The following is a 288358-nucleotide window of genomic DNA, read 5'->3' as shown; positions in this document are numbered from 1 at the left end:
GAGGTTCAGCAATAAGATGATGCATCAACAACCCCCAGCTTTTGCCTGAGGTATTCAAAAGTGTCCCTGGGCAATGGTTTGGTGAGAATATCAACAACTTGTTCCTTAGAAGGAACATACTCCAACTTGACCTTCTGTTCAAGCACTTGTTCCCAGAGAAAATGATACTTGATTGGTATGTGCTTGGTTTTTGAATGCATAACAGGATTCTTTGAGATGTTGATTGCACTTGTGTTATCACATAAGATGGGGATTGGTGGTGTACAAGTGATTTGAAAATCCTGCAAAGTCTGCATCATCCAAAGGAGTTGGGTGCAACAAGATGCAGCAGCAACATATTCCGCTTCAGCTGTAGACAAGGCAATCGAACTCTGTTTCTTGCTGAACCAAGATACCAGTCTAGAACCCATAAAGAACGCACCACCACTTGTGCTTTTCCTGTCATCCACGCTTCCGGCCCAATCTGCATCTGTATAAGCATGAAGTGTAAGATCTGTATCTCTAGGATACCATAAGCCATAATTTTGAGTCCCTTGAAGATATTTGAAAATTCTCTTTACTGCCTGAAGATGAGTCTCCTTCGGATTTGCCTGAAATCTTCCAACTATTCCAACTTCATGCATGATGTTTGGGCGGGTACCTGTCAAATAAAGTAAACTTCCAATCATAGATCTGTAGGTTGGTTGATGTACTGCTGCAGATTCATCATTTGCACTGAGGCTACATCCTGTGACCATGGGTGTACATACTGGTTTTGCATCTTCCATACCATATTTCTTCAAAATCTGTTTGAGATACTTGGTTTGAGATAAAAAGATTCCTCCTTCTTTTTGTTGGATTTGCAAACCAAGGAAATATGTCAGTTCTCCTAGCAAGGACATTTCAAATTCTTTCTGCATGACCAAGGCAAAGTTTTGAATCATAGCTTCTTCATTGCTCCCAAAAATAATGTCATCTACATACACAACAAGTATTAGCAATTTGTCATTTTCAACTTTTATATAAAGATTGCTATCTGCCGATCCTTTTGAAAAGCCTTGTTGATGAAGATATTTGTCCAAACTGTAGTACCAAGCCCTTGGAGCTTGTTTGAGACCATAGAGAGCCTTTTTCAATCTACATACAAGATTTGGATCATTTCCAAGAATGAACCCATCTGGCTGTTCAATGTACACTTCTTCTTCCAAGTCTCCATTCAGAAAGGCTGATTTCACGTCCATTTGAAATACTTTGAAGTTTTGAAAACTTGAGAGAGCAAGGAACATTCGGATGGCCTCAAGTCTTGCAACAAGAGCAAAGGTTTCTTCAAAGTCTATTCCTTCTTGCTGCGCATACCCTTTACAAACAAGTCTGGCTTTGTTTCTAATTACTTCTCCATTTTCATTCAATTTGTTTTTGAAGACCCATTTTGTCCCGATAACATTCTTATCTTTTGGTCTAGGAACCAGCTCCCAAGTGTTGTTCTTTTCGATCTGCTCAAGTTCTTCATCCATTGCTTTCACCCAACATTCATCTTTGCATGCCTCTTTCACATTTTGTGGTTCAGTAGAGGAGAGTAATGCCAAATAGCTTGAAGCTTCTGCAACTGTTCTTCTTGTTTGTACACCTGCTTCTTTCTGCCCCATAATCTGAGATTCTGGATGATTCTTCTGAACATATCTGGATGGAGTCTTTTCTTCTATTCTTGTTTGCTCCTCTGGTTCTTCTTGAGGTTCTTCTTCTTCATCATTCTGTCATTGGGGGTAGCCTTCATCTTCTTCTTCATGATGTACTTGCCTAGGAATGTATCCCTTCTCATCAACCACTACATCAATGCTGTCAACAATTCTGCCAAGTCTTTTATTGTAGCATTTGTATGCTTTGCTATGTGGAGAGTAACCAAGAAGAATGCCTTCATATGCTCTAGGTTCAAGTTTGCCAAGCTGCTCATCAGTATTCTTGATATAGCATTTTCTCCCAAAGATTTTGAAGTGCTTTACCGAAGGAGTCCTACCACTCCAGAGCTCATGAGGAGTTTGAGTGCTGTTCACCCAGACATTTGTTTTGTTAAGAATAACAACCACAGCATGTGCAGCTTCACCCCAGAAAGTTGCGGGAGTTCCTGACTCATCAAGCATAGCACGAGCCATTTGTTGGAATGTTCTGTTCATTCTTTCCACAACTCCATTTTGCTGAGGGGTTCTTGCTGTAGAGAATTCTCTTCTTATCCCATGTTCTTCACAGAAATCGAAGAATTCATTTGAAGTAAATTCCCCACCTCTGTCGGATCTGAGGCACTTAATTTTGTGACCTGATTCATTTTCAACCAAGGCTTTGAAGGATTTGAATTTTTCGAATGCTTCATCTTTGTGCTTCATAAGTCCTAACTAGACAAACCTGGAGAAATCGTCAATGAATAATATCAAGTATTCTTCTCCTCGAGGTGTTCTTTTCCTGAAAGGATCGCATGTATCTGTATGTACTAGCTCAAGAGGCATGCTAGCTGAACCTTCTTTCTCTGGAAAGTTAGTTTTGGTTTGTTTTCTAAACTGACATGATTTGCATATGGTGTTGTCAGGAATTTTGATATCTGGAAGATCGCGAACTGCCTGATATTTGCATGCTTTCCTTATTTGTGAAAAGCTTAGATGTCCCAACCTCCGATGCCATAACCAGTGCTCATCATCCTTGCTCAGATAGCATTGTTGTTGTCCTTCTTCAAATATGTACAGATTATTTGGAGTTCTTTTGCCTTTGATCACTGTTTTACCTGTATCAAGATCACGAACAAGACATCCATTTGATCTGAATATGACCTCGGTTCTTTGATCACACATCTGGCTGACACTTAGAAGATTATGCTTCAATCCATCAACATACAAAACATTTCCAGCCTTGACCTTTTCTTTTAACTGAGCAATGCCTTTTCCTTTTATAGTTGCAGGAGTATCATTTCCAAAAGAGACTTTCTTTCCTTTTTCTAGAGCAGAAAATGACTCAAGTTTTTCTTTATCACCTGTCATATGCTTCGAACATCCACTGCCAATGTACCATAGATTTTCCTGTCCCTCTGCATAAAATGCTATCCCACATCTTTCTTTTTGTGGTTCCTTTATTCTCCATGTTTTGGTGCTTGAGGCTTGTTCCTTTTTCTGCTGAAACCTGCTCCTGCATTCAGAGTCTTCATGACCAAAGTTATTGCAAATAGAACATTCAACTTCATTTTCAAGAACCGAAAAGTTGTTATAGGTCCCTTTTGTAATCCCGGTCATACTTCTTTGTTTTTGAGCTTCCCTAGTCATGATTGTTTTATATGCAACACATTGAGCTGCTTTGTGACCAAAGTTATGGCAAGAAAAGCATTGTCCATTGAAGAAACTTCTGCGGTTATCGAATCTACCAGCCAATTGATTGTAATTTCTATTGTCATCTATTCTTGAACCAAATTGAGAAGATTTTACCTGTGGCTGGTTGTAGCTTTTGTTCACCCTTAAGATGGATTGCCCTTGATAGTTTCTGTTTGTAATTCGTCCCTGTTTTACCTGATGATCTTCATTGTGCTTTTGCTCATTTCTTCTTGCTGCATCAAGATAACTTTTTGAGGTGGATGCTTGAGAAGTTTCTCCATTATAGCCCAGACCTGTCTTGTTTAGTGGAGACCGCTGCACATTGATAATCTCATCCAAAGTTTCAGATCCTTTGACAAACTTGAGATTAATAGCTTTTGTTTTCTCAATCTCTTTTCTAAGACCAACAATTTCACCTTCTAATTTTTCAAGATGTTTTTCCTTTTCATCAATTTGAAATTGTAGAGTATCAATGATCATGTTCTTTTCTTCTATACATCTCTTGAGTCTAGTAATTTCATCATAAAGGTTATCCACATCTATAGCATCCATATAATCATCATCTTCAAATGCCATTAACAACTTATATTCATTACCTTGTTCATCTTCATCACTGTTTGATAGACCATCACTATCTTCATGAGTGTAGTAGCTTTTCTTATTTGCATTCTGTTTCTTGTTCCATCTAGCAGGTTCCTTTCCTTTATCCTTATAAGGACATTTTGCAGCATAATGACCTACTCTTCCACAAGCAAAGCATTTAAAAGGTAACTTACCTCTGAACCTTCCTGAACCCCTTTGAAGATTTCTGACAAAATTTGATTCTTCTTCCTCTTCTTCTGGGACGTGGCTTGCTTCATAATAATCTCCTTTGCCTGATGCCTTGAAAGCAGCTTCTCTTCTGTCTGATGGACCTCCCTTTCTCATTTCATAAGCAGTTAGAATTCCATGTAGCTGAGACATAGTAAGAATTCGAAGATTTTCCTTTTCTTCTATTGCAGATACTTTAGATTCAAACTTGGGGGACAATGATCTTAGAACCTTTTCAACCACAATAGCCTCTTTTATTTCTTCACCCAAATTTTTCATACAATTAACAACCTCATCTACCCGAAGAAAATAGTTAGCCACACTTTCATCATTATACATTTTGAGAGTCTCATACTGAATTCTGAGAGTTTGAAGTTTAGCACGCTTTACCTGTTCATCTCCTTCATAGCTCGTGACAATTTTGTCCCATATCTCTTTTGCGGATTTATAGTGCATTACCTTCATGAATTCTGATTGAGATATACATCCTAATAGAGTACTGACTGCTTTCGCATTTGTTTCATACTTCTTTTTCTCGGCTGCATCTGTAGGAGTAGCTGAAGGAAAAGTGTAGCCTGTCTCTATGATGTCCCAAACTTCTGTACCAAGAGATTGAAGATAGGCAGTAACTCTTACCTTCCAATAATTGAAGTTTGTCCCATCAAAAACTGGTGGCCTGATTGATGCTTCTCTCTCATAGTTGCTCATGATGAATGATCTACCTTCAAGCAATCAAGCTTCTCTGAAGGACCTGCTCTGATACCAATTGTTGGAAATAATACTAAGAGGGGGGGTGAATCAGTATTATCTAATTCTTTTAATAAATCTTCCTTATTTGTTCTTTGAATTAGTTTTGCATGTCAGTACCATAAAATAATGAGCATGAACAAAGAAAACAGATAGTCACACCAAAGAACACAAGATGTAAGGTGGAAACACAATGTGGGTGAAAACCACCTGCTGCAATATGTCTCTATCTTCTTTCAAATTAGAAACTCCTTTTACAATGGTTTTGTACTAGTGCAGTCCTTTACCAGTACGCAGGCTGCAACCTGCAGAGAGCTACAACTCTCTCTCGTTTTCCAGTCTCTCCTAGAAGGGAGCTACAACCCCCTACTTCTTTTCTTACAAGGACCACTTTTCATAAATTTTCAAACTGGATCCATAAGCATCAAATGATCATCAAGTATAAGAGAATCACCCAATCAACTGTAGTAACTAGATCAACAATAATAGGACCAAACCCAGAGCACAACAATGATAAACAAAGATTTTAAGAGAAGTAAGCACCCTACTCAACTGTTCGCCTGCTTACGTAAGTACCCTACTCAACTGCTGGCCTGCTTACAGTACTCACCCTGCTCAACTTCTTGCCTGCTTACAGTACGTACCCTGCTCAACTGCTAGCCTGCTTATGTACGCACCCTGCTCAACTGCTAGCCTACGTACCTCGCTCTGAGTCCATTGAACTGCCTGCGGACCTCCGCACCTGCAACCCTTCTGTGCCTGCGTATGTACGCACCTGCAGCCCTTCTGTGCCTGCGTACCTCCGCACCTGCAGCCCTTCTGTGCCTGCGTACCTCCGCACCTTCAACCCTTCTGTGCCTGCGTACCTCCGCACTTGAAACCCTTCTGTGCTTGCGTACCTCCGCACCTGAACCGCTTCGTTCCTGCGTATGTACGCACTTTTCTCTCACTGTACCTGCGTACCTTCGGGCATAGATGATTTCAAGAGTTCAGAAATAACCCAGACAGTCATATCTACAGATCTGAACATGCGCCGAAGAGATCTCGGTCCATCAGTAGATTCACCTTCTTTAGATCTAGACCAGATCTAGCCCTCATAAGATATTCAACCAAAGACATACCCAAGCCAAATGATCTCCTTTGCTTTATATAGGAAAGCTCTTCCTTAAAACATGGATCAATACCACGAGCCGACACCATAATAACCCAATACCGTCGGCTAAATACCAAGAGTAAAACATAAGAAAACCCCACATGTGAATTTCTTTGCCTTGAAATGTGTGCACTGGGGGTACGCACCTCCTGAACGGCTGACCTGCGGGTATGTACGCACTTTATGTAACTCCGACCTGCGTGTACGCACCTTATGTAAGGTGTACCTGCGTACCCCTTATTTTCTTCAATATTTGATAGCTGATCATCAATCTCTGCTGCTGACTTGAAGTACTGTGATCTATCACCTGAATGGGTTGCCATCAAGGACAACACTTTAGCCATAATGCCAACATGCACCTCACCATGGGTTTGTCGTCTGGTCAAATCCTACACCATGCACTGGTTCAGGTATGCATACCTCCATTAAACTAAGGTGTGATATGGTCCAATATCTTCAAGCAACAAATGATTTCATATTTTCATTAAATATTTTTAAATAAATAAGAAGACAATAACTAATATACTCAAAGACATTCTATAATTATAAAAGTAACTTGAGAATAATGTATTCAATATTTCCATGAATTGTCATAAATGATCTCTTGTTCATGGAATAACATTGAATAATGTTATCAAATAATATCGTTGAATATATCATCTCATCAATAAAAATCATTGAATAACCATCTAACAACTGTAGAAATTTTGAATAATTTAACACATATTCAATAGAGATTATCCTGATCATGTACTATTGCGGAATACATACACAATACATAAGCTCCTGTACGTTGATCATCAGTTTAGCAGCATCAATAACAATAAAACATCAAGAGCATTCACACATTAACACAGTATGTAACCCGGGGAAAGCATCTCGCTAAAAACCCAAACTATCTGTATATTAATGATTGCGACCATGTAACATTACAAAGTACAATGCTTATCACAAGCAATCGAGTACCAGTTCCACCTGTTACACACAATACAACTAAGATCTGATCTCCAAATCTATTCCACTGCTTGCCTGCCTCCACTGCTCAATACCTGCTCAAGAATGAATGAGAATGGTTTACCAAACTCATATTTCACCTCCAAAGAATCACTCACACTGTGTTAGACGTGAGTAGAGGCTATAATATTGGGCAAATACATGAGCAAACTCATTGGCATACTCAATCCCTTGATTGTTCAAATCCTCATGCACAACTATAGTCACAACTGATAGCAATCTGATCCTCTGACACCTGTCCCTGTTGAACTGAACATGCACTGACGTGAAACTGAGTTAGCTGATGTATTCTATAGTTTTATTATGAGTTAATAATTAGTTTAACAACTCATCATTAGTCTATTTGCAGTTAAACTAACTACAACTAGTTTAACCAAGTCAAACTGAACACAACTCTATCAACTCCACAATCAACTCCACCAAACTCAACTGATTGAGTTCTAACTGAAGTCATGCATGCAACAACTCAACTGACTCATAAGAAAAGTGTACTTCCTTCTGACATCTGCATGGGCTACATCTGTAGCTCAAACTGAAGTGCTCCAAGAGAATAAGATCAAGTTTATAGTCCAAATATTATTATGAGGCAATAATATTTGACTTTTCTATTTTGGACAGCCAGTCTAAAAATAGACTTTGATTGCTCCTGCTGTGATCACTCCTGTTGTGGTCACTCCTACTATGACCACTCCTGCTGTGGTCACTCTTGCTATGATCATCCCTGTTGTGGTCACTCCTGCTGTGATCATCCCTGCTGGGATCCAAAAATAGAACTTGCGCCATAATTTACCTGTGGGCCCACTTAGTGAAGGCAACTCTTTTCACTAAGCTCCATCATCTTCTTGCAATCTCAACACTCCCTCTTGACAAGATATGGATTATCAGCAACCCCTATCCTGCCTCGGTGGTACTCAAATTTTCTCTTGGTGAGAGCCTTCATCAGAATATCAACATCTTGATCCTCCGTTGGAATGTATGAAAGCAACATGATCCTCCGCTGCACACAATCTCTGATATGATGGTACCTAATGTCAATACTGCCATATACTCAGCCTCTTGAGCTCCCTGTCCAATCTGCATCCTCCTATCTTTACCAAGATCCATATCCCAATGTGCCTCTCAAATAACGTAATACATGCTTGCCCGCCTTCCAGAAGAGCTTGGTAGGCTTAACCATAGCTTGTGAAAGCTGGTTAACTACATAGCATATCTCGGGTCGTGTATTGACCAAATACATCAGTGAACCCACCAACTATCGATAAATAGTGGCATCCACTTCTTCTCCCGAAGTGGCATCCTCCTTCCTCCAACCTCCAGGAAGAGGAGTATCAACAAGCTTGCAGCCATGCATGTTGAACTTCTCCAGTATATCCCGAGCATACTTTCCCTGAGAAAAAAACAGTCCACCACTGTGCTGCCATATTTCCAATCCTAGGAAATAGTGAAGGAGGCCCAAGTCCTTCATCTCAAACTCTGTAGCAAGATCCTTCTTGCATGACAGTATCAACAACTCATCACCCGTTAGAATCAAATCATTAACATATAGTACAATGATAAGCAACTTACCCTCCACCACAATCTGGTATAGGTTAGGATCCGCCTCGCTCTTGGAGAATCCAAGTCCTGTGAAATAGCTATCTATCTGAGTGTGCCAAGCACGTGGTGCTTGCTTCAACCCATACAACGCTCTCTTGAGCCTACACACATGCGACTCGCTGCTGAAGACCTCAAAACCTTCGGGCTGCTCAATGTACACCTCCTCCTCAATGACTTCGTTGAGGAATGCATTCTTCACATCCATATGATGAATGTGCCATCCCATCTGCGCTGAGAGAGAAAGAATCGTCCGTATGGAAGAATACGTTGTGACAGGTGCAAAGGTCTCCTCATAATCGATCCCCTCTATCTGTGAAAAGCCTCGGGCAACAAATCTTGCCTTGTGCTTCTCCACACTCCCGTCAACTGCTTGCTTGAATTTGTAGATCCATCTCGAACCCACCACTGATTTCCCTTCTGGTCTAGGAATAATCTCCCATGCACTGTTTCTGACAATAGAATCATACTCTTCCACCATGGCGTCTACCCATGCGGGATCCTCCACAGCTTCATCGAAAGAGGATGGCTCAGTCACAACACACTTTCTCATAAGAGCCATGTATCTAGTGTACCGATCAGGTGACTGTCTCTACCTGCATTGGGTTGTAGGTGGTCCTACAAATTTCTCTGCATCTTGAGCCAGTTGCTCAGCTTCTATCAAGCACTTTCACCCTCTGATGGTTGGCGCTGCATGAGTGGTCTCTTCCACTCCATGAACTTCGTCCTGTGGCTGATCCACATCCTGAAGATCATCCTTAGGAACTAATAGCTTCTCATCTGCATGCAAGTGTAGCTCCCTCTCAAGCGAACACTTCATGGCTTTCTCCTCCTGAAATTTTATATCCCGTCGCATGACAGTTTTACCACTGTCTGGAAAATACATAGGATAGTTGTGGGACGTATTAGTGTACCCCACAAATATCCCAACCTCTACGGTCGGCTCCAACTTCTTCCTAGCATCCTTCATCACATGCATGTAAACGTTAGCACCAAAAATCCTCAAATGAGAAAAATCAGGCTTCTTACTAGAATAAGCCTCCTCAGGTGTACTCATGCCAAGTATCCTATGAGGACAACAGTTCTGCACATAAACTGTTGTATTGCATGCTTCTGCCCACAAGTGAAGGGGTAGGCCCTGATCATGCAACATTGCCCGTGCAGCACCCACAATCGTTCTGCTCAGCTACCCCGTTCTGCTATGGTTATGGGGAGCTATGAGCTCTCTTCGAATCCATTCTGCCTTGTAGAAATCCTTGAACTCGTTCGAGATGTATTCACCACCATTTTCGCTCCTAAGAGCCTTCACCTCCTTCCTTGACTCCTTCTCGACCAGTGCTTTGAATTCACAGAACTTTGAATATGTCTCACTCTTCTTCTGCATGAAGAAGATCCAACACTTATGAGAGAAATCATCAACAAAAATCACATAATACCTGTGTTTTGCTGTCAAAGCAACTGAGAAAGGTCCACACACGTCTGTGTGAATTCTCTCAAGGATCTTCGTGGTGTGACTATCCTTCTCGTGAAAGGTGGCTTTCACAAACTTCCCCAAAGTACACCCCTTGCACTGATCTGACTGTGCAAGTGTGCCTTTAGGAAGCCCTGTAGTGATCTACTGTAGTATCTTCAAGGCTCCATGGTGAAGGTGACCCAATCTCTTCTGCCACAACTCGCCATCATCCCGACTCACCAATCCTTCTGCCTTGCCTGCCATTGTTGCGCATCCATATACATGCAACTGATAAAGGTTCCTCACTCGAACCCCTATCTTTCAGGTCCCAACAGTTGTCTTGCTGCACAGGAAAGCCTTTCCCTCGCTGAAAACAACATCATACCCCTTGTCTTCTAACATCGCCACTAAGATAAGATTCTTCTTCAATCCTGGAACATGCATGACTTCCTTCAATACGAAGGGTTTACCAGAATCCATCTCAAAGGAAATGGTACCGATACCGGTCGCACTGTATCTACCATCATCACCCATCCCGATGTGCACTCTAAGATCTTTTTCCTCCAGATCAGAGAACAAATCTCTATCTCCCGTCATGTGAAAAGACGCACCACTGTCCAAGAACCACACTGATCCCATCACACTTGAAACCAAGCATGCGATCAATGAAAAATCAAGCTCAAACTGTGAGGCTAGAGCCTCTCCTGCTAAAGATCCAGCAGCCTGCTTGTTCTTCTTCTTCCGCGGACAATTAGTGGCATAGTGTCTGTGTTGGTGATAGTAAAAACACTTCACCTTGGACATATCCTGCTTCTTGCCTTTCGCACCAGACTGAGAAGCTTCCTTGTTCTTCCCTTTCTTTGCTTTGGCAGCCAAAGCACAATTTTCTTCATTAGCTCCCTTTGACGAAGATCTGTCCCTGGTACTCCACCTGATCTCCTCCTGCACAAGATCTGACCATAGTCTTTCCCATCCTGGCAATTTCTCCCGACCATTGACAGAGTCCTGATAGGAATGCCAACCCTTCGGAAGACCAAGGAGAGCCAAGCTCACCAAGTCTTCATCATCGACAGTAACCCCCACACTTCCCAGCTCATCTCGACACTGAGTGAACTTCGTGAGATACTTGGGAATACTGTCACCCTTCTCGCATTTGATGTTTCTGAGTTTATCTTTGAGCGCCAGCTTCCTCTGATCGCTCTTGCTTTGGAATAATTCTGTTAATGATTTCCACATCAAATATGGAGTAGCCTTTCCATGGAGGCTGGACACAATGTGATCCTTCACGCCCTCCAACAGAATCCTTCGACATTTTCTGGTCTTCTTTTGCCAAGCATCAGCTTGAGTAGCATCAGTAGGCTTTGGGACATCCATCTCTATGAACTCCTTCAGCCCGTTATCCTCCAATACTGCCTCCATCCTGTCCTTCCATGCAATATAGTTTGAGCTGCCCTCAAGAGCATACTCCAATCGAAATCCATTGAATGACATTGCTACGTTGCCACCAAGAAAACACTGCTGCAAATTCGAATTCCACCAGCAACCAACTCAACCGCCTCGGATCTAAGATTTGTGAGAACACAATATTTCTCGTACATAGATTGACTATATGGGCATTCATAGGATATCTCACCTTCCAAAGGAAGAATCAATCCAGAGGCTACCTGGACCGATTACAGACTCTGCTTGAAGAAATAGAACGTAAACACTTCCTGAATAGTAGATCTGATGATCAACAGCTCCGATACCATGTAGAAATTTTGAATAATTTAACACATATTCAATAGAGATTATCTTGATCATGTACTATTGCGGAATACATACACAATATATAAGCTCCTCTATGTTGATCATCAATTTAGTAGCATCAATAACAATAAAACATCAAGAGCATTCACATATTAACACAGTATGTAACCCGGGAAAAGCATCTCGCTAAAAACCCCAACTATCTGTATATTAATGATTGAGACCATGTAACATTACAAAGTACAATGCTTATCACAAGAAATCCAGTACCAGCTCCACCTGTTACACACAATACAACTAAGATCTGATCTCCAAATCTATTCCACTGCTTGCCTGCCTCCACTGCTCAATGACTGCTCAAGAATGAATGAGAATGGTTTACCAAACTTGTATTTCACCTCCAAAGAATCACTCACACTGTGTTAGACGTGAGCAGAGGCTATAATACTGGGCAAATACATGAGCAAACTCATTGGCATACTCAATCCCTTGATTGTACAAATCCTCATGCACAACTATAGTCACAACTGATAGCAATCTTATCCTCTAACACTTGTCCCTGTTGAACTGAACATGCATTGACATGCAACTGAGTTAACTAATGTATTCTATAGTTGTATTATGATTTAATAATTAGTTTAACAACTCATCATTAGTCTATTTGTAGTTAGACTAACTAAAACTAGTTTAACCAAGTCAAACTGAAAACAACTCCATCAACTCCACAATCAACTCCACCAAACTCAACTAATTGAGTTTTAACTGAAGTCATGCATGCAACAACTCATCTGACTCATAAGAAAAGTGTACTTCCTTCTGACAGCGGCATGGGCCACATCTGTAGCTCAAACTGAAGTGCTCCAAGAGAATAAGATCAAGTTTATAGTCCAAATATTATTATGAGACAATAATATTTGACTTTTATATTTTGGATAGCGAGTCTAAAAATAAACTTTGATCACTCCTGCTGTGATCACTCCTGTTGTGGTCACTCCTACTGTGATCACTCCTGTTGTGGTCACTCCTGCTGTGATCATCCCTGCTGTGGTCACTCCTGTTATGATCATCCCTGCTGTGGTCACTCTTGTTGTGATCATCCCTGCTAGGATCCAAATATAGAACTTGCACCATAATTTTCCTGCGGGCCCACTTAGTGAAGGCAACTCTTTTCACTAAGCTCCATCATCTTGTTTCAATCTCAACAACAACCCCTGTTAAAAATCCATGTAATAAAGTTAATAAAAGAAAAATTATACCAGGGTCATGGGACATGTATTCCAATCTTAATGTTGGGCGAAAACATAGTGATGGGGACCATTTTTTATTAATAAATTGTTATGAAAATTGGAAAAGGAAATGAAAAAGAAAAATAGGCATTAATTGGCATTCTTTTTATGAAAATAATGGAAAATAGGAGAAAAGGAAGGTGAAAGGCAGCAAAATTTCATGTGAAGTAAATTGAAGTAAGACCAAAAGAAAATGAAGCAAATAGAGGCCTCAATGATAAAAAGAATTATGAGCATCAGTTCAGAGCTCTTTTCAATTTAGTCTTTGGCACTCTCATTCTATTCTCTCTCTCATACTCTTACACACTTAGATTTTTCTTCGTGCACTCTTGGAGGATTTTGTCATATTTTGGATTTGGAGAAAGAAGGAAAAGGAAAAATATGAAGTTGTAAGGGGACATCCCGATGAACAATTATAACTAGTTTGCCTTGTAGGTACCAAGTTGCACGTATGATTTCCTTGATAGTTTTGGCATGCGTGGTATACACATTTCGTTATTTGGTTATGATGTGTCATGGACATGGAGGATTTCCTAGATTGATATTGGTTTTCCTAGTCTCACCACTTTGTTGATAGCCATGGTGTGGTGGGTTTTCCACATGATTATTTTCTGATTGGTGCTCATGTCCATATGGCTATGGGTTGCATTATGAGTTCCTGAAGCCTTTGTTGGAAAAATGATTTGGAGCCCTTGGTGGGTTGAGTTACTAATCCTGGAGCCATCATTGAATAAATTCTATAGAGCCTTGCAAAAGTTGTGCATTGAGTTACTACTCCTGGAGCCGGGTTGGAACAAACACTCTGGAGCCCTAGACAACTTGGGTAGATATCGATCTAGTGATGGTTAGTGATGTCCAACCTTAGTTTGAATCACTGGTTGAGGGTTGAGGTGGTTTTTCGAATGGAAGCCATAGTTTTTGTTTTTCTTGGTTTATTCCATGAGATCCCACATTCATGCTTCAGATATGCCACGAGGGTGACTGACTGCAATAGATATTTATTTCATCCCAATCTATGGTCGGTGCTATGTGGAAGTCCCTGACATGGTTGGCTTTTCATATGTTAACAAGATCTATTTTCCTCTTGCATTTCATGAGTATCTATAATTGTTATTATGTGGCTTTAATGGTTGTTCTATCATCGTTATTATTCTGCTTATATGTTGGTTAAAAGCATGGTTTCTTGATATATTCTAGATATGGATCTTAACATATTTTTATTGGTAAAGGAATGGTTATTGATTTCATGAGCTAATATATTTTTTCACAACATGTATGAGAGGGCATAAGACTATATTAATGGTTTTCAAATAAGTATGAGACCCCTATGTTCAAATATGCATTTATGGCCTGTAGATGACATGTTTAGAATGTGTTTAATGAGATTTCTATCATCGTTAGGCCTAGATAGGTAAAGTTATTTTCTAAGTTTTGTGTTAATGGTTTTGTCCTAGTTTCATTTATCATTCTCAAAAGTTCCATCAAGTTTTGGTCAGAGGTCTGGATACTAGTCTTGAAAAAGTGACTCAGATTCCAAGGTTGCTTGCTCAAAGCTGGGAAATCTAGACCATAGTGTTTAGGAAGCATGGTTATCCATGTGACTAGAGGATAATAAATACTATATTTCCTTCTTTTTCAAGTGACTATTAGTCCACATCAATAAAAAGGTAAGTTAACTTAGGCTTATGGGACCTAGAGTGGTTGTTTGGCTCGTGGAGGTCCTGTAGCTCCTAAGGGAGGTTGTAAGGAAGGTCTTGTAGCTCAGATTTATAGAGACAGGGATCACTCGAGATTAGTCATAGATAAGAGGAAATGACCAATGGTATTCGAAAATATATCACTATCGAGATGGGGGCTAAATCTGTAGTGACAGGACAAATAAAAAATTTCTCCAACTTATTAATCTTTTACCATGCACAAAGTCAAACATGAATCATAGATTAGAGGATCTAAATAAAAATGCAACCATAAAACCAGTCAACACATTGGAGACAAGTATGCCTCATGGAAAGCCCTTCCCCGATAAAAAACAACCCTACTGTTGCTACATTTCTTAGTATATTTTATTAATTGTTGAACAAATTTTACATTGATCTACTTAGTCCCAAAAGCGAGAAGACTCAACTTATTTCATAGTATCATGGAACCTATCAGTGAAGAAATTGTTTCTCTCATGGATCTATGGATTACCATCCACTGAAGGCCACCATGATCAATGATCCTCTCTTGATCACTCCTCAACTAACAACTGACTCTGCAGACTCTGATCTCCTAGGTGCTATCATGACCAACGGCCTTCTCGAGTTTCTGCCCAACTATCCAACCACTATTAGATGGATAAATCTCTTCCTTCTATTGAATCTACCAAGTCACTACCTACTATAAAGCCTCCATGCCTTCACTTCCTCCATGTGATCCTTGTTTCACAATATTTCAGAATAGGCTCTCAATTTGTTCAACATGAACATCAAAACCACACCATCGTTCTAAATCAAAATCGCCAACAAAAACTAAAAAACAATATAGAAGAAAATAATCTCCAAAATCACACTATATTCCACACATTCTCAATACTCCAATCCAGACATCAACACCTCACTCATTGCATCATATAGTGACTAAAATAAACTCCAACTATATGCTGCTACAATTTCAAATTATTTTAGAAAATATTCATATACAACTCACACACCTTGCAACATGTTGTCCAAACTCACACTCACATCACACATACAACTCATCCAACCAAAATATCATTGAGCCATATACAATATACAGATAAACTAATGTTCTCAACTCAATAATTAATCATAACTACTCGGCTTCATAACTCTGTTCATATGTTTGATTTGATTTGGATTCAACTCATTGACTTAATCAACCACTAATCCCACTTGCCTTTTTTATATTTTCAACATTAATTAGCTTCTAGAGGTCCCATAAACTTTTCTGACCATAAAACAAAAAGTTCTGAACAAGAATATCACCACAACACAAAAATTAGTTGATCAACGTGACGAATTCAGACAAATTGTCATGAAAAGCCTCAGTCACATGCACAACACTGGGCATATTCAAACAGTCACTTTCACAACACAACAAGCCAACAAATGAAGCATTCTGTCAACTCCCACAGGCTTGGATCCATGTGACTGAGGCTAGGGATGAAGAAAATGAATGGATCTTTAGTCCAGAACCTCTACCAACTTATGGAACACCCTCTTCAACACCTAAAAATTCCTCCAAGCGAGTGTGATTAGTCTACAATTGATGAAAAGGCTGAGAACAAGCCATTGACTTGCAAGATGTATTATGCAAATCTCAACACCAAGACAAACACCTCCAGCTTCTCAAGTAGTGACCACAACCTCGATAAACAACCCAATACCGTTAGTACCACCTTTGAATCCTATAGTAGCAACATCATGTTATACAATTGCCTCCACTACTAGTAGAAACACCTCAACACATCTAGCAACATATCCAATGCATCCAACATATGTAGAAGCATATGTAACACCTATAGTAGCACTTCAACCACCTATAGAAACAACATCTCAAATAAACACAAAATGTCAACCTCAATCCAGTCATCACATGGGGAATGCATCTCCAATTCACCTCCACTAGGTCTAGTCATAAGTATGTTGACATAAATTCAAGCTAAAAAGGCCATCAAGTGAATCTTCCATCACCAAGCACTCATCGCACATGAATTCCAACACTACAATGCCAACAAAATCCCCCTTTGGAATTGATTTCAACCTCGATACAAGATGTGAGATTGAACATGTAATCTAAAATCTCTCCTCCTTAGACATCAATGGAAAAGGGCCATATAGGCACTAAAGTGAAATTCTAATAATGTGTCAGATGACAGAACGGCTCCCCTTGTCATACATAGCATCATGGTAATGCAAGGCTGATGTACACCAAAAATCTTAGCTGCCAACCATGTCTCTGCCAATGCCATGCCATATCTGAATCGAAAATGCACCCCCTAAGCATGTAATGGTGTTACAGTCATACACTCTACCTGCTAGAATAAGCCTCCTTTCCAAGTGCAAGAGACTACTCCTCATAACCATGACTTCAACTAACTTTGGGCAATGATATATAATGAATTACAATACCTACAAAGCTTAGTGGAGAAAATACATAGTTGTGAAAAGTACATAGGACTGTCTTATGAATCTATTGTAATTGCTACAACCATCCTCCGAAAGTTTGCCTCACATGCAAATTTCAGAGCCTACATTGGATCATGCAATCATTTGTCCTTGGTCACTTGTTGGTAAGCTAATGATCTCAAGCTTCCCATCCTCAATCTTAGAGTTGTTCATATTCTCATATTTATGTAACATGTGTCATATTTGGGCATAGGGGTTTTTATTTTTAAGAAAAATGGAATGTTGTTCTACTTCAAGGGAATTGTGTGTGTCTGAGTGCTTTTCATCACACAGACATGTTTCAGAGTCACTTCACCCATTGTTTTCATGAAGGTTGTTACATGAAGAAAAGTATGTCTTATTCAATTTGGATGATCTACATTGTGTCACTAAGTGTCTTTGTGTGATCATAGTTGAGTCTTATCACTATTTAAATCTGTGTGACTCATATCACACATAGAAATTTACCAAGAAACCTAGCATCATTCAGCTTCCTAGAACATTGCACTTTTCTTCTGCAACCATCAAACTCCCTCCCTTTCCTGCACAAACCCTATAGCACATAGAGAGGAAACCAAGATTGCTTTCCAGAAATGCCAAAAGTAGTCAAGCAGCCAACACTACTCTCCAAAAATGCATAGACGGGTCAAGAAGCCACCATTGATCTCCAGAAATGTGTAGAGTAATCCAACTTCCCTGCATTCAGAAACTGCAAAAAGGTATCTTGGAAGGACCCTCATCCTGTGACAATGTCCTAAGCCTAAAAAATATGTATTGTTGTCTAAGATGTCCCATCAGTCTTGTATGCAGAAACTACGTAGATGGGGCTCCCATGGCCTCATTTTGACATAAGTCACTTCCTACTGAAACCACGTTGATCCATCACTGAGTGACCATAGGAAAAGGTGACATGCTGATATCACTCCCAAGGAGTTGGGGAGAAGGACCAAGAGAACAAGTAATGGAAAATATGAGGACCACATGCAAACTTTGTCAGATGCATGATCATCTCGATGGTAAGCATGGTACGTAAAGAACAGCTTTAAAAGTACACCTCTTAGATGAGTTTGCAGGACTACTTGTTATTATCATGTCAACCTGTCCTAAGTGACATGTACGTGCACAACGCGAAGTTATTTCATGTGTTTATTCTACATGTCTTGCTTCATTTTCACATGATTGACCAACAGTCATCTTTGTCATGTTTATTGTTATGTCTTGCATATGACATCATTTTGGCTATATTTAAGGTTGTGTTTGAGTTGTGTTCGCTATGTAAACATATATCACACTCACAAACGATGTTTTAATAACTATCACACAAGTGTTGTCACAGTCGTTCGAATGTATATCCGAAGTGTCACACTTGTCACTTTCATCATTGTATAGCCCCATAGTTAGTCACTCTGAGCATATGTTGTCTTGTTGGTTCAAGATGTCTTGTCATCAAGTCATGTTGACTGTGTGTTAATAAGGTCATGCATGCACTCGTTCACTCATTTACACACTTAGTCATTTTGCTCATGATATTTTGACCAAACAACCGTCCATCAGCTAGACCTTTGCTGAGATGCACTATGCAGTCTTAGCCCTCACTGACCAAGTACTACTACCTAAAATTATGCAAAATTTGAGGCTACCTCCCAAGTAGTCTCCACTATGCAATTCTAGAATTGACCTAGTTAACTATCACCCAGAACAACGTAGAAGTTTCTCAGCAATCCATCTCAATCTGCGCTGCCTACAAGAAAATCTATCAAGCTTCCTACTAGTCAGCCGGAGAGTTTAACAAAGCAATGACCTCGGGCTACACTCCTTAAAAAAATTATGTCGAAGCGATGAGTATTCTTGCCTTCAATAACTAGAGAAATTGCATAGACATGAAGGATAAGCACCCACTGCCTATCACTGTATTCTATCAGCCATTCCCCCTATCAACCGACCTGCTGCTCCTCGTAACAACTGCACAGTTTTCTTGGTCTAGCCTCCTGTTTCCTGACACCCTAGTGAGCCTGGAAACTATGCAGATATGTCCTCCAAGCTAGCCTCTAAGTTTTGCACAGTTTTGACTAGCAAACTCCCATAGCCCATTGTTAGCCTCCCGAGAGAATCTGTACAGTTTTAACTGCTAGTGTTCTCCCTTTTGCTTGCACTGTCTCCCTGGAAAAAATTTGCAGTTCTTCCCTCCAACTGAGCCATATCCTACAGATGCTCACTATTGTTTTGTACTGCGGCCTCTTATTGACCTTTGCAATTTCCTTGATAGTGCCCTAGAGCCCGCATCTAACATCCCAACCTGAAATGTGCTTTGCATAGTTTCACAGCCTTGTACTCTCTGCAATGTCACCAGCACTCGAAAACAAGAGATGATGCATCATGGTAGACTAGGATATTTCTAGATTTCATGTCTTCTTTGCATGAGTGACTATAGATATAGGTACATGGATGAGACATGGTGCAATGACGAATGAGTTGAATAAGGAACACATGATAAAAGGTTTTCTCATGGTTGGATGAACACATGAAGCATACCAAGTAGAAAGTGAAGGACACACGTGTATCCGTGCAACATCAAGCGAAAACCAAGACCATCGATGACTTCACACTTCTTGCCATGCGAAGTTGAAGCTGTGATACACCGAGAGCACACTCATCACTCAATAGCACTACCACTCGACATGGACACCGCCATCAACATGAACATAGTAGCACCATCATGTTGAGTCATGTCATGACTCATCTCGACCACATCACTACTATGGGCCATATTGTTGTAATCAAATTAATTTAATGTGGAATTCCAAGACACCCACATGTAAAGATGAAGGGTCATGTAAAGAGGAAGAGTTGTGTAAGTCAAACAGTCATGAGGGAAGTCGAATAGTCACAAGGGTTAGTTTCGCCTTTGGCTATATATACCCCTTATTTGTACATGCAAATGAATTTTTCACCTTGGCTCCTCCCACATAACCTTGAGAGCTTGTAGTATTTTCTTTGAGGAGTGAGTAGTGGGTCCAATGCACCACTACTGGGGTTAGTGAGGTAATGGTGTACCGATGTGTCTTGGAAATTTTGCTTAATTCAAAATCCTGTTAGCAGGCGAGTACATTTTCACACATGCATTGTATTCATTTGTAACACTATTCTTTTGACACTTGTAATGCATGTTGATTTAACCTATATTAAGACAATTGAACTATTTCAGTTAATTTAGTACATAAGCCATTGGAAATGTGTTGTATCAATTGATAACATTGTCTCGCCCGTGTGGACTATTTCATTAGACACTTGAGAGACTCATTTTTGTAAACTTGTTATAATGATCATTGCACTCATGTGGACTATTCTGCTGGGTGTTGTACGTGATATATGCTCACCTTGTCTTTGTGACTGTCGCATCCAGGTGGACTACTCTATTGGAAATTGTGCATGTCTCACTATGTGGTGTGCCTATAGCATAGTTGGGACTATTCCCTTTCGACTTGAGACTCACTTTCACTCTCTTCCTCTGTAGTGAAAGAATCTTGACATAAGTGACACTAAGAACTCACCAGGCACGTGAACCTTATTATTTGAAGACAAATAAAACCACTCTCATGTGCTCATAAGAAAGAGCTAAGGAAAATATTTAAGATAATTGAAATCGGGCCATCGTACCAGATCAGACTACAACAACAAATGATGTGAGATCTAGTTGGGACATCATATTGGGGAGATCCCCTAAATGTTGGTGGGTCCACTACCGTCAACATTTCTGGGGCTAGAAGGAGGGCCTGATGACAAGCTAAGTCCTCAAATTTTGTTTTCAATCTTCCCACATCTATCATGTCTTATGTTACACTTAGTTCTCTGGAGTGTATGTCCTCTAGAAATGACTTTGAAATCCTGAAGGATTTCAGGAATGAATTGTCATGCAATACCTACGATGGTGAAGGTGGAACATTCATTCTTAGATATTCACATGGTGTTTTAGGCTCCTATGAAAGGCATGAAAACCATGAAGATTACATGACCTTTGCATTGTTCACATACATGCTTTGTGGGCGCCCATTGAAATGTATTTTCACGCTGCTCAAAAAATCTATTCACTCTTTCCATCATTTATTCGTAGAGATATCCCGTGCTTTCAATCATTTTGATCATAAAGAACTCAATAAAGAAATTATGGAGCTACAGAATGCGCATGATGAATCTGTTGAGAAATTTCACACACGCTTTTGTAATCTTGCATACCAATTTCCCGAACATGAAATTGATTGGGAATTCCTCAATGAAATATTTAACTATCTTCTTTACATATCTAAAAATATGTAATTCTTAGAATCATTCAAACCCCACCCAACATACCTCGGTGTTAAAGCTACCAAATATAAGACGGACGAGGTCACTGTCACAAGTGATTATTCTTCCTCTTCCCATCAAACATCTCTACCTCCGTAATGCAAGGTTGGAGAAGGTGAACGCACATTTGTTTAACTGTCACATCCTTCTACCCCACCTACACTTGATATCTATGTATATTTGGCTTGCAAGCCTATTAGCTTTTTTGTGGACTTGTTACCTCAACCTCCATCCCCGCGTTCGGCTGATCCTTAGATTGTACTATCTTTTGTTCTTCCATTCCAAACTCCACACACTTTGTGAACAAGGATCAAGTTGTCAACAAAGTTGGTGTTGTGTAGCAAACCTCTTCTATCATTAATGATGAGTGTGTGTGGGAATCGGAAGAAGAACACGCGATGAAGGATGAATCCCTTCCATTCGTGCCTCATCTGCTCTATCTTGAGATCCCTTGTGATTCTACCGCCTTTGATCCCCCCTATGAAAACTCATTTATGGATGTTTTTACTCCTAATCGTTCATGGGACACACCAAATGTGAGTATGTCATTACACTGCGGAGATGACACATCTTCCTCTAAAACTCTGTCCGACCTATCATTTCTAGAAACACAGAGGGTGAACATCCTTATTTCTCATCCACCCCTCTGCATGATTAATCAAATCATGAGGATGCCGACGAACATCCTAAATTTTCTGATCATGGTTATCATGATATATGTACTTCTTCATTTGATCACAATGTTGATTCACTTTCTAATAATATGTCTAAGTCACTGGTCTTTGATGATCTATCTATTCATAGAGTGGAAACCCCATTGGTTGTTGAGCCACTTGAGTGTGGGCCGATGGTTATGTCAGGTCCTCATTGTCCTGAGGATAGTTCCACTTCCAATCATATTTTTTTGAAACACCCAAGGCTCCTCATCACTCTATTCTTTATATTAAATATCAACCAAACACATAGGGTTCGCTTCCTCCACACGAATCACATGATCCCGTCACTTATGCATTGGAGAATCATACACAACAAGCACATTTGCAAGGTGTAAGTTGCCTCTCCTTCTTATCTTTTCTTTTCTGTCACAGTCGAGAGAGTGCACATTTTTATCATCTGTACGCAATGTGTCACAACACCATGTTAAGTCTGCAGAATGTTTATCTTGTGAATACACTCCTTACTTTTATGTGGATGTTTTAGAACTCAGAGTTTGTTGGCCTTCATTGTTGAATATTTCTTGTTCACTCGTTCACATGCATATGTTTCATGCATTTACCAACATGGGCCAGCCAATGTGCTGATGGGTACATTAGAAATATCATTTCACATGAGTAGGCCCATGCACTTTTTAGCATAGGAGTAGGGGTAGTGTTTGCATCTTTCCCTTGATTTTTATTTTGGATTGCATGTTTATTTTCTTACTTACTTGGTTTGGTTTTCTTGCTTGCTTGCTTTGCCTAATTTTTCCTTTGCTTTACTTCTGCTTTTTTTTTTTGCTTTCTTTTCTTTCTTGTACTTGTATGTTAGCCTCTCGTGAAACTGTGTTTGGTTCTTGAGACAAGCTAGAAAAATCTAAGAGGACTTGTAAAAATACCTACATCTGGTGACTTGTTGTCCTCTCTTTTTATGAAGAACTTGTTGTCATCAGTCGATGATGCCTTGTTGGAAAATGTGTTTTGTTAAGAGTGTGTCTTGGTGAAAACACAACGCTTGCATTGCTAACTAGTTATGCCTACTCTAATCAGTTCTTTTCTGTTAACCCTTCTCAGATCAGTCAAATAGAGTAAGGTGAGGGGGAAAACGTTAAAAATTATGTTAGTGGTATAAATAACATATGAATCTGAAGGAACAACCTATCCTACTATCAATAAGTCAAGATCCCTATTCCGCCTCTAAAATAAATAAGTGGTTATGCACAGTTCTTTAAAAAAAAATGAAATATGAATAAGGAAAATGAAGAGAAAGGATTCCTGTGCAGAGAGATGATACAAGTAACTGTTGAGTATTGACCAGGTTTGCTGGCAGCAGATTGATGCTTGTGTTCATGCGTGACTCCATTAAGGTATTGTCCAAACCTACTAGCAGTAGAGAAACACTAGAGATGAACATAAACTATGACATTATATTATATGTGCATCAATACACCCCTCATCCCCAATCGAATAAATTGGGTTGACCTAGCTTGGAATGTGTGTCGATTGATGAAGAGAATGTGTTAGACCCCTATACTACTAGTGTAACCCCTTATTGTTATTAGTATAACCCACTTATTATATTTATGTACCCATGTAGTGCCCATATTGTTACTGTTGTGCCCCATAGAAGCCCACTATTGTTATTATTGTGCCCTTACATTATTATTGTTATGTCGGCTCTGATTATGTTATGACCCCTTAGACTCCTATATATAGAAAGGAGGTCTTTTCATTTGTATCATCCAAGAATTGTTCATTTATGTAATGTAAAGGAGGTTTCCCCCTCGAAGAGGCTGAATTCTAAGGCGTTGATCTATCTTTTCCATCTTTTCTTGAGCTGGTTCCATAACATTTGGTATCAGAGCTTTGGATTCTAGGGTTTCGCTGCTCCAAACAGGTCATCGTGGAATTTTCGCTATAAATTTGTTTTTGTGATGTTTCAAAAGTAAAAAAAAAAACCCATTTGAGAAAAAATCGTGCTGAACCTTGCGTCCAAATTTTAGAGCTTTTCGTCTCATATGTGCGGAGATATGATCTGAGGAAGTTGGTATTTTTGCAGACTCCTGAATTACATTCAAAACAGGTGACCTGGGGAAAATCGTCATAACTTTCTTTCTGAGCATCAGACTGAAATTTCGCAAGAAAGTACAGAAAAAGGACAGATGGTAGTTTTCTTTTATATAATTTTCAGAGTCAAAGCTTGAAACAGTGATACGTGGCACTTCATACAAGTGCGCTCTACTGAACTAGTCTACAATCAGGTCACTGCGGGAGATTGTGCATAACTCTTTCTTGGAGAATCCAATTTGGATCAGACTAGTGGCATTGGAAAGAGGACATAGAAGGCTACTATAGGTTGCAATTTTAGAACTTAAAGATCCAAAAGTACAGAGTTACAGTCGTTTCAATGTCGAGCTTCTAAAATCCAGAAAAAGCAAGATGAGGAAGTTTGGTGGCAAGGATCCGGTAAATTGGATACTTCAGATGGAGCAATATTTTGATCTACATGGTGTACAACTGTTACAAAAGGTATGTATTGCATCTTCATATTTAGAACCAGATCAATTTTTATGGTACAAAGGGCTTTGTTCTCGTAAACAACTTGTTACGTGGTCAATTTTCACGGAGGAAATGATAGCACATTATGAGTATACAAAGAGCAACACCTTCTTTAGAGAAACACCACAACAATTGGAAAGCGTAAAAGGGCTTTGTGACATAGTGGAAAGAAAAATTATGGAAACCAAGAATCGTATGCCTCACAACTATAAAGATGGAAGTGTTGTTTCTCCTAGCCTTCCACAACCTACAAGGATTACACCACAACAATTGGAAGAAAAAAGAGAAAAAGGGCTTTGTTACAATTGTGATAGAAAATGCACTAAAGGTCATAAGTGTGCTGAGAAGAAATTATTTTACATAGAATATGAAGAGGAGGAAGAAAAGGATCAAGAAACATCAAAAGAAGAAGATATACGCCAGGACCCCACCCCAGAGAAAGAAAAAACGAATCAGACCATATCTTGTAAAGCATTGGCAAGAATTACCACTCCTCAAACTCTCAAGATAGAAGGACATATCAAGAAGAAAAAGGTGCAAGAAGTGAAATATCACATCAAGAAAGAAGAAATGAATCCAACCATTTCTTGTAATTCATTGTTTGAAATTACCACTCCTCAAACTATCAAGATAGAAGGACATATCAAGAAGAAAAATGTTCAAGAAGTGAAAGATCACATCGAGCATCAAGAAATGAATCCGACCATATCTTGTAAAGGATTGGAAGAAATTACCACTCCTCGACCTCTAGATATAGAAGGACATATCAAGAAGAAAAAGGTTCAAGCAGTGAAAGATCACATCGAGCATCAACAACAAGTTCTCCAACTTTTAAAGGATAACGCCACTTCGGTGCAAAATCAAACGAAACAACAGGTAGATCAACATCGTAGTGAAAAATGTTTTGATGTAGGTGATTGGTTATTTTTACCGTTACATCTCAAGCAAGCTCTTTATGAGAAGGAAATGTTGGCAATACTACATGCACTTAAAAAATGGCAACCTTACCGAATGGGAAGACTCTTCAAGGATGAGGATGTGGAAGCATTGTTTTGTGCTATTTATATTATCCAACCAGATTGGATAAATGAAGCAAGGGATGAATGGAAGAAGGACAAAGAAGTATGGCCACTTATTCAAAAGTTGCAAAAGGTCCCAATTCAAACAATATTGCCAGAAATTGAAGAGGAAGGAAAAATCATATTGGAACCTGGAGCAGTCACAGAAACAAGAACCCGACAGCTACGAAATCGATCAATTTAAGAGTATCTCATCAAGTGGAAGAACTTACCCACTGAATATTCCACATGGGAGGACAATAATTTTATACAGAAGCATCAAGAACTACTCAAGCGTCGAGGACAACACTTTTTGAAGGAGAGGGGCATGTTAGGCCCCTATACTACTAGTGTAACCCCTTATTGTTATTAGTATAACCCACTTATTATATTTATGTACCCATGTAGTGCCCATATTGTTACTATTGTGCCCCATAGAAGCCCACTATTGTTATTATTGTGCCCTTACATTATTATTGTTATGTCGGCTCTGATTATGTTATGACCCCTTAGACTCCTATATATGGAAAGGAGGTCTTTTCATTTGTATCATCCAAGAATTTTTCATTTATGTAATGTAAAGGAGGTTGCCCCCTCGAAGAGGCTGAATTCTAAGGTGTTGATCTATCTTTTCTATCTTTTCTTGAGCTGGTTTCATAACAGAATGGTACGAACTACATCTTTCACACAAGCTAGTGGGGAAGACATCAAGATCAAAGAATTGAACAATAGTTCCGGAAGGGTTAGACTCCCTTTTCACGAAACAAGGACCATATAGAGAGTTGGAATTCTACCAGTGTGCCACCAAGTGTTGTAGAGACTACAACCACCCTCTAAAATTTTAGCTCACATGCACATTTTGGTGCCTACCTTGGATCCTACGATCATTCGTCCTTTGTCACTTTTTTCGTAAGTTAATTATCTCAAGATTCTTCTCCTCGATCTTAAGAGTTGTTCATGTTTTCATCTTTATGCAACATGTGTTAACTTTTGGCATAGGGGTCGTTATTTGTTTTGGAAAGGGAATGTGGATCTGCTTTAAGGGAATTGTGTGCATATGAGTGGTTGTCCTCCCAAAGACATGTTTCACACTCGCTTCAAACACTCTTGTCACGAAGGTTGTTGCATGAAGAAAAGTATGTATTATGCATTCTGGATGGTCTATGTTATGTCACTAAGTATCTATGTGTGATCACAATCGAGCCCTATCACTGTTTACATCTATGTCATTGACCTCACACTTAGCCATTTCCCAAGCAACCTAGCCTTATTAAGCTTCCTGGAACTTTGCACTTTGCTTCTACAACCATAAAACTCCCTCCATTTCTTGTAGAAACATTGCAGCCACAGAGACCCAACAAAGACTCCTCTTTAGAAATACGTAGGGCAGTCAGGAAGCCAACATTACTCTCTAGAAATATATAGAGCAGTCAGGCAACGACCACTGCTCTCCAAAAGTGCACAGAGTAGTCCAGCTACCTTGCATTTAGGAAATGTGCAGAGGTGTCCTCTGAGGACCCCCATCCTATGGAAGTGTCTTGAGCCTCAAAAATTTGTAGTGTTAGCCAAGTTATCCATTGGTCTTGCATGCAGAAACTACACAGATGGGCCTCCCAGGGCCCTATTCTGACAATAGTCACTTCTTGCTGAAACCATGCTTATCCATCACCCACTGACCATAGGAAAAGGTAGCATGCTAATATCACTCCAAAGGAGTCGGGCAGAAGAAGAAAGAGACAAAGTGATATGAAGACCGCATGCAAACTCCGTAGGATGCATGATCAACTCGAGGGTAAGTATGGTAAGTAAAGAGAAAATTTTGAAGTACACCTCTTAGTTGAGTTTGCAGGATTTCTTATTATTCTCATACCATCATGTCCTCAGTAACATGCATGTGCACAACACAAAGTTATTTCATGTGTTTCCTCTACATGTCCTACTTCAGTTTCACTTCTTTGACCAACTATCATCTTCGACATGTTGATTATTATGTCATGTTTGCAACCTCGTTCTGTTTATGTTGAAGGTTGCGTGTGAGTTGTGTTCACTATGTAGACATCTATTACACTCATGGACAATGTTGTAAGCATTGTCGTGCAAGTGTCGTCATGGTCATCCGAAGGTATATCCAAAGTTTCCAACTTGTCGCTTTCATCATTAGACAACCCCATAGTCAGTCACATTGAACATATGTTGTCTTGTTGGTTATACATGTACTATCCTCCAGTCATGTTCAGTGTGTGTTCACAAGGTCATGCATGCACTCATTCACTCATTCACACACTTAGTCATTTTGTCGATGATCTTTCGACCAGACCACCCTCCATCAGCAGAACCTCTGCTGAATTGCACTGCATAGTTTTAGCCCCTAGTGACCAAGTACTGCTGCCCAGAATTGTGTAGAGCTTGAGGCTGCCTCCCATGTAGTCTACACTCCACAATCATGGAATTGATCTGGTTGACTCTCACCTAGAACAACACAAAAATTTCTTAGCAAGGCATCTCAATCTGTGTCATCCACAAGAAAAAATATTAAGCTTCCTACTCTTCAACAGAAAGTTTGACCGAGAAGTGACCCCATAATTCACTCCTCCAAACAATTGCGTAAAAGATGTCAGCATGCTTGCCTCTACTGACTGAAGAAATTTTATAGACATGAAGGACAATCACCTGATCCTTGTCACTATAGTGTCTGTGATAATTGTTCAGTTCTATGAGTAAGTCCCCCTATCAGTTAAACTCCTTCTTTTAAAAAATGCACAATTTTCTTGGACTATCCTCCCATTTCCTCACACCCCGTTCAGTAAGGAAACTACACAGACATGTCTTGCAAGCCATCTTACTAATTCTGTGTAGTTTTGACCAGAAATATCCCATAACCTGTTCCCAACCTCCCAAGAGAATCTACAAAGTTATCATTACCAACATCCTCCCTATTTCATGCACCGTCTCCCTGGAAAATTCTCAAAGTTATGCCCTCTAGCCAAGCCAGATCTCGCAGATGGTCACTATTGTTCCGTACTACTTATCGCAGGATCCTAGTGATCTCTGCACAATTTTCCTTTGCCAGTGCCTTGGTGCTCGCATCCCAACCTAAAATGTCCTCTACCCAATTTCAGAGCCTTTTCCTCTCCCCTAGTCACATGAACCCGAAAATGAGGGATGATGCATCATGGTAGAAAAAGATATTTTTTCATTTGATGTCATCTCATCATGAGTGACTGCAGATACATGTAAATGGATGAGACATGGTGCGGTGACAAATAGGATGAAAAAGGAGCACATGCTCGAATACTTTCTTGTGATTTGAAGAATACACGAAGCATACCAAGTAGCAACTGAAGGAGAGACATGCACATGTGTGCAACATCAAGTGAACACCAAGACCATCGAAGACTTTGCACACCTTTCCATGTGGAGGTGAAGCTATGATACACCAAGAGCACACTCATCACTTAGCAACACTGGAGCACAAAATGGACACCACCATAAGCATGAACATAGTAGTAGGGTTGTGTCGAGTCATGTCATGAGTCATCTCGGCCACATCACTATTGTGGGCCATACGGTTGTATTAAATGAAATGTAACATGGAAGTCCAAGAGACCCACATGTAAAGTTGAAGAGTCATCTCAATATGAAGATTCATGTAAGTCAAACAGTCATGAGGGAAGTGGAATAGTCACAAGGGTCAGTTTCTCACTTTTCTATATATACCCCTCATTTGTGCATGCAAATGGATTGTTCAGCTTGGCTCCTCCTAGATAGCCTTGAGTGTTTGTAGTATTTTGTTTGAGGAGTGAATAGTGGCTCCATCTGCTTATGGTTAGTTATGTAATGGTGTACCAATGTGTCTTAAAATTGTTTTATAATTCAGAAAACTTTTAACAGCCCACCATGTTTTCACACATGTATTGTATTTGTTTGTAAGACTATTCCTTGGATGCTTATAATGAATTTTGCTTTAATTTGTATTAAGACAATTTAACTAGTTTGGTTTTTTTAGTACATATGCAATTGGAAATGTGTTGTATCAGTTGTTAATGTTGTCTCACCCATGTGGACTATCCATTGGATACTCGACAAACTCATTTTAGTAAATGTGTTATAACAATATTTGCACTCATGTGGACTATTCCGCTGGGTGTTGTACATATTATATTCTCACCTTGTTTTTGTGATTGTTGCATATGTGTGTACTATTCTGTCAAAAGTTGCACATGCCCCCTGTGTGGTTTGTCTGTAATAGGGTTGGGAGTATTCCCTTTCGAATTAAGACTCAATCTCACCTCTCCCTCCCTCTTGAGTGAAAGAACCTTGACACAAGTGACACTAAGCACTAACCACGCATGAGAACCTCACTGTTTGAAGACAAAGGAAACCACTCTCGTGTGCTGACAAGCAAGAGATAAGGCAAATATTTGAGATAATGTCAATCGGGCCATCATATTGGATGGGACTACCACGTCAAATGGTGTTAGGTCTAGCTGCAACTTAATATCAGGGATATCCCTTAAATGTTATTGGGCCTAGCACCATCAACGAAACACTCTACAACTATCACTAACCATGATTCTATGCACCCAATTTTACAACATGCAACCAATGAATTGGGCCTACATCAATGATATACAAGGTAATACATGACTTGGAAATCCATTGACCCATACATAGCTAATGACAAGACACACTAGACACCATGGATCTTTCCATGAGTAATACACCCAAAATAGGACGCAATCATAGTACATGGATTTTTACAACTGCACATAATGGTTCTCTCATCAATACATTCCCAAGAATGTGAAATATATTGAGAACATGAAAACAATGAGAAAGTAAATATTCTCCATATGGAAGCAGCAACATAGGGTCATCAAATATATATCCACATCATGAACAACAACAATCCAACACATCATAATCATCATCATGCTCTCTATCTCTCCATTCAATTGTAACATATAATCCAACCATCTAAAATATATCAGCAACATACATGATTAATATAGAAGTGAAACATAATAAATGACAACTGCAACAAAAATCATCATGCATAAAATAATGTCAACATTTTGCAAATCCATTAGCAAGCACATATGCTCCCCCTGAATGTGTGATCCTCCGTCACAGCTTGAACATATGCATAAGTCAACCATGTTGTTTACATACCATCATTAACATCAACCAAATGAAAACATATAGCTTCTCCAAAAATATCAACAAATGTACTAAAATAGAAATAGAGTTGAAAATAGAAATAGAGCTGAAAATGAAAGGGAACTTCAAACCTCATGGTCTCCCTCTAAATTCATGCATATTATACAATATCACTTTATTGTATGGCTACATAATCAAGGAATTTCATGCAACTCATAATGCAACCATATTCTCCCTCCAAGTCCATGCAGGCCTCAAATTTTGGTGGGAGATTCTTGCTGCTCTTTTCTCGTCCAAATTTTCATCTCTTGATCCTTCTTCTTCTTGTGTGGTTGGCCTTGCATGTTCTCCTCTCTTTGGTTGGATCTCTTGAAACACATGGGCATCTTGCAATCCTTGGCATTATGGCTAATATTATCAGATACAAAACATCTAATGTGACTAAGGAATATAGGAATATTCTGATGTCTTCTATTGGTATAATTTCCATTCCTTTCATGTTCCCCGCAGTCAATATCCCTATTGCCAAAATCATTACATGAGAAATAATAACAACAATGTGGACTATAATTGAAAGATGGATATTTCTTTTGCATGCATGCTTGATGTGGCTTCTCCTCTGGATCCTCCTTTTGTTGATATGATTTTATCTCTCCATTACCACAAATATTTGTTATGTGTCCACAAATTCTACAATTATTACACTTTTCAATTTTATTTTTCTTCTTGGGCCTTCTTTCATTGTTAAGTTGATTCTTGCATGGCTCATGGATCTCATTATTTTTTCTACAACTAGGTGCTCCAACAATTTTTGATTTGCTTGTAGATGCTTGAGTACTACTTTTGAGCCACTCCAATTCTTCTCTTGTAGAAATTGTGTTAGATCCCTATAATACTAGTAATTCCCACATTACTATTGTCATTGTATCCCTTATTGTTATTGGTTTACCCTTATATTATTATTGTTATGTTGGTTATTTTCATCCCTTAGAGTCATATATATAGAAAGGAGGTTTTGTCATTTGTATCATCCAATAATTTTTTATTTATGTAATGTAAAGGAGGTTTCCCCCTTGAAGAGGCTCATTTCGAAGTCATTGATCTATCTTTTCTTCTATTTTGTGAGATGGTTGCATAAAAATTGGTATCAAAGCTTTGGATTCTAGGGTTTCTCTGCTTCAAATAGGTCAACATGGAATTTTCATTATAATTTTTTTTCTACAATGTTTCATAATCTAAAATTAAAAGCCATTTGCACCAAAACTTTGATGCAAATTCCTGAATTATATCTCAAATAGGTGACCTGGGGAAAATCATCATAACTTTGTCTCCCAGAATCAGATTGAAATTTGTAAAATGTTACATAAAGAGGAGAGACTTTAGATTTATGTGTATCGGTTTTAGGTATGAAGGTCAAAAAAGTGACACATGGAACTTCCTACAATTTATCTCTACTCAACTATTCTATAATCAGGTCATCATGGGAGAGTTGGCACAACTCTTTCATAGAGAATCCAATATTGATCAAACTTACAGGGTTGGAAAGAGGGCTCAAAGGGATACCGTAGAACATAATTTCAGACCTTTGAGATTCGAAATTACAGAGATAAAACAGATTGAATATTAAGCTCCTACAAAGAGAAAAAAGGTGTGTGTTTTTTTTTTTTTTTTTTTTTTTTTTTAATTTTGAATAAGTTTGGTTTAAAAACTTAGTTGAAGGAATTCAAAGGGAATAGTGAAGCATAATTATCATTAATCGATTAACCGAGGAAAGAAAACAGAAACACCTAGTAAGCAACCTAAAAGCTCTAGCATGACTCATGAAGAAGAGGAAGAAATGCAACATGATATATGAAAAAGTAAGAGAAGCTAAGATGGATGGTTTAAAGAAAGTTGTGGAAGCTAAGATGGATGGTTCAAATAAAGGCATTGAAGATAATATGGATGTTTTAAAGAAAGGCATGGAAGCTAAGATGGATGGTTTAAAGAAAGGCATGGAAGCTAAGATGGATGGTGTGGAAGCTACGATAAATGGCGTGGAAGCTAATATGGATGGTATAGAAGAAAAACTTAAAGGAAATGGAGAAGATTTGAAGATAGATTTGACAATGTTGCTACAAGAAATGCTTACTAATGGTGAAAGGGTAGTAAATAAAACTCATGATGAGAGCAAAAGAAATGCTAATATTATTTCATAGACTCTAATGTTGGATTTAATACCCACTGTGTTCCAAATATCGATATGAGGAAGTTTGATGCAAAGGATATCGTAACATGGATACTACAAATGGAGCAATAGTTCGATCTCCATAATGTGGAAAACACACAAAAGGTACGCATTGCAACTTTATATTTGAAACCAAATCTGTTTGTATGGTGTCAACGGATTTTCTCTCGTAAGCAAATTGTCACTGGGGAAAATTTTACAAAATAAATGATAGCACATTATGAGGATAAGAAAAGCAACATCTCTTTTAGCCAATTCATAAATATCAAACCAAAGGGTTCAATGATGAAGCACATTGAGGACTTCCAAAAATTGAATATAAGGGTGAAAGATATTCTAGAGGAGCATAGGATTGATGTGTTCATAGGGATTTTAAAGGATAACATCCAACATGAGGTTCACCTTTGGGAACTCGATTTATTGGAGAAGGCATTTCGGTTGGAAAGAAAAATGGAAAGAAAAATTATGGCAACAAGGAAGCCTACCACTCACAACTATAAATATGGAAGCATTGTTGCACCTATCCATCCATAATCTACAAGGTTGACACCAAAACAATTAGAAGAAAAAATAGCAAAATGGATTTGTTACAGTTGTGATAGCAAATACATTAAAGGTCGTAAGTGTGCTAAGAAGAAATTATTTTACATATATTTTGAATGGGAGGAAGAAAAGGAACAAGCAACATCAAAAGAATAGGATATACACCAGGAAGAAACCTTGGAGAAAGAAGAACATAATCTGACCATACCTTGTAATGCATTGGTCAAAATTACCACTCCTCAAACTATCAAGATAAAAGGACATATAAAAAATAAAGAGGTAATAATGTTGATTGATTAAAGAAGTACCCATAATTTTATTCATTGTAGGATAGCCAAGGAATTGAATTGCTTCATAAGAGCAACAAAAATGGGTCACAAATATGTTGGGTTATGACTTTGAAATCATCTACAAAAAATGGAAGAAAAATCTTGTGGTAGATGCACTCTCAAGAAATGATAAGGATGTGGAAGCATTTCTTTTCACCATTTCTATTATCCAACTAGTTTGGATAAATGAAGCAAAGGGTGAATGGAAGAATGATGAAGACGTGTGGGAACTCATTCAAAAGTTACAACAAGATCCTACTACATCTGATACATTTAGCTTGAAAGATGATTCTTTATGGTACAAATACCTATGTAAGAATTCCCAACTCAAACAAAATATTCTTATGGAATTCCACACCTCTCCCTTTGGAAGGCACTCAAGATTTTTAAAAGCCTACGATAGGGTTAAGAAGGAATTTTTTTGGGATGGCCTTAAATCTGATATTCAAAAATTTGTGGTGGAATATTTGGTTTGCCAACAAAATAAAGTTGAAACAGTTAAGACCCCATGTCTATTACAACCTTTATCCATTCCAAGCCAATGTTGGGAAGAGGTTTCAATGGATTATATCACAAGTTTACCCAAGTCCAAAGGAAAGAGTGTGGTCATGGTGGTATTTGACAAACTTACCAAGTATGCACACTTTTGTGCATTATCTCATCCATTTAAATCCATTAAAATTTCTACTGCATTTATGGAAACAATTCAAAAGCTACATGAAAACCCAATGATTATTGTAAGTGACAGAGATCCCATTTTAATTGGAATTTTTAGAAAAAATTATTTTCTTGTCTTGGTACTTAGTTAGCTCATAGCTCATATTATCATCCTCAATCTAATGGGAAAACTGAGATAGTAAACAAATGTTTGGAAGGATATCTTCATTGCTTTATATCTGAAAAACAAATATAATGGGTCAAATGATTTTCTCTAGTTGAATGGTGGTATTACACTTCCTTCCATACTAAAAAAAATGACCCCATTTATGGCACTTTATGGATATCATCCACCATCCATCACATCATATTAAGAGAAAATTCGAAGGTTCAAGGAGTGGAAGATCACATCGAGCATCGACAATAAGTTCTCCAACTCCTAAAGCATAACCTCACTTTGGCACATAATAGAATGAAATAACAAGCATATCAACATCGCAGTGAAAGAAGTATTGATGTAGGTGACTGGGTATTTCTATGGCTACAACCACATAAACAAATTTCCCTGAATCAAGGTAAGAATGATAATAAATTATGACCAAATTATTATGGTTCGTACAAGGTGTTGCAAAAGATTGGTACTATGGCATACAAATTGGAGCTTCCTGCAGCTCCCCAGGTGCACCTAGATTTCCATGTTTCTTGCTTAAAGAAGGTTATAGGTGACAAGCTCCCAGATCAAACAATATTTCTAAAACTTCACGAGGAAGGAAAAATCATATTGGAACCTGAAGCAGTCATAGAAGCAAGAACTCGACAGCTACGAAATCAACCAATTTCAGAGTATCTCATCAAGTGGAAGAACTTATCCACTGAAGCTTCCACATGGGAGGATGAGAATTTTATACAAAATCATCCATAACTACTCAAGCATTGAGGAAAACACCTTTTTTGAAGGAGAGGGGCATGCTGGGTCCCTCTAATACTAGTGATTCCCCCATTACTATTGCCATTGTATGCCTTATTGTTATTTTTGTGCCCCTATTGTCCCCATATTTTTATTATTATGCCCCATAGAAGCCCACTATTGTTATTGTTATCCCTTATATTATTATTGTTATGTCAGCTCTGATTAGATTGTGACCCCTTAGAACCCTATATATAGAAAGGATTTTTCGTCATTTGTATCATCAAAAAATTGTTCATTTGTGTAATGTAAAGGAGGTTTCCCCCTCGAAGAGGTTGATTTTGAAGTCATTGATGTATCTTTTCTTCTATTTGTTAGCTGGTTGCATAAAAAATTGCTTCACCCGAAAATTTCTAAAACTTGATCTCCAACTCCCTATACTACTTCCTCATTCCATTTTCTATTTTCCTTCCTTCTTCTAGATGCGTTTTCATATCTGAAATTTTTTCATTGAAGGCACACATTCTTTCATAAAAAAACTGTAGCAACATTCATTGATCTTTACTTTCAGTTGTGAGTCTTTTGATTTCTGCTTCTAGGGCCATTATCTTGGATTTCTCATAATATTTTCAATCACTAGAGGTTTCATATTATTCTTGGGAGGATGATTGATTTGTTACTGGAATAAAAGTATAATCCTTTGCATTTTTCTCCATTTTTGAAAACTGCAATTTTCCTCCAAGATACAAATCCGACAACCTATCCAACATTTCTTTACTTGTCTCACATTGTGTCACATACATGTTAATATATTTTTAGATGCTATTTAAAATAATATTTTTAGCTAAATCATTAGATTCATCTTAAACTGCATACTCAACCGATAGAAAAATATCTTCATCAACAGATAACAAATAGGAATCCAAATTCACTTTTGAAGTTGAAATTTTTTCCTTTGTGGACTAATGGAATACCATGTTAATCCATTTCATAAAATTTTCAAAAATTCGGCCAAAATATCCAAGATACACTCTCTAATCATCAAGTTGCACTCGAGAGCCCCTCTTTGATACCAATTGTTGGAAACTAGGTCACTACTGAGAGGGTGGTGTATATCAGTAGCAAGTGCACATATACAAAATTTCTCCAAATTATTCATATTTTACCATGCACAAAATGAAACAAAAATCATGTATCAAAGCATCAAACTAAACATGCAACCATAAAATTAACCAACACAATAGACATAAGTATGTCTTATAGAAAACCATTTCCCGAGAAAAAATCACCCTACTGTTGTTGCATTTCTCAATATAGTTTAATAATTGTTGAAATGTTTTTTCATGGATCAGCTTACTCCCAGAAGTCAGAAGACCTGACTTCTTTCATAGTATGTTGGCACCTATCATACATGAAACTTTTATCTCACATTTCTATGGACTACCATCCGCTTAAGGCCACCATGAACAATGATCCTCGCCTAGTTACTCCTAAACTAACAATCGACTCTATAGACTCTAATCTACCAGTAGCTATCATGACCAACAATCCTTGCCTAGAATTTGTTGAACTATCAAACCACCATTTCTTGGATAAATCTCTTCCTTCTACCGAATCTACCAAGTCATTATCTACTTTGAATCCTCCATGCCTGACTTTCTTCCATGTGAGGCTCATTTCACAATATTTTAGACTAGACTCCCAATCCGTTCAACATGAACATCACAACAACACCATAGTTCTAAATCAAAATATCCAACAAAAATGGAAGAACAAAATAGGAGAAAACAATCTCCAAAATCCAAGTAGCTGCCACACAATCTCACTACTCAAATTCACATATCAACACCTCACTCGCTACATATAATGCATGAAATAAAATTCAGCTATCTAGTGCCACAACTGCAAACTATTTGATAAAATATTCATAGACAAATGACACAACTTGCAATCTCTTCTCTGAGCTCACACTCACATCACACACACAACTCATCCAACCAAACTATCATTGTGTTATCTCTAATATAAGGATGAATTGAGGTGCTTAACTCAATAATTACTCAACTATTCGGCTTCACAACTCTATTCATATGATTGATTTGATCTGGATTCATCTCATTGACTCAATCAGCCACTAACTCCACTAACCTTTTTGATATTTTCAACTTTAATAAGCTTCTAGAGGTCCCACAAATTTTTCCGACCATAAATCGAAAAGTTTCGAAGAAGAATGTCACCACAACACAAAAATTAACTTATCAATGCATGGAATGTAGAGATATTCTCATGAAAAACCTCAGTTGCACGCACAACAATGAGAAGATTTGACTAGTCGCTCACACAACAGAGCAAGAGAGCAACTCGAGCTATTCAACTTCTCCCACATGCTTGGCCCCATGCGATTGGAGCTAAGGATGTAGAAAACTATCCTTTTTCAACTAATGGAACACCTTCTTCGGCATCTAAACACTCCTACAAGCCACTTTGATAAGTCTGAAACTAATGAATAGGCTAAGAACAAGTCAATGACATGAAAGACCTATTATTTTAGTCTCAACACCAAGATCAACACCTCCATCTTCTCAAGAAACAACCATAACATCTCTAAACACTTGTTGTAGAGGCTACAACCACCCTCCAAAATTTTGGTCGCATACAAATTTCAAAGCCGACCTTAGATCTTGCGATCGATCACCCTTGGTCACTTGTTGGTAAGATGATGATTTCAAGCTCCCCTTATTGATATTAAGAGTTGTCTGTGCTCCCATATTTATGTAGCTTGTGTCATCTTTGGGCATAGGGGTTCTTGTTTTTCATGAAAAGGGAATGTTGTTTTGCTTCAAGGGATAACATGTGCGTATGAGTGGTCATCATCACATAAACATGTTTCACTTTCACTTCATGAAATCTTGTCACGAAGGTTGTTGCATCAAGAAAGGTATGTCTTATGCATTTTGAATGGTCTACGTTGTGTCATTAAGTGTCTGTGTGTGATCACAGTAAAGTCCTATCATGTTTACATATGTTTCATTGATCTCACACTTAGCCATTTTCCTGAGCAACCTAGTCTCATCCATCTTCCCTAAGTTGTGCGCTTTGCTTCTGCAATGATCAAGATTCCTCCCTTTCCTACTGAAACCCCGTAGTGTACAGAGACATGAACCTCCCTTGCCTACCAAAACTCTATAGCCCGCAGACACACCAACCTTCCTTTCCTGGTGAAACCATGCAACTCGCAGATACTCCAGCCAACACTACTCTCAAAAAATAAGCAGAGAAGACAAGCATCCAACACTTCTCTCTAGAAATATGCAGATCAGTCCAGCTGCACTATACTCAGAAATTGCACAGAGGTATCCTCCTAGGATCCCCATCCTACAGCAGGTCCTGTGCTTCAAAACTGTGCCACGTTGTTCAAGCTATTCTATCTATCTTGCATGTAGAAACTATGCAGATGGGCCTCCCAGGGTCTCATTCCAATAGTAGTCATTGTTCGCTGAAATTGTGGAGATCTACCTCTCAATGACTATAGGAAAAGGTGAAATGTTGAGATCACTCCCAAGTAGTTGAGGAGAAGGACCAAGGAACCAAGTAATGGAAAAAATCAAGACCGCACAGAAACTCTACCGGATGCATGATCAGCTTGAGGGTAAGTATGGTAAGTAAAAACACCTTTCGAAGTACACCTCTTAGTTGGTTTTGAAGGACTGCTTTACATTGTCATAATATCCTCTCCTCAGTAACAAGCATGTGTGCAAACACAAAAATTCGTTTTATGTGTTTCTTCTACATGTCTTATTTCCTTTTCACTTGTTCGACCAACTATCATCTTCTACATGTTTATTGTTATGTCATTCTTACGACAGGCTCATTCTAGTGATGTTGAAGGTTACTTTAGAGTTGTTTTCGCTATGTAAACATTTATCACACTCACACACAATGTTGTGAGTACTATCATGCAAGTGTCACCACATTCATCAAAGTGTCTATATGAAGTGTTGCACTTGTCGCTTTCACCATTTAACGATCCCACCATTAGTCACATTAAGCATGTTGTCTTTTTAGTTTGAGGTGTCTTGTTGTTGAGTCGTGTTGTGTGTGTGTTCTCAAGGTCGTTTATGCACAAGTTCACTTTCTCACACACTTAGTCATTTTAATAAAACTCTGTCAATTAGACCAACCCCCAATAGTCACACCTTTATTGAGCTACAATGCAGAGTCTCCTCCCTTAGTGATCATGTACTTCTGCCCATAATTGTGTAGAGATTGAGGCTACCTCCTAGGAATTCTACACTGTGCAACCCTGGAATCAACTCGACTAAATGTCACCTAGAACAATACAAAATTTTCTTAGAAAGTCATCTCAATCTACATTGCCCGCAAGAAAATCTACCAAGCCTCTAGCTAGTAAATGAGAGAGCTTGACCAGGAAGTGACCCTGGGCTTCACTCCTCAAAAAAATTGCACAGAATTTTCCAACATGCCCACCTCCACTGACTGAAGGAATTGCATAGACATGCCTGACAGGCACCTGATGCTTGTCACTACACTATCCTCGAAACATTTGTAGTTCTTTTATCTAGTCACCCAGTGGGCTGACCTGTTGCTCCTCCTAAAAGCTGTGTAATTTTCATGGGTTGTCTCCCAGCTGCCCGACATCCCGCTTAGCCCAGAAACTGCGTAGAGGTGTCTTGTAAGCCAACCTCCTAGCTTTGCATAGTTTTTTCCAGCGAGCTCCCATAGATCGCTAAAAGCCTCCCCAAAGAATCTGTACATTTTGACTACAAGTGTCACCCCCTCACCTGCTGCATGCACTGTCTCACTGGAAAAATTGCATAGATTTCCCCTCTGGTCGAGCCAAATGCCATAGACAGTCATTGTTGATCTAGACTTCCCATCTCAGCCTCCCAGTGACCTCTGCACAATTTTCATTGACAGTGCTCATAGCCTTCATCCCTACCTGAAATCTGATCTATGTGGTTTCAAAGCCTTGTCTCCTGTCTCGGTCACCTACACCCGAAAATGAAGGATTATTCATTATGGAAGACTAGGCGATTTTTGGATTTGATGGCGTTTCATCATGAGTGATTACAGAGACAGGCATATGGATGATACATGGAACAACGACGAACTAGATGAATAAGGACCACATGCTAGAACACTTTTTCATGAATGGTTGAACACATGGAGCATGCCAAGTACAAGAAAAGGAGAGACATGCACGTGAAACATGAAGAAAACACCATGACCATAGAAGACTTCACACACCTGGTCATGTAGAGATGAATTTATGATACACGAAGAGCATACTCATCACTGAGCAACACTACAACTCAACATGGACACCACCATTAGCATGAACACACTACCACTGTCATGTCGAGTCATGTCATGTGTCATCTTAACCACATCACTACTATGGGCCATATTTTTTTAATCAATGTAATGTAACAAGCAAGTCCAAGAGACCCACATGAAGAGTCATGTAAATTTGAAAAGTCATTTAAGTCATACAATCATTGTCAGACCAGGAGGTAACTCCTAAAATCAGAACTCTATTGTTCATTTAGGTTGTTCATTATTATATAAAAAAGGGAGGGTTTTTTTGGTTCATCTCCCGATGACTCTCTATCTTCTCTATTATTTATTTACATTAATTATAGTTGTGCACCCAATCCTTCTGATTAGGTGTAAATATTCCCCCCTTAATCTGAAGGGATGTTGGTGAGTCCATGCATTGTTCTGAATCATTCAAGCTTTTCTCTTCCAAGTTCTTTGGTGAAGATGTATGCAATTTGCTCATTAGTGGAACAATGACAGAGATGGATTTTTTTGGCCTCAACATGATGTTGAATCAAATGATATTTAGTATTGATGTGCTTTGTTCGATCATTGAACTTTGGGTTCTTGGAAAACTTTATTGCAGAGGTATTGTCAATCATGAGTTGAGTTGATTTCACTTGTTTTACCTACAAATATTCAAGAATTTTCCTGAGCTGTGTTCATTACTATCTTGGGATTGAAGTAACTCAACATCCAAAGTCCATATTCCTTTCTCAAAATAAGTACATTGGAGATCTGTTGAACATGTTTGGAATGACTGAATGCAATCCTCTGACTACTCCAATGGAATAAAACTTAAAACTCACATCCACTGAAGGAAAAGAATTTGAGGATGCAACAAAGTATAGATAGCTTGTAGTAATTTTTCTTTTGTTGCCTCAACTACTACCACATATTATTCCTCTATTATGGAATTTGCTAGAACTGACTGTTTGCATGATCTCCAGGAGACAGCTCTTGATCCAAGACTCATAGCATAACCTAAACTAGATACCTCAATTTCTTTGTCTCCATCGAACTTTGAATCAAAGTATCAAATCAAGCTGAAGTCGCCCACCTGTGTATAATTCATTCCAAAGTCTTGAGTTCCCTTCAAGTACTTTAGAACTGTTTTTGCAGTAGACCAATTTCCCTCACAAGGCTTTTGCATAAATATGGAGAGGATTCCAACAGCAAACGGAATGTCTAGTCTGGTAGTAGTTAGGTAGTTGAGACTTCCTACAAGCTATCTATACTTTGTTGCATCCTCAAATTCTTTTCCTTCAGTGGATGTGAGTTTTAAGTTTTGTTCCATTGGAGTAGTCAGAGGATTGCATTCAGTCATTCCAAACATGTTCAACAGATCTCCAATGTACTTATTTTGAGAAAGGAATATGGACTTTGGATGTTGAGTTACTTCAATCCCAAGATAGTAATGAACATAGCCCAAATCAGTCATTTCAAAACCTTTATTCAATTCCTTCTTTATGGATGCAAAGTAGTTTTCATTGTTCCCTGTTATCAAAAGATCATCTACATATACAACAAGATATATAATTGTTTTGCAAACTTTCTTGAAAAACAAAGTTGCATCATACAGATCATAATGTTTGAAATTGAGTTTCAAAAGATGCTTAGTCAGTTTTTCATACGAGGCTCGTGATGCTTGTTTGAGGCCATACAAGGATTTCACAAGTTTGCATGCTTTATGTTCATGTCCTTTCACAGAAAATCCTTTAAGCTAGGACATAAAAACATTTTCTTTTAGATCTCCATTCAAGAAAGCAATTTTACATCCATTTGATGGACTTTCCAACCGTTCTGAGCTGCTAGGGCAAAGAGTGTTCGGATGGTAGCCCATTTTTCTATGGGGGGAAAAGATTCCTCATAATCAACAACCGCCTTCTGTGAAAAAACTCTTGACACAAGCCTAGCTTTGTTCTTGTCAAGTGAGCCATCAGCTTTATACTTGTTCTTGTAGACCCACTTGCAACCAATTGGTTTGGTTCCCAATGGAGGATCAACCAGCTTCCAAGTGCCATTCTTTTTCAGGGCATCATACTCCTTTTGCATTGCTTCTTTCCATTCATCATGAGAAGCAACTTATTTTAAGGAAGTTGGTCCAAAATCTGTAGACAAATTGAATTCACAATCATAAGAAACATCCATATCAACAGGTGAATCATAGTTATGTACTTCACCTCCATTTTTTTGGTTTGAATTTCTATTTCCTGTCTTCCCAACCTCATCAGGATGAATAATTTCAAGTGTCTTTGTTAGCCACATTGAGGGACCTTTCTCGGATGGTCCAGGTTGCTCTGTTGATCGAGTTAGGACTGAATCAAGATTGAGTCTCCCAATTTTGTTAATCACATCACCCAATATATCATCCATTGTTGGAGTTTCATACAGGGGAGAGAGTGCTTCAGAAGAAGATTCCATAGGTTGATCTAGTATAGGAATCCCCCCTTCAAGATGTGGAATCTGATTATCAAATTATTGAAATTATTTTGCATTTGTGAATTTATTCGGGAGATCAAGTTGTCACTCAACAACATTGTCAATTTTGGATGATTCAAGAAAGATTACATCTTTAAATACAACAAAATTTTTGTTGACTTCATCATAAAGAAAGTATAATTTGGAGGTGTTTGAATACCCGAGGAAGATACACTTACATCTTCTTGCACCAAGTTTGTTTCTATGCACCTTTGGTATCAGGGCATAACAGGTGGAACCAAAGACCTTGAGATGTTTTACCAAAGGAATGTGCCCATACAACATTTCATAAGGAGTATTGTTTCTAATAGCATTAGATGGACATCTATTTTTTATATATACAACACATAGAACTGCATCAACCCAAAACATCATTTTTACATTTTTGAAGAGCAACATGGAGAGTAACATATTTAAGATTGTCCTATTCATTCTTTCAACTACTCTGTTTTGTTGGGGATTATAAGGCACAATTGTTTGATGTTTGATCCCATGTTGGCAAAGATAGCTTTAAAATTCATTTGAAGTGTATTCTTTTCCATTATCAATGTGAATAGAGGCAATATGAGATTGTGCATCATTTTCAATCCATGTATGAAAGTTCTTGAATGTTTTAAAATCAACAAATTTGTTCTTCAATAAATAAACCCAACACATTCTGGTGTAGTCATCAATAAATGGCATCATATATCTATTTCCATTTGCAAAAGAGACAGGCATTGGACCACATAAATTTGAATGAATGAGTTCTAATTTTCTATGTGCTCTAGAGTGTGAATCATGAAAGAACTATTTGCTATGCTTTCCTAGAATGCAAGCATCACATTTCTTGAGTTTCCTAGGAATTGTAGGCAAACCAATAACACCATTTTTCTTCAACAAGCAGAGGCTATCATAGTTCAAATTTCCAAATCTAGCAATCCATAATAGACTTGAAGGAAGTGTACATTCTTCGTAATGAGAATTGTATGAGAAATTTTGTGCACAAGCAGAGGTACCCTGCAGCTTGAGAAGCCTTTCTTCTTCTATCCCCGTCATGACAAGTGAGTGGTCAGATTCTTTTCTCACCTCAAGATTTCCATCAAACATATGAATGGAGTGACCTTGCTGGTGGATGTGGACCAAGGAAAACAAGTTTCTCTTCAACTGTAGGAGAGATAGGACATGATGTAGAAGAAAGTTTGGAAGACCAAGCAATTTAAGCCTGATTGTGCCAAGCCCTGATGGCTTGAGTTTTGATTGGTCTACAAAGTATACTGCTCCATGAAAATTGTCAGTAAATTTTTCAAAAAAAAATCTTTTCTATGGGTCATGTGGCAAGTTGCTCCTGAATCAAGCAACCAATCATTTTTCAAAGAAGCAAGTGAAGCATTAAATAAGTCCTCATTTACTCCAATATTAAATTGTGCCACAACATAGTGAGTGGATTCAAGTGCTTTACCTTTGTCTTTATCATTAATTTTACCTTTGGGTTGGTTTCTTTGCTGCTCAATTTTGTCCCAAGGTAACTTGCATGTGGATGCATCGTGTGATCCATCTATTTTGCAGCGTATGCAGTGAAAATCTGACTTTTCGCCTTGATAGTGTTTGCCCCCCTGCCTCTGAAATATCTTCCTCTTCCTCCTTGACCACCTCTTCCTCTGAAAGAATCTTGGGCAAGATTATTTTCTTTATGAGCAAGGCACATAGCCTCTTCAAAAGATTCAGGGGTTATCTTCTTCCCAAAATCTTTCTCTCTTTCAGCAAATTTTTTCACAAGGGAGTCAAAGGTAATATCTTTGAGATTTCCATTTGCTTGCAATGACTCAAGATAATTGGAGTAATTAGGAGAAATTTCCTTGAGAAAAGTGATCAAAGGAATATCCAATTCAACATTAGTGACTTTGATATCATGCATTATAGATTTTACTTCAGATGCAAGAGCAAGAGGATCATTATCGTTTCATTCAATGGTGAAGGGTTTAATCATGATTTGAACAACTTCAAGTGCAGAGTGTGAGTCGTAGAGTTCCTTAAACTTTTGTAAGGCTTCAAAAGCATTTGAAAATGGTGAAATATGTCGACTCACCTCTTCACTTATGGATGCTGCAATCAATGCATAGGCCTTGCTATTCTTATTTTCCCAAATTGTGAGCTCCTTGTTTGAGGTAGGTTGTTCTGGCGCTTTGTCTCCTTCTCCCACACACACTCCTTTCCAAAGCTCATTAAAAATGAGAGTGTGTTTTATCTTCTAGGACCACTCAGGATAGTTCTCCTTTTCAGTGAGAACCATTCCCACAACAAATATGATTGAATGCATATCGTTATACCAACAATGTTCAACTTGGTATCGTCTTCTTTCACCCGTATACTAGAGTTTGACGTTAAGAGATGAATGGTAGAGAGATGAACAGTGGAGATGAGTTTTCATTCAAGCGGAAAGGAATCTAGAGAGTCGTGGAACCGTCGATGGTAGAAGATCAATGGTCATCCGAAGTGAATCAAGTTGGGGCGTTAACCAAGACAAATGGTAGTTTTAAAGTGATAAGTGGGATTTTTGGCGGATGCAAAATGGTAAATGGTATTAGAACAGGTGGTAACTCCTCAAATTAGAACTCTATTATTCATTGAGGTTGTTCATTATTATATACAAGAGGGAGTGACTGTTCGGTTCATCTCCCAATGAGTCTCTATCTCCTCTATTATTTATATACATTAATTATAGTGTTCACCCAATCCTTATGATTAGGTGTCAATAGTCATGAGGCAAGTCCAATAGTCAGAAGGGTCAATTTCACCCTTGGCTATATGTACCCCTCATTTGTACATGGAAGGGACTTTTCACCTTGGCTCCTCCCACATAGCCATGAGATTTTGTAACCTTTTCTTTGAGGAGCGTGCAATAACTCCAACGCCCCTCTATCGGGGTTAGTGATGTAATGGTGTATGAATCTATCTTTGAACTTTCTCTTAATTCAAAATCCTATTAATAGGCCAACATATTTTCACACATGTATTATTTGTTTGTAAGACTAATCTTTGGATGCTTGTAATGCATGTTCCTTTAACCTATATTAAGAGAGTTGAACTATTTCGGTTCTTTTAGTACATATGCTATGCTAAATTTGTTGTATCAGTTTCTAACATTGTCTCGTGCATGTGGACTATCATGCTCGACACTCGATAGATTCATTCTTGTACACTTGATATAACGCTCATTGCACTCTTGTGGACTATTTCGCTAGGCATTGTACATGCTATATGTTCACCTTCTGTTTGTGACTATAGCATCCATGTGGACTACTTTGCTGGAAGTTGTACATGTCTTATTGTGTTGTGTGTCTCTAGAATAGTTGGGACTATTCGATTTCAACCCAAGACTCACTTCCAACCTCTCCCTCTATAGTGGATGAAATTTTACTCAATTTACACTAAGAACTCACCAAGCACGGAAACCTCACTATTCGAAGACAAAGTAAACCACTCTCATGTGCTAACGAGTAAGGGCTAAGACAAATATTTAAGATAATTGTAACTAGGCCATCGTACCGAATGGGACTCCTATGCCAAATGGTGTGAGGTCTAGTTGGGACTTCATACAAGGGAGATCCCATGAATGTTGGCGGGTCTAGGAGTGTAAACATTTCTGGTGCTAAAGGGAGGGCCAAATGACCAGCTGAGTGCTCACAATATGTTTGGAATCTCCAGATACTTATCATGACTAAACACATAATTTCTCTTCCGGAGTGTATGTCTTATGGAAACGAATGTGAAATATCGGAAGAGCTCTGGAATAACTTGTCACACAAAACATGCGATGGTGGAGGCAAAGTAGCCTTGGTTAGACACGTGATTGGCATTGTAGGCTCCCATGAAAGGCATGAAATCTTTGAAAATTACATGACTTGTGCATTGTTTTCATACACGCTTTAAGAGTACCCACTGCATTGGTATACCACGCTATCTGAAAAGTATATTCATTATTTCCATCATGTGATCACAAAGATAGATCGTGCTTTCAATCATTTTGACTGTAAAGTACTCAACAAAGAAATTCTAAAATTATGGAAATCACATGATGAATCCGTTGAACAATTTTACATGCTCTTTTGTAATATTTTATATCAATTTACTGAAGATGAAATTTATTGGGAATTCATTAATGGAATATTTAACTATCTTCTTTACATATCCGAAAATATGCAATTCTTGGAATCATTCGAACCCCTTCCAGCACACCCCAGTGTTAGAGATACCAAATCTAAGACAGGCGAGGTCACTGTCACAAGTGATTGTCTATCTTCTTCTCATAAAATAGTTGTAGGTCCACAGTGTGAGGTGGGAGAAGGTGTGCGCACGTATGTTGAAATGCCATATCCTCCTAACCCACATGCTCTTGATATCTGCGTAGATTAAGCTTGCAATCCTACTAGTTGTCATGTGGACTTGTTACCTCAAACCTCTTCCCTGTGTTTTGTTGATTCTCTGAATTTTACTGTCTTGTGTTCTTCCATTCCGGACTCCACAGTTGTCGTGGACAAGGATCAAGTTGTCGATAGAGTTAGTGTTGTGCATCTAACCTACGCTATCATTCCTGATGAGTGTGTGTGGGAATCTAAAGAGGAATCCACAGTGAAGAATGACCCCCTTCCATCTGCGCATCATCTTCTCTATCATCACATCCCTTGTGATTTTTCCACTTTTGATTTGCCCTATGAAAACTCATTTCTGGATGTTTCTACTTCTGATCATTCACATGACACATCAAATTCTAGTCTGTCATTACATTGCAGAGAGTACTGATGAGTGCTAGTATTGTAGCAAGGACACTGCAACTCCTAGGCTACTCGCTTTACTTATCAACTCGGGGTTCGTACAAACTTGGAGGTGACAGTGCAATATGCACAAGTAAAAGTGAAGGTCTTTCCTATTTTCATTGTTCAATTGGCGAGAGACCCTAGGGGTTCTAAGCTAGAGTTATATAGAGTTAGAAGAATCTTGATCCTTTGATGCAAGAAGGGAAAATCTACTCTACTCCTGTAATGAAGAAAACAACATGTAATGCTAAATCACACCATATCCTAATTAACCAGTTAAACAACTATGCTGCACAGAATTGCTAAATCAACACTAAACTAATGCTGCTATCTAAGTTATAGAAGTAAAGAGCATAAAACTATACTAATGTTTTGAGCACTGAAGTACCTGCAGTGCTCAAAACATGTGTCTTACAAGAATTATGCAACAAGATACATTTTCATAAGCTAGAAAAGCATGAATCAATTACCCAAATTATGCATGAAGAAAGTGCATAAGGAAACGAAAGCATGAATGAGATATTACTGCAACAATATAGTAATGGGAAAGGATGAAATTGAAATGAACCAAATGCTGAATCAAGACAACAAACTCCAAAGCTCATGAAAGAACTAGAAATCTATCTTTTTGGGGTTGGTGAAGGGTCTCTTTTTCAAGTCATGGTCCCAAAGGGAGGAGGTGAGGCCAAGACACTTGATGACAACCATGTGTGATCTTTTTCTCCTTGCTAACCTGCCAATTGAAAGAAGTTACAAATGGGAGCAAACTAAAACACAACCAATCTACTCTACATTGTTGTAATCGAAATGCAACTACTTAAGAAAATGAACAATTAAACTATGAATCTACGCTAGCATACATGTAAAATAAAGAGGAGCCTTAGCTACTACGATTGGGCCCTAACCCAGGAGCTTCATCCCACTGAGTTAACTTAGTGCTGGCTCGAAATGAAACTCGTTCTTATTATTAAAACCATTGATTATGTCAAAAACTGTCACAAGTCTTGCAACTCGAAAATAGAGTAGAGTTTTACAATAAAAATATGAATCCTACTAAGGTCGTATGCCTCTCTACTTATACATATGATGTCTCCAATGAATTCCTTAAATTTAGGGAGGCTTGGCTCCCAAACTTGAGATAAACTAGTTCTTTGTCTTTCACTTGCTCGGATGCCTTTTGGTCCTCATGACTTGGCTGTTTGCACTCCTGGATGATGGAGGAATAGCAAATGAGGAGGGCTTACCTCCTATAATTCCTCTCCCTTGTCCCATTTGAGTTTTAACCAAGGTATTTTCCAAAATTCCCTACTTTTGTCCTTTAATCCTGCATTAAATGCACATTAGACCACAAGGAAAAATATCCAACTCTAACACATCTCATAAACAAAATATAATCAATAGTATGCAATACGTTGTCAGAATAGTTGATTTGACTAAGTTAGGAGGTTAATTAAGGCCCATATAATTACCCAATGATGAGGCTCATCATCACCTCCCTAATGAAAGTGTTGCTCATCCTCTAAGCAAATTAGTCAATGTCCATGTCCTTCATGGATCAGGTGGCCTCTATGACATCCCATGCCTCTGTTGTGGTCTCTTCTTCTTGTTCATAGAAGCCTACTTCATTTTCTACTTATTCCCATTGCATCTTTTCCTCTTTTTCTTTTCTCCCTTCTAGCATCCCTAAGAGTAGCGTGGACTAAGTTTTAGGCCTATCCAATTGACCTTCAACCTTTTCATTTATTGCTTATACATAGGTTTCATGTTGAATGCCTCTCTCAACCTTTGAGGGGAGTGATATTCTCTGATCTTCAAGCTGTGTGGCAGTGTGTTCCATCTCTTTAGGTAGGCATGCATAATATCATCTCCTAGCAACCTAAACATATCCTCAAATTGGGAAATTGCTTGCTCTCAGGCAACAACATGTCTAGGTGCCAATTGAGGATCATTTGCAATTAGATTATGGGTGCTGATTAGGGCCATGGGATTTGATTGTTCAGCTTTGATGAAAAGAGGGTCATTTTGCTCTTTTGCCAATATTCTTTTCATCTCTATAGCCCTTCACTCCTCATGGTTCATCCATGATGCCAAAGCCATTAATTGTAGATCTCTTAGCTTGGCATTAGGATCCCAAAATTTCATGTCTGTGAGGGCCATGTTGTGCAAGTAAAATTCAGCCATTTTGGCCCTATCCTCTAGTGTACTTTGATCACAAAGATCAATAAACTGCTTGTAGTCTTGAAATGGCATGGTGCCCCTTTATGCTAGTGTTTTAATCTAAAATTACAGCCATTGTTCTCTGAGGTAAAGAGCCTAGGATTTAGCTAGAATCTTACACTGGGTAGCCTCCAAAGAGAGGTTGGACATACATGCTAGATGGTTCTCTCTTTCGTGTAGTTGTACCCTTAGCCATGCATTTTCCATTTCAAGTTGATCTCTCATGTTGGCATGGACAGAAACACCACTATGGTTGAGGGATTTTATCCTTGTAATGAAAAATAATATACTATGTACATTATCATCATTTTGTAGCATTTGATGAAGCGACCTTGCCACTTTTGGCACTGGGCTTGGAGACATAACCCACACTTAGTGATCTCTGTTATCAATATCAATGTGTGTGTGTTCTTTGATTTTATGGTCATCATTAAGTTTCCACTTCTTTAAAGTATACATATGTGGTTTTTTTATACTCTTTCACCTGCAATTCTGCTAACATCATAGAAGTAAAAGACCTTGGTTAATTTTAGTAAATGAAGAGATATGTATCACTAGCAGAGATATAACCATTATCATTCGAGGAAGTTATGCATCAACCAGTGTGGGTTGATGCCATGGTAGAGGAATTTGATTCCATAGTAAAAACGGTGTTTGGACACTGGTCCCAAGGCAATTGGATAAGTGAGTGGTGGGTTCGAGATGGATCTACAAGGTGAAGCAGGTAGCAGATAGAAGAATCAAGAAATGCAAGGCCATATTTGTGTCCAAGGGTTTCTCGTAGGTGGAGGGAATTGAGTACAAGGAGACCTTTTCTCTAGTAAAAAGGTATTATTCTATCACATCAATTCTAGCACTTGCAGCGCATATGGGATGGAAGATCCATGAGCATGGAGTGATTAAGGAGGATGTCAAGATAACATTTCTTAATGGAGTGATTAAGGAGGAGGTGTAAAATGAAAAAACGAAAGGATTTGAGACCTTTGACAGAGAGTTGCATGTGTGCAGACTCAAGAGATCATTCTATGGATTGAGACAAGTGCCCCGTGCTTGGTAGATGAGGATTGATAACTATTTTACCAAGTTGGGCTTCACCAAAACTGAAGAAGATGAAAAGCTTTACCATATTGTTGTTGAAGGTAAATTATTGATTATAGTATTATATGTCGATGATTTGATTTTGACCGGTGATGGTAAGTTGATCAAACCTTGCAAAGACAATCTTTTAAGAGAATTCGAGACAAAGTACATGGGACTCATGCATTATTTACTCGGTTTAGAAGTATGGAAAGGAGATGGGGAACTATTTTTCTATGAGGGAAAGTATGCTAACAAGATGTTGAGGAAGTTTCACATGGAGAGTATAAAGCCCATGGACACTCCTCTAGCAGGTAGTTGGAGGAAGGAATATGCCACTTTAGGTGAGGAATTGGAGGCTACTATTTACAGGCATATTGTGGGTTCTCTTATGTATTTGGTGAACACATAACCATACATGTGTTATGAAGTTAACTAGCTTAGTCAAGAAATGGTTATGCCAACCAAACTATATTGGAAGGCAGAAAAACATGTGTTGAGATACCTCAAAGGCACTACTCCCTTTGTTCTTTAATACAAAGGAACAGAGGAGTGAAGCTGCAAGGCTTCATAGATGAAGATTGGGTGGGGATTTCATGAGATCATAAGAGCATTTTAGGAGGAATTTTCAGTGTTGGGTCAGCATCAGTTTCTTAGTACAGTAGGAGGTAGAGATCAATTGCACTCAACTCGGTAAAAGTAGAGCACGTGGTTGCTAGTCAAGATGAGAAAGGTTATTTTTGTGCTATTTGGTGATATGAGGGATCCTAGTGTGATTTACTATGACAATTAGATTTGTATCAATGTCTCTAGGAATCGACTGTGTCATGATCAATCCAAGCATATCGACACCGAGTATCACCATCTACGAGATTGTGTGAAGAGGTGGATCATGTTATTGGTATACATTCCTACAAAGGAACTCCTAGGATGCAGATATTTTAACAAAGGCTTTGTCAAGACGAAAATTCATGTTCCATAGAGGCAGGAATGGGGTATATGATAATCCATTTCTTGTTGAAGGGGAGAGCTGAAAATGCAGCAAACAATTCCTAATTTAATTTTCCCTTGAATTAAATTAGGAGAAAATCAAAATTCCACATCACTAGTCAACTTGAATGCATTAATTGAGTTATTATCACTTAGTTAGCTCAATTAATTCGAGTTGTGGGCTTAACTTGAGTTGTGTACAATGATTTCTAAATTTTGGGAGCCTACGTTGACTTAATTTTAGTTGTAGCAATTTAACTGAGTTAAATTTAGTTAAGGTTAGTTAAACTAGTTCCAACTATTACAGGAATTAGTGGGAGGTCTAATAGTGGGGTGCAGTTTTGATGTTTATCTAGTTAACTAAACCCACACATGCATGAAATTCGAGTTGGCTAGTTGAGATCGGTGTTCAAAGACATGGCACTATCAGCTGTAGAATTTTCCAAATGGTACGGGTGGCGCATGCAGTCAAAAGAAGGCCTAAAGGAATTGACCAATTCTCAATGAGTAATTTCCATAATTAATATGAGGTTAATTCCTCATCAAGCAGTGCAACCAAATAAGATGTTGGAGGCCACGAAAACTTGCTAAGTGTTGGCCAATAAATACAATTTGGCATATAAATGGAGTAGGAGGGAAGATGGTATTTTCTAAAGAGGAGATCCAAAAGGAGTCAAGACTTTTTGAAAGTTAGAATGGGAGTAAACATTGAAGAATAACTTTGGGGAGCAAAATATTACCCTTCCATGTTCAATGCATAATCAATGAAGCTCTTTTCACCACCACATAAGAGGTGCAATCTATTTTGATGTCCTTAACAAAAGATAAATGTCCCAAGGGTCGATACCACTAGAATATATATATATATATATATATATATATATATATATATATATATATATATATATATATATATATATATATATATATATATATATAGATATATATATATAATGATTCTGTTTTGAATATGTTTTATACATAGGTTGATAATTGAAATATCTATAACAAAGAAAATAATACTAATAAATAAAATTATATGAAAACTTATATACTAGTATTTTTATTTCTACTTAATATAAGTAGTATTTTTTTCATCTAAACACGCCTGTACACACCTTCTCCACTCCTGCGTGGAGAAATCCCATTTCGGAAATAATAGGCGTCAACTTGCGTATCTCTCCCTGATTACACCTGAAGCACAATGAGTGAATAGGGCAGATTGCACTTGCGAGTACGGCCATATTTCAGATTTATTAAAAGAAGATTCTATTTATTAATTTCAGAATTATTAAAAGAAGATTTTGTTTATTAATTTCAGATTTATTAAAAAAGATTTTGTTTATTTCTGCTATATTTCAGATTCATTAAAAGAAGATTTTGTTTATTATTTTAAGATGATTCATTAAAAAAAGATTTTGTTTATTATTTTAAGACGATTCATTAAAAGAAGATTTTGTTTATTATTTTAAGATGATTCATTAAAAGAAGATTTCGTTTATTATTTTCAGATGATTTATTAAAAAAAGATTTTGTTTATTGCGATTATATTTCAGATTTATTAAAAGAATAAGCCATGGTGTAAAAATATTAACCTCTCCCAAAATATTGAACTTCCCTCAAAAACTTCTACGTCGTTAATTCATCTCTTTCTCACAAAACATTTATAATTAACTTTTAATTAATTCGAAATAAAATAATAGAAAAATATATTTTTATTCGTTTAGTCTACAAAATATTCAGATTGTAACAACTTTGAATTCGAGATAAAATAACAAAAATATATAATAGTCATTTACTATACCTAGTAAGATAGGATCGTGTTTCAGAAGAAATAATACATATCGGAAACGTTTCTTTATTCACTCGAATAATGAGTGAACGAATGTTTCCAGTTTATTTAATCAGGGGAAGATTGCAGTTACTATTGAGTCCATATCGATCATGAGGTTTCATATTATGGGAAAACTCTCTGCAAATTCTCTGTTTCCCGTCATTAGGGGCAGATTGCAGTTGTCGACGATCATAGGAAAACTCTCCGCAAATTCTCCGTTGCCCGTCATACTTTTCAACTCGCATATCTCTCCCAGACCACAGTCTCAAACATTTATTTATTCATTCGAGTAATAATAATGAGTGAATGAATGTTTGAGATGTGATCAGTGGCAAATTGCAGTTGTCGATGATCATAAGAAAACTCTCTGCAAATTCTCTGTTACCCGTCATACTTTTCAACTCGCATATCTCTCCCAGACCACAGTCTCAAACATTTATTTATTCATTCGAGTAATAATAATGAGTGAATGAATGTTTGAGATGTGATCAGGGGCAGATTGCAGTTGTCGACGATCATAAGAAAACTCTCTGCAAATTCTCTGTCACCCGTCATACTTTTCAACTCGCATATCTCTCCAGGATCACATGAGTGAATGAATGTTTGAGATGTGATCAGGGGCAGATTGCAGTTGTCGATCATGAGGCAGATTGCTTCTTTCCGTTCTTCATGAGAAGAAGCTTCTTTGAAGGAATTTGGTCCAAAATCTGTAGATAAATTGAATTCACAATCATAAGAAACATCCATATCAACAGGTGAATCAGAGTTATCTACATCACCTCCATTTTTCTGGTTTGAATTTCTAGTTCCTGTCTTTCCAACCTCTTCAGGATGACCACTTTCAAATGTCTTTATTAGCCACTTTGGGGGACCTTTCTCAGATGGTCCAGGATGCTCCGTTGATTGAGTTGAGACTGAATCAAGATTGAGTCTCCCAATTCTGTCAATCGCATCACTAAAATTATCATCTGTTGTTAGAGTTTGATGCAGGGGAGAGAGTGCTTCAGAAGAAGATTCCACAGGTTGATCTAGTATAGGAATCCCCCCTTCAGGATGTGGAATCTGATTATCAAATTATTTAAATGATTTTTCATTTGTGAATTTATCCAAGCGATCAAGTTGCCGCTAAACAACATTGTCAATTTTGGATGATTCAAGAAATATTACATCTCTAGATACAACAAACTTTTTGTTGACTTCATCATAAAGACGGTAAGCTTTGGAGGTGTTTGAATAGCCTAGGAAGATACACTTACAACTTCTTGCACCAAGTTTGTTTCTATTTACCTTTGGTATCAAGTCATAACAGGTGGAACCAAAGACCCTGAGATGTTTTACCGAAGGAATGTGCCCATACCACATTTCATAAGGAGTCTTGTTTCTAATAGCATTAGATGGACATCTACTTTTATATATATAGCACATAGAACTGCATCAGCCCAAAACATCACTTTTACATGTTTGAAGAACTGCATGGAGCATACCATATTTAAGATTTTCCTATTCATTCTTTCAACTATTCCATTCCATTGGGGATTATAAGGCACAATTGTTTGATGTTTGATCCCACGTTGGCAAAGATAGTTTTCAAATTCATTTGAACTGTATTCTTTTCCACTATCAATGCGAATAGAGCCAATATGAGATTGTGCATCATTTTCAATCCATGTATGAAAGTTCTTGAATGTTTGAAAAGCATCAGGTTTGTTCTTCAATAAGTAAACCCAACACATTCTGGTGTAGTCCTCAATAAATGTCATCATATATTTATTTGCATTTATAGAAGAGATAGGAATTGGACCACATAGATCTGAATGAATGAGTTCAAGTTTTCTATGTGCTCTAGAGTGTGAATCATGAAAGGACTGTTTGCTATGCTTTCCTAGAATGCAAGCATCACATTTCTTAAGTTTCCTAGGAATCGTAGGCAAACCAGTAACACCATTTTTCTTCAACAAGCGGAGGCTTTCATAATTCAAATGTCCAAATATGGCATGCCATAATAGACTTGATGGAAGTGTACCTTCTTCATAATGAGAATTGTATGAGCAATTTTGTGCACGAGTAGAGGTACCTTGCAGCTTGAGAAGCCTTTCTTCTTCTATCCCCATCATGACAAGTGACTGGTCATATGCTTTTCTCACCTCAAGATTGCCATCAAACATATGAATGGAGTGACCTTGCTAGCAGATGTGGACCAAGGACAACAATTTTCTTCTTAGTTGTGGGAGATATAGAACACGATGCAGAAGAAAGTTTGGAAGACCAAGAAATTTAAGCCTAGTTGTGCCAAGCCCTAATGGCTTGAGTTTTTATTGGTCTGCAAAGTATGCTGCTCCATCAACATTGTCAGTAAATTCTTCAAAAAAATGTTTTCTATGAGTCATGTGGAAAGTTCCTCCTGAATCAGGCAACCAATCATTTTTCGAAGAAGCAAATGGAGCATTAAATAAGTCTTCATTTACTCCAATATTACGTTGTTCCACAACATAGTGAGCGGATTCAGGTGCTTTACCTTTGTCTTTGTCATTAGTTTTACCTTTGGGTTGGTTTCTTTGCTACTCAATTTTGTCCCAAGGTAACTTGCATGTGGAGGCATCATGTGATCCATCTCTTTTGCAATGTATGCAGTGAAAATCTAACTTTTCTCCTTGAGAGTGTCTACCCCTGCTACCTATGAAATATCTTCCTCTTCCTCCTTGACCACCGCTTCCTCTAGAAGAATCTTGGGCAAGATTCTTTTCTTTATGAGCAAGGCACACAACCTCTTTAGAAGATTCAGGGGTAGTCTTCTTCCAAAAAGTTTTCTCTCTTTCATCAATTTTCTTCACAAGGGAGTCAAACGTAACATCTTTGAGATTTCCATTTGCTTGAAATGACTCAAGATAATTGGACTAAGTAGGATAAAGTGCCTTGAGAAAAGCGATCAGAGGAATATCCAATTCAACATTAGTGACTTTGATATCATGCATTATAGATTTTACTTCGGATGCAAGAGCAAGAGGATCATTATTTTGTAATTCAAGGGTGAAGAGTTTAATAATGAGTTGAACAACTTCAAGTGTGAAGTGTGAGTCATAGAGTTCCTTCAGCTTTTGTAAGGTTTCAAAAGCATTTGAAAATGGTGAAATATGTTGACTCCCCTCTTCACCTATGGATGTTGCAATAAATGCAGAGGCCTTGCTATTCTTATTTTCCCAAATTGCAAGCTCCTTGTCTTAGGTAGGTTGTTCTAGTGTTTTGTCTCCTTCTCCAACACACACTCCTTTCCATAGTTCATTAAAAATGAGAGTGTGTTTTATCTTCCAGGACCACTCAGGATAGTTCTCCTTGCCAATGAAAACTATTCCCACAATAGATATGATTGAATGCATATTGTTATACCAATAGCGTTCAACCTGGTATCACCTTCTTTCACCCGTATACTAGAGTTTGACATTAAGAGATGAACGACGGAGAGATGAACAGAAGAGATGAGTTTTCGTCCAAGAGGAAAGGAATATGGAGAGTCCTGGGACCGTCGATGGTGGAATATCAACGATCATTCAAAGCGAATCAAGTCAGGGCATTAACCAAGACGAAGGGCAGTTTTAAAGCGATAAGCGGGATTTCGGGCAGATGCAAAATGGTAAATGGTATCAGAGAAGGAGGTAACTCCTCAAATCAGAACTCTATTATTCATTCAGGTTGTTTATTATTATATACAAGAGGGAGTGACTGTTCGGTTCATCTCCCAATGACTCTCTATCTCTGCTATTATTTATTTACATTAATTACAATTGTTCACCCAATCCTTCTGATTAGGTGTCAACAGTCATGAGGGATGTCGAATAGTAAGAAGGGTCAATTTCACCCTTGGCTATATATACCCCTCATTTTTACATTGAAGGGACTAGTTTCTTTCAACCCAAGACTGACTTCCAACCTCTCCCTCTACAATGGAAGAAATTTGACTCAAGTGACACTAAGAACTCACTAGGCACGTGAACCTCACTATTCGAAGACAAAGTAAACCACTCTCATGTGCTAACAAGTAAGGGCTAAGACAAATATTTTATATAATGGTAATTGGGCCATCGTACCGAATGGGACTCCTATGCCAAATGGTGTGAGGTCTAGTTGTGACTTCATACCAGGGAGATCCCATGAATGTTGGCGAGTCTAGCAGTGTCAACATTCTGGTGCTAGAGGGGGGGCCAAATGACAAGTTGAGTCCTCACAATATGTTTTGAATCTCCATATACTTATCAGGACTAAACACATAATTTATCTTTCGGAGTGTATTTCTTATGGAAACGAATGTGAAATCTCGGAAGAGCTCTAGAATAACCTGTCATGTAAAACATGCGACAGTGGAGGCAAAGTAGCCTTGGTTAGACACACGATTGGCATTGTAGGCTCCTGCAAAAGGCATGAAATCTTTGAAAATTACATGACTTGCGTGTTGTTTTCATACATGATTCAAGAGAACCCACTGCATTGGTATACCACTCTATCCGAAAAGTATATTCATTATTTCCATCATGTGATCATAGAGATAGATCGTGCTTTCAATCATTCTGACTGTAAAACACTCAACAAAGAAATTCTAAAATTATGAAAAGCACCTGATGAATTCGTTGAACAATTTTACATGCTCTTTTGTAATATTTCATATCAATTTACTGAAGATGAAATTTATTGGGAATTCATCAATGGAATATTTAACTATCTTCTTTACGTATCCGAAAATATGCAATTCTTGGAATCATTCGAACCCCTCCCAGCACACCTCGGTGTTAGAGATACCAAATCTAAGACAGACAAGGTCATTGTCACAAGTGATTGTCCATCTTCTTCTCATCAAATAGTTGTAGATCCACAGTGTGAGGTGGGAGAAGGTGTGCACACATATGTTGAAATGTCATATCCTCCTAACCCACCTGCTCTTGATATCTACGTAGATTAAGCTTGCAATCCTGCTAGATGTCATGTGGACTTGTTACCTCAAACCTCTTCCCCATGTTTTGTTGTTTCTCCAGATTCTACAGTCTTGTGTTCTTCCATTCCAGACTCCATAGTTGTTGTCGACAAGGATCAAGTTGTCGACAGAGTTAGTGTTGTGCATCTAACCTGTGCTATCATCCATGATGAGTGTGTGGGGGAAACTAAAGAAGAACCCATAGTGAAGAATGACCCCCTTCCATCTGTGTATCATCTGCTCTATCATGACATCCCTTGTGATTTTTCCACTTTTGATTCTCCCTATGAAAAATCATTTCCAGATGTTTCTACTTCCAATAATTCACATGACACATCAAATTCTAGTCTTTCATTATGTTGCAGAGAGTACTGATGAGTGCCAGTATCGCAACAACGATGCTGCAACTCCTAGGCTACTAGCTTTACTTATCAACTCAGGGTTCGTACAAACTTGGAGGTGACAGAGTGATATGCACAAGTAAAAGTGAAGGTCTTTCCTGTTGTCATTGCTCATCCGGCGAGAGATCCGAGGGGTTTCAAGCTAGAATTATATAGAGTTAGAAGAAGCTTGATCCTTTGATGGAAGAACATAAAATCTAGTCTAAGAGAGCTACTCTACTCCAGTAATGAAGAAAAGAACATGTAATCCTAAATCACGCCATATCCTAATTAACCAGATAATTGTTCTTGTGGATGTGACAGGTTGATGGAAGGTGGTTGAGGATGGCTAGAAGGTTTATGGAGTTTTTGGATGGTGTGGAAGGGTCCTAGGAGGCTTTTTGTGACTTCCTAGAGGTTCCCCATCAATTCAGCCTCAAAACAGTCCATTTCAGGAAAAGCTACAGGATGTATAAGAAACCTCCAGGATGATCCTATAGGAATTACGGAAAACCTACAGGATGCAACCGAGAGCTAATTGTGAGGTCTTTGAGGTATTGGGAAGCTTTGGAAAGGTATTTCATGAGTGGGATAGGGTGTTAGAAGGTCTATGAACACTTAGGAGTCAATATCAAAGAGAAGAGATGGTTAGATTTTCTCAATGTGTCTAGGGGAATTTCAATGAAAAATGAAAAAAAAAAACTAGTGAGGGTGATGGTGGAACAAGAGATGGTTGAGGTGGAAGATGGATGTTGGTGATGAAGTCGAGACCTCCTCCTGAAGTACCTGTAGTTCTCAAAACATTTGTGTCTTCCAATAATTATGCAACAAGATACATTTCCATAAGCTAGAAAAGCATGAATCAATTACCCATATTAAGCATGAAGAAAGTGATGAAGGAAATGAAAGCATGAATGAGATCTTATTGAAACAATAGAGTAACGGGAAAGGATGAAATTGAAATGAACCAAATGCTGAATCAAGACGACAAATTCCAAAGCTCATGAAAGAACTAGAAATCTATTTTTTTGGGGTTGCTGAAGGGTCTCTTTTTCAAGTCATGGTCCCAAAGGGAGGAGGTGAGGCCGAGACACTTGCTGACAACCATGTGTGATATTTTTTTCCTTGCTAACCTAATAATTTAAATAAGGTGAAAATGGGAGCAAATTAAAACACAACTAATCTACTCTACACTGTTCTAATGGAAATGCAACTACTTAAGCAAATGAACAATTAAACTATGAATCTATGCTAGCATACATGTAAAATAAAGAGGAGCCTTGGCTGCTAGGGTCGAGCCCTAACCAAAGAGCTTCATCCCTCTGAGTTAACTTAGTGCTGGCTCAAAACGAAACTCATGCTTATTATCAAAACCATGGATTACATAAAAAACTATCACAAGTCTTGCAACTCAAAATTAGAATAGATTTTTACAATAAAAATCTGAATCCTACTAAGGTCCTATGCTTCTCTACTTATACATCTGAAGTCTCAAATGAATTCCTTAAAATTAGGGAGGCTTGGCTCCCAAACTCGAGATAAACTAGTTCTTTGTCTTTCACTTGCTCGGATGCCTTCCAGTCCTCATGATTTGGTTGTTTGCACTTTGAGCTGATGGGGGAATATTCGAATGGAGGAGTAGTAAATGAGGAGGATTTACCTCCTATAATTCCTCTCCCTTGTCCCATTCGAGTTTTGACCAAGGTATTTGCCCAAATTCCTTGCTTTTATCCATTAATCCTGCATTAAATGCACATTAAACCACAAGGCAAAATATCCTACTCTAACTCATCTCATAAAAAAATTATAATCAAAAGTATGTAATACATTGTGAGAATAGTTATTTTTGACTAAGCTAGGAGGTGAATTAAGGCCCATATAATTACCCAATGATGAGGCTCATCATCACCCCCCTACTGAAATTGTTTCTCATCCTCTAAGCAACTTAGTCAATGTCCATGTCCTTCATGGATCCGATAGCCTCTGCGACATCCCATGCCTCTGTTGCGGTATCCTCTTCTTGTTCATAGAAGCCTACTTTATTTTCTTCTTATTCCCATTGCCTCTTTTCCTCTTCTTCTTTTCTCCCTTCTAGCATCCCTAGGAGTAGTGGTGGGCTAAGTTTTAGGCCTATCCAATTGACCTTCAACCTTTTCATTGATTTCTTATACATAGGTGTCATGTTGAGTGCCTCTCTCAACCTTTGAGGGGAGTGATATTCTCTCATCTTCAAGTTGTGTGGTAGTGTGTTCCATCCCCTTTGGTAGGCATGTATGCTATCATCTCCTAGCAGCCTAAACATATCCTCAAAATGTGAAATTTTTTGCTCTTGGGCAGCAACATATTTAGGTGCCAATTGAGAATCATTTGCAATCAGATTATGGGCGCTGATTAGGGCCATGGGATTTGATTGTTTAGCTTTGATGAAAAGAGGGTCATTTTTCTCTCTGGCCAATATTCTTTTCATCTCTATAGCCCTTAACTCCTCATGGTTCATCTATGATGCCAAAGCCATTAATTGTAGATCTCCTAGCTTGGCATTAGGATCCCAAACATTCATGTCTATGAGGGCCATGTTGTGCAAGTAAAATTAAGCCATTTTGGCCCTATCCTCTAGTGTACTTTGATCACAAAGATCAATAAACTGCCTATAGTCCTGAAATGGCATGGTGCCCCTTTATGCTAGTGTTTTAATCTAAAATTGTAGCCATTGTTCTCTAAGGTAAAGAGCATAGGATTTAGCTGGAATCCTGCATTGGATGGCTTCCAAGGAGAGGTTGGCCATACATGCTAGATGATTCTCTCTTTCCTGCAATTGTACCCTTAGCCATGCATTTTCCCTTTCAAGTTGATCTCTCATGTTGGCATGGACAGACACGCCATTGTGATTGAGGGAGTTTATCCTTGTAATGAAAAATAATATACTATGTACATCATCATCATTTTGTAGCATTTGATGAAGCGACCTTTCCACTCTTGGCACTAGGCCTGGAGATGTAACCCATACTCGATGAACTCCATTTTCAATAACAATGTGTGTGGGTTCTTTGATTTTATGGTCATCACTAAGTTTCATATTCTTTAAAGTATGCACATGTGGTTGTTTTATACTCTTTCACCTGTAATTCTTCTAACATCATAGAAGTAAAAGACCTTGGTTAATTTCAGTAGATGAAGAGATATGTATCACTAGTAGAGAAATAACCACTATCATTCGAGGAAGTTGTGCATCAACGAGTGTGGATTGATGCCATGTTAGAGGAATTTGATTCCATAGTCAGAAACGGTGTTTGGAAACTGGTCCCAAGGCCAGTGGATAAGTGAGTAGTGGGTTTGAGATGGATCTACAAGATGAAGCAGGTAGCAAACAGAAGAATCAAGAAACACAAGGCCATATTTGTGCCCAAGGGTTTCTCTTAGGTGGAGGGAATTGAGTACGAGAATACCTTTTCTCTAGTAAAAAGGTATTATTCTATCAAATCAATTCTAGCACTTGCAGCGTAGATGGGATGGAAGATCCATGAGAATGGAGTGATTAAGGAGGATGTCAGCATAACATTCCTCAATGGAGTGATTAAGGAGGAGGTGTAAAATGAAAAAGGAAAAGGATTTGAGACCTTTGACATAGAGTCACATGTGTGCATACTCAAGCGATCATTCTATAGATTGAGACATGTGCCCCATGCTTGGTAAACAAGGATCGATAACTATTTTACCAGGTTGGGCTTCACCAAAACTGAAGAAGATGAAAAGCTTTACCATATTGTTGTTGGAGGTAAATTATTGATTATAGTATTATATGTCAATGATTTAATTTTTATCGATGATGATAAGTTGATAAAATATTGCAAAGACGATCTTGTAAGAGAATTTGAGATGAAGGACATGGGACTCATGTATTATTTCCTTGGTTTAGAAGTATGGAAAGGAGATGGGGAACTATTTGTCTCTAAGGGAACGTATGCTAACAAGATGTTGAAGAAGTTTCACATGGAGAGTAGAAAACCCATGGACACTCCTCTAGCGGGTAGTTGGAGGAAGGAATATGCCACTTTAGGTGAGGAATTGGAGGCTATTATTTACAGGCATATTGTGGGTTCGCTTATTTATTTGGTGAAAACACAACCATACACGTGTAATGAAGTTAAATAGTTTAGTCAAGAAATGGCTAAGCCAACCAAACTGTATTAGAAGGTGGAAAAACATGTGTTGAGATACCTCAAAGGCACTACTCCCTTTGTTCTTTGGTACAAAGGAACAGAGGAGTGAAGCTGCAAGGCTTCATAGATGAAGATTGGGCGGGGATTTCATGAGATCATAAGAGCATTTTAGGAGTAATTTTTAGTGTTGGGTCAGCATTAGTTTGCAGAGAGAAATTAAGTAGAGTATGTGGTCGCTAGTCAAGATGAGAAAGATTATTTTTGGGCTATTTGGTGATATGAGGGATCTTAGTGTGATTTACTCTGACAATCAAATTTGTGTCAATCACTTTGGGAATCAAGTGTTTCATGATCGATCGAAGCATATCGAAACTGAGTATTGCCATCTACGAGATTGTGTGAAGAGGTGGATCATGTTATTGGTATACATTCTTACAAAGGAAGTCGTAGGATGCAGATATTTTAACAAAGGCTTTGTCAAGACGAAAATTCATGTTCCATAGAGGCAAGATTGGGGTATATGATGATCCGTTTCTTGTTGAAAAGGAGTGCTGAAAATGAAGCAAGAAATTCCTAATTTAATTTTCCCTTGAATTAAATTAGGAGAAAATCAAAATTCTACATCACTAAGACAACTTGAATGAGTTAATTGAGTTATTATCAGTGAGTTAGGTCAGTTAATTCGAGTTGTGGGCTGAACTTGAGTTGTGTACAATGATTCCTAAATTTTGGAAGCCTAGGTAGACTAAATTTTAGTTGTAGCAATTTAGTTGAGTTAAATTTAGTTAAGGTTAGTTAAACTAGTTCCAACTATTAGAGGAACTAGTGGGAGGTCTAATAGTAGGGTGCAGTTTTGATGTTTATCTAGTTAACTGAACCCATGCATGCATGAAATTCGAGTGAGTTTTGATGTCTATCTAGTCAACTGAGTTTTGATGTTTGATGTTTATCTAGTTAAGTGAATACCATATTTCAGATTTATTAAAAGAAGATTCTGCTTATTAATTTCAGATTTATTAAAAGAAATATTAAAAGAAAATTTTGTTTATTAATTTCAGATTTATTAAAAAAAGATTTTGTTTATTGCTGTTATTTTCCAGATTTATTAAAAGAAGATTTTATTTATTATTTTAAGATGATTCATTAAAAGAAGATTTTGTTTATTATTTTCAGATGATTTATTAAAAGAAGATTATGTTTATTGCGATTATATTTCAGATTTATTAAAAGAATACGCCATGGTGTAAAAATATTAACCTCTCCCAAAATATTGAACTTCTCTCAAAAACTTATGCGTCTGGTTAATTCATCTCTTTCTCACAAAACATTTATAACTAACTTTTCTGGTTAATTCATCTCTTTCTCACAAAACATTTATAACTAACTTTTAATTCGAAATAAAATAATAGAAAAATATATTTTTATTCATTTAGTCTACAAAATATTCAGATTGTAACAACTTTGAATTGGAAGTAAAATAACAAAAATATATAATAGTCATTTACTATACCTAGTAAGATAGGATCGTGTTTTAGAAGAAATAATACATGATCGGAAACGTTTGTTTATTCACTAGGATAATGAGTGAATGAATGTTTCAAATGTGATCAGGGGAAGGGGAAGATTGCAGTTACCATTGAGGCCATATCGATCATGCGGTTTCAGATTATGGAAAAACTCTCCGCAAATTCTCCGTTGCCCATCATACTTTTCAACTCGCATATCTCTCCCGAACCACTGTCTCAAACATTTATTTATTCATTCCAGTAATAATAATGAGTGAATGAATGTTTGAGATGTGATCAGGAGCAGATTGCAGTTGTCGACGATCATAGGAAAACTCTCTGCAAATTCTCCGTTACCCGTCATACTTTTCAACTCGCATATCTCTCCAGGATCATAGGGGCAGATTGCAGTTGTCGATCATGAGGCTTCAGATTATGGGAAAACAAAAATTCTCTGCAAGAGTTACCACCCATCCCACTTTTGCTTTCCAATCCCAATGCCATTGCAGACACCTTTTGCACTACTCTTCTTGTTCTGCAAGGGGATATGCCATAACTCTCTTGTTTACAATTCCCCTACCTGCTAATCGACTCTTTATATTTTCAATTTCTCCCGTTCTTTCTTTGTGGATTGATGCCTACTTTAATGTTGTAAGCATCCTCAACCCGAGAAGCTGAAGAAATCCATTTCTGTCATGGCCAAGACGATTTCCATTATGACTTGAGATCAACGACAAGGAAACACACTTGGATTAAATCTATGCAATGAAGCATTTACCTTGCTTAGATCAAATCCTTTAGTTTCATTGATTCCTTCCTCCATTTGCCTATTGTTCGACATTTCATGATGAACATGTTTAGTTTGCAATCACTATTTCAATCCTCAATGTCTATCATTCTCCTCCACTGCACGAGGTAGTTGGGTACTAGATCCATGAGCGAAATTATTGTCACATTAATTCAGATTAAATTATTCTCCCTCCATTCTCCAAGTTGTTCTATGATTGATGCCTTGCAGTTATAATGCTTAAGAATTTATTTCATGGGATTGGTTTGTAAACAATAGCCCCACCATCTATTCTCAAATGACCTTGTTCTAATTGCACTCCTTGATTATCCAAGGAGTGTGCCTCTCAATTTAGGTCTCACTTAATGTCAAAAAAATTGGCCCTTTCAAATTTGGCCAAAAGAAGCTTTATCATGTGCATCATTGGACTTATAATTTGCTCAAAGTTGCCTATAGTTATTATTGCCTGGTTTATAACTATCATTGAATTGACATAAACCTGAAAATGAGGAACACCTATGGTGCAAGCCAAGTCAAAGCCTTTCCATAATGCTAAATATTTAGCCTTATTTTTGGATGTCTCCCTTAATCCCCACGCGAATTTTGTCTCCTTTTCTCCTTTGAAGTGAAAAATACCTCCTTTTCTCCTTTAAGGTGAAAATTAGTCCCTTCCACTCCTACCTCCCAAAAAATTTTAAATTTCTATTATAGAAGCTAATGCTAAGTATATTTTTATCAAAAACATAGAATAATTTCATATTGGATTTGATATAAGAGTTTAAAGTTAAGGATTTTTTTTCTTGTATTTATAGATATTTAGGTAAGAGACATATTCTATAGTTTAATATGATGGAGATGCGTAATTCGTTCAATGCTCAATTTCAAATTTCCTTTTAAAATACAATAAGATATTTTCTAAATAAAAAAATATATATAAGTTTTAATTAAAAGCACTATAAAACATGGATATTCTAGTTTTGTTCACTCTATTAGTTGTTGATATTAAAATCAATTTTGAAGGAGTCATGGTAAAGATATTTCACACTCATAACCGTTGTTGTCCCTTAAGAAACCAATTTCTAGGCTGTGGAGAAATTGTGCTTAAGACAATAAAATTTTGTTATGCATGTCAGTTATTTGTATAACATGTCTTCATTTTGAGGAGTATGAAGAACATGATCTTAAACCCTGAATATATAGTGTTGGAAATAATACTGAGAGGGGGGGTGAATCAGTATTATCAGATCAATAAAACCTTTTCAATTTCATACTCAGAAACATATACGCGACTTCAGTTAAGTGAATCCGCGTGTACACGCGACTGTGTCTAAAGCAACTAGCGTATATGCAGATATCTTATGATTCAGTTAATCTTATCTTCAGTAAATGCATCAGAACATTATTAAGCAATTTAACAGTAAACAGGTGCAGTATAACAGAACAGAACATCACACAAGAGCCACACATATGAACACCATGATATAAGGTGGAAACCCAATGTGGGTGAAAACCACCTGCTGCAATTCGTCTCTTTCTTCTTTAATGAGAAACTTCTTTTACAATATACTGGTGCAGTCCTTTACCAGTATGCAGGCTACAACCTGCAGAGGGCTACAACCCTCTCTTTCATTTTCCAACTACTTCTGGAAGGGAGCTACAACTCCCTCAGCTCTTGTACTAGCTGATCCATTTACTAGTACGTAGGTGCTGACCCTACAACTTTCAGGGACCACGTTTCATCAATTTTCAGACTGGATCCAAGAGTACAAAGCAAACATTACCGCAATACAATCATCAACTTATACTTGCATCATAATTCATTAAACAACCCAATACCGAATCACTGAAACCCTGTCATCAAGAACACAGAACCCAAACCAGAATCTAGAACTCTGCAACAACCACCAGAATCAGCAACAACCTGAAATATCAACCCTTATCATGCATACGCTACTTCACTGTACCAAAACCGCGTGTATACGCGCTTTCTCCAAAGGCAACCCGCGTGCAGATCTAGAAATGATTACTTCTGCCTTTGCTGTCAGATCCGACCCTTGCCAAGCGTCCCGAACAGATAACCAGCAATACCAGATCCTCTCACTGCGTCAGACACCCACACACATATCTTTGCCTAGTGATCTTCTCCTTATATAGCCTTAGGCCTTGTTCAATACCAAGAGCCAAAACCATAGAAACACAATACCATCAACTTCAAAACTAGGGATCGACACGCCCGTCGAGACACAATGGTCCGAAACCATAGGCACAACTTCCAAGGACTAACCGCCATGGACCAAAGGTACTTTTCCACATACACGCGCTTTTTCTGAAGCCAACCTGCGTGTACACGCGACTTGGGCTTAACAAACCTGCGTGTATGAACTTCCTTGGTAAGCTGTACTAGGATCTGTCTTCTGATTAAGTTGCCATTACCTGTACCAACTTCTGAGCATCTGTACCAACCTCTGAGTGAGTTGCCATCAAGGACAACACTTGAATCATAATGCCAACAATCTCCCCCTTTGGACTTGATGGCAACCACTACACCAAGTCACTCTCCCCCTTTGACATCAAGGGCAAAGGGCGGACCAAGATATTTTCTTCTTTGGTATACCTTCTGCTGTCCATACTCCCCCTGAGTACTTGCTGAAATCTCCAACTGTGCTCCCCCTTTGTGTATGCCAAAGTGTACCAATCTATCCATCCTGCTCTTGCTGAATTGTGCTGTTCATGCTCCCCTTGACTGTAGGCAAGATCTGCAAAAGATGTTCTTCAAGAAGAACAAGGACTTATACATCATAGAAGACCTTCCTATCACCAAAAGACTCAACATACATTCATCATTCATCCCAGGCATAGTGGGGAAACCAACATAGGCCGTTACATGACCTTGACACCATAAAAAGAGATATCACAAGAGATACATGACATAGAGACGAAATATCTAGACCAAGACTTATGAAAGCCACCAACAGCATCATGATCTGTACCATAAGCATCAGCCTGCAATCCCATTCCTAAACAGTAAGATGTATCATTTAGCTTCATAGACTTTATCAACAACTTCTAACCATAATGCCAACAATGCATTATTTGAAGAATATTCTCCCCCTGAGTGTGAGCCAACCATGTCTGAACCATTTCCTGAGTCTGTTCTGCTCCCCCTGAGCCTGAGCCAACCATGACTGAACCTGGGTCTGTTCTGCTGCCCTTTCTCCATATACGCGACTTTGCAGCCTGTAACTCGCGTATATACGCGACTTGTCTTCATTATTTCAGCGTATGCAGGATGGAATACTGAATCTCATCACTTTCAGATTCCCCTGTGTCTGTTATGTCAGCTGACTGAGTTGTCCCACACCTTTCTGTCTCTGTCTTCTTCAATTCCTGCAACTGTGATGATGTATGGTCCCCTTGTCTTGAATTTTGAAATCTGCTCCTGCATTCCCTTGCTTTATGCCCATAGTTGTTGCATGTATAACACCTTATATTTTTCATGTTCCTTCTATCACAATCAATTGCTTTGTGTCCATATGCATTGCAGGCAAAGCAATACCCTCTGAAATACTTGGGATGCGATGATCTTTCTTGAACCATTCTACTTCTGCATCTGGCTGCAACATGTCCAAGATTATGACATACATAACATTCAACATTATTCAGCGGAGGAAATAATCGTCTATCACGTCCATAGTTAGGAGTAAAGGATCTTCCTTGAGGAATTTCTTTCCTTGGTTGTTCCTTGAGCATTTCAGATTTCTCATTAGAGTTTCTTGCCTCACCTTGTGAACTAGATTCACCTTCACCATATTCATGAAAACCAAGACCAGTCTTGATAGCAGGAGATCTTTGACTATTAAGAATATCATCCAAGACTTTAGAACTATCTTGAAATCGTAAGAGCTTATCCTTTTCTTCTAGTTTACCTTTCAAGATATTTACCTCAACCTGATGTTGTTCTTCCTTTTTCAGATACTGCTTCCTTAGGTCTTCTTCAACTTTTCTCCCTTCTTCCACTTGTCGCTTTAGTTTGATCACTTCATGTTCTTGATCTTCAAGATCTTCTTTTAGAGAGAGGATCTTTGATTCAAGTCTCTGAATAGTTGTGCTCTGATCTTTTGCTATATCCTGCAATCTCTCCCTTACCCTGGTTTCTGTTTCCAATAGTTCTTTTAATTTGGCAGCTTCTTCAGTTTCTGCATTCTTCTCTTCATGTGCCATGAGACTTTTAATATCCTCGCTATTATTGGATGAAGCATTCTTCTTCTTGTGCGCCATGAGACTTCTAATATCTTCACTATCATTTAATGAACTTTTAATATGGGAATAATAGCTTCTACCATCTTCTTCATATATCCTTTCTTTGTTATGAGGACATCTAGCAGCATAGTGACCAACTCTACCACATAGAAAACATTTGAAAGGCAGCTTATCTTTGAACCGTCCAGTTCCCCGTTCAAGATTCTTGACAAAATTTACCTCATCTTCTTCCTCTGACACTTCGAATGCGGCCTCTGGTGGTACCTCTTGTCGCATTTCAAAAGCAGTTAAGATCCCGTGAAGCTGTGACATGGTAATTTTCCGCACATTCTCCTTTTCTTCTATGGCAGATACTTTAGAATCAAATTTAGTAGACAGAGATCTCAAAACCTTTTGAACTAAGACAACTTCCTCAAATTCTTCACCCAGATCCCTCATACAATTCACAATCTCATCCATACGCAGGAAATAATTAGCTACGCTTTCATTACTTCGCATCTTAAGAGTTTCATACCGGATTCTGAGAGTTTGAAGCTTCGCTATTTTTACCTGATCATCTCCTTCGTAGCTTGTAACGATTTTGTCCCATATTTCCTTAGCTGATTTGAGATGCATGATCTTCATAAATTCTGATTGAGTCAAAGTACTCAATAGGACATTAACTACTTTGGCATTGAGCTCATATTGCTTTTTCTCTGCTGGATCTGTAGGAGTTGTTGATGGGAATTTGTATCCTCCTTCTACGAGTCCCCAAACTTCTGCTCCAAGAGACTGTAGATATGCAGTGGTTCTTATCTTCCAGTGAGTAAAATTGTTCCCGTCAAAGACTGGTGGCCTGATGTGTGCCTCTCTTTCTGGATTAGCCATTTTGATGGATCTTTTCCTTCAAGCGATCAAGCTTCCTCTGAAGGACCTGCTCTGATACCAATTGTTGGAAATAATACTGAGAGGGGGGGTGAATCAGTATTATCAGATCAATAAAACCTTTTCAATTTCATACTCAGAAACATATACGCGACTTCAGTTAAGTGAATCCGCGTGTACACGCGACTGTGTCTAAAGCAACTAGCGTATATGCAGATATCTTATGATTCAGTTAATCTTATCTTCAGTAAATGCATCAGAACATTATTAAGCAATTTAACAGTAAACAGGTGCAGTATAACAGAACAGAACATCACACAAGAGCCACACATATGAACACCATGATATAAGGTGGAAACCCAATGTGGGTGAAAACCACCTGCTGCAATTCGTCTCTTTCTTCTTTAATGAGAAACTTCTTTTACAATATACTGGTGCAGTCCTTTACCAGTATGCAGGCTACAACCTGCAGAGGGCTACAACCCTCTCTTTCGTTTTCCAACTACTTCTGGAAGGGAGCTACAACTCCCTCAGCTCTTGTACTAGCTGATCCATTTACTAGTACGTAGGTGCTGACCCTACAACTTTCAGGGACCACGTTTCATCAATTTTCAGACTGGATCCAAGAGTACAAAGCAAACATTACCGCAATACAATCATCAACTTATACTTGCATCATAATTCATTAAACAACCCAATACCGAATCACTGAAACCCTGTCATCAAGAACACAGAACCCAAACCAGAATCTAGAACTCTGCAACAACCACCAGAATCAGCAACAACCTGAAATATCAACCCTTATCATGCATACGCTACTTCACTGTACCAAAACCGCGTGTATACGCGCTTTCTCCAAAGGCAACCCGCGTGCAGATCTAGAAATGATTACTTCTGCCTTTGCTGTCAGATCCGACCCTTGCCAAGCGTCCCGAACAGATAACCAGCAATACCAGATCCTCTCACTGCGTCAGACACCCACACACATATCTTTGCCTAGTGATCTTCTCCTTATATAGCCTTAGGCCTTGTTCAATACCAAGAGCCAAAACCATAGAAACACAATACCATCAACTTCAAAACTAGGGATCGACACGCCCGTCGAGACACAATGGTCCGAAACCATAGGCACAACTTCCAAGGACTAACCGCCATGGACCAAAGGTACTTTTCCACATACACGCGCTTTTTCTGAAGCCAACCTGCGTGTACACGCGACTTGGGCTTAACAAACCTGCGTGTATGAACTTCCTTGGTAAGCTGTACTAGGATCTGTCTTCTGATTAAGTTGCCATTACCTGTACCAACTTCTGAGCATCTGTACCAACCTCTGAGTGAGTTGCCATCAAGGACAACACTTGAATCATAATGCCAACAATCTCCCCCTTTGGACTTGATGGCAACCACTACACCAAGTCACTCTCCCCCTTTGACATCAAGGGCAAAGGGCGGACCAAGATATTTTCTTCTTTGGTATACCTTCTGCTGTCCATACTCCCCCTGAGTACTTGCTGAAATCTCCAACTGTGCTCCCCCTTTGTGTATGCCAAAGTGTACCAATCTATCCATCCTGCTCTTGCTGAATTGTGCTGTTCATGCTCCCCTTGACTGTAGGCAAGATCTGCAAAAGATGTTCTTCAAGAAGAACAAGGACTTATACATCATAGAAGACCTTCCTATCACCAAAAGACTCAACATACATTCATCATTCATCCCAGGCATAGTGGGGAAACCAACATAGGCCGTTACATGACCTTGACACCATAAAAGAGATATCACAAGAGATACATGACATAGAGACGAAATATCTAGACCAAGACTTATGAAAGCCACCAACAGCATCATGATCTGTACCATAAGCATCAGCCTGCAATCCCATTCCTAAACAGTAAGATGTATCATTTAGCTTCATAGACTTTATCAACAACTTCTAACCATAATGCCAACAATGCATTATTTGAAGAATATTCTCCCCCTGAGTGTGAGCCAACCATGTCTGAACCATTTCCTGAGTCTGTTCTGCTCCCCCTGAGCCTGAGCCAACCATGACTGAACCTGGGTCTGTTCTGCTGCCCTTTCTCCATATACGCGACTTTGCAGCCTGTAACTCGCGTATATACGCGACTTGTCTTCATTATTTCAGCGTATGCAGGATGGAATACTGAATCTCATCACTTTCAGATTCCCCTGTGTCTGTTATGTCAGCTGACTGAGTTGTCCCACACCTTTCTGTCTCTGTCTTCTTCAATTCCTGCAACTGTGATGATGTATGGTCCCCTTGTCTTGAATTTTGAAATCTGCTCCTGCATTCCCTTGCTTTATGCCCATAGTTGTTGCATGTATAACACCTTATATTTTTCATGTTCCTTCTATCACAATCAATTGCTTTGTGTCCATATGCATTGCAGGCAAAGCAATACCCTCTGAAATACTTGGGATGCGATGATCTTTCTTGAACCATTCTACTTCTGCATCTGGCTGCAACATGTCCAAGATTATGACATACATAACATTCAACATTATTCAGCGGAGGAAATAATCGTCTATCACGTCCATAGTTAGGAGTAAAGGATCTTCCTTGAGGAATTTCTTTCCTTGGTTGTTCCTTGAGCATTTCAGATTTCTCATTAGAGTTTCTTGCCTCACCTTGTGAACTAGATTCACCTTCACCATATTCATGAAAACCAAGACCAGTCTTGATAGCAGGAGATCTTTGACTATTAAGAATATCATCCAAGACTTTAGAACTATCTTGAAATCGTAAGAGCTTATCCTTTTCTTCTAGTTTACCTTTCAAGATATTTACCTCAACCTGATGTTGTTCTTCCTTTTTCAGATACTGCTTCCTTAGGTCTTCTTCAACTTTTCTCCCTTCTTCCACTTGTCGCTTTAGTTTGATCACTTCATGTTCTTGATCTTCAAGATCTTCTTTTAGAGAGAGGATCTTTGATTCAAGTCTCTGAATAGTTGTGCTCTGATCTTTTGCTATATCCTGCAATCTCTCCCTTACCCTGGTTTCTGTTTCCAATAGTTCTTTTAATTTGGCAGCTTCTTCAGTTTCTGCATTCTTCTCTTCATGTGCCATGAGACTTTTAATATCCTCGCTATTATTGGATGAAGCATTCTTCTTCTTGTGCGCCATGAGACTTCTAATATCTTCACTATCATTTAATGAACTTTTAATATGGGAATAATAGCTTCTACCATCTTCTTCATATATCCTTTCTTTGTTATGAGGACATCTAGCAGCATAGTGACCAACTCTACCACATAGAAAACATTTGAAAGGCAGCTTATCTTTGAACCGTCCAGTTCCCCGTTCAAGATTCTTGACAAAATTTACCTCATCTTCTTCCTCTGACACTTCGAATGCGGCCTCTGGTGGTACCTCTTGTCGCATTTCAAAAGCAGTTAAGATCCCGTGAAGCTGTGACATGGTAATTTTCCGCACATTCTCCTTTTCTTCTATGGCAGATACTTTAGAATCAAATTTAGTAGACAGAGATCTCAAAACCTTTTGAACTAAGACAACTTCCTCAAATTCTTCACCCAGATCCCTCATACAATTCACAATCTCATCCATACGCAGGAAATAATTAGCTACGCTTTCATTACTTCGCATCTTAAGAGTTTCATACCGGATTCTGAGAGTTTGAAGCTTCGCTATTTTTACCTGATCATCTCCTTCGTAGCTTGTAACGATTTTGTCCCATATTTCCTTAGCTGATTTGAGATGCATGATCTTCATAAATTCTGATTGAGTCAAAGTACTCAATAGGACATTAACTACTTTGGCATTGAGCTCATATTGCTTTTTCTCTGCTGGATCTGTAGGAGTTGTTGATGGGAATTTGTATCCTCCTTCTACGAGTCCCCAAACTTCTGCTCCAAGAGACTGTAGATATGCAGTGGTTCTTATCTTCCAGTGAGTAAAATTGTTCCCGTCAAAGACTGGTGGCCTGATGTGTGCCTCTCTTTCTGGATTAGCCATTTTGATGGATCTTTTCCTTCAAGCGATCAAGCTTCCTCTGAAGGACCTGCTCTGATACCAATTGTTGGAAATAATACTGAGAGGGGGGGTGAATCAGTATTATCAGATCAATAAAACCTTTTCAATTTCATACTCAGAAACATATACGCGACTTCAGTTAAGTGAATCCGCGTGTACACGCGACTGTGTCTAAAGCAACTAGCGTATATGCAGATATCTTATGATTCAGTTAATCTTATCTTCAGTAAATGCATCAGAACATTATTAAGCAATTTAACAGTAAACAGGTGCAGTATAACAGAACAGAACATCACACAAGAGCCACACATATGAACACCATGATATAAGGTGGAAACCCAATGTGGGTGAAAACCACCTGCTGCAATTCGTCTCTTTCTTCTTTAATGAGAAACTTCTTTTACAATATACTGGTGCAGTCCTTTACCAGTATGCAGGCTACAACCTGCAGAGGGCTACAACCCTCTCTTTCATTTTCCAACTACTTCTGGAAGGGAGCTACAACTCCCTCAGCTCTTGTACTAGCTGATCCATTTACTAGTACGTAGGTGCTGACCCTACAACTTTCAGGGACCACGTTTCATCAATTTTCAGACTGGATCCAAGAGTACAAAGCAAACATTACCGCAATACAATCATCAACTTATACTTGCATCATAATTCATTAAACAACCCAATACCGAATCACTGAAACCCTGTCATCAAGAACACAGAACCCAAACCAGAATCTAGAACTCTGCAACAACCACCAGAATCAGCAACAACCTGAAATATCAACCCTTATCATGCATACGCTACTTCACTGTACCAAAACCGCGTGTATACGCGCTTTCTCCAAAGGCAACCCGCGTGCAGATCTAGAAATGATTACTTCTGCCTTTGCTGTCAGATCCGACCCTTGCCAAGCGTCCCGAACAGATAACCAGCAATACCAGATCCTCTCACTGCGTCAGACACCCACACACATATCTTTGCCTAGTGATCTTCTCCTTATATAGCCTTAGGCCTTGTTCAATACCAAGAGCCAAAACCATAGAAACACAATACCATCAACTTCAAAACTAGGGATCGACACGCCCGTCGAGACACAATGGTCCGAAACCATAGGCACAACTTCCAAGGACTAACCGCCATGGACCAAAGGTACTTTTCCACATACACGCGCTTTTTCTGAAGCCAACCTGCGTGTACACGCGACTTGGGCTTAACAAACCTGCGTGTATGAACTTCCTTGGTAAGCTGTACTAGGATCTGTCTTCTGATTAAGTTGCCATTACCTGTACCAACTTCTGAGCATCTGTACCAACCTCTGAGTGAGTTGCCATCAAGGACAACACTTGAATCATAATGCCAACATATAGTTCATATGAAAGCCCCAAGATGTCATGCGATGCTAGATATAAATGTTGTGTGAAGAATAATTTGAGAAGTTAAAAGTTAATACGTTGCGTTTGACAGAAACTATTAACTTTAACTTAGAGGAAATAGAGATAAAGAGGTTTTAAACATAGAAGCGTTATTTTAAGGAAATTTAACTTTATTCACAGAGGTAAACAAATACTTGTAGCTTCATTACCATATTTAAAGGGAGGAAGAAACAAATGACACATAATAGAGAGATTGCAAGTCATACCCAACACTGTATGGAAAACTCCTAATTCTTTCATTAATCATCAACTTATCAAGTACAAAATGTGTGGTCTTCAGATTCTCCAAAAATCGGACCCTTCTTCTTTGATTTTTCCTCTTTCTATACATCATAGTACAGTTGGTAACTACCAAAACTGTCAAACTACTTAACTACTTTCTAATAGCCTAAAGTAAAAAGTCATTTCAGAACATTACATTGGAGGGTAAAAGCCACCTCATTTTCCTCAAGAAATAAGTTAACATAATATGGAAAGGAATAAAATTATGATTAGTGATTATCGGTCAGTGTTCAAATCAGTAGCTTGAGTAGCTGGTCCTGCTGTTGAATCTTTTTTCTACTCTATCATCCACTCTTTGCATTTTCTCCATAATGGTACATGTGACTTTGGTGCTTCTTCCAATTTGTTGAGTGCCATTCTGCATGTGGTAATCCTACTATAAGTAGGCTTGTCTACAAACAAAGTCTTCACCATCCACAGAACCTTAAAATATTTATTAAGATAATTCATAATAGTTTCTCCCTTCAATATTGTTGTCTTCTCATGGGTGTTGTCAACTTTTCTTTTCACCTGAACTAGCAAGGTCTCATATGTTTTCCATGGCAGCAAGATTCCCTGTAAATCCTAGCAAGAGGGAAGCCTAGCTCTAACTCTTTTATCAAACAGGATGTTCAACTTGGTAACTGCTTCTTTTATCTCATTTATTTTCTTTTCAGTAGTATTTCGGTAAATATTTTTGACAATCATCTTATTAATATCTATTGTGCATAGTGTTTTGTCTATAATGTCATGCTCCTTTAGCTCTGAAGCAAACTTAGAATTAATAAAATCAATCATTCTTTTCGAAAACTTTGATCTGTCTAATGCTTTATGTTTTTCCTACATAACCACACTTTCCATATCTCTCACAATTTCTTTTTCATCACACATAACAATAAGGAACTCCCATATCCTCCTCATAACTGCAATAATTTCATCCCATAAAATCTCCCTAGCTTGAATTAAGGACATATTTCCCTTCATCTTCTCCTTCAGCCTTTTAATTTCCTCTTCAGCCCTTAGAAGGTCTTCTCTGTATTTCTTTATGTTTTCCTTCTACATTCTAGCTTCTCCTTCGCTTAGGTTTAAGATTTTATAGGTTGTTTCCATGTCCCTTTGTGCTTTCTCCACATCATGCTCGACCATATTTAACTCAATCCCTAGCTTTAATATCTATGCTACTGGATCCTCTGTATTGGCTGGCATCACTACTATGTAGACATGAGTATCCACCTATTTTTGTAGCTTATCCAATGATTCTTTAAGTAAAGAAAATTCTTCAATTTTTTGCAGTACATCCTATAGCAGCTTTTCCTTTTCATTCTCAACTTCAGCTGCCCCTGCAGCCATAGGATGCTCACCTGTAGGAAGATTCAACTTCTTCGTTAAAATTCCAATCTTTGACTTAGCAGATTGCAACAATTTTTGCATTGTAGGTTGATCATGAGGGTTGACTCCTATTTTAATAATAATCTTCTTCAATTCATCCACCTGCACATTCAGAGCCCTGGCATTGGCTTTTTCCATCATTAATTGCTAAACTAATTTATGTAACATTTTCTCTGCTTTAATAGCAGCTGCATCTGTCTTATGTAAATCACTAACAATAAATTTCCCAACTGACATCTCAGTAGGATGATAGAATGTAATTTTAAGATGGCTTTTCTCTAAGTCCATAGCAGACAATAATGGGTTTTCTCAGAAACAACTTGAGACTCAACCTGAGCCTCCATATTTGACTTTACTTTCTAGTTTCTCTTAGCTATCTGAGCAAACATGCTTTGAATCAGAGGAACCTAATCATGAACAGGTTCTTTGGAGGATGGAGAAGCTGGTGCACCCTCTGCTTCTCCCAATTGGATTACTAAACCAGGTTGTGATGAAGACATTGCATCCAAAAGTTTAGTCCTTTTTGCTGCTTCTAATTCTTCTTCATCAAGATCAATAACATCTTCTCTAGCCCTCTTGGCACCTTTTTCTGAAATACTAGGGGTTTCAATCTCTGCCCCTTTGGTGCTCTGTAGACCCCCATTTGCCATTTTCTCCATTTCTGGTCTACTTTCATGCACAAAGGCTGAATATCCATTCTCTAACCTTCTATTTGAAATAATTTGATCAAGGTCATAAGCCCACTCAACCATCTGTAAGAGACACATGTCATTCAATAAATTCTCAACCTCTTGAGCAGCCTATCTAATGTTCACAATGAAGGGTCCTACTACTTTTGGCAATTTAAAGAAATAGCCCTTCTTCACGGGAAAAAAAATGAACGTGATCCACATTCAAGCTCTGTCTAATAAACCCAAAAGAAAAGAGCCTCATTCGCACAAATTTCGATAACCTATATGGTTTGATTGAGGCTCCATAAAGCCTAATCTCTGCATGTCCTTCAAATACGAACCAGTCTCCACACCTTACATCCTTGCTCAATCGAAGGAATTCTTGAGCCTTAGGGAGAAATGTCGGGGGCAAGGTCACATTCAAGATCTTGTAAGCCACTGGAAGGAATAAGGAAGTGGATTCAAAGAGGCCACCATCTCCTGGATGACCCCTTATCAGGTCTGTCTAGAATACCACTAACTACTTCATTTTGTTTATGTCAACAATATTTAGTTCCAAACTTGTAAAATTTTTAGCATTCTGATACAAAAATACATAAGTAATAACTGAAGGAAACTTGAAGGATCTAATAAGTGATAGAGTCATGAATTGAGTATTAATAATGTCTACCCAAATTTTTTGAATATCTAGTACTACTTATGGTTTCATCATCAAAGAGAAAAATCCCAACACTACTTTATCAACCTGTCTAAAGTCCTCCTTCCCCAAAATCTTAGAAATCACCTGCAAGATTGGTCTTATATCTGTTCCAAAGATGTCTAAAGGAAACACATTTCCATCTAGAGAGAATTGTCCAGATTTAGGAGCTAAGAATGAGGTAGCATAAGAAAACTCCTAGCATGACAGGTTATCATAATATGAGACCAAGGACTCTTCAGTAAAGGTGGTATAAGTTCCAAATACAAGTTAATTCAAAGCTTGGTGAATTAACTAAGAGGTTACTTGGAAAACATTTTCCCCCAGACTGATTCATTACAAAACACTTCTTAGGGTACATTGATGAGGCTAACCACTAAATAAATTCAGGGAACAAGTGATTTTTTGGGACAAATGCTGCTAAAACACCTGACCTAACCATTGCCATGAATGCAGGGGTATTTTTATTGTTTAGAATGACATCTTGATACAGGGAAAGGTTCTTAAATATATAAAAGGTGTCAGACATATCATGTTCAATGCCAATTAACAAGGTATAGATGACAGAGGAGGAACTTACTTGTTTGGCCATGGCGTCTGTGAATGATAGTTGCTGACTCGAAATGTTGAATTGGAGGTGAAGTTGCTTGATACTGAAAGAAAATGACTAATGCAATGGGGTTTTCACTTTCCTTTTATATATGGTAAGAAAAATGGAGGGAAACTTGCAATTAATGTAATGAATTAATGGAGTGGCAGATGAGGTGATGAGGTACGGTGGGTGAGCTAGATGAAAATGAATGGGAGTGGTGGATGGCGTGGCAGAGGTGATGTGGAGCAAACAATGCTGGGTGGCCCGCTGGGGGTAGGGAGTGTATGGGAGTCGGATCCAGGTTGAACCCCCAAAGTGATCATGGGTCGTTGATTTTAGTCAGCCATTTTGATGTAACGGTAAACTGCGGGGGTTGGGCTCTAAATTATAACTTGTGCTCCTTGTTCCCCCACAGAACACTTTACCTGTCTCCCTTGCTGATCTTTTATCACACTTCGCTGACATGTTTGGGCTTTAACCAATGGATCGGGCCCACTTTAACAAATACTCTAAAATTTGTAATTCTCTTTTGATTTTCAGAACATAATATTCCATTTTTCTGAATTTTGAGTAATATAAAAAATGAAAATTTAAATGACAGAGTAGGCTACAACACCTAGCTCCACCTGGGGATAATTCTTTTGTCACGGAAACACTAAGGACCATAGATTAGTTCCTTCACTTTGGGCATGGAGTCATGTATTGCTTCACCAAATTTAGCTTTATGAAAAATCTATAATGGATTCACCCTAGTATTTTCAATGACAAGGTGTATGTGACTTAGACCTGGAAATAATGTTTGAGATACTACCCATTGAAAGGCAGTTGTAAAGTATCACCATCAAGGTTTTCTAGGAAAAGTGTATTATTTTCCCTTGCCTCTTTAATCCTGAATAGGCCATACCAGAGCGGTTCAAATTTCCCACGTTTTCCCTTGTCTTCTCTCCTGGTATCCCACCTTAACACCAAGTCTCCATCTTTAAAATCAATTTCCTTCACTTTTCTTTCAAAAATACCCTTCATTTTTTATTAATACATAATAAAATTATCTCTTACCTTATCTCTCACCTACATACAAATTATAAAACACAGAAAATAAACAATCTAAGAGAATAACACATAAAACACATATACATAGAGATTTTCCCCTGGATCCCAAAACCGGGACTGCCAGATTGATTTTTCAATATGTTCCATTCAATGTTACACTACATATTTATACATCCGAAGCATCCAATACCATTGACTGAAAAGCATTGCGTCCAAAACCATGGACCAAAAACCATCGCGTCCAAAACCAGGTGCGAAAACCATGCACAAAACCATAGGTAGGTCTGCCCAACCTAATATAGGATGCAAAAAAAAAATCTTGGGGCGCTGCCACCCCCCCATGACCCCGCCGCTGTGCAATCGACGCAATGAAGGGGAAGCTCCACCCTCCCTCTAACCCCCCCCCACCGGTTAACTATGTGGGCTAGTCATGGAAAGAATATAACACAACCCAAAATTATCCCACTTGTTGTTTTCTTTCCACAGGGGGCCACTAGAGAGCTTAGTCATTTATCCAGCCCTGAAATGCCCATTGTTTCTCTACACCAAGAGAAATTCTCAGTGCTCACAGATTTTTTTCAATGCATTTGCAATATTCTTCAAAGGGTCCAACTTTACCATCAACACCTTTTTGTCTTCTATCATATCCCTCACAAAGTGATATTGAACATCAATGTGCTTTGTATTTGAATGGTAAGCAGGGTTCTTTGCCAAGAAAAATGCACTTTGGCTGTCACAGACTATCCTTATAGCTCCCTGTACTAACCCCATACTTGAACACAATCTCTGCAACCAAACTGCTTCCTTGCTTGCATGAGTGGCTGCCATGTATTCTGCCTCTGTAGTTGATAATGCCACTAAAAATTGTTTCTTACTCATCCAACTGACTACACCTCCAGATAGGTTAAACACATACCCATTTGTAGATCTTCTCTAGTCCAAATCTCCAGCTGAGTCTGCATCAAAAAGGCCACGAATATCCAACACTCTATCCAATCCTGGTCTTCCTTGGTAGAACAAACCATAATCACTAGTGCCACACAAATACCTGAAAAGCTGCTTCACTATTGTCCAGTGATCCTTCCCTGGTTTTTACATAAACCTGCTCAATACTCCCACTACATGTGTAATTTCTGGTCTAGTACGAACCATTGCATACATCTACTGACTGCACTTGCATATGGAACATGGGACATGTCCTCTTCCTAATCTTGTGTCTTGGGAAACTGTTCAATAGATAACTTCACACCTACAGGAATAGGAACCTTCACCGTTTACTATCTTGCATATTAAACCTATGCAGTATTGTCTCGACATACCTCCTTTGGTTTATCCAGAGCTTCCTCTTTGCTCAATCTCTTTTAATTTCCATGCCCAAAATATAGTTTGCAACACCAAGATCTTTCATGTCGAATTTGGAGGAAAATTGGGTCTTCAAATCCTGGATAATTTCTTTGTCATTTCCAACCAGCAACATATCATCCACATATAAGACCAGATAAATAACATGGTCACCAAGTAATTTAAATACACATAGTGACCTGCTTTGCTTCTTTTGAATCCAAGTCCTCGTATAAATGTATCAAATTTTTTATACCCCATCCTTGGTGATTGTTTTAACCCATACATTGACTTCTTTAACTTGCATACCAGTTCTTTCTTACCCTTCACCACAAAGCCTTCAGGTTGCTTCATGCAGATCTCCTCTTCTAGATCCCCATGAAGAAATGTTGTCTTCATATCCATCTGTTCTACCTCAAAATTAAAATCAGCGGCAATAGATAAAAGTAGTCTAATAGAAGCTACCTTAGAAACAGGAAAACAAATATCACAAAAATCAATTCCTGGCACCTGGGAATAACCTTTTGCTACCAAGGGAGTTTTTTATTTCTCCACCTTTCCTTCTACATTTATCTTCTTCTTAAACACCCATTTACTTCCAATGGGTTTCCTTCCATCCGGCAACTCCACCAGATCATGAGGCATTACCACCCATCTGACTTTTGCCTCCCAATCCCATGCACACATTGCTTGGCTTGCTTAGTGGAGTTGAAATCCAATTGACGCTCCTCTTTTTATTGCAATATTTCATAGTTGCAGATAATTTAGCACCCCCAGTTAACTCAAGCTAACACTCTTCTTCTTATTTTGATATTTCATAGTTGCAGTTGATTCAGCACTCGAGTTAACTTTCCCTCTGCTGCCTACTATTTGGAGTAAAATTTTATTTAATTTGAGATAATGTCATGAATGTGCTATCAAGACTAAATGAACTCCAGTCGAGAGCAATTCCAACTTATGCTGATATGGAACTACGTGTTGTGGATGGAATTAAGCTTCTAGTCGGAGCATGCTTTGAATTAATTTGGCGCATATTTTGAATGAATTAATTTCATGCATCCATATTCAAATTCCAATTGATGCTTTCAATTACTTCCATGCATGCACCTCATACTTTGGAATTAGTTCCATGCATGGGCTGCCACCTTAAAACATAAAGTACCGTCCAATGCAACTCCCATTGTTCTTGATGTGTGTAGTTCGATGCCATTGAACCAACCTAAAATTATTTGGATAATAAAATATTAGTTTATACAAATATTAAAACAATTAATTGTTTTTTATAAGCAAGGACAATTTGGATCTGTGTGGTAGGTTGAAAAGGGAATGTTATACAATATTAACTAAACTAAACTAAAATGTTGATGATGAAAGTTAATGTTAAATACATATTACTTAAAATACTTAAATTTAAAATTTATATATTTTATTAATATAAAGTATATTGTAATCAAAAAAATTAAATTTTAAATTTATATGAAAAATAATGTTAAATATTAAGACAATTTATTAGCGTAAAAGCATTTTTTCAAGAATATTAAGACAATTTATTAGCCTAAAAGCATTTTTTTCAAAAATATTGAGACAAACATGATTCTAAAATTTGCATTTTAAATGTAGAAATTCTAATGTTTTACAAAATTTTAAATGTAAATTATAGAAATTAATGTTAAGTATATTTTAATCAAAAGCATGAAATAATTCATAATTTCTTATAAGAGTTTAAAGTCTATGATTTTGTTTCACATGTATAATTCTCTCTCTCTCTCTCTCTCTCTCTCTCTCTCTCTCTCTCTCTCTCTCTCTCTCTCTCTCTCTGTATGTGTGTGTGTGTGTGTGTGTATATATATATATATATATATATATATATATATAGATATATATATGTTTTGACAATTCAAGAAAACGATACATTAAGATGAATTCATCAAACAGAAAGACATGGCCTCACTCAATCCAGATTTGTTAGCCATTAGATACATACAAAATAGAACTAAAAGTAGCTAGAAAAACTATTTAGCTTCATGTCCAGAGCCCACCAAGTACAAAACTGGTACAAAACTGGGTAAAAAACAAAAGAAAACCTACTTGCTTCATTACATATTTCCTTCATTTGTGTCATTTAACTAATCACCATGATAACCTACTCGAAATTTTTAGATAAACTTGTATAACGAGTCATTTAACTAATCACCATGATTTGTAGAGATGGGGATTTCATTTGGGGAAAAATATTATAGCAGCACAAAGTTTTTTAGTGGTTTTTAGTCTATCATAATTATTCCACAATCAAGTGAACATACCACCACTTTTCCTAAGAATTTGTATAGAAAAATAGGACTCTCTAAAATAGCAGTTTCCTTCTTTTCCACCATATCACATCAAGAAAATATATTTTTTCCTCAAAGCTAATCCACCCCATAAAATGTTGATGAGAAGTCATTAATAGGATTTAGGGAGAACTAGGGTTGGGGTAAATTTACATATGTCATATGATATTAGCTTATTATTCTAATCCCATCCCCCATTGGGCTACATATACTAATAACATATCACAAACATATTATTTCCCAAAGCTTGAAGTGCATTTTATACCAAAGAAATAACTAATAACACAAAGGAGAAGTCATCTATGTTGCACTAAAATTTTCCCCTTTAGGTGTCAAACCACAACAACATTAATAACCTTCCAGGTGTCTCTCAACCTTTGGCTTAAGTTAGTGTGGATATTCAAAGCCATAATCATGCAGTTAATGTTAGTATTGACATAAATTAATTCGTTATAAAATTCTTTCAGATATTTTTCCATTAATAATATGAGAAGTTGATATAATCATTTTCAAATATTCATATAAATATAATCGTAAATTAGATGTTGTAATATGCTCTATAAGTAGTTCTCATGAACGGTGTTATGTCCTCCCTCACTAGAATTGACATCAACCCCAACATTTCTCATAATTCTCTAAGATTTTTTTTTGTATGCATATTAAACACTTACTATTCTAAATTTTTGGAAGAAGGAATATGTATAAGAATGATATTTATCAAATAGAATGTCCAATTTGGTCTAGTTCCTTATCAATCAAGAATCATATGAAATATCATAACATGAGAAATGCTCAAACCTCTTCTAGTTGCGGTGATCTTCCCCTCTATTAGGTTACAATATAACCCCAAATTATAATTACTTAATAAGTACAAGACCAAAAACTCCAATGAAATATCAACATCTCCCAAGAAGGCTACAATGTCATAAGGAATAATTGACTCCCTTGGCTATGGTATCAAAACACTTCCAATGGGCTAATGTAGGACATTGTTTCTTGCAAACTAGTGAATACCTCTAATGATAAATCAAGACCTTCTTACAAATAGACTTCTCTACAGGGTTATAATCTGCATAATAACTCTACCCATTATGGCCATGGTACTACAACACCCCAAGTAGTGGAAGTTTGTAGTACCCCAAAAATTTTAAAATTCCATCTTCCATGGTCTACAATGTCTCCTAAATTCATATCAATGCACCTCCCCATGGGTTTGTAGTGTGGAAAAATCCTAAACCATCAACTAGTTGCGGTATGCATACCTCCATTAAACTAAGGTGTGATACAGTCCAATATCTTTAAGCAACAAATATTTTCCTATTTTTATTAAATATTTTTAAATAAATAAGAAGACAATAGGTCATATATTCAAAGACATTCTATAATTATCAAGGTAATTTCACAATAATGTATTCAATATTCCCATCAATTATCATACATGATCTCTAGCTCATGGAATAACATTAAATAATCTTATCAAACAATATTATTGAATATACCATCTCATAAACAAAAATCATTGAATAACCACACATGAACATAGAATAATTTATGTAATCAATCATACAATCTCATTAAAAAAAATCATTTCATAACAATACTTGAACATAGAATAATCAATCATCATGTAACGTAGGAAACAATTATTTTTTGGACATACATCATCACTACAACATTATTTATAGTTTTATCATTCTTTGCACTCTCGTAATTATCTTTCCACATCCAAAACGATTTTCAAAGGATAATGTCTTTCCATTAATCAATTCTCACAAAATTAGGATTTCATATGAGAACGGTTAGAAGCCTCATATTTCCAAATCTTTAATGGCAATAAAAGATATCTCCATCAACCATGTTAATACCTACGAATTTTGTGCTAGGATAATCCAATGAACCCTAGGTATAATTGGTGTTGGGACCTTTCTTTATAACAATTGTTTTTACATGTTTAAACTCTTAAATATGTTGCTATTTATGGATCAAATAATAGTGTTGAATTTTATGCTCTTTGGATTGTTTTAAAACTGGTTATAGAAAAACACTACAAAAGCTTCAAGTAATGGGAGATTGAAAGCTACTAATGGGTTGTGTAAATGAAATATGTATAAGAAGCCTAAAAGTCATTTTTACATGGTTCTACATTGGTTAGGAGGAAAATGATTACCTCTTTTTGATGAGAAATCTAGTGCGTTAGTATTAGTTGTTCTCTCTTCTTGGTGATTGCTAGTGAATTCTTTTTACTTGATTAGATTAGGATATTCTTTATGCTATATTATTAATTTTCTTCTTTACCAAAAAATGACCAATGAAAGAACATAAATCGCCAAGAGACACAACATTATTCTTTGAGAGGAAAAACAACGCAAATTCTTCTTATAGATATTCCAATTGACCAATACCAATACCAAGACCCTTGGCTTATTAGCCACTCCCTTATCAAGAAAAAGTCCCCCTCCTCCTTTTTGATTACTTTTTCTGGGTTCCTTAAACTTTAGACACTGGACCATATCTTTCACCTTCTAATATACCAAGGAATCCTTCCTTCCATATAACAACAATGAGATCTATTGTGACCTTTCCTTTGTGAGAGATCAAATTCTTCAAGTAGTGATAGTGCCCTATCACTGTAGCATAACACGAATTTGTAACTACTTCAACAACTTTGGACTGTGGTCTATACATTCACCAATATACTACTTCATTGCCACTATGATCTACTTCAGATATGGATTCTAATTCCCTTCCACGAAGCTGTAGTCTTGTCCTTTCACCGAGAATATAGATGATCTGAATCTTTGATGTATCTATTCACCAAAATTTTAGAGATATATACCAGAAATTTCCTCTGTTACTACCCATCTAAAAATCATAAATATTGATGAGGTTCTATCCCTAGATCTCCTCATTGTCCTTACCCTTATCTGAATTTTGCACTGTGAATAGACATCTGAAATACTTCATTGTAACTTCCCTCCAACACAATATAAGGATCCGAAATTGTGAACTGTGTTTTATGTGAAGTGTTTACACCCTATTTATAGTGATTGGTCCATATATATTACAATGTCATGAGCACTAAATGGATGTGTCTTCTTGTGTGATTTGACATGAGCCATTATATCACCTTGTAGGCCCACATAGGAAGAGAAATATTGTGCTTATCTTTTGGAGGTATTTTTAGACAGTGAATGTCCATTATAGAAATTAACGTTAAGTATATCTTAATCAAAATCATGGAATAATTCCATAATTTCATATAAGAGTTTAAAGTCTAGTTTTTTTTTCCGTATTTATTTAGTCAAGAAACATATTCGTATAACATATTCTTTTTTTTTCCTCATTTATTTACTGAGGAAGATGTATAAGTCTTATCTATTTTAAAAATATTTCAATATTGTAGGTTTTAACCCGATACAAAATTACTTGCAACAAATACAACAAAAACAATAAATATACAATTTCAAAAACATAAAAATATGCACAAAGATTTATGGTGAAACCCAAAATTGAGAAAACCAGATTGAATTTTCATTATATTCCTTTCAAAGATACAATCCATTATATACATACCAAAACATTCATAAACCCCAATCCATTAACCCTATATTATAGCATAACCATAGGTCCCTTGACCACAAAATAAATTGAGAAAAGCAGATTGACTTTTCATTATATTCCTTTCAAATATACAATCCATTATATACATACCAAAACATTCAGAAACCCCAATCCATTAACCCTATATTATAAGATAACCATAGTTCACATGACCACACAATGATTAGCAAACACGATATGCAAGAAAAGAAATTGGAAAAGAAATTATTGTTAAAATATTTTGCTTTATAGTAAAAACAAGATTTGTAGAGAATTGTATTGCCTCCATACTCATATTTTTATTTAAAAAAATTATGGACATATATCTAGAGAAATTTGGTGTTTTTATTAATTTCAAATACTTGAAAATTTCAAGCAAACTCATATAATGAGACATTTAATGAATCATCATGATTTGTAGAGTTGGTGATTAATTTGGGGAAATTATTATATCACCAAAAAGTTTTTTAGTAGTATTTAGTCTATCATAATTATTCCACAATCGAGTGAATAGACCACGACTTTTCCTAAGAACATACAAGTATGATTTTATAGAAAACTTAGACTCTGAAATATAGTAATTTTTTTTTTTTTTCACCATAGCACATCAAGAAAAATTGTTTTTGTCTCATAAGCTAATCCAATTAACCCCCATAAAATGTTAATTAGAAATAATAAATAGGGTTTAGGGAGAACTAGTGTTACTGTAAATTTTTATATGTCATATGATATTCACTTATTGTTCTAATCCCATCTCCCTTTGAGCTACAAATACTAATAACATATCACAAAAATATTGTTTCCCAATCGAAGCTTGAGTTGAATTTTATACATAAAAAATAATTAATAACAGAGAGGCTAAGTCATCTATGTTGCACTAAAGTCCTTCCCTTTAGATTTCATACCACAACAAGATTAATAACCTTTTAGATTTCTCCCAACCTTCGGCTTAATTTAGTGTGGATCATGAAAACCATACTCTTGTAGTTAATGTTAGTATTGACATAAATTAATTCCTTATCAAATTCTTTGAGATACTATTGAAAATTAATTTTGGTTAGTGCATATCCTAGAGCAAAGCAATGAGAAGTTTAAATAATCAAGCATATTTTTCCATTAATAATCTAAGAAGCTAATATAATAATTTTCAAGGATTCATATAAATATAATCATAAATGAGATGTTGTAATATGCAAGGTAACTATGCTCATAAGGGGCTTTATGTTCCTCGTCAATACAATTGACATCAACCCTATCATCTCTCATAGTTCTCTAAGATTCAGTTTTTTTTTTTTTTGTATGCATCTTAAATATTTACTATTCCAAATTTTTAGAAGAAAGAATATGGATAGGAATGATATTTATCAAATCTAATTTTCAATATGTTCTAATTCCTTATCAATGGAGAAACATATGAAATATCATGGCATGATAAATGGTCCACATCTTCTAGTTGTGGTGGTCTTCACCTCTAGTAGGTTATAATATCTCCCCAAATATAAATCCTTAATAAGTACAAGACCACAACCTCCAATGGAATATCACCATCTCCCCAAAAGGTTATAATGCCATAAGGAATAATTCACTCCCTTGGCTATGGTATCAAAACACTTCGAATGGGCTAATGTAAGACATTGTGGCTTGCTAACTAGTGAATACCTCTAATGATAAATTAGTAAGTTCGTACAAATACACCTCCCTACAGGGTTAGAATGTTCATAAGAACTCTACCCATTTTTGCCATGGTACTATCACATCCCTAGTAGTGGAAATTTTGTAGTTCCACTAGAATTTAAAAATGTCAGCTTCCATGTGCTACAATGTCTCTTAAATTCAAATCAATGCACCTCCCCATGGGTTTGCAGTCTGGTAAAATCCTACACTATGCATTGGTTTAGGTATGCATACCTCCATTAAACTAAGGTGTGATATGGTCCAATATCTTCAAGTGACAAATACTTTCATATTTTCATTAAATATTTTTAAATAAATAAGAAGACAATAACTAATATACGCAAAGACATTCTATAATTATCAAAGTAATTTGAGAATAATGTTTTCAATATTTCCATGAAATAACACTCAATACTGTTATCAAACAATATCGTTGAATATATCATCTCATCAATAAAAATCATTGAACAACCATGTAACAACCCCTGTTAAAAATCCATGTAATAAAGTTAATAGAAGAAAAATTAGACCAAGGTCATGGGATATATATTCCAATCTTAATGTTGGGTGAAAACATAGTGATGGGGATCATTTTTAATTAATAAATGGTATGAGAATTGGCAAAGGCAATGAAAAAGGACAAGAGGCATTAATTGGCATTTTTTTTATGAAAATAATGGAAAATAGGAGAAAAGGAAGGTGAAAGGTAGCAAAATTTCATGTGAGGGAAATTGAAGTAAAACCAAAAGAAAATGAAACAAATAGAGACCTCAATGATAAAAAGAATTATAAGCATCAGTTCAGAGCCATTTTCAGTTTAATATTTGGCACTCTCATTCTATTCTCTCTCTCTCATACTCTTACACACGTAGATGTTTCTTCGAGCACTCTTGGAGGATTTTGTCATACTTTGGATTTGGATAAAGAAGGAAAAGGAAAAATATGAAACTACAAGGGGAGAGCCTGATCAATAATTACAACTAGTTTTCATTGTAGGTACCAAGTTCCATGTATGATTTCCTTGCTAGTTTCGGCATGCGTGGTATACACATTTTGTTATTTGGTTATGATGTGTCATTGACATGGAGGATTTCCTAGATTGATATTGGTTTTCCTAGTCTTGCCATTTCGTTGATAGCCATGGTGTGGTGGGTTTCCCACATGATTTTTTTCTAATTGGTGTTCATATTCATATGGCTATGGGTTGCGTTATGATTTCCTAGAGCCTTTGTTCGACAAATGCTCTGGAGCCCTTGGTGGGTTGAGTTGCTAATCTTGGAGAAATCATTAAACAAATGCTCTGGAGCCTTGCAGAAGTTGTGCATTGAGTTACTACTCACAGATCCGAGTTGGAACAAACACTCTGGAGCCCTAGAAAACCTGGGTAGATACCGATATGGTGATGGTTAGTGATGTCCAACCTTAGTTGGAATCACTAGTTGATGGTTGAGGTGGTTTTTCCAATGGAAGCCATGGTTTTTGTTTTTCTTGGTTTATTCCATGCGATCCCACATTCATGCTTCAGATATCGCACAAGGGTGATTGACTAAAATAGATATTTATTTCATCCCAATCTATGGTTGGTGCTATGTCGAAGTCCCTGACATGGTTGGATTTTCATATCTTAATAAGATTTATTTTCTCTTGTATTTCATGAGTATCTATACTTGTTATTATGTGGCTTTAATGGTTTTACTATCATTGTTATTATTCTGGTTATATGTTGGTTAAAAGCATGGTTTCATGATATATTCCAAATATGGCTCTTAATATATTTTGATTGGCAAATGAATAGTTATTGATTTCATGAACTAATAGATTTTTTCACAACCTTTATGAGAGGGCATAAGACTGTCTTGATGGTTTTCAAATAAATATGAGACCCCTATGTTCAAATATGCATTTATGGCCTGTAGATTACATGTTCACAATGTGTTTAATGAAATTTCTATCATCGTTAGGCCTAGATAGGTAAAGCTATTTTCTAAGTTTTGTGTTAATGGCTTTGTCCTAGTTTCCTTTATCATTCTCAAAAGTTCCATCAAGTTTTGGTCAGAGGCCTAGATACTAGTCCTCAAAAAGTGGCTCATATTCTAGGGTTTCTTGCTCAAAACTAGGAAATGTAGACCACAGTCTTTAGGAGGCATGGTTATCCATGTGACTAGAGGGTAATAAATACTATATTTCCTTCTTTTACGAGTTACTAGGAGTCCACATCAATAAAAAGGTAAGTTAACTTAGGATTATGGGACCTAGAGTGATTGTTTGGCTCATGGAGGTCCTGTAGCTCCTGAGGAAGGTCAATATAATTTCTCTTTGTCGATTACACTTCCTTAAATGTACTTATGAGGTTTATTCATGTCATAGTATCCACTCCTATGATGTCTACCATGGTAGGTAGGTGGAACTGGTTACATATGGGAGGGGAGGTTACAGAATGGTATCACATCTCTCAGGTTCAACACATGGACTGGATGACTGGAATTTCTTTATCATGCACCGATGTAGGTTGTATATGTGACTTTTATGTATGCATGGTGATGATAATTTTTGCACTTGTGTCGTCATGTAGAAGTTGATGATGTTGATGTTGAGATGATTGATATGATGATTTCATTATATATTTATCTATGTTGTGCTAATCTGGATTGATTTTGCAGATGAGATAGCCTCCCCTGAACTTCACTAAGGTATGTTGATTATGTTTGTATTTGGTTTACTTGACATGGTATGTTTACAACAATAAGATCAAATACGACAAGAAAAATGGTGGACTATAGTTCACGTTATTCTCCCTATAGATCATATGAGGAAAATGGTGATGAGGAGAAGCAAGCAAAGGTCAATGCAGTGATTCTTCAGTTTTTATCAGATTTATAGAGATAGGGATCACTCATGATCAGTCATAGATAAGAGGAAATGACCAATGGTCTTGGAAAATAGATCACTACAGAGAGTGGGGGGGTGAATCTGTAGTGACAAGACAAATAAAAAATTTCTCCAACTTATTAATCTTTTACCATGCACAAAGTGAAACATGAATCATAGATCAGAGCATCTGAATAAACATGCAACGGTAATACAAGTCAACTCAATGGAGACATGTATGTCTCATGGAAAACCCTTCCCCAATAAAAAAACAACCCTACTGCTACTACATTTCTGAATAAATTATATTTAATTGTTGAAAAATTTGTACATGGATCAACTTACTCCCAAAAGCGAGAAGACTCAACTTCTTTCACAGTATCATCGAACCTATTAGAAAATAAAATGTTTCTCTCATGGATCTATGGATTACCATCCACTAAAGGCCACCATGATCAATGATCCTCCCTTGATTACTCTTGAACTAACAATCGACTCTGCAGACTCTGATCTCACAGGAGCTATCATGACCAACGAACCTGTCCTAGTTTCTGCCCAACTATCCAACCACCATTGGATGGATAAATCCCTTCCTTATATTGAATCTACCAAGTAACTATCTACTCTAAAGCCTCCATTCCTTCACTTCGTCCATGTGATCCTTGTTTCTCAATATTTCAAACTAGGCTCTGAATTTTTTCAACATGAACATCACAACCACACCATCGTTCTGAATCAAAATCGCCAACAAAAACTAACAAACAATATAGGAGAAAGTAATCTCCAAAATCACACTATATTCCACACATTCTCACTACTCCAATCCATACATCAATGCCTCACTCACTCCATCATATAGTGACTAAAATAAATTCCAACTATCTGCTGCTACAATTTCAAACCGTTTAGAAAATATTCATAGACAACTCACACACCTTGCAAAATCTTGTCTAAACTCACACTCACATCACACACACAACTCATCCAACCAAAATATCATTGAGCTATATACAATATATAGATAAACTGATGTTCTCAACTCAATAATTAATCATAACTACTCGACTTCACAACTATGTTCATATGTTTGATTTGATTTGGATTCAACTCATTGACTTAATCAACCATTAATTCCACTTGCATTTTTTATATTTTCAACATTAATCAGCTTCTAGAGGTCCCAAAAACTTTTCTGACCATAAAATGAAAAGTTCTGAACAAGAATATCACCACAACACAAAAATTAGTTGATCATCATGAGGAATTCAGACAAATTCTCATGTAAAGTCTTAGTTAGATGCACAACACTGAGCATATTCGAACGATCACTTGCACAACCCAGCAAGCCAACAAATGGAGAATTTTATCAACTCCCACAGGCTTCGATCCATGCGAATGAGGCTAGGGATGAGGAAAATGAATGGATATTTAGTCCAGAACTGCTACCAACTTATGGAACACCCTCTTCAGCACCTAAACACTCCTCCAAGCAAGTGTGATTAGTCTACAACTGATGAATAGGTTGAGAACAAGTCATTGACTTTTAAAACCTATTATGCCAATCTCAACACCAATACCAACACATCCATCTTCTCAAGCAGCAACCATAACCTATATAAACAATCCAATACCCTTAGTACCACCTTTGAATCCTACAGTAGCAACATCATGTTATACAATTGCCTCCACTACTAGTAGAAACACCTCAACACATGTAGCAACATATCCAATGCCTCCAAGATATGTAGAATAATATGTAACACATATAGTAGCACTTCAACCACCTATAGAAACAACATCTCCAATAAACACAACATGCCAACTTCAATCCAGTCATCACATGTGGAATGCATCTCCAAGTCACTTCCAGTAGTTCTAGTCATAAGTATGTTGACATCAATTCCTGCTAAAAAGGCCATCAAGTGAATCTTCCATCACCAAGCACTCATCGCACATGAATGCCAACACTACAATGCCAACAAAATCCCCCTTTTGCATTGATTTCAACCTCAATACAACATGTGAGAATGAACATGTAATCTAAAATATCTCCCCCTTAGACATCAATGGAAAAGGGCCATATGAGCACCAAATTGAAATTCTAATAATGTGTTACATAGCATCATGGTAATGCAAGGCTGATGTACACAAAAAACTTAGCTGCCAATCATGTCTCTGCCAATGCCATGCCATCTTTGAATTGAACATGTTCCCCCTAAGCATGTAATGGTGTTACAGTCATACACTCTACCTACTACAATAAGCCTCCTTTCCAAGTGCAAGAGACTAATCCTCATAACCATGACTTCTACTAACTTTGGGCAATGATATATAATGAATTACAATACATACAAAGCTTCGTGGAGAAAATACATAGTTGTGAAAAGTACATAGGACTGTCCTATGAATCTATTGTAGTGGATACAACCACCCTCCAAAAGTTTGGCTCGCATGGAAATTTCAGAGCCTACATTGGATCATGCAATCAATCATCCTTGGTGACTTGTTGGTAAGCTAATGATATCAAGCTTCCCCTCCCCGGTCTTAGAGTTGTTTATCTTCTCATACTTACGTAGCATGTGTCATACTTGGGCATAGGGGTTTTTATTTGTAATTAAAATGGAATGTTGTTCTGCTTCAAGGGAATTGTGTGTGTGTGAGTGGTTTTCATCACACAGACATGTTTCATAGTCACTTCACCCACTCTTGTTATGAAGGTTGTTACATCAAGCCAAGTATGTCTTATTCATTCTGGATGGTCTACATTGTGTCGCTAAGTGTCTTTGTGTGATCACAGTTGATTCCTATCACTATTTGAATCTGTGTAACTGATCTCACACATAGAAATTTACCAAGAAACCTAGCCTCATTCAGCTTCCTAGAACATTGCTCTTTTCTTTTGCAACCATCAAACTCCCTCCCTTTCCTGTGGAAACCATACAACCCATAGAGACCCAACCAACATTTCTCTCCCGAATTTCCAAAATTAGTCAAGCAGCTAACACTACTCTCCAAAAATGCATAGAGGAGTCAAGAAGCCACCATTGACCTCTAGAAATGCGCAGAGTAGTCCAACTGCCCTGCATTCAGAAACTGTAGAAAGGTATCTTAGAAGGACCCCCATCCTGCGACAGTGTCCTAAGCCTAAAAAATATGTAGTTTTGTCCAAGTTGTCCCATCAGTCTTGTATGCAGAAACTACGCAGATGGGCCTACCATAGCCTCATTCTGACATAAGTCACTTCCTGCTGAAACCACGCTGATCCATCACTAATTGACCATAGGAAAAGGTGACATGCTGATATCACTCCCAAGGAGTTAGGAGGAAGGACCAAGAGACCAAGTAATGGAAAATATAAGGACCACATGCAAACTCTGTTGGATGCATGATCATCTCGATGGTAAGTATGGTATGTAAAGAACACCTTTTGAAGTACACCACTTAGATGAGTTTGCGGTACTACTTGTCATTATCATGTCATCCTGTCCTAAGTGACATGTATGTGCACAACACGAAGTTATTTCATGTGTTTCTTCTACATGTCTTGCTTCATTTTCACTTATTTGACCAATAGTCGTCTTAATCATGTTGATTGTTATGTCATGCATACGACCTCAATTTGGTTATATTTAAGGTTGTGTTTGAGTTTTTTTTGTTGTGTAGACATGTAGCACTCTCACACACGATGTTGTAATAAGTATCACACAAGTGTTGTCACAGTCATTCGAGGGTATATCTGAAGTGTCACACTTATCTCTTTCATCATTATATAGCCCCATATTAAGTCACTCTGAGCATATGTTGTCTTGTTGGTTCAAGATGTCTTATCATCAAGTCATGTTGACTATGTGTTCATGAGGTCATGCATGCACTCATTCACTCATTCACACACTTAGTCATTTTGTTGATGATATTTCAACCAAATGACCGTCCATCAATCGGACCTCTGCTGAGATGCACTATGCAGTCTTATCCGTCACTGACCAAGTACTACTGGCTATAATTATGCAAAGTTTGAGGCTACCTCCTAGGCAGTCTACACTGTGCAATCCTAGAATTGACCTAGCTGACTATCACCCAAAACAACATATAAGTTTCTTAGCAATCCATCTCAACCTACGCTGCCTGAAAGAAAATATATCAAGCTTCATGTTGGTCAGCCAAAGAGTTTGACAAAGCAAGGACTTCGGGCTGCACTCCTCCAAAAATTATGCCGAAGCTGCGAGTATTCTTGCCTTCAATAACTGGAGAAATTGCAATACACATGAAGGACAGGCACCCACTTCCTATCACTGTATTGTCTCTGAAAAATACACAGTTCTATCATCCAATCCCCTTGTTTTCCGACATACTGCTCCTCCTGACAACTGCATAGTTTTCTTGGACTAGCCTCCCATTTCCTAACACCTTGCTCAACCTAGAAACTGTGTAGACATGTCCTCCAAGCCAGCCTCCGAGTTCTGCACAGTTTTGCCTAGCAATCTCCCGTAGCCCGTTGCTAGCCTCCCCAGAGAATCTGCGCAGTTTCGACTACTAGTGTCCTCCCTTTTCCTTACACTATCTCCCTGGAAAACTTTTGCAGTTCTTCCCTCCAGCTGAGCCATATCTTATAGATGGTCACTGTTTTTTCGTACTTCTCATCTCGGCCTCCTAGTGACCTTTGCATAATCTTCCTTGAAAATTCCATGGAGCCCGCATCTCGCATCCCAACCTGAAATGTTCTTTGCATAGTTTCACAGCTTTGTCCTTTCTCCTAGTCACCTGCACCCGAAAATGAGAGATGATGCATCATGGTAGACTAGGATATTTCTGGATTTCATGTCGTATCTGCATGAGTGAATATAGATACAGGTACATGGATGAGACATGGTGCAATGACAAACGAGATGAAAAAGGAACACATGATAGAAGGCTTTCTCATGGTTGGATGAACACACGGAGCATACCAAGTAGCAAGTGAAGGATACACATGTGCATCTGTGCAACATCAAGTGAAAACCAAGACCATCAATGACTTCACACTTCTTGCCATGCGAAGGTGGAGCTATGATACACAGAGAGCACACTCATCATTCGATAGCACTACAGCTTGACATGGACACCGCCATTAACGTGAACATACCAGCACTGTCATTTTGAGTCATGTCATGACTCATCTCAATCACATCACTACTATGGGCTATACTGTTGTAATCAAAGTAATTTAACGTGGAAGTCCAAGAGACCAACATTGTTATAGACATTTTTGTACCTTACAGCTATAAGCATGAAATGTCCATAAACCAAGGGATCCTAAGTCCCTAAAGATGTTGTTCCAGCTCCTAAAGAAACAAGGTCAACAAATTATAGCTTCTCCCAGAAGTTCTCCACCAGAAACTATTCAAATCTAGTCAAAACAGGATCATTTCAAGTGCTCCACTAGCTGACTGCATTGCAAAGCACCCAAATACACTGGCTAGGTGCGTTGCAATGCACTTTAATGCACTACTAGGGTGCATTGAGCAGGAAATGACAAGTGGCAGAGTCATTCAACGAGGTGGAGAGACAATGGAAGCTTCCAGAATCTTCTCCAATGACACTTGCCTCACTGAATTCGACCAGTGATGAGTAAGAGGCTCTTAGTCTCCAAGTGGAAGCAAGAACTGACAGAGAGAAGCCACTAATCAACTCATGGGATGACTCATCCTCTTTGCATACATCTATATATGGATCCGTCACCAAGAGATCCAGAGGCTGGAATTTTTTACATTGCAGAGAATTGTTGTTGGTTTTGTGATTGATATCAGAGTATTGGGTGATTTATGCTTTGTTGGAGGTGAAGAAGGGATTCTATGCTGGGAGGCTGATGCTGGATCAGGACTCATCGGTTGTAACTCCTCCTGGATCTTCTTGTTTTATCAATAAAACTACTTGAGTTTCTCCTACATTCTTGTATATCTGATGTGCGTTATATTTTCATGTTTAGCTTAAATTTGATCCTAAGCTTTTTATGAACATAAATCTATGTCTTTGTGCAGTTTCTCTCTTCTGTGAACTTGCAGGAACTTGGTGACGCTAGGCAAGTGAGGGAGCAGATCGGTGGAAGCTCGCAAAGAGAAGATAGATTGGATCGAACAACTAGCGCAAGACACAGGTCGATTCATCTTAATCATCTTCGTTTATAGTTCATAAAGAAGAATACAAGAGTAGTTTTCCTTGTTTGTTTCTGAGGTCTCTGTCACAACCCTGTGGGATAGGGTCGTTCTGAATAGACACTTTTCCCGAAAACAAAATGGCGACTCCGCTGGGGATCATGTCTAGTTAGCTTATTTGTGTTTCTATTGTTGTTCATCTCATAAACTTAAGAGTGGCAAATCGAACTGCATTTGCCATTTACAAATGCAAAGTAGAAATCTGCTACTCTATTCCATTCACTGGGCCTGTTTATGATCTGAACAGTTGACTCACAAATGATCTGATTACCCTTTGTGATAGCTCTCAAACCTCTTGTAAATCAACCCTCTGATTGTACACATTTGATTGCTTTTATCCGGCCAAAAACCATAGATTAAACTGCAAACCGTGACCCAGAACCCAGAGAAAATTCTCGTTTCTGCTTCAGCACAGGCTTTGTGAAGAGACTCTGCATTTCAGCGCAGTTCCTGAGAGGGCTACCTGCGTTGCAATTTAGTTTCTCTGTGTAGCAGGTGCGTTGATCATCCTAGCCCTGCCTAGGTGAGGTTCTTTGCTCACTTTTTCCAGTTTTGCCTCTGATTTTTGCAGCCTGTGATCAGTGTGTTTGTTTGTCTAAAAGCCCATTTTCTTTGCCTTAATTCTGCCTCAGTTGTATAAAAGAAACTGTATTTGTTTTTGTGTATTTGTTACGTCATTTACAGTTTCCCATTGCAAAAGTAAATTGGTCATACTGTCGCCCTTAGATCTAGATCTGTCGTAAGTGTCGTTTTGATCTTAGGAGAAAGTTTGTTTGCTGTTGATAGTTGATTACGCTTTTACTTTTGTCTTTGGTTTGAATTTTTGAATTTCTAGTGTCGAAACAAGTGTTTACTTCAAAATCATAAAGTGTCGTAATCGTCTCTACTTTTTGATTTCGAAAAGAAGCTTGTTTGTGTTTTTCACTTGAAATCGAATTCAAATTTTTGCAACAACTTTCTTTTTAGGCATCAATATTAAGAAAGTGAAAAAAAAATACATGCACAAGTGCATTTGCATTTTGACAGTTTGTATGGCTTGATTTAGGAAAAGTGCATTTACGGTGTGCTCTTTTCTCTTTGAGAAAAGATTGTGTCTTTCTTTTCCCCTTGTAGCTAGGATTTTCATTGTTGAAAAGAGATAAAAGCTTGCTTATCATCTTTAGATTGCATTTTAGGAATTACATCTACATCTCATGGTGAACCCAAAAGGCAAACTTCATAAGAAAGATCAACCTAAAATAAATTCAATGAACTTAACAACGCTTTGTAACTTAACGCACAACATCTAGAGTTCTAGGCTAGAGACGTATTCTGGCGTTGTAAAGCCTGGTAACTATTGTCCTCACTGTTGGTTGGGTGATTCCTCCACTTTGAGACGATAAGTGCCAGTACAGACTTGTGCTCCCACGTACCGTCGAGTATATATTGGGAGACCCCTATAGGCATAGAACCTTTATCCATAGGAAGCCATGTCAGCCGCCCTACTGATCGCAATGCACTGAACACAACATTCGGGAAGATTGACCGCCCGTACCCTAAAAAGTATTCTGCGGTTTTGCGATTGGTTTGGCACTCCCTCTACCTAGAACTCCAGAGCAGTCCCTTTCGTTCCTTTTCAGACTCCTTAATGTTATAGACATTTTTGTGCCTTACAGCATGGAGCATGAAATGTCAATAATCTGAGGGATCCAAAGTCCCTAAACATGTTGTTCCTACCCCTAGAGGAACAAGGTCAGCAAACCGCAGCACTACAGATCAGTTCTCCACTGAAAAACACTCAAAAACAGGTTAATTTTGGATCAAATCAGCTGCTCCATTAAGCATCTGCGCTGAATGTCAAAAGCTCTATGGTGTACCTGCGCTGCATAGCAAGTGCAACAAAGGCTACCTGCACTGGGCGTACTTTGACATGTGGAGGAATCTTTTCTCAATGTGCCAGTGCCCAGGAAGCTTCCAAAATGACACTTGGATCAGAAGATTCGCCTAATGATGAGTAAAGAGGTTCTAAAACTCCAAGTGGAAGGTAGAAACTCCGAGTGGACTCAAGGACTGAAGAACAACTGGAGTTGAAGAGGACAACAAGTCACACATCAAGCTGACTTATCTTCACTCCAAAACTATATATAAGGATCTCATCCCATGGGATCTGAAGGCGGAATTTTGTGCAAAGAATTGTTGTTGGTTTACAGTTGAGAGTATTGGGTGATTTCTTGAGGGAGGTGAAGAGGAGATTTCTTTCCGTCGGGAAGGTGATGCTGGATTGGACCTCTTACGGTTGTATCACCGCCTGAACCTTACTTCCTTATATTAATAAAGCATTTGAGGTTCTTCTATTCGCATGTGTTTCAATGGTGTATTGTCTTACTTGCGTATTTGATTTATGCTAATCCTTGAATCAATTATGAATGCATGCTTCTTGTAGTTTCCCTTTCTTGTCTTGTTCACAGGATCTCGTGTAGCTGGGCCCGTGAGAAGACTTGGAGCTGGGAGCAAGCGGCAAATAGAGGAGATTGGATCGACCATTTGCGCAAGACATCGGTAAGTGGATCTCTTCCTTTCATCTCTTGCATGTCATAAAGAAGTAACTTTAGATAGCTTTGCTTCAGCTATTGCTAAGGAACTATCACCCTTAGAGTGGGATAGGGTCATTCCGTGTTGGATACTTTTCCCCACAACACTTAACGGAAAAGGTCCATCTGAGCACTTGTCACTTCAGGCTCATTAAAAATCGAAGGAGACTAGAGTCATCTTTTGTTTTTTCTCGACTCTTTAAAACTGAAAAAGCAAAGTTGTGTCAAAAGCGTCTAAAATTCATTTAACACGGAAACATACTTTCCCTTTTATTTTAGTTGATCGAGTAATCCGCAATCGTGGAAGAAAGTCAATTGAAACCCCGTCGTTCGCAGAGGCTTACGAGTCAACCATCTTTGTCTCCGGAAACGAAACCAGTACAGACAAAGCGGACTCGTTTAACCAGATCCAAGTCTCCAATCAAAGTTAGAACAAGTGTTCCAATGGCATTAGAGACTCCGGTTACTCCAAGCATTTATGGAATCCCTGCCTCAACAGAAGAAGTTCGACAGCCACAGAAGGACAGTGATACTGATCCTAGTTTGAGAACAAGCACTTGTGTCACTGAACCAGTTCCATCCATAACCGGTTCAGAGAGTCTTACTTTTCAAACATCTGTCGCTGCCTCTTCGGCACCAGAAATATTTTACAGACCTGACGGTCTTCCCCTTCCACCTAGTTTGATTGCGATAGAGGAAATTGTAGAAGATCCACAAGCAAGTACTCCAACACATTTTGGAGTCGGGGTCACTCTATTTCCTTCGACATTAGAAGTTAGTCTACCACAAGCGGAAGTTCCTATAGAATCGCTAGGTAATCTTTTGGATAGACTGCAAATGTCTGAACAACCGTCAACATCTAGGACTGTCTTCTGACACAGTGACGGTGGAGCTCCCTGTTGTCACTCCGACAATGTTTGCCGGCGTACCATCTGTCCTGACTAGCTCACAACCGCTAGAAGGAGTCCATCCAGGGGCTATTTCGACAGTCTAGTCCATTCCTGTTTGTTCATCCGGAATTATACCCGGAAACTCTTATGTTGAGTCTCAACAAATTGATCCATTTGGAGGTCAATTTGGGTAGTCCGATTCCCAAGGGCAAACAATTCCCTTAAGTTCTGGATTACCACCGTATGGGGGGCAGTACGCCCTTTCATTACCACCTCCGGGAGGATATCCATACGGGAGTTCACAACAGTATTCAGGTTATACTGGAATTACATCAACTGGTTGGGTACCTATACTACCCCAACAACCAAGGGTTGTATATTCGATGCAACAATGCATACCTGTGTCGAACATACCCACTACGCCAGCTATTGTGACTATGTCGCAACTTTAAGCATTTCCTGTTGTGTGTCAACCTCAAGTTTCTCAGGTTGTAATGCAACAGCCTATTGACCCTGCGACTCAACCACAATCACCTACTAGTGGGTCGACACAGGCCCAGACGGGTACGATTACCCCTCACCTTGGTCAAACGGTTAGTATCGGGCAACAGCACATGGCTTCACAACCGTGGCTGGTACAATACCAACAACCACAATTCCAACATGTATACCAAGGTGCTGAGCAACAAATCTTTGCAAACAGTGGACAACCATACATTCAAAACGGTCAAAATCAACCATTTTATAATGGTCAATTCCACCAACCTTACCAAACATATCAGCATCAAATGCATTATGCTAGTATGCAAAAACCAACTACTCAGGTGATTTCGTCGTATCCTGGGTATGCTTCACCTAACCTGAATCAAAAGTTACCATTCGTGGCAATGTTAGAGTTACCTGATTTAAACCGGCTAACAAACGATCCAATTGCTTACGCCCCTTGGTGGCCAGCGATTCCACACAAACTTCCATCAGATATTCCTAAGCTTAATGGAAATCCAGGCGAAGATCCATCGAATCACGTGATGACATTTCATCTATGGTGTTCATCAAAAAATTTAAATGATGATTCGATAAGGCTTCGCCTTTTTCAGAGGACATTAACAGGTCCGGCGGCAAAATGGTACATTGAATTGCCTAGAGCTTCGTTCGACAACTTCAACACCTTAGCCACAACCTTTTTAACCCATTTTCAATTACCGATGAGGTATGAAACGGGAACAGAACTGCTTACCAACTTTAAATAGACAACAACCACTCACATATCCGATCATATACATGAGTGGCGGCGTCGTCATAGGATGGTAAAAACGTACGTTCCTGCTCAGCTATTAGCTGAATGGTTTATCAAGTCATTACTGCCTTCCATCACGGAAGATGTGGCAAAGGGGGGAGTCGTAACAGAAGAGCAAGTGATCGCTCGTGCACGATATCTGGATTTGATTTACACTCAGTCCGGCACGCTCTACGACAAAATACCTGACGCCCCTAGACCGGAATCCTCGATTCCTCCTCCTCCTAAATCAAACAATGACTCTCAGGCCGACAATGGCGTGATTGGCACGACATATGCGAAATCGACAAGGGCCACATCCAAAAAGGCACGTAAGGTTTCAAGTCAAAATGCAAAAGATGAACCTCTTGCTTCAGAAGTAAATGCCGTATCGACAGATAAAGGCAAAGAAACTAAACAACCAAGAAGCAAGAAGAAAGGAAAAGGGAAGAAGAAGAAACATGATGAGCAATCTCCCGAAAAATCTTCTTCAAACCCTCCTGGAAATAGGAAACCACCTTCAGGGTGCATGGTATGCGATGAGGATCATTGGACGAAAGAATGTCCATACAAAGCTGAGCTTAAGAGATTCTTTAAAAGTTCGAAAACCTCAGCAGTGTTAACCGATCCGTTTCCGAATCCAGGAACAAATCTGGTTGAAAGTGGAAATGCTTCCCCGTCTCAAGTACTAATGTTGTCGATTTTGAAGCAACAAAATGATGCTTTGATTTCGACAAGGAACAAAGATTACGGGAATCCTCAGCTGTCGAACAACAAGGATAAAGATCAACCAAGTAGTTCGACAACAACTTCGACAGAAGTTGTACCACCCACAATCCCTGAATTAACAATAAAACCGGCAAAGGGAGTAGTACACAAGTCGACATTTAATCCTCGTGCTAGAGCAGCGCAACATTATAACATAGTGGAAGATTTGGCCCAATCGCCATCCGCTATGTCGACTCTTGAAGTACTGCAAAATTTCCCATCCCAAAGGCAGGCTTTGTTATCAGCCATTGGTGGGATTGATCCAAAGGATTCCAATCTTGTATCCTTTGACCACAAAGGGTACGATCCTCAGTTACCAGCTCAATTAGCTTTCCTTGTTCAAGTGAAAGCCCTCAACAAAACTGTTCACCGAACGATTATTGATGAGGGAGCATCTACATGTATCATGTCGATGAGCTGCTGGAAAACTTTAGGATCCCCAACCTTGTTGCGATCTGCGACAACATTAAAGGCATTTGACGGAAGGACGTATATCCCGTACGGTATCCTAAATAACTTGAAAGTTGAACTAGGAGGGAAAACAGTAGAAATAGATGTTGAAGTCATCGATGGGAATCTTGATTACAACATCCTACTAGGAAGACCGTGGATATATGCCATGGCAGCTGTTGTGTTGACCTATTTTAGAAAGATTGCATTTCCCTTTCAAGGGCGGATTACAATCTTCGACCAACAAAACTTCCTCCCCCATGGTTCACAAGTTACAGGAAGCATTCCCATGATCCATGGAAGCCCCCATTCGCTTCAGAATATCATATTAGGCCTACTAAAAGATCCTATACTAATGGGAACTTTCGCTCTTCCACCTCCAATTGATTTAGCGGAAGTAGCGTCGATAGGAACCTGCAATATGATATCTTCCGCAAAGATCTCAGAGAACGATATCAACATGGATCATGCAATGGTTTTGCCCCCAAGCCCAATAGAAATATTATAGAAATCAATGTTTCTGGCATGGGAGGCAAACCCAAACCAATGCTCGTCAAGCGTTTGGATGGATAGGTCAAGAGAATATGGTACTCCTTCAGATCCTTGGTCGCAAGTGCATGACACCAACGAAGGAATTCTCCAGGCAATGGTAGTTGAAGGAGCGCCATGGAATGATTCCCACCATCGTTCTCTTCTTCCAAATTACGAAGAAGGTACTCAAAATGACCTCTACCATCCTTCAATAATTGATTTTCTATCAAATACTATAAGTACGGTGGATTCCGAGCGAAACTTGTCCAACATTGAAGAGACTATAGCCATAAATATATCGACCAAAACGGATATTGTAGAGAATATTTATGTCAACAAATGTTGTTCTCCTTCAGAGCTGGAAATATATAACGCTCTTTTTCGCGAATTCAGAGATGTCTTTGCCTGGTCATACAGTGAAATGCCAGGCATCGACTCGAGTATCGTTGAACACGAAATCAAGATGTATCCAGATGTTAAACCGGTACGGCAACGACTGAGGCAGGTGCACCCCAAGAAAGTCGCTGCCATAGGCAGAAGTCGAAAAACTCCTGCATGCTGGTTTCATCTACCTGGTTCCATTAACCGATTGGGTATCGAACATTGTCCCAATTATAAAAAAACAGGGGACAATTAGAGTGTGCGTCGATTATAGGGATGTAAATCAAGCTTGTCCAAAAGACAACTACGCTACACCCTTGATTGACCAGATAATTGATGAATGCGCCGGATGCGAAATCTTTTCATTCGTGGATGGATTTTCGGGGTATAATCAAATAAATATCTGCCCACAAGACCAGTCAAAGACTGCATTCATTTGTCCGTGGGGCACATTTTCATATCGAAAATTACCCTTTGGTTTAAAGAACGCGGGGGCGACGTTTCAGAGGGAAATGAATTATGCCTTCCATGACATCAAGAACATCATTCAACCTTATCTTGACGACCTTCCGGCTCATTCGCGAAAGCGGACTAATCATTCGCAGCATTTAAGAGCGATATTTCTACGTTGTTGACACTATAAGATACGACTCAATCTGCACAAATGTGTATTTTGCATCAGTTCCGGTCGTTTACTTGGCTTTGTAGTCTCCAAGGATGGGATTCGTCTCGACCCTTGTAAGGTACAGGCAATCATAAATTTGCCTCCACCTTCGAATTTGCTTCAGATTCAGAAACTCCAAGGGAAAGCAAACTTTCTGAGGAGGTTCATTCCAAATTACGCTGAACTTGCTAAAGGTTATACACGTATTTTGAAAAAAGGGGGACCCTTTAACTGGGATCAGGTCGTGCAAGCTTCCTTTGATGCTTTAAAGGATTCCCTAATGAAAGCATCATTATTGTATGCCCCTGATTATCAAAGAGACTTTAACCTGTATCTGGCTGCAGCAGATATGACCATCGCAATGGTTTTAGTTCAAGAAGTCGATGGAATAGAACATCTAATTTATTATTTAAGTAAGAACTTAAATGATACAGAAAGCAAATATTCTTATGTTGAAAAACTAGCGCTTGCAGCGGTTCAAGCAATACAAAGATTTTGACACTATGTCCTCTTTCAGAAAACTACCATTCTGTCAGATTGCAACCCCATGACTTATATATTGTCGCGACAGTTGCTAGGGGGCAAATATTCAAAATGGATAGAAATCTTTCAAGAGTTTGATCTAGAATTTGTAAAATCCAAGTCAAAGAAAGCTCTAGTTTTCGCAGAATTATTGTGCGATCTCCCATCGTCGTCCAACGATGAAAGATCGGAAGAAACAATCGTGGATGAAAGTTTGTTTCTGATATCCGAAAGCAATGAATGGTATGGAGATATAATCATTTATCTCCAGACCCAAAAATTCAAGCCAAATACCTCTCACTCTGAACAAAAACGTATTCGATACCAAGCAAAAGACTACATGATCGTCGGTGATACACTTTACCGTCGTGGTATTGATACAGTTCTGAGGAGGTGCCTCACCCATGAGGAAGCCGAAAAAGCCCTGAATGAGTGTCATTCAGGTGCGTGTGGGAGGCACCAACTTGGATATGCTACAACACAAAAAATCTTACAAGCGGGATACTTCTGTCCAACCATGTTCAAGGATTGCATAACCGCAGTCAAAAGTTGCCATGCCTGTCAAATTTTTGATAGCAAAACCAGAAGACCACCCGCACCTTTACAGCCAATAGTTGCCGTTGGGCCATTTGCCAAATGTGGCATCGATTTCATGACATGTAACCCCACCTCGACCGGGCGGCATGGGTATATTATAGTCGCCGTGGACTATTTTACCAAATGGGCCAAGGCGATGCCTACATTAGATAATACTGGTGAAACAGTTGCCCTTTTCTTTTTCAATCATGTAGTCGCTAGATTCGGCGTACCACAGGCTATAGTCACAGATCATGGATCGCATTTTCGCAATCACATGATGGTTGAATTAGCTGCCAAACTAGGGCTATCTCATGACAACTCTACTCCATATTATCCGCAGGCCAACGGACAAGTTGAAGCGATCAACAAGGTCCTGAAACGTATGCTGCAAAGGATGATCGGAGTTCACAAAAGAAGATGGCACCTAATCCTGTACCCAGCTTTGTGGGCTTACCGAACGTCGGTAAGGAATGCGACCGGGTTCACGCCCTTCCAACTGGTATATGGCTTGGAAGCAGTCTTACCAGTCCAGTGTGAAATCTCGTCTCTCAAACTCGCAATCAATCTCCTCCCCGGAACTTCAAAAGAAGAAGCTCGTTTCTTGGAATTAATCCAATTGGATGAAACCCGTCGTGATGCCGCGTTGGCTAACGAAGCCCATAAGAAATGAGTCAAGGCACAGTTCGACAAAAATGTCAAACCCCGTGTCTTCTCGAAAGGTGACTTGGTCCTGCTTTACGACCAAGAATCCGATAAATTGGCAGCAGGTAAATTTAACTCTTTATGGATGGGCCCCTACATTGTTAAGCGGGTGATAGCAAAAGGAGCCTACGAGTTGATGGATTACGACGGGACTCCACTGGCGCAACCTCGTAATGGGTTGTACCTCAAGCGTTACTACGCCTAGTAGTGACCAATATGCTTTTGTTATATTTTTGTTTTCGCTAAGAGTGTTTGTTTTGGTCGAGTAATCAACCTTTTTACATTTATTTCAGATGTCAAACCCATTGGAACCATGTGTTGGATATGCCGACGGAGCGAGTCGTAGTTCGCGGAACCTGTCCTCCGCAGCCTGGGCCATTTTTGATCCAAGCGGCGAGTTAGTAAGTTTCAAAGGTGTATGTATTGGTCAATCAACAAACAATATCGCTGAATATAGTGCGTTGATAGAGCTTCTCTCTGATGCCATCACTCATGGTATACTCCGGCTAATCATCAGGCTAGACTCACAGCTCGTAATACTACAGCTCAATGGTATATATTCCGTCTGAAACCCAGCTATTTATCTCATGTTCCTAAGGTTTAAGATTTTGGAAAGACAATTTGATCTGATTCAATACCAGCATATTTCCAGAAACTTAAACACATTAACCGACTCATTAGAAAACTATGTGTTAGATAGACATTTGCAACATTTATAAAAAGAAACACATCATCAATGTTCTACATGTGGATCACATAACTCAATCAGAATAAAACTCTGAAAATAAAAAATACATATATAGATGTTTATGGTTTACACATAATGTTCTGTAACCAAGACAAAAAATCGGTCACAGGACCCAAAACTCAAAATGCTAGGGGGCACCCTAGTCTAATGATGCTCGTGATAGCAAGTCACAGCCTGTGCGATCATGCGTAAGAGACGAGTCCATCGTCGAGGCACACCAGTAGTATGCCGTTGTAACTGCAAAGGTAGCTCGTCAATCCTGACATCCGGGATACCAAAACTAAGGCTCTCCACCTGCTCCTGCACAACTGTAAGAGTCTCGACCACATCAAGGTCACGAAGAATGACCCTTCCGGTGACCTCTCTTCCTGGGAAAACAGTTGGAACTCTCACGCGAGCTACTGGATGAACAGGACCGACATCTGCATGTACACATGAGTTTGATTAGAGTCTTGATAGAACAAAGCACAATGACATTATAGACAAAAATAGTAAACAACAATATGGTCAGAGATTTTACCAATAGCATCCCACTGCTCGCCATCCGACAGTACCAAATCTGGATCACCCCGGAAGTCCATACCGGCATATGGATACTCGGAATAGACCATCTCCTGACGATCAAACCACCTGAAGAAGGTATCAGAAAACGAAATCTGAGATTGACCAGCATGCCTAGACATATGGTCAACCCATCTCTGCATGCGTGGTTCAGTAGGAGAAGGTAAGTCGAGTGCAATGTACTGCGGCTGCATCAGTGGTATCTTCTCCAAGGCAAAGGTGGTCAAAATGGAACCGAACCCAAAGTTCTTCAACTTCTCGTTCTTTATCTTGGTCAACTGCTCTTTCATAACAAGAAGTACTGCGTCGCACCAGTTGAACACCTTCGGTTGAAGGCATTCCAAGGCATGCTGCATATAGGATCTGTTGGCTACATGAAGAGATGCGCTACCGGCCATCCTACCAAAAGTAAATAGGATAGTCCTAAGGGACCTATCAGTGACATCACGGATGATGATCTTGCCATATTTACTCAGCTGCGATCCTTCCCTGTAATACTGACGGACATAATCTCTCACAGAATCGCCTCCTCGGACCGAACCTGACAAAGAGATAGGGGCACCCCGCCTCGACAAGCCAGTCAAGAAATAGATGTCTACTACGGTCAAGGGGATAGATTTGCCCCTAATCTGGAAAACCTAGTTGACAGGGTCCCAAGATTCAAGCAAATACTTCAGCAAGTTAATCTATTGTCTCATGCTAGAGATACGGAAGAACTTCAACAAGCCACAGTTTCGCAGCGCATTCACTGTAACAGGATCATGTAGGGCAATCATGTCCTCTTCTTCATGTTCTCGCCATCTAAGGGTCATTTTGCTCCAATATCTCTGCAAAAACAAACAAGAGAGGAGATTAGATCCTGATTTTGATGAGAAACAGGGAAAAATTCCATTAAAAACTGTGCAACAACTTTCCTTTCTGCGCCCAACGCACCTACACATGTGTTACAGGTGCGTTGAATGTCAAGTTACCTTCATGAGGACCCACATTCAGTGCAGGTTTTGATGTACCCAGGGTGCGTTGATGGCAGAATGAGCCCATCAAACCCCAGGGGTTCAGAAAAGCAAGGAACAGGGCACATAATGCAAAAAGGAAACCATGAAATGAAAGGGCTCGGGTTTAGCTCCTACTTGGTCCAGACGGCGCCGAGAATTGTCCACAGAATCTCCTGAAATCAGCTGATGAAAATCGAGGGGGAAAATACCTCCAAATCTCCAAAAAACCAAGTTCAAATGAAATGGTAAAATGAGAAGTAAAAAACAATTTTTAATTACTTTCACGTAGTTCAGAGTAAGGTATTAGTGTTTAATCTCATTTTCAAAGCAAATGTTTCTAACTAGTTTGATGAAGCAGTTGAAAAATACAGTACTATCTTTGGAAGGACAGAGCTATCTATGGTAAAAATCAAAATAAGACCACTTAATCGAGCAATTTTAGCGCATAGTTCAAGCTTGTTAAAAAAACAAACATAAGATCGAGCAAGTGTTTCCACCCGCATTTAAGCTCATTAAAAAATGAACTATCCTCCGGTAAATAACCACCGTGAATGAAGCATTTTCAGCCATTAAAGCTTTCGTCATGTTTGCACCGTCACCTCCACTTTTCCATTGGCCGATCATTCACCTCCATTTGATTGTTTACCCATTTTGAGGAACACCTGCGAAGAGTGATTTCACTAACCATCCTCGTGACACTGTCGTGATTGGAAAATTCCAAACCTTACCTGGAATCAGCTACTACCCATTTTATCACTCGTTCCTCAAAAGACGAGTCTTCTTTAAGCTCTTTTCATTTGACTCGTAAAATATGAAAAGATTGCCAAGTTTTGGCCTTCCAGCTCATTAAAGTGACATGAAGTGCTATCCCTCCTCTAGATTTTAATCTTTTTGGACCTGAGGGATTATTGCACAAAAAGATCGAGCGCTTGTTTTGTTCGGATCATTAAAACTATCGAAAATTCATCCCTTCTGTATTGTTTTATACTTTTTCGGACTTAAGAGATTAGATGACGAAAAAGGAATTCTGGAGTTATATTTACATACCTTTTCAGACTCCCTAAAAAGGAAAAGGACCGGGTTATCTTTGTCGTTAGGCTCGTTAAAAATATTAATAGCGACAAACTTGTCTTTAGACGAGAATGAGTTCCACTATCGCTAGGCTCGTTAAAACATAGCGATGGGTTTGCCCGAAGGGAAAACTATAGAAAAAGCATACGTTATCCTCCTCAAGCTTGACAAAAATAAAGAGGTACTGGTCAGAAATGACTGGGGAAAAATTGGGAAGAAAACACAAAGAAACTTTATTGGTAGCAAGTCGCTCTTGAACATGACACTTCCACTTCGTGCCAGAGTCGGGTTGGGTTGTTTCATTCACCAGTCACATCACCATGGTCACGCCATATCATCCACATTTGGGGTAAATGCTACCGATCCATCACATAAGTGTCGCCGACATGTTCAAGAGAAGTCATCCAGAGAAGTCACCCATGTCCCATCTGTTATCACTTAGAATTTTTTTTTTTTTAAAAAGAAAATTTGCATATAATCCTTTGTCCTAGTTCAATGTCAAAAGTCTGTGGCAAATTGTTTTCGTTGTATGTTTCTTACTTAGGGTTGGAGCTTTAAAGGTGTTTGATTTAAATTAGACTCGAATTCTATTGGTTCTCCTCCACCATCATGGTTTCATAAGTCATGTCTTGTCATATCCTAGTCACCGATTCTTTTCGTGATTTCACAGCGTAATCTCCTATTGGCCAGTTTCGCAGCGTAATCATTGTTTAGCCATTCCGCAGTGCGTGATCATTAAGCCATTTCGCAGCGCATTATTAGAATTCAAAACTAACCGTGCTGCGAAATCGGGGATTCGTGCATTTCGCAGTGAATCTTTCCCAAAGTGTCAAGTCTGTTGATGAGTCACCAATTCTGTCCTCTCATGTCAGTTTGTGTACCCTCCCGTAGCATGTCTATACGCTCATTAGTCACTACTCCATCAATAGATTTGTTGAAATGCACCGAAATATTATTCCAATGGATTTTACCGTGCATGGATCTTTATGATGATCGTAAGTGATGCATAAGTGACAAGCTCGTATCATGATGTATTTGAGTTTTCAAGCGAGGCTGTTTTCAAGCGAGCCTGATTACAAGTGAGGCCGAGTTAAAGAGAACTGATCCGCCATTTCAACTGAAGCTGTTGGTCATTGTGTGTGTGAAGATTTCAAAAGCAAAATGGAGAGGAAAGAACACAGATCTGGAAAATGCCAGAGAACCGAACCCGAAGGTTTGGATATAGCATTGAGAGATGAAGGTGTGAAGAAAGCATTCAAAGATGCCGGGTGCTGGAACTTTTGTAAAAAGCTGCAAGGAGGACATGCGCAGGTAACCAAAGAGTTTGCTTTAAACTTCACCGGTTTAAATTCAAAAATAGCTATGTTGGAAGTTCAAGTGTCTCCGGAGGCAATAGCTGCTGTAACAGAGATTCCAAGAGGGCGGCAAGAATGGTTTAAGAATTTTAAGTTTGATATGAATCCATGCAAAGAGTTTTTAAAAGAGGCATATGTAAATGAAGACCTAACAAAAGCAGTGCCCAGAAACTATGTCAAGGAGCATTATGCCCTTCTTCTCACCTGTATTCAGAAATACTTGACCTGTGAAGGAAGATACAATAAGGTCTACTCTTATCACTTCAAGCTGCTTTTACATTTCACTCGGAAAGCTTCCATAGACATTCCTTTTTACTTATTTCGCAGTTTGAGTAAAATGTGTGATAAGGTGCAGCTGAGGAAAGAAGATTGTGAAACTTCTTTGTTTCACCATGGTTTGGTTAAATTGTTAGTTTTAGATGGCCTTCAGAAGATAGGCAGAGACTGGAATTCGTTCATCTTCATGGCTGGTTTCCAAAGCAAAACTGGACTTACTCCACAACCAGTTAAAGAACAACCAGTCAAAGAACTTACGACAGCTGAGCTTCAAAAAGAGGCAAGAGATAAAAAGCAAGCCAAGTTACAGCAAAGAAAACCAGTGAAGCCACTGATCATCAGAGAACAACCTCCTCAGCAATCAACAAAAGAAGAAGCTCAGCATAAGAGGACTGTACCTGAAACAAGTAGATCTGAAACAGTGTCAAGGGTTAGGACAAGAAGCCAAATAAGTAAAGAAAAAGGTAAAGCCTTAGCTGTTGAAGAAAGCCCAGTATCTAAGGCAAGCCTGAATGATTTATTGGAAGCCATTGAGTTTGAGCAAATTGAACCAGTGCATATTGATTTGACACAGTCATCACCAGAAAGTACCAAGAAGCCGAAGGCCTCAAAAAGGCTGAAGTTTGATGAACCAGGTGAAGAATTCATTTTCAAACCCAGAAGACCTATTACAAGGAAGCAAGTAAAGGAAGTTGAGAAATTGCCCAGAACAGAGGAAGCTGAGAAATTGCCCAGAACAGAGGAGGAAGAGAAAATGAAGCAAAAAGACACAAATAGAATAGTCATCATATCTCAAGGAGGTAATATTATAGCTATAAGGAACCAGTTAGAAGCAGCTAAACATGAGATTGCTCAGGTGAAGAATGCCACTAGGGAGTCTGCAGTCAGGTATGCAAATTATCGTAAAGCTGTATTGAAAGGAAGTGAAAACCTAGTAAACCAGGTGGATTTAGTAGCCGATGTTTACACATGGACAGTTCCCGCAATTAAGGAGGCCAAATTCATGAGAAAGATAAATATGCATCTAAGAGCTGAAAATAAAGCTATGAGGAAGAAAGTTGAAGACTTGAAGGCACAGTTAGACCAGTTAGCTGCGAAATGAAGTTACTGTTCAAAGAAAGGTTTTGTTCCAAATTTTGTCAAATTTTGCTTACTTTTATTGTTTTGAGGACATGTATATCCCTGCTATATGTATCAAAGATCAAAAGGAGTTTTGGCAATCAAATGTCTAGGCGGTAAATACCTCAGGAAAAAGACAAGCTATTTAAACAATTCAGCAGTTTCGTAGCGCGCTACGAAACTACTGTAGGTGGTGTTTTCAACGCAGAAAAATAGTGTGGTAATATATGCGGGAATTTTCAAAAGGAAACACCTAAAGGACATGTAAGGGACCAAATGAAGCCATCACAACCATTCAAATCGAGACAGCTGTACCTTTAAAAGGTGGAATGCTTTAACTCAAGTTTGAAGTTTCTGTTATAAAGCCACTTTATTACCGGTCATAGGGTATTGAATGAGTTGCATACAAGGAATTTTGGCTTGCACACCTGGCCATCGATGAAGCCTCCAACACATCAGGAACATGGTGATGTCCTATATTTTTGGGTTATTAAAAGGGCTAAAAACATGCTACTGTATATTCGAAGTTATGGAGGACTAGAACCGAAAAGCAAGGGATATCACCTAACATCACTGAGCAGTTAAAGTATTCAGCATCCGAGGCCAACATGGAGCTTTAAATACTCATCTCAGCCATCTCAGCCAAACTGCAAGGAGTCCAAGTGTGAAAGAATAAGAAGGAATCATTCTACGAAGAAGATAGAGTTAGAGTCATAGTCAAATTAGAACTCTTTAGAACTCCAGTTAGCACTAATTGTATTTAACAGTTTGTTGTAAAGCAGATAGGTGTCATCATAGGCAGAACTCGAGTTCCCCTCATGTGGGAGGAGGAATCTCGAAGTAGTTAGAATAAGGATTTTCTATATATAGCTGAAACATCTATGTAATGGGGGTTGGATATTTTATAAAACAGAGGACTGTTTTGGCTTATGTAAAAAACAAAGTTCAATAATATAAATGACTGTTTTACTTCTCAGGATTCATAAGGGATTTACTTGTTCAGAATGTGTGATGTTATATTTTCTTTAGTGTTCTTTTACAGTTGTACAAATGCATAATCACTCAGAATTCATTGATCATGCTCTGACTTCCTGTATGCCTTTGTAAACTGTGATTTTATATAAGGGGTTTTCTGAACATCCAAATGCTAAGTGCCCTGATTTCTATGTAAGGCATCATCATTGTTTGCTGTAGTATGTTTGACTCCATAGGCCTAATGGAAACTTATGTGATGTTTGTCCAGCCTTCATTATTTGTCAATGTTATTTACAAGAGTTAGCCATCTTACTGATAGTCAAAATCAATAATCCTTTGAGAGAGCCCTCTCAGGCTAAGGAGGCTAAGCGTTAGTCAAAAGATTGGTGTGAAATAGTTACTTGAAGTCTTCCTGGGTTGCAGCCTTCTAGGGCTTGATTTTGAGATAACATTTTGGTGCGTCTGCCGGGAGCCTGAAGATTAATCATTCCTGAAATTATGAAGCTGAACTTCTGAAGGTAGCAGGAGCTCAGAAAGGTTTTCGAGGCTGCATTCTACCTTGGTGACTCCATTCAATCTTAAAGTTAAAAAGGTGGCTTCGAGAGGAAGATATACAAGGAGTAATCCTGACCCAAACCCACCTAGTCCTGTGGATAATCCCAACATTATCTCAAGGAGTAGACAAAGATTTTCTGATATACCAGGTACTTCAAACATTTCAAAATCTTTGTTTCCTGAATTTTCTAGAAGTCCTGAAGATAAAATTGTTGATGATAAAATTCAAGAGGTATTGTTGAGGTCTGAAAACGAAGAAGAGCTTATTGGAATTATTTTAGATTTACAAAAGAGAGGCATTGATACTTCATCTTTAGTGTCACAAAAAGATAAGGTAGAGTTTTGGGAGGTTGTTACTTCAGAATTGCTATTAGAGGAAGAGGACTTAAATCAGCTCAAAGAACTTGATCCTTTTGAAGTTTTGCTCAAATCTAAAACTGGTTTACCTCTCCCCAATTGGAGTTCTTTTGTCAGTGGTTTGCAAAGTCCAAACAGCCCTTTTCGTACCAGTACTTTATCTTCTGCCTCTGTTAGTCCAAATAGTCCTCAGACACTGTCTCACACTAAATCTGCTCCCACTGGTCATACAATACCTGTTGTCACTGCTCCTCCATTCATTATGGCCATACCTGCTAGGTATGCTCCTTTAGCTCTCCCTGCTATTTTACATGATCTTCCTAGTAAATACGCTGCTAGGATTCCAACATGGGGAGGTGATGAAGATATTATAGCCGAGGAACATGTAGATAGGTTCAATGACTTTGTTGACAGGGAAGAGGTGGATGATGAAGATGTAAAATTAAGACTTTTTGCTCAAACTTTCATTGGGGAATTCAGAAAATGGTTTAAAGCCCTTGGGGCTGGTAGCATTCGTAGTTGGGCTGAATTTGAAGATAGTTTTCTGAGGAAATGGGGAAACAGAACTAATCCTATTCAAGCCCTCACCGAATATAATAATCTAAGAAGAGCTCGAGATGAAACTGTCCAAAATTTTTCTAAGAGGTTTAATAAAACATATAATTCTATCCAACACATTTGAAACCTCATGGAGCTTTGGCACAGTTGAGATATGCTGAGTCATTCGATTCAGATTTCTCTCTTTTACTCAGAGAAAGAGAGTCTGCCAATCTTGCTGACATGCAAAATGATGCAATTAAGGTAGAAGTGAATATGCTTGCTGCTAAGAAATCAAAGATGGCAAATACAAAGATAAAGGAGGAAGAGAAGCCTTCTACCTCTGCTCAAGAAGACAAGTTTGAAACAATGATGAAAACGATGGAGAAATTGATGGACCGATTAGCTCTTGGGAATACTTGTGCTACTCAAGCACAGCAAGAACCTCAATTCAGGAATCCTCAATTCAGAAGGCCTCAGAATCAGCAAAGGCCAAGAGACAATAGAAATCAGCAGGCAGATCCTCCAGTGAGACCTCCTTTTCAACAAAACTTGGTGGATGAAGAAGAAGAACCTGAAGTCCCTGAGGAATCTATCCATTGCTTTGATGAAGAAGATTCAGGAATTTTCTTAACTAAGGATGAACATGATGAGTCTAGCATGATAAAATCAGAAGAAGAACCTTCAGATTTCTTAAAGGGTTATCAACATGCTATATTTGAGATACAGAAGCAGTACAATCTTAGGAATAGAGATGTTCCTATCACAGCAAACAAGGCACAGCCCAAGAAGAATATCTCAAAGGCAGTTGAGGATAAGAAGGAAAAATCAAAGGTGGTTGAAGGTAAAGGTGATTCCCCTCTTGATAAAAAGGATATTCAAACTCCTTCTCCTTCTAAAGATATTGAAAAGTCTACTTCTGTTTTTAACATTGAGAATGAGATTGCAAAAATTAAAATATCAGTTCCTTTCAATGAAATTCTCAAGGTAGACAAATACAGAAGCAAGATTGTTGAAATGCTTAATTCTCCACCAGGAGTGGCTGATATCCTAAGTGTACAAGAGGACAGTCCAATTATCTGTTTAGGACCAAGACTTGAGGATGAACAAAATGATGAGTTTCCCCCCTTTTACATAAGCATTAATATTCATGATATGACTTTACATAATGCTATGTTGGATTCAGGGGCATCACATAATCTCATGCCTAAGGTAATTATGGAAAGACTGGGGTTAGAAGTAACCAGACCATACAAGGACTTATTTTCCTTTGATTCCAAGAGAGTTCATTGCATTGGTTTAAAAAAAGATGTTGTTGTGGCACTCACACAAATCCCAACAAAAACAACTGTTATGGACATTGTTGTTGCAGATATTCCACCTAAGTTTGGGATGCTCCTTTCAAGGTCATGGGCAGCAAAAATAAAGGTTACCATGCAAATGGATCTAACATATGCTACCATCCCAGTGTTTGGTGAACAAAGGAGGCTGTATCGTGAAACAAGGATGGCCTACATGGTAAGCAGCAAAGAAAAGCCTCAGAATTTTTCTATTTACTCATGTGATACTGGTCTTGGTTCAGCTATTCTTTTCAATGAATCAGTTGGGAGAGAATTAGAAGATAAACCTGCAGAAAATCAGAGTCATGAAGGACAACAAGGAGATGAAAAAGATATCATGGGATATTGGTCATTGTACTTTGATGGATCAGCAGGAAAAGAAGGGGCAGGAGCTGGCATTTGGATCACTAGTCCAACTGAAGAAAGTAAGTTTCTCTCATACAAATTAAATTTTGATTGTACCAACAACATGGCTGAGTATGAATCTCTAGTTTTAGGTCTAGAGGCCTTGACAAAGTTGAAAGCCAAAAACATTGCTGTTTGTGGAGATTCTGAATTGGTAATTCAACAAATAGAGGGTGCATATCAAACCAAGGATGCAAGGATGAGAGCATACAAAAATTTAGTGTTGGAGATGTTAGAAAAATTTCAGACTTACTCTTTTAGCATCAAAACTAGAGACCAAAACTCTATTGCAGATTCTCTTGCTGTTTCAGCCAGTTTATTTGTCATTCCTAAGCACTCTTCTGATATTTATGAGGTGGAGGTTCGCCATAGACCAGTCATACCAGATAATATCATAAATTGGCAAGTCTTTGAGGATGATCAGCAGGTAAGGAATTTCATTGAATTAAAAGAAGAGTTTGAGCATAATCAAATAGATCAGCAGAACATGTTAGTAGAATCAAAGGAAGGTTCTGAAGTCTTACAGTTACAAAATAATTCAATCCCTAAGGGCCTCATTCCTTTGGAGAAATTATTTGATCAAAATGATGTGTTCAAAGCACCAAGACTGCAAGCTAATGAGGAGGAAGTGGAAAGATGTAATTTAGGTGACTCAGTAGTGCCTAAAATGGTCAAGATTTCGAAGTTCCTTTCAGCTGATATGAAGACTAAATATGTTGAAATGATGAAAAAATTCATTGATGTTTTTGCATGGAGCTATGCTGATTTGAAACAGTATGATTCTTCAATCATACAACATACCATCCCAATTAAGCAAAATGAGAAGCCTTTTAAGCAGAAATTAAGGAGGATTAATCCTCTTCTAATGCCACTGATTGAAAAAGAGGTGAAAAAGCTTTTTGATGCCAAGATTATTGTTCCAATCAGATTCTCAAATTGGCTTGCTAACTTGGTACCAGTTAGGAAAAAGAATGGGGAGATCAGAATTTGTATAGATTTCAGGAACTTAAACAAAGCTTCATTGAAATATAATTACCCTCTTCCCAAAATGGATCTCATTTTACAAAACATTGTTGGTTCACAAAGGATGTCTATGCTTGATGGCTTCTCAGGGTACCATCAGATTCTTGTTCACCCAGAAGATCAGGAGAAGAGAGCTTTCACTACACGTTGGGGAACATTCATGTATGCAAAAATGCCTTTTGGCCTCATGAATGCTGGAGCAACTTTTCAGAGAGCAATGGACATTGCTTTTGCTGAAGAAAAGGACAAATCAGTGGTGGTTTATCTTGATGATATCACAATTTTTTCAAAAAAGGAAGAAGACCACTTAAAGCACCTTGAAAGGGTCCTACTGAAATGTAGGAGGTTTGGTATTTCTCTAAACCCAACCAAAAGTATTTTTGCTTTAACTTCTGGCAAACTGCTTGGACATATTATTTCTGAAGAGGGAATTAGGATTGATCCTAATAGAGTTAGTGCAATTCAAAAGTTAGATTTACCAAGAAGTAAGAAGGAGATTCAATCTTTTCTCGGGAAAGTTAACTTTGTTAGAAGATTCATTCCTAACTTTGCTGAAGTGGTTAAGAACATAACAAAGATGTTAAAGAAAGGAGCAGATTTTAAATGGACACCTGAAGCAAAGAGATCATTTGAAGAAATTAAGAAAGCACTTACTCAAGCACCACTGCTCATTAGCCCGAATTTTACCAAGGAGTTTCTGATATTCACATTTGCTTCTGAAGACACAATTGCTGGAGTCTTATTGCAAAAAGGAAGTCAAGGTACTGAACAACCCATTTCCTTCTTTAGCAAGACATTGGCTAATGCTGAATTGAAATATAATATCTTAGAGAAACAGGCTTATGCTTTGGTAAAAGAAATTAAGGATTTCAGGATTTATGTTTCGCACTCTCATATTGTTGCATACATGCCAAATACTGTTATAAAAGATATCCTTACACAAGCTGATCCGGATGGAAAAAGGGGAAAGTGGATAGCAAAGTTGTTGGAGTATGACATTGAGATCAAACCCACCAAGTTGGTAAAGGGTCAAGGCCTAGCCAAATTGTTGACTCAGTCAAATCTGGACTGTATTGATATTAATTTAAGCACAGAAATCTCAGAAATTTCTGAAAATGAAGAAGAGTTGGTCCAAATAGATGAGAAATTCCCGATTTCAGAATGGTATAAGGATATAGAATTTGTCTTGCAGCATAATAGAGCTCCTGATAACCTTTCAAAATCCAAAGCTAGGTTCACCAAGTTGAAATCTCTCAGATATTTTGTATATGACCAAAATCTGTTTTGGAAGGATGCAGGAGGAATATTATTAAATTGTCTCATTGAAGAAGAAGCTGATAAAGTAATTGATGAGTTTCATAAAGGGGATTGTGGAGGTCATCACTATTGGAAAGCCACTGCAAACAAAGTCTTGAGAGCTGGCTATTTTTGGCCAACCATGTTTAGAGATATCTACAGAAAGATAGCCACATGTCATGAATGTCAGCTGTTTGAGGGAAAGAGAAAGCTCATGCCAATGCCTTTGGTTCCCATTTATGTTGAAGCACCTTTCCAGCAGTGGGGATTAGATTTTATAGGGGAAATCCATCCACCTTCATCAGGACAACATCGCTGGATTCTCACAGCCACCGATTACTTTACAAAATGGATAGAGGCAATACCCACAAGGCAAGCAAATGATTCTGTGATTATTTCTTTCTTAGAAAATAACATATTATCAAGGTTTGGTTGTCCAATCAAGATCATTACAGATAATGCTCAGGCTTTCAAGTCCAAAAGAATGATTAATTTTTGTCATCAGTATCATATTTCCCTTGGACATTCCACTGCTTATTATCCGCAGGGAAATGGTTTAGCTGAAAGCTCAAACAAGAGTCTTATGAGAATCATTAAAAAACTGCTGCAAGAAAATAAAAAGGCTTGGCATTTGAAACTGAAATATGCCTTGTGGGCTGACCGGATTTGCACAAAAAGGTCCATTGGAACATCACCATATGAACTTGTGTATGGGGCAAAGGCTATATTTCCAACATCTCTCGGAGTACCAGTAATGAATCTGATTCAAGGATTAGAAGAGGAACCAAATGCTATTCAGCGTAGGATCAATTAGCTAATAGCTTTGCAGGAGAAAAGAAGTGAGGTGTTTGACAGTCATCAACAAAACAAAAACAGGGTCAAGAGAGCATTTGAAAAAAATATCAAAGAGGTCACATTTCAGATTCATGATAAAGTCCTGAAATGGGAAGCCAGAATTGAAGAGAAAGGTAAACATGGTAAATTTGAAAATTTGTGGAAAGGGCCATATCAGATTTCTGCTTTCCATGGAAATAACACCTACATTCTGCAGGAAGTTGATGGAACACCATATGCTGGAGGACCTATTAATGGCAGGTTCTTAAAGCATTACAATTAATGAATTTCTGCCAAGTGTCCCACAAACATTGTATATAACCGTTTTATGAATCTTTCTTGTTGAAAATAAATGACAAGCTGAAAAGAAAGCTTAAGCCCGAGGTGAAGGCCCACAAAGCTAGAAAGGAATGCTTGTCAACTCTGTGTGTGTTTTTAAGAAATTGAACAAGGAACTGGACCTACGAGTTCTTAGTGTACTACAGGAGCACACTATCCCAAGTGGAGCCACTGTTATCACTTAGAATTTAAAAAAAAAAAAAAAGAAAATTTGCATATAATCCTTTGTCCTAGTTCAATGTCAAAAGTCTGTGGCAAATTGTTTTCGTTGTATGTTTCTTACTTAGGGTTGGAGCTTTAAAGGTGTTTGATTTAAATTAGACTCGAATTCTATTGGTTCTCCTCCACCATCATGGTTTCATAAGTCATGTCTTGTCATATCCTAGTCACCGATTCTTTTCGTGATTTCGCAGCGTAATCTCCTATTAGCCAGTTTCGCAGCGTAATCATTGTTTAGCCATTCCGCAGCGCGTGATCATTAAGCCATTTCGCAGCGCATTATTAGAATTCAAAACTAACCGCGCTGCGAAATCAGGGATTCGTGCATTTCGCAGTGAATCTTTCCCAAAGTGTCAAGTCTGTTGATGAGTCACCAATTCTGTCCTCTCATGTCAGTTTTTGTACCCTCCCGTAGCATGTCTATACCCTCATTAGTCACTACTCCATCAATAGATTTGTTGAAATGCACTGAAATATTATCCCAATGGATTTTACCGTGCATGGATCTTTATGATGATCGTAAGTGATGCATAAGTGACAAGCTCGTATCATGATGTATTTGAGTTTTCAAGCGAGGCTGTTTTCAAGTGAGCCTGATTACAAGCGAGGCCGAGTTAAAGAGAACTGATCCGCCATTTCAACTGAAGCTGTTGGTCATTGTGTGTGTGAAGATTTCAAAAGCAAAATGGAGAGGAAAGAACACAGATCTGGAAAATGCCAGAGAACCGAACCCGAAGGTTTGGATATAGCATTGAGAGATGAAGGTGTGAAGAAAGCATTCAAAGATGCCGGGTGCTGGAACTTTTGTAAAAAGCTGCAAGGAGGACATGCACAGGTAACCAAAAAGTTTGCTTTAAAATTCACCGGTTTAAATTCAAAAATAGCTATGTTGTAAGTTCAAGTGTCTCCGGAGGCAATAGCTGCTGTAACAGAGATTCCAAGAGGGCGGCAAGAATGGTTTAAGAATTTTAAGTTTGATATGAATCCCTGCAAAGAGTTTTTAAAAGAGGCATATGTAAATGAAGACCTAACAAAAGCAGTGCCCAGAAACTATGTCAAGGAGCATTATGCCCTTCTTCTCACCTGTATTCAGAAATACTTGACCTGTGAAGGAAGATACAATAAGGTCTACTCTTATCACTTCAAGCTGCTTTTACATTTCACTGGGAAAGCTTCCATAGACATTCCTTTTTACTTATTTCACAGTTTGAGTAAAATGTGTGATAAGGTGCAGCTGAGGAAAGAAGATTGTGAAACTTCTTTGTTTCACCATGGTTTGGTTAAATTGTTAGTTTTAGATGGCCTTCAGAAGATAGGCAGAGACTGGAATTCGTTTATCTTCATGGCTGGTTTCCAAAGCAAAACTGGACTTACTCCATAACCAGTTAAAGAACAACCAGTCAAAGAACTCACGATAGCTGAGCTTCAAAAAGAGGTAAGAGATAAAAAGCAATCCAAGTTACAACAAAGAAAACCAGTGAAGCCACTGATCATCAGAGAACAACCTCCTCAGCAATCAACAAAAGAAGAAGCTCAGCATAAGAGGACTGTACCTGAAACAAGTAGATCTGAAACAGTGTCAAGGGTTAGGACAAGAAGCCAAATAAGTAAAGAAAAAGGTAAAGCCTTAGCTGTTGAAGAAAGCCCAGTATTTAAGGCAAGCCTGAATGATTTATTGGAAGCCATTGAGTTTGAGCAAATTGAACCAGTGCATATTGATTTGACAAAGTTATCACCAGAAAGTACCAAGAAGCCTAAGGCCTCAAAAAGGCTGAAGTTTGATGAACCAGGTGAAGAATTCATTTTCAAACCCAGAAGACCTATTACAAGGAAGCAAGTAAAGGAAGCTGAGAAATTGCCCAGAACAGAGGAAGCTGAGAAATTGCCCAGAACAGAGGAAGCTGAGAAATTGCCCAGAACAGAGGAGGCAGAGAAAATTAAGCAAAAAGACACAAATAGAACAATCATCATATCTCAAGGAGGTAATATTATAGCTATAAGGAACCAGTTAGAAGCAGCTAAACATGAGATTGCTCAGGTGAAGAATGCCACTAGGGAGTCTGCAGTCAGGTATGCAAATTATCGTAAAGCTGTATTGAAAGGAAGTGAAAACCTAGTAAACCAGGTGGATTCAGTAGCCGATGTATACACATGGACAGTTCCCGCAATTAAGGAGGCCAAATTCATCAGAAAGATAAATATGCATCTAGGAGCTGAAAATAAAGCTATGAGGAAGAAAGTTGAAGACTTGAATGCACAGTTAGACTAGTTAGCTGCGAAATGAAGTTATTGTTCAAAGAAAGGTTTTGTTCCAAATTTTGTCAAATTTTGCTTAGTTTTATTGTTTTGAGGACATGTATATCCCTGTTATATGTATCAAAGATCAAAAGGAGTTTTGGCAATCAAATGTCTAGGCGGTAAATACCTCAGGAAAAAGACAAGCTGTTTAAACAATTCAGCAGTTTCGTAGCGCGCTACGAAACTGTTGTAGGTGGTGTTTTCAACGCAGAAAAACAGTGTGGTAATATATGCGGGAATTTTCAAAAGGAAACACCTAAAGGACATGTAAGGGACCAAATGAAGCCATCACAACCATTCAGATCGATACAGCTGTACCTTTAAAAGGTGGAATGCTTTAACTCAAGTTTGAAGTTTTTGTTATAAAGCCACTTTATTACCGGTCATATGGTATTGAATGAGTTGCATACAAGGAATTTTGGCTTGCACACCTGGCCATCGATGAAGTCTCCAACACATCAGGAACATGGTGATGTCCTATATTTTTGGGTTATTAAAAGGGCTAAAAACATGCTGCTGTATATTCGAAGTTATGGAGGACTAGAACCGAAAAGCAAGGGATATCACCTAACATCACTGAGCAGTTAAAGTATTCATCATCCGAGGCCAACATGGAGCTTTAAATACTCATCTCAGCCATCTCAGCCAAACTGCAAGGAGTCCAAGTGTCAAAGAATAAGAAGGAATCATTCTACGAAGAAGATAGAGTTAGAGTCATAGTCAAATTAGAACTCTTTAGAACTCCAGTTAGCACTAATTGTATTTAATAGTTTGTTGTAAAGCAGATAGGTGTCATCATAGGCAGAATTCAAGTTCCCCTCATGTGGGAGGAGGAAGATCGAAGTAGTTAGAATAAGAATTTTCTATATATAGCTGAAACATCTATGTAATGGGGGTTGGATATTTTATAAAACAGAGGACTGTTTTGGCTTATGTAAAAAACAAAGTTCAGTAATATAAATGACTGTTTTACTTCTCAGGATTCATAAGGGATTTACTTGTTCAGAATTTGTGATGTTATATTTTCTTTAGTGTTCTTTTACAGTTGTACAAATGCATAATCACTTAGAATTCATTGATCACGCTCTGACTTCCTGTATGCCTTTGTAAACTGTGGTTTTATATAAGGGGTTTTCTGAACATCCAAATGCTAAGTGCCCTGATTTCTGTGTAAGGCATCATCATTGTTTGCTGTAGTATGTTTGACTCCATAGGCCCAATGGAAACTTATGTGATGTTTGTCCAGCCTTCATTATTTGTCAATGTTATTTACAAGAGTTAGCCATCTTACTGATAGTCAAAATCAATAATCCTTTGAGAGAGCCCTCTCAGGCTAAGGAGGCTAAGCCTTAGTCAAAAGATTGGTGTGAAATAGTTACTTGAATTCTTCCTGGGTTGCAGCCTTCCAGGGCTTGATTTTGAGATAACACCATCCACTACCATACATTATATTTCACTCTTTCATGACCGCCACCCTGAACCGTATGTCATCAGATCGTTTTCACCTCTATCAAAATCATTTGCTCCGTTCCGTGTCATTGATGTGGGATTCATTAAGGCCCTCCTTTGACAGATCGCTTCTTGTCGACATCAACTCATTATCCAAGAAGTTGATCTAGGAACACCCATTCAGTACTTTGAAGCTTGCATGCCTCAATGCCAAGTTTCTCACTTTCGGCGACAGGTATACATCAATGACCTTCGACCGAAAGATTTTGCGTGGTGTTCGACGCCAAGTCCTTTATTCACACCATGTGAATTGGACTGCAGTACCTTGAGGGTCATTATCATTATCGGTGATTCCTCTCGCGCTTGTTAACAGTTCACATCATTGACTGGTAATCAAGCGATGTCTTTCCATGTTCGACTTCAAAACATTCCTCACATGGATCGACTTGTACTTAGAGTGAAGATTAGACGAGATTGAAGACCCCAGATCTAGTTTCATCCATCCAGGTTGCGATATATATTCAGGAAAAATAAAGACATTGAAATGTACAGCATTGCAGCACAGATAATCATCCTACCAAAAGGATGATGACTTCACCAGAATAGCCAGTCTACCATCAGACGATTGTCTGTCCTATGTACATGAAAATGAATTTATAAAGCTGAGCATGGGAATGCCCGCCTCAGCTAGATCATGAAAACAGTATGAAAATAATGTATTGTATTATATCTCATTACAGGTCTCTTCTCTAGCATTAGAAGAACTTCAGATGCTCCTAATAAAGCATTTCACCTGATAAACGACCTCATACTTTAGGGGGCAACTGTTATAGACATTTTTGTGCCTTTCATCTATAAGCATGAAATGTCCATAAACCAAGGGATCCTAAGTCCCTAAAGATGTTGTTCCATCTCCTAAAGAAACAAGGTCAACAAATTACAGCTTCTCCCATAAGTTCTCCACCAGAAACTACTCAAAACTAGTCAAAACAGGATCATTTCAAGTGCTCCACTAGCTGACTGCGTTGCAAAGCACCCAAATACACTGGCTAGGTGCATTGCAACGCACTTGAATGCACTACCAGGGTGCGTTGAGCGGGAAATGACAAGTGGCAGAGTCATTCAACGGGGTGGAGAGACAATGGAAGCTTCCAGAATCTTCTCCAATGACACTTGCCTCATTGAATTCGACCAGTGATGAGTAAGAGGCTCTCAGTCTCCAAGTGGAAGCAAGAACTGACAGAGAGAAGCCACTAATCAACTCATGGGATGACTCATCCTCTTTGCATACATCTATATATGGATCCCTCACCAAGAGATCCAGAGGCTGGAATTTTGTACATTGCAGAGAATTGTTGTTGGTTTTGTGATTGATATCAGAGTATTGGGTGATTTATGCTTTGTTGGAGGTGAAGAAGGGATTCTATGCTGGGAGGCTGATGCTGGATCAGGACTCATTGGTTGTAACTCCTCCTGGATCTTCTTGTTTTATCAATAAAACTACTTGAGTTTCTCCTACATGCTTGTATATCTGATGTGCGTTATATTTGCATGTTTAGCTTAAATCTGATCCTAAGCTTTTTATGAACATAAATCTATGCCTTTGTGTAGTTTCTCTCTTCTGTGAACTTGCAGGAACTTGGTGATGCTGGGCAAGTGAGGGAGCAGATCGGCGGAAGCTGGCAAAGAGAGGATAGATTGGATCGAACAACTAGTGCAAGACACAGGTCGGTTCATCTTAATCATCTTCGTTTATAGTTCATAAAGAAGAATATAAGAGTAGTTTTCCTTGTTTGTTTCTGAGGTCTCTGTCACAACCCTGTGGGATAGGGTCATTCTGAATAAACACTTTTCCCGAAAAAAAACATGTAAAGTTGAAGGGTCATGTAAAGAGGAAGATTTGTGTAAGTCAAACAGTCATGAGGGAAGTCGAACAATTACAAGGTTCAGTTTCGCCCTTGGTTATATACCCCTTATTTGTACATGCAAATGAATTTTTCACCTTGGTTCCTCTCACATAACCTTGAGAGCCTATAGTATTTTCTTTTAGGAGTGAGTAGTGGGTCCAATGCACCACTATTAGGGTTAGTGAGGTAATGGTGTACTGATGTGTCTTGGAAATTTCGCTTAATTCAAAAGCCTGTTAGCAGGCCAGTACATTTTCACACATGTATTGTATTTGTTTGTAACACTATTCTTTTAACACTTGTAATGCATGTTGATTTAACCTATATTAAGACAATTGAACTATTTCAGTTGTTTTAGTACATATGCTATTGGAAATGTGTTGTATCAATTGTTAACATTGTCTCACCCATGCGGACTATTTCATCAGACACTTGACAGACTCATTTTTGTAAACTTGTTATAATGATCGTCGCACTCATGTGGACTATTCTGTTGGGTGTTGTGTGTGATATATGCTCACCTTGTCTTTGTGACTGTCACATCCATGTGGACTACTCTGTTGGAAGTTGCACATGTCTCACTATGTGGTGTGCCTATAACATAGTTGGGACTATTCCCTTTCGACTTGAGACTCACTTTCACCCTCTCCCTCTGCAGTGAAAGAACTTTGACATAAGTGACAATATGAAGTCACGAGGCACATGAACCTTATTATTTGAAGACAAAGAAAACCACTCTCATGTGCTCATAAGTAAGAGCTAAGGAAAATATTTAAGATAATGGTAATCGGGCCATCGTACTAGATAAGACTACCAGAACAAATGGTGTGAGATCTAGTTGGGACTTTGTATTGGGGAGATCCCCTAAAGGTTGGTGGGTCCACTACCGTCAACATTTCTAGGGCTAGAAGGAGGGCCCAATGACAAGCTAAGTCGTCAAAGTTTGTTTTGAATCTTCCCACATCTATCATGTCTTACGTTACACTTAGTTCTCTGGAATGTATGTCCTCTAGAAATGACCTTGAAATCCTGAAGGATTTCGGGAATGACTTGTCATGTAATACCTACGATGGTGAGGGCAGAACACTCATACTTAGATATTCAAATGGTGTTGTAGGCTCCTATGAAAGGCATGAAAACCATGAAGATTGCATGACCTCTGCATTGTTCACATACATGCTTCGTGGGCGCCCATTGAAATGGATTTTCACGCTGCTCAAAAAATATATTCACTCTTTCCATCATTTATTTTTAAAGATATCCCGTGCTTTCAATCATTTTGATCGTGAAGAACTCAATAAAGAAATTATGGAGCTACAGAATGCACGTGATGAATCTGTTGATAAATTTCACACACGTTTTTGTAATCATGCATACCAATTTCGCGAACATGACATCGATTGGGAATTCCTCGATGAAATATTTAACTATCTTCTTTACATATCTGAAAATATGTAATTCTTGGAATCATTCAAACCCCACCCAACATACCTCGGTGTTAGAGCTACCAAATATAAGATAGACGAGGTCGCTGTCACAAGTGATTATTCATCCTCTTCCCATAAAACATCTCTACCTCCGTAGTGCAAGGTGGGAGAAGATGCATGCACATTTGTTGAACTGTCACATCCTTCTACCCCACCTACTCTTGATACCTGTGTAGATTTAGCTTTCAAGCCTAATAGTTTTCATGTGGAATTGTTACCTCAACCTCCATCCCCGCGTTCGGTTGATCCTCAGATTGTACTGTCTTGTGTTCTTCCATTCCAGACTCCACACACTTTGTGAATGAGGATCAAGTTGTCAACGAAGTTGGTGTTGTGTAACAAACCTCTTCTATCATTCATGATGAGTGTGTGTGGGAATCAGAAGAAGAATGTGTAGTGAATGATGAATCCCTTCCATTCGTGCCTCATCCGCTCTATCTTGAGAACCCTTGTGATTCTGCCACCTTTGATCCCCCCTGTGAAAACTCATTTCTGAATATTTCTACTTCCTATCGTTCACGGGACACACCAGATGTGAGTATGTTATTACATTGTGGAGACGACACATCTTCCTCTGAAACTCCATCCCACCTGTCATTTCTAGAAACATAGAAGGTGAACAGCCTTATTTCTCATCTACCCCTCTGCATGATTCATCAAATCATGAGGATGCCGACAAACATCCTGAATTTTCTGATTGTGGTTGTCATGATATATGTACTTCTTCATTTGATCACAATGTTGATTCACTCACTATTAATATGTCTAAGTCCCTGGTCTCTGATGATCTATCTACTCACGGAGTGGAAACCCCATAGGTTGTTGAGCCACTTGAGTGTGGGCCGATGGTTATGTCAGGTCCTTGTTGTCATGAGGATAGTTTGACTTCCAATCAGATTTTTTTTTAAACACCCAAGGCTCCTCATCACTCTATGCTTTATATTAAATATCAACCAAACACACAAGTTTTGCTTCCTCCACTAGAATCACATGATCCCATCACTTATGCACTGGAGGAATCATACACAACAAGAACATTTGCAAGGCGTAAGTTGTCTCTCCTTCTCATCATTTCTTTTCTGTCACAGTCGAGAGAGTGCACATTTTTAATGTGTCACAACACCATGTTAAGTCTGTAATATGTTTATCTTGTGAATACACTCTTTACCTTTCTGTGGATGTTTTAGAACTCGGAGTGTGTTGGCCTTTATTTTTGAATATTTCTTCTTCACTCGTTCACATGCATATGTTTCATGCATTTACCAACATGGGCCAACCAATGCACTGATCGCTACATTTGAAATATCAGTTTACATGAGTAGGCCCATGCACTTTTTAGCATAGGAGTAGGGGTAGTGTTTGCATCTTTCCCTTGATTTTTCTTTCGGATTGCATGTTTATTTGCTTGCTTACTTGGTTCGCTTTTATTGCTTGCTTGATTTGCCTAATTTTTCCTTTTCTTTACTTATGTTTTTTTTGTTTTTGCTTTCTTTTCTTTCTTGTACCTGTATATTAGCCTCTCGTGAAACTGTGTTTGGCTCTTGAGACAAGCTAGAAAAATCTAAGAGGACTTGTACAAATACCTACATTTGGTTATTTTTTGTCCTCTCTCTTTATGAAGAAATTGTTGTCATCAGTCGATGATGCCTTGTTGGAAAATGTGTTTTGTTAAGAGTGAGTCTTGGTGAAAAAACAACGCTTGCATTGTTAACTAGTTATGCCTACTCTAATCAGTTCTCTTCCGTTAACCTTTCTCATATTAGTCAAATGGAGTAAGGTGAGGGGGAAAACGTTAACATATTAGTGGTATAAATAACATACGTATATGAAGGAACAACCTCTTCTACTCTCAATTAGTCAGGATCCCTCTTCCACCTCTAAAATAAGTAAGTGCCTATGCACAGTTCTTTAAAAAAAATGAAATATGAATAAGGAAAATGAAGAGAAAGGATTCATGTGCAAAGAGATGATACCAGTAACTCCACCGGGTACTGACCAGGCTCACTGGCAGCAGAGTGATGCTTGTGTTCCTGCGTGACTCCATAAGGGTATTTTCCAAACCTACTAGCAGTAGAGAATCACTAGAGATGAACTTAAACTTTGACAGTTATATTACATGTGCATCAATACACCCCTCATCCCCAATCGAAACAACTAGATTGACCTAGCTTGGAATGTATGTGGAGTGATGAAGAGAATGGTAGGGATTAGATCTTTTACACAAGTTAGTAGGGAAGACATCAAGCTCAAAGAATCGAACAATCGTTCTGGAAGGCTTAGACTCCCTTTTCACGAAACAAGGTCCATATAGAGAGTTGGAATTCTTCTAGTGTGCCGCCAAGTGTTGTAGCGACTACAACCACCCTCTAAAATTTTGGCTCACATGCACATTTTGGAGCCTACCTTGGATCCTATGATCATTCGTCCTTTGTCACTTTGTTGGTAAGTTGATTATCTCAAGCTTCTTCTCCTCGATCATAAGAGTTGTTCATGTTCTCATCTTTATGCAGCATGTGTTAACTTTGGGCATAGGGGTCGTTTTTTGTCTTGCAAAGGGAATGTGGTTCTACTTTAAGGGAATTGTGTGCATATGAGTGGTTGTCCTCACAAAGACATCTTTCACACTCGCTTCACGCACTCTTGTCACGAAGGTTGTTGCATGAAGAAAAGTATGTATTATGCATTTTGGATGGTCTATGTTATGTCGCTAAGTATCTTTGTATGCTCACAGTCAAGTCATATCACTGTTTACATCTATGTCACTGATCTCACACTTAGCCATTTCCCAAGCAACCTAGCCTCATTCAACTTCCTGGAACTTTTCACTTTGCTTCTACAACCATAAAACTCCCTCCCTTTCCTGTAGAAACATCGCAGCCACAGAGACCCAACAATTACTCCTCTTCATAAATGCATAGGGCAGTAAGGAAGCCAACACTGCTCTCCAAAAATGAGCAAAGTAGTCTAGCTACCCTGCATTTAGAAAATGTGCAGAGGTGTCCTCTAAGGACCCCCATCCCGCGGTAGTGTCCTGAGCCTGAAAACTTTGTAGTTTTATCCAAGTTATCCATTTGTCTTGCATGCAGAAACTACACAGATGGGCCTCCCATATCCCTCTTCTGACAACAGTCAGTTCTCGTTGAAACCATGCTTATCCATTTCCAAGTGACCAAAGGAAAAGGTAACATAATAAGATCACTCCCAAGGAGTCAGGGAAAAGGAGAAAGAGACCAAGTAATGGAAAATATCAAGACTGCATGCAAACTCTGTCGAATGCATGATCAACTCAAGGGTAAGTATGGTAAGTAAAAAACAACTTTCGAAGTACACCTCTTAGTTGAGTTTGCAGGATTTCTTATTATTCTCATATCGTCATGTTCTCAGTAACATGCATGTGCACAACACAAAGTTATTTCATGTGTTTCCTCTACATGTCCTGCTTCAATTTCACCTCTTTGACCAACTGTCATCCTTGGCATGTTGATTATTATGTCATGCTTGCGACCTCATTCTGTTTATGTTGAAGGTTGCGTGTGAGTTGTGTTCGCTATGTAGATATCTATCACACTCACAGATGATGTTGTAAGCATTGTTGCGCAAGTGTTGTCACGATCATCCGAAGGTATATCTGAAGTTTCACACTTGTCACTTTCATCATTAGACAACCCCATAGTCAGTCACACTGAGCATATGTTGTCTTGCTGGTTATACATGTCCTATCCTCAAGTCATGTTGAGTGTGTGTTCACAAGGTCATCCATGCACTCATTCACACACTTAGTCATTGTGTCGATGATCTTTCGACCAGACCACCCTCCATCAGCAGAACCTTTGTTGAATTGCACTGCATAGTATTAGCCCCCAATGACCAAGTACTACTGCCCATAATTGTGCAGACCTTTAGGATGCCTCCCATGTAGTCTACACTCCACAATCATGGAGCCGATCTAGTTGACTATCACCTAGAACAATGCAAAAATTGCTCAGCAAGGCATATCAATCTATGTCATCCACAAGAAAATATATTAATCTTCCTACTCTTCAACTAGAGAGTTTGAATGGGCAGTGACCCTAGGCTTCACTCCTCCAAACAATTGTGCAAAAAATTCCAACATGCTCGCCTCTGCTGACTGAAGAAATTTTGTAGACATGAAGGAAAATCACCCACTCCCTACCACTGTAGTGTCTGTGACAGTTGTTTAGTTCTGTGGGTTAGTCCCCTATCAATCAGAATCCTTCTTCTCCTGAAAATTGCACAGTTTTCTTGGATTATCCTCCCATTGCCTCACACCCCGCTCAGTTTGGAAACCTCACAGACATGTCTTGCAAGCCATCTTACTAATTTTGTGTAGTTTTCACTAGAAAGCTCCTGTAACCCCTTGCCAACCTCCCAAGAGAATCTATGAAGCTTTCATTACCAACATCCTCCCTATTTCCTGCATCGTCTCCTTGGAAGTTTTCATTACCAACATCCTCCCTATTGCCTGCACTGTCTCATTGGAAAATTTGCACGATTATGCCCTCTGGCTGAGCCAGATATCGCAGATGGTCATTGTTGTTCTGTACTGTTTATCTCAGGCTCCTAGTGATCTTTGCGTAATTTTCCTTTGCTTGTGCCCTGGTGCTCGCATCCCGACCTAAAATGTGCTCTACCCAATTTCAGAGCCTTTTCCTCTCCCCTGGTCACATGAACCCGAAAAACGAGGGATGATGCATCATGGTAGACTAAGATATTTTTTCATTTGATGTCATCTCATCACGAGTGACTGCAGATACATGTAAATGGATGATACATGGCGCGACAACGAATAGGATGAACAAGGAGCACATGCTAGAATAATTGCTTGTGGTTTGAATAATACACAAAGCATACCAAGTAGAAACTGAAGGAGACACATGTGCATGCGTGCAACATCAAGTGAACACCAAGACCATCGAAGACTTCACACACCTTGCCATGTGGAGGTGAAGCTATGATACACCAAGAGCACATTCATCACATAGCAGCACTGGAGCACGACATGGACACCACCATAAGCATGAACATAGTAGCAGTGTCGTGTCGAGTCATGTCATGAGTCATCTCGGCCACATCACTATTGTGGGCCATACTGTTGTAGTAAATGTAATGTAACATGGAAGTCCAAGAGACCCAGATGTAAAGTTGAAGAGTCATGTAAATATCAAGATTCATGTAAGTCAAACAGTCATGAGGGAAGTGGAACAGTCACAAGGGTCAGTTTCACCCTTGTCTATATATGCCCCTCATTTGTACATGAAAATGGATTGTTCAGCTTGGCTCCTCCTAAATGGCCTTGAGTGTTTGTAGTATCTTCTTTGAGGAGTGAGAAGTAGCTCCATCTGCTCGCTATTGTGGTTAGTTATGTAATGGTGTACCGATGTGTCTTAGAATTGTTTCATGATTTAGAAGCCTTTTAACTGGCCATCATGTTTTCACACATGTATTGTATTCGTTTGTAAGATTATTCTTTCGATGCTTATAATGCATGTTGCTTTAATATGTATTAAGGAAGTTGAACTATTTCGGTTGTTTTAGTACATATGATATTGGAAATGTGTTGTACCAGTTGTTAACGCTATCTCACCCATGTGGACTATCCACTGGATACTCGAAAGACTCATTTCAGCAAACCTGTTATAACAATATTTGCACTCATGTGGACTATTCTGCTTGGTGTTGTACATACTATCTTCTCACCTTGTTTTTGTGACTATTGCATCGGTGTGTACTACTCTGTCAAAAGTTGCACATGTCCCCCTGTGTGGTGTGTCTCTAATAGAGTTGGGACTATTCCCTTTCGAATTAAGACTCACTCTAACCTCTCCCTCCATCTTGAGTGAAAGAACCTTGACACAAGTGACACTAAGCACTAACCACACATGAGAACCTCACTGTTTGAAGACAAAGAAAACCACTCTCGCGTGCTGACAAGCAAGATCTAAGGCAAATATTTAAGATAATTTCAATCGAGCCATCATATTGGATGGGACTGCCACATCAAATGGTGTGAGGTCTAGTTGGAACTTAATATCAGGGAGATCCCTTAAATGTTAGTGGGTCCAGCACCATCAACAAAACCCTCTATAGCTATCACTAACCATGACTCTATGGAGCCAATTTTACAACATGCAACCAATGAATTGGGCCTACATCAATGATATATAAGGTCATACATGACTTGGACATCCATTGACCCATACATAGTGTTACATAGTAATTTGTCACCATTGGTCACCGTCCCTGTTACCCCTGTTTCCGTACGTTGGAGGACGCATTCCGGGACCTGTGAGCAGTGACATAACCTAAAAACACTTGCATTATGTTCCCCTGATTATGTACTTCATGTTCCCTGAAGGCACCTTCTGCAAAATATCCCTAAAAAGTGACCTTTTTCCATTAGCGCGGGTCCACAATGTCCTACTCGCGCCAATCACTGAGATCCTCAAAAGAAGGTGCGACCATTGGCGCTCTGTCTTAGAACAACACCCGCACCAACCAAGTTTGGTAATGATTTTTGACAAACGCGCGCCCATATGTTTTTTCGCTTCAAATCACGAAGTCTTTTGAGGATAAAGTTCATCTGATAGAGGTCGAGAGTCATCATCTATCGTTGACATCTATCCACAGTGGCTTTTTGGAGATAATGCCAATCCACAATGGGTGTCCTGATGCATTCAATCTTCCTCCCTTCTCCATCTATAAAAGTCTGTCCTCATGCATTTGACAAGCTAGTCTTTCAGTAATCCTAGTCGTGATAACGCTTGTCTTGAGTGATAGTAAGAGTCTTGAAGCATAGGGAGGTTATGCTGCCGGAAGTCTGAGAGAGAGAAGGTCTATTGCAAGACATATATAGCTGCTCACCCAGCCAGAGGAGAGGTTCAACGTTAGAACCTTGGTTGTATCTTTCTCTGTTCATTATTCATTAATAAACGACTACTATTATGGTTCCGATCTTACTGTTCATTATGATAATGTTTGATCTATTTCCTTTCTGACGGAAATATAGTTATATTTTAGTGGAATTTATGCTTGTTCTCATTTCGTTCTTTGCATGTGCAGGTATCCATACGCGGGGATCGCAAGGATTGTGACCTGCCGGAGCAAGGGAATGGGAGTATCAACTCTTATTCGACATTAGCGTTGGACTCCAGGTTGGTTCTCATAATCCACTTTCAGTATGCAACTAGGAACTTGCATAGTAGCGTGAATTGATTGTTGCTAGACCCATTTTGGGCTAGTGGGATCGCCTCTATCCGCAGAGGGGATTTACCTCTCCAAAAATTTGGCGACTCCACTGGGGAGGAGCTATTTGTTGTTTGATTCATAAACCTTGGACGAAGTCTGAAGCATGGCCAGGCAGCCTTTGAAACGCTATTACTTTGCATTAGCGGAGTAGATCAATGCCACTTCAGTCAATCTCCGGTTTGGTTTATGAACCGAACGGCTTGGAGTTTGTCTTGCATGTTAGTTTTCTCTTGCCTGCTTGCATAAATGAGCTTTCTGGGTCAGCTTTAAAGTTGTTTCTTGCTGTTAGATCTGTCTGAGTACTGTTGACCAGACCCTGGGCTGTTTTATTTATTTTTTGGGCCAGCAAACTGTGTTGGCGCATTTTTCTCCCTGACAGTCGCGCCAGTTGGCGCATGTTGCACAACAGCAACTCGCGCCAATTCCTTAATAGCGCAAGTTGCAGGCTGACAGTCGCGCCAGTCCTGTGAATTTTGCCAGTGTGTTTGTTGGAAGCTCTTTAAACTCAGATTTTTGTCTTTTTATATCCTTTGCAGCTTCTGGAAGTGTGTTGGACCTCTGTTTGACTGGTTTTTACCTTTATCCTTCAGTTGTTTGCTTATTTCTATCGATTTTGTATCCCAGCCCTAGAACATCTAGTGGCTTCGCATATCGAGCCTTCTGTGGGAAGTTTCGGTTCTTTGATTGTCCAGTCAACTCTTTGGTTGTTTTCCACACATGTATAGTGGTTGTTAAAGCTTGTTATTCTGTGCTTTGAGCAATTCACCTCTAGCTTGTTTGGATTTTTCTTGACTTCATTTGAACTTAGATCACATGGTTCATTGAAGGTCTTTGCGCTTTTCCTTGTTTTGACAGTTCATCTTGGTGTTTCAGAGTTGGTTCTATTTGCATTGAGTGAATTTTGTTTGTTTATGCTTGTTAATATCTCTTGAGATTTGTTTAAATGCATTATGCCATTTTAAAAGAAGAAAAAACAAAAGATCTTTTTGCATTATATTAGTTAGCATTTATTGTTATTTGTCGCTTTTAAAAAGAAAAGAAAAGAAAAAGTTTCATTTCTTGTTATTAGCTGCATTAGGATCTTTGTTGATTGTTTATTGTTCATTTTGTTTGTTTGAAAATTTCAACTCTCATGTAGTTAGAATTCATTGAACGAAATGATATAATTTTGGCATATAGTTTGCATTTAGGAAGTTTTGAGAGATCACATACGGTAGGACCAAAAAACTTAAACTTAATTGAAGATCAACTGTAAAATAAACCGAATAAATCTAACAATGCATTGGAACCTAACGCACATATTCTAGAGGTCTAGGCTAGAGACGTGTTCCGGCGTCGTTAAACCTAGTCACTATTGTTTCACACTACAGTTGGGTGATTCCTCCTCTTGTGACTCGATAGTGGTCTAGCACGGACTGAGCTCCCATGTACCGTCGCGTATATAAGGGAGACCCCACTAGGCTATCATCCTTTATCCACAGGAAGCCGTGTCTGCCGCCTTACAAGCCGTAATGCACTGAACACAACATTTGGGAAGATTGACTGTCGTACGGGAAGTCCTTGGTTTTCATCTGATTGCCAAGGTGTATAAGCAGTTTTACCAATTGTTTGGTAAACCCTTTGCCTAGAGTCTCCAGATTAGTCACTTTTGATCCTTTTCGGACTCCTTAAAAGAAAAGGTGCTAGTGAGCGTCTTGTCACTTCGTGCTCATTAAACATTCGAAGGAGACTAGAGTCATCTTTTTGTCCTTTTCTCGACTCTTAAAACATGAAAAGGTCAAGTTGTGTCTTTGCGTCCTAAAATTTATTCGGCCACGATAACATTTACCCGGTTAGATTTTGTTTGCGTTAGTTTGAGTAGGGATTTTGTCTGGGTAGATTCCCTAGGTTTTGTGAAGTTTCATCCTGGCAGAATTACCAATTTCGTCTTCTTCCGAGATACCAGTTGTGAGTCTTCTTGTGGTTCAGAGTATACAACAAATTAGTTCTCATGCCCCAGGCGACGAGACTTACACGTTTCATTGGAACCCTGTTTGGGAACCTTCTGAGGACAGTGTCCCTTTTTGGGGCTATACTTCTCCTCGTGTTTCAGTCCCACCTTCTTCCTCTGACATGGAGGACTTATCCCCTACTACGACTGACGAGTCCGTTGTGACGAGCGGTGAAATTCCCACCGCAACGGAACCTACACCAATTAGTAGCACTCCCACTACTGTAAACCTACCACTAGGCTATAAAGCACTAAGGGATACTATGCCCTCTGGAACTCCTTTCACGGGTTCTATTTGGTCACCACTTGCTTTTCCTACCACGGAGCCTTTTACTCCACAAAGTCGCAGTACGTTTGTTACCTCAATCACAACCGCTCCAACCATATGTGCAGCCTCTTCGACTCCTATTTTTAGTTGTCCTTCAGCTTCCTTATTCGGAGTCTTTGGTCCTACGTCAAACGTCCCAGCCGAGGGGCCATACGATCGATATTTGTCATCTCAACCGATGGTTGAGATTTCAGTTCCGTTGTCAATTGATTGGGGCTCCACCTCTTTTCATGGCGGTCAAGTATCATCTGCGCAATCTCCAAGACAACCTCCTCAAGACCAACAAGGGCAATCCTTCCATGGAAACCCTTTTGCTTCTGGTGGTCCGTTTTTCTCCTCTTATGTTCAACCTTCTGGTAACTCAGGTCAATCTTCTGTTCAACAAGCCCAACTTGGTACCCAGCAAGGTTATCCTACTATAAAAATTTGTCAATCATATGTTAACCCAAACCAATCCAATATCCAGTATGGTCCAATATCTGGACAAACTGTTCAACCACATGGTCAGCCTACCGTCCAGTATAGTCAACCTTCTGGGCAAGTCGGTCAGCCTCAAATCCAATCAGGCCAACCAACTGCCCAGCCCACTCAGCCATCTGGTCTGTTAGGACAACCTTCAGTTCTGCAACAACAACTCCATTCCCAGCAGGTACAACCTTCTGGGCAGGGAGTTCAACCTCAATATCAATAAGGTTATCCTTCTGGCCTGATAGCCCAACCTACAGGACATCCTTCTGGCACTGCTCAACCTGGTTTTTTGCCCCAGGCTGGACCCCAAACTCCATCTGGTTTTCAAATGCAAGTTGGATTTCAATCTCAACAGACCTATCAACCTCAGCCTGTTTCTCAAACTTAGTTTGCAGTCCAGCCACCGTATGGTCACCAGCAACCTCAAGGGCAACCGTTGTTTCCCCATACCAAAATTATCAACAACTGAAGACGAATACTTACCAGACTTATCCGCAACCATATGGTGCTCCTGCAGGACCGTTTGGTAATCCATGGAATGTTGGGGGGCAGAACCCGAATCCCTACGGACGAAACTGTATGGGGCCAAATCCGTCCAGACCAAGCCCTTGGGGGCAGCCGCCAGTTGGTTGGAACCCTGGTGCTCCATCCCACCAGTAGCCCCAGATGTCCTTTAATCCTCAATTACCTTTGTTAGCAACTTTAGAATTACCGGATGTGTCTAAATTGACCAATGATCCTATTCTACATAATCCATATTGGCCTCCGGTTCCAACGAAAATTCCCGGTGACTGTCCAAAATTCGATGGTAAACCTAATGAGGATCCACAAGCTCATGTCATGACCTATCACCTATGGTGTTCATCCAATTCATGGCTTGATGATTCAATTCGGCTTCGCCTTTTTCAAAGGACTCTCACCGGCTCTGCCACTAAGTGGTATATTGAGCTCAATCGCGGATCCTTTCAGGATTTTAACTCACTGGCTATGGCATTCCTCACTCATTTTCAGTTGCCCGTTCGATATGAAATGGGTACACACCTCCTCACATCCTTAAGACAAACAATGGCTACGCATATCTCTGATCATATCCATGAATGGAGACGGCGTAGACGTATGATCAAATTTTGGATTCCCGACCAGCTTCTTACTGATTGGTTTACGACTTCGTTCGTTCCTCCAATAGCTCGGGACATCGCCATGGGGGCGTGTGTCACTGAAGAGCAAGCTATCGCGCGAGCTCAGTACCTTGACTTGGTTTATTCTCAGTCAGGTACATTGTATGATTATCTGCCTGATGCCCCTAGACCAGGAACATCTAAACCCCCGCCAACACCAACTGTTGACGGGATTATTGGTTCTGTTAGTTCATCCTCGAAGAAAAATTCCGCGAACCCTGGGAAGAAAAAACCAGCTGTTTCGAATGAACCCACTTCCCAGGTAATACCCACTTCGAATGTTACTTCTGAGGTCAATGCCATCCAATCCACCATGGCAGACAAAACCTCGAAAGGAAAGAAGAAAGGGAAAGCGAAGAATAAGCCAGATCCACCTAAACAGGACTCCCCTAAACCTCCGCCCGAGGACGGCACTAAACGCAAACCCAAGTATCCTTGTCTTATCTGTGATGAGGATCACTATACCAAGGACTGCCCGAGGCGGTCCGAAGTTAGTCGTTTGTTGAAAGGCGCTCCCGGGACTCCTGCGGTGCTTAAAGAACCCTTTCCCTCACAACAAACTCAAAAAACTCAAATGGTGGCTGACCCGTCTCAGCCTCCCTCTTCCTTCGGTTCTCAAGTGTTTATGGCTGGAACGATACCTGTCAATATCAGTACTCGAACAAAAGATTATCTGCCATCTGCCGGGAAGGAGCTTGAGATCCCCTCTAGTGCTCCACCGTTCAGTTCGGGTCCACTCCACATTGAGAGATCTACTACTGAGATGCCTCTTCGACCCCCTCGAAAAGGAGTACTCCGGAAATCTTCTTACAACCCAAATGCTCATGCTGCACAACACTACAATATCGTTGAGGACTTAGCGCAGACTCCATCAGCTATGTCTGCTTTAGAAGTTTTCCAGAGCTGCCCTTCTCAGAGGAAGTCCTTGCTATCCGCTATTGGTGGCATAGACCCGGCCGACTCGGATTTAATTACTTTTGACATAGAACGCCATACGCAGAGACTGCCTCCCCAAATCGCATTCCTTATACAGGTTATTATTGATTCCAAAATGATTCATCGTATAGTCATTGATGAAGGTGCTTCAACTTGCATCATGTCTGTCGCCTGTTGGAAAGCTATTGGATCTCCTACGCTAAGCCAGTCTCCCACAACCTTGGAAGCTTTTGATGGAAGAGCCTCTCGTCCTTATGGTATACTCCAACGTTTGCCCATCACTTTGGAAGGGAAGACGGTCTAAATGGAAGTTGAATTTGTTGACGCTACTCTTACCTACAACCTCCTTCTCGGACGTAGCTGGATCTATGTGATGAAAGCTGTTGCTTCATCTCTGTTTCGTATCATCCGTTTCCCTCATCAGAGGAAGATTGTTACCATAGACCAGCTATCCTTCTTCGCTTCTTCTTCTGAAGGCAACATCCCTTTTGTGGAGCATACCTCGAAATTATCGGAGAGTCTGGGAGCCAGACTTTTCAAAGATCCCGCCCTTATGGGTGTTTTTCCGCTCCCACATCCTAATGTCGCTTCTGTTAATATGATTACTACTTGTTCTGGTCCGTGGATTATTCCTCCCACCGACCAAGTAGATTCTTGGGGCGACCAGATGCCGTTGAGTCCTGCCGAACTCAACTACGTTGAAATTATTGCTGCATCGGCTCCCTCTTCTGAACTTGCTCCTTCGAGCACGATTCTCCACTCATTCATTCCATCCTCAGGGCTTGTAGATGAGACTTCTTCGTATCCTTTGCAAGAAACATTCTCTTCCGACGAAGCCATTATTGAGGCTATGTCTCTCGAGGAACTTCCTTGGCATGATTCTCACCATCGTTCCTCGTTTCTCCCTGCCCCTCAGGATATTCTTACTTGCCTTGAGCAGTTTGCTCCTTGTCTCCCATTACAAACACCTATTCAGATTTATCAGGTGTCTTCTGAAGGGAATATGGAAAATATTATGCAAACCCCGCCTATCGACATCTCTATGAAACCAGGGATTGTCGAGCATCTTCGTATTGGAGTCACTTGTACTCCAGAGGAGATTCAACTTTATTCTAATCTTTTTCGCGAATTTTGTGACGTTTTTGCATGGTCCTATGAAGAAATGCCCGACATTGATCCTATCATAGTGGTGCATGAGATAATCACGTACCCAGGTGCTAAGCCTGTTCGTCAACATTTACGCCCTGTACACCCCCGGAAGGCTGTAGCGATTAACGCCGAGGTAGAGAAGCTTCTTAAAGCCGGTTTTATTTATCCTATTCTGCTCACAGATTGGGTTTCTAATATCGTACCTGTGACTAAAAAACAGGGTACAATCCATGTTTGTGTCGATTATCATGATATAAATCGAGCCTATCTTAAAGATAATTTTCCCACACCATTCATTGATCAAATTATTGACGAGTGTGCCGGAAGTGAAATGTATTCTTTTATGGACGGTTTTTTTGGCTATAACCAGATCAATATTGCTCCCGCTGATCAACAAAAAACTTCCCTTGTCTGTCCATGGGGCACTTTTGCCTATAAGAAGGTCCCTTTTGGTCTTAAAAATGCCGATGCTACCTTCCAGCGTGCAATGTCTTATGCGTTCCATGACATTCGACACATAGTACAGCCTTACCTGGATGATCTCCCTGCTCATTCAGCCAAACGTCAGGACCACCCCAAGCACCTTCGCGAAATATTTCTTCGCTGTCGATACTACCGAATCAGGCTTAATCCTCACAAATGTGTCTTATGCGTTGAATCTGGCCAACTTCTCGGGTTTGTCATTTCCCGAGAGGGCATCCGTTTGGATCCCCTTAAAGTCGAGGCTATAGTGAATCTTCCTCCCCCTACTTATTTACAGCAATTGCAAAGCTTGCAGGGTAAAGCAAATTTTTTACGTTGTTTCATTCCAAACTATGCCGAGGTGGCCAAAGGTTTTACACGATTACTAAAGCGCGATGTCCCTTTTCATTGGGATACCACTGCTCAGGAATCTTTTGAGCGTCTCAAGGGTCTCCTTGTTTCTGCTCCATTGCTCCATCCTCCGAATTATTATCGCGACTACACTCTGTATTTGGCCGCCGCCGACACCACCATCAGCATGGTTCTTGTCCAAACTGACGATGATGACACTGAGCATGTTATCTATTATCTCAGCCGCAACCTTTTAGATACGGAAACTCGATATTCTTATGTCGAGAAGTTGGCTTTGGCCATTGTTTGTGTTGTCCAACGTTTCCGTCATTATATTCTGCTGCGTACTACTACTGTGATTTCTGACTGCAACCCCATGACGTATATATTGTCACGCCAGCTGCTGGGGGGCAAGTACTCAAACTGGATTTTTATCCTCCAAGAGTTTGACTTGGAATTTACCACTTCCAAGTCCAAGAAATCCCTTGTATTTGCTGAGTTAGTTTGCTCTTTGCCATCTTCTTCCCCGACCTCTTACATAGAGGATCAAATTCCGGATGAGACCTTATTCCTCATTAGCACCCTCGATCCATGGTACGGAGATATAATTATATATCTGCAAACGTCCTCCTTTCGCCCGGGGGTGTCCAAAGACGCTCGGCGAAGGATTCGTCATCAATCTCAACCATACCGTATCATTGGGGATACATTATATCGTCTCAGCGCCGACTCTGTTCTCCACCGTTGTCTTACTCTCGAGGAGGCTGAGCGGGTCTTGAATGACTGCCACTCCGGTGCCTGTGGCGGTCACATGTCCGGATATGCTACTGCCCAAAAAATCCTCCGTGCTGGCTACTTTTGGCCCTCTATCTTCAAAGATTGCATCCTTGTCGTCCGCTCTTGTCATGAGTGCCAGATGTACCAGCGGAAAATGCGAGCGCCTCCTGCTCCATTGTACCTGTTGTCACCGTTAGCCCTTTTGCAAAATGGGGCATTGATTATATGACCTGTAACCCTCGCTCGGCGGGGGGCATGGGTTTATTATCGTTGCCGTCGATTACTTTACTAAATGGGCCGAGGCGATGCCTACATTAACTGAAGGCGGTCATACAGTGGCGCAATTTTTATTTAATCATGTTATTTCGCGATTCGACGTACCTCAAGCCATCGTCACTGATCACGGGAAGCATTTCCGTAATCATATGATGTCGGAATTAACAACCCAGCTAGGCTTGCAACACGATAGTTCAACTCCATACTACCCTCAGTCCAATGGCCAAATTGAAGCTATCAATAAGATTTTGGTTACAGTGCTTCAACTTACCGTTGGCATGCATAAGTCTAACTGGCATTTGATGTTGTTCCCTGCCTTGTGGGCCTACCGAACCTCTGTGAAGGATGCCACTGGTTTCACTCCATTTCAACTAGTTTATGGACTAGAGGCTACCCTTCCAATTGAATGTGAAATCCCTTCATTAAAATTAGCTGTCGAGCTACTTCCCAACACCACTCCGTTAGAAGAATGCCTTCTTTACTTAGAACGGCTAGATGAGACTCGTCGCCTGGCCTCTTTGGCCATCGAAACACAAAAGAAGCGAGTCAAGACTCACTTCGATCAGACCGTACGTCCACGTTCTTTTGTTGAGGGAGACTTAGTCCTGCTCTATGATCAGGAAAAAGATAAGCTAGGAGCAGGAAAGCTCGAGTCTATGTGGCTAGGCCCTTACATTGTCAAGAAAGTTTTGCAGAAAGGGGCCTACGAGCTAATTGATTATGAAGGGAACCCTCTTGGGAAGCCCCGAAATGGGCTATATCTGAAAAAGTACTATGCGTGATGCTGGTACATTTTATTTTGTACATACATGTACTCTAGCAAGTGTGTTGTGTGTGTATGTGTGACATTTTCAAAGGCGTAACTGCCACTTATTGTGTTTTTTCGCTTCTTGTGCAGATGTCTGATGCACCTTATGTTGGTTTCGCTGATGGTGCCTGCCGCAGTACTCGCAGCTTGTCCTCTGCAGCGTGGGTGATCTACGATCCTCATGGCGAGCTGATAGATTTTCAAGGTGTGTGTTTGGGTCGTACTACTAACAATGTCGCCGAATATTGTGCTGTAATCGAGCTACTTGCTGAAGCAATTAATCTCGGCATTCGGGCATTGGTAGTGAACGTGGACTCTCAACTTGTCATCCACCAGCTTAACGGGCAATATTCCGTTAGAGACCATCGCATTCTAAGGTTGTATTCACGTGTGAGATTGTTAGAAAGGAACTTTGATTTTATCACATATCAACATATTCCATGACAATTAAACACATTATCTGATGCATTGGCCAATCATGTATTAGATAGACATTTGCGTAATTTGTAACCAAAACAGTATACAAGCAAGCACATGAAAACACAATAATAAACCATAGGCATATGTATATATATATGTGTGTATCATAATGTTTGCGCCACGCGCATTACATAATCCAAAAAATAATACATGTCCGAATCTCATACGGTCGCTGACAACATGTCTCTCCAAAATATGCAAAAATGAAACCTAGGCATCTAATCACGGTGATGCTCATGATAGCATGTCACCGCTCGCACCAAACATCTCAACAGACGATGGATGCGAGTAGGTACTCCCACTGTGTGCCTCTGGTACGCTCTGGGCACGTCTGCCAATCTGGCATAGTCTGGAATCCCTCGAGTGAGTGCATCAAGGTTCTGTACTAGCTCATCACCCGCGCCACCCTCTATTTGAGGGTCGGCTGCAGGTTGTGCCCTCCGTGCTATGTGAGACAAATCAGCTGGTCGCTCTGCACCCACATCTGCATACATATATATAGCTGTTGTCAAAAACAGGCATGTATTACAAAAAAAAAAAACTTAAATACATAAAAAACACCAAAAACACAAAGAGTTCTTACCTAGCTCCTCATCCCAGTCTTCTCCCGCAGGCAATGGGAGATCTGGATCTCCAGTAAAATTAGTGCCCGCATAGGGCCAGTCCTCTATGACGATCATCTGGTGACAGAGCCAAATGAAGAACTTTGGCCTCCAGGCCATCTGCTGGTCCCCTCCTCCTCTTGGCATGAGTGCTGCCCATCGAGTCAACCTAGGCTCCCGTGGCACTGGATCTGCCACTATACCTCCCTGAATCCGGAATATCGGCAGTCGCTCCATGAAGAAAGATACCACGATAGATCCATATCCAAACTGTTTGTTGCCATCACACTTACACTTGGTAAGCTGCCTCTTGATGTTTGTCATCATTGCTGTGGCCCAATCAAACAATGTAGGTTGGAGACATTTGGTTGCCAGCAGAAAATGATTCTTGTTGGCCTCGTGGGGCGCCTGTACCCCAGCTGTTAGTGTGATAGTGAATAATATCACTCGTAGCACCAGGTCGGGAACCGTGATAATATCTACTTTGGCACTGTTTGATCCAAACTGTGCCCTAGGACAAACCCCTTCCATCACCTCCCCCATATTCTCCCCGGAGGGCCTACTACCAGTCAAGGTGAGCTGTGCACCTCTCCGCGATAGTCTAGTGATGAAGTAGACATCGGAAACATCTAGTTCTAATGTCTGATCTTTCAGGCGGAATACCTGATCCTCCGTATCCCAAGCATCCACGATGAATCGTAGCAACTCAGGTTGTTCACGTAAATAGGAGGTGAGGAAGAATTTCTTCAAGCCACAGTCTCTCAAAGCATCCCTGCAAGCATCATCCTCCAATGTCATGGCATCTATGGCCTCATGCTCTCTTTCTCTCCATTCTATAGCCATTCTGACGAATCCCTGCAACCATAAAGTCGAAATTTTCATCATTAGATCACTGGTGAAATCAAAATTTAGAGAAATTTGCAAAATCAACGGTCAAATTTGTGGGAAATTTAGGTCGTGCAGTTGGCGAGACTATTTTTAAAAACAGTCGCACCTCCTTTGGGAAAAAAATCCCGTTGGCGCGATCTCGAGCGGGAAACTCGCGCCAATGGCGCAACCCTAAGAATTTTCAATTCCTCTGGCAGGGGACTTATCTATGGATGAAAAACTAAAAAATGGAATGAAAATGAAGCTAAGGATGAGGCCTCTTACCTGCTTCAGACGGCAGCTCGAATGCTCTCCTGGATTGATTGCAATCAACAGTTGAAGTTTGCACCCAAAACCCTCCAATGGTAAACTCACAAGATAAAAGGTGAAAAGTAAATTTATTTTTTACCATTTCAACATTTATAGCATTTTTTGACCTAAAAATACATTAAAAAATAATATTTTTTGGGTATTTTTGGAATATATTTATGTCGAAGTGGGTTTTACGCTGTTTTTTGTATGATGACAGGGGTTGGTGCAACTCAAGCAATGAAACGAGCTCCTTTTTCTACTTTTTCAAGCTCGGTAAAACATGTGAAAAGGTTACTTTAAGGTCCGCTTTTAGCTCTTTTCTGACCATTTAAAAAGGAAAAGATTGCCGAGTTACTCCTCTTGACTCCTTAAACATTAATAAGGGGTGGTCGTTTTAAGTTCTTTTTGTCGACCGTTAAAACATAAAAAGATTACCGGGTTTTTGTCGTTTCAAGCTCGTTAATGGTTACGAAACGACGTGGTTTTGATCGCTTTTTTACTTTTTCAGGTCGAAATCACTATTTATGAAAAGTACTCCTCGATCGTAATGGTCGAGTGGTTCTTTCAAGCATTGTTTTATACTTTTTCGAGCTCGAGAGACACAACTTTACGAAAAAGGACACCCCTGGAGTTTCCTTTTCTACTGTCTTTTCAAACTCTCTAAACATGAAAAGACGCCGAGTTCTTCCTTCGTCAGACTCGTTAAAACCTGATGACATCGGATTTTGTTGAAATGACACACCACAAGCATATGTTATCCCCATCAATCTTGTTAAAAATAATTGGGGTACTCGCTAGAAATGGCGGGGGAAAGAGGAACCATAATTACTGTCGTGTTGGCAATATGTCGCTCTTGAACATGGCACTTCTTTGCTTTCGTGTCTGGGTGGGGATATCTCATCTCATTTTTTCACTTGCCTCCGTGGATTTGGGTAATCCTGTTTGACTTCTCATCTACTCATTACCTCATCACCATGACCTCTGATACATTGATGTCAAATACTACCAATTCCACTGTCGTGCCGCCGATATGTTCAAGATAAGTTGACCTCTGCAAAGAAACAACCTCCCTCTGATAGCTCGCACAATCTTGATTCACAACATTATCTATCTGTCTCGTGTCGATGATGTGGGAAACATTATGGCCCACCTTCGATCAAGGTCACTTCCTGTCGACTTCAGCTCATTATCCAGGAAGATGATCTAGAGACTCCCTTCCAGTGCCTTGGAGCCTGCATGCCTCAATGGCAGGTTCTTCGTGTTCGACGTGAGGTTTTCATCATTGACCTCCGATCGAATGATTCTATGGGTGTTCGACGTCAGATCACTAATTCGCACGCCGTAGATTGTACATGTAGTACCTTGAGGGACATTGTCATTATTGGTGGTACCTCTCGCGTCTGTTAACAGTTTTCAATATTGACTGGTAATCAGACGATGTTCATGCATGTTCGACTTCAGCTCATATATTCGCATGCTTGAACTTGTACTTTTTTTCGGGTCGAGATGGAGCGCAAGACCCTTAATTGTGTCTATTGTAATGCATGCGTGGTTCTTGATACATGACTCATTCACTGGATGGCTTCGACCATACCTGAGTCAATTCATAGATCCTAACCAGATGTCTGCGTCCATACTATGGATCCAGATTATTATGTACTCTCTTATGGATGGCTACGACCATACCAAATACATCATGTACTTGAGCTATCAGTTGTATCCCTCAATGCAGATTCTCGGCGGCAGCTACATGTGTTCTTGTAAAGCATTTCACCCCTCTCTCTCTCGGGCCTCATGCTTTAGGGGGCATCTGTTACATAGTAATTTGTCACCATTGGTCACCGTCCCTGTCACCCCTGTTTCCGTACATTGGAGGACGCATTCCGCGACCTGTGAGCAGTGACATAACCTAAAAACACTTGCATTATGTTCCCCTGAGTATGTACTTCATGTTCCCTGAAGGAACCTTCTGCAAAATATCCCTGAAAAGTGCCCTTTTTCCATTAGCGTGGGTCCACAATGTCCTACTCGCGCCAATCACTGAGATCCTCAAAAGAAGGTGCGACCATTGGCGCTCTATCTTAGAACAACACTCGCGCCAACCAAGTTTGGTAATGATTTTTGACAAACGCGCACCCATATGTTTTTTCCCTTCAAATCATGAAGTCTTTTGAGGATAAAGTTCATCTGATAGAGGTCGAGAGTCATCATCTATCCTTGACATCTATCCACAGCGGCTTTTTAGAGATAATGCCAATCCACAATGGGTGTCCTGATGCATTGTATCTTCCTCCCTTCTCCATCTATAAAAGTCTGTCCTCATGCATTTGACAAGCTAGTTTTTCAGTAATGCTAGTCGTGATAATGCTTGTCTTGAGTGATAGTAAGAGTCTTGAAGCATAGGGAGGTTATGCTGCCAGAAGTATGAGAGAGAGAAGGTCTATTGCAAGACATATATAGTTGCTCGCCCAGCCAAAGGAGACGTTCAACGTTAGAACCTTGGTTGTATCTTTCTGTGTTCATTATTCATTAATAAACGACTACTATTATGGTTCCGATCTTACTGTTCATTATGATAATGTTTGATCTATTTCCTTTCTGGCTGAAATATAGTTGTATTTTAGTGGATTTTATGCTTGTTCTCATTTCGTTCTTTACATGTGCAGGTATCCATACGCGGGGATCGCAAGGATTGTGACCTTCCGGAGCAAGGGAATCGGAGTATCAACTCTTCTTCGACATTAGCGTTGGACTCCAGGTTGGTTCTCGTAATCCACTTTCAGTATGCAACTAGGAACTTGCATAGTAGCGTGAATTGATTGTTGCTAGACCCATTTTGGGCTAGTGGGATCGCCTCTGTCTGCAGAGGGGATTTACCTCTCCAACACATAGCTAATGTCAAGACACACTAGACACCATGGGTCTCTCCATGAGTAATACACCCAAAATATAATGCAATCATAGTACATGGATTTTACAACTGCACATAATGGTTCTCTCATCAATACATTCCCAAGAACGTGAAATATCTTGAGAACATGAAAATAATGAGAAAATAAATATGCTCCATATGGAAGCAGCAATAAAATGCAACACAGGGCATGTGCATCAAATTATAATATGTCCATGAGCAATACATAATCTCTCAATGTGTAGCCGCAACATAGGGTCATCAAATACATATCCACATCATGAATAGCGACAATCCAACACATCATAAGAGTCATCATGTTCTCTCTCTCTCCATGCAATTGTAACATATAATCCAACCATCTAAAATATATTAGCAACATACATGATTCATCTAGAAGTGAAACATAATAAATGACAACCGCAACAAAAATCATCTTGCATAAAATAATGCCAACATTCTGCAAATCCATTAGCAAGCACATATGCTCCCCCTAAATGTGTGATCCTCCATCACACCTTGAACATATGCATAAGTCAACCATGTCATTTACATACCATCATTAGCATCAACCAAATGAAAACATATAGCTTCTCCAAAAATATCAGCAAATGTACTAAAATAAAAATAGAGTTGAAAATAGAAATAGAGCTGAAAATAAAAGGGAACTTCAAACCTCATGGTCTCCCCCTAAACACATGCATATCATACAATAACACTTTATTATATGGCTACATAATCAAGGATTTTCATGCAACTCATAATGCAACATATTCTCCCTCCAGGTCCATGCAAGCCTCAAATTTTGGTGGGAGATTCTTGTTGCTCTTTTCTACTCCAAACCTTCATCTCTTGATCCTTCTTCTTCTTATGCAGTTGGCCTTGCATGTTCTCCTCTTTTTGGTTGGATCTCTTGAAACACATGGGCATCTTGCAATCCTTGGCCTTATGGCTAATATTATCACATACAAAACATCTAATGTGACCAAGGAATATAGGAATATGTTGATGTCTTCTATTGGTATAATTTGCATTCGTTGCATGTGCCCCGCAGTCAATAACCCTATCGCCAAAATAATTACATGAGAAACAATAACAATAAACTGCACTATAATTGAAAGATGGATATTTCTTTTGCATGCATGCTTGATGTGGCTTCTCCTTTGGATGCTCCTTTTGTTGATATGATTTTATCTCTATATTACCACAAATATTTGTTGTGTGTCCAAAAATTCTACAATTATTACACTTTCCAATTTTATTCTTCTTCTTGGGCCTTCTTTCATTGCTAAGTTGGTCCTTGCATGGCTCATGGATCTCATTATTTTTTCTGAAACTAGTTGCTCCAACAATTTTTTATTTGCTTGTAGATGCTTGAGCACTACTTTTGAGCCACTTCAATTCTTGTCTTGTAGAAATTGTGTTAGATCCCTATAATACTAGTGATTCCTGCATTATTATTGTCATTGTATCCCTTATTGTTATTGTTGTGCCCTTATATTATTATTGTTATGTTGGCTATTGTCATCCCTTAGACTCATATATATAGAAAGGAGGTTTTGTCATTTGTATCATCCAATTATTTTTCATTTATGTAATGTAAAGGAGGTTTCCCCCTTGAAGAGGCTGATTTTGAATTCATTAATCTATCTTTTCTTCTATTTTGTGAGCTGGGTGCATAACAATTGGTATCAAAGCTTTGGATTCCACGGTTTCTTTGCTTCAAATAGGTCATCATGGAATTTTTGTTATAATGATTTTTCTACAATGTTTCATAAGATAAAATTAAAATCAATTTGCACCAAAATGTTGATGAACCTTGGGTAAAAATTATAGATCTTGTCTCGTTAAATTTTCATAGATATGAACAAAAGAAGGTGGGGTTTCTGCAGGTTCCTGAATTATATCTCAAATAGGTGGCCTGGGGAAAATCATCATAACTTTGTCTCCCAGAATCAGATTGAAATTTCGTAAAATGTTACATAAAGAGGAGAGACTTTAGATTTCTATGTATTGGTTTTAGGTATGAAGGTCAAAAAAGTGACACGTGGCACTTCCTACAATTTATCTATACTCAACTAGTCTATAATCGGGTCATCGTGGGAAAGTTGGCACAACTCTTTCATAGAGAATCCAATCTTGATTAGACTTGCGGAGTTAGAAAGAGGGCTCAGAGGGATACCGTAGGACATAATTTCCGACCTTTGAGATCCAAAATTGCAGAGATAAAACATATTCAATATTGAGATCCTAAAAGGAGAAAAAAGGTCTGTATTTTTTTTTTTTTTTTTTTTAATAAGTTTGGTTTACATAGTTGAAGGAATTCAAAGGGAATAGTGAAGCATAATTATCATTAATTGATGAACCGAGGAAAGTGTTATCGCTCAGATTTTCCTAGAAGTTGTTGGGAAGAGGAAATGGGTCCAAGGTAACCACAAACCAACTTTTAGGTATAGAATCTAGCCAATCTGTACCCAAAGAGGGCTCTCTCTTTAAGTTTTAGCTTTGTTTTGAAAGATATTAGGCTAGTTATGAAAGTTTAGGGGTTTTGATTGTTTTTGGTGGTGAAATTCGATAGCAGAGGGGTAGGACTAAATAGTTTAAGCCATTGGGCTAATGGAGTCAAAGAAGATGGCTCAACTGGATTTGGTTTCTCAACAAGGGATGGTTTCATAGGGAAAGATAGCTAAATAGGGAGAAAATAGAGACTTAAAAAGATGGAATGGACTCAAAATGGATGAAGGGAAATTAAGAATCCTTCAACATATTTAAGAGAGGGAACTTGGATGATTACCAATAAAGAGCAATTAAGAATTCTTTACTAAATAATAAAAAATGAGTAAACTAGGAAACATGAGCAATTAGGAATTCACTGCTTATGCTAGCTTAGAGGAAAACATTAAGAATAAAAACAATTGAAAACAGATTACACTTAAGCACTTTCTGAATTATTCTTCTTCGTTTACTATTCTGATATGGAACAAAGTTGATAATAATAAACCAGAAAACATTAACACATGAGATATAAAATACTTATTGATACAGTGTTTGATACATGAATCCTATGAAAATTCCTTTGCATTAATTTTTCATCCAGCCAGCCATACGAAAATTTGTCCAACAACGCTTTATTCCAAATTAATCAGTTATACAACAATGTCTAAGAATCCACACACAATACTCCAATTGAGGGAGTATTTATACAAAAAACTTACAAAAAATATCTCATAACAAAGTGAGATATATTGTAGGATGATTATCAATAAGTTACATAAAAAATAGAGACAGATGGTCTCGTAGATAGAAGAAAAGGCAAAATGATGTTTTGTTGTTCCTATTCTCATGAATGTGTTGGAGGCAAGCCCTATGATTGGGCTTCCTGCTATCTTCTTTGTAATTCTGTGCTAGATGCCCTGCTTTCATTGATACTCTTTACCTGCTCTAATACTCTTTGACCTATTTAATCCTCGTTTATATTCAGTTACCATCATTGGCATCTGGTAAAAATGGAAATTTACCTTTTTACCAAAGGTAAATCACAAAATTTCTATCATTTTTTCCCACCAGTTTTCTTGCGGTATTCTAGTCCTTTGAAGTTTTCTCAAGATTTCATCAACCTCAGTATATTTGAAAAAATCAGGCTGAACTTGGAACAAGTGTTTTATCTCGTGCTCCACATAGAATAGGTTCTCAAGATTGTCAAAAAGCACTCTACCTATAGGAATTGCTTTAGCTGTATTAGAAGATGAGTTGCCCTGGTTGTTTGAGTCATTAGCTTGTCGTTGATAACTAAAGGACTGGGAAGTCCTTTACTTTGCAATAAACCAAACTTCTTCATAAAGTCATCAATTTATTCTTGCATGTTTAGGCATCTCCTCTCTAAATTTTGCATAAAGGACTTTTTAGTCAAAACTTTCTTTATTTCCAAAATTGTCCCTGTTCTATCTCTAATGCCTAGTTCTTCAAGCTGATTTTCATTCTTAGTATTCAAAAAATTTATCAGTCTGGTAGCCTCTTCAAGCATCCTTCCTAATTCTTCCTTTGTTCTCTTGACTTATTCAAGAGCTAGTTTTATCAACTCCATCCGTTCAAAAATAATTTCGATAGATGGCTAAACAGCATTTATTGACTAAGTGATGTTGGCCCAAAGGATTTTTCTAATCTCTGCCAAGGGTCTATCAAATGTGAGACCCTTTTCTAATGATTTCACTCTCTGTTCTAATCCTTTGTTTTCCCTCACTTTCTCTACAAAATTGATCTTTGAAAGATCATACTTTTGCTCCAAGGTAGCAAATTGTTCTTTTACCTTTTGCAGTTCTGTAACTTGGAGCTTCAATTCCTCCATTGATTTTATTAGTTCATCTGGGCTAAGACTTGAAATTCTTGCTTGTGCTGTTGTTGTTACTGCCTCTGTTGTGACCACTAGAACATTAGGTGCCAGAGTTGTTCCAAGGGTGGAAGGGACTGCGGTGGAAACTACTGGAATCACATTGGGAGGCTGAGAGGTCGACTCTCCCTGCTTGTCCTTCAATGATTTCTCTAATTCTTGTTCAATCTCCTTTAGCTGCTCATTAAGTTTCAGAACTAAATCCATTAGCTCTTCTTCAGTTCTTTGTTGTATAACCTCAGCTGTTTGTGGGTGCCATGAAGGTGGCAATTTCAATTACTTTCTCAAAGCAGCGATGTCTTCATCCTTCTTTTTAATTAAGGCTTTTGTGGCCTTCACATATTTAGGATCATGACCCAGCCCAATGATAAATTATTCTAATGTTTTAATCGTGTTTTCTTTAGCTTGTGAAGAGGCTTTCTCCAGCTATAGTTGGGAAGTTGTATTGTTCGGAGAATTTTCTAGCCTTTGGGCCATCATGGCCTTACTTGTCAGTGTAGAGTAGACCATCTCTCCCATCTATTTGTAAAATTCAATCTGGTCCAGGGGATGGATGTATTTTTCCATAACTTCAGAATTAGTTTTGAAGTAATTTGTAGCTGTTTTAGGTTGTTGCACCTTGGGCTTGAAAAAACTCATAATCATTTTTCCTTCTACGATGTCATAGGATGACATCAACCTATTCTAGTTTGTGGGAGCCATTTTCAAATACTGATGGTAAACTTGGATTCTTAATGGCTCATTTCTGGCTTTGATTTCTTTGAAATTTTTCATAATATCTAGATTTTCTTTTCCTAGAGGCCTAAAGGATGACACTTCTACACTCTGTTGTCTTTCCAACTCATGTCTTTGTGAATTGGAAGGTGTCCCTCCTACCAGAAAAGTCTGATGTCTATCAATACCTTCTCTTCTTTAGCTATTAGTATTTTGTTCATAGAATTCTTCTTCTGAAAGAGGATTCAGCTTGTGCCTTTTAGCATCGGGTTATTCAGAGGGTCCACTGGAAGGGGTAGCTAATTCCCTGTCTCTTTTTTTAGTCCTCTCCTCATTCAGAGGAGTCTGCAAGATGGGTGGTTCTACCACATTCACTTGAGTTGGAGGAATCTGGATGTTGGCCTGCTCTTTGGATGTTTCAGGTTGTTTTGACATTATGGACTGTTCAGTAGCCTATGTACTGGTCTCTGTTTCTTTAGCTTTGGAGGTCCTTGTGGCTGGTGTATTGGTCTGCTATGAGTGCCTTTCATAGGTCCCAGCTGCTGATGCACTTATTCCTGATGATGATCTTTGAGAACTATCATAATGTACCTACCCAAAAGAATCTAATTCAATAGTATTTTCAAGATCTCTCATTACATTTTCTATATTCACATGTTCACTATCAGTAGCTACTAAGGTCCCCTCTCTCCATTCATCCATGTTGGCAAATTGTTCAATTTTTGGGATCCTATGATGCATGTAAGGAGATAACCTAATCTCCATTCTTCTATCACAGATAAAGCCATGAGGATCATATGCGGCCCAACCAAAGATTTTTTGCAATCTAAGGTTGTTTTATAGAATTTTCTCTACTGCATCCCTTGCTTCTCTACTGTTGCAGACGAAAGGGCCTATTTGATGCTTGATCCTGAGTTGTGCTTTCTATTTGGCTTTGGTAAAATGGATCAAATCTGAATTACACATCTGCCTATAGTACTCCAATGCAAACAGTCACATTGGAACATACTTTGGTAACTTGAAGGGGGCAAGCTCACAACCATATATCCTGAATTCTGTGAAGTTCTGGTATAGATACTAGTCTCCCACTTTGTATTGCTTGGAAAGTTGAAGGGTATTTTTAATGTCACCACTAATCCTAGGACGGGAAACCCCTGTCAACAAGGTAGTTGTTGGATGAACAAATAGATCAATGAATTCATTATAGTAGTAGGGGGTTTCAAAGGAATCATGGAAGACTGCGGACCAGAAGATTACAGACCTTGGATTTCCTCTGGTGTCAAGTTTCAGGATAGGGAATGGGAAATTGTCTGACTGATAATAGAGCATGAGATGGTATATAAAGGTTGTATATTTGAAAACTCTTTCATTTTCCAATCTCATGAATTAGTCATGAATCTTGTCAGCAATGTAGGAGGAAAATTCATATTTGACAGTAGGGGGTTATCCACGAGTAAAATTGACAACAATACTAGGGTTAACTCATCAATAAATTCACTAGTATTGAAACCCATTACTAATGATATCATGTCAATTATGAGTTGTCCCATATCTATAAAGAAAGTTTGCAGGTAAGGAGGTGGGCCATGAGGCTGATCTTTTGGCGACATGAAAGTTTGACAGAGGCGATTGAGTTCGTCTTGGGAAAATTTAGTTGATTTCTCAAGTAAATCTCCTATGGAGAGGGGAGTCAGGGCTTGACTAGAATGAAATTGTAACATTTCGTTGATTGACTTGACAGTTATTGGAAAAAGGACTGTTTGGCTCGTGGACATGACTACTTGGTGATTAGGGTCATAATTGGCATGGAAATGATGAATTATTTCTAGAAAATTATGAACTGTGGGTAGAAAATACATAGGAAGGTTGGATTCCCATATTCTTAGGATATCAGAGCCATTCAAGTAGTTATCTCTGCATTGGCAAAAGACTCTTAGGTGATTTTTGTTAGTGGTAAGGTCTTTTATCTAGAAGTCCTTATCAACCAAAGGCAGATAGTCTAAATCTCGGTGGGGAGCATTTAGGGGTGCAACATTCAAAGCCAAAGGGGTTTCCATGTCCGGTTCTTGTGGATTCAGATGGAAACTGTGATTTTCTATGTGAAAATAGGAAACACAGAAGCTGTAGGAGACTTACGTGATGAAAATATTGATTGAAATACTATGAATTTCGGGATTTTTCTTCAATGAATAGTGGAAAAGAATTATTTATAGGGTTTAGCTGGGATTTTGTTAAATACCTCTTTCGGGAAATGAGTAATGAAATGTGGGTATTGGGCACGGCTGGAGGGTTCTGTTCAGCGTCGACTGTAAGATTTTGGAGCAGGTTGGTAACTGGAAGCTTGAACTATTTGACCTCGATGTTCTTTTGCATGGGTGCATAGGTTTACAGTATGAAGCAGCGAAAGTGACCTTTTGTTTTATTTGCAAAGTCAAAGGTTGGCGGGGTTTTGGATTTTGGGCGGGCGACGTCAGTGACAAAATATGTGACGTTTTTGTTTTATGCAGAAGGGCAGTAAACGGTTTCATATCGCACCACTTTTGGGGAAAGGTGGTAATGGACCTTAAGTTAGTGATTCCATAGAATAATTGACGCATGGCGGGGGTGATAGGAGAAAACCACTTTGTGATTGTGCGCTAACGTGAGGTCACAAAGGGTCATGCGATATTGATAATAGCCGTCAGATCTTGAGGACCTGATCGGACGATTGACACAAGAAGCGATATGCGGAGTTTTAACAAAGGCGGGCCCGATAGTTTTAAGAGTTAATTTAATCATATAGGGAGTGGCGGGATTTTGTTAATGAGGTTACTAATTAACCGTGAGGGCTAATTAATCCCATTTTGTGTAGCGGGGGATTAAGGTTCTTAATGAATTATGGATTAACTCATTAATCCTACTTTAAACGTTGATTATGGTTGTATTAAACCCAAGGTGGGATATATAATATTTCAGGAATATTTAATATATTAAATAATTCAAGAAAGCGCTAAGTATAAAAAATTTGACATGTGTAGTTAAACTTATACTTAGGATGAAAAAGGGTTTATATGAGAAATATTTGCAACTTTCCTAAGTAAAATAGGATTTTTCTTAGGAAAAGAATTATGAAGGTGAATGAGTGATCTTATGAATAGTTTTACATACTTTAGGCTTTATAAACTATTGGGCCGAGGGTCCGGTCCCTCCAGAAGTCAGAGAAATTCTCTAAGCCCCTCTAATTTAACAAATGCCTTAGTACTTAGGGGAAATTAGTGAGAATTTAGGGAAAAATGAAAAAGGGGGGAATTAGGTATTTGACTTTGCTTTGCTTGAAATTCTTTCAGTGGAATGTCTGCCTTGTACTTGTGATGAAAGTAAAGATTAACACATTTAAAGTCATTATTCATCTCATGTAATTCTACAACATCATCTACCTACCCTACCTACTTTAACCTAACATTTTTTCTTCTTTATTTGGGTGTACTTAGACTGGCAAACCCTTATCCAACTTTTCTTTTCTTTTACATGTAGATATCTATCTAAATCTAGCCTTATTGCATCCAAGGGCTCAGATTAAACTGTTGAGCTCCTTTTATTCACTCTACCTATCTATTTATCTTCCAAGTTTAAACAGTTTGGTCAAATTTTATTCTCTATCTTTAAAACAAAAAATTCAAATATGTACTAGTGAAGCTTAAGCTGTTTGACTATTCATCAATTGTGCCATAAATTAACAAGCTGCACGCAATTTTTTATTGCACAAAAGTAAAAGTAGTGGCATTTAGGCTTGCACACTTTATTTGGTCTTTCTTTTTGGTGGGGTTCATTTTCTTTCACTTTTTTGACCATATTATTCTTTTCACCCTTTGATTTTTCTTTTAGTGTATACCCTCTTTACATTTTTTAAATTTTTTGATTTTTTGACAATACGAAAAGCCTTTGCAACAAGGAAAGGTAAGAACATATTACATAACTCATCAAGTCAATCATGATATATGACACCTATTGGTATAGGAGCATAACAGAAAGAAAACAGAAACACCTAGTAAGAAACCTAAAAGATCTAGCATGACTCATGAAGAAGAGGAAGAAATGCAACATGATATATCAAAAAGTAAGAGAAGCTAAGATGGATGGTGTGGAAGCTAAGATGGATGGTGTGGAAGCTACGATGAATGGCCTGGAAGCTAAGATGGATGGTATAGAAGAAAAACTTAAAGGAAACGAAGAAGATTTGAAGATAGATTTGAAAATGTTGCTACAAAAAAAGTCTACTAATGGTGAAAGGGTAGTAAATAAAAGTCATGATGAGAGCAAAAGAAATGCTAATAATTATTTCATAGACTCCAAAGTTGGATTGAATACCCACTATGTTCCAAAGATTGATATGTGGAAGTTTGATTCCAAGTATCTCATAACATGGATACTACAAATGGAGCAATATTTCGATCTCCATAATATGAAAAACACACAAAAGGTATGCATTAAAAATTTATATTTGGAACCAAATCTGTTTGTATGGTGTCAATCAATTTTCTCTCGTAAACAAATTTTCACTTGGGCAATTTTTACAAAAGAAATGATATCACATTATGAGGATAAAAAAAACAACAAATTTTTTAGCCAACTGATAAATCTCAAACCAAAGGGTTTAATGATGAAGCACGTTGAGGACTTCCAAAAATTGAATATAAGGGTAAAGGATATTCTAGAGGAGCATAGGATTGTTGTGTTCATAGGGACTTTAAAGGATAACATCCAACATGAGGTTCACTTTGGGAACTCGATTCATTGGAGAAGGCATTTAGGTTGGAAAGAAAAATGGAAAGAAAAATTATGGCAACAATGAAGCCTACCACTCACAACTATAAAGATGGAAGCATTGTTGCCCCCATCCTTCCACAACCTACAAGGTTTGCACCAAAACAATTGGAATAAAAAATAGAAAAATGGATTTGTTACAATTGTGATATCAAATACATTAAAGGTCATAAGTGTGCTGAGAATAAATTATTTTACATAGATTGTGAATGGGAGGAAGAAAAGGAACAAAAAACGTCAAAAGAGAGGATATACACCAGGAAGAAACCCTAGAGAAAGAATAAATTAATCCGACCATACCTTATAATGCATTGGTCAAAATTACCACTCCGCAAACTATCAAGATAATAGGACATATCAAGAAGAAAAATGTAATAATGTTGATTTATTTGGGAAGTACCCATAATTTTATTCATTGTAGGATAGCCAAGGAATTGAATTTCTTCATATATCTAGCACCAGAGTGTCAAGTGATGGTTGCAAGTGGAGGAACCATAAATTTCTCTAGAAAGTGCCATAATATCTAGCTATCCATGGGAGAATATGTATTGAATATCCCAATCATTTCCATTTAGAAGGGTGGTGCTGATGTTGTACTAGGAGTCCAATGGCTACAATGTTTGGGTAGGATAACTTTTAATTTTCAAGAACTTTTCATTAATTTTTTTTCAGAAGGAAAGGAAGTTGTATTAAGGGGTATCACAGAAAAATTGGGAAATGTAATAAGCTCTAATGTAATGACAAAGCTTCTAAAGAAATAACAAAGAGGTGTAATTTCACAATTGTGTTTGCTAGAGGTTCTGACATTGAAATCATCTATTTATCCAAATCTCCAAAGAGTCTTGTACAATCATTCCAAGGTATTTGAGACTCCCAAAGACCTCCCACCTATTCGTGATTATGATCATTCTATTCATTTGATTCCAGGAAGTGTTCCTCTAAACCTAAGGCCTTATAGATATCCCTATGCCCAAAAGAGTGAAATTGAACGTATGGTTGTAGAAATGCTAGAGCCTAGTATAATTCAACCTAGTCAAAGTTCTTTCTCTATTCCAGTAGTATTGGTGCACAAGAAGGATGGATCATGGTGCATATGTATAGATTATAGGGAGCTCAACAATCTCACAATTAAAGATAAACTTCCCATTGTTGTCATTGATGAGTTATTGGATGAATTGCATGGATCAATTTACTTCACCAAGTTGGATATTCATTCAGGATATCATCAAATCAAAATGAAGACTGAAAACATTCTGAAAGCAACATTTAGAACTCATGAGGGTCATTATGAATTTTTGGTTATGCCTTTTGGCCTTACCAATGCACCTTCTACATTTCAAGGTTTGATGAATTCCATTTTCAAACCCTTAGAAAATTTGTGTTAGTTTTTTTTTTTATTATTATATACTAATATACAACAAGTCTTGGAAGGATCATGTTCAACATGTTGACAGGGTGGTCAAACTATTCGAGGAGAAACAATTATATGCAAAAATCTCCAAACATCTCTTTAGAGTACAAGAGGTAGAATATCTAGGTCATATTGTATCTCAAGAAGGTGTTAAGGTAGATCTTAGTAAAATTAAATCCATTAAGGAATGGAAAAACCCCACATCCATAAAGAATCTGTCAGGATTTCTCATATTGACAGGATATTATCGTAATTTCTGTTAAGAATTATGGGAGAATAGAAGCACCTATAACAACATTATTGAAGAAAGGTTCATTTTCATGGACTCTAGAAGCAACACAGGCCTTTGAACATCTTAAAGAGGCAATGTGCCAACCACCAGTCTTACCTATACTGAACTTCACAAAAACCTTTATTGTGGAAAGTGATGCCTCAGGAAATGGAATTGGTGTTGTTTTAATGCAAGAAGAAAGACCCATTGATTTTGAAAGACGTTCAATCAAAGGAAAGTATTTACACAAAGCTATTTATGAGAAGGAAATGTTGGAAATACTACATGCACTTAAGAAATGGCTATCCTACCTAATGGGAAGACACTTCAAGGTAGAAAAGGATCATGATAACCTTAAATAATTTTTAGAACAGAGATTATCTTCAGAAGAGCAGCAAAAATGGGTCACAAATATGTTGGGTTATGACTTTGAAATCATCTACAAAAAACGGAAGAAAAATGTTGTGGTAGATGCACTCTCAAGAAAGGATAAGGATGTGGAAGCATTGCATTGTGCCATTTCTATTATCCAACTAGTTTGGATAAATGAAGAAAAGGATGAATGGAAGAATGATGAAGAAGTGTGGGAACTCATTCAAAAGTTACAACATGATCCTACTACATCTGATACATTTAGCTTGAAAAATGATTCGTTACGGTACAAATACCTATGTAAGAATTCCCAACTGAAACAAAATATTCTTATGGAATTCCACAACTCTCCCTTACGAGGGCACTCAGGATTTTTAAAATCCTACCCTAGGGTTAAGAAGGAATCTTTTTGGGATGGCCTTAAATCTAATATTCAGAAATTTGTGGCGGAATATTTGGTTTTCCAACAAAATAAAGTTGAAACAACTAAGACCCCAGGTCTATTACAACCTTTATCCATTCCAAGCCAATGTTGGGAAGAGGTTTCAATGGATTTTATCACAAGTTTACCCAAGTCCAAAGGAAAGAGTGTGATCATGGTGGTAGTTGACAGACTTACCAAGTATGCACACTTTTGTGCATTATCTCATCCATTTAAATCCATTAAAATTTCTACTGCATTTATGGAAACAATTCAAAAGATACATGGAAACCCAAAGATTATTGTAAGTGATAGAGATCCCATTTTAACTGGAAATTTTTAGACAAAATTATTTTCTGGTCTTGGTACTCAGTTAGCTCATAGCTCATATTATCATCCTCGATCTAATGGGAAAACTGAGATAGTAAACAAATGTTTGGAAGGATATCTTCGTTGCTTTATATATGATAAACAAACATAATGGATCAAACAGTTTCCTCTGGTTGAATGGTGGTATTACACTTCCTTCCATACTGGAAAAAAAATAAAAAAATAAATAAAAATAAAAATAAATAAATAAATAAATAAATAAAAATGAAAATGACCCCATTTATGGCACTTTATGGATATCATCCACAACCCATCACATCATATTTAAGAGAAAATTCTAAGGTTCAAGCAATGTAATATCACAACGAGCATCAACAACAAGTTCTCCAACTCTTAAAGCATAACCTTACTTTGGCAAAGAATAGATTGAAACAACAGGAAGATCAACATCACAATGAAAGAAGTTTTGATGTAGGTGACTGGGTATTTCCATGGCTACAACCATATAAACAAATTTCCCTGAAGAAAGGTAAGAAGGATAATAAATTATGACCAAATTATTATGGTTCGTACTGGTCTTACAAAAGATTGGTACTATGGCATACAAATTGGAGCTTCCTGCAGCTCCCCAAGTGCACCTAGTTTCCCATTTCATGCTTAAAGAATATTATAGGTGACAATCTCCCAGATCAAACAATATTTCCAGAACTTAATGTGGAACGAAAAATCATATTGGAACCTGAAGCAATCACAGAAGCAAGAACTTGATAGTTACGAAATTGACCAATTTCAAAGTATCTCATCAAGTGGAAGAACTTATCTGCTGAAGATTCCACATGGGAGGATGATAATTTTATACAGAAGCATCCATAACTACTCAAGCATTGAGGGCAATAATTTTCTGAAGGAGAGGGGCACATTGGGTCCCTATAATACTAGTGATTCCCCCATTACTATTGCCATTGTATCCCTTATTGTTATTGTTGTGCCCCTATTGTCCCCGTATTGTTATTATTATGCCCCATAGAAGCGCACTATTGTTATTGTTGTCCCTTATATTATTATTGTTATGTCAGCTTTGATTAGATTGTGACCCCTTAGAACCCTATATATAGAAAGGACGTTTTGTCATTTGTATCATCAAATAATTGTTCATTTGCGTAATGTAAAGGAGGTTTCGCCCTCGAAGAGGCTGATTTTGAAGTCATTGATCTATCTTTTCTTCTATTTGTGAGCTGGTTGCATAAAAAAATGCTTCACTCTTCAATTTCTAAAACTCGATCTCCAACTCCTTATGCTACTTCCTCATTCCATTTTATATTTTCCTTCCTTCCTCTAGCTGCATTTTCATATATAAAATTTCTTCATTGAAGGCACACCTTTTTTCACAAAAAATCTGTAGCAGAATTCATTGATCTTTACTTTCAGCTGTGAGTCTTTTGATTTCTACTTCTAGGGCCATTATCTTGGATTTCTCATAATACTTGAAACCACTAGAGGTTTCATCTTATTCTTGGGAGGATGATTGATTTGTTAATGCAATAAAAGTATAATCCTTTGCATTTTTCTCCATTTCTGAAAAATGTGACTTTCCTCCAAGTTACAAATCCTGCAACCTATCCAACATTTATTTTCTTGTCTCACATAGTGTCACATACATGTTAATATATTTTTAGATGATATTTAAAATAATATTTTTAGCTAAATCATTAGGTTCATCTTAAACTCCATACTCAACCGATAGAAAAATATCTTCATCAACGGATAACAAATATGAATCCAAATTCACTCTTCAAGTTGAAAATTTTGCCTTTGTGAACTAATGGAATACCTTGCTAATCTATTTCATAAAATTTTCAAAAATTTGGCCAAAATCTCCAAGATACACTTTCCAATGATCAAGTTGCACCCGAGAGCCCCTATTTGATACCAATTGTTGGAAACTAGATCACTACTGAGATGGTGGTGTATATCAGTAACAAGAGCACATATAAAAATTTTCTCCAAATTATTCATATTTGACCATGCAAAAACTGAAACAAAAATCATAGATCAAAGCTTCAAACTAAGCATGCAACCATAAAATCAATCAACACAATGGACAAAAGTATGTCTGATAGAAAACCATTGCCCGAGAAAACATCCCCCTACTGTTGTTGCATTTCTCAATATATTTTAATAATTGTTGAAATGTTTTTTCATGGATCAGCATACTCCCATAAGTCAGAAGACTTGAATTCGTTCACAATATGCTGGCATCTATCATACATGAAACTTTAATCTCACATATCTATGGACTACCATCCACTTAAGGCAACCATGATCAATGATCCTCACCTAGTTACTCCTAAGCTAACAATCGACTCTACAAACTCTGATCTACCAGTAGCTATCATGACCAATGATCCTCACCCAGTTTTTGTTGAACTATCCAACCACCATTGGTTGGATAAATCTCTTCCTTCTACCGAATCTACCAAGTCACTATCTAGTTTGAATCCTCCATGCCTGCACTTCCTCCATGTGAGGCTCATTTCGCAATATTTTAGACTAGACTCTCAATCCATTCAACATGAACATCACAACAACACCATAGTTCTGAATCAAAACATCCAACAAAAATGGAAGAAAAAAATATGAGAAAACAATTTCCAAAATCCAACTAACTACCACAAGAATGTCACCACAACACAAAAATTAGCTTATCAATGCAAGGAATGTAGAGAAATTCTCATGAAAAACCTTAGTTGCACACACAACACTAAGAAGATTTGACCGATCGCTCACACAACATAGCGAGAGAGTGACTGGAAATCTTCAGCTTCTCCCACATGCTTGGCTCCATGCGGTTGGGGCTAAGGATGTAGAAAACCAATGGATATTTAGTCCATAACATTTGTCAATTGATGGAACACCTTATTCAGCATCTAAACACTCCTGCAAGCCACTTTGATAAGTCTGAAACTAATGAATAGGCTAAGAATGAGTCAATGACATGAAAGACCTATTATTCTAGTCTCAACACCAAGATCAACACCTCCATATTCTCAAGCAACAACCACAACCTCTCTAAACACTTCTTGTAGAGGCTACAACCACCCTCCAAAATTTCGGTCGCATACAAATTTCAAAGCCCACCTTAGCTCCTACGATCGATCACCCTTGGTCACTTGTTGGTAAGATGATGATTTCAAGCTCCCCTTCTTGATCTTAAGAGTTGTCCGTGTTCCCATATTTATGTAGCTTGTGTCATCTTTCGGCATAGGGGTTGCTTTCCTTCATGAAAAGGGAATGTGGTTTTACTTCATCATCACATAAACATGTTTCACTTTCAATTCATGCAATCTTGTCACCAAGGTTGTTGCATCAAGAAAAGTACGTCTTATGCATTATGGATGGTCTATGTTGTGTCACTAAGTGTCTGTGTGCGATCACAGTCAAGTCCTATCATGTTTACATATGTTTCACTGATCTCACACTTAGCCATTTTCCCGAGAAACCTAGCCTCATCCATCTTCCCTAAATTGTGCGCTTTGCTTCTGCAACCATCAAGATTCCTCCCTTACCTACTGAAACCCCGCAGTGCACAGAGACACAAACCTCCCTTTCCTACCAAAATTTTGCAGCCCACAGAGACACCAATCTCCCTTGCCTGGTGAAACCGTGCAGCCCTCGAAGACACCAGCCAACACTACTCTCAAAAAATAATCAGAGCAGTCAAGCATCCAACACTTCTCTCTAGAAATATGCAGAGCAGTCTAGCTGCACTACACTCAAAAATTGCACAGAGGTATCCTCCCAGGACCCCCATCCCGCAGCAGTGTCCTGTGCTTCAAAACTCTGTAGCATTGTTCAAGCTATCCTGTCTATCTTGCATGTAGAAACTGTGCAGAAGGACCTCCCAGGGTCTCATTTTGGTAGCAGTCATTGTTCGCTGAAATTGCACAGATCTACCTCTCAATGACTACAAGAAAAGGTGAAATGTTGAGATCACTCCCAAGAAGTTGAGGAGGACCAAGGAACCAAGTAATGGAAAAAATCAAGGCTGCATGGAAATTCCGTCGGATGCATGATCAGCTTGAGGGTAAGTATGGTAAGTAAAAACACGTTTCGAAGTACACCTCTTAGTTGGTTTTGAAGGACTACTTTTCATTGTCATATCATCCTCTCCTCAGTAACATGCATGTGCGCAAACACAAAAATTCATTTTATGTGTTTCTTCTACATGTCTTGTTTCCTTTTCACTTGTTCGACCAAATTGCATCTTCTACATGTTCATTCTTATGTCATGCTTATGACATGCTCATTCTGGTGATGTTGAAGGGTACGTTTGAGTTGTGTTTGCTATGTAAACATTTATCGCACTCACACACGATGTTGTAAGTATTATCATCCAAGTGTCACCACATTCATCAAAGTGTCTATATGAAGTGTCGCACTTTTTTCTTTCACCATTTAATGATACCACCGTTAGTCACATTGAGCATGTTGTCTTTTTAGTTCGAGGTGTCTTGTTATCGAGTCGTGTCGTGTGTGTGTTCTCAAGGTCGTTTATGCACAAGTTCGCTTGGTCACACACTTAGTCATTTTGCTACAAATCTGTCAATCGAACCAACCCCCAATATTTGGACCTTCACTAAGCTGCGATGCACAATATCCTCCCTTACTGATCATGTACTTCTGCCCAGAATTATGTATAGATTGAGGCTACCTCCCAGGAAGTCTACATTGTGCAGCCCTGGAATCAACTCGACTGAATGTCACCTAGAAAAACACATAATTTTCTTAACAAGTAATCTCAATCTACATTGCACGCAAGAAAACCTACCAAGCCTCTAGCTAGTAAATGAGAGAGCTTCACTGGGAAGTGACCCCGGGCTTCACTCCTCAAAAAAATTACGTAGAATTTTCCAATGTGCCCGCCTCCATTGACTGAAGGAATTACATAGACATCCCCAGGCTCTCAACCCAGGCGCAACCCCTCGGCCCATCGTCCAGCCCCTCGGCCAGCCCATCGAAACCTTCGGTCCCGCAGGTACAAGGGGGTAATACATTTATTCAAGCACCTGATGCATGTCACTACACTGTCCTCGAAAAAATTGCACTTCGTTCATCTAGTCACCCAGTCAGCTTACCTGTTGCTCCTCCTGAAAGTTGTGTAATTTTCATGGGTTGTCTCCCAGCTACCCGACATCCCACTCAACCCAGAAACTGCATAGAGGTGTTCTGCAGGCCAACCTCCCAGCTTTGCATAGTTTTTTTCCAGCGAGCTCCCATAGCTCACTGCTAGCCTCCCCAAATAATCTTCACAGTTTGACTACAAGTGTCTGCCCCTCACCCGTTGCATGCACTGTATCACTAGAAAACTTGCATAGCTTTCCCCTCTGGTCGAGCCAAATCCTGCAGACAGTCATTGTTGATCCAGAATACCTATCTTAGCCTCCCAGTGACCTCTACACAATTTTCATTGACAGTACCCATAGCCTTCATCCCGGCCTAAAATCTGCTCCATGTGGTTTCATAGACATGTCTCCTCTCTCAGTCACCTGCACCCAAAAATGAAACATTATGCATTATGGTAGACTAGGTGATTTTTGGATTTGATGGTGTCTCATCATGAGTGACTATAGATACATGTATATGGATGATACATGGCATGAAGATGAACTAGATGAATAAGGAGCGCATGCTAGAAGACTTGTTCATGAATGGATGAACACATGGAGCATGCCAAGTACAAGCAAAGGAGAGACATACATGTGAAACATGAAGCAAGCACCATGACCATCGAAGACTTCACACACCTGGTCATGCAGAGATGAATCCATGATACACCTAAAGCACATTCATCACTGAGCAACACTACATCTCAACATGGACACCACCATCAGCATGAACATACTACCACTGTCGTGTTGAGTCATGTCATGTGTCATCTCAACCACATCACTACTGTGGGCCATATTGGTTTAATCAATGTAATGTAACAAGTAATTCCAAGAGACCCACATGAAGAGTCATGTAAAGTTGAAAAGTCATTTTCAGGCCAGGAGGTAACTCTTCAAATCAACACTCTATTATTCATTGAGGTTATTCATTATTATATACAAGAGTGAGTGACTATTTGGTTCATCTCTCGATGACTCTCTATCTTCTCTATTATTTATTTACATTAATTACAATTTTTCACCCAATCCTTATGATTAGGTGTCAACATTCCCCCCCTTAATCTGAAGGGATGTTGGTGAGTCCAAGCATCGTTCTGAATCTTTCAATATTTTCTCTTCCAAATGCTTTCGTGAAGATGTATGCAATTTTCTCATTAGTGGAACAATGGTAGAGATGGATTGTTTTGGCCTCAACATGATGTCGAATCATATGATATTTAGTATTGATGTGCTTTGTTTGATCATGGAACTTTGGGTTCTTGGCAAACTTTATTGCAAAGTATACTGCTCCATCAACATTGTCAGTAAATTCTTCAAAAAAATATTTTCTATGAGTCATGTGGCAAGTTCCTCCTGAATCAAGCAACCAATCATTTTTCGAAGAAGCAAGTGAAGCATTAAATAAGTCTTCATTTACTCCAATATTACATTGTTCCACAACATAGTGAGCGGATTCAGGTGCTTTACCTTTGTCTTTGTCATTAGTTTTACCTTTGGGTTGGTTTCTTTGCTACTTAATTTTGTCCCAAGGTAACTTGCATGTGGAGGCATCATGTGATCCATCTATTTTGCAATGTATGCAGTGAAAATCTGACTTTTCTCCTTGAGAGTGTCTGCCCCCCTGCCTATGAAATATCTTCCTCTTCCTCCTCGACCACCGCTTCCTCTAGAAGAATGTCGGGAAATATTCTTTTCTTTATGAGCAAGGCACATAGCCTCTTTAGAAGATTCAGGGGCTGTCTTCTTCCCAAAAGTTTTCTCTCTTTCAGCAATTTTTTTCACAAGGGAGTCAAACGTAACATCTTTGAGATTTCCATTTGCTTGAAATGACTCAAGATAATTGGACTAAGTAGGATAAATTGCCTAGAGAAAAGTGATCAGAGGAATATCCAATTCAACATTAGTGACTTTGATATCATGCATTATAGATTTTACTTCGGATCTAAGAGCAAGAGGATCATTATTTTGTAATTCAAGGGTGAAGAGTTTAATCATGAGTTGAACAACTTCAAGTGCAGAGTGTGAGTCATAGAGTTCCTTCAGCTTTTGTAAGGTTTCAAAAGCATTTGAAAATGGCGAAATATGTCGACTCCCCTCTTCACTTATGGATGCTGCAATCAATGCATAGGCCTTGCTATTCTTATTTTCCCAAATTGCAAGCTCCTTTTCTGAGGTAGGTTGTTCTGGTGCTTTGTCTCCTTCTCCAACACACACTCCTTTCCATAGCTCATTAAAAATGAGAGTGTGTTTTATCTTCAAGGACCACTCAGGATAGTTCTCCTTACTAGTGAAAACTATTCCCACAATAGATATGATTGAATGCATATCGTTATACCAATAGCATTCAACCTGGTATCACCTTCTTTCACCTGTATACTAGAGTTTGACATTAAGAGATGAACGAGGGAGAGATGAACAGAAGAGATGAGTTTTCGTCCAAGCGGAAAGGAATATGGAGATTCCTGGGATAGTTGATGGTGGAAGATCAACGATCATCCAAAGCAAATCGAGTTGGGGCATTAACCAAGACGAAGGGCAGTTTTAAAGCGATAAGCGGGATTTCGGGCGGATACAAAATGGTAAATGGTACCAGAGAAGGAGGTAACTCCTCAAATCAGAACTCTATTATTCATTCAGGTTGTTCATTATTATATACAAGAGGGAGTGACTGTTCGGTTCATCTCCTAATGACTCTCTATCTCTGCTATTATTTATTTACATTAATTACAATTGTTCACCCAATCCTTCTGATTAGGTGTCAACAGTCATGAGGGATGTCGAATAGTAAGAAGGGTCAATTTCACCCTTGGCTCTATATACCCCTCATTTTTACATTGAAGGGACTTTTCAACTTGGCTCCTCCCACATAGCCATGAGATTTTGTAACCTTTTCTTTAAGGAGAGTGCAATAACTCCAACGCCCCTCTATCAGAGTTAGTGATGTAATAGTGTACGAATCTGTCTTTGAACTTTCTCTTAATTCAATAGCCTGTCAACAGGACAACATGTTTTCACACATGTATTATATTCGTTTGTAAGACTAATCTTTGGATTCTTGTAAGGCATGTTCCTTTAACCTAAATTAAGATAGTTGAACTATTTCGGTTCTTTTAGTACATATGCTATGGTAAATTTTTTGTATCAGTTTCTAACATTGTCTCATCCATGTGGACTATCATGCTCGACACTCGACAGATTCATTCTTGTACACTTGGTATAATGCTCATCGCACTGTTGTGGACTATTCCGCTGGGTGTTGTATGTGCTATATGTTCACCTTATGTTTGTGACTATAGCATCCATGTGGACTACTCTACTGGAAGTTTTGCATGTCTTATTGTGTTGTGTGTCTCTAGCATAGTTGGGACTATTTGCTTTCAACCCAAGACTCACTTCCAACCTCTCCCTCTACAATGGAAGAAATTTGACTCAAGCGACACTAAGAACTCACTAGGCACGTGAACCTCATTGTTTGAAGACAAAGTAAACCACTCTCATGTGCTAACAAGCAAGGGCTAAGACAAATATTTAATATAATGGTAACTGGGCCATCGTACTGAATGGGACTCCTATGCCAAACGGTGTGAGGTCTAGTTGCGACTTCATACCAGGGAGATCCCATGAATGTTGGCGAGTCTAGCAGTGTCAACATTCTGGCACTAGAGGGAGGGCCAAATGACAAGCTGAGTCCTCACAATATGTTTTGAATCTCCACATACTTATCAGGACTAAACACATAATTTCTCTTCCAGAGTGTATGTCTTATGGAAACGAATGTGAAATATTGGAAGAGCTCTAGAATAACCTGTCACGTAAAACATGCGACAATGGAGGCAAAGTAGCCTTGGTTAGACACGCGATTGGTACTGTAGGCTCCTGCAAAAGGCATGAAATCTTTGAAAATTACATGACTTGTGTGTTGCTTTCGTTCATGCTTCGAGAGAACCCACTGCATTGGTATACCACTCTATCTGAAAAGTATATTCATTATTTTCATCATGTGATCACAGAGATAGATCGTGCTTTCAATCATTCTGACTGTAAAACGCTGAACAAAGAAATTCTAAAATTATGAAAAGAACATGATGAATCCGTTGAACAATTTCACATGCTCTTTTGTAATATTTCATATCAATTTACTGAAGATGAAATTTATTGGGAATTCATCAATGGAATATTTAACTATCTTCTTTACATATCTGAAAATATGCAATTCTTGGAATCATTCGAACCCCTCCCAGCACACCTCGGTGTTAGAGATACCAAATCTAAGACATACAAGGTCATTGTCACAAGTGATTGTCCGTCTTCTTCTCATCAAATAGTTGTAGATCCATAGTGTGAGGTGGGAAAAGGTGTGCACACATATGTTGAAATGTCATATCCTCCTAACCCACCTGCTCTTGATATCTACGTAGATTAAGCTTGCAATCCTGCTAGATGTCATGTGGACTTGTTACCTCAAACCTCTTCCCCATGTTTTGTTGATTCTCCAGATTCTACAGTCTTGTGTTCTTCCATTCCGGTCTCCATAGTTGTTGTTGACAAGGATCAAGTTGTCAACAGAGTTAGTGTTGTGCATCTAACCTGCGCTATCATCCATGATGAGTGTGTGGTGGAAACTAAAGAAGAACCCATAGTGAAGAATGACTCCCTTCCATCTGTGTATCATCTGCTTTATCATGACATGCCTTGTGATTTTTCCAGTTTTGATTCTCCCTATGAAAACTCATTTCCAGATGTTTCTACTTCCAATCATTCACATGACACATAAAATTCTAGTCTGTCATTATGTTGTAGAGAGTACTGATGAATGCTAGTATCGCAACAAGGACGGTGCAACTCCTAGGCTACTAGCTTTATTTATCAACTCGGGGTTCATATAAACTTGGAGGTGACAGTGTGATATGCACAAGTAAAAGTGAAGGTCTTTCCTGTTGTCATTGTTCATCCGGCGAGAGATCCGAGGGGTTCAAAGCCAAAATTATATAGAGTTAGAAGAAGCTTGATCCTTTGATGGAAGAACATAAAATCTACTCTAAGAGAGATACTCTACTCCAGTAATGAAGAAAACAACATGTAATCCTAAATCACACCATATCCTAATTAACCAGTTAATTGTTCTTGTGGATGTGACAAGTTGATGGAAGGTGGTTGAGGATGGCTAGAAGGTCTATGGAGTTTTTGGATGGTGTGGAAGGGTCCTAGGAGGCTTTTTGTGACTTCCTAGGGGTTCCCCATCAGTTCAGCCTCAAAATAGGCCATTTCAGGAAAAGCTACAGGATGTATAAGAAACCTACAGGATGATCCTATAGGAATTACAGAAAACCTACAGGATGCAATCGAGAGCTAATTGTGAGGTCTTTGAGGTATTGGGAATCTTTGGAAAGGTATGTCATGAGTGGGATAGGGTGTTAGAAGGTCTATGAACACTCAGGAGTCAATATCAAAGAGAAGAGATGGCTAGATTTGCTCAATGTGTCTAGGGGAATTTCAATGAAAAATGAAAAAAAAACTAGTGAAGGTGATGGTGGAACAAGAGATGGTTGAGGTGGATGAGGTGGAAGATGGATGTTGGTGATGAAGTCTAGACCTCCTCCTAAAGTACCTGCAGTGCTCAAAACATTTGTGTCTTCCAATAATTATGCAACAAGATACATTTTCATAAGCTAGAAAAGCATGAATCAATTACCCATATTATGCATGAAGAAAGTGTTGAAGGAAATGAAAGCCTGAATGAGATCTTATTGCAACAATAGAGTAACAGGAAAGGATGAAATTGAAATGAACCAAATGCTAAATCAAGACAACAAATTCCAAAGCTCATGAAAGAACTAGAAATCTGTTTTTTTGGGGTTGCTGAAGGGTCTCTTTTTCAAGTCATGGTCCCAAAGGGAGGAGGTGAGGCCGAGACACTTGCTGACAACCATGTGTGATATTTTTTTCCTTGCTAACCTAATAATTTAAATAAGGTACAAATGGGAGCAAATTAAAACACAACTAATCTACTCTACACTGTTGTAACGGAAATGCAACTACTTAAGAAAATGAACAATTAAACTATGAATCTATGCTAGCATTCATGTAAAATAAAGAGGAGCCTTGGCTGCTAGGGTTGAGCCCTAACCAAAGAGCTTCATCCCTTTGAGTTAACTCAGTGCTGGCTCAAAACGAAACTCATGCTTATTATCAAAACCATGGATTACATCAAAAACTATCACAAGTTTTGCAACTCAAAATTAGAATAGACTTTTACAATAAAAATCTGAATCCTACTAAGGTCCTATGCTTCTCTACCTATACATCTGAAGTCTCGAATGAATTCCTTAAAATTAGGGAGGCTTGGCTCCCAAACTCGAGATAAACTAGTTCTTTGTCTTTCACTTGCTCAGATGCCTTCTAGTCCTCATGATTTGGTTGTTTCCACTTTGAGCTGATGGGGGAGTATTCGAATGGAGGAGTAGTAAATGAGGAGGATTTACCTCCTATAATTCCTCTCCCTTGTCCCATTCGAGTTTTGACCAAGGTATTTGCCCAAATTCCTTACTTTTATCCATTAATCCTTCATTAAATGCACATTAGACCACAAGGCTAAATATCCTACTCTAACTCATCTCATAAAAAAAGTATAATCAAAAGCATGCAATACGTTGTGAGAATAGTTAGTTTGACTAAGCTAGGAGGTGAATTAAGGCCCATATAATTACCCAATGATGAGGCTCATCATCACCCCCCTACTGAAATTGTTTCTCATCCTCTAAGCAACCTAGTCAATGTCCATGTCCTTCATGGCTCTGGTAGCCTCTGTGACATCCCATGCCTCTGTTGTGGTATCCTCTTCTTGTTCATAGAAGCCTACTTTATTTTCTACTTATTCCCACTGCCTCTTTTCCTCTTCTTCTTTTCTCCCTTCTAGCATCCTTAGGAGTAGTGGTGGACTAAGTTTTAGGCCTATCCAATTGACCTTCAACCTTTTCATTGATTGCTTATACATAGGTGTCATGTTGATTGCCTCTCTCAACCTTTGAGGGGAGTGATATTCTCTCATCTTCAAGTTGTGTGGTAGTGTGTTCCATCTCCTTAGGTAGGCATGTATACTATCATCTCCTAGCAGCCTAAACATATCCTCAAAATGTGAAATTTCTTGCTCTTGGGCAGCAACATATCTAGGTGCCAATTGAGAATCATTTGCAATCAGATTATGGGCGTTGATTAGGGCCATGGGATTTGATTGTTTAGCTTTGATGAAAAGAGGGTCATTTTTCTCTCTGGCCAATATTCTTTTCATCTCTATAGCCCTTAAATCCTCATGGTTCATCTATGATGCCAAAGCCATTAATTGTAGATCTCCTAGCTTGGCATTAGGATCCCAAACATTCATGTCTATGAGGGCCATGTTGTGCAAGTAAAATTCAGCCATTTTGGCCCAATCCTCTAGTGTACTTTGATCACAAAGATCAATAAACTGCTTGTAGTCTTGAAATGGCATGGTGCCCCTTTATGCTAGTGTTTTAATCTAAAATTGTAGCCATTCTTCTCTAAGGTAAAGAGCATAGGATTTAGCTGGAATCCTACATTGGATGGCTTCCAAGGAGAGGTTTCCCATACATGCTAGATGATTCTCTCTTTCCTGCAATTTTACCCTTAGCCATGCATTTTCCCTTTCAAATTGATCTTTCATGTTGGCATGGACAGACACGCCACTGTGATTGAGGGAGTTTATCCTTGTAATAAAAAATAATATACTATGTACATCATCATCATTTTGTAGCATTTGATGAAGCGACCTTGCCACTCTTGGCACTAGGCCTGGAGATGTAACCCATACTCGATGAACTTCGTTATCAATATCAATGTGTGTGGGTTCTTTGATTTTATGGTCATCACTAAGTTTCATATTCTTTAAAGTATGCACATGTGGTTGTTTTATACTCTTTCACCTGTAATTCTGCTAACATCATAGAAGTAAAAGACCTTGGTTAATTTCAGTAGATGAAGAGATATGTATCACTAGTAGAGAAATAACCACTATCATTCAAGGAAGTTGTGCATCAACGAGTGTGGGTTGATGCCATGTTAGAGGAATTTGATTCCATACTCAGAAACGGTGTTTGGAAACTGGTCCCAAGGCCAGTGGATAAGTGAGTAGTGGGTTTGAGATGGATCTACAAGATGAAGTAGGTAGCAAACAGAAGAATCAAGAAACACAAGGCCATATTTGTGCCCAAGGGTTTCTCTTAGGTGGAGGGAATTGAGTACGAGAATACCTTTTCTCTAGTAAAAAGGTGTTATTCTATCAAATCAATTCTAGCACTTGTAGCACAGATGGGATGAAAGATCCATGAGAATGGAGTGATTAAGGAGGATGTCAGGATAACATTCCTCAATGGAGTGATTAAGGAGTAGGTGTAAAATGAAAAAGGGAAAGGATTTGAGACCTTTGACATAGAGTCACATGTGTGCATACTCAAGCGATCATTCTATAGATTGAGACATGTGCCCCATGCTTGGTAAACAAGGATCGATAACTATTTTACCAGGTTGGGCTTCACCAAAACTGAAGAAGATGAAAAGCTTTACAATATTGTTGTTGAAGGTAAATTATTGATTATAGTATTATATGTCAATGATTTAATTTTTGTCGATGATGATAAGTTTATAAAATATTGCAAAGAGAATCTTGTAAGAGAATTTGAGATGAAGGACATGGGACTCATGTATTATTTCCTTGGTTTAGAAGTATGGAAAGGAGATGGGGAACTATTTGTCTCTGAGGGAACGTATGCTAACAAGATGTTGAAGAAGTTTCACATGGAGAGTAGAAAACCCATGGACACTCCTCTAGCAGGTAGTTGGAGGAAGGAATATGCCACTTTAGGTGAGGAATTGGAGGCTATTATTTACAGGCATATTGTGGGTTCGCTTATGTGTTTGGTGAACATACAACCATACACGTGTAATGAAGTTAACTAGCTTAGTCAAGAAATGGCTAAGCCAACCAAACTGTATTAGAAGGTGGAAAAACATGTGTTGAGATACCTCAAAGGCACTACTCCCTTTGGTCTTTGGTACAAAGGAACAGAGGAGTGAAGCTGCAAGGCTTCATAGAGGAAGATTGGGCGGGGATTTCATGAGATCATAAGAGCATTTTAGGAGTAATTTTCAGTGTTGGGTCAGCATTAGTTTGCAGAGAGAAATTGCACTCAGCTTGGCAAAAGTAGAGTATGTGGTCGCTAGTCAAGATGAGAAAGATTATTTTTGGGCTATTTGCTGATATGAGGGATCCTAGTGTGATTTACTATGACAATCAAATTTGTGTCAATCACTTTGGGAATCGAGTGTTTCATGATCGATCGAAGCATATCGACACCGAGTATCGCCATCTACGAGATTGTGTGAAGAGGTGGATCATGTTATTGGTATACATTCCTACAAAGGAACTCCTAGGATGCAGATATTTTAACAAAGGCTTTGTCAAGACGAAAATTCATGTTACATAGAGGCAAGATTGGGGTATATGATAATCCCTTTCTTGTTAAAAGGGAGTGCTGAAAATGCAGCAAGAAATTCCTAATTTAATTTTCCCTTGAATTAAATTAGGAGAAAATCAAAATTCCACATCACTAGACAACTTGAATGAGTTAATTGAGTTATTATCACTGAGTTAGCTCAGTTAATTCGAGTTGTGGGCTGAACTTGAGTTATGTACAATGATTCCTAAATTTTGGAAGCCTAGGTTGACTAAATTTTAGTTGTAGCAATTTAGTTGAGTTAAATTTAGTTAAGGTTAGTTAAACTAGTTCCAACTATTAGAGGAACTAGTGGGAGGTCTAATAGTAAGGTGCAGTTTTGATGTTTATCTAGTTAACTGAACCCATGCATGCATGAAATTCGAGTGAGTTTTGATGTCTATCTAGTTAACTGAGTTTTGATGTTTGATGTTTATCTAGTTAACTGAATACCATATTTCAGATTTATTAAAAGAAGATTCTGTTTATTAATTTCAGATTTATTAAAAGAAATATTAAAAGAAAATTTTGTTTATTAATTTCAGATTTATTAAAAAAAGATTTTGTTTATTGCTGTTATTTTCCAGATTTATTAAAAGAAGATTTTATTTATTATTTTAAGATGATTCATTAAAAGAAGATTTTGTTTATTATTTTCAGATGATTTATTAAAAGAAGATTTTGTTTATTGCGATTATATTTCAGATTTATTAAAAGAATAAGCTATGGTGTAAAAATATTAACCTCTCCCAAAATATTGAACTTCTCTCAAAAACTTCTGCGTCTGGTTAATTCATCTCTTTCTCACAAAACATTTATAACTAACTTTTCTGGTTAATTATCTCTTTCTCACAAAACATTTATAACTAATTTTTAATTCGAAATAAAATAATAGAAAAATATATTTTTATTCATTTAGTCTACAAAATATTCAGATTGTAACAACTTTGAATTGGAAGTAAAATAACAAAATTACATAATCGTCATTTACTATACCTAGTAAGATAGGATCGTGTTTCAGAAGAAATAATACATGATCGGAAACGTTTGTTTATTCACTAGGATAATGAGTGAATGAATGTTTCAAATGTGATCAGGGGAAGATTGCAGTTACCATTGAGGCCATATCGATCATGCGGTTTCATATTACGGGAAAACTCTCCACAAATTCTCCGTTGCTCGTCATACTTTTTGTTGGAAATAATACTGAGAGGGGGGGTGAATCAGTATTATCACATCAATAAAACTTTTTCATTTCCATAATCAGATTCATATATGCTACTTCCACAACTTCTTATGATTAAGTTAATTAATGTTTAATGAGTGCATTAGAACTTTATCAACCATATTATCAGTTAACAAATGCAGTAACATAGAATAGATCATCACACATAAGGCACACACATGAACACCATGATATAAGGTGGAAACCCAATGCGGGAGAAAACCACCTGCTGCAAGTCATCTCAATCTTCTTTAATAAGAAAATCCTTTTACAATATTTTGTACTGGTGCAGTCTTATACTAGCACGGGAGCTACAACCCCCTTTGCTCTTGTACTAGCCGATCCATTTACTAGTACGTAGGCTACTACCTGCTACAATGTTCCAAAGATTTCCTTTAGCTCTTGTACTAGGTTAGATACTAGTACGTAGGTGCTGACCTACAATCTTCTCTCCTCCAGGTACCGCATTTCATCAATTTTCATACTGGATACACTGAAGCACAACACATAATCTGAAAGGCCACATTTCATCCAATTTTCATACTGGACCCAACAACAATATTGAAGCTCACAAACAACCTTTTGAATCACCCAATCACTAGATATATACAATGAGAGTTATCAACCAGATCTAGTCCACCTGATCCATTCTTCTATCAATACCGACGCTAATCATGAATATTCAATCAATCACTGCTGTTATCAGAACATAATACCAGAAACCAGACATCACTTCAAAACCCAGAACACAGCAATGATAAACATGGACAGCTTAAATAGATTTCAAGAGAAGTACGCAGCTTCACCCATGTACTGCCTGCGTACAAGTACGCACTGTTCCCAACTGCGCACCTGCGTACCCACGCACTGTGCCTCAAAGACTTCCTGCGTACCTGCGCTCTGTGTCCAATGAACTGCCTGCGCACCTACGCAGCTGTAGCGCTTCTGGTCCTGCGTATCTGCGCACCTGCAACGCTTCTGTGCCTGCGTATCTCCGCACTTTTCTTTCACTTTACCTGCGTACCTTCGGGTATAGATAATTTCAAGACTTCAAGAATAACCCAGACTGTCAGATCTACAGATCTTATCATGCGCCGAAGTGATCTCAACCCATCAGTAGATTTGCCTTATTTAGATCTAGATATTACTCCAAGAGATCATAGTATTTCAGATCTAGCTCTCATAAGATATTCAACCCAAGCCTACTCAAGCCAAATGATCTCCTTTTCTTTATATAGGCAAGCTTCTCCTAAAATCATGGATCAATACCACGAGCCAAAACCGTAATAACACAAATACCGTCGGCTAAATACCAAGGGTTAAACATAAGAAACCCCACGTGTGCTTTTCTTTGCCTTGAAATGTGTGCATTGGGGGTACGCACCTCCTGAACGGGACAACTGTGGGTATGTACGCACTTTATGTAACACCGACCTGCGTGTACGCACCTTATGTAAGGTGTACCTGCGTACCCCTTATTTTCTTCAATATTTGATAGCTGATCATCAATCTCTGTTGCTGACTTGAAGTACAGTGATCTATCACCTGAATGGGTTGCCATCAAGGACAACACTTTAGCCATAATGCCAACAATCTCCCCCTTTGGAATTGATGGCAAAGCTTACTAAGAACTTGCCATTTGATTCCTTTGAGCTGTCCTGCATCTATGTATTGTGTCACATCTGATATCTCTTCTGTAAATTCATCTGAATGTATATAAGTGAGATGATATTCTATGAGAGGGTTGCCATCAAGTACAACACATGCATCATAATTCCAAAAATCTCCCCCTTTGGACTTGATGGCAACAACACCAAATCACTCTCCCCCTTTGACATCAAGGGCAAAGGGTTATGCTCCCCCTAAGAACATTCTCTATAAACCAGATCAGCTGAAGTCTCTGAATGAACTCCCCCTTTGTATATGCCATGGTGCTCCAATCTGATAATGCTCTTTCTGAGAACAAGCTGAGATGTCTGCTCTTCTATATAGTGTTATCCATGCTCAAGCTCCCCCTGACTGCAAAAAGATGTTCTACAAGAAGAACATGACTCTATATATCATAAATGACCTTCCTATCCCTAAAAGACTCAATACATACATTTATCACAATGGTGATACATCAAAAGTTTACATATGATATCATTCATCCCAGGCATAGTGGGGAAACAAAGGCCGTTACATGACCTGAAGAGATAACTACAAAAGAGACCCACTATTACATCATGAGTAAAGACCAATCACCCAAGATAAATATCAGCAATCAAAACTGTATGATCTGCTTCATAGTATCTGTCAACATCAACTTGCATTAGTGCATGAATCTCCAAGGTATGAGAAACACCATAGCCATCCAGATCTTGCATGAACTAAGAGTCATCAAATGGGAGTATCTGCATCAATCAACATATGAATGAAACCTATCATCATATAGGTAAGATCTCATCATCATCATGTCTCCAACAATGCAACTTTGAATAATCATCCATGTATCCAACCAAAAATCTTCATCCATATATGTGCCAAGAACAATAAAGACTCCATGCAAGCACCATTAGAGAATCAACCACAAATCTGATCCAAGAACCATGTGACCAGCTCATAACCATAGCAAGATGAATCATAAGTATCATCACCAAGGACCATAATGCCAACAATGCATTAAGAACATATGCTCCCCCTAAACCTGTGCCATCTGTCAGATCTGATCATGCATATCAATAAGAAGAGTCAGCCAATAAATGCTTTAAGACAGGTATGCAGTTTTTCTTTATCTGCCCTACGTAGCCATGCACTTCAGCTTCTGCTCCCCTGCGTACAACCGCAGAGATCCTTCTGCTGCACTGCACATGTACGCAGACAGTCTTCTACTACAGCGCGTACCCATGCAGCTGTTCCATCAGATGCGCCGCGTACCCCACGCAGCCTTTGCTTCCATCACGCCGCGTACTTTTATGTACCTACGCAGGTTATCCTTCTGTCGCGCCACGTACCACGGATCATGATATGCACCTTTTCTTCTGTCTCGCCGCGCTCGTCCGCATATGCTCTTCTGATAAGCCGCGTACCTCCGCACAGGGACTGTGCCTTCACTTGCGTACATCCGCACCCAGTCTTACGCTCTGCTGCGTACGCCCGCACTTTCACAGTTAATGATCTGCGTACTTCTGATTAGGGCCAAATTAACAGCCCTCCTTTGTGCCACTGACAGTCAGATTCCCAGATCTAATAGATTCACTTCCAACTTCACTTGCCTACTGCCTTCAAACAAGCATATACGCGATTGTGCAGTATCCAACTCGCGTATATATGCGACTTTCCTTTATGAGGTTTGCATATGAGATTCAGGACACTGAAGTTTTGTACTTTCAGCTCCCTCTGATTCTGGTATGTCTGTACATTGTGCTGTGCCACCTTTTTCTGACTGTACTTCCTTTTTCCTCCATATCTTCAAGCGTGATGATGACATTTTCTCCTTTTGATATGGTGCCCACACTTTGTTCCTGCATTCCTTAGCTATATGTCCAAGCTTGTTACATGCATAACATATTACATGTTTCATATTCCTCCTGTAACAATCAGCAACTTTGTGACCAAACATATTGCAAGCAAAGCAATATCCATAAAAATACCTTGATTGTGATGATCTTTCTGCATAATGGTCTTGAACCCTTCTTCTTCTACATCTAGCTGCAACATGTCCAAGATTATTACATACATAACACTCAACATTATTCATAGGAGGAGTAAAGGATTTTCTTTGAGGAATCTCTTTTCTTGGTTGATGATGAGATTGATCTTTCATTTCTTTGTTGATCACTTTAGATTTCTCTTTAGAGTTCCTTGCCTCACCTTGTGAACTAGAATCACCTTCAACAGATTCATGGAAACCAATACCAGTCTTTATAGCAGGAGACCTTTGACTACTAAGAATATCATCCAAGACTTTAGAACTATCTTGAAATCGTAAAAGCTTATCCTTTTCTTCTAGTTTACCTTTCAAGATATTTACCTCAACCTGAAGCTGTTCTTCCTTTTCAAGAGATTGCTTTTTCAAATCTTCTTCAGCTTTCCTTCCTTCTTCCATTTGTTCCCTTAGTTTGAGAATCTCCTTTTCTTGTTCTTCATTCAGATCCTGCTGCATTTGACGAACTCGGAAGGCACATTCTAGTTGAGATTTTAAGCTGGTGACTTCGTTTTCTTGTTTTGCAATAGCTTGGAGTAGATCTGTATTCTGCTTCTTTGATTCTTCAAGATCTCCTTTTAGTGAGAGGATCGTGGCTTGAAGACTTTCATAATAACTGGATCGATCTTTGAGCTCCTTGATTGTTGTGTTCTTTTCAATGACTTCATTTCTTAGAGATGTTGCTTCATCCTGCAACTTTCGATATTTCTCCTTGAATAATTCTCATTGAGCCTTAGCAGTACTATCCTTTATGTTCAGAAGATCTTCTTGAGTTCTAATGTTGCTTGTTAGTCTTATAAATTCTGCTTCTATCTCATTTCTTTCTTGTTCACCCATAAGAGCTAATTTAGTAGTTTCGCTATCACTTTCATCTCTTTCACAAGGAAAGATAGCTAGAACATCAGAGGGTAACACATTCATACCTGATAATGATTCTGAATTTGATTCTGAATCTGAAGAGCTTCTTATGCCTAATCCCCAATCGATTCTTCCACTGTCATAGTTCTTCTGAGATGACTTCTTTTTCTTATGAGCTTTCTTCTTAAGCTTCTTTCCCATTGTTCCACGGATCTCCTTCAAGCGATCAAGCTTCTATCAAAGGACCTGCTCTGATACCAATCGTTGGAAATAATACTGAGAGGGAGGGTGAATCAGTATTATCACATTAATAAAACTTTTTCATTTCCATAATCAGATTCATATGTGCTACTTCCACAACTTCTTATGATTAAGTTAATTAATGTTTAATGAGTGCATTAGAACTTTATCAACCATATTATCAGTTAACAAATGCAGTAACATAGAATAGATCATCACACATAAGGCACACACATGAACACCATGATATAAGGTGGAAACCCAATGCGGGAGAAAACCACCTACTGCAAGTCATCTCAATCTTCTTTAATAAGAAAATCCTTTTACAATATTTTGTACTGGTGCAGTCTTATACTAGCACGGGAGCTACAACCCCCTTTGCTCTGGTACTAGCCGATCCATTTACTAGTACGCAGGCTACTACCTGCTACAATGCTCCAAAGGTTTCCTTTAGCTCTTGTACTAGGTTAGATACTAGTACGTAGGTGCTGACCTACAATCTTCTCTCCTCCAGGTACCACGTTTCATCAATTTTCATACTGGATACACTGAAGCACAACACATAATCTGAAAGGCCACATTTCATCCAATTTTCATACTGGACCCAACAACAACATTGAAGCTCATAAACAACCTTTTGAATCACCCAATCACTAGATATATACAATGAGAGTTATCAACCAGATCTAGTCCACCTGATCCATTCATCTATCAATACCGACGCTAATCATGAATATTCAATCAATCACTGCTGTTATCAGAACATAATACCAGAAACCAGACATCACTTCAAAACCCAGAACACAGCAATGATAAACATGGACAACTTAAATAGATTTCAAGAGAAGTACGCAGCTTCACCCATGTACTGCCTGCGTACAAGTACGCACTGTTCCCAACTGCGCACCTGCGTACCCACGCACTGTGCCTCAAAGACTTCCTGCGTACCTGCGCTCTGTGTCCAATGAACTGCCTGCGCACCTACGTAGCTGTAGCGCTTCTGGTCCTGCGTATCTGCGCACCTGCAACGCTTCTGTGCCTGCGTATCTCCGCACTTTTCTTTCACTGTACCTACGTACCTTTGGGTATAGATAATTTCAAGACTTCAATAATAACCCAGACTGTCAGATCTACAGATCTGATCATGCGCCGAAGTGATCTCAACCCATCAGTAGATTCACCTTATTTAGATCTAGATATTACTCCCAAGAGATCATAGTATTTCAGATCTAGCTCTCATAAGATATTCAACCCAAAAGCCTACTCAAGCCAAATGATCTCCTTTGCTTTATATAGGCAAGCTTCTCCTAAAATCATGGATCAATACCACGAGCCAAAACCGTAATAACACAAATACCGTCGGCTAAATACCAAGGGTTAAACATAAGAAACCCCACGTGTGCTTTTCTTTGCCTTGAAATGTGTGCATTGGGGGTACGCACTTCCTGAACGGGACAACTGCGGGTATGTACGCACTTTATGTAACACCGACCTGCGTGTACGCACCTTATGTAAGGTGTACCTGCGTACCCCTTATTTTCTTCAATATTTGGTAGCTGATCATCAATCTCTGCTGCTGACTTGAAGTACAGTGATCTATCACCTGAATGGGTTGCCATCAAGGACAACACTTTAGCCATAATGCCAACACTTTTCAACTCGCATATCTCTCCCGAACCACAGTCTCAAACATTTATTTATTCATTCCAGTAATAATAATGAGTGAATGAATGTTTGAGATGTGATCAGGGGCAGATTGCAGTTGTCGACGATCATAGGAAAACCCTCTGCAAATTCTCCGTTACTCGTCATACTTTTCAACTCGCATATCTCTCCAGGATCACATGAGTGAGTGAATGTTTGAGATGTGATCAGGTGCAGATTGTAGTTGTCGATCATGAGGCTTCAGATTATGGGAAAACAAAAATTCTCTGCAAGAGTTACCACCCAATCCCATGCACGTCTTGCCTTTCTTGCTTAGTGGAGTTTCAAATCCAATTAACGCTCTTTTTATTGCAATATTTCATAGTTTCAGTTGATTCAGCACGCACAGTTAACTCAAGCTAACGCTCTTTTTATTGCAATATTTCATAGTTTCAATTGATTCAGCACGCACAGTTAACTCAAGCTAACGCTCTCTTCTTATTGCGATATTTCATATATAGTTGCAGTTGTCGATTCAGCATCCTAGTTAACTCTCCCTCTACTGCCTGCTATTTGGAGTATATACAGTGTGAGTTAATTCGGAAGATAATCTGCAATTTGTTAATCCATTCCATGCATTGCCATCAAGCCAAAATGAACTCCAGTCGACTGCGAGTGCGATTCCATGCATGCCCTATTATTGTTGTCAAGCCTACATACTTCGAATTAATTTGGAGCATATTTTCAATAAATAAATTTAGAAAATAATTTCATGGATGCATATTCGAATTCCAACTAATACTTTCGAATTAGTTTCATGCAATTCCATGCATGCACACACTAATTCCATGCGTCCACGATGCATGCTTTTGTTATCTCGTGAATAGCATTTTAAATATTATTTAATTAGAATCTCAATATATATTTATCTTTTAACATTTTTACATAAATAAACACGTGTCTTTATTTTAGATGTGGGAAAAACTATAGATGTTGATTAATTGAATGATAAACACTTTCTTAAACTTATTTAAAGTATGTTTTTCAAAAATATTGAGACAAGCAGACAAAGGATTCTAAAATTTGTGTTTTAATGTGGAAAAATAATGTTTTACAAAATTTTAGATGTTGATTATTTTTTCTATTCTTTTCTTTTAAAGAACTCGCATGATTTTCTATTGAATAAAACTTTGGAGTGGAGGGGAACATGTTACAAATTCCATCCATGTTTCTTCTATTGTATTTAAAAACCTTTTTTGGCATCTATTATAATTTATCCATGTTCCTGACACATCTATTCTAAATAAGTTTCACTCATACAATTTCCAAAAAACATCTAAAATATCTACGTACTTGCAAAACATCCTCTGCTATATTAATCTATCAAAATAACCAAAGGCTCTCATTCCCAACATTGACCTGGACTTATTCTTCTTCCTTCACAGGTGAGGTAGAGTCGCCTCTTCTAGATTGATTTCCCATTGAGGGAATCTTTGTTCTACTCTTTAAATTTTTTTATGGCTCTACATCATACCCTCTAGTGTAATGATCTAATCCTCTATTGTTGAATATTGGGCTACAATTGCTGATCCTTCCACTTGAAATATCAACATGTCAACTACCAATTGAATCCTATCAATTCTCGATTCCAAAAGTCCAATTTTATGACCAGTTAATGTGTTATGTGCCCGCATTTCCTTCAATATCATTCTTGCCAAACAAATTGAATATTTTACTCCATAATCCATTGCTTCTTCTTGTTGATTTCCTTCTCTCGTTACCTCCATGGAGCTTTCGTTGTTTGCCATTGCAGACACCTTTTGCACTACTCTTCTTGTTCTGCAAGGGGATATGCCATAACTCTCTTGTTTACAATTCCCCTACCTGCTAATCGACTCTTTATATTTTCAATTTCTCCCGTTCTTTCTTTGTGGATTGATGCCTACTTTAATGTTGTAAGCATCCTCAACCCGAGAGAAACTGAAGAAATCCATTTTTGTCATGGCCAAGACGATTTCCATTATGACTTGAGATCAACGATAAGGAAACACACTTGGATTAAATCTCTGCAATGAAGCATTTACCTTGCTTAGATCAAATCCTTTAGTTTCATTGATTCATTCCTCCATTTGCCTATTGTTCGACATTTCATGATGAACATGTTTAGTTTGTAATCACTATTTCAATCCTCAATGTCTATCATTCTCCTCCACTGCACGAGGTAGTTGGGTACTAGATCCATGAGCGAAATTATTGTCACATTAATTCGGATTAAATTATTCTCCCTCCATTCTCTGAGTTGTTCTATGATTGATGCCTTGCACTTATAATGCTTAAGAATTTATTTCATGGGATTGGTTTGTAAACAATAGCCCCACCATCTATTCTCAAATGACCTTGTTCTAATTGCACTCCTTGATTATCCAAGGAGTGTGCCTCTCAATTTAGGTCTCACTTAATGTCAAAAAAATTGGTCCTTTCAAATTTGGCCAAAAGAAGCTTTATCATGTGCATCATTGGACTCATAATTTGCTCAAAGTTGCCTATAGTTATTATTTCGTGGTTTATAACTATCATTGAATTGACATAAACCTGCAAATGAGGAACACCTATGGTGCAAGCCAAGTCAAATCCTTTCCATAATGCTAAATATTTAGCCTTATTTTTGGATGTCTCCCTTAATCCCCACGCAAATTTTGTCTCCTTTTCTCCTTTGAAGTGAAAAATACATCCTTTTCTCCTTTAAGGTGAAAAGTAGTCCCTTCCACTCCTACCTCCCAAAAAATTTTAAATTTCTATTATAGAAGCTAATGCTAAGTATATTTTTATCAAAAACATAGAATAATTTCATATTGGATTTGATATAAGAGTTTAAAGTTAAGGAATTTTTTTTTTGTATTTATAGATATTTAGGTAAGAGACATATTCTATAGTTTAATATGACGGAGATGCGTAATTCGTTCAATGCTCAATTTCAAATTTCCTTTTAAAATACAATAAGATATTTTCTAAATAAAAAAATATATATAAGTTTTAATTAAAAGCACTATAAAACATGGATATTCTAGTTTTGTTCACTCTATTAGTTGTTGATATTAAAATCAATTTTGAAGGAGTCATGGTAAATATATTTCACACTCATAACTGTTGTTGTCCCTTAAGAAATCAATTTCTAGGCTGTGGAGAAATTGTGCTTAAGACATTAAAATTTTGTTATGCATGTCACTTATTTGTATAACACGTCTTCATTTTGAGGAGTATGAAGAACATGATCTTAAACCCTTAATATATAGTTGATGTGAAAGCCCCAAGATGTCATGCAATGCTAGATATAAATGTTGTGTGAAGAATAATTTGAGAAGTTAAAAGGTAATACGTTGCGTTTGATAGAAACTATTAACTTTAACTTAGAGGAAATAGAGATAAAGAGGTTTTAAACATAGAAGCATTATTTTAAGGAAATTTAACTTTGTTCACAGAGGTAAACAAATACTTGTAGCTTCATTACCATATTTAAAGGGAGGAAGAAACAAATGACACATAATAGAGAGATTGCAAGTCATACCCAACACTGTATGGAAAACTCCTAATTATTTCATTAATCATCAATTTATCAAGTACAAAATGTGTAGTCTTCAGATTCTCCAAAAATCGGACCCTTCTTCTTTGATTTTTCCTCTTTTTATACATCATAGGACAGTTGGTAACTACCAAAATTGTCAAACTACTTAACTACTTTCTAATTGCCTAAAGTAAAAAGTCATTTCAGAACATTACATTGGAGGGTAAAAGCCACCTCATTTTCCTCAAGAAATAAGATAACATAAAATGGAAAGGAATTAAATTATGATTGGTGATTATTGGTCACTGTTCAAATCAGTAGCTTGAGTAGATGGTCCTGTTGGTGCATCTTTTGTCTGCTCTATCATCCACTCTTTGCATTTTCTCCACAATGGTACATGTGACTTTGGTGCTTCTTCCAATTTGTTGAGTGCCATTCTGCATGTTGTAATCCTACTATAAGTAGGCTTGTCTGTAAACAAAGTCTTCACCATCCACAGAAGCTTAAAATCTTTATTAAGATAATTCACAATAGTTTCTCCCTTCAATATTGTTGTCTTCTCATGGGTGTTGTCAACTTTTCTTTTCACCTCAACTAGCAAGGTCTCATATGTTTTCCATGGCAACAAGTTTCCCTGTAAATCCCAGCAAGAGGGAAGCCTAGCTCTAACTCTTTTATCAAACAGGATGTTAAACTTGGAAACTGCTTCTTTTATCTCATTTATTTTCTTTTCAGTAGTATTTCGGTAAATATTTTTGACAATCATCTTATTAATATCTATTGTGCATAGTGTTTTGTCTATAATGTCATGCTCCTTTAGCTCTAAAGCAAACTTAGAATTAATAAAATCAATCATTCTTTTCGAAAACTTTGATCTGTCTAATGCTTTATGTTTGTCCTACATAACCACACTTTCCATATCTCTCACAATTTCTTTTTCATCACACATAACAATAAGGAACTCCCAGATCCTCCTCATAACTACAATAATTTCATCCCATAAAATCTCCCTAGCTTGAATTAAGGACATATTTCCCTTCATCTTCTCCTTCAGCCTTTTAATTTCCTCTTCAGCCCTCAAAAGGTCTTCTCTGTATTTCTTTATGTTTTCCTTGTACATTCTAGCTTCTCCTTCGCTTAGGTTTAAGATTTTATAGGTTGTTTCCATGTCCCTTTGTGCTTTCTCCACATCATGCTCGATTATATTTAACTCTGTCCCTAGCTTTAATATCTATGCTACTGTATCCTCTGTATTGGTTGGCATCACTACTATGTAGACATGAGTATCCACCTATTTTTGTAGCTTATCCAATGATTCTTTAAGTAAAGAAACTTCTTCAATTTTTTGCAGTACATCCTATAGCAGCTTTTCATTTTCATTCTCAACTTCAGCTGTCCCTGCAACCATAGGATGCTCACCTGCGGGAAGATTCAACTTCTTCGTTAAAATTCCAATCTCTGACTTAGCAGATTGCAACAATTTTTGCATTGCAGGTTGATCATCAGGGTTGACTCCTATTTTAATAATAATCTTCTTCAATTCATCCACCTGCACATTCAGAGCCTTGGCATTGGCTTTTTCCATCATTAATTGCTAAACTAATTTATGTAACATTTTCTCTGCTTTAATAGCAGCTGCATCTGTCTTATGTAAATCACTAACAATAAATTTCCCAGTCTGCATGTGCAAATTGATTTTTTCAAGCATAGGAAGCTCATGAGTATCAACAGTCAAATTAATAGTTTTGAAATCACTGGTGGACCCAACTGACATCTCAGTAGGATGATAGAATGTAATTTTAAAATGGCTTTTCTCTAAGTCCATATCAGACAATAATGGGTTTTCTCAGAAACAACTTGAGACTCAACCTGAGCCTCCATATTTGACTTTAATTTCTAGTTTCTCTTAGCTATCTGAGCAAACATGCTTTGAATCAGAGGAACCTAATCATGAACATGTTCTTTGGAGGATGGAGTAGCTGGTGCACCCTCTGCTTCTCCCAATTGGATTACTAAACCAGGTTGTGATGAATACATTGCAACCAAAAGTTTAGTCCTTTTTGCTGCTTCTAATTCTTCTTCATCAAGATCAATAACATATTTTATAGCCCTCTTGGCACCTTTTTCTGAAATACTAGGGGTTTCAATCTCTGCCCCTTTGGTTCTCTGTAGACCCCCATTGGCCATTTTCTCCATTTCTGGTCTACTTTCATGCACAAAGGCTGAATATCCATTCTCTAACCTTCTATTTGAAATAATTTGATGAAGGTCATAAGCCCACTCAACCATCTGTAAGAGACACATCTCATTCAATAACTTCTCAACCTCTTGAGCAGCCTATCCAATGTTCACAATGAAGGGTCCTACTACTCTGGGCAATTTAAAGAAATAGCCCTTCTTCATGGGAAAAAAAATGAACGTGATCCACATTCAAGCTCTGTCTAATAAACCAAAAAGAAAAGAGCCTCATTGGCACAAATTTCGATAACCTATATGGTTTGATTGGGGCTCCATAAAGCCTAATCTCTGCATGTCCTTCAAATACGAACCAATCTCCACACCTTACATCCTTGCTCAATCGAAGGAATTCTTGAGCCTTAGGGAGAAATGTAGGGGGCAAGGTCACATTCAAGATCTTGTAAGCCACTGGAAGGAATAAGGAAGTGGATTCAAAGAGGCCACCATCTCCTGGATGACCCCTTATCAGGTCTGTCTAGAATACCACTAACTACTTCATTTTGTTTATGTCAACAATATTTAGTTCCAAACTTGTAAAATGTTTAGCATTTTGATACAGAAATACATAAGTAATAATTGAAGGAAACTTGAAGGATCTAATAAGTGATAGATTCATGAATTGAGTATTAATAATGTCTACCCAAAATGTTTGAATATCTAGTACTACTTATGGTTTCATCATCAAAGAGAAAAATCCCAACACTACTTTATCAACCCGTCTAGAGTCCTCCTTCCCCAAAATCTTAGAAATCACCTGCAAGATTGGTCTTATATCTGTTGCAAAGATGTCTAAAGAAAACACATTTCCATCTAGAGAGAATTGTCCAGATTTAGGAGCTAAGAATGAGGTAGCATAAGAAAACTCCTGGGATGACAGGTTATCATAATATGAGACCAAGGACTCTTTAGTAAAGGTGGTATAAGTTCCAAATACAAGTTAATTCAAAGCTTGGTGAATTAACTAAGAGGTTACTTGGAAAACATTTTCCCCGAGACTGATTCATTACAAAACACTTCTTAGGGTACATTGATGAGGCTAACCACTAAATAAATTCAGGGAACAAGTGATTTTTTGGGACAAATGCTGCTAAAACACCTGACCTAACCATTGCCATGAATGCAGGGGAATTTTTATTGTTTAGAATGACATCTTGAACAGGGAAAGGTTCTTAAATATATAAAAGGTGTCAGACATATCATGTTCAATGCCAATTAACAATGTATAGATGACAGAGGAGGAACTTACTTGTTTGGCCATGGCGTCTGTGAATGATAGTTGCTGACTCGAAATGTTGAATTGGGATGAAATTGCTTGATACTGAAATAAAATGACTAATGCAATGGAGTTTTTACTTTCCTTTTATATATGGTAAGCAAAATGGAGGGAAACTTGCAATTAATGTAATGAATTAATGGAGTGGCAGATGAGGTGATGAGGCATGGTGGGTTAGCTAGATGAAAATGAATGGGAGTGGTGGATGGCGTGGCAGAGGTGATGTGGAGCAAACAATGCTGGGTGGCCCGCTGGGGGTAGGGAGTGTACGGGAGTTTGATCAAGGTTGAACCCCCAAAGTGATCATGGGCCGTTGATTTCAGTCAGCCATTTTGATGTAACGGTCAACTACGGGGGTTGGGCTCTAAATTATAACCTTTGCTCCTTGTTCCCCCACAGAACACTTTACCTGTCTCCCTTGCTGATCTTTTATCACACTTCGCTGACATGTTTGGGCTTTAACCAATGGATCGGGCCCACTTTAACAAATACTCTAAAATTTGTAATTCTCTTTTGATTTTCAAAACTTAATAATCCATTTTTCTGAATTTTGAGTAATATAAAAAATGAAAATTTAAATGACAGAGTAGGTTACAACACCTAGCTTCACCTGGGGATAATGCTTTTGTCACGGAAACACTAAGGACCACAGATTAGTTCCTTCACTTCGGGCATGGAGTCATGTATTGCTTCACCAAATTCAGCTTTATGAAAAATCTATAATGGATTCGCCCTAGTATTTTCAATGACAAGGTGTATGTGACTTAGACCTGGAAATAATGTTTGAGATACTACCCATTGAAAGGGAGTTGTAAAGTATCACCATCAAGGTTTTCTAGGAAAAGTGTATTATTTTCCCTTGCCTCTGTAATCCTGAATAGGCCATACCAGAGCGGTTCAAATTTCCCATGTTTTCCCTTGTCTTATCTCCTGGTATCCCACCTTAACACCAAGTCTCCATCTTTAAAACCGATTTCCTTCACTTTTCTTTCAAAAATACCCTTCATTTTTTATTGATACATAATAAAATTATCTCTTACCTTATCTCTCACCTACATATGAATTATAAAACACAGAAAATAAACAATCTAAGAGAATAACACATAAAACACATATACACAGATATTTTCCCCTGGATCCCAAAACCGGGATGACCAGATTGATTTTTCATTATGTTCCTTTCAATGTTACAATACATATTTATACATCTGAAGCATCCAATACCATTGACTGAAAAGCATCGCGTCCAAAACCATGGACCAAAAACCATTGCGTCCAAAACCAGGTGTGAAAACCATGCACAAAATCATAGGTAGGTCTGCCCAACCTAATATAGGATGCAAAAAAAAAAATCTTGGGGCGCTGCCACCCCCCCATGACCCCGCCGCTGTGCAATCGGCGCAACGAAGGGGGAGCTCCACCCTCCCTCTAACCCCCCCCACCGGTTAAGTATGTGGGCTAGTCATGGAAAGAATATAACACAACCCAAAATTATCCCACTTGTTTTTTTCTTTCCACAGGGGGCCACTAGAGAGCTTAGTCATTTATCCAGCCCTGAAATGCCCATTGTTTCTCTACACCAAGAGAAATTCTCAGTGCTCACAGATTTTTTTCAATGCATTTGCAATATTCTTCAAAGGGTCCAGCTTTACCATCAACACCTTTTTGTCTTCTATCATATCCCTCACAAAGTGATATTGAACATCAATGTGCTTTGTATTTGAATGGTAAGCAGGGTTCTTTGCCAAGAAAAATGCACTTTGGCTATCATAGTCTATCCTTATAGCTCCCTGTACTAACCCCATACTTGAACACAATCTCTACAACCAAACTGCTTCCTTGCTTGCATGAGTGGCTGCCATGTATTCTACCTCTGTAGTTGATAATGCCACTAAAAATTGTTTCTTACTTATCCAACTGACTACACCTCCAGATAGGTTAAACACATACCCATTTGTAGATCTTCTCTAGTCCAAATCTCCAACCGAGTCTGCATCAACAAGGCCACGAATATCCAACACTCTATCCAATCCTGGTCTTCCTTAGTAGAACAAACCATAATCACTAGTGCCACACAAATACCTCAAAACCTGCTTCACTGTTGTCTAGTGATCCTTCCCTGGTTTTTACATAAACCTGCTCAATACTCCCACTACATGTGTAATGTCTGGTCTAGTACGAACCATTGCATACATTAGGCTACTGAATGCACTTGCATATGGAACATGGGACATGTCCTCTTCCTAATATTGTGTCTTGGGAAACTGTTCCATAGATAACTTCACACCTACAGGAATAGGAACCTTCACCGGTTTACTATCCTGCATATTAGACCTATGCAGTATTGTCTCGACATACCTCCTTTGGTTTATCCAGAGCTTCCTCTTTGCTCAATCTCTTTTAATTTCCATGCCCAAAATATAGTTTGCAACACCAAGATCTTTCATGTCTAATTTGGAGGAAAATTAGGTCTTCAAATCCTGGATAATTTCTTTGTCATTTCCAACCAGCAACATATCATCCACATACAAGACCAGATAAATAACACGGTCACCAAGTAATTTAAATACACATAGTGACCTGCTTTGCTTCTTTTGAATCCAAGTCCCCATATAAATGTATCAAATTTTTTATACCCCATCCTTGGTGATTGTTTTAACCCATACATTGACTTCTTTAACTTGCATACCAGTTCTTTCTTACCCTTCACCACAAAGCCTTCAGGTTGCATCATGCAGATCTCCTCTTCTAGATCCCCATGAAGAAATGTTGTCTTCATATCCATCTGTTCTACCTCAAAATTAAAATCAGCGGCAATAGATAAAAGTAGTCTAATAGAAGCTACCTTAGAAACAGGAAAAAAAATATCACAAAAATCAATTCCTGGCACCTGGGAATAACCTTTTGCTACCAAGGGAGTTTTTTTATTTCTCCACCTTTCCTTCTACATTTATCTTCTTCTTGAACACCCATTTACTTCCAATGGGTTTCCTTCCATCCGGCAACTCCACCAGATCATGAGGCATTACCACCCATCTGAATTTTGCCTCCCAATCCCATGCACGCATTGCTTGGCTTGCTTAGTGGAGTTGAAATCTAATTGACGCTCCTCTTCTTATTGCAATATTTCATAGTTGAAGATAATTTAGCACCCCCAGTTAACTCAAGCTAACACTCTTCTTCTTATTTTGATATTTCATAGTTGCAGTTGATTCAGCACTCCAGTTAACTTTCCCTCTGCTGCCTACTATTTGGAGTAAAATTTTATTTAATTTGAGATAATTTCATGAATGCGCTATCAAGACTAAATGAACTCCAGTCGAGAGCAATTCCAACTTATGCTGATATGGAACTACGTGTTGTGGATGGAATTAAGCTTCTAGTCGGAGCATGCTTTGAATTTATTTGGAGCATATTTTGAATGAATTAATTTCATGCATCCATATTCAAATTCCAACTGATTCTTTCAATTACTTCCATGCATGGACCTCATACTTTGGAATTAGTTCCATGCATGGACTGCCACCTTAAAACATAAAGTACCGTCCAATGCAACTCCCATTGTTCTTGATGTGTGTAGTTCGATGCCATCGAACCAACCTAAAATTATTTTGATAATAAAATATTAGTTTATACAAATATTAAAACAATTAATTGTTTTTTATAAGCAAGGACAATTTGGATCTGTGTGGTAGGTTGAAAAGGGAATGTTATACAATATTAACTAAACTAAACTAAAATGTTGATGATGAAAGTTAATGTTAAATACATATTAATTAAAATACTTAAATTTAAAATTTATATATTTTATTAATGTAAAGTATATTGTAATCAAAAAAATTAAATTTTAAATTTATATGAAAAATAATGTTAAATATTAAGACAATTTATTAGGCTAAAAGCATTTTTTCAAAAATATTAAGACAATTTATTAGCCTAAAAGCATTTTTTTCAAAAATATTGAGACAAACATGATTCTAAAATTTGCATTTTAAATGTAGAAATTCTAATGTTTTACAAAATTTTAAATGTAAATTATAGAAATTAATGTTAAGTATATTTTAATCAAAAGCATGAAATAACTCATAATTTCTTATAAGAGTTTAAAGTCTATGATTTTGTTTCACATGTATAATTCTCTCTCTCTCTCTCTCTCTCTCTCTCTCTCTCTCAGCCATAATTGTGCAGTTAATGTTAGTATTGACATAAATTAATTCCTTATAAAATTCTTTCAGATATTTTTCCATTAATAATATGAGAAGTTGATATAATCATTTTCAAAGATTCATATAAATATAATCGTAAATTAGATGTTGTAATATGCTCTATAAGTAGTGCTCATGAACGGTGTTATGTCCTCCCTCACTAGAATTGACATCAACCCCAACATTTCTCATAATTCTCTAAGATTTTTTTTTGTATGCATATTAAACATTTACTATTCTAAATTTTTGGAAGAAGGAATATGTATAAGAATGATATTTATCAAATAGAATGTCCAATTTGGTCTAGTTCCTTATCAATCAAGAATCATATGAAATATCATAACATGAGAAATGCTCAAACCTCTTCTAGTTGCGGTGATCTTCCCCTCTATTAGGTTACAATATAACCCCAAATTATAATTACTTAATAAGTACAAGACCAAAAACTCCAATGGAATATCAACATCTCCCAAAAAGGCTACAATGTCATAAGGAATAATTGACTCCCTTGGCTATGGTATCAAAACACTTCCAATGGGCTAATGTAGGACATTGTTTCTTGCAAACTAGTGAATACCTCTAATGATAAATCAAGACCTTCTTACAAATAGAATTCTCTACAGGGTTATAATGTGCATAATAACTCTACCCATTATGGCCATGGTACTACAACACCCCAAGTAGTGGAAGTTTGTAGTACCCCAAAAATTTTAAAATTCCATCTTCCATGGTCTACAATGTCTCCTAAATTCATATCAATGCACCTCCCCATGGGTTTGTAGTGTGGTAAAATCCTAAGCCATCAACTAGTTGCGGTATGCGTACCTCCATTAAACTAAGGTGTGATACAGTCCAATATCTTTAAGCAACAAATATTTTCCTATTTTTATTAAATATTTTTAAATAAATAAGAAGACAATAGCTCATATATTCAAAGACATTCTATAATTATCAAGGTAATTTCACAATAATGTATTCAATATTCCCATCAATTATCATACATGATCTCTAGCTCATGGAATAACATTAAATAATCTTATCAAACAATATTATTGAATATACCATCTCATAAACAAAAATCATTGAATAACCACACATGAACATAGAATAATTTATGTAATCAATCATACAATCTCATTAAAAAAAATCATTTCATAACAATAATTGAACATAGAATAATCAATCATCATGTAACGTAGGAAACAATTATTGTTTGGACATACATCATCACTACAACATTATTTACAGTCTTATCATTCTTTGCACTCTCGTAATTATCTTTCCACATCCAAAACGATTTTCAAAGGATAATGTCTTTCCATTAATCAATTCTCACAAAATTAGGATTTCATATGAGAATGGTTAGAAGCCTCATATTTCCAAATCTTTAATGGCAATAAAAGATATCTCCATCAACCATGTTAATATCTACGAATTTTGTGCTAGGATAATCCAATGAACCCTAGGTATAATTGGTGTTGGGACCTTTCTTTATAACAATTGTTTTTACATGTTTAAACTCTTAAATATGTTGCTAGTTATGGATCAAATAATAGTGTTGAATTTTATGCTCTTTGGATTGTTTTAAAACTGGTTATAGAAAAACACTACAAAAGCTTCAAGTAATGGGAGATTGAAAGCTACTAATGGGTTGTGTAAATCAAATATGTATAAGAAGCCTAAAAGTCATTTTTACATGGTTCTACATTGGTTAGGAGGAAAATGATTACCTCTTTTTTATGAGAAATCTAGTGCGTTAGTATTAGTTGTTCTCTCTTCTTGGTGATTGCTAGTGAATTCTTTTTACTTGATTAGATTAGGATATTCTTTATGCTATATTATTAATTTTCTTCTTTACCAAACAATGACCAATGAAAGAACATAAATCGCCAAGAGACACAACATTATTCTTTGAGAGTAAAAACAACGCAAATTCTTCTTATAGATATTCCAATTGACCAATACCAATACCAAGACCCTTGGCTTATTAGCCACTCCCTTATCAAGAAAAATTCCCCCTCCTTTTTGATTACTTTTTCTGGGTTCCTTAAACTTTATACACTGGACCATATCTTTCACCTTCTAATATACCAAGGAATCCTTCCTTCCATATAACAACAATGAGATCTATTGTGACCTTTCCTTTGTGAGAGATCAAATTCTTCAAGTAGTGATAGTGCCCTATCACTGTAGCATAACACAAATTTGTAACTACTTCAACAGCTTTGGACTGTGGTCTATACATCCACCAATATACTACTTCATTGCCACTATGATCTACTTCAGATATGGGTTCTAATTCCCTTCCACGAAATTGTAGTCTTGTCCTTTCACCGAGAATATAGATGATCTGAATCTTTGATGTATCTATTCACCAAAATTTTAGAGATATATACCAGAAATTTCCTCTGTTACTACCCATCTAAAAATCATAAATATTGATGAGGTTTTATCCCTAGATCTCCTCATTGTCCTTACCCTTATCTGAATTTTGCACTGTGAATAGACATCTGAAATACTTCATTGTAACTTCCCTCCAACACAATATAAGGATCCGAAATTGTGAACTGTGTTTTATGTGAAGTGTTTCCACCCTATTTATAGTGATTGGTCCATATATATTACAATGTCATGAGCACTAAATGGATGTGTCTTCTTGAGTGATTTGACATGAGCCATTATATCACCTTGTAGGCCCACATAGGAAGAGAAATATTGTGCTTATCTTTTGGAGGTATTTTTAGACAGTGAATGTCCATTATAGAAATTAATGTTAAGTATATCTTAATCAAAATCATGGAATAATTCCATAATTTCATATAAGAGTTTAAAGTCTAGATTTTTTTTTCCGTATTTATTTAGTCAAGAAACATATTCGTATAACATATTCTTTTTTGTTCCTCATTTATTTACTAAGGAAGATGTATAATTCTTATCTATTTTAAAAATATTTCAATATTGTAGGTTTTAACCCGATACAAAATTACTTGCAACAAATACAACAAAAACAATAAATATACAATTTCAAAAACATAAAAATATGCACAAAGATTTATGGTGAAACCCAAAATTGAGAAAACCACATTGAATTTTCATTATATTCCTTTCAAAGATACAATCCATTATATACATACCAAAACATTCATAAACCCCAATCCATTAACCCTATATTATAGCATAACCATAGTTCCCTTGACCACAAAATAAATTGAGAAAACCAGATTGACTTTTCATTATATTCCTTTCAAATATACAATACATTATATACATACCAAAACATTTAGAAACCCCAATCCATTAACCCTATATTATAAGATAACCATAGTTCACATGACCACACAATGATTAACAAACACGATATGCAAGAAAAGAAATTGGAAAAGAAATTATTGTTAAAATATTTTGCTTTATAGTAAAAGCAAGATTTGTAGAGAATTGTATTGCCTCCATACTCATATTTTTATTTAAAAAAATTATGGACATATATCTAGAGAAATTTGGTGTTTTTACTAATTTCAAATACTTGAAAATTTCAAGCAAACTCATATAATGAGAAATTTAATGAATCATCATGATTTGTAGAGTTGGTGATTAATTTGGGGAAATTATTATATCGCCAAAAAGTTTTTTAGTGGTATTTAGTCTATCATAATTATTCCACAATCGAGTGAATAGACCACCACTTTTCCTAAGAACATACAAGTATGATTTTATAGAAAACTTAGACTCTGAAATATAGTAATTTCTTTTTTTTTTACCATAGCACATCAAGAAAAATTGTTTTTGTCTCATAAGCTAATCCAATTAACCCCCATAAAATGTTAATTAGAAATAATAAATAGGGTTTAGGGAGAACTAGTGTTAGTGTGAATTTTTATATGTCATATGATATTCACTTATTGTTCTAATCCCATCTCCCTTCGGGCTACAAATACTAATAACATATCACAAAAATATTGTTTCCCAATCGAAGCTTGAGTTGAATTTTATACCTAAAAAATAATTAATAACAAAGAGGCTAAGTCATCTATGTTGCACTAAAGTCCTTCACTTTAGATTTCAAACCACAACAAGATTAATAACCTTTTAGATTTCTCCCAACCTTCGGCTTAAGTTAGTGTGGATCATGAAAACCATACTCTTGTAGTTAATGTTAGTATTGACATAAATTAATTCCTTATAAAATTCTTTGAGATACTATTGAAAATTAATTTTGGTTAGTGCATATCCTAGAGCAAAGCAATGAGAAGTTTACATAATCAAGCATATTTTTCCATTAATAATCTAAGAAGCTAATATAATAATTTTCAAGGATTCATATAAATATAATCATAAATGAGATGTTGTAATATGCAAGGTAACTATGCTCATAAGGGGCCTTATGTTCCTCCTCAATACAATTGACATCAACCCTATCATCTCTCATAGTTCTCTAAGATTCAGTTTTTTTTTTGTATGCATCTTAAATATTTACTATTCCGAATTTTTAGAAGAAAGAATATGGATAGGAATGATATTTATCAAATCTAATTTTCAATATGTTCTAATTCCTTATCAATGGAGAAACATATGAAATATCATGGCATGATAAATGGTCCACATCTTCTAGTTGTGGTGGTCTTCACGTCTAGTAGGTTATAATATCTCCCAAAATATAAATCCTTAATAAGTACAAGACCACAACCTCCAATGGAATATCATCTCCCCAAAAGGTTATAATGTCATAAGGAATAATTCACTCCCTTGGCTATGGTATCAAAACACTTCGAATGGGCTAATGTAAGACATTGTGGCTTGCTAACTAGCGAATGCCTCTAATGATAAATTAGTAAGTTCGTACAAATACACCTCCCTACAGGGTTAGAATGTTCATAAGAACTCTACCCATTTTTGCCATGGTACTACCACATCCCTAGTAGTGGAAATTTTGTAGTTCCACTAGAATTTAAAAATGTCAGCTTCCATGTGCTACAATGTCTCTTAAATTCAAATCAATGCACCTCCCCATGGGTTTGCAGTCTGGTAAAATCCTACACTATGCATTTGTTTAGGTATGCATACCTCCATTAAACTAAGGTGTGATATGGTCCAATATCTTCAAGCGACAAATACTTTCATATTTTCATTAAATATTTTTAAATAAATAAGAAGACAATAACTAATATACGCAAAGACATTCTATAATTATCAAAGTAATTTGAAAATAATGTATTCAATATTTCCATGAAATAACACTAAATACTGTTATCAAACAATATCGTTGAATATATCATCTCATCAATAAAAATCATTGAACAACCATGTAACAACCCCTGTTAAAAATCCATGTAATAAAGTTAATAGAAGAAAAATTAGACCAAGGTCATGGGATATGTATTCCAATCTTAATGTTGGGTGAAAACATAGTGATGGGGATCATTTTTTATTAATAAATGGTTATGAGAATTGGCAAAGGCAATGAAAAAGGACAAGAGGCATTAATTGGCATTTTTTTTTATGAAAATAATGGAAAATAGGAGAAAAGGAAGGTGAAAGGTAGCAAAATTTCATGTGAGGGAAATTGAAGTAAAACCAAAAGAAAATGAAACAAATAGAGACCTCAATGATAAAAAGAATTGTAAGCATCAGTTCAGAGCCATTTTTAGTTTAGTATTTGGCACTCTCATTCTATTCTCTCTCTCATACTCTTACACACTTAGATGTTTCTTCGAGCACTCTTGGAGGATTTTGTCATACTTTGGATTTGGAGAAAGAAGGAAAAGGAAAAATATGAAACTACAAGGGGAGAGCCTGATCAATAATTACAACTAGTTTTCTTTCTAGGTACCAAGTTCGATGTATGATTTCCTTGCTATTTTCGGCATGCGTGGTATACACATTTGGTTATTTGGTTATGATGTGTCATTGACATGGAGGATTTCCTAGATTGATATTGGTTTTCCTAGTCTTGCCATTTCGTTGATAGCCATGGTGTGGTGGGTTTCCCACATGATTTTTTTCTAATTGGTGTTCATATTCATATGGCTATGGGTTTCGTTATGAGTTCCTAGAGCCTTTGCTCGACAAATGCTCTGGAGCCCTTGGTGGGTTGAGTTGCTAATCTTGGAGCAATCATTAAAAAAATGATTTGGAGCCTTGCAGAAGTTGTGCATTGAGTTACTACTCATGGATCCGAGTTGGAACAAACACTCTGGAGCCCTAGAAAACTTGGGTAGATACCGATATGGTGATGGTTAGTGATGTCCAACCTTAGTTGGAATCACTAGTTGATGGTTGAGGTGGTTTTTCCAATGGAAGCCATGGTTTTTGTTTTTCTTGGTTTATTCCATGCGATCCCACATTCATGCTTCGGATATGGCACAAGGGTGATTGACTAAAATAGATATTTATTTCATCCCAATCTATGGTTGGTGCTATGTCGAAGTCCCTGACATGGTTGGATTTTCATATCTTAATAAGATTTATTTTCTCTTGTATTTCATGAGTATCTATACTTGTTATTATGTGGCTTTAATGGTTGTACTATCATTGTTATTATTCTGGTTATATGTTGGTTAAAAGCATGGTTTCATGATATATTCCAAATATGGCTCTTAATATATTTTGATTGGCAAATGAATAGTTATTGATTTCATGAACTAATAGATTTTTTCACAACCTTTATGAGAGGGCATAAGACTGTCTTGATGGTTTTCAAATAAATATGAGACCCCTATGTTCAAATATGCATTTATGGCCTGTAGATTACATGTTCACAATGTGTTTAATGAAATTTCTATCATCGTTAGGCCTAGAGAGGTAAAGTTATTTTCTAAGTTTTGTGTTAATGGCTTTGTCCTAGTTTCCTTTATCATTCTCAAAAGTTCCATAAAGTTTTGGTCAGAGTCCTAGATACTAGTCCTCAAAAAGTGGCTCATATTCTAGGGTTTCTTGCTCAAAACTATGAAATGTAGACCACAGTCTTTAGGAGGCATGGTTATCCATGTGACTAGAGGGTAATAAATACTATATTTCCTTCTTTTACGAGTGACTAGGAGTCCACATCAATAAAAAGGTAAGTTAACTTAGGATTATTGGACCTAGAGTGATTGTTTGGCTCATGGAAGGTCAATATAATTTCTATTTGTCGATTACACTTTCTTAAATGTACTTATGAGGTTTATTCATGTCATAGTATCCACTCCTGTGATGTCTACCATGGTAGGTAGGTGGAACTGGTTACATATGGGAGGGGAGGTTACAGTATGGTATCACAGCTCTCAGGTTCAACACATGGACTGGATGACTGGAATTTCTTTATCATGCACGGATGTAGGTTGTATATGTGACTTTTATGTATGCATGGTGATGATAATTTTTGCACTTGTGTCATCATGTAGAAGTTGATGATGTTGATGTTGAGATGATTTATATGATGATTTCATTATATATTTATCTATGTTGTGCTAATCTGGATTGATTTTGCAAATGAGATAGCCTCCCCTGAACTTCAATAAGGTATGTTGATTATGTTTGTATTTGGTTTATTTGACATGGTATGTTTACAACAATAAGATCAAATACGACAAGAAAAATGGTGGACTATAGTTCACGTTATGCTCCCTATAGATCATATGAGGAGCATGGTGATGAGGAGAAGCAAGCAAAGGTCAATGCAGTGATTCTTCCGTGTTTATCAGATTTATAGAGATAGGGATCACTCATGATCAGTCATAGATAAGAGGAAATGACCAATGGTCTTGGAAAATATATCACTACAGAGAGTGGGGGGGTGAATCTGTAGTGACAAGACAAATAAAAAATTTCTCCAACTTATTAATCTTTTACCATGCACAAAGTGAAACATGAATCATAGATCAGAGCATCTGAATAAACATGCAACCGTAAAGCAAATCAACTCAATGGAGAAATGTATGTCTCATGGAAAACCCTTCCCCGATAAAAAAACAACCCTACTGATACTACATTTCTGAATAAATTATATTTAATTGTTGAAAAATTTGTACATGGATCAACTTACTCCCAAAAGCGAGAAGACTCAACTTCTTTCATAGTATCATCGAACCTATTAGAAAATAAAATGTTTCTCTCATGGATCTATGGATTACCATCTACTAAAGGCCACCATGATCAATGATCCTCCCTCGATTACTCTTGAACTAACAATCGACTCTGCAGGCTCTAATCTCACAGGAGCTATCACGACCAACGAACCTTTCCCAGTTTTTGCCCAACTATCCAACCACCATTGGATGGATAAATCCCTTCCTTCTATTGAATCTACCAAGTAACTATCTACTCTAAAGCCTCCATTCCTTCACTTCCTCCATGTGATCCTTGTTTCTCAATATTTCAAACTAGGCTCTGAATTTTTTCAACATGAACATCACAACCACACAATCGTTCTGAATCAAAATCGCCAACAAAAACTAACAAACAATATAGGAGAAAGTAATCTCCAAAATCACACTATATTCCACACATTCTCACTACTCCAATCCATACATCAATGCCTCACTCACTGCATCATATAGTGACTAAAATAAATTCCAACTATTTGTTGCTACAATTTCAAACCGTTTAGAAAATATTCATAGACAACTCACACACCTTGCAAAATCTTGTCTAAGCTCACACTCACATCACACACACAACTCATCCAACCAAAATATCATTGAGCTATATACAATATATAGATAAACTGATGTTCTCAACTCAATAATTAATCATAACTACTCAACTTCACAACTATGTTCATATGTTTGATTTGATTTGGATTCAACTCATTGACTTAATCAACCATTAATTCCACTTGCATTTTTTATATTTTCAACATTAATCAGCTTCTAGAGGTCCCAAAAACTTTTCTGACCATAAAATGAAAAGTTCTGAACAAGAATATCACCACAACACAAAAATTAGTTGATCAACATGAGGAATTCAGACAAATTCTCATGAAAAGTCTCAGTTAGATGCACAACACTGAGCATATTCGAACGGTCACTTGCACAACCCAGCAAGCCAACAAATGGAGCATTTTATCAACTCCCACAGGCTTGGATCCATGTGAATGAGGCTAGGGATGAGGAAAATGAATGGATATTTAGTCCAGAACTGCTACCAACTTATGGAACACCCTCTTCAGCACGTAAACACTCCTCCAAGCTAGTGTGATTAGTCTACAACTGATGAATAGGTTGAGAACAAGTCATTGACTTTCAAAACCTATTATGCCAATCTCAACACCAATACCAACACATCCATCTTCTCAAGCAGCAACCATAACCTATATAAACAATCCAATACCCTTAGTACCACCTTTGAATCCTACAGTAGCAACATCATGTTATACAATTGCCTCCACTACTAGTAGAAACACCTCAACACATGTAGCAACATATCCAATGCCTCCAAGATATGTAGAATAATATGTAACACATATAGTAGCAATTCAACCACCTATAGAAACAACATCTCCAATAAACACAACATGCCAACTTCAATCCAGTCATCACATGTGGAATGCATCTCCAAGTCACTTCCAATAGTTCTAGTCATAAGTATGTTGACATCAATTCCTGCTAAAAAGGCCATCAAGTGAATCTTCCATCACCAAGCACTCATCGCACATGAATGCCAACACTACAATGCCAAAAAAATCCCCCTTTTGCATTGATTTCAACCTCAATACAACATGTGAGAATGAAAATGTAATCTAAAATATCTCCCCCTTAGACATCAATGGAAAAGGGCCATATGAACACCAAATTGAAATTATAATAATGCGTTACATAGCATCATGGTAATGCAAGGCTAATGTACACAAAAAATCTTAGCTGCCAATCATGTCTCTGCCAATGCCATGCCATCTTTGAATTGAACATGTTCCCCCTAAGCACGTAATGGTGTTACAGTCATACACTCTACCTACTACAATAAGCATCCTTTCCAAGTGCAAGAGACTAATCCTCATAACAATGACTTCTACTAACTTTGGGCAATGATATCTAATGAATTACAATACATACAAAGCTTTGTGGAGAAAATACATAGTTGTGAAAAGTACATAGGACTGTCTTATGAATCTATTGTAGTGGATACAACCACCCTCCAAACGTTTGCCTCGCATGGAAATTTCAGAGCCTACACTGGATCATGCAATCAATCATCCTTGGTCACTTGTTGGTAAGCTAATGATCTCAAGCTTCCCCTCCCCGGTCTTAGAGTTGTTTATCTTCTCATACTTACGTAGCATGTGTCATACTTGGGCATAGGGGTTTTTATTTGTAATTAAAATGGAATGTTGTTCTGCTTCAAGGGAATTGTGTGTGTGTGAGTGGTTTTCATCACACAGACATGTTTCATAGTCACTTCACCCACTCTTGTCATGAATGTTGTTACATGAAGCCAAGTATGTCTTATTCATTCTGGATGGTCTACATTGTGTCGCTAAGTGTCTTTGTGTGATCACAGTTGATTCCTATCACTATTTGAATCTGTGTAACTGATCTCACACATAGAAATTTACCAAGAAACCTAGCCTCATTCAGCTTCCTAGAACATTGCTCTTTTCTTCTGCAACCATCAAACTCCCTCCCTTTCCTGCGGAAACCATACAACCCATAGAGACCCAACCAACATTTCTCTCCCGAATTTCCAAAATTAGTCAAGCAGCTAACACTACTCTCCAAAAATGCATAGAGGAGTCAAGAAGCCACCATTGACCTCCATAAATGCGCAGAGTAGTCCAACTGCCCTGCATTCAGAAACTGCAGAAAGGTATCTTAAAAGGACCCCCATCCTGCGACAGTGTCCTAAGCCTAAAAAATATGCAGTTTTGTCCAAGTTGTCCCATCAGTATTGTATGCAGAAACTACGTAGATGGGCCTACCATAGCCTCATTCTGACATAAGTCACTTCCTGCTGAAACCACACTGATCCATCACTAATTGACCATAGGAAAAGGTGACATGCTCATATCGCTCCCAAGGAGTAAGGAAGAAGGACCAAGAGACCAAGTAATGGAAAATATAAGGACCACATGCAAACTCTGTTGGATGCATGATCATCTCGATGGTAAGTATGGTATGTAAAGAACACCTTTTGAAGTACACCACTTAGATGAGTTTGCAGTACTACTTGTCATTATCATGTCATCTTGTCCTAAGTGACATGTATGTGCACAACACGAAGTTATTTCATGTGTTTCTTCTACATGTCTTGCTTCATGTTCACTTATTTGACCAATAGTCGTCTTAATCATGTTGATTGTTATGTCATGCATACGACCTCAATTTGGTTATATTTAAGGTTGTGTTTGAGTTTTGTTTGTTATGTAGACATGTAGCACTCTCACACACGATGTTGTAATAACTATCGCACAAGTGTTGTCACAGTCATTCGAGGGTATATCCGAAGTGTCACACTTATCGCTTTCATCATTATATAGCCCCATAGTAAGTCACTCTGAGCATATGTTGTCTTGTTGGTTCAAGATGTCTTATCATCAAGTCATGTTGACTATGTGTTCATAAGGTCATGCATGCACTCATTCACTCATTCACACACTTAGTCATTTTGTTGATGATATTTCAACCAAATGACCGTCCATCAATCAGACCTCTGCTGAGATGCACTATGCAGTCTTATCCCTCACTGACCAAGTACTACTGGCTATAATTATGCAAAGTTTGAGGCTACCTCCTAGGCAGTCTACACTGTGCAATCCTGGAATTGACCTAGCTGACTATCACCCAGAACAACATAGAAGTTTCTTAGCAATCCATCTCAATTTACGCTGCCTGCAAGAAAATATATCAAGCTTCATGTTGGTCAGCCAAAGAGTTTGACAAAGCAAGGACTTCGGGCTGCACTTCTCCAAAAAATTATGCCGAAGCTGCGAGTATTCTTGCCTTCAATAACTGGAGAAATTGAAATACACATGAAGGACAGGCACCCACTTCCTATCATTGTATTATCTCTGAAAAATACACAGTTCTATCATCCAGTCCCCTTGTTAGCCGACCTACTGCTCCTCCTGACAACTGCATAGTTTTCTTGGACTAGCCTCCCATTTCCTGACACCTTGCTCAACCTAGAAACTGTGTAGACATGTCCTCCAAGCCAGCCTCCGAGTTCTGCACAGTTTTGGCTAGCAATCTCCCGTAGCCCGTTGCTAGCCTCCCCAGAGAATCTGCGCAGTTTTGACTACTAGTGTCCTCCCTTTTCCTTACACTATCTCCCTCGAAAAATTTTGCAGTTCTTCCCTCCAGCTGAGCCATATCTTATAGATGGAAACTATTGTTTCGTACTTCTCATCTCGGCCTCCTAGTGACCTTTGCATAATCTTCCTTGAAAATTCCATGGAGCCCGCATCTCGCATCCCAACCTGAAATGTTCTTTGCATAGTTTCATAGCTTTTTCCTCTCTCCTAGTCACTTGCACTCGAAAATGAGAGATGATGCATCATGGTAGACTAGGATATTTCTGGATTTCATGCCGTATCTACATGAGTGAATATAGATACAGGTACATGGATGAGACATGGTGCAATGACGAACGAGATGAAAAAGGAACACATGATAGAAGGCATTCTCATGGTTGGATGAACACACGAAGCATACCAAGTAGCAAGTGAAGGATACACATGTGCATCCGTGCAACATCAAGTGAAAACCAAGACCATCAATGACTTCACACTTCTTGCCATGCGAAGGTGGAGCTATGATACACAGAGAGCACACTCATCACTCGATAGCACTATAGCTCGACATGGATACCGCCATTAACATGAACATACCAACACTGTCATTTTGAGTCATGTCATGACTCATCTCAACCACATCACTACTATGGGCCATATTGTTGTAATCAAAGTAATTTAACGTGGAAGTCCAAGAGACCAACATTGTTATAGACATTTTTGTGCCTTACAGCTATAAGCATGAAATGTCCATAAACCAAGGGATCCTAAGTCCCTAAAGATGTTGTTCCAGCTCCTAAAGAAACAATGTCAACAAATTACAGCTTCTCCTAGAAGTTCTCCACCAGAAACTACTCAAAACTAGTCAAAACAGGATCATTTCAAGTGCTCCACTAGCTGAATGCTTTGCAAAGCACCCAAATACACTGGCTAGGTGCATTGCAACGCACTTGAATGCACTACTGGGGTGCGTTTAGCAGGAAATGACAAGTGGCAGAGTCATTCAACGAGGTGGAGATACAATGGAAGCTTCTAGAATCTTCTCCAATGACACTTGCCTCACTGAATTCGACCAGTGATGAGTAAGAGGCTCTCAGTCTCCAAGTGGAAGCAAGAACTGACAGAGAGAAGCCACTAATCAACTCATGGGATGACTCATCCTCTTTGCATACATCTATATATGGATCCCTCACCAAGAGATCCAGAGGCTGGAATTTTGTACATTGCAGAGAATCGCTGTTGGTTTTGTGATTGAGATCAGAGTATTGGGTGATTTATGCTTTGTTGGAGGTGAAGAAGGGATTCTATGTTGGGAGGCTAATGCTGGATCAGGACTCATCGGTTGTAACTCCTCCTGGATCTTCTTGTTTTATCAATAAAACTACTTGAGTTTCTCCTACATTCTTGTATATCTGATGTGCGTTATATTTGCATGTTTAGCTTAAATCTGATCCTAAGCTTTTTATGAACATAAATCTATGTCTTTGTGTAGTTTCTCTCTTCTATGAACTTGCAGGAACTTGGTGACACTGGGCAAGTGAGGGAGCAGATCAGTGGAAGCTGGCAAAGAGAGGATAGATTGGATCAAACAACTAGCGCAAGACACAGGTCGGTTCATCTCAATCATCTTCGTTTATAGTTCATAAAGAAGAATACAAGAGTAGTTTTCCTTGTTTGTTTATGAGCTCTCTGTCACAACCCTGTGGGATAGGGTCGTTCTGAATAGACACTTTTCCCGAAAACAAAATGGCGACTCCGCTGGGGATCGTGTCTAGTTAGTTTATTTGTGTTTCTATTGTTGTTCATCTCATAAACTTAAGAGTGGCGAATCGAACTGCATTTGCCATTTACAAATGCAAAGTAGAGATCCGCTACTCTAGTCCATTCACTGGGCCTGTTTATGATCTGAAAAGTTGACTCACAAATGATCTGATTACCCTTTGTGATAGCTCTCAAACCTCTTGTAAATCAACCCTCTGATTGTACACATTTGATTGCTTTTATCCGGCCAAAAACGATAGATTAAACTGCAAACCGTGACCCAGAACCCAGAGAAAATTCTCGTTTCTGCTTCAGCGCAAGCTCTGTGAAGAGACTCTGCATTTCAGCGCAGTTCCCAAGAGGGCTACCTGCGTTGCAATTCAGTTTGTCTATGTAGCAGGTGTGTTGATCAACCTAGCCCTGCCTAGCTGAGGTTCTTTACTCACTTTTTCCAGTTTTGCCTCTGATTTTTGCAGCCTGTGATCAGTGTGTTTGTCTGTCTAAAAGCCCCTTTTCTTTGCCTTAATTCCGCCTCAGTTGTATAAAAGAAACTGTATTTTTTTTTGTGTATTTGTTACGTCATTTACAGTTTCCCATTGCAAAAGTAAACTGGTCATACTGTCGCCCTTAGATCTAGATCTGTCGTAAGTGTCGTTTTGATCTTAGGAGAAAGTTTGTTTGCTGTTAACAGTTGATTACGCTTTTACTTTTGTCTTCGGTTTGAATTTGTGAATTTCTAGTGTCGAAACAAGTGTTTACTTCAAAATCATAAAGTGTCGTAATCGTCTCTACTTTTTGATTTCAAAAAGAAGCTTGTTTGTGTTTTTCACTTGAAATCGAATTCAAATTTGTGCAACAACTTTCTTTTTAGGCATCAATATTAAGAAAGTGAAAAACAAATACATGCACAAGTGCATTTGCATTTTGACAGTTTGTATGGCTTGATTTAGGAAAAGTGCATTTACGGTGTGATCTTTGCTCTTTGAGAAAAGATTGTGTCTTTCATTTCCCCTTGTAGCTAGGATTTTCATTGTTGAAAAGAGATAAAAGCTTGCTTATCATCTTTAGATTGCATTTTAGGAATTACATCTACATCTCGTGGTGAACCCAAAAGGCAAACTTCATAAGAAAGATCAACCTAAAATAAATTCAATGAACTGAACAACGCTTTGTAACTTAACGCACAACATCTACAGGTCTAGGCTAGAGACGTATTCTGGCGTCGTAAAGCCTGGTAACTGTTGTCCTCACTGTTGGTTGGGTGATTCCTCCACTTTGAGACGATAAGTGCCAGTATGGACTTGTGCTCCCACGTACCGTTGAGTATATATTGGGAGACCCCTATAAGCATAAAACCTTTATCCATAGGAAGTCATGTCGGTCGCCCTACTGATCGCAATGCACTGAACACAGCATTCGGGAAGATTGACCGCCCGTACCCTAAAAAGTATTCTGCGGTTTTGCGATTGGTTTGGCACTCCCTCTACCTAGACCTCCAGAGCAGTCCCTTTCGTTCCTTTTCAGACTCCTTAACGGAAAAGGTCCATCTGAGCACTTGTCACTTCAGGCTCATTAAAAATCGAAGGAGACTAGAGTCATCTTTTGTTTTTTCTCGACTCTTTAAAACTGAAAAAGCAAAGTTGTGTCAAAAGCGTCTAAAATTCATTTAACACGGAAACATTCTTTCCCTTTTATTTTAGTTGATCGAGTAATCCACAATCATGGAAGAAAGTCAATTGAAACCTCGTCATTCGCAGAGGCTTACGAGTCGACCGTCTTTGTCTCCGGAAACAAAACCAGTACGGACAAAGCGGACTCGTTTAGCCGGATCCAAGTCTCCAATCAAAGTTAGAACAAGTGTTCCAACGACATTAGAGACTCCGATTACTCCAAGAATTTCTGGAATCCCTGCCTCAACAGAAGAAGTTCGACAGCCACAGAAGGACAGTGATACTGATCCTAGTTTGAGAACAAGCACTTGTGTCACTGAACCAGTTCCATCCATAACCGATTCAGAGAGTCTTACTTTTCAAACCTCTGTCGCTGCCTCTTCGGCACCAGAAATATTTTACGGACCTGACAGTCTTCCCCTTCCACCTGGTTTGATTGCGATAGAGGAAATTGTAGAAGATCCGCAAGCAAGTACTCCAACACATTTTGGAGTCGGGGTCACTCTATTTCCTTTGACATCAGAAGTTAGTCTACCACAAGCGGAAGTTCCTGTAGAATCGCTAGGTAATCTTTTGGATAGACTAAAAATGTCTGAACAACCATCAACATCTAGGACTGTGTCTTCTGACACAGCGACGGTGGAGCTCCCTGCTGTCACTCCGACAATGTTTGTCGGCATACCATCTGTCCCGACTAGCTCACAACCGCTAGAAGGAGTCCATCCAGGGGCTATTTCGACAGTCTGGTCTGTTCCTGTTTGTTCATCCGGAATTATACCCGGAAACTCTTATGTTGAGTCTCAACAAATTGATCCATTTGGAGGTCAATTTGGGCAGTCCGGTTCCCAAGGGCAAACAATTCCCTTAAGTTCTGGATTACCACCGTATGGGGGGCAGTACGCCCTTTCATTACCACCTCCGGGAGGATATCCATACGGGAGTTCACAACAGTATTCAGGTTATACTGGAATTACATCAAGTGGTTGGGTACCTATACTACCCCAACAACCAAGGGTTGTATATTCGATGCAACAATGCGTACCTGTGTCGAACATACCCACTACGCCAGCTATTGTGACTGTGTCGCAAGTTCAAGCATTGCCTATTGTGTGTCCACCTCAAGTTTCTCAGGTTGTAATGAAACAGCCTATTGACCCTGCGACTCAACCACAATCGCCTACTAATGAGTCGACACAGGCCCAGATGGGTACGATTACCCCTCACCTTGGTCAAACGGTTAGTATCGGTCAATATCACATGGCTTCACAACCGTGGCTGGTACAATACCAACAACCACAATTCTAACAAGTATAGCAAGGTGCTGAGCAACAGATCTTTGCAAACAGTGGACAACCGTACATTCAAAATGGTCAAAATCAACCATTTTATAATGGTCAAGTCCACCAACCTTACCAAACATATCAGCATCAAATGCATTATGCTGGTATGCAAAGACCAACTGCTCAGGCGATTCCGTCGTATCCTGTGTATGCTTCACCTAGCCTGAATCAACAGTTACCATTCGTGGCAACGTTAGAGTTACCTGATTTAAACCGGCTAACAAACGATCCAATTGCTTACGCCCCTTGGTGGCCAGCGATTCCACACAAACTTCCATCAGATATTCCTAAGTTTAATGGAAATTCGGGTGAAGATCCATCGAATCACGTGATGACATTTCATCTATGGTGTTCATCAAACACTTTAAATGATGATTCGATAAGACTTCGCCTTTTTCAAAGGACATTAACAGGTCCGGCGGAAAAATGGTACATTGAATTTCCTAGAGCTTCATTCGACAACTTCAGCACCTTAGCCACAACCTTTTTAGCCCATTTTCATTTACCGATAAGGTATGAAACGGGAACAGAACTGCTTACCAACTTTAAACAGACAACAGTCACTCACATATCCGATCATATACATGAGTGGCAGCGTCGTCGTAGGATGGTAAAAACGTACGTTCCCAATCAGCTATTAGCTGAATGGTTTATCAAGTCATTACTGCCTTCCATCACGGAAGATGTGGCAAAGGGGGGAGTCGTAACAGAAGAGCAAGTGATCGCTCGTGCACGATATCTGGATTTGATTTACACTCAGTCCGGCATGCTCTACGACAAAATACCTGACGCCCCTAGACTGGAATCCTCGATTCCTCCTCTTCCTAAATCAAACAATGACTCTCATGCCGGCAATGGCGTGATTGGCACAACAGACGCGAAATCGACAAGGGCCACATCCAAAAAGGCCCGTAAGGTTTCAAGTCAAAATGCAAAAGATGAACCTCTTGCTTCGGAAGTAAATGCCGTATCGATAGATAAAGGCAAAGAAACCAAACAACCAGGAAGCAAGAAGAAAGGAAAAGGGAAGAAGAAGAAACAGGATGAGCAATCTCCCGAAAAATATTCTTCAAACCCTCCTGGAAATAGGAAACCACCTTCAGGGTGCATGATATGTGATGAGGATCATTGGACGAAAGAATGTCCATACAAAGCTGAGCTTAAGAGATTCTTTAAAAGTTCGAAAAGCTCAGCAGTGTTAACCGATCTGTTTCCGAATCCAGGAACAAATCTGGTTGAAAGTGGAAATGCTTCCCCATCTCAAGTACTAATGTTGTCGATTTCGAAGCAACAAAATGATGCTTTGATTTCGACAAGGAACAAAGATTACGGGAATCCTCAACTGTCGAACAACAAGGATAAAGATCAACCAAGTAGTTCGACAACAACTTCGACAGAAGTTGTACCACCCACCATCCTTGAATTAACAATAAAACCGCCAAAGGGAGTAGTACACAAGTCGACATTTAATCATCGCGCTAGAGCGGCGCAGCATTATAACATAGTGGAAGATTTGGCCCAATCGCCATCCGCTATGTCGACTCTTGAAGTACTGCAAAATTGCCCATCCCAAAGGCAGGCTTTGTTATCAGCCATTGGTGGGATTGATCCAAAGGATTCCAATCTTGTATCCTTTGACCACAAAGGGTAAGATCCTCAGTTACCAGCCAATTAGCTTTCCTTGTTCAAGTGAAAGCCCTCAACAAAAATGTTCACTGAATGATTATTGATGAGGGAGCATCTACATGTATCATGTCGATGAGCTGCTGGAAAACTTTAGGATCTCCAACCTTGTCACGATCTGTGACAACATTAAAGGCATTCGACGGAAGGATGTATACCCCGTACGGTATCCTAAATAACTTGAAAGTTGAACTAGGAGAAAAAACAGTAGAAATAGATGTTGAAGTCATCGATGGGAATCTTGATTACAACATCCTACTAGGAAGACTGTGGATATATGCCATGGCAGCTGTTGTGTCGACCTATTTTAGAAAGATTGCATTTCCCTTTCAAGGGGGGATTACAATCGTCGACCAACAAAACTTCCTCCCCCATGGTTCACAAGTTACAGGAAGCATTCCCATGATCCATGGAAGCCCCCATTCGCTTCAGAATATCAGAGTAGGCCTACTAAAAGATCCTATACTAATGGGAACTTTCGCTCTTCCACCTCCAAATGGTTTAGCGGAAGTAGCGTCGATCGGAACCTGCAATATGATATCTTCCACAAAGATCTTAGAGAACGATATCAACATGGATCATGCAATGGTTTTGCCCCCAAGCCCAATAGAAATATTATAGCAATCAATGTTTCTGGCATGGGAGGCAAACCCAAACTAATGCTCGTCAATCGTTTGGATGGATAGGTCAAGAGAATATGGTACTCCTTCAGATCCTTGGTCGCAAGTGCATGACACTGACGAAGGAATTCTCCAGGCAATGGTAGTTGAAGGAGCGCCATGGAATGATTCCCACCATCGTTCTCTTCTTCCAAATTACGAAGAAGGTACTCAAAATGACCTCTACCATCCTTCAGTAATTGATTTTCTATCAAATACTGTAAGTACGGTGGATTCCGAGCGAAACTTGTCCAACATTGAAGAGACTATAGCCATAAATATCTCGACCAAAACGGATATTGTAGAGAATATTTATGTCAGCAAATGTTGTTCTCCTTCAGAGCTGGAAATATATAACGCTCTTTTTTGCGAATTCAGAGATGTCTTTGCCTGGTCATACAGTGAAATGCCAGGCATCGACTCGAGTATCGTTGAACACGAAATCAAGATGTATCCAGATGTTAAACCGGTACGGCAATGACTGAGGCAGGTGCACCCCAAGAAATCCGCTGCCATTAAGGCAGAAGTCCAAAAACTCTTGCATGCTGGTTTCATCTACCCGGTTCCGTTAACCGATTGGGTATCAAACATTGTCCCAGTTATGAAAAAACAGGGGACAATTAGAGTGTGCGTCGATTATAGGGATGTAAATCAAGCTTGTCCAAAAGACAACTACCCTACACCCTTCATTGACCAGATAATTGATGAATGCGCCGGATGCGAAATCTTTTCATTCATGGATGGATTTTCGGGGTATAATCAAATAAATATCCGCCCACAAGACCAGTCAAAGACTGCATTCATTTGTCCGTGGGGCACATTTTCATATCGAAAATTACCCTTTGGTTTAAAGAACGCGGGGGCGATGTTTCAGAGGGAAATGAATTATGCCTTCCATGACATCAAAATCATCGTTCAACCTTATCTCAACGACCTTCCGGCTCATTCGCGAAAGTGGACTGATCATCCGCAGCATTTAAGAGCGATATTTCTACGTTGTCGACACTACAAGATACGAATCAATCCGCACAAATGTGTATTTTGCGTCAGTTCTTATCATTTACTTGGCTTTGTAGTCTCCAAGGATGGGATTCGTCTCGACCTTTGTAAGGTACAGGCAATCATAATTTTGCCTCCACCTTCGAATTTGCTTCAAATTCAGAAACTCCAAGGGAAAGCAAACTTTCTGAGGAGGTTCATTCCAAATTACGCCGAACTTGCTAAAGGTTATACACATCTTTTGAAAAAAGGGGGACCCTTTAACTGGGATCAGGTCGTGCAAGCTTCCTTTGATGCTTTAAAGGATTCCCTAATGAAAGCATCATTAATGTATGCCCCTGATTATCAAAGAGACTTTAACATGTATCTGGCTGCAGCAGATACGACCATAGCAATGGTTTTAGTTCAAGAAGTCGATGGAATAGAACATCCAATTTATTATTTAAGTAACTTAAATGATACAGAAAGCAAATATTCTTATGTTGAAAAACTAGCGCTTGCAGCGGTTCAAGCAATACAAAGATTTTGACACTATGTCCTCTTTTGGAAAACTACCATTCTGTCAGATTGCAAACCCATGACTTATATATTGTCGCGACAGTTGCTGGGGGGCAAATATTCAAAATGGATAGCAATCCTTCAAGAGTTTGATCTGGAATTTGTAAAATCCAAGTCAAAGAAAGCTCTAGTTTTCACAGAATTATTGTGCGATCTCCCATCGTCGTCCAACGATGAAACATCCGAAGAAACAATCGTGGATGAAAGTTTGTTTCTGATATCTGCAAGCAATGAATGGTATGGAGATATAATCATTTATCTCCAAACCCAAAAATTCAGGCCAAATACCTCTCATTCTGAACAAAAATGTATTCGATACCAAGCAAAAGACTACATGATCGTCGGTGATACACTTTACCGCCGTGGTATTTATACAGTTCTGAGGAGGTGCCTCACCCATCAGGAAGCCAAAAAAGCCTTGAATGAGTGTCATTCAGGTGCATTTGGGGGGCACCAATCTGGATATGCTACAGCACAAAAAATCTTACGAGCGGGATACTTCTGGCCAACCATGTTCAAGGATTGCATAACCGCGGTCAGAAGTTGCCATGCCTGTCAAATTTTTGATAGCAAAACCAGAAGACCACCCGCACCTTTACAGCCAATAGTTCTTGTTGGTCCATTCGCCAAATGGGGCATCGATTTCATGACATGTAACCCCACCTCGACCGGGGGGCATGGGTATATTATAGTTGCCGTGGACTATTTTACCAAATGGGCCAAGGCGATGCCTACATTAGATAATACTGGTGAAACAGATGCCCTTTTCTTTTTCAATCATGTAGTCGCCAGATTTAGTGTACCACAGGCTATAGTCACAGATCATGGATCGCATTTTCGCAATCACATGATGGTTGAATTAGCTTCCAAACTAGGGCTATCTCATGACAGCTCTACTCCATATTATCCGCAGGCCAACGGACAAGTTGAAGCGATCAACAAGGTCCTGAAACGCACTCTGCAAAGGATGATTGGAGTTCACAAAAGAAGATGGCACCTAATCCTGTACTCAGCTTTGTGGGCTTACCGAACGTCAGTAAGAAATGCGACCGGGTTCACGCCCTTCCAACTAGTATATGGCCTGGAAGCAGTCTTACCAGTCCAGTGTGAAATCTCGTCTCTCAAACTCGTAATCGATCTCCTCCCTGGAACTTCAGAAGAAGAAGCTCATTTCTTGGAATTAATCCAATTGGATGAAACCAGTCGTGATGCCGCGTTGGCTAACGAAGCCCATAAGAAACGAGTCAAGGTGCAGTTAGACAAAAATGTCAAACCCCGTGTCTTCTCGGAAGGTGACTTGGTCCTGCTTTACGACCAAGAATCCGATAAATTGGGAGCAGGTAAATTTAACTCTTTATGGATGGGCCCCTACATTGTTAAGTGGGTGCTAGCAAAAGGAGCCTACGAGTTGATGGATTACGACGGGATTCCACTGGCGAAACCTCGTAATGGGTTGTACCTCAAGCGTTACTACGCCTAGTAGTGACCAATATGTTTTTGTTATATTTTTGTTTTCACTAAGAGTGTTTGTTTTGGTCGAGTAATCAACCTTTTTACATTTATTGCATATGTCAAACCCATTGGAACCATGTGTTGGATATGCCGACGAAGCGAGTCGTAGTTCGCGGAACCTGTCCTCCGCAACCTGGGCCATTTTTTATCCAAGCGGCAAGTTAGTAAGTTTCAGAGGTGTATGTATTGGTCAATCAACAAACAATATCACTGAATATAGTGTGTTGATAGAGCATCTCTCTGATGCCATCACTCATGGTATACACCGGCTAATCATCAGGCTAGACTCACAGCTCGTAATACTACAGCTCAATGGTATATATTCCGTCTGAAACCCAGCTACTTATCGCATGTTCCTAAGGGTTAAGATTTTGGAAAGACAATTTGATCTTATTCAATACCAGCATATTTCCAGAAACTTAAACACATTAATCGACTCATTAGCAAACTATGTGTTAGATAGACATTTGCAACATTTATAAAAAGAAACACATCATCAATGTTCTACATGTGGATCACATAACTCAATCAGAATAAAACTCCGAAAATCAAAAATACATATATAGCTGTTTATGGTTTACACATAATGTTCTGTAACCAAGACAAAAAATCGGTCACACGACCCATCAAAATGCTAGGGGGCACCCTAGTCTAATGATGCTCGTGATAGCAAGTCACAACCTGTGCGATCATGCGTAAGAGACGAGTCCATCATCGAGGCACACCAGTAGTATGCCGTTGTAACTGCAAAGGTAGCTCGTCAATCCTCACATCCGGGATACCGAAAGTAAGGCTCTACACCTACTACTGCACAGCTGTAAGAGTCTCGACCACATCAAGGTCACGAAGAATGACCCTTCCGGTGGCCTCTCTTCCTGGAACAACAGCTGGTACTCTCACGCGAGCTACTGGACGAACAGGACCGACATCTGCATGTACACATGAGTTTGATTAGAGTCTTGATAGAACAAAGCACAAGGACATTATAGACAAAAACAGTAAACAACAATATGGTCAGAGATTTTACCAATAGCATCCCACTGCTCGCCATTCGGCAGTACCAAATCTGGATCACCCTGGAAGTCCATACTGGCATATGGATACTCGGAATAGACCATCTCCTGACGATCGAACAACCTGAAGAAGGTATCAGAAAATGAAATCTAAGATTGACCAGCATGCCTAGACATATGGTCAACCCATCTCTGCATGCGTGGTTCAGTAGGAGAAGGTAAGTCGAGTGCAATGTATTGCGGCTGCATCAGTGGTATCTTCTCCAAGGCAAAGGTGGTCAAAATGGAACCGAAACCAAAGTTTTTCAACTTCCTGTTCTTTATCTTGGTCAACTGCTCTTTCATAACAAGAAGTACTGCATCACACCAGTTGAACACCTTCGGTTGAAGGCATTCCAAGGCATGCTGCATATAAGATCTGTTGGCTACATGAAGAGATGCGCTACCGGCCATCCTACCAAAAGTAAATAGGATAGTCCTAAGGGACCTATCAGTGACTTCACGGATGATGATCTTGCCATCTTTACTCGGCTGAGATCCTTCCCTGCAATACTGACGGACATAATCTCTCACAAAATCGCCTCCTCGGACCGAACCTGACAAAGAGATAGGGGCACCCTGCCTCGACAAGCTAGTCAAGAAATAGATGTCTACTACAGTCAAGGGGATAGATTTGCCCCTAATCTGGAAAAACTGGGTGACAGGGTCGCAAGAGTCAAGAAAATACTTCAGCAAGTTAATCTGTTGTCTCATGCTAGAGATACAGAAGAACTTCAACAAGCCACAGTTTCGCAGCGCATTCACTGTAACAGGATCATGTAGGGCAATCATGTCCTCTTCTTCATGTTCTCGTTCTCGCCATGTAAGGGTCATTTTGCTCCAATATCTCTGCAAAAACAAACAAGAGAGGAGATTAGATCCTGATTTTGATGAGAAACAGGGAAAAATTCCATTAAAAACTGTGCAACAACTTTCCTTTCTGCACCCAACGCATCTACACATGTGTTACAGGTGCGTTTAATGTCAAGTTACCTTCATGAGGACACACATTTAGCGCAGGTTTCGATGTACCCAGGGTGCGTTGATGGCAGAACGAGCCCATAAAACCCCAGGGGCTCAGAAAAGAAAGGAACAGGGCACAGAATACAAAAAGGAAACCATGAAATGAAAGGGCTCGGGTTTAGCTCCTACCTGGTCCAGACGGCGCCGAGAATCATCCACAGAATCTCCCGAAATCAGCTGATGAAAATCGAGGGGGAAAACACCTCCAAATCTCCAACAAACCAAGCTAAAATGAAATGGTAAAATGAGAGGTAAAAAACACTTTTTAATTACTTTCACGTAGTTCAGAGTAAGGTATTAGTGTTTTAATATCATTTTCAAAGCAAATGTTTCTAACTAGTTTGATGAAGCAGTTGAAAAATATAGTACTATCTTTGGAAGGACAGAGCTATCTATGGTAAAAATGAAAATAAGACCACTTAATCGAGCCGTTTTAGCGCATAGTTCAAGCTCGTTAAAAAAAATAAACATGAGATCGAACAAGTGTTTCCACCCGCGTTTAAGCTCGTTAAAAAATGAACTATCCTTCGGTAAATAACCACCGTGAATGAAGCATTTTCAGCCATTAAAGCTTTGGTCATGTTTGCACCGTCACCTCCACTTTTCCATTGGCCGATCATTCACCTCCATTTGATTGTTTACCCATTTTGAGGAACAGCTGCGAAGAGTGATTTAACTAACCATCCTTGTGACACTGTCGTGATTGGAAAATTCCAAACCTTACCTGGAATCAGCTGCTACCCGTTTTATCACTCGTTCCTCAAAAGACGAGTCTTCTTTAAGCTCTTTTCATCTGACTCGTAAAATATGAAAAGATTGCCCAGTTTTGGCCTTCCAGCTCGTTAAAGTGACAGGAAGTGCTATCCCTCCTCTAGATTTTAATCTTTTTGGACCTGAGGGATTATTACACAAAAAGATCGAGCGCTTGTTTTGTTCGGCTCATTAAAACTATCGAAAATTCATCCCTTCTGTATTGTTTTATACTTTTTCGGACTTAAGGGATTAGATGACGAAAAAGGAATTCCGGAGTTATCTTTACGTACCTTTTCAGACTCCCTAAAAAGGAAAAGGACCGAGTTATCTTTGTCGTTAGGCTCGTTAAAAAGATTAATAGCGACAAACTTGTCTTTAGACGAGAACGAGTTTCACTATCGCTAGGCTCGTTAAAACATAGCGATGGGCTTGCCCGAAGGGCAGGTTATAGAACAAGCATATGTTATCCTCCTCAAGCTTGACAAAAATAAAGAGGTACTGGTCAGAAATGACTGGGGAAAAATTGGGAAGAAAACTCAAAGAAACTTTATTGGTAGCAAGTCGCTCTTGAACATGACACTTCCACTCCATGCCAGAGTTGGGTTGGGTTGTTTCATTCACCGGCCACATCACCATGGTCACGCCATACCATCCACATTTGGGGTAAATGCTACCGATCCATCACATAAGTGTCGCCGACATGTTCAAGAGAAGTCATCTAGAGAAGTCACCCGTGTCCCATCCACTACCATACATTATATTTCACTCTTTCATGACCGCCACCCTGAACCGTATGTCATTAGATCGTTTTCACCTCTATCTAAATCATTTGCTCCATTCCGTGTCATTGATGTGGGATTCATTAAGGCCCTTCTTTGATAGATCGCTTCTTGTCGACATCAGCTCATTATCCAAGAAGTTGATCTAGGAACACCCCTTCAGTACTTTGAAGCTTGCATGCCTCAATGGAAAGTTTCTCACTTTCGGCAACAAGTATACATCAATGACCTTCGACCGAAATATTTTGTGTGGTGTTCGACGCCAAGTCCTTTATTCACACCATGTGAATTGTACTGCAGTACCTTGAGGGTCATTATCATTATTGGTGATTCCTCTCGTGCTTGTTAACAGTTCACATCATTGACTGGTAATCAAGCGATGTCTTTCCATGTTCGACTTCAAAACATTCCTCACATGGATCGACTTGTACTTAGAGTGAAGATTGGATGAGATTGAAGACCCCGGATCTAGTTTCATCCATCCGGGCTGCGATATATATTCAGGAAAAATAAAGACATTGAAATGTACAGCATTGCAGCACAGATAATCATCCTACCAAAAGGATGATGACTTCACCAGAATCATCAGTCTACCATCAGACGATTGTCTGTCCTATGTACATGAAAATGAATTTATAAAGCTGAGCATGGGAATGCCCGCCTCAGCTAGATCATGAAAACAGTATGAAAATAATGTATTGTATTATATCTCATTACAGGTCTCCTCTCTAGCATTAGAAGAACTTCGGATCCTCCTAATAAAGCATTTCACCTGATAAACGGCCTCATACTCCAGGGGGCAACTGTTATAGACATTTTTGTGCCTTACAGCTATAAGCATGAAATGACCATAAACCAAGGGATCCTAAGTCCCTAAAGATGTTGTTCCAGCTCCTAAAGAAACAAGGTCAACAAATTACAGCTTCTCCCAGAAGTTCTCCACCAGAAACTACTCAAAACTAGTCAAAACAGGATCATTTCAAGTGCTCCACTAGCTGACTGCATTGGAAAGCACCCAAATACACTGGCTAGCTGCATTGCAACGCACTTGAATGCACTACCAGGGTGCGTTAAGTGGGAAATGACAAGTGGCAGAGTCATTCAACGAGGTGGAGAGACAATGGAAGCTTCCAGAATCTTCTCCAATGACACTTGCCTCACTGAATTCGACCAGTGATGAGTAAGAGGCTCTCAGTCTCCAAGTGGAAGCAAGAACTGACAGAGAGAAGCCACTAATCAACTCATGGGATGACTCATCCTCTTTGCATACATCTATATATGGATCCCTCACCAAGAGATCAAGAGGCTGGAATTTTGTACATTGCAGAGAATTGCTGTTGGTTTTGTGATTGATATCAGAGTATTGGGTGATTTATGCTTTGTTGGAGGTGAAGAAGGGATTCTATGCTGGGAGGTTGATGCTAGATCAGGACTCATCGGTTGTAACTCCTCCTGGATCTTCTTGTTTTATCAATAAAACTACTTGAGTTTCTCCTACATGCTTGTATATCTGATGTGCGTTATATTTGCATGTTTAGCTTAAATCTGATCCTAAGCTTTTTATGAACATAAATCTATGTCTTTGTGTAGTTTCTCTCTTCTGTGAACTTGAAGGAACTTCGTGACGCTGGGCAAGTGAGGGAGCAGATCGGTGGAAGCTGGAAAAGAGAGGATAGATTGGATCGAACAACTAGTGCAAGACACAGGTCAGTTCATCTTAATCATCTTCGTTTATAGTTCATAAAGAAGAATACAAGAGTAGTTTTCCTTGTTTGTTTCTGAGGTCTCTGTCACAACCCTGTGGGATAGGGTCATTCTGAATAGGCACGTTTCCCAAAAACAAACATGTAAAGTTGAAGGGTCATGTAAAGAGGAAGATTTGTGTAAGTCAAACAGTCATGAGGGAAGTCGAAGACTTTTATGTATGCACGGTGATGATAATTTTTGCACTTGTGTCGTCATGTAGAAGTTGATGATGTTGATGTTGAGATGATTGATATGATGATTTCATTATATATTTATCTATGTTGTGGTAATCTGGATTGATTTTGCAGATGAGATAGCCTCCCCTGAACTTCACTAAGGTATGTTGATTATGTTTGTATTTGGTTTATTTGACATGGTATGTTTACAACAATAAGATCAAATACGACAAGAAAAATGGTGGACTATAGTTCACGTTATTCTCCCTATAGATCATATGAGGAGCATGGTGATGAGGAGAAGCAACCAAAGGTCAATGCAGTGATTCTTCAGTGTTTATCATATTTATAGAGATAGGGATCACTCATGATCAGTCATAGATAAGAGGAAATGACCAATGGTCTTGGAAAATAGATCACTACAGAGAGTGGGGGGGGTGAATCTGTAGTGACAAGACAAATAAAAAATTTCTCCAACTTATTAATCTTTTACCATGCACAAAGTGAAACATGAATCATAGATCAGAGAATCTGAATAAACATGCAACCGTAAAACAAATCAACTCAATGGAGACATGTATGTCTCATGGAAAACCCTTCCCCGATAAAAAAACAACCCTACACTACTACATTTCTGAATAAATTATATTTAATTGTTGAAAACTTTGTACATGGATCAACTTACTCCCAAAAGCGAGAAGACTCAACTTATTTCACAGTATCATCGAACCTATTAGAAAATAAAATGTTTCTCTCATGGATCTATGGATTACCATCCACTAAAGGCCACCATGATCAATGATCCTCCCTTGATTACTCTTGAACTAACAATCGACTCTGCAGACTCTGATCTCACAGGAGCTATCATGACCAACGAACCTTTCCCAGTTTCTGCCCAACTATCCAACCACCATTGGATGGATAAATCCCTTCCTTCTATTGAATCTACCAAGTAACTATCTACTCTAAAGCCTCCATTCCTTCACTTCCTCCATGTGATCCTTGTTTCTCAATATTTCAAACTAGGCTCTGAATTTTTTGAACATGAACATCACAACCACACCATCTTTCTGAATCAAAATCGCCAACAAAAACTAACAAACAATATAGGAGAAAATAATCTCCAAAATCACATTATATTCCACACATTCTCACTACTCCAATCCATACATCAATGCCTCACTCACTGCATCATATAGTGACTAAAATAAATTCCAACTATCTGCTGCTACAATTTCAAACCGTTTAGAAAATATTCATAGACAACTCACACACCTTGCAAAATCTTGTCTAAACTCACACTCACATCACACACACAACTCATCCAACCAAAATATCATTGAGCTATATACAATATATAGATAGACTGATGTTCTCAACTCAATAATTAATCATAACTACTCAACTTCACAACTATGTTCATATGTTTGATTTGATTTGGATTCAACTCAATGACTTAATCAACCATTAATTCCACTTGCATTTTTTATATTTTCAACATTAATCAGCTTCTAGAGGTCCCAAAAACTTTTCTGACCATAAAATGAAAAGTTCTGAACAAGAATATCACCACAACACAAAAATTAGTTGATCAACATGAGGAATTCAGACAAATTCTCATGAAAAGTCTCAGTTAGATGCACAACACTGAGCATATTCGAACGGTCACTTGCACAACCCAACAAGCCAACAAATGGAGCATTTTATCAACTCCCACAGGCTTGGATCCATGCGAATGAGGCTAGGGATGAGGAAATGAATGGATATTTAGTCCAAAACTGCTACCAACTTATGGAACACCCTCTTCAGCACCTAAACACTCCTCCAAGCCAGTGTGATTAGTCTACAACTGATGAATAGGTTGAGAACAAGTCATTGAATTTCAAAACCTATTATGCCAATCTCAACACCAATACCAACACATCCATCTTCTCAAGCAGCAACCACAACCTATATAAACAATCCAATACCCTTAGTACCACCTTTGAATCCTACAGTAGCAACATCATGTTATACAATTGCCTCCACTACTAGTAGAAACACCTCAACACATGTAGCAACATATCCAATGCCTCCAACATATGTAGAATCATATGTAACACATATAGTAGCACTTCAACCACCTATAGAAACAACATCTCCAATAAACACAACATGTCAACTTCAATCCAGTCATCACATGTGGAATGCATCTCCAAGTCACTTCCAGTAGTTCTAGTCATAAGTATGTTGACATCAATTCCTGCTAAAAAGGCCATCAAGTGAATCTTCCATCACCAAGAACTCATCGCACATGAATGGCAACACTACAATGCCAAAAAAATCCCCCTTTTGCATTGATTTCAACCTCAATACAACATGTGAGAATGAACATGTAATCTAAAATATCTCCCCCTTAGACATCAATGGAAAAGGGCCATATGAGCACCAAATTGAAATTCTAATAATGTGTTACATAGCATCATGGTAATGCAAGGCTGATGTACACAAAAAACTTAGCTGCCAATCATGTCTCTGCCAATGCCATGCCATCTTTGAATTGAACATGTTCTCCCTAAGCATGTAATGGTGTTACAGTCATACACTCTACCTACTACAATAAGCCTCCTTTCCAAGTGCAAGAGACTAATCCTCATAACCATGACTTCTACTAACTATGGGCAATGATATCTAATGAATTACAATACATACAAAGCTTCGTGGAGAAAATACATAGTTGTGAAAAGTACATAGGACTGACCTATGAATCTATTGTAGTTGGTACAACCACCCTCCAAAAGTTTGGCTTGCATGGAAATTTCAGAGCCTACATTGGATCATGCAATCAATCATCCTTGGTCACTTGTTGGTAAGCTAATGATCTCAAGCTTCCCCTCCCCGGTCTTAGAGTTTTTTATCTTCTCATACTTATGTAGCATGTGTCATACTTGGGCATAGGGGTTTTTATTTGTAATTAAAATGGAATGTTGTTCTACTTCAAGGTAATTGTGTGTGTGTGAGTGGTTTTCATCACACAGACATGTTTCATAGTCACTTCACCCACTCTTGTCATGAAGTTTGTTACATCAAGCCAAGTATGTCTTATTCATTCTGGATGGTCTACATTGTGTCGCTAAGTGTCTTTGTGAGATCACAGTTGATTCCTATCACTATTTGAATCTGTGTAACTGATCTCACACATAGAAATTTACCAAGAAACCTAGCCTCATTCAGCTTCCTAGAACATTGCTCTTTTCTTCTGCAACCATCAAACTCCCTCCCTTTCCTGCGGAAACCATACAACCCATAGAGACCCAACCAACATTTCTCTCCCGAATTTCCAAAATTAGTCAAGCAGCTAACACTACTCTCCAAAAATGCATAGAGGAGTCAAGAAGCCACCATTGACCTCCAGAAATGTGCAGAGTAGTCCAACTGCCCTGCATTCAGAAACTGCAGAAAGGTATCTTAGAAGGACCCCCATCCTGCGACAGTGTCCTAAGCCTAAAAAATATGCAGTTTTGTCCAATTTGTCCCATCAGTCTTGTATGCAGAAACTACGTAGATGGGCCTACCATAGCCTCATTCTGACATAAGTCACTTCCTACTGAAACCACGCTGATCCATCACTAATTGACCATAGGAAAAGGTGACATGCTGATATCACTCCCAAGGAGTTAGGAAGAAGGACCAAGAGACCAAGTAATGGAAAATATAAGGACCACATGCAAACTCTGTTGGATGCATGATCATCTCGATGGTAAGTATGGTATGTAAAGAACACCTTTTGAAGTACACCACTTAGATGAGTTTGCATTACTACTTGTCATTATCATGTCATCCTGTCCTAAGTGACATGTATGTGCACAACACGAAGTTATTTCATGTGCTTCTTCTGCATGTCTTGCTTCATTTTCACTTATTTGACCAATAGTCGTCCCAATCATGTTGATTGTTATGTCATGCATACGACCTCAATTTGGTTATATTTAAGGTTGTGTTTGAGTTTTGTTTGTTATGTAGACATGTAGCACTCTCACACACGATGTTGTAATAACTATCGCACAAGTGTTGTCACAATCATTCGAGGGTATATCCGAAGTGTCACACTTATCACTTTCATCATTATATAGCCCCATAGTAAGTCACTATGAGCATATGTTGTCTTGTTGGTTCAAGATGTCTTATCATCAAGTCATGTTGACTATGTGTTCATAAGGTCATGCATGCACTCATTCACTCATTCACACACTTAGTCATTTTGTTGATGATATTTCAACCAAATGACCTTCCATCAATCGAACCTCTGCTGAGATGCACTATGCAATCTTATCCCTCACTGACCAAGTACTACTGGCTATAATTATGCAAAGTTTGAGGTTACCTCCTAGGCAGTCTACACTGTGCAATCCTGGAATTGACCTAGCTGACTATCACCCAGAACAACATAGAAGTTTCTTAGCAATCCATCTCAATCTACGCTGCCTGCAAGAAAATATATCAAGCTTCCTATTGGTCAGCCAAAGAGTTTGACAAAGCAAGGACTTCGAGCTGCACTCCTCCAAAAAATTATGTCGAAGGTGCGAGTATTCTTGCCTTCAATAACTGGAGAAATTGCAATACACATGAAGGACAGGCACCCACTTCCTATCATTTTATTGTCTCTGAAAAATACACAGTTCTATCATTTAGTCCCCTTGTTAGCCGACCTACTGCTCCTCCTGACAACTGAATAGTTTTCTTGGACTAGCCTCCCATTTCCTGACACCTTGCTCAACCTAGAAACTGTGTAGACATGTCCTCCAATCCAGCCTTCGAGTTCTGCACAGTTTTGGCTAGCAATCTCCCGTAGCCCGTTGCTAGCCTCCCCAGAGAATCTGCGCAGTTTCGACTACTAGTGTCCTCCCTTTTCCTTTCACTATCTCCCTGGAAAACTTTTGCAGTTCTTCCCTCCAGCTGAGCCATATCTTATAGATGGTCACTGTTGTTTCGTACTTCTCATCTTGGCCTCCTAGTGACCTTTGCATAGGAGCCCGCATCTCGCATCCCAACCTGAAATGTTCTTTGCATAGTTTCACAGCTTTGTCCTCTCTCCTAGTCACCTGCACCCGAAAATGAGAGATGATGCATCATGGTAGACTACGATATTTCTGGATTTCATGTCGTATCTGCATGAGTGAATATAGATACAGGTACATGGATGAGACATGGTGCAATGACGAACGAGATGAAAAAGGAACACATGATAGAAGGCTTTCTCATGGTTAGATGAACACACGAAGCATACCAAGTAGCAAGTGAAGGATACACACGTGCATCCATGCAACATCAAGTGAAAACCAAGACCATCAATGACTTCACACTTCTTGCCATGCGAAGGTGGAGCTATGATACACAGAGAGCACACTCATCACTCGATAGTGTTATAGACATTTTTGTGCCTTACAGCATGAAGTATGAAATGTCGATAATCTAAGGGATCCAATGTCCCTAAACATGTTGTTCCTACCCCTAGAGGAACAAGGTCAGCAAACCACAGCACTGAAAATCAGTTCTCCACCTGAAAACACTCAAAAACAAGCTAATTTTGGATCATGTCAACTGCTCCACTGAGCATCTGCGCTGAATGTCAACTACTCCACTATGTACCTGCGCTGAATGTCAAAAGAAATGAAGGCTACCTGCACTGGGCGAGATTGGCCAAGTGGCACAGTCATTCCTCAATGTGTCAAATGCCCAAGAAGCGTCCAAAATGACACTTGGATCAAGGAATTCGCCTTGTGATGAGTAAGAGGATCTAGATCTCCAAGTGGAAGCAAGAAACTCCAAGTGGACTCAAGAACTGAAGAATAACTGAAGTGGGAGAGGACACTAGTCAGCTTCATGCCAACCTCAAGCTGACTCATCCTTTCTCCAAAACTCCTATATATAGAGCTCTCTCATGAGGTCTAAGGGAGGCTGGAATCTTGTGAATGTAAGGAAGTGCTGTTGGTTTGAGTATAGAACTATTGGGTGATTTGCTTGAAGGAGGTGAAGAGGAGATTTCTTTCTGCTAGGAGGTGTTACTGGATTGGGCCTCTTATGGTTGTAACACTCTCAGAACTTTACTTCTTCCATTAATAAAGCATTTGAGGTTCTTCTATATGCATGCGTCTCTGTGGCGTATTGATGCTTGTATATTTGATTTATTCTAATCCTTGAATCCATTATGGATGTATGCTTCTTGTAGTTTCCTTTTCTTGTGCTTTTGCAGGATCTTTGTGTAGCTGGGCCAGTGAAAGAGCAAGGAGCTGGGAGCAAGCAGTAAAGAGGGAAGATTGGATCAATCATTAGCGGAAGATAACGGTTAGTGGATCTCTTTCTCCTCTCTCTTACATCTCATAAAGAAGTAATCTTGAATAGCTTTGCATTCGGTTGTTGCTGAGGTACTATCACCCTTAGAGTGGGATAGGGTCATTCCGTATTGGATACTTTTCCCAACAACAAATTGGTGACTCCACTGGGGATCGTATCTTGTTGGTTGTTTGTGTTTTTGCTATTCATTTCATAAACACAGGGAGTACTGAATCGAACTGCATTTGAATCTTTCAAATGCAAAGTAGAGGGCAGCTACTCTAGCTCAGTTTCTGGGCAAGTTTATGATTTGAAGAGCTGATCCACAAGGACTCTAATAAGCTCTTAGTGATAGCTTTTCATCCTCCTTGTCATCCCTTAGTGTGTCCTTGACTGATAGCTTCTGATTTGGCCAAAAACTGTGAATTTTTGAGCAATCTGTGACTCGAAAACCAAGAGAAACGAAAGTTTCATTCTTCAGTGCAGGCTGTGTGAAGGATGTCTGCATTTCAGCGCAGTTCCCGAAGGGGCTACCTGTGCTGAAGGTCACACTACCTCTGTACCACCTGCACTGGACCAGTCTTGCCTTGTGCTACTGGGGTTTCCTGATGTTTCTTGCCCTGTTTTCACTCTTGTTTTGCTGCCTGTTAGCAATCAATGTACCTATCTGAAACCAACCTTCCTTGCCACTATTCCACCTCGGTTGTATAAAGAAACTGTATTTGTTCTTTGTGTATTTCTTATGCCATTTACAGTTTCCCATAACGAAAAGTGAACTAGTCTTGTTGTGGCCTCTTAGATCTAGACCTGTGATTAAGTGTCATTTTGATCTTAAGAGTTAGTTTGTTTGCTGTTCATAGCTGATTGAGCTTTTGCTTTCGTCATATGGTTTGAGTTTATATATTTCTAGTGTCGAAACAAGTAAATCTTAAGGTGTATTTTGATTTTGGACAAGCTTGTTTGCTTTCACTTGAAATTGAATTCAAAGTTATACAACAGCTTTCTTTTTGTGTCGCACAAACATTAAGAAAGAGAAAATAAATACCTGCATTGTGCATGTCCATTATGACAGTTTGCATGTTGATTTAGGAAAAAGTGCATTAGTGTGTGCTCTATGATCTGTGTGAAAAGATGTTATCTTTCTTTTCCCTCAGTAGTTAAGATTTTCAAAGTTGAAATATTGAAAAGCTTGCTTATCATCTTACACTGCATTTAGGAGTGTTATCATACATCTCGTGGTGATCCATAAAGGCAAACTGCTAAACAAGATCAACCTTAAAATAAATTGAATTTACATAACAACGCATTGAAACATAACGCAAACACATAGAGGTCTAAGCTAGAGACATGTTCCGGCGTCGTTAAACGTGATATCTTAGCGTTGAGTGGTTGGGTGATTCCTCCACGGTGAAGTGATAAGTATCAATACGGACTTGTGCTCCCACGTACCGTCGCATATATATTGGGAGAACCCTATAGGAACAAAGCCTTTATCCATAGGAAGCTGTGTCGGCCGCCCTACTGATCACAATGCAGTGAACACAGCATTCATGAAGATCGACCACTCGTACCGTAAAACATATTCTGTGGTTTTGCGAAAAGTTTGGCACACCCTCTGCCTAGAACTCCAGAGCAGTTTCTTTTGGCCTTTTTCAAACTTTATAACTGAAAAAGTCCATCCGAGCATTTGTCACTTCGGGCTCGTTAAAACATCGAAGGAGACTAGAGTCATCTTTAGCTTTTTCTCGACTCTTAAAAAGTGAAAAAGCAAGTTGTGTCTAAAGCGTCATTATAAAATTTATTTTAAACGGAACATAATAACCTCCTATTCCCACGTTGATCTTAAGTTGAGAACATGGAATGCCCCAACCAAGGAATTCCACATGATGGAAATCCTAGTCCTTTCTCCTCTTGGGGAGAAGTTGGTGCGCCCCACATGGCCACATTGTCGCTTCCAGGACTGACAATTGGCCTACCTATTTGGCTATTCTCAACCAATGTAGTTCAGACCACCATGGTTCTTGAATAGTCGAGTCAACAGTTAGATGAGTCTAGAGCTGCCCACCAGCCTTCCACTTCCTATAACTCTTCCTCTAATCCTTCATCTTCGCAAGGTAGAGCCGGCAAAAGCCAAGCTCCCATGAAGAAAAAGGAGAAGAAGGAGAGAGAGAAGAAGAAGAAGGAGCCTAAGGCGCCTGGGGGCAAGCAAAAGACATCTAACAAAAATCCACACACAGCACAGACCAGGTCTAAATCGCCATGTGTCATATGTAGAGGAGACCATTTCCATAGAGATTGTCCCTGTATTCCCCGGATACTAAGGGACTGGTCACCTCGTTTGCACAATTCGGGAGCATCAACCTCTGATAGCCATGTTGAATGCTTACCGTCAACCAACGAAAGTGAAGGTTCAAGAAAAAGAGGGGGAGCAAGATCCCCCTGCAAACTGTGTAAAGGCGATCATGCCATCCACTGTTGTCCCTTCTTAGACGAAGCGAAGAGAGTTTTAGAAGATCGTCCGGTTTCACCGGTAATGCTTCCTCCTGGATACAAAAAACTCGTGCCAAGTCCTTCGTTGGTTGAAAATATAGCTGGCCCGCTTAAGTGGTCAGCTGAAGAGTCAGTCATTGAAAATGAACCCACTGAATCTAGACCAGACGAAAGTCTAAAGGTCGATACGGCAGTTGACTCGGTTCTTCCTTTAGAGGTTTCATCCTCAAATGACACCGTCACTGAAGGTTCATCTTCAAATGACACCCTCACTGAAGAGAATAAGGATGACACCATCCAGATTCTTTTCATCAACACAGACTCTGATGAGCATAGGGCAATGCACCAATTCCTTTATCGCAGGAAGGAACATCGTCAGGGTCATATCCGGCCGTATATTCGGTCCCACCACCGAGCAACCTGGTTGTGTCCTTTGATTGGAACCAACTAGGCAGACCCCGGTTACCAGCCAGTATACTATTCAGAATCATAGTCCAAATCTACAGAATGGTAATGGCTGGAACTATCATTGATGAAGGGGCATCTGTGAGTATCCTTTCCTCTATTGCTTGGAAAGCACTGGGTTCCCCAGAGCTTTTGCCTAAGATAAGAAATCTCTCGGGCTTTGATAAAGGAACCAGTCGACCATTAGGGATCCTCCCCAATGTACCTGTTACGTTGAAAGGGAAGACCGTTCAAATGAATGTGATGGTCGTTCAAGGACCCTTGGATTATAACCTACTCCTTGGACGAGACTATATATATTGCATGGGAGCTATAGTCTCCTCACTCTTTAGAGTAATGTGTTTTCCACACGAAGGAAGAATTGTCAAGCTCGTAGACCAACTTTCATTTCCGGGATCACGCATCGCAAATAGTCACATACCAACCCTCAATGGTCTATTCACCCAAGAAATGTCTCCACCCCCAGTCCTCCTTCCCGATGAGTGCGAGTGATTCGGAAAGATGGGACTGGAACCCAGGGGGCATGCATCCTTGTCTGCTTCGGGCAGAGGAAACCTTGGGTATAAGGTAGAATTTCCGCGAGAGAGTATGACTAGTCCGTACCCCATCCGTGGATGGAAGAGGGGTTGTTCTGGAATAAGATTCTTTTGTCAAGGTCACGTGTTTGACAACAGTCATTCACCCTTGTCTATTTCGGTAGATAGTGCCGAGGAAATGTTTTGTTTGAAAGATTAACGAAACAATCTTTGGGTAACCAGAAAGAGGCAAGCCTCACCCTTTAAAACAAATGTTTTATCGGATAAGTAGGGGCAGCCTTGAAATTGTACTTTATACCTGGGGGCATGCAAACCTTTTGGAGTGCAAGATAGGAGCGGTTATTTATCTGTTTTTGGGACTAGCCGTTTCCGAACTTGTATAAAGAAAGGATGAGATGGAGCAAAGCTTAGTGAAGACGAAGCTCTATAAAAAATAGAGATCTCACAGGAGACATTTCTTATCTTATGACTGGTATATCGAGCAGTTTTACCACGGAATTTATTCTCGTTAAAAAATAGAAAAGCGAGATCCGAGCAGTTTTAGCACATAGTTCATGCTCGTTAAAAAATAAACATATTCCGGTAAATAACCATTGTGATCGTAAATTTATTAGCCATAAAAAGCCTTGGTCGTGTTTGCACCTACCTCCTCCATTCCATTTGGCCGATCATTCACCCCCATATGATTGTTTACCCATTTTGAGGAACAGCTGCGAAGAGTGATTTCACTTAGCCATCCTTGTGACACTGCTATGATTGGAAAATTCCAACCTGTACCTAGAATCTGCTGCTATCCCTGTTTATCACTCGTTCCTCAAAAGACGAGTCTTCTTTGAGCTCTTTTCTCCTGACTCGTAAAATATGAAAAGTTTGCCGAGTTTTGGCCTTCCAGCCCATTAAAATGATCGGAAGAGCTATCCCTCCTCTAGATTTTAATCTTTTTGGACCTGAGGGATTATTACACAAAAAGGTCGAGCGCTTGTTTTATTTAGCTCGTTAAAGTAATCGAAAACTCATCCCTTCTGTATTGTTTTATACTTTTTCGGACTTAAGGGATTAGATGACGAAAAAGGAGTTTTGGAGTTGACTTTCTGTACCTTTTCAGACTCTCTAAAAATGAAAAGGACCGAGTTTTCATTGTCGTTAAACTCGTTAAAATGATTAAACAGCGACAAACTTGTCTTTAGACGAGAGCGAGTTTCCCTATCGCTAGGCTCGTTAAAACATAGCGATGGGCTTGCCCGAAGGGCAGGTTATAGAACAAGCATATGTTATCCTCCTCAAGCTTGACAAAAATAAAGAGGTACTGGTCAGAAATGACTGGGGAAAAATTGGGAGAACCTCGAAGCTTTAATGGTAGCAAGTCGCTCTTGAACATGACACTTTGTCCTCCGTATCACATCGGGTTGGGTTGTTTCATTCACCGGTCTCATCACCATGGTCTTCGCCAAACCATCCACATTTGGGGTAATGCTACCGATCCATCACATCAGTGTCGTTATATGTTCAAGAGGTGTTGTTCAGAAAGAGTCAACCGTGTCCCATCCACTGCCATACATTATCCTTCATCCACCCATGATCGCCACCCTTAATCATATTTCACAGATTGTTTTCACCTCCACTAAAATCATTAGCTCCGTTCCGTGTCACTGATGTGGGATTCATTAAGGCCCTCCTTTGACGGATCGCTTCTTGTCGACTTCAGCTCATTATCCAGGAAGTTGATCTAGGAACAAACCCCCCAGTACTTTGAAGCTTGCATGCCTCAATGGCAAGTTTCTCACTTCCGGCGACAGGTATACATTAATGACCTTCGACCAGAAGATTTTGCGTGGTGTTTGACGCCAAGTCCTTTATTCACACCACGTGAATTGTACTGCAGTACCTTGAGGGTCATTGTCATTATTGGTGATTCCTCTCGCGCTTGTTAACGGTTTACATTATTGACCGGTAATCAAGCGATGTCTTTCCATGTTCGACTTCAGCACAATTCTCACATGGATCGACTTGTACTTAGAGTGAAGATCGAACGAGTTTTGAAGACCCCGGATCTAGTTTCATCCATCCGGGCTGCGATATATATTCAGGAAATATAAAGACATTTGATATGTACATCATTGCAGCAGATGATCATCCTACTCAAAGGATGATAATTTCAGCAGAGAATTATCAGTCTGCCATCAAACGATTGTCTGTTCTATGTACCAAAATGAATTTATAAAGCTGAGCATGGGAATGCCCGCCTCAGCTAGATCATGAAAGTAGAATGAAAAATAATGTATTATATTGTATTTTATTACAGGGCGCCTCTCAGCGATTGAATGAACTTCGGATCCTCCTGATAAAGCATTTCACCCGATAAACGACCTCATACTTTAGGGGGCAACTATTATAGACATTTTTGTGCCTTACAGCATGAAGCATGAAATGTCGATAATCTAAGGGATCCAAAGTCCCTAAACATGTTGTTCCTACCCCTAGAGGAACAAGGTCAGCAAACCACAGCACTGAAAATCAGTTCTCCACCTGAAAACACTCAAAAACAAGCTAATTCTGGATCATGTCAACTGCTCCACTGAGCATCTGCGCTGAATGTCAACTACTCCACTTTGTACCTGCGCTGAATGTCAAAAGCAATTAAGGCTACCTGCGCTGGGCGAGATTGGCCAAGTGGCACAGTCATTCCTCAATGTGTCAAATGCCCAGGAAGCTTCCAAAATGAAACTTGGATCAAGGAATTCGCCTTGTGATGAGTAAGAGGATCTAGATCTTCAAGTGGAAGCAAGAAACTCCAAGTGGACTCAAGAACTGAAGAATAACTGAAGTGGGAGAGGACACTAGTCAGCTTCATGCCAACCTCAAGCTGACTCATCCTTTCTCCAAAACTCCTATATATAGAGCTCTCTCATGAGGTCTAAGGGAGGCTGGAATCTTGTGAATGTAAGGAAGTGTTGTTGGTTTGAGTATAGAACTATTGGGTGATTTGCTTGAAGGAGGTGAAGAGGAGATTTCTTTCTGCTGGGAGGTGTTGCTGGATTGGGCCTCTTATGGTTGTAACACTCTCAGAACTTTACTTCTTCCATTAATAAAGCATTTGAGGTTCTTCTATATGCATGCGTCTCTGTGGCGTATTGATGCTTGTATATTTGATTTATTCTAATCCTTGAATCAATTATGGATGTATGCTTCTTGTAGTTTCCTTTTCTTGTGCTTTTGCAGGATCTTTGTGTAGCTGGGCCAGTGAAAGAGCAAGGATCTGGGAGCAAGCAGTAAAGAGGGAAGATTGGATCAATCATTAGCGGAAGATAACGGTTAGTGGATCTCTTTCTCCTCTCTCTTACATCTCATTAAGAAGTAATATTGAATAGCTTTGCATTCGGTTGTTGCTGAGGTACTATCACCCTTAGAGTGGGATAGGGTCATTCCGTATTGGATACTTTTCCCAACAACAGATAGCACTACAGCTCGACATGGACACCGCAATTAACGTGAACATACCAACACTGTCATTTTGAGTCATGTCATGACTCATCTCAACCACATCACTACTATGGGCTATATTGTTGTAATCAAATTAATTTAACGTGGAAGTCCAAGAGACCAACATGTAAAGTTGAAGGGTCATGTAAAGAGGAAGCTTTTTGTAGGTCAAACAGTCATGAGGGAAGTCGAACAGTTACAAGGGTCAGTTTCGCCCTTTGTTATATACCCCTTATTTGTACATGCAAATGAATTTTTCACCTTGGCTCCTCTCACATAACCTTGAGAGTCTATAGTATTTTCTTTTAGGAGTGAGCAGTGGGTCCAATGCACCACTATTAGGGTTAGTGAGGTAATGGTCTACTGATGTGTCTTGGAAATTTGTTTAATTCAAAAGCCTGTTAGCAGTCCAGTACATTTTCACACATGTATTGTATTTGTTTGTAACACTATTCTTTTAACACTTGTAATGCATGTTGATTTAACCTATATTAAGACAATTGAACTATTTCAGTTGTTTTAGTACATATGCTATTGGAAATGTGTTGTATCAATTGTTAACATTGTCTCACCCATGTGGACTATTTCATTAGACACTTGACAGACTCATTTTTGTAAACTTGTTATAATGATCGTCGCACTCATGTGGACTATTCTGTTGGGTGTTGTGTTTGATATATGCTCACCTTGTCTTTGTGACTGTCGCATCCATGTGGACTACTCTGTTGGAAGTTGCACATGTCTCACTATGTGGTGTGCCTATAACATAGTTGGGACTATTCCCTTTCGACTTGAGACTCACTTTCACCCTCTCCCTCTACAGTGAAAGAACCTTGACATAAGTGACACTAAGAAGTCACCAGGCACATGAACCTTATTATTTGAAGACAAAGAAAACCACTCTCATGTGCTCATAAGCAAGAGCTAAGGAAAATGTTTAAGATAATGGTAATCAGGCCATCGTACCAGATCAGACTACCACAACAAATGGTGTGAGATCTAGTTGGGACTTTGTATTGGGGAGATCCCCTAAAGGTTGGTGGGTCCACTACCGTCAACATTTCTAGGGCTAGAAGGAGGGCCTAATGACAAGCTAAGTCCTCAAAGTTTGTTTTGAATCTTCCCACATCTATCATGTCTTACGTTACACTTAGTTCTCTGGAATGTATGTCCTCTATAAATGACCTTGAAATCCTGAAGGATTTCAGGAATGACTTGTCACGTAATACCTACGATGGTGAGGGCAGAACACTCATACTTAGATATTCAAATGGTGTTGTAGGCTCATATGAAAGGCATGAAAACCATGAAGATTGCATGACCTCTGCATTGTTCACATACATGCTTCATGGGCGCCCATTGAAATGGATTTTCACGCTGCTCAAAAAATATATTCACTCTTTCCATCATTAATTTTTAAAGATATCATGTGCTTTCAATCATTTTGACCGTGAAGAACTCAATAAAGAAATTATGGAGCTACAGAATGCACGTGATGAATCTGTTGAGAAATTTCACACACGTTTTTGTAATCATGCATACCAATTTCGCGAACATGAAATTGATTGGGAATTCCTCGATGGAATATTTAACTATCTTCTTTACATATATGAAAATATGTAATTCTTGGAATCATTCAAACCCCACCCAAAATACCTCGGTGTTAGAGCTACCAAATATAAGATAGACGAGGTCACTGTCACAAGTGATTATTCGTCCTCTTCCCATCAAACATCTCTACCTCCGTAGTGCAAGGTGGGAGAAGATGCATGCACATTTGTTGAACTGTCACATCCTTCTACCCCACCTACTCTTGATACCTGTGTAGATTTAGCTTTCAAGCCTAATAGTTTTCATGTGGACTTGTTACCTCAACCTCCATCCCCGCGTTCGGTTGATCCTCAGATTGTACTGTCTTGTGTTCTTCCATTCCAGACTCCACACACTTTGTGAATGAGGATCAAGTTGTCAACGAAGTTGGTGTTGTGTAACAAACCTCTTCTATAATTCATGATGAGTGTGTGTGGGAATCAGAAGAAGAACGTGTAGTGAATGATGAATCCCTTCCATTCGTGCCTCATCCGCTCTATCTTGAGATCCCTTGTGATTCTGCAACCTTTGATCCCCCCTGTGAAAACTCATTTTTGAATATTTCTACTTCCTATCGTTCACGGGACACACCAGATGTGAGTATGTTATTACATTGTGGAGACGACACATCTTCCTCTTAACTCCATCCCACCTGTCATTTTTAGAAACACAGAAGGTGAACAGCTGTATTTCTCATCTACCCCTCTACATGATTCATCAAATCATGAGGATGCCGACAAACATCCTGAATTTTCTGATTGTGGTTGTCATGATATATGTACTTCTTCATTTGATCACAATGTTGATTCACTCACTATTAATATGTCTAAGTCCCTGGTCTCTGATGATCTATCTACTCACGGAGTGGAAACCCCATAGGTTGTTGAGCCACTTGAGTGTGGGCCGATGGTTATGTCAGGTCCTTGTTGTCATGAGGATAGTTTGACTTCCAATCAGATTTTTCTTGAAACACCCAAGGCTCCTCATCACTCTATGCTTTATATTAAATATCAACCAAACACGCAGGTTTTGCTTCCTCCACTCGAATCACATGATCCCATCACTTATGCACTGGAGGAATCATACACAACAAGAACATTTGCAAGGCGTAATTTGTCTCTCCTTCTCATCATTTCTTTTCTGTCACAGTCGAGAGAGTGCACATTTTTAGTGTGTCACAACACCATGTTAAGTCTGTAGTATGTTTATCTTGTGAATACGCTCTTTACCTTTCTGTGGATGTTTTAGAACTCAGAGTGTTTTGGCCTTGATTTTTGAATATTTCTTCTTCACTTGTTCACATGCATATGTTTCATGCATTTACCAACATGGGCCAGCCAATGCGCTGATTGCTACATTTGAAATATCAATTTACATGAGTAGGCCCATGTACTTTTTAGCATAGGAGTAGGGGTAGTGTTTGCATCTTTCCCTTGCTTTCTCTTTTGGATTGCATGTTTATTTGCTTGCTTACTTGGTTTGATTTTCTTGCTTGCTTGATTTGCCTAATTTTTCCTTTGCTTTACTTATGTTTTTTTGTTTTTGCTTTCTTTTCTTTTCTTTCTTGTTATTTTTTGTCCTCTCTCTTTATGAAGAAATTGTTGTCATCAGTCGATGATGCCTTGTTGGAAAATGTGTTTAGTTAAGAGTGAGTCTTGGTGAAAAAACAACGCTTGCATTGTTAACTAGTTATGCCTACTCTAATCAATTCTCTTCCGTTAACCTTTCTCATATTAGTCAAATAAAGTAAGGTGAGGGGGAAAACGTTAACATGTTAGTGGTATAAATAACATACGTATCTGAAGGAACAACCTGTTCTACTCTCAATTAGTCAGGATCCCTCTTCCACCTCTAAAATAAATAAGTGCCTATGCACAGTTCTTTAAAAAAAATGAAATATGAATAAGGAAAATGAAGAGAAAGGATTCATGTGCAAAGAGATGATACCAGTAACTCCGCCGAGTACTGACCAGGCTCACTGGCAGCAGAGTGATGCTTCTGTTCCTGTGTGACTCCATAAGGGTATTTTCCAAACCTACTAGCAATAGAGAATCACTAGAGATGAACTTAAACTTTGACAGTTATATTATATGTGCATCAATACACCCCTCATCCCCAATCGAAACAACTAGGTTGACCTAGCTTGGAATGCATGTGGAGTGATGAAGAGAATGGTAGGGACTACATCTTTCACACAAGCTAGTAGAGAAGATATCAAGCTCAAAGAATCGAACAATAGTTCTGGAAGGGTTAGACTCCCTTTTCACGAAACAAGGTTCATATAGAGAGTTGGAATTCTACTAGGGTGCCGCCAAGTGTTGTAGCGACTACAACCACCCTCTAAAATTTTGGCTCACATGCACTTTTTGGAGCCTACCTTGGATCCTATGATCATTCGTCCTTTGTCACTTTGTTGGTAAGTTGATTATATCAAGCTTCTTCTCCTCGATCATAAGAGTTGTTCATGTTCTCATCTTTATGCAGCATGTGTTAACTTTGGGAATAGGGGTCGTTTTTTGTCTTGCAAAGGGAATGTGGTTCTACTTTAAGGGAATTGTGTGCATATGAGTGGTTTTCCTCACAAAGACATCTTTCACACTCGCTTCACGCACTCTTGTCACGAAGGTTGTTGCATGAAGAAAAGTATGTATTATGCATTGTGGATGGTCTATGTTATGTCACTAAGTATCTTTGTATGCTCACAGTCGAGTCATATCACTGTTTACATCTATGTCACTGATCTCACACTTAGCCATTTCCCAAGCAACCTAGCCTCATTCAGCTTCCTGGAACTTTTCACTTTGCTTCTACAACCATAAAACTCCCTCCCTTTCCTATAGAAACATCGCAGCCACAGAGACCCAACAATTACTCCTCTTCATAAATGCATAGGGCAGTAAGGAAGCCAACACTACTCTCCAAAAATGAGCAAAGTATTCCAGCTACCCTACATTTAGAAAATGTGCAGAGGTGTCCTCTGAGGACCCCCATCCCGCGGTAGTGTCCTGAGCATGAAAACTTTGCAGTTTTATCCAAGTTATCCATTGGTCTTGCATGCAGAAACTGCACAGATGGGCCTCCCATATCCCTCTTCTGACAACAGTCACTTCTCGCTGAAACCATGCTTATCCATTGCCAAGTGACCATAGGAAAAGGTAACATAATAAGATCACTCCCAAGGAGTCAGGGAAAAGGAGAAAGAGACCAAGTAATGGAAAATATCAAGACTGCATGCAAACTCTGTCGGATGCATGATCAACTCAAGGGTAAGTATGGTAAGTAAAGAACAACTTTCAAAGTACACCTCTTAGTTGAGTTTGCAGGATTTCTTATTATTCTCATATCGTCATGTTCTCAGTAACATGCATGTGCACAACACAAAGTTATTTCATGTGTTTCCTCTACATGTCCTGCTTCAATTTCACCTCTTTGACCAACTGTCATCTTTGGCATGTTGATTATTATGTCATGCTTGCGACCTCATTCTGTTTATGTTGAAGGTTGCGTGTGAGTTGTGTTCGCTATGTAGATATCTATCACACTCACAGATGATGTTGTAAGCATTGTTGTGCAAGTGTTGTCACGATCATCCGAAGGTATATCTAAAGTTTCGCACTTGTCACTTTCATCATTAGAAAACCCCATAGTCAGTCACACTGAGCATATGTTGTCTTGCTGGTTATACGTGTCCTATCCTCAAGTCATGTTGAGTGTGTGTTCACAAGGTCATCCATGCACTCATTCACTCATTCACACACTTAGTCATTGTGTCGATGATCTTTCGACCAGACCACCCTCCATTAGCAGAACCTTTGTTGAATTTCACTGCATAGTATTAGCCCCAAATGACCAAGTACTACTGCCCAGAATTTTGCAGACCTTGAGGATGCCTCCCATGTAGTCTACACTCCACAATCATGGAGCCGATCTAGTTGACTATCACCTAGAACAATGCAAAAATTCCTCAGCAAGGCATCTCAATCTATGTCATCCACAAGAAAATATATTAAGCTTCCTACTCTTCAACTAGAGAGTTTGAATGGGCAGTGACCCCAGGCTTCACTCCTCCAAACAATTGTGCAAAAAATTCCAACATGCTCGCCTCTGCTGACTGAAGAATTTTTGTAGACATGAAGGAAAATCACCCACTCCCTGCCACTGTAGTGTCTGTGATAGTTGTTCAGTTCTATGGGTTACTCCCCCTATCAATCAGAATCCTTATTCTCCTAAAAATTGCACAGTTTTCTTCGACTATCCTCCCATTGCCTCACACCCCGCTCAGTTCGGAAACCTCACAGACATGTCTTGCAAGCCATCTTACTAATTTTGTGTAGTTTTCACTAGAAAGCTCCTGTAACCCGTTGCCAACCTCCCAAGAGAATCTATGAAGCTTTCATTACCAACATCCTCCCTATTGCCTGCAGCATCTCCTTGGAAGTTTTCATTACCAACATCCTCCCTATTTCCTGCACTGTCTCATTGGAAAATTTGCACAATTATGCCCTCTGGCTGAGCCAGATATCACAGATGGTCACTGTTGTTCCGTATTGTTTATCTCAGGCTCCAAGTGATCTCTGCGTAATTTTCCTTTGCTTGCGCCCTGGTGCTCGCATCCCGACCTAAAATGTGCTCTACCCAATTTCAGAGCCTTTTCCTCTCCCCTGGTCACATGAACCCGAAAACGAGGGATGATGCATCATGGTAGACTAAGATATTTTTTCATTTGATGTCATCTCATCACGAGCGACTGCAGATACATGTAAATGGATGATACATGGCGCAGCAACAAATAGAATGAACAAGGAGCACATGCTAGAATAATTGCTTGTGGTTTGAATAATACACAAAGAATACCAAGTAGAAACTTAAGGAGACGCATGTGCATAAGTGCAACATCTAGTGAACACCAAGACCAACGAAGACTTCACACACCTTGCCATGTGGAGGTGAAGCTATGATACACCAAGAGCACATTCATCACTTAGCAGCACTGGAGCACGACATGGACACCACCATAAGCATGAACATAGTAGCAGTGTCGTGTTGAGTCATGTCATGATTCATCTCGGCCACATCACTATTGTGGGCCATACTGTTGTAATAAATGTAATGTAACATGGAAGTCCAAGAGACCCAGATGTAAAGTTGAAGAGTCATGTAAATATCAAGATTCATGTAAGTCAAACAGTCATGAGGGAAGTGGAACAGTCACAAGGGTCAGTTTCACCCTTGTCTATATATGCCCCTCATTTGTACATGAAAATGGATTGTTCAGCTTGGCTCCTCCTAAATGGCCTTGAGTGTTTGTAGTATCTTCTTTGAGGAGTGAGAAGTAGCTCCATCTGCTCGCTATTGTGGTTAGCTATGTAATGGTGTACCGATGTGTCTTAGAATTGTTTCATGATTTAGAAGCCTTTTAACTGGCCATCATGTTTTCACACATGTATTGTATTCGTTTGTAAGATTATTCTTTCGATGCTTATAATGCATGTTGCTTTAATCAGTATTAAGGAAGTTGAACTATTTCGGTCGTTTTAGTACATATGCTGTTGGAAATGTGTTGCATCAGTTGTTAACGCTATCTCACCCATGTGGACTATCCACTGCATACTCGAAAGACTCATTTCAGTAAACTTGTTATAACAATATTTGCACTCATGTGGACTATTCCGCTGGGTGTTGTACATACTATCTTCTCACCTTGTTTTTGTGACTATTGCATCTGTGTGTACTACTCTGTCAAAAGTTGCACATGTCCCCCTGTGTGGTGTGTCTCTAACAGAGTTGGGACTATTCCCTTTCGAATTAAGACTCACTCTAACCTCTCCCTCCATCTTGAGTGAAAGAACCTTGACACAAGTGACACTAAGCACTAACCACGCATGAGAACCTCATTGTTTGAAGACAAAGAAAACCAATCTCGCGTGCTGACACTAAGCACTAACCACGCATGAGAACCTCATTGTTTGAAGACAAAGAAAACCAATCTCGCGTGCTGACAAGCAAGATCTAAGGCAAATATTTAAGATAATGTCAATCGAGCCATCATATTGGATGGGACTGCCACATCAAATGGTGTGAGGTCTAGTTGGAACTTAATATCTGGGAGATCCCTTAAATGTTAGTGGGTCCAGCACCATCAACAAAACCCTCTATAGCTATCACTAACCATGACTCTATGGAGCCAATTTTACAACATGCAACCAATGAATTAGGCCTACATCAATGATATACAAGGTCATACATGACTTGGACATCCATTGACCCATACATAGTGTTACACAGTAATTTGTCACCAATGGTCACCGTCCCTGTTACCCCTGTTTCCGTACGTTGGAGGACGCATTCTGGGACCTGTGAACAGTGACATAACCTAAAAAAACTTGCATTATGTTACCCTGAGTATGTACCTCATGTTCCTTGAAGGCACCTTCTGCAAAATATCCCTGAAAAGTGCCCTTTTTCCATTAGCACGGGTCCACAATGTCCTACTCGCACCAATCACTGAGATCCTCAAAAGAAGGTGCGACCATTGGCCCTCTGTCTTAGAACAACACCCGCACCAACCAAGTTTCGTAATGATTTTTGACAAACGCGCGCCCATATGTTTTTTCCCTTCAAATCACGAAGTCTTTTGAGGATAAATTTCATCTGATAGAGGTCGAGAGTCATCATCTATCCTTGACATCTATCCACAGCGGCTTTTTGGAGATAATGCCAATCCACAATGGGTGTCCTGATGCATTGTATCTTCCTCCCTTGTCCATCTATAAAAGTCTGTCCTCATGCATTTGACAAGCTAGTCTTTCAGTAATGCTAGTTGTGATAACGCTTGTCTTGAGTGATAGTAAGAGTCTTGAAGCATAGGGAGGTTATGCTGCCGGAAGTCTGAGAGAGAGAAGGTCTATTGCAAGAAATATATAGCTGCTCGCCCAGCCAGAGGAGAGGTTCAACGTCAGAACCTTGGTTGTATCTTTCTCTGTTCATTATTCATTAATAAACGACTACTATTATGGTTCCGATCTTACTGTTCATTATGATAATGTTTGATCTATTTCCTTTCTGACTGAAATATAGTTGTATTTTAGTGGATTTTATGCTTGTTCTCATTTCGTTCTTTGCATGTGCATGTATCCATACACGGGGATCGCAAGGATTGTGACCTGCCGGAGCAAGGGAACGGGAGTATCAACTCTTCTTCGACATTAGCGTTGGACTCCAGGTTGGTTCTCGTAATCCACTTTCAGTATGCAACTAGGAACTTGCATAGTAGCGTGAATTGATTGTTGCTAGACCCATTTTGGGCTAGTGGGATCGCCTCTGTCCGCAAAGGGGATTTACCTCTCCAACAATTTGGCGACTCCACTAGGGAGGAGCTATTTGTTGTTTGATTCATAAACCTTGGACGGAGTCTGAAGCACGGCCAGGCACCCTTTGAAACGATATTGCTTTGCATTAGCGGAGTAGATCAATGCCACTTCAGTCAATCTCTGGTTTGGTTTATGAACCGAACGACTTGGAGTTTGTCTTGCATGTTAGTTTTCTCTTGCCTGCTTGCATAAATGAGCTTTCTGGGTCAGCTTTAAAGTTGTTTCTTGATGTTAGATATGTCTGAGTACTGTTGACCAGACCCTGGGCTGTCTTATTTGTTTTTTGGGCCAGCAAACTGTGTTGGCGCGTTTTTCTCCCTGACAGTCGCGCCAGTTGGCGCATGTTGCACAACAACAACTCGCGCCAATTCCTTAATAGCGCAAGTTGCAGGCTGACAGTCGCGCCAGTCCTGTGAATTTTGCCAGTGTGTTTGTTGGAAGCTCTTTAAACTCAGATTTTTGTCTTTTTATATCCTTTGCAGCTTCTGGAAGTGTGTTGGACCTCTGTTTGACTGGTTTTTACCTTTATCGTTCAGTCGTTTGCTTATTTCTATCGATTTTGTATCCCAGCCCTAGAACATCTAGTGGCTTCGCATATCAAGCCTTTTGTGGGAAGTTTCGGTTCTTTGATTGTCCAGTCAACTCTTTGGTTGTTTTCCGCACCTGTCTAGTGGTTGTTAAAGCTTGTTATTCTGTGCTTTGAGCAATTCACCTCTAGCTTGTTTGGATTTTTCTTTACTTCATTTGAACTTAGATCACATGGTTCATTGAAGGTCTTTGCGCTTTTCCTTGTTTTGACAGTTCATCTTGGTGTTTCAGAGTTGGTTCTATTTGCATTGAGTGAATTTTGTTTGTTTATGCTTGTTAATATCTCTTGAGATTTGTTTAAATGCATTATGCCATTTTAAAAGAAGAAAAAACAAAAGATCTTTTTGCATTATATTAGTTAGCATTTATTGTTATTTGTCGCTTTTAAAAAGAAAAGAAAAGAAAAAGTTTCATTTCTTGTTATTAGCTGCATTAGGATCTTTGTTGATTGTTTATTGTTCATTTTGTTTGTTTGAAAATTTCAACTCTCCTGTAGTTAGAATTCATTGAACGAAATGATATAATTTTGGCATATAGTTTGCATTTAGGAAGTTTTGAGAGATCACATACGGTAGGACCAAAAAACTGAAACTTAATTGAAGATCAACTGTAAAATAAACCGAATGAATCTAACAACGCATTGGAACCTAATGCACATATTCTAGATGTCTAGGCTAGAGACGTGTTCCGGCGTCGTTAAACCTAGTCACTATTGTTTCACACTACGGTTGGGTGATTCCTCCTCTTGTGACTCGATAGTGTTCTAGCACGGACTGTGCTCCCACGTACCGTCACGTATATAAGGGAGACCCCACTAGGCTATCATCCTTTATCCACAAGAAGCCGTGTCTGCCACCTTACAAGCCGTAATGCACTGAACACAGCATTCAGGAAGATTGACTGCCATACGGGAAGTCCTTGGTTTTCATCTGATTGCCAAGGTGTATAAGCAGTTTTACGGATTGTTTGGTAAACCCTTTGCCTAGAGTCTCCAGAGTAGTCACTTTTGATCCTTTTCAGACTCCTTAATAGAAAAGGTGCCAGTGGGCGTCTTGTCACTTCGTGCTCATTAAACATTCGAAGGAGACTAGAGTCATATTTTTGTCCTTTTCTCGACTCTTAAAACATGAAAAGGTCAAGTTGTGTCTTTGCGTCCTAAAATTTATTCGGCCACGATAACATTTACCCGTTTAGATTTTGTTTGCGTTAGTTTGAGTAGGGATTTTGTCTCGGTAGATTCCCTAGGTTTTGTGAAGTTTCATCTTGGCGGAATTACCAATTTCGTCTTCTTCCAAGATACCGGTTGTGAGTCTTCTTGTGGTTCCGAGTATACAACCAATTAGTTCTCGTCCCCCAGGGGACGAGACTTACGAGTTTCATTGGAACCCTGTTTGGGAACCTTCTGAGGACAGTGTCCCTTTTTGGGGCTATACTTCTCCTCGTGTTTCAGTCCCACCTTCTTCCTCTGACATGGAGGACTTGTCCCCTACTATGACTGACGAGTCCGTTGCGACGAGCGGTGAAATTCCCACCGCAACGGAACCTACACCTATTAGTAGCACTCCCACTACTGTAAACCTACCACCAGGCTATAAAGCACTAAGGGATATTATGCCCTCTTGAACTCCTTTCACGGGTTCTATTTGGTCACCACTTGCTTTTCCTACCACGGAGCCTTTTACTCCACAAAGTCGCAGTACGTCTGTTACCTCAATCACAACCGCTCCAATGGTATGTGCAGCCTCTTCGACTCCTATTTTTAGTCATCCTTCAGCTTCCTTATTCGGAGTCTTTGATCCTATGTCAAACGTCCCAACCGAGGGGCCATACGATCGATATTTGCCATCTCAACCGATGGTTGAGATTTCAGTTCCGTTGTCAATTGATTGGGGCTCCACCTCTTTTCATGGTTGTCAAGTATCATCTGCGCAATCTCCAAAACAACCTCCTCAAGACCAACAAGGGAAATCCTTCCATGGAAACCCTTTTGCTTCGGGTGGTCCGTTTTTCTCCTCTTATGTTCAACCTTCTGGTAACTCAGGTCAATCTTCTATTCAACAAGCCCAACCTGGTACCCAGCAAGGTTATCCTACTGGACAAATTGGTCAATCATATGTTAACCCAAACCAATCCAATATCTAGTATGGTCCAATATCTGGACAAGCTGTTCAACCACATTGTTAGCCTATCGTCCAGTATAGTCAACCTTCTCGGCAAGTCGGTCAGCCTTAAATCCAATCAGGCCAACCAACTGCCCAGCCCACTCAACCATCTAGTCCGTTAGGACAACCTTCAGTTGTGCAACAACAACTCCATTCCCAGCAGGTACAACCTTCTGGGCAGGGAGGTCAACCTCAATATCAACAAGGTTATCCTTCCGGCCTGATAGCCCAACCTACAGGACATCCTTCTAGCACTGCTCAACCTGGTTTTTTGCCCCAGGCTGGACCCCAGAATCCATCTTGTTTTCAAATGCAAGCTGGAGTTCAATCTCAACAGACCTATCAACCTCAACCTGTTTCTCAAACTCAGTTTGGAGTCTAGCCACCGTATGGTCACCAGTAACCTCAAGGGCAACCATTGTTTGCCCCATACCAAAATTATCAAAAACTACAAACGAATCCTTACCAGACTTATCCGCAACCATATGGTGCTCCTGCAGGACCGTTTGGTGATCCATGGAATGCTAGGGGGCAGAACCCGAATCCCTACGGACAAAACCCTATGGGGCCAAATCCGTCCGGACCAAGCCCTTGGGGGCAACCGCCAGTTGGTTGGAACCCTGGTGCTCCATCCCACCAGTAGCCCCAGATGTCCTTTAATCCTCAATTACCTTTCTTAGCGACTTTAGAATTACCAGATGTGTCTAAATTAACCAATGATCCTATTCTACATAATCCATATTCGCCTCTGGTTCCAACGAAAATTCCCGGTGACTGTCCAAAATTCGATGGTAAACCTAATGAGGATCCACAAGCTCATGTCATGACCTATCACCTATGGTGTTCATCCAATTCATGGCTTGATGATTCAATTCGGCTTCGCCTTTTTCAAAGGATTCTCACCGGCTCTGCCGCTAAGTGGTATATAGAGCTCAATCGCGGATCCTTTCAGGATTTTAACTCGCTGGCTATGGCATTCCTCACTCATTTTCAGTTGCCTGTTCGATATGAAACGGGTACACACCTCCTCACATCCTTAAGAAAAACGACGGCTACGCATATCTCTGATCATATCCATGAATGGAGACGGCGTAGACATATGATCAAATTTTGGATTCCCGACCAGCTTCTTACCGATTGGTTTACGACTTCGTTCGTTCCTCCAATAGCTCGGGACATCGCCATGGGGGCGTGTGTCACTGAAGAGCAAGCTATCGCGCGAGCTCAGTACCTTGACTTGGTTTATTCTTAGTCAGGTACATTGTATGATTATCTGCCTGATGCCCATAGACCAGGAACATCTAAACCCCCGCCAACACCAACTGTTGATGGGATTATTGGTTCTGTTAGTTCATCCTCGAAGAAAAATTCCGCAAACACTGGGAAGCAAAAACCAGCTATTTCGAATGAACCCACTTCCTAGGTAATACCCACTTCGAATTTTACTTCCGAGGTCAATGCCGTCCAATCCACCACGGCAAACAAAACCTCGAAAGGAAAAAAGAAAGGGAAAGCGAAGAATAAGCCAGATCCACCTAAACAGGACTCCCCTAAACCTCCGCTCGAGGACGACGCTAAACGCAAACCCAAGTATCCTTGTCTTATCTGTGATGAGGATCACTATATCAAGGACTACTCGAGGCGGTCTGAAGTTAGTCGTTTGTTGAAAGGCGCTCCCGGGACTCCTGCAGTGCTTAAAGAACCCTTTCCCTCACAACAAACTCAAAAAACCCAAATGGTGGCTGACCCGTCTCAGCCTCCCTCTTCCTTCGGTTCTCAAGTGTTTATGGCTGGAATGATACCTGTCAATATCAGTACTCGAACAAAAGATTATCCGCCATCTGCCGGGAAGGAGCCTGAGATCCCCTCTAGTGCTCCACCATTCAGTTTGGGTCCGCTCCACATTGAGAGACCTACTACTAAGACGCCTCTTCCACCCCCTCCAAAAGGAGTACTCCGGAAATCTTCTTACAAACCAAATGCTCGTGCTGCACAGCACTACAATATCGTTGAGGACTTAGCGCAGACTCCGTCAGCTATGTCCGCTTTAGAAGTTCTCCAGAGCTGCCCTTCTTAGAGGAAGTCCTTGCTATCTGCTATTGGTGGCATAGACCCGGCCGACTCAGATTTAATTACTTTTGACTTAGAATGCCATACGCAGAGACTGCCTCCCCAAATCGCATTCCTTATACAGGTTATTATTGATTCCAAAACGATTCATCTTACAGTCATTGATGAAGGTGCTTCAACTTGCATCATGTCTGTCGCCTGTTAGAAAGCTATTGGATCTCCTATGCTGAGCCAGTCTCCCACAACCTTGGAAGCTTTTGATGGAAGAGCCTCTCGTCCTTATGGTATACTCCAATGCTTGCCCATCACTTTGAAAGGGAAGATGGTTGAAATGGAAGTTGAAGTCGTTGATGCTACTCTTACCTACAACCTCCTTCTCGGACGTAGCTGGATCTACGCGATGAAAGTTGTTGCTTCATCTCTGTTTCGTATCATCCGTTTCCCTCATCAGGGGAAGATTGTTACCATAGACCAGCTATCCTTCTTCGCTTCTTCTTCTGAAGGCAACATCCCTTTTGTGGAGCATACCTCGAAATTATCGGAGGGTCTGGGAGCCGGACTTTTCAAAGATCCCGCCCTTATGGGTGTTTTTCACCTCCTAATGTCGCTTCTGTTAATATGATTACTACTTTTTCTGATCCGTGTATTATTCCTCCCACCGACTAAGTAGATTCTTGGGGTGACCAGATGCCGTTGAGTCCTGCCGAACTCAACTACGTTGAAATTATTGCTACATCGGCTCCCTCTTCTGAACTTGCTCCTTCGAGCACGATTCTCCACTCATTCGTTCCATCCTCAGGGCTTGTAGATGAGACTTCTCTGGATCCTTTGCAAGAAACATTCTCTTCTGACGAAGCCATTATTGAGATTATGTCTCTCGAGGAACTTCCTTGGCATGATTCTCACCATCGTTCCTCGTTTCTCCCTACCCCTCAGGATATTCTTACTTGCCTTGAGCGGTTTGCTCCTTGTCTCCCATTACAAACACCTATTCAGATTTATCAGGTGTCTTCTGAAGGGAATATGGCAAATATTACGCAAACCCAGCCTATCGACATCTCTGTGAAACCAGGGATTGTCGAGCATCTTCATATTGGATTCACTTGTACTCCGGAGGAGATTCAACTTTATTCTAATCTTTTTCGCGAATTTCGTGACGTTTTTGCATGGTCCTATGAAGAAATGTCCGGCATTGATCCTAGCATAGTGGTGAATGAGATAATCATGTACCCAAGTGCTAAGCCTATTCGTCAACGTTTACGCCCTGTACACCCCCGAAAGGCTGCAACGATTAAGGCCAAGGTAGAGAAGCTTCTTAAAGCCGGTTTTATTTATCCTATTCTGCTCACAGATTGGGTTTCTAATATTGTACCTGTGACTAAAAAACAGGGTACAATCTGTGTTTGTGTCGATTATCGTGATATAAATCGAGCCTGTCCTAAAGATAATTTTCCCACACCATTCATTGATCAAATTATTGACGAGTGTGCCGGAAGTGAAATGTATTCTTTTATGGACGGTTTTTCTAGCTATAACCAGATCAATATTGCTCCCGCTGATCAACACAAAACTGCCTTTATCTGTCCATGGGGCACTTTTGCTTATAAGAAGCTCCCTTTCGATCTTAAAAATGCCGTTGCTACCTTCCAGCGTGCAATGTCTTATGCGTTCCATGACATTCGACACATTGTACAGCCTTACCTAGATGATCTCCCTGCTCATTCAGCCAAATGTCAGGACCACCCCAAGCACCTTCGCGAAATCTTTCTTCACTGTCGATACTATCGAATCAGGTTTAATCCTCACAAATGTGTCTTCTGCGTTGAATCTGGCCGACTTCTCGGGTTTGTCGTTTCCCAAGAGGGCATCCGTTTGGATCCCCTTAAAGTCGAGGATATAGTGAATCTTCCTCCCCCTGCTTCTTTACAACAATTGCAAAGCTTGCAGGGTAAAGCAAATTTTTTTCGTCGTTTCATTCCAAACTATGCCGAGGTGGCCAAAGATTTTACACGATTACTAAAGCGCGACGTCCCTTTTCATTGGGATACCACTGCTCAGGAATCTTTTGAGCGTCTCAAGGGCCTCCTTGTTTCTGCTCCATTGCTCTGTCCTCCGAATTATTATCGCGACTACACTCTGTATTTGGCCGCCGCCGACACCACCATCAGCATGGTTCTTGTCCAAACTGACGATGATGACACTCAGCATGTTATCTATTATCTCAGCCGCAACCTTTTAGATACGGAAACTCGATATGCTTATGTCGAGAAGTTGGCTTTGGCCATTGTTTTTGCTGTCCAACGTTTCCGTCATTATATTCTACTGCGTACTACTACTGTGATTTCTGACTGCAACCCCATGACGTATATATTGTCACGCCAGTTGCTGGGGGGCAAGTACTCAAAGTGGATTGTTATTCTCCAAGAGTTTGACTTGGAATTTACCACTGCCAAGTCTAAGAAATCCCTTGTATTTGCTGAGTTAATTTGCTCTTTTCCATCTTCTTCCCCGACCTCTTACATAGAGGATCAAATTCCGGATGAGACCTTATTCCTCATTAGCACCCTCGATCCATGGTACGGAGATATAATTATATATCTGCAAACGTCCTCCTTTCGCCCGGGCGTGTCCAAAGACGCTCGGCGAAGGATTCATCATCAATCTCAACCATACCGTATCATTGGGGATACATTATATCGTCTCGGCGCGGACTCTGTTCTCTGTCGTTGTCTTACTCTCGAGGAGGTTGAGCGGGTCTTGAATGACTACCACTCCGGTGCCTGTGGTGGTCACATGTCCGGATATGCTACTGCCCAAAAAATCCTCCGTGTTGGCTACTTTTGGCCCTCTATCTTCAAGGATTGCATCCTTGTCGTCCGCTCTTGTCATGAGTGTCAGATGTAGCAGCGGAAAATGCGAGTGCCTCCTGCTCCGTTGCACCCTGTTGTCACCGTCGGCCCTTTTGCAAAATGGGGCATTGATTATATGACCTGTAACCCTCGCTCGGCCGGGGGGCATGGGTTTATTATCGTTGTCGTCGATTACTTTACTAAATGGGCCGAGGCAATGCCTACATTAACTGAAGATGGTCACACAACGGCACAATTTTTATTTAATCATGTTATTTCGCGATTTGGCGTCCCTCAAGCCATCGTCACTGATCACGGGAAGCATTTCCGTAATCATATGATGTCGGAATTAACAACCTAGCTAGGCTTGCAACACGATAGTTCAACTCCATACTACCCTCAGTCCAATGGCCAAGTTGAAGCTATCAATAAGATTTTGGTTACAATGCTTTAACGTACCGTTGGCATGCATAAGTCTAACTGGCATTTGATGTTATTCCTTGCCTTGTGGGCCTACCAAACCTCTGTGAAGGATGCCACTGGTTTCACTCCATTTCAACTAGTTTATGGACTAGAGGCTACCCTTCCAATTGAATGTGAAATCCCTTCATTAAAATTAGCTGTCGAGCTACTTCCCAACACCACTCCGTTAGAAGAACGCCTTCTTTACTTAGAACGGCTAGATGAGACTCGTCGCCTGGCCTCTTTGGCCATCGAAACACAAAATAAGTGAGTCAAGACTCACTTCGATCAGAATGTACGTCCACGTTCTTTTGTTGAGGGAGACTTAGTCCTGCTCTATGATCAGGAAAAAGATAAGCTAGGAGCATGAAAGCTCGAGTCTATGTGGCTAGGCCCTTACATTGTCAAGAAAGTTTTGCAGAAAGGGGCCTACGAGCTAATTGATTATGAAGGGAACCCTCTTGGGAAGCCCTGAAATGGGCTATATCTAAGAAAGTACTATGCGTGATGCTGGTACATTTTATTTTGTACATACATGTACTCTAGCAAGTGTGTTGTGTGTGTATGTGTGTCAGTTTCAAAGGCGTAACTGCCACTTATTGTGTTTTTTCGCTTCTTGTGCAGATGTCTGATGCACCTTATGTTGGTTTCGCTGATGGTGCCTACCGCAGTACTCGCAACTTGTCCTCTGCGGCGCGGGTGATCTACGATCCTCATGGAGAGCTGATAGATTTTCAGGGTGTGTGTTTGGGTCGTACTACTAACAATGTCGCCGAATACTGTGCTATAATCGAGCTACTTGCTGAAGCAATTAATCTCGGCATTCGGGCATTGGTAGTGAACCTGGACTCTCAACTTGTCGTCCACCAGCTCAACGGGCAATATTCCGTCAGAGACCATCGCATTCTAAGGTTGTATTTGCGTGTGAGATTGTTAGAAAGGAAATTTGATTTTATCACATATCAACATATTCCACGACAATTAAACACGTTATCTGATGCATTGGCCAATCATGTATTAAATAGACATTTGCGTAATTTGTAACCAAAACAGTATACAAGCAAGCACATGAAAACACAATAATAAACCATAGGCATATGTATATATATACGTGTGTGTCATAATTTTTGTGCCACGTGCATTACATAATCCAAAAAATAATACATGTCCGAATCTCATACGGCCGCTGACAACATGTCTCTCCAAAATATGCAAAAATGAAACCTAGGCATCTAATCACGGTGATGCTCATGATAGCATGTCAGCGCTCGCACCAAACGTCTCAACAGACGATGGACGCGAGTAGGTACTCCCACTGTGTGCCTCTGGTACGCTCTGGGCACGTCTGCCAATCTGGCATAGTCTGGAATCCCTCGAGTGAGTGCGTCAAGGTTCTGTACTAGCTCATCACCCGCGCCACCCTCTACTTGAGGGTCGGCTGCAGGTTGTGCCCTCTGTGCTATGTGAGACAAATCATCTGGTCGCTCTACACCCACATCTGCATACATATATATAGCTATTGTCAGAAACAGGCATGTATTACAAAAAAAAAAAAAACTTAAATACATAAAAAACACCAAAAACACAAAGAGTTCTTACCTAGCTCCTCGTCCCAGTCTTCTCCCGCAGGCAATGGGAGATCTAGATCTCCAGTAAAATCAGTGCCCGCATAGGGCCAGTCCTCTATGACGATCATCTGGTGACGGACCCAAATGAAGAACTCGGGCCTCCAGGCCATCTGCTGGCCCCCTCCTCCTCTGGGCATGAGTGCTGCCCATCGAGTCAACCTAGGCTCCTGTGGCACTGGATCTGCCACTATACCTCCCTGAATCCGTAATATCGACAGTTGCTGCAGGAAGAAAGATACCACGATAGATCCATATCCAAACTGTTTGTTGCCATCACGCTTACACTTGGTAAGTTGCCTCTTGATGTTTGTCGTCACTGTCGTGGCCCAATCAAACAATGTAGGTTGGAGACATTCGGTTGCTAGCAGCAAATGATTCTTGCTGGCCTCGTGGGGCGCCTGTACCCCAGCCGTCCATGTGATAGTGAATAATATCACTCGTAGCACCAGGTCGGGAACCGTGATAATATCTACTTTGGCACTGTTTGATCCAAACTGTGCCCCAGGACAAACTCGTTCCATCACCTCCCCCATCTTCTCCCCGGAGGGCCTACTACCAGTCAAGATGGGCCGTGCACCTCTCCGCGATAGTCCAGTGATGAAGTAGACATCGGAAACATCTAGTTCTAATGTCTGATCTTTCAGGCGGAATACCTGATCCTCCGTATCCCAAGCATCCACGATGAATCGTAGCAACTCAGGTTGTGCACGTAAATAGGAGGTGAGGAAGAATTTCTTCAAGCCACAGTCTCTCAAAGCATCCATGCAAGCATCATTCTCCAATTCCATGGCATCTATGGCCTCATGCTCTCTTTCTTTCCATTCTATAGCCGTTCTGACGAATCCCTGCAACCATAAAGTCGAAATTTTCATCATTAGATCACTGGCGAAATCAAAATTGAGAGAAATTTGCAAAATCAACAGTCAAATTTGTGGGAAATTTAGGTCGCACGGTTGGCGTGACTGCTTTTAAAAACAGTCACGCCAAGGTCGCGCCTCCTTTGGGAAAAAAATCCCATTGGCGCGATCCCCAGGGGGAAACTTGCGCCAATAGCGCAACCCTAAGAATTTGCAATTCCTATGGCAGGGGACTTATCTATGGATGAAAAACTGAAAAAAAAGGAATGAAAATGAAGCTAAGGATGAGGCCTATTACCTACTTCAGACGGCGGCTCGAATGCTCTCCTGGATTGATCGCAATCAGCAGTTGAAGTTTGCACCCAAAACCCTCCAATGGTAAACTCACAAGGTAAAAGGTGAAAAGTAAATTTATTTTTTACCATTTCACTATTTATAGCATTTTTTGACCTAAAAATACATTAAAAAATAATATTTTTTGGGTATTTTTGAAATATATTTATGTCGAAGTGGGTTTTACGCTGTTTTTTGTATGATGACAGGGGTTGGTGCAACTCAAGCAACGAAACGAGCTCCTTTTTCTACTTTTTCAAGCTCGGTAAAACATGTGAAAAGGTTACTTTAAGGTCTGCTTTTAGCTCTTTTCTGACCATTTAAAAAGGAAAAGATTGCCGAGTTACTCCTCTTGACTCGTTAAACGTTAATAAGGGGCGGTCGTTTTAAGTTCTTTTTGTCGACCGTTAAAACATAAAAAGATTACCGGGTTTTTGTCATTTCAATCTCGTTAATGGTTACGAAACGACGTGGTTTTGATCACTTTTTTACTTTTTCAGGTCGAAATCACTATTTATGAAAAGTACTCCTCGATCATAATGGTCAGGTGGTTCTTTCGAGCATTGTTTTATACTTTTTCGGGCTCGAGAGACACAACTTTACGAAAAAGGACACCCCTGGAGTTTCCTTTTCTGCTGTCTTTTCAAACTCTCTAAACATGAAAAGACGCCGAGTTCTTCCTTTGTCAGACTCATTAAAACCTAATGACATCAGATTTTGTCGAAATGACACACCACAAGCATATGTTATCCCCATCAAGCTTGTTAAAAATAATTGGGGTACTTGCCAGAAATGGTGGGGGAAAAAGGAACCATAATTACCGTCCTGTCGGCAGTATGTCGCTCTTGAACATGGCACTTCTCGGCTTTCATGTCTGGGTGGGGATATCTCATCTCATTTTTTCACTTGCCTCCTTTGATTTGGGTAATCCTGTTTGACCTCTCATCTGCTCATTGCCTCGTCACCATGACCTCTGATACATTGATGTCAAATACTGACAATTCCACTGTCGTGCCGCCGATATGTTCAAGAGAAGTTGACCTCTGCAAAGAAACAACCTCCCTCTGGTAGCTCGCACAATCTTGATTCACAACATTATCTATCTGTCTCGTGTCGATGATGTGGGAAACATTATGGCCCACCTTCAATCAAGGTCACTTCCTGTCGACTTCAGCTCATTATCCAGGAAGCTGATCTAGAGACTCCCTTCCGGTGCCTTGGAGCCTGCATGCCTCAATGGCAGGTTCTTCATGTTCGACGTGAGGTTTTCATCATTGGCCTCCGATCGAATGATTCTACGGGTGTTCGACGTCAGATCACTAATTCGCACGCTGTAGATTGTACCTGTAGTACCTTGAGGGCCATTGTCATTATTGGTGGTACCTCTCGTGTTTGTTAACAGTTTTCAATATTGACTGGTAATCAGACAATGTTCATGCATGTTCGACTTCAGCTCATAAATTCGCATGCTTGATCTTGTACTTTTGTTCGGGTCGAGATGGAGCGCAAGACCCTGGATTGTGTCTGTTGTAATCCAGGCGTGATTCTTGATACATGACTCATTCACTGGATGGATGCGACCATACCTGAGTCGATTCATAGATCCTAACCAGATGGTTGCGTCCATACTATGGATCTAGATTATTATGTACTCTCTTATGGATGGCTACGACCATACCACATACATCATGTACTTGAGCTATCAGTTGTATCCCTCAATGCAGATTCTCGGTGGCAGCTACATGTGTTCTTGTAAAGCATTTCACCCCTCTCTCTCTCTCGGGCCTCATGCTTTAGGGGGCATCTGTTACACAATAATTTGTCACCATTCGTCATCGTCCCTGTTACCCCTGTTTTCGTACGTTGGAGGACGCATTTCAGGACCTGTGAGCAGTGACATAACCTAAAAACACTTGCATTATGTTCCCCTGAGTATGTACTTCATGTTCCCTGAAGGCACCTTCTGCAAAATATCCCTGAACAGTGCCCTTTTTCCATTAGCGCGGGTCCACAATGTCCTACTCGTGCCAATCACTGAGATCCTCAAAAGAAGGTGCGACCATTGGCGCTCTATCTTAGAACAACACCCGCGCCAACCAAGTTTGGTAATGATTGTTGACAAACACGTGGCCATATGTTTTTTCCCTTCAAATCACAAAGTCTTTTGAGGATAAATTTCATCTGATAGAGGTCGAGAGTCATCATCTATCCTTGACATCTATCCACAGCGGCTTTTTGGAGATAATACCAATCCACAATGGGTGTCCCGATGCATTGTATCTTCCTCCCTTCTCCATCTATAAAAGTCTGTCCTCATGCATTTGACAAGCTAGACTTTCAGTAATGCTAGTCATGATAACGCTTGTCTTGAGTGATAGTAAGAGTCTTGAAGCATAGGGAGGTTATGCTGCCGGAAGTCTGAGAGAGAGAAGGTCTAGTACAAGACATATATAGCTGCTTGCCCAGCCAGAGGAGATGTTCAACATCAGAACCTTGGTTGTATCTTTCTCTGTTCATTATTCATTAATAAACGACTACTATTACAGTTTCGATCTTACTGTTCATTATGATAATGCTTGATCTATTTCCTTTCTGACTGAAATATAGTTGTATTTTAGTGGGTTTTATGCTTGTTCTCGTTTCGTTCTTTACATGTGCAGGTATCCATATGCGGGGTTCCCAAGGATTGTGACCTGCCGGAGCAAGGGAACGGGAGTATCAACTCTTCTTCGACATTAGCGTTGGACTCCAGGTTGGTTCTCGTAATCCACTTTCAGTATGCAACTAGGAACTTGCATAGTAGCGTGAATTGATTGTTGCTAGACCCATTTTGGGCTAGTGGGATCGCCTCTGTCCGCAGAGGGGATTTACCTCTCCAACACATAGCTAATGTCAAGACACACTAGACACCATGGGTCTCTCCATGAGTAATACACCCAAAATATGATGCAATCATAGTACATGGATTTTACAACTGCACATAATGGTTCTCTCATCAATACATTCCCAAGAACGTGAAATATCTTGAGAACATGAAAATAATGAGAAAATAAATATGCTCCATATGGAAGCATCAATAAAATGCAACACATGGCATGTGCATCAAATTATAATATGTCCATGAGCAATACATAATCTCTCAATGTGTAGCCGCAACATAGGGTCATCAAATACATATCCACATCATGAACATCGACAATCCAACACATCATAAGCGTCATCATGTTCTCTCTCTCTCCATGCAATTGTAACATATAATCCAACCATCAAAAATATATCAGCAACATACATGATTCATCTAGAAGTGAAACATAATAAATGACAACCGCAACAAAAATCATCTTGCATAAAATAATGCCAACATTCTGCAAATCCATTAGCAAGCACATATGCTCCCCCTAAATGTGTGATCCTCCATCACACCTTGAACATATGCATAAGTCAACCATGTCATTTACATACCATCATTAGCATCAACCAAATGAAAACATATAGCTTCTCCAAAAATATCAGCAAATGTACTAAAATAAAAATAGAGTTGAAAATAGAAATAGAGCTGAAAATAAAAGGGAACTTCAAACCTCATGGTCTCCCCCTGAAAACATGCATATCATACAATAATACTTTATTATATGGCTACATAATCAAGAATTTTCATGCAACTCATAATGCAACATATTCTCCCTCCAGGTCCATGCAAGCCTCAAATTTTGGTGGGAGATTCTTGTTGCTCTTTTCTACTCCAAACCTTCATCTCTTGATCCTTCTTCTTCTTATGCAGTTGCCTTGCATGTTCTCCTCTTTTTGGTTGGATCTCTTGAAACACATGGGCATCTTGCAATCCTTGGGCTTATGGCTAATATTATCACATAAAAAACATCTAATGTGACCAAGGAATATAGGAATATGTTGATGTCTTCTATTGGTATAATTTACATTCCTTGCATGTGCCCCGCAGTCAATAACCCTATCGCCAAAATAATTACATGAGAAACAATAACAATAAAGTGCACTATAATTGAAAGATGGATATTTCTTTTGCATGCATGCTTGATGTGGCTTCTCCTTTGGATGCTCCTTTTGTTGATATGATTTTATCTCTCTATTACCAAAAATATTTGTTGTGTGTCCAAAAATTCTACAATTATTACACTTTCTAATTTTATTCTTCTTCTTGGGCCTTCTTTCATTGCTAAGTTGGTCCTTGCATGGCTCATGGATCTCATTATTTTTTCTGAAACTAGGTGCTCCAACAATTTTTTATTTGCTTGTAGATGCTTGAGCACTAATTTTGAGCCACTTCAATTCTTGTCTTGTAGAAATTGTGTTAGATCCCTATAATACTAGTGATTCCTGCATTATTATTGTCATTGTATCCCTTATTGTTATTGGTGTGCCCTTATATTATTATTGTTATGTTGGCTATTGTCATCCCTTAGACTCATATATATATAAAGGAGGTTTTCTCATTTGTATCATCCAATTATTTTTCATTTATGTAATGTAAAGGAGGTTTCCCCCTTGAAGAGGCTGATTTTGAAGTCATTGATCTATCTTTTCTTCTATTTTGTGAGCTGGGTGCATAACAATTGGTATCAAAGCTTTGGATTCCACGGTTTCTTTGCTTCAAATAGGTCATCATGGAATTTTTGTTATAATTTTTTTTCTACAATGTTTCATAAGATAAAATTAAAATCAATTTGCACCAAAATGTTGATGAACCTTGGGTAAAAATTACAGATCTTGTCTCGTTATATTTTCATAGATACGAACAAAAGAAGGTGGGGTTTCTGCAGGTTCCTGAATTATATCTCAAATAGGTGGCCTGGGGAAAATCATCATAACTTTGCCTCCCAGAATTAGATTGAAATTTCGTAAAATGTTACATAAAGAGGAGAGACTTTAGATTTTTATGTATCGGTTTTAGGTATGAAGGTAAAAAAAGTGACACGTGGCACTTCCTACAATTTATATCTACTCAACTAGTCTATAATCGGGTCATCGTGGGAGAGTTGGCACAACTCTTTCATAGAGAATCCAATCTTGATTAGACTTGCGGAGTTGGAAAGAGGGCTCAGAGGGATACCGTAGGACATAATTTCCGACCTTTGAGATCCAAAATTGCAGAGATAAAACATATTCAATATTGAGATCCTAAAAAGAGAAAAAAGGTCTGTATTTTTTTATTTTTTTTTTGAATAAGTTTGGTTTAAAAACATAGTTGAAGGAATTCAAAGGGAATAGTGAAGCATAATTATCATTAATTGATGAACCGAGGAAAGTGTTATTGCTCATATTTTCCTAGAAGTTGTTGGGAAGAGGAAATGGGTCCAAGGTAACCACAAACCAACTTTTAGGTATAGAATCTAGCCAATTTGTACCCAAAGAGGGCTCTCTCTTTAAGTTTTAGCTTTGTTTTGAAAGATATTAGGCTAGTTATGAAAGTTTAGGGGTTTTGATTGTTTTTGGTGGTGAAATTCAATAGCAGAGGGGTAGGACTGAATAGTTTAGGCCATTGGGCTAATGGAGTCAAAGAAGATGGCTCAACTGGATTTGGTTTCTCAACAAGGGATGGTTTCACAGGGCAAGATAGCTAAACAGGGAGAAAATAGAGACTTAAAAAGATGGAATGGACTCAAAATGGATGAAGGGAAATTAAGAATCCTTCAACATATTTAAGAGAGGGAACTTGGATGATTACCAATAAAGAGCAATTAAGAATTCTTTACTAAATAATCAAAAATGAGTAAACTAGGAAACAGGAGCAATTAAGAATTCACTGCTTATGCTAGTTTAGAGGAAAACATTAAGAATAAAAACGATTGAAAACAGATTGCACTTAAGCACTTTCTGAATTATTCTTCTTCATTTACTATTCAGATATGGAACACAGTTGATAATAATAAACCAGAAAACATTAACACATGAGATATAGAATACTTATTGATCCGGTGTTTGACACATGAATCCTGTGAAAATTCCTTTGCATTAATTCTTCATCCAGCCAGCCATACAAAAATTTGTCCAACAACACTTTATTCCAAATTAATCAGTTATACAACAATGTCTAAGAATCCACACACAATACTCCAATTGAGGGAGTATTATACAAAAGACTTACAAAAAATATCTCATAAGAAAGTGAGATATATTGTAGGTTGATTATCAATAAGTTACATAAAAAATAGAGACAGATGGTCTCGTAGATAGAAGAAAAGGCAAAATGATGTTTTGTTGTTCCTATTCTCATGAATGTGCTGGAGGCAAACCCTATGATTGGGCATGCTGCTATCTTCTTTGTAATTCTGTGCTAGATGCCCTGTTTTCATTGATACTCTTTACCTGCTCTGATACTCTTTAACCTGTTTAATCCTTGTTTATCTTCAGTTACCATCATTGCCATCTGGTAAAAATGGAAATTTACCTTTTTACCAAAGGTAAATCACAAAATTTCTATCATTTTTGCCCACCAGTTTTCTTGCGGTATTCTGGTCCTTTGAAGTTTTCTCAGGATTTCATCAGCCTCAGTATATTTGAAAAAATCAGGCTGAACTTGGAACAAGTGTTTTATCTCGTGCTCCACATAGAATAGGTTCTCAAGATTGTCAAAAAGCACTCTACCTATAGGAATTGCTTTAGCTGTATTAGAAGATGAGTTGCCCTGGTTGTCTAAGTAATCAGCTTGTCATTGATAACTAAAGGACTGGGAAGTCCTTTACTTTGCAATACACCAAACTTCTTCATAAAGTCATCAATTTCTTCTTGCATGTTTAGGCATCTCCTCTCTAAATTTTGCATAAAGGACTTTTTAGTCAAAACTTTCTTTATTTCCAAAATTGTCCCTGTTCTGTCTCTAATGCCTAGTTCTTCAAGCTGATTTTCATTCTTAGTATTCAAAAAATTTATTAGTCTGGTAGCCTACTCAAGCATCCTTCCTAATTCTTCCTTTGTTCTCTTGACTTCTTCAAGAGCTAGTTTTATCAACTCCATCTGTTCAAAAATAATTTGGATAGATGGCCAAACATCATTTATTGACTGAGTGATGTTGGCCCAAAGGATTTTTCTAATCTCTACCAAGGGTCTATCAAATGTGAGATCCTTTTCTAATGATTTCACTCTCTGTTCTAATCCTTTGTTTTCCCTCACTTTCTCTAAAAAATTGATCTTTGAAAGATCATACTTTTTCTCCAAGGTAGCAAATTGTTCTTTTACCTTTTGCAGTTCTGTAACTTGGAGCTTCAATTCCTCCATTGATTTTATTAATTCATCTGGGCTAAGACTTGAAATTCTTGCTTGTGCTGTTGTTGTTACTGCCTCTGTTGTGACCACTAGAACATTAGGTGCCAGAGTTGTTCCAAGGGTGGAAGGGACTGCAGTGGAAACTACTGGAATCACATTGGGAGGCTGAGAGGTCGACTCTCCCTGCTTGTCATTCAATGATTTCTCTAATTCTTTTTCAATCTCCTTTAGCTGCTCATTAAGTTTCAGAACTAAATCCATTAGCTCTTCTTCAGTTCTTTTTTGTATAACCTCGGTTGTTTTTGGGTGCCATGAAGGTGGCAATTTCAGTTACTTTCTCAATGCAGCGATGTCTTCATCCTTCTTTTTAATTAAGGCTTCTTTGGCCTTCACATCTTTAGGATCATGACCCAACCCAATGATAAATTATTCTAATGTTTTAATCGTGTTTTCTTTAGCCTGTGAAGAGGCTTTCTCCAGCTATAGTTGGGCAGTTGTATTGTTCGGAGAATTTTCTAGCCTTTGGGCCATCGTGGCCTTACTTGTCAGTGTAGAGTAGACCATCTCTCCCGTCTATTTGTGAAATTCAATCTGGTCCAGGGGATGGATGTATTTTTCCATAACTTCAAAATTAGTTTTGAAGTAATTTGTATTTGTTTTAGGTTGTTGCACCTTGGGCTTGAAAAAACTCATAATCATTTTTCCTTCTATGATGTCATAGGCTGACATCAACCTATTCTAGTTTGCGGGAGCCATTTTCAAATACTGATGGTAAACTTGGATTCTTAATGGCTCATTTCTGGCTTTGATTTCTTTGAACTTTTTCTTAATATCTAGATTTTCTTTTCCTAGAGGCCTAAAGGATGACACTTCTACACTCTGTTGTCTTTCCAACTCATGTCTTTGTGAATTGGAAGGTGTCCCTCCTACCGGAAAAGTCTGATGACTATCAATACCTTCTCTTCTTTAGCTATTAGTATTTTATTCATAGAATTCTTCTTCTGAAAGAGGATTCAGCTTGTGCCTTTTAGCATCGGGCTATTCAGAGGGTCCACTGGCAGGGGTAGCTAATTCCCTGTCTCTCTTTTTAGTCCTCTCCTCATTCAAAGGAGTCTGCAAGATGGGTGGTTCTACCACATTGACTTGAGTTGGAGGAATCTAGATGTTGGCCTGCTCTTTGGATGTTTCAGGTTGTTTTGACATTATGGACTTTTTAGTAGCCTATGTACTGGTCTCTGTTTCTTTACCCTTGGAGGTCCTTGTGGCTGGTGTATTGGTCTGCTATGAGTGCCTTTCAGAGGTCCCAGCTGCTGAGGCACTTATTCCTGATGCTGATCTCTGAGAACTATCATAATGTACCTACCCAAAAGAATCTAAGTCAAGAGTCTTTTCAAGATCTCTCATTACATTTTCTATATTCACATGTTCACTATCAATAGCTACTAAGGTCCCCTCTCTCCATTCATCCATGTTGGAAAATTGTTCAATTTTTGGGATCCTATGATGCATGTAATGAGATAACCTATTCTTCATTCTTCTATCACAGATAAAGCCATGAGGATCATATGGGGCCCAACCAAATATTTTTTACAATCTAAGGTTGTTTTCTAGAATTTTCTCTACTGCATCCCTTGCTTCTCTACTGTTGCAGACGAAAGGGCCTATTTGATGCTTGATCCTGAGCTGCGATTTCTTTTTGGCTTTGGTAAAATGGATCAAATCTGAATTACACATCTGCCTATAGTACTCCAATGCAAACAGTCACATTGGAACATACTTTGGTAACTTGAAGGGGGCAAGCTCACAACCATATATCCTGAATTCTATGAAATTCTAGTATAGATACTAGTCTCCCACTTTGTACTGCTTGGAAATTTGAAGGGTCTTTTTAATGTCACCACTGATCCTAGGAGGGGAAACCCCTGTCAACAAGGTAGTTGTTGGATGAACAAATAGATCAATGAATTCATTATAGTAGTAGAGGGTTTCAAAGGAATCATGGAAGACTGCGGACCAGAAGATTACAGACCTTGGATTTCCTCTGGTGTCAAGTTTCAGGATAGGGAATGGGAAATTGTCTGACTGATAATAGAGCATGAGATGGTATATAAAGGTTGTATATTTGAAAACTCTTTCATTTTCCAATCTCATGAACTAGTCATGAATCTTGTCAGCAATGTAGGAGGCAAAGTCATATTTGACAGTAGGGGGTTATCCACGAGTAAAATTGACAACAATACTAGGGTTAACTCATCAATAAATTCACTAGTATTGAAACCCATTACTAATGATATCATGTTGATTATGAGTTGTCCCATATCTATAAAGAAAGTTTGCAGGTAAGGAGGTGGGCCATGAGGCTGATCTTTTGGCGACATGAAAGTTTGACAGAGGCGATTGAGTTCGTCTTGGGAAAATTTAGTTGATTTCTCAAGTAAATCTCCTATGGAGAGGGGAGTCAGGGCTTGACTAGAATGAAATTGTAACATTTCATTGATTGACTTGACAGTTATTGGAAAAAGGATTGTTTGGCTCGGGGACATGACTACTCAGTGATTAGGGTCATAATTGGCATGGAAATGATGAATTATTTCTGGAAAATTATGAACTGTGGGTAGAAAATACATAGGAAGGTTGGATTCCCATATTCTTAGGATATTAGAGCCATTCAAGTAGTTATCTCTTCTTTGGCAAAAGACTCTTAGGTGATTTTTGTTAGTGGTAAGGTCTTTTATCTATAAATCCTTATCAACCAAAGGCAAATAGTCTAAATCTCGGTGGGGAGCATTTAGGGGTGAAACATTCAAAGCCAAAGGGGTTTCCATGTCTGGTTCTTGTGGATTCAGATGGAAACTGTGATTTTCTATGTGAAAATAGGCAACACAGAAGCTGTAGGAGACTTACGTGATGAAAATATTGATTGAAATACTATGAATTTTGTGATTTTTCTTCAATGAATAGTGGAAAAGAAGTATTTATAGGGTTTAGCTGGGATTTTGTTAAATACCTCTTTCGGGAAATGAGTAATGAAATGTGGGTATTGGGCACGATTGGAGGGTTCTGGTCAGCGTCGACTGTAAGATTTTGGAGCAGGTTGGCAACTGGAAGCTTGAACTATTTGACCTCGATGTTCTTTTGCATGGGTGCATAGGTTTACAGTATGAAGCAGCGAAAGTGACCTTTTGTTTTATTTGCAAAGTCAAAGGTTGGCGGGGTTTTGGATTTTGGGCGGGCGACGTCAGCGACAAAATATGTGACATTTTTGTTGTATGCAGAAGGGCAGTAAACCGTTTCATATCGCACCACTTTTGGGGAAAGGTGGTAACAGACCTTAAGCTAGTGATTCCATAGAATATTTGACGCATGGTGGAGGTGCTAGGAGAAAACCACTTTGTGATCGTGCGCTAACGTGCGGTCACAAAGGGTCACGCGATATTGATAATAGCTGTCAGATCTTGAGGACCTGATCGGACGGTTGACGCAAGAAGCGATATGCAGAGTTTTAACAAAGGCGGGCCCGATAGATTTAAGAGTTAATTTAATCATATCGGGAGTGGCGGGATTGGTTAATGAGGTTATTAATTAACCGTGAGGGCTAATTAATCCCATTTTGTGTAGCGGGGGATTACGGTTCTTAATGAATTATGGATTAACTCATTAATCCTACTTTAAACGCTAATTATGGTTGTATTAAACCCAAGGTGGGATATATAATATTTCAGGAATATTTAATATATTAAATAATTCAAGAAAGCACTAAGTATAAAAACATTTGACATGTGTAGTTAAACTTAGACTTAGGATGAAAAAGGGTTTATATGAGAAATATTTGCAACTTTCCTAAGTAAAATAGGATTTTTCTTAGGAAAAGAATTATGAAGGTGAATGAGTGATCTTATGAATAGTTTTACATACTTTAGGCTTTATAAACTATTGGGCCGAGGGTCCGGTCCCTCCAGAAGTCAGAGAAATTCTCTAAGCCCCTCTAATTTAACAAATGCCTTAGTACTTAGGGGAAATTAGTGAGAATTTAGGGAAAAATGAAAAAGGGGGGAATTATGTATTTGACTTTGCTTTGCTTGAAATTCTTTCAGTGGAATGTCTGCCTTGTACTTGTGATGAAAGTAAAGATTAACACATTTAAAGTCATTATTCATCACATGTAATTCTGCAACATCATCTACCTACCCTACCTACTTTAACCTAACATTTTTTCTTCTTTATTTGGGTGCACTTAGACTGGCAAACCCTTATCCAACTTTTCTTTTCTTTTACATGTAGATATCTATCTAAATCTAGCCTTATTACATCCAAGGGCTTAGATTAAACTGTTGAGCTCCTTTTATTCACTCTACCTATCTATTTATCTTCCAAGTTTAAACAGTTTGGTCAAATTTTATTCTCTATCTTTAAAACAAAAAATTCAAATATGAACTAGTGAAGCTTAAGCTGTTTGACTATTAATCAATTGTGCCATAAATTAACAAGCTGCACACAATTTTTTATTGCACAAAAGTAAAAGTAGTGGCATTTAGGCTTGCACACTTTCTTTGGTCTTTCTTTTTTGTGGGGTTCATTTTCTTTCACTTTTTTGACCATATTATTCTTTTCACCCTTTGATTTTTCTTTTAGTGTATACCCTCTTTACATTTGTTAAATTTTTTGATTTTTTGACAATACGGAAAGCCTTTGTAACAAGGAAAGGTAAGAACATATTACATAACTCATCAAGTCAATCATGATATATGACACCTATTGGTATAGGAGCATAACAGAAAGAAAACAGAAACACCTAGTAAGAAACCTAAAAGATCTAGCATGACTCATGAAGAAGAGGAAGAAATGCAACATGATATATCAAAAAGTAAGAGAAGCTAAGATGGATGGTGTGGAAGCTAAGATGGATGGTGTGGAAGCTACGATGAATGGCCTGGAAGCTAAGATGGATGGTATAGAAGAAAAACTTAAAGGAAACGAAGAAGATTTGAATATAGATTTGAAAATGTTGCTACAAAAAATGTCTACTAATGGTGAAAGGGTAGTAAATAAAAGTCATGATGAGAGCAAAATAAATGCTAATAATTATTTCATAGACTCTAAAGTTGGATTGTGTAGAGCTGCAACTAGTGTCTCTCACACCGCTAATTATTCCACATTAATAAGTCAATCCGGGAACGTTTTGTTATTGCAAGAAGTAGCTCAATCAGAGGCTATTTGTCCGAGTAATGCTTAGTAGTACAGGGTTGAGAAGATCAAAGGAAAACAGATGCTAAGCTGTAACTAAACTATCCTAAAATATAGAGTCACACAAAACAGTTGATCAGTCAAGGGTACAGAAACAATATCCCATCCCTTTAGAAACTGATGAAAGAAGGAAAATTAGAGCATGGACTTATAGGTCTGGGAGCTAAGCAGCGTCTTGCTGAGGCTCACTACATCCTTAGGCCTTCTCTCACACCAAAGCAACAAAGGCAGGTAAATAAATCAGCGGAAAGTAAAATGGAACAGCGAAATGGAAATGGGACAGCAATAAATGGAACAGCAGTAAAATGGAACAACGGTGATCAAATGGAACATCAATAATCAAATGGTTTACGAAACAACAACCATCACCCGCATGTACATGATCTACATTAATATAGCAATCTGAGAGTATTGAATGATACAACTATGTTTTTAAACAGAATTACGCTACTCTCGAATCCCACAAATATTGTTTAACATAAATCCAATGACACTAACATTCATACCAGTACTCTGTTACAGAAATGGCTGAATAAAGATATAATCCGACCCTGTGTAAATTCAGTTATATAGTGCAGAATCTTTACCTAGAGAAATCATTCATTCATTAAACATAACAGAGCATAGCGTATCATATAAATAATTCATCAGACTGCTAAGTAGTAACGATAAACAAACCACACACGAATCACCATATAATGATACAAAAGCAAGTGTCCTTTGGAGCCGGGCCCTTAGCTGCCAGTGGTACACTGCCTTAAATTACTCCAGACGCAGAGACGGAATAAACACCAAGTCTTTTATATTAATCGCATCCACAAAAGTATAACAAAATCAGGTCTCAATGAGACTCAATGATTAAAGTTTGTTCTGGAACTGTAAAATTACAAAAACAATCCCTTCCTTGCTTAATGATGTTGTGCCATTATATAACAGAAATGACGGAGATATCTAGATAATCAAAGATAAGTAAAGCAGCGATCCCTCAGGATCGAAGATCCTGAGGGATTCGCTAATCGTCCAATCTTTCCTGCGTTTGCCGAGCCGGTATCCCGCATTCTTTTCCTGGACAATTCAATTCCGATTTTGCTTGATCGTGTCTGCATCCGGTTCCCTACTGGAGGAACAAGAGTTATTTTTCCTCTGCTTCTTGCTTTTGGGCGGGAACTCCTTGCTCGCATGTCTTCCTGCATAGAAAACATCAATTATTAGTACTTGAGCTTCCTTTGTCTAGTTTTGCACATTTTATCAAAATCCTTTATCTTCTTCGAATTTCTCATGCAGAAAAGGTTACAATTATTATTGAAAAACCACTAGATTGCTAGTCAAAAGCATACCTTCCAGGTGCTCCACACACCCCCCTGCTTACCCTGTTTCATGGCCTCATGAAAACATTGTAGTTGACATGCAAGGTGGTGAGAGAATAGGCCAGAGAAGGGATCTCGTGAGGAGGCCGACAACCGTGATGAGCAACTAGATTATCAAAGAACTGATCTATTTGATCTGCAGGCATCTCATACAAGGCCTGATATACGGGTGCAGGGTGCCAAATAATTGGACTGCGAAATCGATACCCTAACCAGGATGGCCCTGCTTACAGAATCCGTTCCCCATAAAGGTTCAATCGGCTGGCAGCCAGCTCAAAATTCTCATATTTGAATGGTTCCCTGAGATGGATGCTTGGACTAGAGGTCCGGTATCGAAATTTTGCAGCATCGAGGGCAAGAGCTTTAATAGTCAGGAAATATTCCAAACCATTTCGGATCAAGTCTTCGTGCATGGGTCCTATTATCTCAATGACACCTGGGATCCTCATAAGACTCCTATGTTCTCTCCATAGCGTCACTGGGTCTCTAGGTTCAGCTCGTATCCACAAGTCTAGGCTATTTTCTTGTCTCTGAAAGGTGTTATAAGCTCTGAGCCACTTCACCTGATTAACCCCAAATGAGATGAAGGCTTGGAATTGTATATTGCCAACAAAAGGGCCAGGATTTAAATCAGTTTCCTGGTCTAGCACAAGGTTGTGCAAGTAAAACTCGCACAATAACCTTTGAACCTTAACCCCATAATGCTTGCAACAGTCTATAAAATCATTAACAGTGTTGATGTGGATAGGTGCTCCTGCCCTAACGGCTTTTATTTTCAATCTCAAATACCTTTCAAGCAAAAATAAAGCATAATTTTTAGCAGGGGCCCTACAAGTCAAAACGTCATTATATAAGGAACACACAGTGTCCATCTACTTAACAACACTATCTAATCGACGAGTTACCTTAGCAACCTTTTCTTGTTCCTTCTGCCACCCCTCAAAGGCTTGGCTTTCAGATTGACTAATATTCCGAAGTTGCTGTTGTAATTCTTCATATTTCTCTCGGGGGATTGCTTGCTCTCTTAGTTGTTCATCTTCTTATTGGGCTTGATTCATCATCCTATGTAAGTTTCTCGTTTTTGGATCCTTGTTCCATTGATCTGTGGAGGCCGGGAATTTTGCCTGCAACTTTTTATTGTGCTGTTTGGATTTCAGAACCCGAATAACCCCTGAGGGTGGTGCCTCTGTTTGGGTCTTCTTATTCTCTTTCTCCTTCTTGACATGAATGAAAGGCTGCAGAGGTCCCCCTGCCATTGGAACATCTTGCTGTTCTTCTCTCTTAATTGGAATGTCAGTTTGTTCTCCAGGGTCAGATGGAACAACAATCTGTTCCTCTATGTTATTTGGAACAGCACCCTGTTCCTCATTAACATTTGGAACAACAGACTGTTGCTCCGCCGTAGGTCTTCTGATGGGGTTTCGACCAACAAAACGGGTTCTTGTCCTCGGGGTTTTTGCTGTAGTGGCCCTCCTCCTTTTCCTTGAGGTCCTTTGTATTCTCAAATCGGCTTTCATAATTCAAATTTGCTGCTGGAGCCTGGCTATAGTACCCAACAACCTCTGCTGTTTCTTTCTTAATTTCTTAATCTCCTTTGCCTCGGCAGAGGGTTTGACCCTTAAGCCCGCTCCTTCTTCATCTGGTATATCTTTCGGCGTCCTGGGGACAGACTGTCCCTGATTGTTGTCTTCAATTTCATTATCATAACCAGGCGGGTTTTCTTCTCCTGCCTTTTCTGAATGTGCTTCCTCGGGTAGTTCTTCCTCTGCGGGACTGTCAGGGACGCCTGCTGTGCTGGAGGGCTGGCCATATTCCCCCATATTGGCCAGAACTTCTACCAATTCCTCTTCACCTACAGGGTCCTGCAACGGGCTACCCCCTGGCTGTGCTATTTCTTCTTCTTGATTACCCTGTTCGGTAACCCTTTCTTCCTCAGAGTGCTCATTTTCTTGATTGTTCTATTCGATTACCATTTCTTCCCCTTCCGGCTGGCCAGTCCCAGGCCCTGATTGCTCCACATTTCCTTCGGAAGGTCCTCCTTCTGGTTCTGGAGGTTCGTCCTCAATTTCAATTGGTTGGGTCGTTGCTTCCTGAATTCTTTCCAACCTTCCTCGTATCCGGGCCAGCCGAGCTGACTTCCTTGGTCTCTCAGGTAGGTCGGGCGTGCCAGCAGGTTCTCTGGGTTCCTCTGGTCGTTCTGGCGTATCGGAAGGTTGTTTCCGTTTTGAAGCGGCATGTCTTTCTGTTGTTGTCTTCTTGCGTTTCTCTAATTGTTCCGGCGTGCTAGAGGACTGTTCAGGTTTTGGGGGTGGTGCAGCCGATCCTCGTTCGACTATTGTGATCAATTCCTCCCAAGTGCTTTGCTGTTGAGTGAGACTGTGGCTCACTATCAACCGAATCAGCCCATGGTGGCTAACGACTGCATCTATGTGCTGGGCCTTTCTCAGGTTTCGGGCCGCGTCATGTAGTAGCGAATTTAAAAGTGCAGGGAGATTTACAAAACATTTTCCTTTTAAAATAGCTAAAAGTTTCAAGTGACGAGGTCTTACCACGTCTTTTCTCCCTTCGCAGGTGATATAACTTTGTACTGTCTTTGCTAGCTCGGTCCAGGGTTCCCCTAGTGTTGCCGGCAGAACTCCTTTCCCTTTGACTGTCAAGCTTTGGCCTTCGTCCTGGAAAATTTCCATAGCTTTTTGTAATCTTTCCTTCTTCGGCGTCCATATGGGTCCAGCAGCTGGTAATCCTGAAACTTCTGCGATAATATCCTCTGTAACCGCTATCCGCTTCCCTCCTACTATGGAGTAATTTTCATGCAAATTCTATAGGAATTCCAATGCCATGGCTTCATTTGATTCTTGCAGGCAGCTTAAGTAATTCAACCACCCTACGTTTTCCAGAATTTCGCGAGAAGCAGCGGAAACTGTTAGCTTGTGAGGTTCACTTCGGACCGTCTTTCCGCCCATGATTCTTCTCAGAAATGAAACAACAACTGCTTGCGGTGTTTGCGACGCAGAGAGGATGATCACCGAGCATGCAAAAATAAAATAAAAAAGATCGTGGATGGCAATTTCCGTAGAATGGAAGCATCATACCGTTAAACCATGTCATTCCTTCATACATTGTCTTGCCCGAATGGTGTGCAGCCACGTAATCATGGAGTAATGAGATTACCTTCCCCCCCGCGATCTGATAGGCTGTCCCCAGCCGTCAAAGAGAGGAGCAGCAGCCAGTTTGGAGGTCCAATCATAAAGTACAACATATGAAATTATGCCATGTTTTAGAAAAACAACGAAATGCCGAAACCGAGGCAAAAAGGTAGATCGCGTTTTGCATAAGAGCCTGCGTGATATAATGAGGAGCTAGGGGATGGGACGTCTGTCAAGCGTACGAAATCTCCAGTGGTCACTGTCAGTTCCGTTGCCATGATTGGTGGTAATAAATATTCATGCTATATATACATCGGGTGTGACATATGATCTTTGCAAAGGATAAGAGACAGAAAAATTTAATATCATACCTGTTCGTGTAATTATTACGACTTCTATGCCATTAACAGAGCTCTGCTGCCAACAGGTGTTCATAACCTTGGCAGAGTTGTTTATTTCACCCTCCGGAACCATGATCCTTTGTGTATATTCTGAAGAGTGCTTTGTCAAAATGCAGGCCATTATGCTGGCTTGGTGACTAGATAACCATAATGCCATTCACAAGGTAGGCGCAAAACGTGGTCAGGCCGACTCGTGATGAGACCTCCTGTTCCAAGATTTGCTTGTTAATCTACCTTTGGACCATATCCCTGGTGTGGTGGCCGTTATGGGAATACCACTTCGCTTCCACCCTTATGATCATGGTAGGCCGGCTCTGAATGAGACCCCCTATCTTGCATTTGACAATTTTCATATTTTGCTTTTGTTTTCTTTTGCAGAGCACCTCTCTTGTTTATTTTCACATAAGGGTGGTTCCGCACTCCTTAAGAGCGGGGAATGGTGGAAGAAGTCTTACGATCCCAACAGATAGATATAAATCGTTCGTTCTTACTCCTCAGTAATGATCAAAAAAAGATTTTTAGGGGAATCATCATGATAAATATCACCAATGACAATGGTACCGGTAAATGACAATGACAGCGAAGCTGAAAAGTTCACGTCCCTCCTCTTGTCCTCTTATACATACTCGCTTCATAGTGATAGCAATTTATGATGTGCTGATTTCGTTATATCATGGCTTATGTTCACCGCATAAGTTCATTGCTGTATCTACAAGATTGAAGAGAACATGGGGTAGAGCATTCTCCATAAGGGCAAAAACATGGCGATGGCATTCCTGAGAGAAGAATTCATTCGTAGGATACCATTTCTTTGAGAGGAACAGCGGAAAATCACAAATGTTGTTCCTTTTGAGAAAGGAACAGCAAAGACACTCAAATGTTGTTCCTTTTGAAAAGGAACAGCAGACACACTCAAGTGTTATTCCTTTTCGCAAAGGAACAGCAGGAACACACAAGTGCTGTTCCTTTTCGGAAAGGAACAGCATAAACACACAAGTGCTGTTTCTTTTCACAAAGGAACAGCAAAAACACGCAAGTGTTGTTCCTTTTCACAAAGGAACAACAAAAACACAAGTGTTGTTCCTTTTTGCAAAGGAATAGCAAAAACACACAAGTGTTGTTTCTTTTCGCAAAGGAACAACAAAAACACACAAGTGCTATTCCTTTTCACAAAGAAACAGCAAAAAGCACACAAGTGCTGTTCCTTTTCGCAAAGGAACAACAAAAACACAAGTGTTGTTCCTTTTCGCAAAGGAACAGCAAAAAACACAAGCGTTGTTCCTTTTCGCAAAGGAACAACAAAAACGCACAAGTGTTGTTCCTTTTCGCAAAGAAACAACAAAAACACAAGTGTTGTTCCCTTTTTTGCAAAGGAACAGCAAAAAACACAAGTGTTGTTCCTTTTCGCAAAGGAACAACAAAAACACAAGTGTTGTTCCTTTTCGCAAAGGAACAACAGACACACTCAAGTGTTGTTCCTTTTCGCAAAGGAACAACAGGAACACACAAATGCTGTTCCTTTTCGGAAAGGAACAGCAGAAACACACAAGTGTTGTTCCTTTTCGCAAAGGAACAACAAAAACATGCAAGTGCTGTTCCTTTTCGCAAAGGAACAGCAAAAAACACAAGTGTTGTTCCTTTTCGCAAAGGAACAACAAAAACACACAAGTGCTGTTCCTTTTCGCAAAGGAACAGCAAAACACTTGGAGTAAAAAAAATCGAGGAAACATATATACAAGATATTATGTACAAGTTATAAAATGAATTTCTTAAGCTATAGGTGAGGAAGATTTCGCTTCCTCTCCTAAGATTTCCATATCAGCGTCTTGTCGCAGCTGTTGACAGAAGGATTCCTGAGTGAGTGGCTTTCGATAAAGGCGAACTCGGTGGCCATTTACTTTAAATGCATATCCAGAACCGTCAATTGTGATCAGGGTAAGGGTCCCATTATCATGTACCTTCTGGATTTCGTATGGTCCTAACCATCGAGTCTGGAGTTTCCCCGGGAAGTCTTGAAATCGAGAGTCATATAACAGAGCCCAGTCTCCTTCATGAAAGACTTTATTCTTGATAAGTGCATCATGCCATTTATCTCGTTGTTGTTGAATTAATGTTGTATTTTGTAATGCAGAGAGCCTGATTTCGTCCAATTCATTAATCTGCTGTAATCGATTGATTTGTGCCTCACTCAGATCTAGGCCGACTTCCTGTGCAGTTCGTAGCGTTCGGATTTCGAATTCTATGGGGAAAATTGGCTGCTTTCCAAACACTAATTGATAAGGTGAATAGCCTGTAGTACTTCTCCATGTGGTTTTGTAAGCCCACAGTGCCTCAGGTAGTCGAGTGGCCCAATCTCGCCGATGCGATGCAATGGTCTTTGTTAAAATTGATTCTATTACCTGATTACTACTTTCTACTTGCCCATTTGCCTGCGGATGGTATGGGGTAGTGATCTTATGTTGGACATGATAATTGTTAAGTGTTGCAGCTAATTTATTTCCAACAAATTGTGGTCCACCATCGGTGATTAGTTCTCTCGGAAGTCCATAACGTACAAATAAATGGAACAAGAATTGTATCACAGAGTCTTCTGTAGCCCTAGGTAATGATTCGGCCTCGACCCATTTAGTAACATAGTCTGTCGCCACCAGAATGTATGTCCTCTGATTTGATGATGGATTGATGGGCCCAACGAAGTCCAGAGCCCATCGTTCAAATGGCTCAATGACCAACTGTGGTCTCAGAGGCATTTCATCGGCTTGGCCAGGTCTTCCTGCTCGCTGGCAGTTGTCACAGGCTTGTGCAAATTTTTTCGCATCCTTGAAAATTGTAGGCCAATAGTATCCGGTCTGCAATACTTTATGTGCTGTTCTTTTTTCAGCGAAATGTCCCCCGCATGGCCCGTCGTGGCAAGCTTTTAGAATGTCGAAGATTTCGTCTTCTCGAATACACCTTCTGATTTGCATGTCTGCCCCTGTATGGAACAAATGGCCTCCAATCCACGAAAACCGAGTGCTCTTCTGAACAATCTGCTTGCGTTCTTGAGGGGTTAAGTGTTTTGGTAGCTTACCGACTGCAAGGTAATTAGCGACATCAACATACCAGGGTGTTCGAACAGCAACAACAAACAGGTTCTCGCCAGGAAATTGATCTTCCACTGTTGCTGTTTCAATTGCTTTCGGTATTCGTGAGAGGAAATCAGCTACAGGGTTCTCCTTGCCAGGTCGATCCTTGATTGTGATGTCGAACTCCTGCAATAAGATCAACCATCTGGTTATTCTAGCTTTCGTAATAGGTTTATTTGCCAAATATTTGATAGCGGAATGATCTGTATATAACACAACGGGATAGCCTGTGATATAATGTCTAAATTTGTTAACAGCATGTATTACAGCCAGGAATTCCTTTTCAGTAACAGTATAATTGAGTTCGGCAGAGGATAAATTTTTGCTGATATAGTAGATAGCGTATGGTCTCTTATCCTCTTCTTTCCCTAGGACTGCACCAATTGCTGTGTCCGAGGCATCAGATGAGATTTGAAATGGCAAATTCCAGTTGGGTCCTCGAAGGACTGGGGCTGTTGATAGTAGGTTCTTCAATTCCCTAAAAGCCTGGTCGCATTTTTCTGTCCACAAGAAATCAACATTGCCAGTTAAAGCATATAGAGGTGCAGTAATACGTGAGTAATGTTCTATAAATCGTCTGTAATACCCAGAAAAGCAAAGAAAACTGCGTACCTCTGTTTGAGTAGTGGGGGTAGGAATAAGCAAAAGAATCTGGATTTTAGCTGGGTCTACCTGGATGCCAGCTGCTGAGATGTAGTGCCCTAGAATGAGCCCTTCTGTCATCATCATGTAACACTTTTCGTGGCTCAGACAAAGTCTGGTAGCGATACAACGTTGTAGGACTTTTTCCAGGGTATCTAGAGCTGGGTCAAAATCATCTCCATATGGTGTAAAATCGTCCATATACACTTCAAGTCCATCATTTATCAGATCTGCGAAGATACTAAGGACAACCCTTTGGAATGTAGTAGGGGCGTTACATAGGCCGAAGGGCAAAACTCGATAGGCAAACGTTCCCCAAGGGTAAGTAAAGGTAGTTTTATCCTGGTCTTCAGGGGCAATTTGGATTTGGTTATATCGATTGAAGCCGTCCAGGAAAGAAAAGAATTTCTTTCCTGCCAAAGTGTCCAATACTTGATCTATAAACGGGAGAGGGAAGTGATCCTTCTGTGTGGCTTTATTTAACTCCCTGTAATCTACGCAAATCCTCCATTTTCCGTTTTTCTTGGGTACCACCACCAGGGGAGAGACCCACTTACTGTCGGAGATGGGATAAATAAAATTAACATCTAGAAGTTTCTGAAGTTCGGCTTTCACTACCTCTTTTAGATGGGGGTTAAGTCTTCTTTGCAGCTGACGAACAGGTTTTGCATCTTTTTCTATGTAGATGTGGTGGGTGCATAATTGGGGATCGATCCCTTTTATGTCAGGGTAATCCCACGCAAATGCTCCTTGATATTTTCGTAACAGATTTACAAGTTTTGCTTCTTGGTCTGGTGTAAGGTTGGCATTGATATTTAGGGCCTTACCTAGTTCAATTTCCACTACTTTACTATTGGCAACAACAGTCACTGGTATTGTTTGGTCATGTGCGTCTTTCAAAGGGTCTTCCTCTAGCTCACTATCAAATGCTGCCTCTATCATAAAACACTGTGTGTGAGATCTAGATTCAGTTTGACTAATGAAGTTATTGATGGCATCGTCTTCTATTTGATCTTTAAAATCTAAGCCTTCTGTACAGTCAATGGGGCTCTGATATTGTTAGTAAGGTATGACACAGGATACTGATTGGTTTTGATCATTGGCAGGCTTGGCTGTGCTGGAGGATATAGAACTAGATTTTTAACATCTGGCCCTTTAGTTATAGTCATGTTTCCCTGCCGGCAACCAATGTAGGCATCGGCAGTAGTAAGCCAAGGTCTTCCTAATATTAGCGGATGTCCATCCAGTCGGGTTTTTGGATTAATTATCAGGAAATCAGTTGGATATTCCCAAGAGTCTATAGAAACCATGACATCGTATAGAGTGCCTTCTGGTCGAACTACAGATCGATCTGCCAATTCTAGCAAAGTAGAAGTAGGTTCTACTGATGTGATGCCAAGCTTTTGGCAGGTAGAGGTTGTCAAAATATTGATTGCAGCTCCTAGATCAACTAAAGCGTTAGTCAGGGTTTGGCCATAGATTTGGACAGTCACAATTGGATTTCCGGGATCTTCATATTTGATAGGTGTCTCTTTCCCTGATAATAAGTCAGATAAGGTGCCGACGACTTGGACTCTTGGGTTAGTGGTTGTATTCCTCCTTGATTTTTTTTATGCACAGTTCTTTTATAGTTTTTGTGTATATAGGAATATCTTGAATGGCCTGGAGGAATGGAATTTTTACGTATAGGTTTTGTAACTCTCCCAGAATGTCAAAGTTTGGATGTTGTACTGGTCGTGGTATGACTAATCGTTCTGGGAAAGGAGGAGAGGATGTATTTGTTTGTTGATGGGTTTGTTCCTTATTTACACCCTCTTGTTGTGGTGGTTGTTCTATTGGTAACTGATCTTCAATGTGAACTGTTTTGTCTCCCTCTGTTTCTATGATACGTCCAGATCGTAACTGAAGGTCATTGCACTCCCTTAAGTCAAGTCCAGTTTCTGATGTTTCTATAATTTGGAGGGATTGGACTGGTCTATTATTAGGATTGGGATTGGGTTGGGCTGGGAGTTGCGGCCTTAAATTAGACTGGGGGTTTTGTTGTAAGGCTGGCAGAGTCGGTTGAGGGAGTGGAATAGTTCCTGTTGACTGATATGTCGATCTTGGCCAATTCGTCTACCAGGGTGAACCTTGTGAAGTAGGGGGAATCCATTGCGGAGGGTATGAGTTATTCTGCCAATATGGTGGGGTGTAGGGAAAATTTGTCCATCCGAATTGGCTTGTCTGATTCATCCATGGATTTGGAGAAGGAAATGGCTGTGATCACCAATTCGGGATTGGGGGTGTAGATTGGTTTTGCCATATACCATATTTCTGAGCACTGTATTGCAGAGGCTGGAAAGAAGAAGTTGGATCAGAAAACATACCAGATTGCCTAGGTTGCCATTGGCGACGTTGGTTAACAAAGTATGCTGGTTCTGATTCTTCTTCTGCTTCCTTGTATACTGCCTTCAATCCAGGAAGTGAGGGGCAGCTCTCAGTAAGGTGGTCTTTCATACAGATAGCACATGCTTGAACTGTATCTAGCGGACATTCCTTGTGGCTGTGTTTTCTTCTGCATCGGGGGCAGAAAATTGCCAGATTTTGCTCCGCCTCCATTTGCTTTTATTTAGCCTGCACAATATCAAGCTGAGTAGTTAGTGTCCCCAGAATGTCAGTTTTAAAATTTTCTAATAAATTCACTAGTTCTACACGTGTTACCCCTTCTGTTGATATTTTGTTGTCTTTAACAAACCTATCATATTCTGTTGATTTTATCCTTGTGCTGCCTCTTGAACTCCTGATGCATAGATTAATGATATCAGCAAAATTCTCTTGGTAAATATCCCCTTTTCCCATGATATTCAATGTTTCAATCCACTGCTCTTTCATTCATCTAATCAATGCAGTTTTTAACACATTATCGGGCAGAGGTAGTGATGCATAGGGAGATATCTGTAAATTATACTGGAAACGTTCTACGTATTCTTCCAAAGTTTCATTTGGTCTGGCCGTCATTTGGAAGATTTCATCTTTTAGCTCTCTCGATCTACAATAATCCTGATATTTTTTAAGAAAGGATTCTTTCATTTGCTCCCAGTTGTTTATGACTCCACCACCTAAACCCATGAACCATCTCAGAGCTGCTCCTTTTAAAGTGGAGGGGAACAACTTTAATTTATGGGGGTTAGTGGTGTAATCGTACACTCTACATAGCACATCGAATTCAAATAAAAATTCATCAGGGTCTTCTGATGTAAGTCCATGAAACGTCGGGATGTTTTGAAGAGGTATTTCTTTCATGGGTGCATTTGTGGTAGAATCTACTATAGGATATTGCAATGTAGAAGTTTGAGCATTTGGCTGATTCTGCGCCATTGGATCAAATATGTGCCAATATCCTTCCGGAATTTCTAGGAGGGTATTCCTAGGTTGAGAAGGGACGGCCTTAGCGGGAACTGTTTTAATGACACTTCCCTTATCTGGGATCTTTGTCTGAGGGAATGGGGTGCCTTCAAGGTTAATTTTGGCCGCGCTTCCCCTATCTGGGTTGTTTAACAATTGGATTATCCTAGAAGGAGACCTTGGTTCCTCTATTTCCCCTGTTTCCCCTTCTCCTTCACAAAGATTACTTAAATTCCCTTCTTGCAGTCGTTCTGACACAGAATTTTCAATTTCTTTGAAGTCCTGTTCATCGGTCCGACTATGCACCTCAGCGTAGGCTCCAGATGGTGATGCTGTAGCCTGAAGGGAACTAGTAAGCTGCTTAGAATGAGTCTTTTTGAGGCCTACTGACGGCTGAGATTCGGGTTTCTTATAGATTTCGTCTATGAATGTTGTTCAGCCAAGGGTCACCGGTCCTTTGGCTTTTTCAGGTTTGACTGGAGGTTTGATATTCTTTTCTAGCTTTCTCTGCTTAGTCATGCACTCTAAAAACTACTAAGTCCTATTCAACCAGCAATTCTGTTAAGAGAGCGGACGGTGGAGCAGGGCTTTTACATGCTCCGTACGCAGGTTCTTACCTTCCATTTTTAAAATCCAACTCCCCCCTAGCAGCTTTGCGCACTACTCTGTAAAGGGCAAATGGCTATACTCCTTCCCCGGCAACGGCGCCAAAATGTAGAGCTGCAACTAGGGTCTCTCACACCGCTAATTATTCCACATTAATAAGTCAATCCGGGAACGTTTTGTTATTGCAAGAAGTAGCTCAATCCGAGGCTATTTGTCCGAGTAATGCTTAGTAGTACAGGGTTGAGAAGATCAAAGGAAAACAGATGCTAAGTTGTAACTAAACTATCCTAAAAGATAGAGTCACACAAAACAGTTGATCAGTCAAGGGTACGAAAACAATATCCCATCCCTTTAGAAACTGATGAAAGAAGGAAAATTAGAGCATGGACTTATAGGTCTGGGAGCTAAGCAGCGTCTTGCTGAGGCTCACTACAGCCTTAGGCCTTCTCTCACACCAAAGCAACAAAGGCAGGTAAATAAATCAGCGGAAAGTAAAATGGAACAGCGAAATGGAAATGGGACAGCAATAAATGGAATAGCAGTAAAATGGAACAGCAATGCTCAAATGGAACAGCAATAATCAAATGGAACAGAAATAATCAAATGGTTTACGAAACAACAACCATCACCCACATGTACATGATCTACATTAATATAGCAATCTGAGAGTATTGAATGATACAACTATGTTTTTAAATAGAATTACGCTACTCTCGAATCCCACAAATATTGTTTAACATAAATCCAATGACAGTAACATTCATACCAATACTCTGTTACAGAAATGGCTGAATAAAGATATAATCCGACCCTGTGTAAATTCAGTTATACAGTGCAGAATCTTTACCTAGAGAAATCATTCATTCATTAAACATAACAGAGCATAGCGTATCATATAAAGAATTCATCAGACTGCTAAGTAGTAACGATAAACAAACCACACACGAATCACCATATAATGATACAAAAGCAAGTGTCCTTCGGAGCTGGGCCCTTAGCTGCCAATGGTACACTGCCTTAAATTACTCCAGACGCAGAGACGGAATAAACACGAGGTCTTTTATATTAATCGCATCCACAAAAGTATAACAAAATCAGGTCTCAATGAGACTCAATGATTAAAGTTTGTTCTGGAACTGTAAAATTACAAAAACAATCCTTCCCTTGCTTAATGATGTTGTGCCATTATATAACAGAAATGACGGAGATATCTAGATAATCAAAGATAAGTAAAGCAGCGATCCCTCAGGATCGAAGATCCTGAGGGATTCGCTAATCGTTCAATCTTTCCTGCATTTGCCGAGCCGGTATCCCGCATTCTTTTCCTGGACTATTCAATTCCGATTTTGCTTGATCGTGTCCACATCCGGTTCCCTACTGGAGGAACAGCAGTTATTTTTCCTCTGCTTCTCGCTTTTGGGCGGGAACTCCTTGCTCGCATGTCTTCCTGCATAGAAAACGCCAATTATTAGTACTTGAGCTTCCTTTGTCTATTTTTGCACATTTTATCAAAATCCTTTATGGATTTCAGAGATCTGTGGTTTGAATCTTTTGAATTATTGACCGGAGAATCCATAGTTTTAACATCTTTGTACCAACGTTTCAAATCCCAAATGGGATCCATCATCAGGATATGAGAATGATGAATACAGAAGAGCAACAAAGAATTAATAAATAGTGATAAAACCTTTAGAATAATAAATTGTCAGCTCAAATAATTTTAATTAATGTTAATTTAATTTTTATATTAATTTGTTATTAAAATTTTTATATATATTAATTTGTTTTATTAATTTTATATAATATTAATTTGCTTTACTGTTTTAATATATATAATATTAATTTGTTTTAATATTAATTTAATTTGTTTTATTAATTTGATTTAAAATTGATTTGTTTTATTAAATCTAATATTAATTCTAAAATGAAATTAATTTTGTACCCAAGGAGATTTTAATACTAATATGAATTTTGATTTTATACCTAGGGAGTGTTAATACTAATATTAATTTTATATAATACTACTAATAAACTAATATTAATTTTTATATAATACTACTATTAATTTTAAAACTAATATTAATTTTATATAATACTAATATTAATTTTATTATAATATTAGTTTGTTTTAAATTTTTTTAATAAATATTAATTTGTTTTATTAGTTTTATAATTTTATATATAATATTAATTTGTTTTAATATTAATTTGTTTCACTATGCAATATTAATTGTTTTAATATTAATTTGTTTTATTAATTCTATACATATAATATTAATATGTTTTAATATTAATTTGTTTTAATATTATTAATTTTTATAATAATAATATTAATTTTATATAGCACTAATATTAATTATATATAATTTTTATTAATTTGTTTTAGACCTTATATATATATATATATATATATATATATATATATATATATATATTAATTTGTTTTAATATTAATTTGTTTTATTAGTTTTATACCTAGATCAAATGAAAACAAAGACTGAAGACATGAAAGGAGAGGGATAACTTACCTGCTCAGGCCTTTACCAGGGGATGCGCTTGCGATTTTTATTTCCTTGATCAAGGGAAGCCAGCTGCCGCTAATCTCCACGCCATTATCTCTGTTCAGATTATGAGGATGTTTGATAATTTCAAGCGCTTCTCTGATCTTCCTTCTCTGGTGTTGCTCTTCCCTCGCGATAATTGATGCGCTTTCTAGACAGATATGGTGTTTAGTTTCTAAGAAGTGCTCTGCCAGGGCTGAAGTACGAGATATTCCGTTCTTAATATCAGCGCCATGTTCTTTGAGTCTTGTCTGGAGGGAGCGACCTGTTTCACCAATGTAGCTTTTTCCACAGGAACACTCTATTTTATAAACTCCTTTAAGCTGATGCTTGTCGATATCATCTTTAACAGACTTCAAACTTTGTCTGATAGTACCTGGAGCTGAGAAATGAGTGATAATGTTTTTCTTTTTTAGGATTTTAGCGATTTTGTCCGTAATTCCATGGATGTACGGTAGAAAAACAATGCCACAATTGGGCTGGTCATGAGCCTTAGGATCATGAGACAACAACTTTCTTTCAGCTTTCTCTATGGCCTTTTTAATTTCCTGCTCCTTGCAGCCTATACTTTTAAAAGTTAAGATTAGATGCTTCTTCTCTTCTTCCAGGTGCTCTGAGTCGGAAATTCTAAGGGCTCTGATGGCCAGCGTGTTTAGAAAACCAAACTTCTGTGCAGGGTGATGGTGGGAATCAGCATGGAGGTAACTCTCTGTGTGGGTTGATTTCCTGAAAACCTTATGGCCCAAAGAGCCATCCTCTTTTCTGATGATTAGGACGTCTAAAAACGGAATGCTCTTGTTTTCTTCAAGTTCCATTGTAAACTTTATATCTGGAGAGGTGATGGTGGGAATCAGCATGGAGGTAACTCTCTGTGTGGGTTGATTTCCTGAAAACCTTATGGCCCAAAGAGCCATCCTCTTTTCTGATGATTAGGACGTCTAAAAATGGAATGCTCTTGTTTTCTTCAAGTTCCATTGTAAACTTTATATCTGGAGAGGTGATGGTGGGAATCAGCATGGAGGTAACTCTCTGTGTGGGTTGATTTCCTGAAAACCTTATGGCCCAAAGAGCCATCCTCTTTTCTGATGATTAGGACGTCTAAAAATGGAATGCTCTTGTTTTCTTCACGTTCCATTGTAAACTTTATATCTGGAGATGTGATGGTGGGAATCAGCATGGAGGTAACTCTCTGTGTGGGTTGATTTCCTGAAAACCTTATGGCCCAAAGAGCCATCCTCTTTTCTGATGATTAGGACATCTAAAACGGAATGCTCTTGTTTTCTTCAAGTTCCATTGTAAACTTTATATCTGGAGAGGTGATGGTGGGAATCAGCATGGCGGTAACTCTCTGTGTGGGTTGATTTCCTGAAAACCTTATGGCCCAAAGAGCCATCCTCTTTTCTGATGATTAGGACGTCTAAAAACGGAATGCTCTTGTTTTCTTCAAGTTCCATTGTAAACTTTATATCTGGAGAGGTGATGGTGGGAATCAGCATGGAGGTAACTCTCTGTGTGGGTTGATTTCCTGAAAACCTTATGGCCCAAAGAGCCATCCTCTTTTCTGATGATTAGGATGTCTAAAAACGGAATGCTCTTGTTTTCTTCAAGTTCCATTGTAAACTTTATATCTGGAGAGGTGATGGTGGGAATCAGCATGGAGGTAACTCTCTGTGTGGGTTGATTTCCTGAAAACCTTATGGCCCAAAGAGCCATCCTCTTTTCTGATGATTAGGACGTCTAAAAACGGAATGCTCTTGTTTTCTTCAAGTTCCATTGTAAACTTTATATCCGGAGAGGTGATGGTGGGAATCAGCATGGAGGTAACTCTCTGTGTGGGTTGATTTCCTGAAAACCTTATGGCCCAAAGAGCCATCCTCTTTTCTAATGATTAGGACGTCTAAAAATGGAAGGCTCTTGTTTTCTTCAAGTTCCATTGTAAACTTTATATCTGGAGAGGTGATGGTGGGAATCAGCATGGAGGTAACTCTCTGTGTGGGTTGATTTCCTGAAAACCTTATGGCCCAAAGAGCCATCCTCTTTTCTGATGATTAGGAC

The sequence above is a fragment of the Pinus tabuliformis genome, chromosome 8 (genome assembly GCF_031772625.1).
Source record: "Pinus tabuliformis cultivar Carrire ecotype Pingquan chromosome 8, CPIR1, whole genome shotgun sequence".
Taxonomy (NCBI): domain Eukaryota; kingdom Viridiplantae; phylum Streptophyta; class Pinopsida; order Pinales; family Pinaceae; genus Pinus; species Pinus tabuliformis.
This window is presented reverse-complemented; position numbering follows the sequence as displayed.